Below are 210,000 nucleotides of genomic sequence, written 5' to 3'. Positions count from 1 at the left end.
CAGAGACACTGCTTATGATTTATGGGGATGAAAAAAAGAGGAGTGAGTGGATTTTAACATTATAGGGTTGTGTACACACTGCAGACACATTTATGGTCAAACACCAGCTAATTTTGCAAAACAAGAGTCTAGGTGTAGCGATATAAATAACAAAAACAGCAGAAAAATAAAGGTATAATTTGATAAGCCAATCAAAAAAATGTATTTATTTATTTGAAAGAAATGGTTTGGTCTATGACAGCTATAGGCACTTTTCTGCTCTACAGAAGACAATTATTCTATATTATTAGTGCATTGGGTCCTATTTTTGGGAGTTTTTGTAAAGTGTATGTGATTTGAGATCTCCCGTATTTTCTTATGAGCGCTCCTATACGGATGCAGCTGTTTTTGAGCCTGACCTGTAAATGTCATGTGACTAATGACTCAATGCCATGATTGGCTGACATCACTAGAACACAGACGGTCTCAAACCCTAGACACTATCCTGAGCTGTGTAGTTAAGACAGAACAAATATAAGATTATAAGAATGTGTTACTGGGATTCAATCATGATGGATTTATTCCCCACTGATAAATGTAAGGAAGCTTACAGAGATAAAGCAGGCAGTTGTTGGCTCTCATGAGGCTAAATAAAAAAATAAATATAAAATTAAAAATAAAAATAAAACAGCTTTCATTGTCACAAATGAGTCTTCATCTCATGTGAGCAGACATTTTAAACCAATGTTACATAAGCACAATAAATGTCATCATTTACTAACCCTCATGTCGTTCCAAACCTGTGATTTACTTTCTTCTGTGGAACACAAAACAAGTCACTGGAGTCCAACGTGACCCAAAACATCTTTTGGCCCCACAGAAGAAAACATGCTGGACTGGAATGTGGGAAAATAAAGACTGTATTTTCATATTTGGGTGAACTATCCCTTTAAGGCAGAATTACTAGAATCAGCAAGTAAACTAGTCAAAAGTTCACAGATCAGGGAAAGACTTCTGAGGTAAATGATGGATGTTAGTCTATAGAGACTTTGATATGAGTCCCAGATCATAACTCTGATGACCAGCTGATCTCTGCATTTACAGCCTGACATCAAACACTGCAGGATCAACAGTCTTTAAATGCAGTAAATTCATCCGGCCACAAGAGGGGGTCATCTCACTTCTAGTACTCATGTAGCAAAACATGTCACAGCTACACAACTAACTACTGGAGGGTTTTAAGATCAAAGTATAAGGATTGAACACAAAAATGATTTGCACTGAGATTAAATCTGACTTCTCTCTCAGGTAAAAAAGTTTTGGGACACCTGCCTTTGCATGCACATGAACTTTAATGCCATCCCATTCTCAATACGTAGGGTTTAATATGGAGTCGGCTCAACCCTTGCAGCTCTAACAGCTTCAGCTCTTCTGGGAAGGCTTTCCTCAAGGTTTAGGAGTGTGTTTATGGGGATTTTTGCCCATTCTTCTAGAAGCTCATTTGTGAGGTCAGGCACTGATGTTGGAGGAGAAGGCCTGGCTCTCAGTCTCCGCTCCAATTCATCCCAAAGCTGTTCTATCGGGTTGAGCTCAGGACTCTGTGCAGGTCAGTCAAGTTGATCCACACCAAACTCCTCATCCATGTCTTTATGGACCGATGCTTTGTGCACTGGAGCGCAGTCATGTTGGAACAAGAAGGGGCCGTCCCCAAGTTGGGAGCATGAAATTGTCCAAAATGTCTTGGTATGCTGAAGCATTAAGAGTTCCTTTCACTGGAACTAAGGGGCCAAGCCCAACCCCATAAAAAGAACCCCACCCCATAATCCCCCCTCCACCAAACTAAACACTTGGCATAATGCAATCCCATTCTCCACCAAACCCAGACTCGTCCATGGGATTGTCAGACTGAAGCGTGATTGGTCGCTCAGAGAACACGTCTCACTGCTCTAGAGTCCAGTGGCGGCTGCTTTACTCCACTGCATCCCACGCTTTGCATTGCTCTTGGTAAAGTAAGGCTTGGATGAGCTGCTCGGCCAAGGAAACCCATTCCATGAAGCTCTCTACGCTGTTCTTGAGCTCATCTGAAGGCCACAGACATTTGGAGGTCTGGAGCTGTTGACTCTACAGAAAGTTGGTGACTTCTGCGCACTGTGACCCTCAGCATGCGCTGACCTCGCTCAGTGATTTTTTTGTGGCCTAACACTCAGGGGCGCAGATAGGAATTTTTAACTGGGGGGGACCAAGCTGTCAGCAAATTATTTAAACTCAATTTGTTATTTGCCGTAATTTGGGCTTTAACTAGTGCTCAAGTAGTTACTTTGCGTAATTTGGGCTAATGATTGGGCTGTTATTTGACTAGTATGCCAATCACCCTAACATAAGAATAACTAAAAATTAGAAATTTAAGTGTTAATTTTAAATTTCATCATTTTTTAAGTTTGTTGCAATTTACAGATTAGAAATATCTTTCAAATGATGTAGGACATAGAATTTTTTTTCATCCTAGCCCATAATTTAAGAAACTATCCTCCGTTGCTCCGTACAATAATAATAATAAAAAAAACATGATTTCCTGCTATAAGAGGATGTCAAAAGTTTAGGCCTTTATTTGTTGTTTGCATAAACCTTGCACCACACAAATTTACTTATTATAATTATTTTTATAGTGGCTTACACAACAATAAACTCAATATACAGTACAATGGGTTAAATGATAAGATAAAACATTATTTTCTGACGACGATAAATTTGATTTATCCCAATCTTTTTGTGTTCTTTTTGTGTTCATTCATTATTTGCCTCTGTCCACTGACCTAAATGCATAGTTATGGTCTCCACATTTTGCTGTTTTTGCTAAGTGCAAAAGCCTTCTTGCAATAATTGTCAGACTAGCTATTCCCCTTAAAAAATCTAACCTGCCACATCTGGGAAAGTCAACAGGCACAGGATACTTACATTGTGTGGTTTTTGAAAAAAACGAGGTGATTGTTTTTTGTCTCTTCATTGTCTTTATGTGGCATTTATACATGTATACAGCAGGGCTCGACATTAAGCCTGTTCAGGTGCTTGTCCTTTGGACAAGTAAATCTGTCATTCACTTGTCCGAGTAAAAAATTTGCTTGTCCGGAATATTCATTTTAAATATAATTTATTCTGAAGCAATATTCTCACCAGTGTTCAATCAGCTTTGACATATTTAAATCTGCATATTTGTGAAGTTTTACCTTTAATAAAGGGCATTTTTTTCCCTCTAATCTTATTAAATATAGGCTGTGCTTCAGCTTTCCTTTTATTTTCTTAAATTTGATCAATAAATTAAATTAGAATAAGACCCTATAGGGCTGTTTGTTACTGATCAAATTAAATAATTTACACTGAAAAATTACAACTGTATTAAATAAATGTTTTGAAATAGTTTTAAATATTTTTTGTAAACAAATAAGAACGTTGGAAAGAATGTTTAAACATGAAACTTAACCGCCAGTAGGTGGCGGTAGGTGACCGTCTTAGTAAATGAGTCATTGAGTCGATTCGTTGAAACGGCTGATTCACTTAAGAATGAGTTAGTATTCATTTCGTAAGTTCAGTTCGTAAGTCGTTTACGAACAGGTCACTGAATCTTTGATTCAACCGATTCATTCAAAAAGCTATCATTCATTAACACGCTGTTGCTGCTAGATGCGTTTTTGTTCTGCTGTGATCTTTGGAACTTTTTCACTGCTGAAATAGAGCAAAAACAGTCGATATTGCATCTAAAATGTAAGTGACTAATGTTAATGAATTGTTTATGGATCTGTCATATGAAATTTCAGTCATGATGATGTTATTCAGGAAAACAGCACTCTTGGTGGTGTGACTGTATAGCCTAAATATAAAAAAATAAAAACTCCACATTTGAAAATTTTCACCGCAGTATGTTAACGCAGTTTCTCTCTCTCTGCAGTTTTTCTGAAAGCACACACAGAGAGAGAGAGAGAGAGAGAGAGAGAGAGAGAGAGAGAGAGAGAGAGAGAGAGAGAGAGAGCGTAAACGTCGGTAGCATCGTGCGTTTATTGACAACAGAACAGCGTGTTGTGAGAACGTGGGTACAAAGTAGTGACCGCAGGGCTCTCAAGTTTTGAACTGAGTTCAGAGTGAGATTTCGGCCGCGGCGGCAGCAACGGGGTTTGGCTGGGTACGGGGGTCTGATATGAAAAATTACACATTCGTACAAATAAATAAAAAAAATGCATTTAATTAGTGTGTGTGTGTGTGTGTGTGTGTGTGTGTGTGTGTGTGTGTGCGTGTGCGTGTGTGTGTGTGTGTGAGAGAGCGAGAGAGAGAGAGAGAGAGAGAGAGAGAGGGGGGGGGGGGGGGGGATGGTTAGTGTTGTGTATTGGTGTTGGTAGCAGGTTTTTGAGGCCTTCAGCCCAGAGGTTGGTGGCACCTTAACATGAGCACGGTCGCGCTGACGTCAGCTGTGGTTTACAACAGAGATTATTTTACTCTCAAATAATCTTAGACAAACTGCCTATAATTATTGTTTGCTATATCACTTTTTCCTCTCTTTATGACAGCGGCAGGTCCGGCTCTAGCTCTTTGGTTGCCCTAGGCAAGATGGAGTTTTGCATTTTCCATTCCACATTGAGTTTTGCTACATTCATTGCGGGATATATAATCAAAATGCAATCGCAAGTATCTTAAATGGAAGTTTAAATGCAATTTAGAAAAATAACATTTAAATAATCATTTTGCTACAATTTTTGCTTGAACATGTTAAACACATCTAATTATTTCTGTAATACCTTTTAATTTTAATTTTGCAACTTATATAAAGTATTACAATATACAATTTATGTTTAAATTATATGGTAAAACTAGTGTAGGAAATAGCAAATGTAAATTATATTATTCAATTTGAATTATCATTTTGTTCCAAATGTTGCACACATGGTATGGAAAATGTAAATTTAAATACTGAAATGCATTGCCATTTTACATATTGCATTGCAAATTTTATATCGCTACACTTCAACTTCCAAAAATAGGGGTGAGCACGAATATATTCGATTTGTAATTAATATTCGAAAAATAAAAATAAAATTGAAATTTTACAATAGGCTATTGCTTGGCTGGCCGTAAATGCAGTGAATCCATTATAAATCCCTCTAAATCTCGCAGTTATAACTAAATCCACTGGGTGGTGCTGTGGAGCGTGTTAATAACTCGACAGTATTTGATGAATGTCGTCTGCCTCGTGATGTTTGGAATTACTAGATGAAAATGATCTTACAAAATGGAGTTACTTTTAATAAATTAATTAATGAAAGTGAGTTAAAAAAACAAATCCCATCCAAACACCAGTCGATGAGGACAGCTGTCCATCACCGCATTCACGAGTGCAGGTGAGCACAGATGTTCACTGAGTGAGAGCGCAATAAGGTACGATAGCAAAATGCAATTCATGCAAATCGTGATTGAGCTTCCTTTAAGTTTTGTTGAGGGATTAAGAACAGAAAACACAAAGTGCTGTCAGAAGCTTAACTTAACACCGTTATCTTTGTGTCTCTGCGTCTGTCATCGGGGCTTCTAGTTGCCAACTAACGGTTCTTGGGTGGAGGGAATATCTGTATCTTACCCAGATACGGCAAATCTATTTTATGATTGGCTGTTCGGTCTCTATTTTTATTAGATTAACTGGTGCGTGGCAGGGCCGTCAGGGAACTCGCTTGATTCCTCTAATAGCGCGCAACTTTAGTGTGTGTTACAGTGGCGATTTCTCTGCGTGAGAAATACATGGTGTGGCGTGTGAGCGTGTGAACGGGTTGAAATGCGTGTGTCTCACGCCCAATGCGTGAGACTTGAGAGCCCTGTGACCGGTAGATTATTATTGTGTGTCACCCTGCGTCTGCCTCGTTCGTAGCGATAGTGAGGGCGGGGGACGGATCGGGTCACTATGAATCTGGGGGGGTCATGTCCCCCCCGTCCCTAGTGCCATCTGCGCGCCTGCTAACACTTTAGGTTTGAGTTGTTGTTCCCAATTGCTTTCACTTCGCTATAGTGAGTGAAACAGTTGAGAGTGAAATATTTAGTAGTGAGGAAATTTCACGAATGGACTTGTTGCACAGGTGGCAACCAAGCCTGCAGTCTCCCTCTCAGAAACTGAAGCTTTCGCGCCTCAATCAATGGCCGTGCAGGCCATCTGAAAGCTTCAACTCTGGCCAGCGGAAACGGATGAAGTCGCCGCGTTTTTTTACGGCCTATGGCGGAAACCTATCACGGTACCACGCTTGAGTTCACTGAGCTCCTGAGAGCGACCCATTCTTTCACTAATGTGTGTAGAAGCGTCTGCAGGCCTAGAGCTTGATTTATACACCTGTGGCCATAAAGAGATTGAACACCTGAACTCAGAGATTTGGAGGGGCGGCCCAATACTTATATTATAGTGTATAGACAATATAGTGCATGTCAGTGCCATTGTTTTGCCTCAAGATACATGCTGACGCTAGTTTTTTTTTTTTTTTTTCTAAGGCACATTTATAAAAGTTACTTAAATGTCTTAATTGAACTAAGATCTAATCCGGGCTCAATCTAAACCCTGTCTGTGAAACCAGGCCTCAGATTATTGTGCTGATGTGGTTGGAATGATTGTACTGTACAACATGCCAATAGTTTATCTGATTAAACATCTTAACAATAAACTTTCAGTAGGCATAAAACCGTTTTGAATGTTGTAAAAATGACGTGATCTAGGAGCTTTATACATTGTGTGCTACAATGTAGGTCTGTCCCTCATAGCCTCATTTTCATCTACATAAAACAACACTACAACATCAACCCGACTACTGGCTATGGCGGGAATGTAAGAGGGAACTGAATAAAACAAAAGAGGACGGGTCAGCGATGATCTGAGGAAAACAGGACAGACTCATCGAACACTAGCTAAATTAAACAGAAGTTTGCTTGTGTTAAAACAGGCGGGAGTGTTTGTTCACTGATGGCTTTTGCATGACTGGGTTGTACTTGGGATGAAGGGAAATAAACAGATCTGGTTTATTACAGTTTCTTCTCATAATGAGACAACATATATTGAGTGTGTCATGACATTTTGTGCTTGTCACTACTGAAGTGTGTTTTGTAACAATCTTTGTTGGAGGATTGTATTGTTAATGTCATTTTGTTGGATAATGATCCGAATCTTACTCAGGACAGTGACGCAAGGGGACTAAAATAGATTATGGGATACGTGAGGGTTGTCTGGGCTGGTTTCCAGTGTTTTATAATGGATAAGATATTGGTGATGTTGAAATCCTGCTGGTAGAAATCTTTAGCTGGACCTGAGAGAGAACTGATGAGCAGTGAATCGTCCATTTTTACAAACCTGTTGGACGGTGCTAGAAAACAAGGGCGTTTAGGCATTCAAGGCATTGTGATAATGTTAAAGTCCTTGGCTGGCTTTTGTTGATTGATTCTGTCATAATTTACTCACCCTCATGTCATTCAAAATCTTTTTCTGTGCAACACAAAGTCCTTTAATGAATGACAGCCTCAGTCAGCCTTTGCAAAATGATGCAAAGAACATAAATGGTGACTTTTATGTTCTATACAGAAAAAAGTTGAATACAACTGGAACAAAGTCCTTCCATTACCACAGGGTCCAACATCCAGGGTTAAGATTAAGGTTGGGATTAGGTTAACAGGAAAAAAAGGGATGAACAATGGTAACATACACTACAGTTTGAAATGACATGAGGGTGAGGAACTGTTTTTGGTAAATTATCTCTTTAAACACACATTGCTGGGATTGTACATGTAATAGTAGATTGTTTAAATCTTACCTTCTTCATATCTGTTCTCAAATAACTTACCTGAATCTATTCCTGTTGAACTTTTACAAAGCTTTCCATAAATGCTCAAGACTTGTCATTGGAAAATTCGCAAAAGAAATGCCAGAGCGACTTAATAAATCATTAAGACTGCATCAACACGCAAAGAAATCCAGCTGTAAAAAATAGGATTCGCTCCTGAAGATGATGAACGCAGACTATGAAAGATAAAAACTGAAGTCCAGCAGAATCTTTAATCTGAGAACATTCAGTGATATTGTAGTTTCTGTTGCCTGTTTCCACGAGTCCCATCAGAGTCGCCACTCGAGTACAGACGATTACTTTTAGACGGACCGCGGCAGAGAAGTGTCATAGAGTCATTTCAGTAAATACAAACACCCATCAATGACATAATTTTTAATTTTCAGATTAAAAAGCATTACATAAAGATAATTGTAATACAATTATTACATACAGACTATAATTATTACATACACATACATTGTATACAATTGCATCTATCATTACTTTCACTGCGTCTCAGCTTCTTGTCTGTTAATTCAGCCTATTTTGGTTTTCTTCCACGCACTTCTCCTTCCTCGTACAATTCAGCCGACATATTTCTGATGGTCGTTTCCACGCACTTCTCTTTCCTCGTACGATTCAGCCGACATATTTCTGATGGTCGTTTCCACGCACTTCTCTTTCCTCGTACGATTCAGCCGACATATTTCTGATGGTCGTTTCCACGCACTTCTCTTTCCTCGTACGATTCAGCCGACATATTTCTGATGGTCGTTTCCACGCACTTCTCTTTCCTTTTACGACTGAGCCGACATATTTCTGATGGTCGTTTCCACGCACTTCTCTTTCCTCGTACGACTGAGCCGACATATTTCTGATGGTCGTTTCCACGCACTTCTCTTTCCTCGTACGACTGAGCCGTCATATTTCTGATGGTCGTTTCCACGCACTTCTCTTTCCTCGTACGACTGAGCCGACATATTTCTGATGGTCGTTTCCACGCACTTCTCTTTCCTCGTACGACTGAGCCGACATATTTCTGTTGGTCGTTTCCACGCACTTCTCCTTCCTCGTACGATTCAGCCGACATATTTCTGTTGGTCGTTTCCACGCACTTCTCTTTCCTCGTACGACTGAGCCGACATATTTCTGATGGTCGTTTCCACGCACTTCTCTTTCCTCGTACGACTGAGCCGACATATTTCTGTTGGTCGTTTCCACGCACTTCTCTTTCCTCGTACGATTCAGCCGACATATTTCTGTTGGTCGTTTCCACGCACTTCTCTTTCCTCGTACGACTGAGCCGACATATTTCTGATGGTCGTTTCCACGCACTTCTCTTTCCTCGTACGACTGAGCCGACATATTTCTGATGGTCGTTTCCACGCACTTCTCTTTCCTCATACGATTCAGCCGACATATTTCTGATGGTCGTTTCCACGCACTTCTCTTTCCTCGTACGACTGAGCCGACATATTTCTGATGGTCGTTTCCACGCACTTCTCTTTCCTCGTACGATTCAGCCGACATATTTCTGATGGTCGTTTCCACGCACTTCTCTTTCCTCGTACGACTGAGCCGACATATTTCTGATGGTCGTTTCCACGCACTTCTCTTTCCTCGTACGACTGAGCCGACATATTTCTGATGGTCGTTTCCACGCACTTCTCTTTCCTCGTACGATTCAGCCGACATATTTCTGATGGTCGTTTCCACGCACTTCTCTTTCCTCGTACGACTGAGCCGACATATTTCTGATGGTCGTTTCCACGCACTTCTCTTTCCTCGTACGACTGAGCCGACATATTTCTGATGGTCGTTTCCACGCACTTCTCTTTCCTCGTACGACTGAGCCGACATATTTCTGATGGTCGTTTCCACGCACTTCTCTTTCCTCGTACGACTGAGCCGACATATTTCTGATGGTCGTTTCCACGCACTTCTCTTTCCTCGTACGACTGAGCCGACATATTTCTGTTGGTCGTTTCCACGCACTTCTCTTTCCTCGTACGATTCAGCCGACATATTTCTGATGGTCGTTTCCACGCACTTCTCTTTCCTCGTACGACTGAGCCGACATATTTCTGATGGTCGTTTCCACGCACTTCTCTTTCCTCGTACGACTGAGCCGACATATTTCTGATGGTCGTTTCCACGCACTTCTCTTTCCTCGTACGACTGAGCCGACATATTTCTGATGGTCGTTTCCACGCACTTCTCTTTCCTCGTACGACTGAGCCGACATATTTCTGTTGGTCGTTTCCACGCACTTCTCTTTCCTCGTACGATTCAGCCGACATATTTCTGATGGTCGTTTCCACGCACTTCTCTTTCCTCGTACGACTGAGCCGACATATTTCTGATGGTCGTTTCCACGCACTTCTCTTTCCTCGTACGACTGAGCCGACATATTTCTGTTGGTCGTTTCCACGCACTTCTCTTTCCTCGTACGATTCAGCCGACATATTTCTGATGGTCGTTTCCACGCACTTCTCTTTCCTCGTACGACTGAGCCGACATATTTCTGATGGTCGTTTCCACGCACTTCTCTTTCCTCGTACGACTGAGCCGACACATTTCTGTTGGTCGTTTCCACGCACTTCTCTTTCCTCGTACGATTCAGCCGACATATTTCTGATGGTCGTTTCCACGCACTTCTCTTTCCTCGTACGACTGAGCCGTCATATTTCTGATGGTCGTTTCCACGCACTTCTCTTTCCTCGTACGATTCAGCCGACATATTTCTGATGGTCGTTTCCACGCACTTCTCTTTCCTTGTACGACTGAGCCGACATATTTCTGATGGTCGTTTCCACGCACTTCTCTTTCCTCGTACGACTGAGCCGACATATTTCTGATGGTCGTTTCCACGCACTTCTCTTTCCTCGTACGACTGAGCCGACATATTTCTGTTGGTCGTTTCCACGCACTTCTCCTTCCTCGTACGATTCAGCCGACATATTTCTGTTGGTCGTTTCCACGCACTTCTCTTTCCTCGTACGACTGAGCCGACATATTTCTGATGGTCGTTTCCACGCACTTCTCTTTCCTCGTACGACTGAGCCGACATATTTCTGTTGGTCGTTTCCACGCACTTCTCTTTCCTCGTACGATTCAGCCGACATATTTCTGTTGGTCGTTTCCACGCACTTCTCTTTCCTCGTACGACTGAGCCGACATATTTCTGATGGTCGTTTCCACGCACTTCTCTTTCCTCGTACGACTGAGCCGACATATTTCTGATGGTCGTTTCCACGCACTTCTCTTTCCTCATACGATTCAGCCGACATATTTCTGATGGTCGTTTCCACGCACTTCTCTTTCCTCGTACGACTGAGCCGACATATTTCTGATGGTCGTTTCCACGCACTTCTCTTTCCTCGTACGATTCAGCCGACATATTTCTGATGGTCGTTTCCACGCACTTCTCTTTCCTCGTACGACTGAGCCGACATATTTCTGATGGTCGTTTCCACGCACTTCTCTTTCCTCGTACGACTGAGCCGACATATTTCTGATGGTCGTTTCCACGCACTTCTCTTTCCTCGTACGATTCAGCCGACATATTTCTGATGGTCGTTTCCACGCACTTCTCTTTCCTCGTACGACTGAGCCGACATATTTCTGATGGTCGTTTCCACGCACTTCTCTTTCCTCGTACGACTGAGCCGACATATTTCTGATGGTCGTTTCCACGCACTTCTCTTTCCTCGTACGACTGAGCCGACATATTTCTGATGGTCGTTTCCACGCACTTCTCTTTCCTCGTACGACTGAGCCGACATATTTCTGATGGTCGTTTCCACGCACTTCTCTTTCCTCGTACGACTGAGCCGACATATTTCTGTTGGTCGTTTCCACGCACTTCTCTTTCCTCGTACGATTCAGCCGACATATTTCTGATGGTCGTTTCCACGCACTTCTCTTTCCTCGTACGACTGAGCCGACATATTTCTGATGGTCGTTTCCACGCACTTCTCTTTCCTCGTACGACTGAGCCGACATATTTCTGATGGTCGTTTCCACGCACTTCTCTTTCCTCGTACGAGTGAGCCGACATATTTCTGATGGTCGTTTCCACGCACTTCTCTTTCCTCGTACGACTGAGCCGACATATTTCTGTTGGTCGTTTCCACGCACTTCTCTTTCCTCGTACGATTCAGCCGACATATTTCTGATGGTCGTTTCCACGCACTTCTCTTTCCTCGTACGACTGAGCCGACATATTTCTGATGGTCGTTTCCACGCACTTCTCTTTCCTCGTACGACTGAGCCGACATATTTCTGTTGGTCGTTTCCACGCACTTCTCTTTCCTCGTACGATTCAGCCGACATATTTCTGATGGTCGTTTCCACGCACTTCTCTTTCCTCGTACGACTGAGCCGACATATTTCTGATGGTCGTTTCCACGCACTTCTCTTTCCTCGTACGACTGAGCCGACACATTTCTGTTGGTCGTTTCCACGCACTTCTCTTTCCTCGTACGATTCAGCCGACATATTTCTGATGGTCGTTTCCACGCACTTCTCTTTCCTCGTACGACTGAGCCGTCATATTTCTGATGGTCGTTTCCACGCACTTCTCTTTCCTCGTACGACTGAGCCGACATATTTCTGATGGTCGTTTCCACGCACTTCTCTTTCCTCGTACGACTGAGCCGACATATTTCTGATGGTCGTTTCCACGCACTTCTCTTTCCTCGTACGACTGAGCCGACATATTTCTGTTGGTCGTTTCCACGCACTTCTCTTTCCTCGTACGATTCAGCCGACATATTTCTGATGGTCGTTTCCACGCACTTCTCTTTCCTCGTACGACTGAGCCGACATATTTCTGATGGTCATTTCCACGCACTTCTCTTTCCTCGTACGACTGAGCCGACATATTTCTGTTGGTCGTTTCCACGCACTTCTCTTTCCTCGTACGATTCAGCCGACATATTTCTGATGGTCGTTTCCACGCACTTCTCTTTCCTCGTACGACTGAGCCGACATATTTCTGATGGTCGTTTCCACGCACTTCTCTTTCCTCGTACGACTGAGCCGACACATTTCTGATGGTCGTTTCCACGCACTTCTCTTTCCTCGTACGACTGAGCCGACATATTTCTGTTGGTCGTTTCCACGCACTTCTCTTTCCTCGTACGATTCAGCCGACATATTTCTGATGGTCGTTTCCACGCACTTCTCTTTCCTCGTACGACTGAGCCGACATATTTCTGATGGTCGTTTCCACGCACTTCTCTTTCCTCGTACGACTGAGCCGACACATTTCTGTTGGTCGTTTCCACGCACTTCTCTTTCCTCGTACGATTCAGCCGACATATTTCTGATGGTCGTTTCCACGCACTTCTCTTTCCTCGTACGACTGAGCCGTCATATTTCTGATGGTCGTTTCCACGCACTTCTCTTTCCTCGTACGACTGAGCCGACATATTTCTGTTGGTCGTTTCCACGCACTTCTCTTTCCTCGTACGACTGAGCCGACATATTTCTGATGGTCGTTTCCACGCACTTCTCTTTCCTCGTACGACTGAGCCGACACATTTCTGTTGGTCGTTTCCACGCACTTCTCTTTCCTCGTACGATTCAGCCGACATATTTCTGATGGTCGTTTCCACGCACTTCTCTTTCCTCGTACGACTGAGCCGTCATATTTCTGATGGTCGTTTCCACGCACTTCTCTTTCCTCGTACGATTCAGCCGACATATTTCTGATGGTCGTTTCCACGCACTTCTCTTTCCTTGTACGACTGAGCCGACATATTTCTGATGGTCGTTTCCACGCACTTCTCTTTCCTCGTACGACTGAGCCGACATATTTCTGATGGTCGTTTCCACGCACTTCTCTTTCCTCGTACGACTGAGCCGACATATTTCTGTTGGTCGTTTCCACGCACTTCTCCTTCCTCGTACGATTCAGCCGACATATTTCTGTTGGTCGTTTCCACGCACTTCTCTTTCCTCGTACGACTGAGCCGACATATTTCTGATGGTCGTTTCCACGCACTTCTCTTTCCTCGTACGACTGAGCCGACATATTTCTGTTGGTCGTTTCCACGCACTTCTCTTTCCTCGTACGATTCAGCCGACATATTTCTGTTGGTCGTTTCCACGCACTTCTCTTTCCTCGTACGACTGAGCCGACATATTTCTGATGGTCGTTTCCACGCACTTCTCTTTCCTCGTACGACTGAGCCGACATATTTCTGATGGTCGTTTCCACGCACTTCTCTTTCCTCATACGATTCAGCCGACATATTTCTGATGGTCGTTTCCACGCACTTCTCTTTCCTCGTACGACTGAGCCGACATATTTCTGATGGTCGTTTCCACGCACTTCTCTTTCCTCGTACGATTCAGCCGACATATTTCTGATGGTCGTTTCCACGCACTTCTCTTTCCTCGTACGACTGAGCCGACATATTTCTGATGGTCGTTTCCACGCACTTCTCTTTCCTCGTACGACTGAGCCGACATATTTCTGATGGTCGTTTCCACGCACTTCTCTTTCCTCGTACGACTGAGCCGACATATTTCTGATGGTCGTTTCCACGCACTTCTCTTTCCTCGTACGACTGAGCCGACATATTTCTGATGGTCGTTTCCACGCACTTCTCTTTCCTCGTACGACTGAGCCGACATATTTCTGTTGGTCGTTTCCACGCACTTCTCTTTCCTCGTACGATTCAGCCGACATATTTCTGATGGTCGTTTCCACGCACTTCTCTTTCCTCGTACGACTGAGCCGACATATTTCTGATGGTCGTTTCCACGCACTTCTCTTTCCTCGTACGACTGAGCCGACATATTTCTGATGGTCGTTTCCACGCACTTCTCTTTCCTCGTACGAGTGAGCCGACATATTTCTGATGGTCGTTTCCACGCACTTCTCTTTCCTCGTACGACTGAGCCGACATATTTCTGTTGGTCGTTTCCACGCACTTCTCTTTCCTCGTACGATTCAGCCGACATATTTCTGATGGTCGTTTCCACGCACTTCTCTTTCCTCGTACGACTGAGCCGACATATTTCTGATGGTCGTTTCCACGCACTTCTCTTTCCTCGTACGACTGAGCCGACATATTTCTGTTGGTCGTTTCCACGCACTTCTCTTTCCTCGTACGATTCAGCCGACATATTTCTGATGGTCGTTTCCACGCACTTCTCTTTTCTCGTACGACTGAGCCGACATATTTCTGATGGTCGTTTCCACGCACTTCTCTTTCCTCGTACGACTGAGCCGACACATTTCTGTTGGTCGTTTCCACGCACTTCTCTTTCCTCGTACGATTCAGCCGACATATTTCTGATGGTCGTTTCCACGCACTTCTCTTTCCTCGTACGACTGAGCCGTCATATTTCTGATGGTCGTTTCCACGCACTTCTCTTTCCTCGTACGACTGAGCCGACATATTTCTGATGGTCGTTTCCACGCACTTCTCTTTCCTCGTACGACTGAGCCGACATATTTCTGATGGTCGTTTCCACGCACTTCTCTTTCCTCGTACGACTGAGCCGACATATTTCTGTTGGTCGTTTCCACGCACTTCTCTTTCCTCGTACGATTCAGCCGACATATTTCTGATGGTCGTTTCCACGCACTTCTCTTTCCTCGTACGACTGAGCCGACATATTTCTGATGGTCATTTCCACGCACTTCTCTTTCCTCGTACGACTGAGCCGACATATTTCTGTTGGTCGTTTCCACGCACTTCTCTTTCCTCGTACGATTCAGCCGACATATTTCTGATGGTCGTTTCCACGCACTTCTCTTTCCTCGTACGACTGAGCCGACATATTTCTGATGGTCGTTTCCACGCACTTCTCTTTCCTCGTACGACTGAGCCGACACATTTCTGATGGTCGTTTCCACGCACTTCTCTTTCCTCGTACGACTGAGCCGACATATTTCTGTTGGTCGTTTCCACGCACTTCTCTTTCCTCGTACGATTCAGCCGACATATTTCTGATGGTCGTTTCCACGCACTTCTCTTTCCTCGTACGACTGAGCCGACATATTTCTGATGGTCGTTTCCACGCACTTCTCTTTCCTCGTACGACTGAGCCGACACATTTCTGTTGGTCGTTTCCACGCACTTCTCTTTCCTCGTACGATTCAGCCGACATATTTCTGATGGTCGTTTCCACGCACTTCTCTTTCCTCGTACGACTGAGCCGTCATATTTCTGATGGTCGTTTCCACGCACTTCTCTTTCCTCGTACGACTGAGCCGACATATTTCTGATGGTCGTTTCCACGCACTTCTCTTTCCTCGTACGACTGAGCCGACATATTTCTGTTGGTCGTTTCCACGCACTTCTCTTTCCTCGTACGATTCAGCCGACATATTTCTGATGGTCGTTTCCACGCACTTCTCTTTCCTCGTACGACTGAGCCGACATATTTCTGATGGTCATTTCCACGCACTTCTCTTTCCTCGTACGACTGAGCCGACATATTTCTGTTGGTCGTTTCCACGCACTTCTCTTTCCTCGTACGATTCAGCCGACATATTTCTGATGGTCGTTTCCACGCACTTCTCTTTCCTCGTACGACTGAGCCGACATATTTCTGATGGTCGTTTCCACGCACTTCTCTTTCCTCGTACGACTGAGCCGACACATTTCTGATGGTCGTTTCCACGCACTTCTCTTTCCTCGTACGACTGAGCCGACATATTTCTGTTGGTCGTTTCCACGCACTTCTCTTTCCTCGTACGATTCAGCCGACATATTTCTGATGGTCGTTTCCACGCACTTCTCTTTCCTCGTACGACTGAGCCGACATATTTCTGATGGTCGTTTCCACGCACTTCTCTTTCCTCGTACGACTGAGCCGACACATTTCTGTTGGTCGTTTCCACGCACTTCTCTTTCCTCGTACGATTCAGCCGACATATTTCTGATGGTCGTTTCCACGCACTTCTCTTTCCTCGTACGACTGAGCCGACATATTTCTGATGGTCGTTTCCACGCACTTCTCTTTCCTCGTACGACTGAGCCGACATATTTCTGTTGGTCGTTTCCACGCACTTCTCTTTCCTCGTACGATTCAGCCGACATATTTCTGATGGTCGTTTCCACGCACTTCTCTTTCCTCGTACGACTGAGCCGACATATTTCTGTTGGTCGTTTCCACGCACTTCTCTTTCCTCGTACGACTGAGCCGACACATTTCTGATGGTCGTTTCCACGCACTTCTCTTTCCTCGTACGACTGAGCCGACATATTTCTGATGGTCGTTTCCATGCACTTCTCTTTCCTCGTACGACTGAGCCGACATATTTCTGATGGTCGTTTCCACGCACTTCTCTTTCCTCGTACGACTGAGCCGACACATTTCTAATGATCGTTTCCACGCACTTCTCCTTCCTCGTACGATTCAGCCGACATATTTCTGATGGTCGTTTCCATGCACTTCTCTTTCCTCGTACGACTGAGCCGACACATTTCTGATGATCGTTTCCACGCACTTCTCCTTCCTCGTACGATTCAGCCGACATATTTCTGATGGTCGTTTCCACGCACTTCTCTTTCCTCGTACGACTGAGCCGACATATTTCTGATGGTCGTTTCCACGCACTTCTCTTTCCTCGTACGACTGAGCCGACATATTTCTGATGGTCGTTTCCACGCACTTCTCTTTCCTCATACGATTCAGCTGACACATTTCTGATGGTCGTTTCCACACACTTCTCTTTCCTCGTACGATTCAGCCGACACATTTCCATTCTCATTTAAAATTGTTTGATTAGGAATGGAGCTAAACTCTGCCGGACGGCTGACCTCGACGACCAGAGTTGCCCACCACTGCTCAAGGCTGATCATCCAGCGTCCAACAGTCACATGCTCTGTTCAACCTGAAATATGAATATTCACTGAATATACTGAATAGCAATACAATATGCCAATCTACTAAATACATGCTGATCAGTATTAGATGAGTCAGGGGTTGGATGAGACCCCTCTTGACATCGGCCCTTTTGGCAGACAACTGTAGATCACAGACAATAACACTGTAACTATAGTTTCATGGGATTATTTCTAGGATGGCATGAATGTTATATAACATATAAAAGAAAAACAATCTGTCTAGATGAAGGATGGGCTCTCAGAAGGCCGGGGGAGATGACAGTCTGGACATCTTTGCTGGTCATTCAAGGGCTTTGTTTGACTCACTCTACTAAAGTTATCCTGTTAAATCATAATATATTGTAAAGAATGTAAAGTCACTGTAAACAAGAAGAATAAAAGACATAAATTATATGATATTAATAGGGTTTAAGAAAAGAACCAGGAAGGTAAAGTGCAGGGCTTAAACAGAAATGAAATATGCAGCTGGTTCAAGACTCACTGCGGCTGGAATGTGTTAAAGCCTAAAGCATAATGCAGGATTACTTGTGTTTTGTATGAAGTGGTTGTGTTAAACAGGTCTGTGTCTGTGTACTGATATTGAACACTGGTTAGTGTTGTGGGGATGTTTTTGTGCTGGGATCTGAGGGGAATTCATGAGCATACCTATATTACAGGTTTATCATAGTGGGATGGACACACCTGTAATTATGAGTCCTATTGTGCTTATAAGAACTGAAGTGAGTTTTGTAATAAACTTTATTGGAGGATTGTATCTGTAATGTCAGATTTTGTTGGAAAGAGGTTTGAATCGGACTAAAGACATGAGGGCGGCCTGAGCTGGTTTGTGCTCTAGTGCTTTTCTAGTACTTTATAATGGCTGAGATATTGGTAATCCCAACATCAAATTCATGGCGTTAGAAGATTTTAGCTGGACCCGAGCTAAAGAACTGATGATCTCTTCAACGAGTTGCTCCAGAAGATTCCCAATGCCAGCTAGAAAACACACACACACACACACACACACACACACACACACACACACACACACACACACACACGTCGTGTTTCCATGTTTTATGGGGACTTTCCATAGGCGTAATGGATTTCATACTGTACAAACTGTACATCCTATCCCCTTACACTGCCCCTGCCCCTAAACCTACCCATCACAGGAAACATTCTGCATCTTTACTTTCTCAAAAAAACTCCTTCTGTGTGATTTATAAGATGTTTTCCTCATGGGGACCTAAAAATGTCCCCACAAGGACAAGGATTTCGGATATTGCCATCTTTGTGGGGACATTTTGTCCCCATAACGTAGGGATTACCAGGCCACACACACACACACACACACACACACACACACACACACACACACACACACACACACACACACACACACACACACACACACAAATCCCACAGAATATCAGAAAGCAAATATCACTGATTGGGTTAATCCTTAATGCAAGACATTGTTGTTTTTTGTCCATCGCAGAAGCTTTTGGAAAGTCAATAATGTGCTACATGACTGAAGCAGAAACACAACACGCATAATTCATACATGCCGAGAAACACATTATGTGCCAAATGTTCATTAAAGTCAATGAAATACTGTTGAAGAAATCAAACTGTTACTTCCCTGTGATATCGAGGCAGACCAAAAGTTCGTCTCCTCTGCAGCAGAAACCAACAGAACCAGTGAATCTTTCATCTTTACACACCTGTTGGAAGATACCAGAAAACAAGACCGTTTAAAGTTCTTGGCACACTTGCTGGTTTGTTCTGCCTGCAAGGAACTATGCATTAATTTGATCAAGACAAAGAAATTCTTCTTTAGCTGTTAAAATAGTGACCGACCAACTTCTTCAGCTGTTAAAATGTGGACTAACTGGATCCTTTTGCTGTAAAAATGCCGACCGACTCTTCAAGCAAATGTTCCAGATGCTCATCAATATCAGCTAGAAAACCTAGAAAAACAAACACACCAATTCCACAGATTACACCAAATGTCACTTATTAGCATTATAATGGGGTGTAGTTACAGTATCAGGTGATCTCCTTTAAGCTTAAAGCTCTTCACATTTTTTGTAATGAGAGTGGCTCAGAAGCTTCTGGAAGGTTCCCATCAATAATGTGCCACGTGACTGAAGCAAGAGCAAGACACACTTACCTTATTCATACATGCTAGGAAACACATTATGTGCCAAATGATCATTGAAGTTAAAGAAATACTGATGTTGAAATTAAACATTGTTATTTCGCCGTGATATCGAGTGATGGATCTGGGTTTGGTGAACGAGGTCTTTTGTTCCACAGAAGAAAGTTTCTCTTACATTATCGTATTTACCGTCATATCTGTTCTCCAGAAACCTACCTGAATTTATTCCATTATAAATATGAGCCCTTGTGAGGGAATGAAATATTTGCAGGGAAATGCAGTTTCTTTCTTTATGTTCATACCAATGAAATCGATCAGCATGAGGCAAACCACATCAAACTCTGTCCAAACGTGTTGAGATACAGCACCAGGACTGAATCAACCGCCATTAGAAGTGGATCCAACAGATCAATCTCAATGGCCAAAGAACTTTCAGGCAGTGGATCTTTCAATGAATTTTCAAACAATCCCAGCACAGTCCTCGTAGTCCTTGCTCTCTGACCGCACCAGAGAAGTGACATGTACAGACATCTCAGTAAATACAAACACAAAAAAAAAGTGTCACTATTTTTTATTTATTTATTATAAGTGAAGTTTTATTATTGTTATGATCGGTATGAGTTGCTCGTCCAACTCTCTCTGTACGTCCAGGCTTGCACGTCAAGGCCCTGGAGGAGAGTTTCTTCTGTTCTTGTCATATTGTTGAGCTGCTGCTTTAGTCAAGCGGTGAAATCTTCGGAATACACGAACCAAAGATTTTACACCAGACCCAATTTGACACACAGCCGAGATCATGTATGACCAAGAGAAACCCACTGAGAACACCTGAATCAAGGTCAATACACATGAATAAATCTTGTGTAGATCTACAGCCAAACCACGTACAGAAGTAAACCACTGCTCTAAAGACAAAGCTGGCAGGGTTACTGTGGTGGTTGAGTCAGGTGTAGTGCCAAGTGATGGCATATTGACCTCAGTAAATTCAGGCACTCTCATTGCTCGGGGGAGAATATCTCGACCCGCCGGTGTGAACGGAGCAGTGACGTTCTGGACTCCCATTCGTTGAATGGGGAGAATATCTCGACCCGCCGGTGTGAACGGAGCAGTGACGTTCTGGACGGGGAGAATATCTCGACCCGCCGGTGTGAACGGAGCAGTGACGTTCTGGACTCCCATTTGTTGAAGGGGGAGAATATCTCGACCCGCCGGTGGGAATGGAGGAGCGTCGTCCTGGAGTCCCATTCCTCTGGGTTGAATATCTTGATCCATCTCACCTGTGTCGTACTCACCTGTGAGAGAGCGTTCATGTGGTTGATGTCTTTTTATACACATGAACTCAGGCATACAACAGGTGTCAGATTTTTATTGGCCAGAAAAAAAACATGTGATCTCACATGTTTTGACGTCAGAAGATGGAAAATTCCAGAGGGGAATTCCAGTCCAACCTTAAAATTACTTTCGTTTAATTTGAAGAGAGAGCATTTACAGGAAGTGTGTTTCGCAACCTTTCTTCTCTCTGGTCTTTTTACTGTATATTTGGTAGAAATTGTTTTTTTTGTCTTGTTTCCTTGATATCAGCCAAATATTTTTGGGAAAACACACAAGCACTTTTTAAAAATCAAGCATTTTATTTCATTAGAATTGTACGGAAGCCCTGAATGGCCATGGATAATATTTTTTTTCTGTGTTGTTTTCTTGTGATCACAAGTTTCATTCTGAAATGCTGCACTGCACCCACCCAGCCAACACACCCATGTGGGGGCTGATATCTGGGGCCCACCTGGGCTACCCAACTGGGACCCAGCTAATTTTGTCCTCAGTTTCCATGGAGGCCCCACATGGGTTAGCCCAGATGGGTTAATAATGGGTCTCTTGATGGGCTCATACCGGGTCCATATGGGTAACCCAGGTAGCACCCATTTGGGGCCTACATGGGTCTGCCCATATGGGTTGATAATGGGACACAGATAGGCGTTATGTTGGGCTCTTATGGGCCACAACAGGTGTGAGGCTACCATATTTTCTGTTTGGGTTATTTTATAGTAAACCCCTAAATACAAACATTACATGTAATCCACTAACTACACAAAAATGTTAAAGGTATTCAATGAACAGAAACCGGTAGCTCATGCTTTAGTGTATTATGCAAGGTTTATTTGGAATAATTTAAAAATGATTTACTACATTTACAGCTTTATAATACAAAAGTATCAACAAGTACAGTCTAAGATAAATGTATTTCACAAACAAATCAAAGAAAATCAGTGTAGCTCAACACTCCCCTGTCAGTCAGCGCTCTCCCAACGGCCCTTGGAAAAAGACCAAACAAATTAATCAACCATTGTGCCACTATTTCATTCCCTTTCTCACAGTTAAAGCCTTTTGGTGCCCTACATCAAGGAGATCTAGATTAAATGCTCAGCAGGGTCAGACAAAAACAGATAGCGAAGAAACAACACACACTATAACTGCCAAATAATTTAGAATTAAGGTGAATAAGTGTGAAACCATCAGAATCCCTTTAGTCTCCAGCACCACAATTTTCCAGAACTGCAACCTACCTGGAGTCTCCAGAAGTCCAAGATATCAGGCTCTCATTGACTTCAGTTAAAGAATCCTAAAAATTTTTTTACCCCACTTAATAAGAATCGCAAGCACATATGTTGTAAAATACATGGTTATGGTTTCAAACACACGGTTCATGGTTATGGTAAATATAAATTTTGTGCTAGCTATGAGAGGGTCAAATTTTGAATTCCACGCTCAATATTATGAGCAACCACTGCGAGGTGGAAATTTATGCGTGCCGGTCAAAAACCTGGCCTCTGCATTTTGGACCATTTGCAACACTTTGCAATAGATGATTTTTTATGATGGCACAACAAGTGCCATTTAAATGAAGAAAGGAGTTGGAGCACTTTGCAGGGCAATTTCACTTCACTTCTACATTCATACCAATGAAATGCATGAGAGCATGAGCCAAAGCACATTAGCACTGACTGCCATCCAAACATCTCGTGTTTTGGCAGCAGAACTCCATGAACCGCCATTATAAGGGGGTTTCCAATGCGAAGAGGATTCAGCGGCTCAAAGAACATTCAGCAAATGGAACTGGAAAATCGCAAACCTTGTGAAAATCTTGTAAACAAGCAAAATCATTTCATCATAAAACAATTGTCATTGTTAGTTAACAAGAAACTGTTTAAAAATAAATAGTATTCTTTTGATTATCTTTTTAATGTTTGGAGGCTATATATCTGCTATGGAGCAGATTGATAGAAGACTCTAAAATAAAATAAAGACCAGGAGCAAGTAAAAATAAAGGGGATAAATTATGCGAGTGCCAGATGAACTGAATTGAACCAAGTGAGGAAACAACGGGACGTGGCAGGATCTGACATGACAGACTCAGGCACGTGGTTTTAGCGTTGGGCAGGAATTTTATGACCAAATTTGGACATCAGATCTCCTGACTTCATTCTTGCCAATGAAAATCAGACACCTGTTTGAAGCCACGCCCCATTTATATATATTTATGGTTATATTCACTCGTGAGCATAACTCATCTTGGATGGACGTTGAGAAGGACGCCACTCCGATCATCAGCTCTTTTGAAGACAACAACGATTTTGTACAACGATTTTGTACGACGATTTGTACAACGATTTGTACGACGATTTGTACAACGATTTGTACGACGATTTTGTACAACGATTTGTACGACGATTTGTACAACGATTTGTACGACGATTTTGTACAACAATTTTGTACAACAATTTGTACAACGATTTTGTACGATTTGTACGACGATTTGTACAACGATTTGTACAACGATTTTGTACGATTTGTACGACGATTTGTACAACGATTTTGTACGACGATTTGTACAACGATTTGTACAACGATTTTGTACGATTTGTACGACGATTTGTACAACGATTTGTACGACGATTTGTACGACGATTTGTACAACGATTTGTACGACGATTTGTACAACGATTTTGTACAACGATTTGTACGACGATTTGTACGACGATTTGTACAACGATTTTGTACAACGATTTGTACAACGATTTTGTACAACGATTTGTACAACGATTTGTACGACGATTTGTACGACGATTTGTACAACGATTTGTACAACGATTTGTACGACGATTTGTACGACGATTTGTACGACGATTTGTACAACGATTTGTACAACGATTTGTACAACGATTTGTACAACGATTTGTATTCTTTACGATGTCTGATGCTTCGTTTGAATTCACTGCGGTAAACATGCCAGATTCCAGCGTTATACCTGCATCGCACACCACAGTAATCCAACCGGATTCAACTTTTTTCAGGAACCGGCAATGGCTTGCCTTTGTGGGAGGTATAGTAATGCATATTATCAATGCTTGCATGTTTGTGTTGTCAATATACCGGCTTAATTCAGGTATATTCAACTTGATTAGCATCTTCTCTACTGGGTTTAACTGGAGAGAACTGGATTCAGCTTTTTCTCAAATATATTCAGCTGGAAAGCGCTTGGTTAAGATATATAGAAAATATATTTTAGCCAACCAGCCAGAAGATTTCTCTGTGTCTGTCTCTCAGTAAAAAGGCTGAAGTAGAGCTACCTCGTTCTTTGTGACGGGCCAAAAAAGCCAAACAACGTGGCAAAGCTCATGAAGATGGCTCAGTTACAGAAAGACGTAAGTTACCCAATCACCGACGACCCTGGAGACCCAGGATGGCTGCGTGCTACATTATTTAAAACGAATCAATAAATACTCTCTTTCTTTCTACTTTGTTGTGTGTGTTTTTATTGACTCAAATAATTGTGTGACACTTCTCTGGGTGCGGTCCAGTCGTATCACAGAGTGGAAACTCGTCTAACAGGTAGAACAGCCGCTTGAACAAGTGTCAATGCGCCTGAAGAAAAAAAGAGTGATGATTCACCTTCAGATTCATTCATCATCTTCAATTTAGACATAGTTTAATAGGCAGAACAGAAGCAAATGCTGACTTTAGCCATGCTTGTGTTATACTGTGATATTCTGGAGTCTAGATATGGCTTGGGCCCTTTTTTTCTCCACAAGGACAGAACCATATATGTCGGTCTTGGAAAAACTCCAGCTGATCCATCAAATTTGTATTGATAATTGCGCATCAAACAGGAAGCGGCGTCTGTCTAGTGACAATTTAAACACTGTTAGCTAGTGTTGTAGTCAAGACCACTTAATCCGAGACCAAGACCAGACCAGCACTCCTTAAAGTCAAAAAGATCCACATTACCACCTAAAGTAATATATTTTCAAATCAATAAATATAATTAGAATAAGACACTCTATAGAGCTGTTACCAATAAAATTAAATCCTTAACAACGAAAGTCATCTTTGCACTTTTTTTTAAATTACTGAATGTTTGTATAAAAGCAATATCATGTTTGCCAATATCTTGAATTTTGTGTGCATTTGTATTAATTTTGGTGACATTTTTTACACAATATCGAATTAATTTCTGAACCGGCACAATAAACAAAATCGAAATAAGTTATTAATTGGATCTGAAGCAGTACATTTCACATCAAACACATTAATGATGTTATATCAGACAATGCATCGGCGGTTTAGTGATATCCAATCTTATTTTACTCAGATATTTTATTATTTTAGTGACATTGATACATTCATTTTAACAAATGAGACCTTATAATTACAAAATATGTTCTTCCACTTTATTTACTCTTCAACTGGAAAAGCCAATCTGACAGTTCAAGCCCTGTGATGATCACATGACACCCTAAATAAGGTCCAGTTACTTAACATTAAAGCATTAACATTAACAATGAGCAATGCATTTGTTACAATATTTTAGTATTTGTTATGTAAGGGATAATGTCCACCCAGCCGGTTGTTATCGCGGAATAAACCCCTCCAGAGTGATCCCCGAGGCGAAGCGGAGCATCGCTCTGAAGGGGTTTATTCTGTGATAACAACCGGCTGGGTGGACATTATCCCGCTTATTACACGGCTATTAGTCTCAAATAAATTAGACACAAAATATTGTCTTGAGATTAAATATTTTATTAGCTCTTACCCAAAGCTTCCGCGAAGAAAAACAGTTCCAAACTGCTTTATTGCTGAAGATTTGCCATACATGTTGAAAATGAATGCTGAAAGGGTTAGTTCACCCAAAAATGAAACAAAGCCTTACTCACCCTCAAGTCATTATAGGTGTATATGACATTCTTCTTTCAAATACAATCGGAGTTATATTTAAAAAGTCCAGGCTAACATTAATCCAAGCAGTAACGTTAGTTGTAGTTGTGTTTGAACCCCATAAAAAATGCAGCTGTTCGTCAAATAACGTGCTCCACACGGCTCCGATGGGTTAATAGAGCCTTTTGATTCGAATCGATGCGTTTGTGTAAGAAAAATATCCATATTAAAAACGTTATAAAGGAAACCTGCCTTGAAGTCTTCCATTGTAACCCACGGCTGTTTAAGCCACAAGATGGCGCCAGCGTTAAGCACAGAAGTAGTACCGGTCAAGATAACTCGTAGTACCCGGTAACAATCAGCGGTTAACAATGAGCGGTTTTTATTTGGGAATAACATACGGCTGGAATGCGCGATTGACCAATCAGAATCAAGTATTTCACAGAGCCGTGTATTAATGTATAATAAAAAAATACAACTGTTCATTGTTATTTCATGTTCGCTCAGTTCTATTAAAGAATAGGCTATTATTGGATAATCTTTTAGATTTTTGAATATTGGTAAATATTAAAATTAACTTTAGCTTCAGACGTATTTATTTATTGTTAGTTCAAGTTTACTAATGAAACCTTATTGTAAAGTACACCAAAAACAATCTTTTCCTAATGAAACCAGCTCATTCTTTGCATCTGCACTACACTTCCCAGCATCCTTCCTGGTCACCACCTGCGCTTAGTCAGCAATCACCACTGTTGTAGATAGTCACTGTGGTCAGCCCAGACAAAAGCGTTACAAAACGGGTTTTAAACAAACGGTGGTGCTCTGATGACACAAGAGTTGCAACTATGGCAGCTGAGAAGGTCATTCTTTGAGATCTTTTGGAAAAAATTTCACAGCCTGATGAATACACAACGCAAAATACGCTCGATGTTACGCTCACTGCCCTTGCAGCAAAGAATAAAAGAGAACATCCCAATTGAGACAAGGGATTTGTGGAAAATGTGGTTCCTAATTATTGTGATTCAACATTTGCCTCACATTTCAGAATAAAAAAAGACAAACACTTCAGGATAATATACCTCTTACCTCCGAGACAGTGTTATGATCTGTATGACCTTATTATTATTTTTGTGAGTATTAGGCTTATCATTTATGCTGATCACTGTTGTGCTATGATATTGTAACATTTACTATTATATAATCTGAGGAGTATAAAAAAGTTTATGAAAGTGTCACTCCACAATACAATTGCAAATTATCTAAATAGGTATTTTTATGGGCCCATTGTGCGAGCTGTCTCTTTAATACCGCATGGTTAAAGTGTTAGTTCACCCAAACATTAAAAGTCTATCAATAATTACTTACCCTAATGTCGTTGGACACCCGTGAGACCTCCGTTCATCTTCAGACACAGATGAAGATATTAGGCTTGTTCGAGATCCCATGGCGCTGCGCAGACCGATCGGTGAATGACATCAAAGTTACCGCGAGAGAGAATCAAAAGCATAAGGAGTAGTTTGCTCTACAATTGTTCTCGCGGTACTTTGATGTCATATGCTGATCAGTCTGCGCAGCACCAATGGATCTCGAACAAGCCAGTGTTGAAATCTGATGGCTCAGAAAGGCCTTCATTGACACGACAACAAAAAAGTAACTATAATGCCATTTCTATAATTTCTATAAACTATCTATCTTCCTTTTTATTTTATTTTATTTTTTACTAATAATTAGAATATTATTTTCCTATTATTAAATCAAATCTGAATTTATTTTTATATGACATTTGATTTACAGCATACAAAATGTGACTGACGCGTTTCTGGGTTTGTAGGATCACAAAACTCGCTCCTCCATTTGCTTCTCCATTCACCATCCGAATGCACAAGTTTTATTTTACAAATTATTTTTTACGGTCATCCACATGAGAAACAATGACTGTCTGAAAAAGGCTGTACACTTTAAACCCTAACACTCAAAACGACTCATTGGTTTAAGTGTTCTCTTAAAACTAATTAGTTAAAAAAATTAACTTTAGCAGTCTTCAGAACTTTCTTTCGAGTTCTCTCAACTGACACATATTAATTCATCTATTTCTTCATTGTTTTGAGTTTTGTGAACTTCTTTTAATTTAGCCAAATTTAATGCCGAGTTCAGCCTGCATGATTTTCAAACTGGTCGGATCACTGCTCTTTTCACACTGCATGACAGCAGTTACGAGTTATAATCAAGCGGCTCCTCCCCCAGTATCTGTTGAAGCCAATAAGGAAGTGACTTAAACTGCAGTTCCTCGACTGGCCACTAGAGCGGCTCCAGAAGGAGCAGAATCTCATTGAGCTCATGTTAAAATGCCCAACTTTACAGCAGAAAAAACAAAAAACCTGTTACAAATTGTGGTTTTGGTCTATACAGCTAATTTTACCCTTCATGACGACCGGGAGGTGGGGTGAATTTTTTTATAACTCATTCGTTTCCATTATATAAAGCCTTAAAGGTGCACTATGCAACTTTTCGTCCACTGGAGGGCGCCTATTCTAAACGGCTCGCGAGTACGGGGACTTTTATTATGACCGGACGGGACACAGTCGCCGGGCGCCCGCACTTCCGCTTTTTTCGTCAGGTAAAAACAGCTATTTTTATCATGTCAGATACATTTAAGGGGCCAAGGGCTTCGGCCATCCGTCCTCTCTCTTCCCTGAACTGAAATGAAGTAGTGGGCTGTACTTTCCACACGATTGACATCAGGTTCAAGTACGCCAGGTTGGCTGGTGGTTATGTTGCCCGCATACCGCCTCCCATGGCCGAGACTGGTATTACGACACCTGTCGGGCCGGGGCTAGTAATGCTACTGCTAATTAAGGTTAGATATCTCTGCAGCACTATAACTTGACATTTTTTTAATGACATCATCGCCCTTATTTCTTCTCATTCTTTTGATGCATGTAGGTCATTTTTTGGATATTTTTACCTCAATTTTTACACATGGCTCCTTTAAAGTTCTGCATAATTAAGGGTGTGGCCACTTTGAGTGACAGGTGGATAGCCATTTATCTGCTGTCTGTTAGTCATCATGTGACATAAGCCCCGCCCAAATCCCGCCTATTTGCCCATTTTCTGTTATTCGGGTGTGACTCGCGATGAAACGCTGCCAAGATGGCGACGGCCAGCTCGTCTCTACTTTACACTTCAGAACGGCTCTTCAGAATCCTATGGGTGACGTCACAGACACTACGTCCATATTTTTTTTTTGTCTATAAGCCAGAGCCACTTCAAATCACTGTCAGTGAACAAGCCCTTGATAACACACACATATATCTGACCGTTTGATGCATTTTGTACACTAAATAACTAGCAGTAGAACTAACAATGAGTACAATTTGGTGGCAGGAAAATAAAACTAAACTAAATAAATAAACACACTTCTTCTGTTCTATGTCGACATCTGTGATGATCACATGCACAATGCCAGAAAATAAGCTTCACAAATGTGCACTTGCATTTACCGTAGACATTTATTAAATATCACAGACAATAAATAATCCAAAAGGAAGGAGAGAAGAGGCAGAAAATTGATGCAATCCTACAAACGAGCGTACAAAGATTAGTCACTGCACAATCGACTGATCAGTAACAAGCAGTCATAAAATCTGAAATATCATTACACAAATTCAGAGCTGCAAAGAAATCAAGATTCACAGGATAGCAAACATTTCAACTCTTCAGCACTGCCTGCTAATAAATATAATCGATCAAATGCTGATTTGTTATTTTGTGCATTAATGTGTCAATATATCACCTCTAAAATTGGTCTCTAGTCCAGGCTGTCCATAAACACTGCTGTAGTTTAATAATGACATGTTAAAAACTGAACACATCAAATAAAACTCAAAATGGCACAAAGTTGACTTTAAAAATCAAGTATGATTTAAATCATCATGCAGCAGAAAGTGTGTCGTGTGAAGAAAACTCCCAGAAGTGCTGATAGAAGTGTGTATCAATCCATGCAAACTCATCTCAGGTGTGTGAAGTGCATGGACACACCAGACTGAGACAGCAGTGCAACAGTAAGAGGACACACACACACACACACACACACACACACACACACACACACACACACACACACACACACACACACGTGTCTCTGGCCTTCAGTAGGGGATCTGGTTCTGATAGTACTGGATCATGTCATACGTTTTGCTCCTGGAACAGATGAAAACACATTTAATGTAATTGATATATTATTTATTTGTGTGTAATGTGATGAGCACACGAGTGATGGATGTATATCTGTACATTAGGGGTGTAACAGAAGTCATAGTTCGGTATGTACCTCGGTTTTGGGGTCACGGTTTGCTACGAGTTTGGTGTATTTACATGTCTGGCAACTCCAGATTCCTGATTGCTTTGGAACTATTGATTTGTTACTCAAACTGATAGATTGACCAATGCTGTGCGACGGCTGTTCAAACTGGGTTTAAACGTGTTGTGCGGAGACTACTGTCATGGTTTTTGTACGTGAGAGTTCATTAACATGTGGTGACATTGGCGAATGCGCAAAATTCAATATCACGCTTTTTCAAGAAAGCACAGAAAGATGAGCGAGAAGGAGAAAAAGAGCCGACTTCACCTGTCTAGGAGACGCGAGTAAAGCGACACCTGAGGGAGGCTTTCTGTTTACAGGACACACATACAGCATTTCATCACTGAGACGTCCACCACACAAATCACCACAATGCCAAATGATTTTATCCCATTATAACAGTGGAAACAACTCAAAATACTCTGTGATTTATGGTCAAAAGTAAGAATTAAAATCTATAAAAATTGTGTTTTTGTAAAATAAAGAAAAACAGGACGCTGCTTTCTGCCATCTCGGTTTCCTTTCTGTGAAGTTTGTGGAGCGCGTCACAAAAATGAATAAAACTCAGCATTTAGGCTCCTAGCAAACTCTCGCCTGACATCTGAACTAGTGTTCATTTTTTTGACAACAACCTTTTTTCACTGACGAAAACGAGACGAGATCAATAAATCAATACCAGTGTCGGATAACAAAAACTATGGTGAAAATCTACTGTCAGTTTCGTCAATGAATAAAAACGACAGGAAAAAGATAGGGAGGGACGATAAGGGAAGACTCTAACGGCGGGAAAACATGGAGCTGTTGAGCTTCTCCAGACTCACACGACAGCGCTTCAATCAATGAATAACACACATTTAGGCCAGGTTATTGTTTATGAACTAATACTGATTAATAATGATAATGTTTACTTTACGATGTTTATATAGTAATATGTTTGAGACAGTTGTAACAATACATATTTGATCTCCCTCTTCTGAATAGTGGAAATAGTGTATTTCCAGCTTGTTTATAATTAAAAGTTACGCATTATATAAATGTTTTTGATATTTAATTTCATTCCCAATTAATTTATACTGTAGTCAGGAGGAAAGACTGAGAACAGTTTTTGATACATATATTTTTCAAAGGGTTATAATAGTTCACTAAAACCATTAAAACATTTATTAGTTGAAATTAAATAAATAATTAACGGAAATAAAGAAAATAAATGTATTTGAAGCTTTATCTTAACATGATATACTAACTAAAATAGAAATACAACATTATAAAAACTACAAAGATGCTTTTAAAAAAACAAACAATAAAAGTAAATTGAGGTCTATGGTTTATTTTTGCTCTTGAACGGTCAAAAACACAATTACGTCAAAATGTGAGTTTTGGCATGTATTCAAGGAACAGTCTGTTATGTTATGCCTAAATGCTCAATTAATGCATTACACTTCAACTCAAATCATTCGATTTTAGTCGACTAAAACTAAAAAACTATTCAGGTGACTAAAAAATGACTGAAACTAAATCAAAATTTGCTTTTAAAACGAGCACTGATCTGAAGTCTTGTTTTGGGTTGGCGAGTAGATCGTCTCTTCTTCTGCTCTTTTTCCTCTTTTGGACTGGAGTGTGATCGCCTGTGACTGACTGTGTTCCTCGTCGGATTGTATGCACCGCATGTCCCGTTACACCCCTACTGTACATACAGTGTGTGTGTGTGTGTGTGTGTGTGTGTGTGGGCATGTTTTTATAACATGAGGACACAAATGTGTATAATGCCATGGGTATGACACAGGTATTACAGGAGAGGGTGAAATATGAGGACATTACCCATGGCCCCACTTCTCAAAAGGCTTATAAATCACACAGGAGGAGTTTTTATGAGAAAGTAAAAATGCAGAATGTTTCCTGTGATGGGTAGGTTTAGGGGTAGGGGCAGTCTGTGTGTGTGTGTGTGTGTGTGTGTTGGGTAGGTTTAGGGGCATGGGCAGTGTAGGGGGATAGAAAGTACGGTTTGTACAGTATAAAAGCCATTACGCCTATGGAATGTCCCCACATTTCACAAAAACTAACGTGTGTGTGTGTGTGTGTGTGTGTGTGTGTGTGTGTGTGTGTGTGTGTGTGTGTGTGTGTGACACTGACCTGCTGCTCAGGAAGCAGTTCTGAATGACTTTGATGATGAAAGCCGCGGCTTCCTTCTCACTCACTCCAGGGTTAAAGCGCTGCCTAAAAACACATGATTCACTTACACAAACCAAATCTTCACACAACAAACCCAAACATGCACGTTCTACTGCTGTTCTCGTTCAAGTGTGTCTGGAGATGTTCCTGCCATCTGTTATGATGCATGCTCAAATTTATAACTCATTAACTCTCCATGTTCATAACAACAAATACCGGTACACCCTAATGCACTAGGAGTGACCCCTAATAGTCGAAGATTCGATGCATAGATACGCAGGACCGGATTCGACCACTGATCTCATGGTCGAATCTTCGCGGGTGTTATGAAACGAGGATCATACCATTTTAGGCAATATGGGGGTGCTCAATATTAGTGTTATAAAGACATGTCGCTTTAAGGGCACTGAGCTTCGCACCAGACGCGTCACGCCTTTAAAATTCGAACACATACACCGAAGGCGGCATTCGACCCCTGTCCGCGGCGATTACATTTATATTTCCCTCAAATCATGAATGTACATACTGATTTCACCCTGTGCTACAAGATACACTCATTGTGCAGCTCTTCAGTCAGAAGTCGACTCAAAATTGAGCGCACGCGTTTATAATGTTCACGTCTGCCTGGTGTGAGATCCTGAGACACGGCGCTGAGCTTCAGTCCGGTGTGAGATCCTGAGACACGGCGCTGAGCTTCAGTCCGGTGTGAGATCCTGAGACACGGCGCTGAGCTTCAGTCCGGTGTGAGATCCTGAGACACGGCGCTGAGCTTCAGTCCAGTGTGAGATCCTGAGACACGGCGCTGAGCTTCAGTCCGGTGTGAGATCCTGAGACACGGCGCTGAGCTTCAGTCCAGTGTGAGATCCTGAGACACGGCGCTGAGCTTCAGTCCGGTGTGAGATACCTGAGACACGGCGCTGAGCTTCAGTCCGGTGTGAGATCCTGAGACACGGCGCTGAGCTTCAGTCCGGTGTGAGATCCTGAGACACGGCGCTGAGCTTCAGTCCAGTGTGAGATCCTGAGACACGGCGCTGAGCTTCAGTCCGGTGTGAGATACCCGAGACACGGCGCTGAGCTTCAGTCCGGTGTGAGATCCTGAGACACGGCGCTGAGCTTCAGTCCGGTGTGAGATCCTGAGACACGGCGCTGAGCTTCAGTCCGGTGTGAGATCCTGAGACACGGCGCTGAGCTTCAGTCCGGTGTGAGATCCTGAGACACGGCGCTGAGCTTCAGTCCGGTGTGAGATCCTGAGACACGACGCTGAGCTTCAGTCCGGTGTGAGATCCCTGAGACACGGCGCTGAGCTTCAGTCCGGTGTGAGATCCTGAGACACGGCGCTGAGCTTCAGTCCGGTGTGAGATCCTGAGACACGCGCTGAGCTTCAGTCCGGTGTGAGATCCTGAGACGCGGCGCTGAGCTTCAGTCCGGTGTGAGATCCTGAGACGGCCTAAGCTTCAGTCCGGTGTGAGATCCTGAGACGCGGCGCTGAGCTTCAGTCCGGTGTGAGATCCTGAGACGGCCTAAGCTTCAGTCCGGTGTGAGATCCTGAGACGCGGCGCTGAGCTTCAGTCCGGTGTGAGATCCTGAGACACGGCGCTGAGCTTCAGTCCGGTGTGAGATCCTGAGACACGGCGCTGAGCTTCAGTCCGGTGTGAGATACCTGAGACACGGCGCTGAGCTTCAGTCCGGTGTGAGATCCTGAGACGCGGCGCTGAGCTTCAGTCCGGTGTGAGATCCTGAGACGGCCTAAGCTTCAGTCCGGTGTGAGATCCTGAGACGCGGCGCTGAGCTTCAGTCCGGTGTGAGATCCTGAGACGGCCTAAGCTTCAGTCCGGTGTGAGATCCTGAGACGCGGCGCTGAGCTTCAGTCCGGTGTGAGATCCTGAGACGGCCTAAGCTTCAGTCCGGTGTGAGATCCTGAGACGCGGCGCTGAGCTTCAGTCCGGTGTGAGATCCTGAGACGGCCTAAGCTTCAGTCCGGTGTGAGATCCTGAGACGCGGCGCTGAGCTTCAGTCCGGTGTGAGATCCTGAGACGGCCTAAGCTTCAGTCCGGTGTGAGATCCTGAGACGCGGCGCTGAGCTTCAGTCCGGTGTGAGATCCTGAGACGCGGCGCTGAGCTTCAGTCCGGTGTGAGATCCCTGAGACACGGCGCTGAGCTTCAGTCCGGTGTGAGATCCCTGAGACACGGCGCTGAGCTTCAGTCCGGTGTGAGATCCCTGAGACACGGCGCTGAGCTTCAGTCCGGTGTGAGATCCTGAGACACGGCGCTGAGCTTCAGTCCGGTGTGAGATCCTGAGACGGCCTAAGCTTCAGTCCGGTGTGAGATCCTGAGACACGGCGCTGAGCTTCAGTCCGGTGTGAGATCCTGAGACGGCCTAAGCTTCAGTCCGGTGTGAGATCCTGAGACGGCGCTGAGCTTCAGTCCGGTGTGAGATCCTGAGACGGCGCTGAGCTTCAGTCCGGTGTGAGATCCTGAGACGGCGCTGAGCTTCAGTCCGGTGTGAGATCCTGAGACACGGCGCTGAGCTTCAGTCCGGTGTGAGATCCTGAGACACGGCGCTGAGCTTCAGTCCGGTGTGAGATCCTGAGACACGGCGCTGAGCTTCAGTCCGGTGTGAGATCCTGAGACACGGCGCTGAGCTTCAGCCCGGTGTGAGATCCTGAGACACGGCGCTGAGCTTCAGTCCGGTGTGAGATCCTGAGACACGGCGCTGAGCTTCAGCCCGGTGTGAGATCCTGAGACACGGCGCTGAGCTTCAGTCCGGTGTGAGATCCTGAGACGGCCTAAGCTTCAGTCCGGTGTGAGATCCTGAGACGCGGCGCTGAGCTTCAGTCCGGTGTGAGATCCTGAGACGCGGCGCTGAGCTTCAGTCCGGTGTGAGATCCCTGAGACACGGCGCTGAGCTTCAGTCCGGTTTGAGATCCCTGAGACACGGCGCTGAGCTTCAGTCCGGTGTGAGATCCCTGAGACACGGCGCTGAGCTTCAGTCCGGTGTGAGATCCCTGAGACACGGCGCTGAGCTTCAGTCCGGTGTGAGATCCCTGAGACACGGCGCTGAGCTTCAGTCCGGTGTGAGATCCTGAGACACGGCGCTGAGCTTCAGTCCGGTGTGAGATCCTGAGACACGGCGCTGAGCTTCAGTCCGGTGTGAGATCCTGAGACGGCCTAAGCTTCAGTCCGGTGTGAGATCCTGAGACACGGCGCTGAGCTTCAGTCCGGTGTGAGATCCCTGAGACACGGCGCTGAGCTTCAGTCCGGTGTGAGATCCTGAGACACAGCGCTGAGCTTCAGTCCGGTGTGAGATCCTGAGACACGGCGCTGAGCTTCAGTCCGGTGTGAGATCCTGAGACACGGCGCTGAGCTTCAGTCCGGTGTGAGATCCTGAGACACGGCGCTGAGCTTCAGTCCGGTGTGAGATCCTGAGACACGGCGCTGAGCTTCAGTCCGGTGTGAGATCCCTGAGACACGGCGCTGAGCTTCAGTCCGGTGTGAGATCCTGAGACGGCGCTGAGCTTCAGTCCGGTGTGAGATCCTGAGACGGCGCTGAGCTTCAGTCCGGTGTGAGATCCTGAGACGGCGCTGAGCTTCAGTCCGGTGTGAGATCCTGAGACACGGCGCTGAGCTTCAGTCCGGTGTGCGACCGCCTTCAGGCACAATCGGCTTAAGAACGTGCATATAAACGCACTCAGTGTTCTTTTCCTCTCTAGGCAGGTATTTTTTTAGGTTTATTCATCAAAAAGTTATTTTATATATTTGTGTGATGTTCTGTGTTTCGATCGCGGCTTTTAAATGTTAAAAAATGAGAGAACGGTATTTACGATTGTGTAGTGTAGCCTAGTTTTGATCACTTTATTAAAAGTGGTGGCGTGTGTAAAGTAAAATAAAAACAGTCTTAGCCTCCTGCTGACTAGTGTCCTCCCCTTCCCAAACGTTTATTTTTTCCGGTCTATGGTTTACACACACACAGATGATTCGACTATCGGTCGACCATAGAGAGATTCGAAAATTCTGATTCGAATGTGTAAATCCTTAGTCAGGGGACACCCCAATAATGCACATTGATGCATTTAAATAAAAGGAAAAAAAGTTTCTTCCATAGCTTAATTCAGGAGTTTTTCAACTTTATGATGCCAAGGACCCCCAAATATGATGAACCTTTATGAGGGACCCCCCTTAAAATCCATCAATTTTATGTACGAAAAAATATTTAAACGGTTAGATAAATAGTAAGGGTGACATAAAAAATACAATATATTGTTTCCCATCTTAAATTAGCTATTAATGTTGGATGTATAAACCTGAAGAAGAACAATTTTAATTCACAGTAAATGTATACAAGCAGCGTACATACTATGTTAAGAAAACTGCCTTACAACCCCAGTGAGAAAGATAAAGGGGACTATAGTGAGGAAAAACTCCCTAAAGACACAAAGCAAACTTATACAATTCTAGAATTTATATGGCTTGAAATGAGAGAAATGAAACAATTAGAATATTCGGTAGACTTCATCCATTTTTGCTTTGTCTTTTTATTCTCTGAAAAGTTCTGGGGACCCCTTAGAACCTTCTGGAGGACCCCCGGGCCCCAGTTTGAAAACCCCTGGCTTCATTTATCAAAAACGACTACATTTACACATAAAAAGATATTTGTCCCTTCTGCCCCACTGCAGTTGCTTTAAACTCACTTGAGCAGTTTGATGGTCTGACCGCGGAAGCAGGGCAATCCTGTATCCAACATCAGCGTTACCAAGGCAACCACAGCATCCATGTACGGCCTATAGGGAAAGAGAGATCATTCAGGCCCTCAGTTTCTAACAGACACATTAAAAAACATAATTCACACACACACATTTGTTCTTGTGAAATATGGGGACATTCCATAGGCGTAATGGTTTTTATACCATACAAACCATATTTTCTATTCCCTTACACTGCCCCTAAACCTACCCATCAAACACAAACACACACACACACACACACACACACACACACACACACACACACACACACACACACACACACACACACACACACACACACACACACACACAAAACCTACCCATTACAAGAAATAATCTGCAGTTTTACTTTCTCATAAAAACTCCTTCTGTCTGATTTATAAGCCTTTTGAGAAGTGGGGACATGGGTAATGTCCTCATATTTCACCCTCTCCTGTAATACCTGTGTCATACCCATGGCATTATACACATTTGTGTCCTCATATGTCACAAAAACATGCCCACACACACACACACCTCACCTGACTGCCAGGTATCCGCGCACACACATCTCCATGAACCACTTAAAAGGCGTGGCCTCCATCTTCCCACCCATGATCATCACCATCTCATCCGTCAGTTTGATGTCCGGCTCCCAGCCCAGATTCCCACCCGGAGAACTCTCAAACATGAAGCCGAAGTCTGAAGAGCACACACACACATTAGAAGCACACGTGATAAACACCGAAGAGAGACCGTTGTGATGGTCTGAGGTCGCACCGATGTGGATGAGGTGTCCGTGTCGGTCCAGCATGATGTTCCCGTTGTGTCTGTCCTTGATCTGGAGCAGGAAGAGCAGCAGACTATACGCAGCCATACTCCTGATGAAGTTATACCTCGCCTGCAGGACACACACGAGAGAGAGAGAGAGAGAGAGAGAGAGAGAGAGAGAGAGAGAGAGAGAGAGAGAGAGAGAGAGAGAGAGAGAGAGAGAGAGAGAGAGAGAGAGAGAGAGAGAGAGAGAGAGAGAGAGAGAGAGAGAGAGAGAGAGAGAGAGAGACGGAGCAAAGACAACCGCTCAGTTGTGTATCTTATGGGTCCTGCACACCGTGTGATTTTTCAAAATCCTTTGCGAATGTCCCTTGTCAGACTGTACGAACATAACCCCGATGTAAGCCGCGTCACACTGTAAGATCTCAGTTGGCATTAATGTCAGACTGCACGATAGTGAAGGCGCGCTAAAAACGGACGCGCGCAAGAAAACTCGTCTGGAGTTTTATATCATCAGTGAATGAGGCGTTCGGTGACGGTGAGCTGCATTACACGCGGGACTGAAATGGAGGCTACAGAGAAATCTCTAGCTCTCGTTCTGATCATAGTTTGTCTTGAAAAACGGAGATATTTGACTGTTGTCGTAGGAGAAGTCACACTGCAGGATTGTGTGCCAAATCTTCTGACAGAATTTTGTCTGAGGTAAAATTTGATCGCAGCGCTCATTAATCGGCTGCCGGTGAACATGTCAAACTAACGACCAAAGACGTCAGATTTTAGCCTTGAGTCAGAGGAATCTTTTAGGATTTGCTAAATTTGTCTCAGACGGCAAAATCGCACAGTGTGCACACGGCTTTAGTGTTCCTCAACCAGTGTTGGGAGTAATGGGTCCTGCACACTGCGATTTTGTCCCGCGATTTTTCAAAATCCTTTGCGAATGTTGCTTGTCAGACTGTATGAACATTATCCCTGATGTAATACGTCACACTGTAAGATCTCAGTTGGCATTAATGTCAGACTGTACGATAGTCAAGGCGTGCTAAAAACGGACACGCGCAAGAAAACTCGTCCGGAGTTTATCATCAATGAATGATGCGTTATGTGACGTGAGCTGCATTACACGCCGGACTGAAATGGAGGCTAAAAAGAAATCTCTAGCTCTCGTTTTGGTCATAGTTTGTCTTGAAAAACGGAGATATTTGACGATCGATTTGACGAACGGAGAAGTCACACTGCAGGATTGTATGGCAAATCTTCTGACACTGACATGTTCACCGGCAGCCGATTAATGAGCGCTGGGCTCAAATTTTACCTCAGATGAAATTCTGGCAAACTAACGATCAAAGACGTCAGATTTTAGCCTAGGATCAGAGGAATCGTTTAGGATTTGCACAATTTGTCTCAGACGGCCAAATCGTGGGCAAAATCGTAGTGTGCTCCCGGCTTAACGCATTCCAAAAGTAAAGCATTACAATAAAGTATTACTTTTTGCTGTAACGCAGTAGTGTAAGGCATTCCTAATCAATTTCCAGTCATATTTTACTCTGCACATGTTCAACAGAGTTCAGTAATAAGACACGATGAGGCTCTCTCACCTTCTGGAAGGCCAGAGTGGATTCGTCTCCGTACTGGTTACGGAAATAATCGTACATCCCGAAATCCGTCTGTCGCCCCAGCTGATCTCTGGACTTGCAGTCTGGGATGCACTCGATGACGCCACACTGCGGGACAAACACAGGGCTGTTACACCAAAAACATACCACCAACATATGATGTGGAGCGTCTTCAGCGTGAAAAAGCAAAAGCTCAAACGGCTGGAGCGTCACATCTGCGGAGAGACCTTTGGTGAAGGTCATTTCTCTCTCATTCACTCTCACATATTACAGATCAGATCAGGAGCAGCAGAAAAACATAAAATGATAAAATGAATTAATATGCAATACAGGCAGTGAGATGTGTGTGTTTGTCTCCTCAGGTGATGATCATGTGCCGCTTCAGTGAGATCACAGACTGTTCAGATCTTACTTTATTTGTGGTTTAAGTTTAGCCATATAAAAATTATATTTAAATAAATAAATCAAAACAAAAGCACTGCAACTGAAAACCAGCTGGCAAAACTCACTCTCAATTTTTTTTTAAATAAATGAATTATTATTATTTTTTTAAATTGGGTTAAATTAGTTTTTTTCTTCTTATTATTATTGTTTGTTTTGTTGTTGATGTACTGGTTCCTGTATTTTGTTATGTTTCTGTAATTATGTTTTGATTGGTTTTGTAGGACCCCTCAAAAAATGCTATTCATAAAAATTCAGGGGGAATTTTTTTTTAATAAATAATATATACATATTTTTTCCCCCAATTTTTGTTTAATAAAATATATATTTTTGTAATACTTTTTTTTTTTGGACTGAAATGTGTGTGCTATTGCTAAAATAAAATACATTTTTTTAATTAAAATTGAATACATTTTTATTTAAATAAATATAACATTTTAATAATAAACAATTCAAATAAAATAAAATAACATAACTCACCCCTGGTGCTGTCGCTACCACCCTATATGGAAAAACAAACAGATCGAGTCCCACCAGCTGGAAAATGTTCTTAAACAGACCGATGATCTGCAACGCCAACATGTCCTGGGAGGAGAACATTTGAGGAAAGAGAGAGAAAAAAAAAGAAAAAAGTGAAGCACTAAACCAAATTTTTTCCACAAATATATAACATCCGATAAATGTGATTTAAACACAATGCACATTTAAATACGATACACTTGTTAATGTTTTCAAAAATCTACAAGTTCAACTACAAAGTTTAAATCTGTTGATCTATATCAGATTTATAATATAGGCTTTGGCAACATTGGTTAAATATTTGGTTAAATGTACTGTAGTGTTTATTATTTGTATTTTGTTTCTTGTAATATTTATGTAAATGTAATATGATGTTTATTTTCAAATATTATGGTTTGTTTATGTAATTGTGTGTATGTATATACCCTGTCTATTCCCCTATTGTGAAATGGTTGAATCCCAGAGTATAATAGGAGTCATCTTGTCTGTTTGAGTCAGTTTTGGTGAGGGACCTCCATGAGGAAGGTCACCTTTAATGTCTCTGTTTTATGTTATTGGGTTTTCCTATTGCAAGTTGGAAGTCAATAAAGCTTCTAATTGACGGCAATCAGTGTCTCCTGCCTTTGCTCTGGTCATGTCCTGACATTATGGTCATGCCAATAAAGCAATTGGAATTAGAAAAAAAGAAGCGTGTGTTAGTGGTTTTAACGGGTAATTAAATGTGAATCGGATGCAACAATTTTTTTTTTTTTAAAAGATGCCAATGTTCAATAAACAGACCTAAATTAAAGGGTTAGTTCACCCAAAAATGAAAATTATGTCATTAATTACTCACCCTCATGTCGTTGGACACCCGTAAGACCTTCGTTCATCTTGAGGGTGAGTAATTAATGAAATAATTTAAATTTTTGCGTGAACTAACCCTTTAATCAATTATTTCACAAACTTTTATAGTCAATTCCCCAGTATGTGATTGTGCATTAGTACAGGTTTGAGCAGGGCCGGCTCTAGCTCTTTGGTTGCCCTAGGCGAGATGGAGTTTTGCGCCCCCCACCCCTATCCACCCCACCCCACTCTAATTCAGCACATGTCTGTTTTCCTAGGCCTACCCCTAACCGAGAAGCACTTATTATTAAACACGTTCGACGCTTTATTTCCACTTTTCAAACATTTTCTCACTTTTTATTAAAAATATATGCCTTTCCAATTTGATATGTGATGGGAAAAGGGAATAGAGCGAGTGTGGCAAAAGGCAGGATCGAACCTCTGATCAATCTGCATCAAATCTTGATGCCATGCGTCTTACCACTACACTACAGCCACTGTAAAGAATTAGGTGAACACAGCATATTTGTGTTTAATGTAAATAATATGGCATCTATCGTTAGGCTGCTCCAGTAAAAAAACAACAAAAAAAAAAAAACGAGAGGCCGTATTTATTTCCTTCCGACGCCCACGTAGAGAGCGTTTCTACTTTTCATAAATAACATGCATACGTTATCCATATTTATAACGAACTGGACTTTTGATATTTAAATGACATCCATTTAGGTTATTGTAGATTATTGTCAGTGAAGTTATGTTTGCAATACGTATAGTAATTATGTAGAAAACTAGCAAGTGATAGCTTAGTGACAATATTAATAATATTTATAAAATAAATATTAGTTGATTAGATTGATACTAAGTAATTTTAATTTGTTTGACAACTTATTGGCTGGGATAAGAAGACTAACCTCCATATTGGGCTTTCTTTCGATTTTCTACATTTCTTTTTTCTCTTTTTCCGTCCCTGTGCATCCGCGGGGTTTAGACGCCTCATTTTTGATGAACGTGCAAGATGAGCACTTGCCTGACCTAACGGCTGAACTAATAATCAATAATCACCATCAATTCAATCTAATAATCAGGTTGATAAGTAATAAAACGTGTGGGTGAGGGGGCGCCCTATGATGATCATGTTTAATGAACATTATGTTGTATTTAGCTTGTTCCGATTCTATGCTTAATGGGTAGTATTGGGCGGCACTAGAGCGCGCTCGCGCCCCTAACACAATTGTCGCCCTAGGCAACCGCCTAGCTCGCCTATAGCAAACGCCGGCCCTGGGTTTGAGTCATGGGTCATCCAATCAGATTTCACAGCAGAAATGTAAACTAATAAGTACATAAGACAACAAAAACAAAATCACATGAAATGTACCTGTCTGCAGTCGTCTCCTACTTTAAAGATGGCCGCCTGCCAGCAGATCTTCTGTGCGTCTTCTCCGTTCTGTGCTTCATCCAGTGAGTCCGAGCGACACAATAAACCTGCAAACACACACACACACACACACACACACACACACACACACACACACACACACACACACACACACACACACACACACACACACACACACACACACACACACGAGGAGCATATCATCCTACTTCAGTGCTTGAAAGGCACCATAATCCCACAGACTTTCACCTTGGATCAGGAATGAAATAATTATATTTGTGCCATTATGGTCTGCATACCCTCTTTCTCGAGTTCGCTCACTCCACAGCGCTTCACCTTGAATTTGGCCAGGTACGGCGCTTTGGCAGCGCTGAGAGAGAAAACACAAACACAGACAGGAGATTTTATTGTGCATCTCAACCCCATCAAACACACATCATGCTTTTAAAGAAGCTGTCCGACAGTGCCCCTATTATGTTTTTTGGGATATTATCTTCCATGTATAGTGTAATAGAGCTGTTTGTGAATGTAAAAGCTCTGATAAGTGCAGATAAATGGAGTCTCATAAAAGAAAGAGTTGATTCTGAACTGCCTGAAACGAGTCGTCAGTAACTCCAGTCTCACTTCCTGCTGAACCTGCGTAGGTTTTTTTTAACTAGGGTGGCAAAATTCAGGGAATTTTCAAGGCTGGAAACTTTCCATGGGAATTAAAAGTTAATGGGAATAAATTGGGAATTTGCAAAATTGCAGGTTAGCCTATGTAGTTGAAAAAAATCTTGCAGCATAATCTTGGTTAAAACAAGTCAATTTAATGCACTTTCTGTTGCATTTCGACCCTGTGTCTTCCTCAATCACACTGTTTACTGCAGGGCTACTGAGGCATTCCTCCATCACATGCACATCTGATCAAAAATACAGAAAAAATGTAATATTGTGAAATATTATTACAGCTTAAAATGTTTTTCTATTTTTAATTGAGTTTTCAGCATCATTACTCCAGTCTTCAGTGTCACACGACCTTTCAGAAATCATTCTGATACGATAATTTATTATCAATGTTGGAAACAGTTGCTGCTTAATATATATATTTTTTTTTTAATTCTGTGATGAATAAAAATTTAAAAAGGATTAGCATAATGAAAAGAGAAATGTTTTTAACAATATACACTACTGCTCAGAATTGTGGGGTCAGTCATTTGTTTCTTAAAAACAAACAAAACTTTTATTAAGCAAGTTAAATTGACAAAAAGTGATAGTAGATTTATATTGTTAGAAAATATTTCTATTTTGAATTAATGCAATTCTTTTTAACTTTTTATTCATCAATGAATTCTGAAAAAAAAATTATCACAGGTTCTGCACAGTTTCCAACATTGATAATCACTGAGCTCTAGATCAGCATATTATAATTATTTCTGAAGGGTCTTGTATGTGACACTGAAATACCATGCATAACAATTGCAGCAATTAAAAAAATATATATATTTTACGTATTTTAATAAATTAGAAGTAATTTTATGATTTTATTTATTTAATTTATTTATGACCAAACCAATGTTTATATTTATGTTTGTATATGATAGTTTATATAAATTTTACCCCAAATTTCCAATGAATTCCTGTCAAATCCTAGCCTAGAAATCTAGACGCACCCTAGCGGCAGCAAATCTAATCTGCCCACGAGTCTTATCTAGCCATTTTTCAATACCCTTCTGAGCTGTATTCCCCTATTCGTTTGCGTACTTCTAGTAAACACAGAAAATGGCGAACGGCGGCGGTCTTTCGAATCAGCTTTGACCGCGACTCTGGAAGACTTGGAGTTAAGCTTTTCTCTGAGAAAAGAACAAAGAACGGCACTGAAGTCATTCTTAAAAAGGGAAGATGTGTTCAGAGTTTAGCCGACCGGATACGGCGAATGTTTAATCTATCAGCGAGCTCTGCTTCACCTTCGTTGCTCTGGTTGTAACGCTATCCTATCGCGTGCAGAGGGAGTTGGGAAAGGCAACCGTTTATCCGCCCCTCGGATTGAGCCGTCAATGGTGAGTTTCCAGACCATCTTGATGTGGGTCTGGCTTGTCAGGCTAGTAAAATCCTGTCAAGTTTCCAACTTGGAAAATGTGCAACCTTATTTGTAACTAATTTGCATAATGTCAGCCTGTGGTCTTGATTGGCTGAACAGTGTCTCTTTGCTCCGCCCTCAAACACTGCAGCCGTATCTGAGACTGGAAGAGTTTGGTTCGTGTTGTGCATGTCGAGAAGCAAAAGCGATTTTAGATTGATAAACAGACATCATCATTACTGTTTTTATATAGAGCTGGAGTTCAGATATGCTAATTAGCGTTTGGTTTTTGACCAATCACAACAGACTGGGCCATCTGACCAATTATAGAAGAGCAGGCTCTCAGAAAGGCGGGGTTAAGAGACTGAATCCTGATGCTGCAGTGGATATTATGAGGAAATTAAAGAGTTTTTTGATCTTAGATGCATATAAACCTGCTATAGGAGACTCCAAAACAACACTAGGAAGCTTTAAAATAGCATGATAGTGGCACTTTCAGTGGTGATTGTACCTTTGCATTGGCGCTCCAGATTTGTAGTCAATGTCTAGGACTATGGCCTCAGGGTTACTGGGCAGATAACAGCCTGAGAGAAACATCAAATGAACGGTTTTGTAACTAAAAGTTGTTGTAATATCAGCCAAGAACAAAGAGTAATCTGATAATGAAGAGGGATTGAAACCTGGCTGGACTTTGATGTCAGACAGGGCTCGCAGACACGCTCTCTTCCGCTCGTCTCCTTTAGGAATGGGCCTGAAAAACGAGCAGAGACACAGACGAGATCTCAGCTTCTGACTAGAAATGGACATGGTGGAAAATGAGCGCCATCTAGAGACTAAAACTAATGGCGCAGAGGGGTGAAAATTAAATATTCCTCAAATCTTTCAAGAAGTCCTCGCTGCAGCCTGTAGGCAAGGCAAGTTTATTTATATAGCACATTTCATACACAATGGCAATTCAAAGTGCTTTACATAGAAAGGAATTAAAATAGGGATAAAAATGCATAAGAAAAAGAAAACGTGTAAAGAGAATTAAAAATAATAAAACGATGATAACCAAAGAAAAGAACAGGTAAACTAAAACAGTTATAAAAAGAATTAAAAAAATGATGCATAGATAAGGTGCGATCAGTCGGACGTACAGTGGCACAGTGCTCATTCAGTAAATGCTCAGCTGAACAGATGTGTTTTGAGTCTGGATTTGAATGTGGCTACTGTTGGAGCACATCTGATCTGTTCAGGAAGCTGGTTCAGCTGCGGCTGGCATAATAGCTAAAGGCAGACTCTCCTTGCTTTGAGTGAACTCTTGGTATTTCTAACTGACTTGATCCTGCTGATCTGAGTGATCTGTTGGGTTTGTATTTAATCAGCATATCTGCGATGTATTGAGGTCCCAGCTCATTGAGTGATTTATAAACAAGTAATAGTACTTTAAAGTCGATCCTAAATGTAACTGGAAGCCAGTGTAAAGACCTGAGGACTGGTGTGATATGGTCATATTTTCTGGTTCTGCTCAGCGTTCTGTATGAGCTGCAGCTGTCTAATGGTCTTTTTGGGAAGGCCGGTGAGAAGGCCATTACAATAGTCCACCCTACTGGTGATGAAAGCATGAACCAGTTTCTCTAAGTCTTGCCTGGAGACAAAACATCTAATCCTTGCAATATTTTTCAGATGATAGTATGCTGATTTAGTTATTGCTTTGACATGACTACTGAAACTCAGGTCTGACTCCAAAATCACACCAAGATTCCTGACTTGATTTTTTGTTATCAGGCCTTTAGCCTCAAGATACGCGTTCACCTTGAGAATTTCATCTTTGTTTCCAAATGTAGTGATTTCGGTTTTGTCTTTGTTTAACTGAAGATAGTTTTGGCACATCCAGTCGTTAACTTCATCAATGCATTTGCACAGGGAGTCAATGGGGCTGTAGTCATTAGGTGACAGTGCTAAGTAGAGCTGGGTATCGTCAGCATAGCTGTGGTAAGCAATATTGTTCTTTTTCATTATTTGGCTCAGTGGCAGCATATACAGGTTAAACAGGAGAGGTGCTAGAACTGACCCTTGTGGGACTCCGCATGTCATGGACGTCCACTCAGACTTATGGTCTCCTATACTCACATAATAACCTCTCCCTTCTAAGTATGATCTGAACCATCTGAGGACCATTCCAGAAAGCCCGACCCAGTTTTCCAGTCTGTCTAGAAGTATGCTGTGGTCAACAGTGTCAAATGCAGCACTGAGATCGAGTAGAACCAGAATTGATGTTTTGCCTGCATCAGTGTTTAAGCGAATATCATTTATAATCTTTATGAGCGCTGTCTCTGTACTGTGATGTACTGGACGAGCATGCGCGGTGGTTTCATTCACAATTCGATGACGTCACATACGCATGCGCAGTAGCGTTTTGGGGACATCTGAATGCACAGGAGAGTTTTGCTGGATAGATAAATACTCAAACCGCTCGCGCAAAAATAATGATTAATAACATGCTCACGCCTTTAGGACACACGTTTTGCATTTTCCCTTGAATGTGTAGGCTACTGGTTTTTTAAGTTCTTTCCAGATCGTGTTGCATTGTAGACTACTTGAGGATTAAAATTACAGAGACCATTACTTGACTTATTTTTCCTTCCCCTCAACAGCAAGTATGATCAGCATATAAAATTGTAACTGTTTTGCATGAATGTACAGCGAAACTATGTAATTTAGGCATCACATTTATGAAAAGATGATTTATTCATCAATAATTACTTAATACTATTTATCAGTACTACAACTACACAGTTTAGAACATCATCTATATACAATATTGATCATACATTAAGACTAGCGCATACGCATTATAAATTAACCCAGAGATCGGTATGAATGACGACGCCATAACGATCCACCATCCTGTACGTATTGGATCTGATCCAGCTACGTCATCGTGCTACAGGCTGCAGCGAGGGGTGTCTCAAATCTTTAGACAAATGCTCAAAAAACCCAAAACGAATGACATATAACACACACAACTCCGATAGAAACCAATAGAATTAATCTTAAAGTACTATTTAACCCTTGTGCTGCTGAAAATCCTTTACCTAATTTGGTGTTCCTGATCTAAAAATGGCCGGCCTACAGAAAATTGCTTATAAATCTCTCATTACTCTGTCATCACCAAATGTTGTATTCAATCTATTCCAATGTGATAACACTGCCTAGCGTTTTGATAAAGACAGTCAAAATGAGCAGAACACAGACTGATGCTAACAGCAGGTTTCCATTACTTTATAATGGCTGAGACGTTGGTGATCTTGTTGAAGAAGTCAAACTCGCGCTGGTAGAAATCTTTGGCTGGACCCGAGAGAGAACCCATGATCTCTTCGACCAAATGCTCCAGAAGCTCCCCGATGTCCGCTAGAAAACACACACAGAAAACACACACAGAAGAAACATCAGCAAGAGCTCCGGCCGTCGAGCGGATGTCGTGAAGAAGACTTACGGTCCTTCTGGTGTCCCTCCTCATCGGTGTAGATGTTGGTCTTCATGTTCCAGATGAACTGATGTGCCAGAAGCTGAGACTTCTGTGCCGCCCACAGGATGTATTCTCTCACGTACCCCATCTACACACACACACATTTAATTATTTTATTTGGAATAACAAATACTGATTAAAACAACACAGCATCCAAATATTCACAAAGAGCTTATCATGTTTAACCTGACAAAACAGACAATGCAAACATGGTCACGACGACATTAATCAACAGTTTATGGATAAAGGTGACATTGTCTTCTCCAAACATGCAGACTGCCTATGATCACTGACACAGAACAATATCTGGCTATGTGCTTAGAGCTCTTTTTACAGCAATCTGCAAGCCTCAGACACATAGTCTATGCACATGTCTTAAACTATCCAAAATAAGAACAATTAGTTTGGTCCTGTAGCCACACACTGCCATAGCATTTGTTAACGGTTGGTATTTTAGCATTTTCTCAGAAAAACACAAGTCCATGTAAGCATCAAAACAACAGCCCACTTCTAGAATCAGAATGTTTTTAGAAAGTTCATTAACGACTACAATGTCTGGAGTATTTGGGTGTTCCCTACCCACACACACACACACACACACACACACACACACACACACACACACACACACACACACACACACACACACACACAATATTACAAGAGCAATCAACATATCATGAAGGAAAAAAATGGGGAATGCAATATACAACACATTTATACAAAAAATAATAAAAGGATGCATGCAACTTAAATTTACGCCTTTACACATCTAACTACTCATGGAAATCATTATTTGAAAAGCACTTTAAAGTGCCCCTATTATGATTTTTGGGATATTATCTTCCATATATAGTGTAATAGAGCTGTTTATGAATGTAAAAGCTCTGATAAGTGCAGATAAATGGAGTCTCATAAAAGAAAGAGTTGATTCTGAACTGCCAGAAACGTATCGTTAGTAACTCCAGTCTCACTTCCTGCTGAACCTATCCAGGTCTGTAACTAATTTGCATAATGACCCAGTCTGTGGTCTTGATTGGCTGAAGAGCATCTCTTAGCTCCGCCCTCAATCGCTGTAGTTGTATCTGAGGATGGAAGAGTTTGGTTGGCGTTGTTCATGTGGAGAAGCTGTTTTCTCGTGAGATTGATACGGTAAAACCCACACCATCGTTACTGTTCATGTCAATGTCAATGTGTTCATGTCAATTGTTTGGTTTCCGACTAAGCACAACAGACTGGGCCATCTCGGACTAATCAGAGCAAAGCATCTCTCAGAAAGACGGGGCTTAGAAAGACTGAATCTTTGAATCAACCGTTTCAGACACTGAGAGAAAAGAGCTGATGCTGCAGTGTGAGAGAAATTGAAGTGTTTTGATCTTGGATGCATGTAAGCCTGTTATAGGAAAATACTCCAAAATAACATTAGGAGCCTTTAAAATAGCATAATAGGGGCTTTTTTAATTCCATACAAACTATACCTTGTCATAACGGAGAGCCTGAACAATTTGTGGGATGTAAAACAGAATAGCATCCTGTTGAACAAGAGCAAAATATATGTTAATAAAAGACACTCAAAATGACTATATTAAGATCTATAAAGAAATGTGAGTGTGATGATGACGATGGCGTACAGGAGGGAAGGAGCGCAGGACTTTGACGGCGTACTGTGCGGTCAGCGGATGCGGCGGATACATGCTGGAGAAATACGACAGGCCCGTGGGAGGATCGGCCGGAGCCCAACACAAGATGTGACTCAACTCAGGAGAATCCGCGTCAATCGTGTGCCACGTCACCAAGAACTGCAGTGGGAAACACAGACACACACACACACACAGTTACCAGTGCAGACGCAAGATCCCATAAATCCAAATTAAGTCCTTGTACAAGGGAGAATCTGGAGGTACAGTCCTGCAACGGGTCGGGTACCCGCATAAAAGTGGCTAAAACGGGTGGATTGTGACATTCCTAAAATTCACGGTGGAGATGCGGGCGGATAATTAACTCCTTGTGGAAGGGTAGTAAGACGGATGAAAATGTGCAATATTTATATATGTCTAAATTACCATTACACATACGCAACAACGATATGCCATTTGACCCATCACGTCACCACCACTGCGACTTCTGTTGATGCTTCTCGTAGCCCAGATGGAGCGAGCGTTGCAGGAGTAGCTATGGATGAAGTAAAGTAAAGTTGGCGAGTGGTTGACAACGAGTCTTTAAAGGCACTTTAGCCAGTTTCATTAGCCTTTTCATGACGCTGTTGTGATGTTGAGAAAGGTGCGAGATAAAAAATAAAGCATTTTAATTGGAATGATTTCAGCGCCTGTGATTTATCAGACATGAATCAAGTAACGGGCCAAATATTAATGGATCTGGGTGGGTGCGGGTTTAATTTTTATATTAATCACGGGTGACGGGTTGGATCTGGTGCTGATCTTTGTGGGTACGCAGGGCCGTGCACAGACATTTTGAGGGGCAGTGGCCCAAACCAAAAAAGGGGCACTATAAGGGGGTTGAGTATCATCTTAATATAGAGAATGAATACAATAGTTAGGCTTTAGTACTAATCACATTTATGTTGTTCTAATTATTCTTCCAAAAAGTTGATTCTGGGCTAATTTGATCTCTTTTCTATTTTTATTTTTTATTGGAGATTTAAGTAGCAAATAAGAATCATTTATTGAATATATTTTGAGACATAGGTCTTGTTTATGATTTATGTAAATCATACGCAACAGTTTTTTAATAACAGAATGTTATTTTATTCATCAAAATAAACAGAAAATAATGCAAACGTTGCTAGATATATTTTGCACAAGTACGAACTTTTTTGAAAAATTACCACATCTTTCTTAGGGTGTGCTTTAGCCCTATTGTAGGCTGCCCTAAAACAACTCATATCTATAATAGCCTTTATTAGCCTACCTTTTTTTTATTATTGTGTATACAATTAATATGGTCTAAATAAAATATCATAAATATGACATGTTATAGATACAAGTGTTAACTCACAAAAATGTATTATAATCGGATATCTATTATACAGGAGTTAAATAGCCTAGTGACAAACTGTCAGCTATTCAGTATACAGTATATGACGATTTACCCGCTGGCATGCTGGAGCTTTTAATCGATGTTTGAACTGTTGAAAGAAACAAACTAATAATTCCACGGATCAACCACTGCCTGTAATGTAGACTGTAGTTTGTGATTTACCCGTTAATGGGACGACATTCTGGAACTGTCGTCTCCACAGAGAGCGAACCCCGCTGCAGACTGTGAGCGATGCTGCGGAGGGAGCGGGAAAACACGGAATGGATTAGCGGAATTAGTGGATTTTTAGCGGAACAGAACGCTTTTGTTACGCTTTTATGGGAATCCTCTGAGGGTGAGGGAGGGAAGGGGGCAAGAGGGGCACCTTAGCCGATGAGGGCAAAGGGGCAGTGGCTCTAGCCACCGGGCCACCCCCCTGTGCACGGCCCTGTGGGTACGGGTGGGTCTCCAAAAATGGACCCGCGCAGGACTCTGTCTGGAGGAACTGTCAGTATTTTTGATGGAGCACAAGTATGAGTAGTGAACAACAAATAACACATCCATGAACTTTTATTTTCAACCCCAGGCTAAAATTTATATGAATACATAATGGAAAAGTGCTTAGTTGAGGTCAGCTAGGGCTATGCGATATATATCCGTTAACATTTTAAATAGGAAATAGGGGAGGGGGTTATCTTGAATTGTGTGGTTGTCTGTTGTATTGTATTGTTGTTAGCTGTGTATTGATAGTTGTATATTGTTTGTTGAGCCTCTTGTCTAAAGACAATTTTCTACCCGTGTGGGGATAGACAATAAAGCTTTTTGAATTTGAATTTGAATCGTCTACGATAATATTGTAAATGTTGTTTTAACGATGTGCGATCTGACATTATAGAGTATATCCCTCACTTTACACAAACACACCAAGAGAGTGCACAAATACACTAGTGCTGTAGTCTAGTAGGTTACACTAGTGCACATTTACGGCGTGATTTACTCTTAAAGGGATACTTCACCGTTTTTTCATATTAAACTATGTTATTCCCTTAACTAAGATGAGTTGATACATACCTCTGTCGTCTGAGTGCGTGCACTTAATCTCTCTGACGCGGGGTGACATTCTGATAGCATTTAGCTTAGCACACTAATCACAGTTCATTCCTATGGAACCAAACAGAGATCAAGTTAGAAGCAACCAATCAACTCCACGTTTCCCCTATTTAAATACAGTTACACGAATAGTTGGACGATCAAGTATGGTGACACAAAATAAAACGTGGCGCTTTTTTAACCGAGTTAAAAAGGAGAACTATAATGTATGGCGGAATAGCACTTCTGAGAGTACTTCAACTCGGCGCAGTAAAAAGTCCCGGCCGAAACATCCTCCCTCACATCTCCCCCTCACTCTCTTATTTCCGTAAATAGAACCAACGTGATCTGCACGCCTGCATCAGTAGTAGTTTGAGCAGAGTTGACGAAGTACCAGTTTGTAGGAAGATAGTTTGAACAATCATGGTTATAATGTGCGTCGTAAAGGGTTGTGAGAACAAGGCGAAGGTATTTAGTGCCGTCATGTTTCACCGATTTCGGCGGAAAGCTTGGTTAGCTGCTTTGAACATGATGCAACAACATCGCTGGAGATTCTGAAGAAATGGCGTGTTTGCTCCGAGCATGTCACACAGGCGGACTATACCTCCACAGGATTACGCCTAAAGGATTCTGCCACACCGACAACAATCAAAGCAAGAACACAACAAAGTGGATCATCACCTAACACTGTAAGTGTCCGTTTGCATGGTATTTGGTTGTCCTGAAGTGCAGGTGGCAGTAACCTTAGCTTATCAAACTGTTGTTTAACCTAGTAAACACAAGTAACTTTGCTGCGAAATCAGTGCGCTTGTGAGACAGGCAATACAGAGTTTTTGACTGTTTGATGTACTTGAGAAGTGAGCTCAGAAATAAAAATGAAGTATAAGCCTAAGCCCGTAGTGTAACGTTATAACTTAGTGTCACCAAATCAACAGGCACTGTGTCAGCTTTCCAAGTGATCTTAAGTAAAAGACAAAAGCCAATATTAGTATACTTTAACATAGCAACGTTTAATATTACAGATGGAACATTCACGAGAACATCATAAAAACAAACAAACAGATTTTATGAGATGAACCTCTCAATATAGAAACCTGCAACCGCAGTGAGAAAATAAACATAAAAACTCCCCTTACACTATAAGCTTTAATGTCAATATGGTAATATGTGAAATGCTCGGAGCAAACTCGCCATTTCTTCAGAATCTCCAGCGATGTTGTTGCATTAATGTTCAAATCAGCTAACCAAGCTTTCCGCCGAAATCGGTGAAACATGACGGCACTAAATACCTTCGCCTTGTTCTCACAACCCTTTACGACGCACATTATAACCATGATTGTTCAAACTATCTTCCTACAAACTGGTACTTCGTCAACTCTGCTCAAACTACTACTGATGCAGGCGTGCGGATCACGTTGGTTCTATTTACGGAAATGAGAGAGGGAGGGGGAGATGTGAGGGAGGATGTTTCGGCCGGGACTTTTTACTGCGCCGAGTTGAAGTACTCTCAGAAGTGCTATTCCGCCATACATTATAGTTCTCCTTTTTAACTCGGTTAAAAAAGCGCCACGTATTATTTTGTGTCACCATACTTGATCGTCCAACTATTCGTGTAACTGTATTTAAATAGGGGAAACGTGGAGTTGATTGGTTGCTTCTAACTTGATCTCTGTTTGGTTCCATAGGAATGAACTGTGATTAGTGTGCTAAGCTAAATGCTATCAGAATGTCACCCCGCGTCAGAGAGATTAAGTGCACGCACTCAGACGACAGAGGTATGTATCAACTCATCTTAGTTAAGGGAATAACATAGTTTAATATGAAAAAACGGTGAAGTATCCCTTTAAAATGCATGTATAATACCCTAAATATTCAAGATAAGGGGCAAAATACCTCTGTAAGCCTTTTGTATTTATATCATTTAGTATAGTTAATCAATATCACATGAAGAGTGCTGCTTTCCCCTACAAATATCAGCAGACTACAAATGTGATTTTATAGAACAGTTCAATAAACAAAAAGTTAATATTCAGTGATTTGCATTTTTGACTCAATATTGCCTGTTTTTGCTCTGTTTTGCCAGTGAAAATAGTTTCAAACAAAGCGATAGGACTGTTTGCATCTGTGAGCATCAGATGGCGTGTTTAATTTCTGAATTAACAAATCGATTGAATAAAAAAAGAAAAAAAAAGAAATAGAAACAGCAACAGCAGGACGTCCGTCTCTGTGGTATGGACTGTATTTAGTGGCCTGTCAACATTTGTGTGTGTTTACTCGCAGTTTATGAGGACATGATTCGGTTTATGGACTATTGTACGCGACTAAACCTTAGCAGTAGCAAGCAAAACGGTTTTGCACGTCAGACTAGTGTAACGTTATACAGAGAACAACAATGGAGTCCGTTAGCGCATTTGAATGACGAAGCACGCGATCGTGTCGTTTACTGATGTTTACTCTGAAGCAGTTTTACTCACCGGCTGCTTCCAAAGCAGGACCGAACCTTTATCGCTGGGACCGTTCCGTCAAAAACACACTTTTTGGAGTGTGGAGATCCACTTTGTGACGCGACTGAAGCGATGTTGTGAAGCTTCCCGTCATTTCTGCGTTCAAATCGGTTCAAATGCAGCGCTGCCTTCCCAGAATGCTGTGCTGAAGCATTGAAGTCGCTTGATGTCAAAGTGGAGGAATGAAGTGGAGCGCGGCGCGGACTAGAACCAAGATTAAAGTGTTCACGAACGACTCTGCAGCTGAGAGAGTGTTTATGGGCGTGCGTTTCCTCTCTCGCTCTAGTCACGCGCGCGCACCCTACCGGGAGAAGAGCCCGTACGGCCCATACAAGGACCTTCCGCTCTATTAACGTCAAGCCGACCCATACTCGAAAAAAACTCTCCGAAACTTGTGAGAAACCGGAAGGAGTATTTTTGACACAGAAATACTCCATCAAACGTCCAACATTAGTTTTTGAAACTTTGTCTATGTTTAGGATGGGAATCCAAGTCTTCAACAGTGTAAAAAGCTCAGTATGCATGAAACAGCATTTCACCGCCCCTTTAACAGTAACTTGCTGTCACCTACTGGCAGTTTTAATGTCACATTTAAAGTATCTTTTCATTGTTTAAATAATTTCAAACATCAACACATTTCTGCGTGTGTAACAGCAGTTTAAACTCATTAATATGTGTAAATTATCTAAATCCACTTCAGATGCAGATTCTGTTTCCTCTGCAGTGCAAAGATGAATTTTGATGATACTGATTTCATTTGATTGTTAATAGCCTTATTGTGTCTGATTATTATAACTGAATTTATTGATAAAAATAAATGTAAGAATTTGACAAAAAAGATGATGCATACATTTAATTAGCTTTTTAAAAAATGACTTTATAAAAGATAAACATGCCCTTAAAAGATAAAAAACAATTTAAACTCATTGGAAAAGCGCAGCAAAATATCGTCTAATTCAGAGTTTTCCAACCACAATCCAGGAGGCACACCAACACTGCACATTTTGCATGGTCTCCTTTATCTGCCACACCCATTTCAGGTCTTTGATGCTGCGTCCCAATTCGCCTACTTATACTACGTCCTAAAAGTATGTACTCTTTTTGTGAAGAAAAGGTATATACTTTTGAGTGTGTAGCAGAAAAGTATGCAAGCTTCAGGACATACTACTTCGTCATCTTTAACGGACTCTGTCGCTTAGTTACGTGCATCCCGTCACCGTTTATCTGCCCTGTCAATCATCGTCAGATTCATCACAGTTCAAATCCTCCACATTCAGTTTAATCTCCTGCCGTATCGGAGAGAAATGTAGCCGCTCGTTGATCTGCCATTTGTGGGTCTTTAATGCAGAGACTCTCCTCATGTGTTTGCAGTTTAAATATAATGATGCATTTAAAAGTTAATGGCCAAAGGTGTCATTAAAAAAGTTCACAATGCTGCTGCAGGTGAAATATAATGTGGACAACACTGAATAAATATATTTTTGTCAGGTTAAATATTGATAGTTGATCACTCAAACCCCTTTATCTCAACTTTTCTACTTAACCGTCTGACTTGCACATCCGTCATGTTTGTAGTTTTTTAACGCTTTTTATCCACGTTTGTAGTTCTAATCGAATCCTCCTCCAACTCACAATGGGTTGTGGGTAATATCAGCCGTTAGAGTGCCCATCGATCCGCACTTCGAATTCGGACCGGAAATAGTAAACCATCCGGGAATCTTTGGAATACTCTTTTCAACATACTACGATTTGGGACATACTAATTCTATTTTCAAATACTATTTAGGATAGATAGTATGCGATTTGGGACGCAGGGTGAGTCTTCACTTATTAGATCATTTGAATCAGGTGTTTGTCCCTAACACATGCAAAATGTGCTGTGTTGGTGTGCCTCCAGGATCATGGTTGGAAAACACCGGTCTAATTATCGTTATCGAGAAAATCCCAGAAAATATAGAGATATCATTTTGTCAATATCGCACCCCAACCTGCACCCCAACCTTAAGTAGTTGTTAGTAAGTAGTCTTAATATACATTTAAGAAATATCCAGAGGACAAATCCTCCAGGAAACACAGGCTGTGGAAATAAGACACTACACAATACAACATATTGAAGAAAATGTAGTTCTGTACCTCACATCAAATTAAATAAAATGTTGTCTACCCGTCTATTACTCTATCATTAGGTTACGCTGGGTTCTGGATGTTCACCTTCACAGCCTCAGGAACGTCACTGACCGCTCCCGGATCCAACCGGACCAAGCGGGTCACTTCGGAGAAAATGGCTTCGGTGTTCTTGAACCTGGAAAATATCAGTTTCATTACCATTAGATATTATTAGAGCACTTCAGTCATTCCTGTAATTCTGCCAAAATCATGGGTTTGATTTTCAGGGAATGCATGATCGGATAAAAATAAACTTTAAAGTTCCCGTTCTTCGCGTGTTTTTGAAGCTTTGATTATGTTTACAGTGTGCAATATAACATGAGTTCATGTTTCGCGTGTTGGGGCAACAGCCTTAGTCCTAATGGGTTGTTATCATAGCTATCAAAATCCAGTGTTCGGCACTTTGCGTACGTGAGTTTTTGTTGTAGATGTCTGTCTTTAAAAAAAAAAAATTATAATAATAATTGTTGTGTATTGTGCTAATTAATTGAGATTTCTTACAGCTCTTACAGGTTTTTGGCCTTGTCTGTTCCTTTGCTTCTATTACTCTCCCCTTTTTTGTAAGTCGCTTTGGATAAAAGCGTCTGCTAAATGATTAAATGTAAATGCGTGTAAAAAAGTATTTTTCACACAATTTACATATCTGCCGGTAGACTACACCGCTGTTTCCTCTGTCCTAAAAACGGCCTGATGAGTTCCTTGTTCTATGAAGTCCCTCCTTCACAAACACGTAACGAGTTCTGATTGGGCCAGCGCTTCCCGTGTTGTGATTGGACAGCAGCTTAGTGCCCTTTGCCCGGAAAGGTCCCGCCTCTTACCATAACGGGGAGATGCAAGCGCTGAATGCGCGCTCTTCTCCACGTGGGAGAGCAACGAGACCACGCCCCCTATTTTGTGTATTCTTGTGGGCGGAGTCAACAAACGGATCTAGTGACGTCATCACAGCAGGAAGTGCAGCGGTGTAGTCCAAACCGGCCGTTCGCTGTCGGCTTTGAAAGGGAACTTCTGTTAAATAAAATATCTCGCTTGGCATTGAACTTTGAGCTTTATAATTTTACAGGTATTATTTATGCTCTAGCAGCAACATTTCACACTAACTAAAGATTGAAAGATGGGATCACGAAGAACGGGACCTTTAAAGGCAAGTTTTCTTAAATTCTTAAAATATCCCTGTAGACGTCACCCATGCAGTCGCTCACCTGGCTGGCAGCTGCAGGGCGAGATACGGCGCGATGCTCCATGCCAGATTAACATTGTCCTTCCACTGCTTTTCAGTCAGGCTGATGTATTTTGACCTCCAGTTGGCGATGCTGGTTTCCACAGACTGTTCGGCTGATATCTGGAGCTCCTGACTGCCCAGAGGATTGTACCAGGTGGTCAGACGCTCCACCTCACTGGCCTATCAACCGAAACAATAAAGTGCTCATTTGGTTTGATCATATATTAATTAAAAACATACTACTAGAAGTCATGACTGACGGCCGCTGAGGAGGCACTATGACAGATTAAACTCACTCACACACCGTTTTAATAAGCTGATACACTGATCAGGCATTATGATCACTTCCCTTGTTAATATTGTGTTGGTCCCCCTTTTGCTATCCTGACCCATCGAGGCATGGACTCCACTGGACCCCTGAAGGTGTGCTGTGGTATCTGGCACCAAGATGTAAGCAGCAGATCCTTTAAGTCCTGTAAGTTGTGAGGTGGGGCCTCCATGGATCAGACTTGTTTGGTAAGCACATCCCACAGATGCTCGATTGGATTGAGATCTGGGGAATTTGGAGGCCAAGTCAACGCCTCAAACTCGTTGTGCTCCTCAAACCATTCCTGAAGCGTTTGTGCTTTGTGTCAGGAGCATTATCCTGCTGGAAGAGCCACAGCCACCAGAATACCGTTTCCATGAAAGGCTGAACATGGTCTCAGCAATGCTTAGGTAGGTGGAGCGTGTCAAAGTAACATCCACATGGATGGAGGACCCAAGGTTTCCCAGCAGAACATTGCCCTTGCGCCTTCTTCCCATAGTGCATCCTGGGACCACTGCAGACCAGGAACAGCCCACAAGAGCTGCAGTTTTGGAGATGCTCTGACCCAGTCATCTAGCCATCACAATTTGGCCCTTGTCAAACTCGCTCAAATCCTTACGCTTGCCCATTTTCCCTGCTTCTAACACATCAACTTTGAGGATAAAATGTTCACTTGCTGCCTGATATATCCCACCCACTAACAGGAGCCGTGATGAAGAGATCATCAGTGTTAATCACGTCACCTGTCAGTGGTCATAATGTTATGTCTGATCGGTGTATATTTCTGTAATCTCACCAGCAGGGCCAGCAGCAGCGTTCTGCGCCTCATGAAGTATTTGTGCAGCTGTGTTCCTCTGTTCGTCTTCTTTGACAGACCTAGAAGAGAAAATTATTTAATATCCAAGTAGGTCACATGATGAATAAGATCTTGTTAGGACTGTGTTCAAAAGAAAACTAAAGTACATTAGCAGTAAAAGTTTTGGACTGAATTTGTCCAAACATTGTGTGTGTGTGTGTGTGTGTGTGTGTGTGTGTGTGTGTGTGTGTGTGTGTGTGTGTGTGTGTGTGTGTGTGTGTGTGTGTGTGTGTGTGTGTGTGTGAGTGTGAGTGTGAGTGTGAGTGTGAGTGTGAGTGTGAGTGTGTGTACCTGATTTCTTGGAGAGCGTGGAGACGCCGCTGGAGAGCGGGTATGTGTTGATCCAGCCCTGATTGGCCTGTTGTCTGGATCCCACAGCCGCGTCCAGACTGCTCCTGGAGTCTGTGACCGCCATTACAGACAGACTGTTCACGGACACGTCCTGAGGATCTGAGGAAAGACACAGCTCATGGGTACTGAACAAATATCATGTCCATTAATATGTATATGAATGCATAAAATAAAAGTCTATATTTTAGGTCCTATAACTTGTCACGGTTTCTTTTTATAATTTAAATCACAGTTCCGTCTTGTGACAAATGAGCCAAATAAATATACCAAGAAGTCTCTCAATTCGCCCTTCACAGGCAGTTTGATTGACAGGAGATCTGACCAATCATAATTTGCCATCCACCGTAACTGCCATTTTGTCCGACAAAGCAGTCAGGAAAGTTACTAGATTAACGTCGGTGGACTTGAACTTGGAAAAACTGTGCTTACATCTTTCCGCGGTTGAAACAACATTTCTTCTAATGTTCATTCATGTTTATTTGATGCTATGAATTAACTAGAAGGAAGAGCTGATCGGTTCAGGAGCAGCTTTAACTGAGGCGCTACAGCACGTCACCACACATTAAAGAGCCGCAAAACAGTATTTATTGTTTAAATTTCTTTATTAAAAATGACAAAATTTGAAAGTTTCATATCAAAGGTGAGCGATATGGCTTGTCGAACATAACAACAGTAACTAAAGGCAGCGGGTCTTTGCAAACGGGCAATAAATATGAGCTCCTAAAAACTGCATGTATAATAATTAATAAAGTTTGAATTCTATGTAGGGTGTGTTCACACTTGCAGTTTGGTTTGCTTGGTTTATTCACATTGGCATTATAACACAGATCGTAAAGATACTGAACCTAAAGGCATAGGTATACGTTCACAACCTGTCAGCTTTTGACGTAGATCTGGGACGCCTCTCCAAATCACTGTTCAGGTGTTCAATCTCTTCATGGCCACAGGTGTATAAATCAAGCTCTCGGCCTGCAGACGCTTCTACACACATTAGTGAAAGAATGGGTCGCTCTCAGGAGCTCAGTGAACTCAAGCGTGGTGCCTTGATAGGTTGACACCACTTACATATTCCACACTCAACTGTTACTGGGATTATAACAAAGTGGAAGCAATTGGGAAAACAGCAACTCAGCCACGAAGTGATAGGTCATGTAAAAATTACAGAGCAGGGTCAGCGCATGCTGAGGGTCACAGTACGCAGAAGTCACCAACTTTCTACAGTCAATAGCTCCAGACCTTCAAACTTCTGTGGCCTTCAGATGAGCTCAAGAACAGTGTAGAGAGCTTCATGGAATGGGTTTCCATGGCCGAGCAGCTCATCCAATCCTTACATCACCAAGAGCAATGCAAAGCATGGGATGCAGTGGAGTAAAGCAGCCGCCACTGGACTCTAGAGCAGTGAGACGTGTTCTCTGAGTGACCAATCACACTTCAGTCTGACAATCCCATGGATGAGTTTGGGTTTGGTGGTTGCCAGGAGAACGGGACTTGCCTGACTGCATTGTGCCAAGTGTAAAGTTTGGTGGAGGGGGGATTATGGGGCATGGATGTTTTTCAGGGGTTGGACTTGGCCCCTTAGTTCCAGTGAATGGAACTCTTAATGCTTCAGCATACCAAGAAATTTAGACAATTTCATGCTCCCAACTTTGTGGGAACAGTTTGGGGACGGCCCCTTCCTGTCCCAACATGACTGCGCTCCAGTGCACAAAGCGTCGGCCCATAAAGACATGGATGAGGAGTTTGGTGTGGAGGAACTTGACTGGCCTGCACAGAGTCCTGAGCTCAACCCGATAGAACAGCTTTGGGATGAATTAGAGCGGAGACTGAGAGCCAGGCCTTCTCGTCCAACATCAGTGCCTGACCTCACAAATGAGCTTCTAGAAGAATGGGCAAAAATCCCCATAAACACACTCCTAAACCTTGAGGAAAGCCTTCCCAGAAGAGCTGAAGCTGTTAGAGATGCAAAGGGTGGGCCGACTCCATATTAAACCCTACGGATTAACAATGGGATTTCATTAAAGCTCATGTGCATGTAAAGGTAGACGTCCCAAAACTTTTGGCAATATAGTGTATGTTTGAGCATTCTGTCCTTTTTAGGGTTGCATCTAGAGACGACATGTCTAATTTTTGGATCGTTTACATGTGTTGCGTTTGGAAGCGGAGTGAGATCCATCTTTTTTCCGCTTGTTTGGTGGCAGCATTCACACTTATTCAAAAATGAAGCATAATAACGGAGCAATCGCACCAGGGTTTGTTTTAAGCAAACCAAACGTGCTAAGAGTGAACATAAGTGAATGTAAGGATGCAGGAATGAAGCTGCTTGACATGTCATAAAAACAGGAGGATTTGAGCTGAAGATCGTTCATATGAACTTCAGTGGTTACCTGGCGGGACGAGCTGAATGGCTGTGAGATATTTCTTATCTGACAGCAGACACGCGTAGAACTTGATCATGATGCTGATGTCCTCGCGCAGCCGTTTCTCCGGCTGAGTGGGGAATCGTGGGGCCACACTAAAACACACACAAAACTCATTCAGTATGCTGAGAGAGACACAACACACTTCCCCTGCTGGTGTGGATGTTCACACCTGAAGTAATCGAAGGCTGTGGAGTAGATCTTCTCTCTCAGGACATTACGGATGGTGGCATTGGTCACAACATCAGCGTGCAGAAGAGTGAGACCAAGAGTCAGGAGCCTAAATACACAATTACAACACCAGTGGGTTATATGGTAAATGGACTGCATTATAATAATAGAGCGCTTTATAATAATAATAGCGCTATATAAATGCAGACCCAATATAACAGACCCATGGCCACCAAAGAGCTTTACATATTGCCTCACATTCACCCATTCATTCACTCATTCATACACAGACGGCGTCAGCAATGCAAAGCGCATATAACACTGTATATAACACAATACAACGTGTTAATATGTGCACATACAGATATACAAGCTAGAGTCCTGCAACGGGTCGGGTACTCGCATAAAAGTGACTATAACGGGTGGATCCCTAAAATTCACAGGTGCGGGTGCGGGCGGATAATTAACTCCTTGCGGGCGGGTAGTAGCGCGGATTAAAAATGTGCAATATTTGTATGTCTAAACTACCATTACACATACGCAACAACAATACGCTATTTGACCCATCACGTCACCACCACTGCGACTTCTGTTGATGCTTCTCGTAGCCCAGATGGAGCGAGCGTTGCAGAAGTAGCTATGGATGAAGTAAAGTAAAGTTGGCGAGTGGAGTATATAAAATTGTTGACAACGAGTCTTTAAAGGCAAAATCGGATGTGGCGAGTAATACGAGATCAGGAAAATAACATCATTCATGACACTTTTGTGATGTTGCGAGATAAAAAATAAAGCATTTTAACTGGAATGATTGGATTGGATCGGGTAACGGGCCAAATATTAACGGGTCTGGGCGGGTACGGATTTAATTTTGATATGGATCACGGGTGACGGCTCGGATCTGGTGCTGATCTTTGTGGGTACGGCCGGGGGCGGGTCTTCAAAAAGGGACCCGTGCAGGACTCTGATACAAGCTAGTTACAAACAATAGAGATTAATTAATGCGTTTGACCTGAATCGGGGTCCTATAGCGGCCACATGGCGGTTCAGGCAGCTCTTGGGTCCGCCCACGCTGATGGACAGCGCCCTCTGCAGGAGGACGGTGAAGATCTCCACCTGATCCGCACTGCAGTACTTGGCGATTTCAAATCTCTGCACTAGAAACTAAACACACACAGAACTACAAACATCACTCATATGATGAATGTAATGACACATTATCACCTTTTTGGGTTTGATGGCTGTGTTCAAAAGGAAATAGTCTATTGTGCTACACTGCTGTCATGTCCTCATTATATTCTATGTTTAACCCCTTAACTGTCACCCCCCTTTTTGAGAATAGTCATGAAAATGCACTATCCAAACGTAAAGGGCTGTAATTCATGAATGCTTTGGAAAATAGACTTAAGTTTGGTCTTGATTTAAAGATGACAATCAGCAGATTATTGCTGAAGTAAAGAAAAACATTTCAAAATATTAAATTATAAAAAAGTTATGGAAGTTTAAATTTATTGAAAATGAAAAATACAGTACTAAATATTATTTATTTTATATAAAATAAATATTTTACAAAAAATGTTTTACTCTAAAATTACTATAAAATCAAAGCAATATGTCTAACCAAATTGTGTTCCAAATTTGAAGTTGATATCACAAAAATTGAAGTTCCCATGAAATTTTGTTTAGGCGCTATACCAAAAATAGCCACCGGGTGTCAATCAATTTCCATTGATTGGTTATTAGATGTATTGTCCTGTAAATTTCTGTCCAAATATCACTTCCATCATAAAACAGTCACCAAATATGGAACAGTGAGACTCAGACCTTTCAAATTATATGTTTTGTCAAGATAAGAAAAGATTTTCATTACAAAGTAGTTAAAGGTTACAACTGCTGTTATGATGTAGATTTTTTTTTTGAGGGGCACTCACGTCATAAATGACTATTTTACTGTTATCATGTAATTTTTTTCATAAAACAATGGACCCATATCTCTTCAAGAGTGTTAGACCTTTCCAACAATATATAGTTTGTCATGATTACATTAGGATTTAAGTGAAATATAATGAAGTAAACGTAGGGTTAATTCCTTGTCTGTCATCATTTAATCCATTTCTGTGTTTTTACATTTGAATGTTTGATTAAATAAGGAGAAAGATGTGGAAAAGAACATGGCAGATATTACTTTCTGTACATTGGAAATTCATAATATTATTGATTATAATATCCTAACGCCTTATAGTCACATTGAGCAGTTTAGAGCTTGATAGTTTAGATTTGATAATGTTATAAACAATCAAGCAGTTGAGAATGATGTGTGTATTTAAGCAGGTAAATTTGGATATACCTACAATAGTTGTCAATTTAAGTTAGTAATTGATTTTGTGGTGATCTTGAGGATGAAATCTTTGATTCATAATATTGTGTTGTTGTTATAAACTTTACTATAAGCTGATGTGTATCACTGCCATAATTAAAAATGCGCATATGGAGGTTTAAGATGTTGGTCATATATTATGAGTTCAACCGAGAAGTTAATTAAAAGTTGTGCCATAACTTATACATAATAAACATATCTTTAGTCCCCTAGTGCAGGGGATCTCAAACTTGGGTCCGAATCTAGAGAAAAACTGTAAAAAAATAATAAATAAAAAACAATAAGAATAAAATATATAAGAATAAATAAGTAAATTCAAGCAAAAACAAAAATAAAAACGCGATTAAAATAGATATTAATATATTAAATACAGTAGATGAAATTACATTTAAAAAACAAAATGGGATATAAAAGAATTAGATTATTTTAGATTTAGATTAATTAATTAAATAAATAATAATTTAACATATATATTTATATAACACTATTATAGTTTGCAGAGAAAGAAACTAACACAAACTAAAAGAAACTTTTTCAGTGTATAAAATGGGTGTTTATAAACAGAATAACATAGATATCAATACTTTTTTATATAGTTAGTAAATCTATTCAATGTATTAAACAAGATTAAAATAAATAAAAATGCTTGAGAGCTTTATATTAATCTAATTAATCACAAATTAATCACACATTTAATTTGGCCGAAGAATTACCCCAAAAAGACAATTTAAAGTCATTATTGTGTTAAATGAGAAAAGCATAAAATAGACATTACAAATAAATATCTCAAAAAAAAAAAATTATAGTTGTTTTTCTTATTCAGCAATTTATTACACAAACTTGTAGGCTTAAATGACCATTTTCATTTTTGGGTGAACCATACCTTTAAAAAATTATGCAACTTTGAATATTATAAATACAGTTTTTGATTTGTAATATTCATTTCTCAGTGTATTTGATGTTTATAAAAAGATAGATTTTAGATTGTCTCTCATATGAGAACGATCATATCTGGGAGTCTGTAGCATCTAAAAGAGTGAAAACAACGGACTTAGTGTTTTTCACATTGTCACAATATATTTGAACTGTATAGCCAGAAGAGAAACCCTAAAACTAACCATAACACTTGCTCAAATGTAATCAGCATCAAATGGAGTTTTTCATTCCTTCGATTCGTCATGCACACTACGCAAATAAAACTGACTTCCATCCATACTATACACAGCATTAATAGTGTGTAAGTTGTTTTAGGGGTCAGTTTTAGGGTTTCAGGGGCCAGTTCTCCTCTGGCTATACAGTTCACAACAATGGGAAAAGCACTAAATATATAAAACTGACTGGGACGGTATACATACTCTACACAGGATGAATAGCAGGCGACACAGACCTCGATCCAGAGCGAATGCGGTGTGACGTTGGGTGGACGAGGCAGCGGCTGACTCTCTTCTGAAGCAGCCAAAGGATCGGCCTCTGACTCCGTCTCCGAGAACAAGCCCATCTTCAGCTTGACCGTCATCTGCCAGGCGTCCGCCATCTCACGCATGAACTACACACACACACACGTTAGGTTTTTGTGAATTGTGTACAAACTGTACATTCAATCCCCCTACACTGCCCCTGCAACTAAACCTACCGATTGCACGCACGCGCACCCGCACGCACGCACACGCGCACACACACACTCTGCATTTTACATTAGTATAATTTAGTATGTTTATGAATCCATTTACATTGTGGGGACCGCTGGATGCTGATCTTAGGTTTATAATACATTGTGGGGACATTTGGTCCCCACAATCAGTGATGCCAGTAACGCGTTCTCTAATCTGACTACTTTCCAGTAACGAGTAATATAACGCGTTACTATTTCCAAACCAGTAATCAGATTAAGTTAACTGTCACTGTGAGTTACTATTTTAGTCATTTTCCTTAGTAAAAAAATATATTTTTGCTTTCTTGCGTCTCGGGAAGAGTATTTTTTTCAGGAAATATTTGTAATTTCAACTTAAAATGTCTTATGAGATATATTGTTGACGTTACTGTTAAAAATGCACTTCCAATAAAGTGATTGTTGGCAAAAACGGTCGTCATTTCTGTGTTGAGGCGGTAGGGGTGTTGTCGGAAACTGCTGAATGTAACTAATAAAGTAACTTGTAATCTTAGTTACTTTTAAAATCATGCAATCTGTAAAGTAACAGTTACTTTTAAAATCAAGTAATCTGTAAAGTAACAGTTACTTATAAAAAGAGTAATCAGTAATCAGATTACTTTTTCAAAGTAAGTGTGTCAACACATGCCCACAATCTAATATAAACAAGTACACACACACACACACACACACACACACACACACACACACACACACACACGCACGTGCACACACACGTGATGCTGATCCAGTGGCAGCTACCTGGACCTCAGCTCCACTGCGAGCCGCGAGCAGCCATTCCCAGCAGGCGATGGCCGTCTCCATGCCCTGCTCCGTGAACATCTTCAGAGGAGACGAGCAGAGGTGATGCAGCAGCTGGAGATCGCAGTCTGAGACAGAGACGAGTGTGTGTGTGTCACTCAAACACGATCTGCATTTGCCGTGTTGGGGGTGTGACAGTCTGTGCCTACCTTTAGTGCTGATGAAGAGAGCAGTCATCTTAAACATGTTCTGCATGAAGGCGTCTGAGTCTTTGGCGTCCAGAGCTTTGCTCATCTGAGAGATCATGAGTTTGCTGAGGTTCGACTCGTTGTGTGTCGCCTCGGCAAACTGCAGCATCCCAGCCACCTAAACACACACACACACACACACACACACACACACACACACACACACACACACACACACACACAGTCAAGCTGCGCTTTTGCATTACGGACACATAAACACGATCAGGTAATATTTCACCACAAAAACCAGGAAAAGACAGTATATCATTTAAAATATTTTTTGCAGTATGATATTTATATGATAATAAAGTTTTTCCTCAAAAATGTTTTGGATGTTTCACATGGACTTTGTAATTCTCATTATTCTCAGAGGGGATTATCGTTAGATTCTCATCCGATCCTAACACAATATTTTTTTTATAAATAAACAATAAATACAAATATATTTTGAATTTTGATTTAGTCATAAAATAGGCTATTTCTTTAATTGAATTTTCTGTGAATTTTTTTTTTCGCAATGCAAAAAAACCCATTTTTTAAATTAAAATGTAAAAAATGTTATTAAAAAAATGTAAATGAAGATTGTTTCCTCTTTTGGTTCTAAAAATAGACTTTCTTTATGTAAAATAATAAGAATATGTTAATTCTTAGTTCCTTATTTAAATTTTCAGTGAATCAAATGGTCACAAAACAAATAAATAAACAAACAAACAAATAAAATAAATGTGTTAATAAAATTAAAAATAAATAAATTAATGAATAAAAAAAATTAATGAATTTAAAAATACATAAATAATTTTTTTTAATAAATATTTTCTTTTGGTCCTAAAAATAGACTTTCTTTATCGAAAACAACATGAATGTTATTTCTTATATAATTTTCTGTGAAACAAATAATTGTCACAATGGAAATAATTAAAAAATAATTTATCAATTGAAATATAAAAATGAAATACAAATAAATAACTAAAAAAATGTAATTAAAGTTTTCCTTTTGGTCCTAAAAATAGACTTTCTTTATGGAAAATAATACAATAATGTAATTTCTTATGTCTTTACTTTAATTTTCAGTGAGAACTGAGCCGTAATACAGTAAGTTCCAGACAGGTTTGATGAGATGAGCTCATAAACTGAATGCCTGTACCTCTCCGGTGTAGCGGTTACGCAGGTTGAGCGACGCCATGAAGTTTGAGTAATCCTTCTTCACACAGGAGGGCCGCTCTGTTAGCTGAGTTACCTGGGGATGATGGAGACTGATTTAACCTCTTCACAGTTAAAAACACCCCCAGCAAACATTACTAATGCAGTCCTGAGTAGCACTGGAAGTAAAGGCCATTCATCTATAAAGTGAGCGCTCGAATGCTATGATAAGAGCATATATGGGTATATAAATGGAACATGAGTTACAGACGGAGCCGAAAGCATTGAGTACCAACCTGAGGAAAAGCTGCCTGGGGCGAGGGGGCAGGCCACACCCACCAAACCCAGGACCAGCCAATCACAGCACACACACACAGATGAGTTAGCAGCCCGGCGGGTTATCAGAGGTGTAATGATGTAACGGCACAAACAAAGAGAATGACAAAACGCCCCAATGATACGCATGCCATGCAAAAAAACAACACGTTTAATACAGCAGGACCAACTTAACAGACACATAAACACTGCGCTACTGAGGGAATTATCAATATTAACAGGTGAAATGTTAGATATCACATTTAAATAAGATCCGGTCAGAAACTTCTGGTTAGCTTCATGTAGAAAAGCATCATTTGTGTAACACTCTTCACAACACACACCGTTTCTAAGAATCTTCCTTACAGCAACTTGTGTTTCTAATGCATTATAGTCCACATGCCTAGTGCATTATGGGATACAGTACATCATACAGTGTAATACTAAACACTATTAGGGTGACCACCCGTCCTGCGTAACGCGTGCGCGCACAGCGTTTGAAGCCAAATTTATGCGTCCCGCAAACTGAGACCATGTCACGCATGCTTGCTCAAAAAGTTGGTCGCTCTATATCCTCGTGCCTCAGGCAGCCAAACCAACATTACTTGACAGTTCAGCGTGCTACTGTTGCCACACACACAGTTGAACTGCTGTTGTCAACTTTTTCGTTGTTGTCATGACAGCGTACGCACGTGCATACCAGACACACTTGGAACTTTTTAGATTCATTTTCCTATTCGAAAAATGGAGTCTGAGGCACCGCAATCATCAACTAAAAAGAGAAGGAGTGGGTACAAGAAAGACTGGGAAAATGAATATTTGTGACTGAAAGGTGTTGACCGAGAGAGCTTTTTTTGACCTTTGCAAAACGTCTCTCTCAATCGGACATAGTAAAATACGATGTCAAACGACACAGACTCAAACTGCAAAACATGCTTTTCTTAGTATTTTCGTATTACGCTTGTTTCTAGCCAAAATATAAATAAAAAATAACAAACAAAAGTAATTGTCTTGTTTTGGGAACAAATACCTCTATTTAAAGGGATCCCCTGGTGTTGAGACTTGTATGGCTTAATATAACATAAATGATGTCTCTTACTGAATTATGTGGTAGAAAACCCATGAAAGATCTACGTTATTTTAAAAATCGATTTTATATTTGGACCATGGGGGGCGCCATTTTGTTTGCGTTCTAGGTTGATGACGTAGAATGGTTGAACTCCTCAATCAGCTGGCGTTACCCATAGCTATTTTTACCACAAAACAAAACCAATGAATTTCTTTGTAATTATACTTTAAACACACTCAAACATACATGTGCACACAAACTCACCTACACAAGTCACAAACAGATCGGCGGGCGCGCACACACACCTGACAGACTGCGCTGTCTCAATCGAGATGTTGGGCTGCTCAGTCTCCACGACAGGGGCTGAATCTGAAATCGACCCCTATACCCTTAAATAGGGCATTATTTGAAGGGACGGCCATTTGTAGTGTTGTCCGACACCATAGTGGACATGTTCGAGTGCAGTCATTCAGTCTCACGTTGCACCGCAATAACGAGTGTACAGCCGATTTACACACAACAGCTGTCCGACTTCACGCACCCAAACATACATGTGCACACAAACTCTCTCTCTCACACAGACTCACACACACCCCAACAGATCGGCGCGAACACACACACACACACACACGCACTGCGTGCGCGCATACATAACCCTCAATCTATTCCCTGTGTTGATATCATAGATAGACTGTTGATATGCAGTAGATTAACTGTAATGCCTAATGTATCCAGCAGAGGGTAATATCTAGGTAGGACGATGGGATAGGGGAACGTGAGGAAGAGAGGCAGGATGTTTTGGTGATGATGCATGGGATTGAGACAGAGCAGTCTGTCAGGTGTGTGTGCGCGCCCGCTGATCTGTTTGTGACTTGTGTAGGTGAGTTTGTTTGCACATGTATGTTTGAGTGTGTTTAAAGTATAATTACAAAGCAATTCATTGGTTTTGTTTAACTCTGAAACAATTTTCGAGTTGCGTTGTGGTAAAAATAGCTACGGGTAACGCCAGCTGATTGAGGAGTTCAACCATTCCACGTCATCAACCTAGAACGCAAACAAAATGGCGCCGCCCATGGTCCAAATATAAAATCGATTTTTTAAATAACGTAGATCTTTCATGGGTTTTCTACTACATAATTCAGTAAGAGACATCATTTATGTTATATTAAGCCATACAAGTCTCAACACCAGGGGATCCCTTTAAAGAGTTTTTGCTTAAAATAAGATAAATAATCTGCCAATGGGGTAAGAAAAATAATCTTAATTCAAGCAGAAAACAAGATTATTTTTCTCACCATTGGCAGATTATTTTGCTTAATTTTGAGTGATTTCCCCCCCCAAAACAAGACAATATTTTATACATGTCTAGTAAATGTTTCTTAATATAAGAATTGTTAGATATTTAGACTTAAAACAAGACAAAAATACTAAGTAAGAAATAATATATTTTTTATTTATTTATTTTTAAATTTGCAGTGCAGACTTTATAACTAACATGGAAGTTCACCATCCTTCCCCTCCTTCTCATTCCATGAACCTCTAGAGTTCACTTTACTTTTAGTTTAACTTTAACTTAACTATTTATTTATTTTTCTGTTCCTGTGGTGTTGAGCAACTACAAATTGTGCTAATCCTATAATTTGATATTATAATTTATTTAAAGTGAATAAATTGTAATGAAAAATAAGTAAAGTAAAATAGCTAAAGTAAATTGTAAGTGGAAGTGCATCTGTCAATTCATTGAATGTTCAAAATATTATGTCAAAAATACACATTGGTTGGCCTATTCATGAGCATACATCAGCAATTAGCCTACACATGTTTAGGGGAATAGGGCATTATTAATATACCATGTAAGGTGCTATGTGCTAGAAATGGGTAAACCACTATCTGCCCGTCTGCCCGTGGGGTGGCAGTGTCCCACATTGTCCCTCAGAAACATACCCTTTGTCCCCCCTTGAGCTTATTAGCAGGTGGTCACCCTAAACACTATAGTAAATATAGCAAGTCATTTGGTTCAATGTATGGATAAAATTCACATAATTGGTGTATGCATTAACTACTAAAAGAGATGATGATGTTTAATATATTAATGTCATCTTTAAAGATGCTGGGAAACAATGTGCATTATGAGCTATAATTAAAACTTGGCAATCACAAAAACTTTAAAATCAATATACATGTTCTGTCAATGGTCAAAGATGTGAATCTAGTGTGTAGTTTGAGTAAGTGGCACAAATCAGTCGGTTCATTTCTACTCTAACTCGATTGATGGTTTGATCCTAAAGACTCGCTACTGTCTTACCTTAATCTGCCCAAAAACCTCAGTTACCATCTCAGTTACCATCTACCATAAGAGCACAGCATGGGTTACCATGGGTGTGTGTTTGGGACTCTGTGTGTGTGTGTGTGTGTGTGTGTTTTCTCACCCCCAGCGTCGTGCTTTGGCGGTTGTATCCGGCGAAGCTGAGGATGCTTTCGGTGGCCATGGCCAGACCCGTGTGCTGAGACAAACCCGACAGCCAGTTCTGATGCTTGTTCAGATACTCCTGAGGACACAGATTACAGCACAAAACAAATTTAAAAAACAAATTTAAAAACAAAAGGAAGGAAAGTCAACTAACGTGAGAGTGTTTTAGTGAAAAAGTGTTAATTTGAATAAACAATTAACAAACTTTAAAAAGTCGCTCTTTACTGTGTCCTGACAGATCCCTGAATCAGCATTTCCCTTGGAAAGAGCTTGTGTAAAACAGCTTAAGAACAATCATGCCAAATTTACCTCAGAAAAAACATTCAATACTCAAACTCATTAGTCAGCTAGAAAAATATCTAAAGAAAGGGGCACTTTACTAAATATATGCAATATATTATAATCTTATATTTGTACTTAAACTGTTGTTGTTCATGAGAAAGAATGGAAGGAGCTAAAAAATTAAATTCAATACCACTCATATAATTGCATGTGAAATTTTTAAATGTGTTTATTCTTCTGTGGCACTTGAAAACACCTTTTCCCTTATAGGAGCCAATGGCTCTTTAACTGATATTTTTGTCTGGACTCTGGAGCCCTGATAAATGTCTCTTGATCATCAGACCCTCATCTGAGAATGATTAGTGAAGGATCATGTGACACTGAAGACTGGAGTAATGATGATAAATTCAGCTTTGATCACAGGAATAAATCACACTGTACTATATATTCACACAGAGAACAGATGATTTACACTGGAGGCAGGGTGCGAACTACGCGGGAGCTAGGGGGAGCTCGGCTCCCCTAAATAAGACATGGGCTCCTCTGAAAACGTGATTTGAGAAATTTTGGGGGGTCTCAAAAATATTGACACTGTGTTATTTTGAGGTGCAATTTCATTTTTATGTAATGTAATCATTGTGGATTATTATTTGTAAAATTGCTAAAAATATATAATTAATTCATGCATGATGGCAGTTTAAATCTAATTCACTTCAATAAAGATAACTATACATGCTGTTCTTGTCATGACCATCAAGGTGTGGTGGCGCTGCGGTGCTAATTCCACTCATGTTTAGTACATGTCAACGCAAAGATTCGCAGAAAAAACAAAAACGAATATCCACTTCTTGATCTTGGATTTCTGGAAGAACAGAAAAAGAGGCTGACCTCAAGCCTCTGTGGTCGCTTCTGTGTTAAGGCATGTTATTCCCAATTATGTGTTGTGGCTGGGTTGATATAGGTCTGCGCGACTATCGATTGAATTATGGTATTCTTCTGTAGCCTGACGAGTAACTTCAACCGTTGTTCATGTGAACTCAAAGACAGCCGGATGCTTTGTTTATAGATTTGTGGACTTTTTGACCTATCAATTCTTGTTTTTTTCTTCCTTCATTAAAATCAAAGATGTTCTTCAATGATTGTAAATTGTATATTAAGAGTCTCCGCAATCCATTAAGCAATAGATTGACGCGTTCGTCTGTGTGTGAAGGAATATACACGTCCTCTTTTGTGTATAGGGATGCACGCCCCCCCCCCCCCCCACCCCCACCCCGAAAAGTGGGCTCCCCCAAAGGCCACAGTATAGTTCGAACACTGCACTGGAGGAATATTTATTTCACTGCTTTGCTGGATTTATGATTGCAGCCCTGATGAGCAGAAGAGACTCTTTCAAACACATCATGATAAACACCTTTGTATTTCTCTGACTGGTTTCCAGCTGAGGATGATTCACATGAACACTGCATTAATTCACATCAAGCTGTTTGCCAAAGTACCACAGATGGTAAACTATTTTTTGGTGCAAGTGTGCATCTGTCCAAGATTTTAAAGCTAATATTACCCACAAATCCTTCTGCTACGGAAGGGGGGAGCTTTGTTTTAATAAATAAAAGAATGATGAGATTCTGCCACAGCGGTTTATAAACATATCAATTTAAAGTAACAGTGAACTTTGATTATCAGCACTTTATTGTACAGTCCAAATACACTAAAAAAAAACAATGTTACGCCTTTTTCAAAGATTTATGATTTTTAATTGTACAGTAAAATTCCATCCAATTGAATTGAATAATCCTTACATATTCTTCATATTATGAATTATGAATTTAAAATGATTAAAACCCTAAACCTACAGTTAAAAACATTTTTTAAAAACAAGGAAATGGACCATATGTGATTCGTATTCATAAATTAAAAATAAATAAATAAAATGCTTACATTTATGAATACAAATCACATTAACTAAATGGCCCATTCTGTTGTTTCTGTTAAGATTTATGCATTTTTTTTATTATTAAGCTCTAGGGGTGTAACGGCACACGTATTCGTACCGAATTGTTACACTACAGGATTTCTGGTACGGTGCACGTGTGTATGGGTTAACGCTTGCATGCAAGACAAGTGAAGTGTCTTATTATTATTATTATAAAATATATTGGTCACACTTTAGATTAGGGTCAAATTCTCACTATTAACTAACTGTGACTTTTGCCTCAATAAACTCCTAATTACTACTTATTAATAGTTGGTAAGGTAGTTATGTTCAGGTATTGCAGGATTATAGACTGGGTAAACCCAGCCTGATCTGTCGCGATTTGATTTCGCCCGGCAACTCAGTCTGGAAACCTGTACATTAATTTCTACTGCTTCTGTTACACTTTTGCGGGAACCAATCACAGACTGACTTTTCCACCTGGCACGCTATTGGCGGGTTTAACACGATGACGGATAGAGAATCGATGAGCCGTGGCCCGTTGATCACGCCTCTTGTCTAGTAGAAAATACAGAGCAGACTCCAAAGAACAATGTTCAATCTTAAAGGACAACTCCAGTGAGAAATGACCCTAGGGGTGACTAACATATGGTTACCGAGTAGATCGTTCTCTGGGATGCGTTTTCATGAAAATCGAATGTAAAGAGTTTCATCTCTAAAAACAGATTAGCTTATAACGCAAGAAGAAAAAGTAAAATTAAATTGTTAGTTAATACTAGGGGTGTGCACGAATAGTCGAATATTCGATCTGTAATTAACATTCGAAAACTAAAAATACTATTCGAATTTTATTTTGTTAATTGGCTGGCAGTAAATGCAGTTGTAGCAGATATCAAGTGGTACACTCAGGACAGAAGGACAGCCAAACATGGATGAGATGAAGGATGTACATTTATTTCCTTTAAAAAAAAAGTAGGTTGGAGCAAAATTAGAAAACACACACACTGGAAGGCCTACTGTCTCACTCCGCACTTCCCCGTCTGCATTCACAGTCAGACTGAGCACGAACGCTTAAAGGGGAAGCGATAACGCATCCTTAGGTGCGCCACTAATTAAGGCCCCACCTACAACAATTGGTAAGAACTCCCGACTGGAACCATTGAAAATTAAACATAAATAACAATGAAAGGATAACATTAAGTTTTGATGAAGTTAACACATTTACAAAAATATTTCTTTCAACACAAATAAGGTAAGGTAAAATAAAATAATAAAAGTAGGATGACATAAAATAAAAAGTCACAAGCAACTGGCTACACAGCGAATCCATGAGAAATCCCTCTAAATCTCGCAGTTATAACTCAATCCACTGGGTGGCGTTGTGGAGCAGGTTAATAAGTTAAGTGCATTTGATCACAATGTCGTCGTCTGCCTCGCAATGTTTGGAATTACTTCGATGAAAATTGAAAATGCTGTTACAAAATGGAGTTACTTTTGATGAAATCAATTACTGAAACTGAGTTATAATGATATCACCACCACAAACGAGAATCACATGAAATCCAAACACCAGTGGAATGAGCGATCACTGCTCAGGAGTGCAGGTAAGCTCATCTGTAGCTACCCCGAGTGAGAGTGAGATAACTTATGATAGCAAAATGATCTCGAGACAAATGCTTCCTTTAAAGTTCTTTGAGGGTTTATGAACAGAAAACACAAAGTTCTTCACTCAAACTTCACTTAACCGTTATCTTTGTCTCCGCAACGCCTGTCAGTGGCGCATTTTCTCACCCGAGAATAATATCATAATCCAATAATATTATAGTTTCTCTCTACATGAAAATGTGAAACAATACAAAGTAAACACATCAGCCATATCAAACACACACACACACACACACACACACAGGTCGGTAGGCTATAGCCATTGACGTGTGTGTGTGTGTGTGTGTGTGTGTGTGTGTGTACGTCACGCTAACTGACGCGCTCTGTGCTCGTGCTCCTTGAGCTTATAATGCTTTTGTTCTTTAGGCATTTTTTTACACACTGTTTAATGTTTTAAAAACCTTAAGATATAACGTAAGCGTGTTGTGTACATTGCCTAATCATAAGCTTGTTCAGAAATGGTGATGACATGTTTAGAGAAAAAAAGAAAGAAACATCTCTCTCATTTTCTCAAAATACCTCATTTAAATAAACGAATATTCGAATATTCGATTTTTATGAGCCCAAATATTCGAATACAATATTTTGGGAAAATGCCCATCCCTAGTTAATACCACTAACAAGGCTCAAAATAGCCTCACACTAACAGTAGACTAATTACATGGAAATGCATGAATTATATCTGTTTATCAAAATATATGGTTGACTAACTGCAAGGGAAGAAGGTTTCCCATATGAGACTCACAGTCACAGTTCATCTCTTAGCACAGCGTTCATAGCTCGACTGGTCGAGACTGTTTTCCAAGATGGCGTCTGTCTGTATAAGCGTAATGTACTGTGTTTATAAAGTATCTTCTTATTAAACTGTTTGTACTCTTACAAAGTTCTCAATGCTTTGGTTTGCATGTAGAGACCCTCAGTATGCTGCCGTGTTAGTGTGAGGCTATATTGAGCCTTGTTAGTGGTATTAACTAGCGATTTAATTTGACTTATTCTATGCCCCATAGACAAGCGTTATAAGCTAATCTGTTTTTAGAGATGAAACTCTTTACATTCGATTTTCAAGAAAACGCATCCCAGAGAACGATCTACTCGGTAACCATGGGTTAATTACCCCTAGGGCCATTTCTCACCGGAGTTGTCCTTTAAGATTGAACATTGGTCTGGTGATAGCAGACAAGTAGGATTATGGATGTAGAATATGATCATGCATTAATATGTGCTTTATAAGTGCTAATAAAGAGCTAATATCCTAGTACTATGCATGATAATAAGCAACTAGTTAATAGTGAGAATTGGGCCTATACTAAAGTGTTACCATATAAGATTTTTTTTTTTGATGGGACAGGAATAAGACTGGAATTCAACTGTCCATGAGTGCATGATCATGCAACACATAGGAGTCAGTGATGCGCGGGTTGATCCAAAAATCGTCGGTTCATGTGAAATAAAGATTTCTTTATTACTTTATAAAAAGAATTTATATAGTACTAGACACAATTAACTATGAAATACACTGGCCAGGAGGATCCTCTGCATTCCAGCATTAGTGTAGCCATAGAGGCGAGAAGAAACCATCTCAATGGTTCAATCAACGGTTGATTCAATATTATTATACACAGCGCAAGGAAAGCTAAAAATAAGTAGCTAATCTTCTGTTTTAGGCCACCATTTATAGCCCTTTAAACCCCTTTCCTGACGCGGGACAAAATGCCCGATTGGCGGTTTCCCAACACGTTTTTTTTTGCGGTCAGAGTTGCGGGCGGGTTAGTTGAAAACGTCGGTCGGGTGCGGGTTGTTAATACACTGACCAGCGCATTACTGATAGGAGTATATTAAACACATCTCTGACTCAAAGCACACAGTTTTAGTGCTTATTATGCGACTTGAGCTCACCTGGAGATGAGACTTGGTAACGGAGGCGGCCCATTTCATGGCCTCCTTTAAGATCTCTCCACAGCGGGCGGCAAAGTCCTTCACGATGCTCTGGACAACACACACAAACACATTTCAACACACTGGCCTCAGATTGCGAGCACATTCGTGGCTCAGGGGCTCAGGCTCACCTCTCGCGCCTCGTGTGTGTCTGGGACCGTTATTCTGTACGGCGTGTCAGGAATGTCGTAGTACGGCTGGTCTTTGTGGATGTCCTGTTTAACATTAAACAGAGGTTCAGTGAATGACACGTTATATTGGTGTGTGTGTGTGTGTGTGTGTGTGTGTGTGTGTGTGTGTGTGTGTGTGTGTGTGTGTGTGTGTGTGTGTTGTACTGACGGCACTCAGTGACAGAGACAGAGTCTGCAGGATGTCCAACATGGTCTTCAAAACTCTCCCGCTCCACAACAGGTGAGGAAACCTACAGGACACAGATGTGACAGCTTGTGTTTGAGATTTTTGTTATTAATATTATTATTAGTAGTAGTAGTAAATTAATACAATTATATCAATACATTGTTTTCTATAGCAATATTACTACTGTAATAAAATCTAAACATTTATTTATTATAATTGTTAAATTAATACAATGAAATCAATATCTTACTATAGCAATAATACTGTTGTAATAAAAAAATACTAAAAAATGTATTATAGTTAGTATTATTATTACATTAATACAATACAATCGAACATTTTACTTTAGCAATAATACTACTGTAATAAAATACAAATAATATTAATGATAATCAACATTAATTAATTATTACATAAAAATAATGGACCAACAGTGATTAGAGCTTTTGGTTTGTTTGTTTTTTGAGAGAGATAAACAAACAGGAATTATTATTATTATTATTATTATTATTATTATGAAATAATAATATTATTTTATGATATTATATTTTATATTATACATTTCATTTGATAATTTCAATATTTTAATATTTCATAAGTATACTTTTAATTATTATTAATATTTAATAAAATCACTAAATAAATATTTAGCTATATCAATAATACTATTGAAATAAAAATGACAAAACAAAAATTATGTATTTTAATAATAATAATAACTATTTTACAGAACATCAGGAAATGTACAGTACTAATATTTGTGCCTGTCTTAATTTCTTTACTTTCAAACGTTAAACTATAGAGCTTATATTCTGGGTTAAAACTGCAGGGACCTTAAAGCTCTTATGTTGATAACAGATTTATAAATGATTCTCGTGACAAGTTTGAGAAATTTTCGGCGCATTTTGTCGTTTCAAAAGAAGTTAAAAGCAACCACAACTCAGTGCTTGCAGATATTTTGTGAAACTTTATACTCTAACATAAAAAACACAAAAACTACAAGAATAAGCCTAATTTTGGTTGAAGTTGTTTAGTTTACAGTGGTTTAAGTGATGCTTTAACAGCTATGGAGCTCAACAGACAGACAGAAAGTGATCGTACGTTTCTGCGAGTCCTGAGAGGTATTTATCTGCCACTCTGCGGATCCTCTTGTGGGTGTGGTTAAAGTTGACCAATAGGAACTGAGCGTGACGCTCCAGCTCCTCCTCGTGCTCTTTAGTCTTGGGCTGAAACAGAACACAGCCATTATCTCCAATGAGCGATCAATACGGCATTCAGAGATCCTCAAACACTCGACTCACTTTCTCAGCCATCATCTGCAGGAAAACCTCAAACACTTTATCACCGACACAAATCACACACTGCATCATGCCTGTGCGGAGAGAAAGAGATCGAGACGTGATAAAGATGCACGGCTGAATATTCACGATATATTTGTGATGATTTTACTAGTTACATTAAATTAACCCTAAAGATCATGTGATTAAACCTAATGTGTTTCAAGATTATTTGAGAGTTTCAATAACTCTTGATTTGATAATATAATAAATATATATATATATCTGAATCTTCTAAATCAACCATAAGAAATCCTGCTTCTGACCGGATTTGTCTTTCTGGATGGCTTTGTCCTCGAAGTATCTGAACATCACCTGGAAGCGGTCGGCATCGTTCGAGTACAACATCCTGTGGAAGAGAGAGAGAGAGAGAGAGAGAGAGAGAGAGAGAGAGAGAGAGAGAGAGAGAGAGAGAGAGAATGGAAGTATGGAAGTCAATGGCTCCAGTTAACTGTTTGGTTACTGACATTCTTCAAAATATCTTCCTTTGTGTTCAGCTGAAGAAAGAAATTCATCCAGGTTTGAAACAACTTGAGGGTGAGTAAAGGATGACAAAATTTTAATTTTAAAGTGAACTATCCCTTTAAAGGATTTTGGTTTTGACGTGATCAACCCGGATTTGAATCCGCCTTTTGCCAAGCTAGCTTTTCCCACCACAAATCACACCAGAAAGGCATTTAATCTCAATAAAAAATTAAGAAAATGCTCTCAATCTGGAAATAAATTGCCTAACGAAATGTTTAATAATGATAAAATAATGTATTGGGTAGGGTTAGGGAGGGCTTTTATTGTCCCATTAAGGCGGCATCCATTTAATAATTTAAATAAATATAATAATTTACACTGTGCTATTATTTGCACTGAGGTGCAAATAGTATGTCTCTGTCAAAATAAAGTATAAATAGGATCTAATATTTATACAATGCAAAGAAATGCTACTTTTACACGGTGTAAATAGAATATATCACTATTTTCAGAGCTGATTGTTTACAGTTTAATGGAAGTTACTCCCATTGCTCGCGCAAAAAGGGTGAAGGAATGATGGATAATGAGAGGAGCTATTCAACATAAAGTCAGAAAGACTGGAAACAGGAAGTGAAGCGTCTCTAACCTCATGTACTCCAGTCGGTAGACAGACAGCTGGTAAGTGCACATGGCGAAGTCGAGTTTATTGATGAGGGCGGCGGCTTCCGGTGACGGATCCAACAAATTAATGATGGTGCTGCGCAGCTCGCTCAACTCCGCCTTCAAAACAGGACATTATTATACAAACAAGGGCTTTTCAGATTGGGAAACTCTTATATACTGTATACCAGGGCCGTAACCACCATAGACATCGAGGGGGACAAGTTCCCCCAAAAAATTAGAAATGGCCAAATTGTACCCCCTAATATTTGACATTTTTTCACCGTTCTGCTGCATTTCATTACGCAGAACTCTGTATGTTAGGATGACAAAAAGTGTAAAGGTCCCGTTCTTCGCGATTCCATCTTTCAAACTTTAGTTAGTGTGTAGTGTTGCTGTTGGAGCATAAATAATACCTGTAAAATTATAAAGCTCAAAGTTCAATGCCAAGTGAAATATTTTATTTAACAGAAGTTCCCTTTCAAAGCCTACAGCGAATCTCCCCGTTATGGTAAGAGGCGGGACCTTTCCGGGCAAAGTGCGCTAAGCTGCTGTCCAATCACAACACGGGAAGCGCTGGCCCAATCAGAACTCGTTACGTGTTTCTGAAGGAGGGACTTCATAGAACAAGGAACTCATCAGGCCGTTTTTAGGACAGAGGAAACAGCACTGTACAGATAAGTAAATTGTGTGAAAAATACTGTGTTTATTTACACGCGAAACATGAACTCATGTTATATTGCACACTGTAAACATAATCAAAGCTTCGAAAACACGCGAAGAACGGGACCTTTAAAAATTACATTTTTAGTCTGGTTTGCCTCAGGTCTAAAGGCGCACGTCAATGTCAAAATGATAGAGATGGCCAATCAAATAAAAGTAGGCAGGGTTTGCGGTCTCTTTTGCCTCGTGCACACAGCCTTAACACAGACGAGCGCTTCAATCTATCACTTAATACGTTTGTGGAGAGAGACTATTCTTCTCGGCGAAATCACAAAACAAAACGCACACAAACGTGTCCATGCTCTTAATATACAATCAATGACAAACATCTTTGATTTTAAAGCAGCACTGGGTAACTTTTGCTCTCGGGGTCCCCCTACAGTTGGGAAAAAATAATGTCCTCAACTACTGTCGTAAACTCTGTCATCCTACAACAGAGGATGCCATCGCGCGTGAATTTGTTGACATGGCTACCCTGATAGCCCTGAACTAGTAATGAGCGAGTCGTCTCATAACCCGCGGACCCCGTATGTCTATTTAATGGTCGCGGGTGCGGGGCGGGTTGTAAAAATATATACAGTGGTGCGGTGCGGGCCAAATAACTTCATAAAAGCATCCCCGCGGGTCGGTGCAGTACTAACAGTTCCCCTGAACACTGCAAGAGGAGTTCACATGCAGGTGTTCTTCTGGCGGCGCGTGGGAAATGTCTTCATCCCAGGTACAGTCAGTGGCAGATGTTTCAGCATGTCATATGAATATCATTTCATGAGTTTTATTTTTTTCAAACGCCAAATAATCACGATGCCCACGTTTACAAGCCAGCGTCATTATAGTAGTCTAGTGGTTAGCGTTTTACAGAATCTATATGATACTTCAGTTCAATGTTTGAGTGGTCGGTAATCACCGTAACAAGCAGGACAGCATCGGTCGGGCACGCCTCCTTCAGCTCACGCCGACGAGCAAACGCTGGTCACATGTTGATCCTCGTCCTGCCTTTAATCACAGCTCTTTTTCGTTTCCTCTTATTGCTTTCCTCCAACAAAACCTTTTCTTTCTGATTTGTCTGTGCTGCTTCGGACATGACTATATTATCCGACGAACAAAGTTGGGCTCGCACGTCCGAATGTAAGGAAGTGTGTGTGTTGGTGGAAGTGACGTATATGCCGTAAAGCAGTCGAATTTTGTAGTTCTTTTTGTTCTCGGGTTACTACCCGAAACCCGAAGTTTAAAAGTACGATTAAAAACGATACAGACACCATCAGGCTATGGCAGATGTGTCATTCAACCTATTGTAAGTCGATGTATCGTCACAAGAGTCTTGAAAATATATTATGAAGATTGAAAAGTTACCTAGTGCTGATTTATTAAAAAAAATAAAAAAATAAAAAAATAAAAATAAAAATTATATATATATATATGCGGATTAGCACCTGGAACCTTTGCCATGGTTTACAAAAATTCTACCACCAGACCACTGGGGATTTCAAATATCAACAGCAGATCTATGCATTTATTCACTAATTTGCATCAAATATATTATTAGTTCCGAAAATCTTCGTATTAATGCAAATATTGTTTGCAAATAGTCCCAAAAGGATTATTTCCCAACTAGAATTAGACCTAGTATTTCATTAACTGTTTTTTTTTCTTTATGTTAACTGCTCTGTTTCTATTTTTTCTTTATGTTGTTTCTTTATTTCTTTATAAAAATTGATTCCCCCCCCCCCAATGTTCAAAGCTACACTGTGTGATATTTTCCCCCATCTAGCGGTGTAAAGGTATATGACCATCCAGTGAATAATAGTTTCTGTTCCTCTCAATTCAGATTTCGTTTGAACTCCTATGGTGACCGATTTACTCCAAGATCATCATGGCAATCCCCCTCTTCACATTCGACACGGTGCCATCGAGTGTTAAAACGCGAAAGGCGAAGCTTGAATTTACGGGTATGTCCCTCTTTGGCTACTGTACTTTCAAGATGGAGGAGCAACATGGCGACCGGCATCCGAACCCCTCACCCGTATGTATTTTCAATGGCATATTATAAACTTACGAGAATACTTTATTACTTGAGAGAAGTAAATATACATTAATGAGCACATATATTTTTGAAAGAACTAAGTGTTTTTAGCTAAGAATAAACTAAAAAAGTTACACAGTGTAGCTTTCAAGACATGGTTACGGCCTTGCTGTATACTACTCCTGCAATACAGTGTCAAACAGTAGTGTGCTGCATAAACTCAACACTTGACTCAGTTAACACAGCTGTAAAATAACACAGAGTGTGTGGATACCGGAGTAACCGTGTCGTTCTTCAGTGCCGAGTTGTACTGCAGTTCTGAACGCAGCGGCTCTCCACTGGGGAACGTGAGCAGTGGGGATTTAGTGGCGATTTCACACACTCCCTCGTACCATTCCTCAGGCCACAGACCTGAAACACAGGCAAACACACACTTCTGTACACTCAAAAAAATGCTGGGTTAAAAACAACCCAAGTTGGGTTAAAAATGGACAAACCCAGAAATTAGGTAGTTTGAACCCAGTGAATGGACCCATTCATACAACACAATTTCTGGGTTTGTCCATTTTAACCCAACTGGGGTTGTTTTTAACCCAGCATTTTTTAGAGTGTTGAAACACTGCGAGAGAGAACTCGATCCTGCTGGAGAAGACGCTCAGATTGTGTATAAATGCTCTCAGTGATGGTGAATTTTTTTTCTTTTTCTTACCAGAACCTTCCACAGCAAAACCCATGACCACAGAATAGAGCCAGAAATCTCTGAAGAGCTTCTGCAGGCGGGGTTTGGCCTCCTTAATGGGGGGCAACCGGCGGGTCAACTGCATGAAATTAAACAAAGAAACAGCCAATTAAATACTTTAACCGGTGATCTTTATATTTATCTCGTTATTTTCAAATCACATGTTTTAGTAATAATAAATTAGGTATTCATTTGAAAGCTTAAAGGTCCACTGAAATCAAAATTTAAGTTTTTTAGACTGTGTTAGCCTTAAAGTTATGAATAAGCTGGTATGTTCCAAAACTATGACAACATTTGCATTTAGGAGATATAAGCATTCAAAATTTACAGTCTCCCACTTCCGTTAAAACGAATCTCAGATTTTGGTGACATCATCGCAGACTTCACTTTCTCGTCAAATCTTCTGTCCAATCAAAATGCTCTCTAGAATCTAAAGCCCGCCCCCTACGCTGCTGAAGCGGCAGCTGAAATCGGTCAGTTAACACACATTTACTAATTTCTACACGGTGAAAGGCCCATAGCACACTATATATGTGATAGGAAACGATTCAGAGTTAATATGCTTTCATTTGAGGTCTGTTTTCACGTTAGTTTCACGCACCGCAGCCGCGCACACACCTCAACGGCTCTGGTCTAAAGTTAGACTGCAGACACGAGAGCGCAGCGCGGATCATATGAGCGAGTCCGCGCAGACGACACACATATCGACCCATTTGAATTCTGCACAGAATGCTGCATTTCAAAGCGATATGGAGGAGATTATGATGGTAAACACTGTTAGAGGAAACTGGCTTCACCAAACAGAAAGGTCCGCTCTAGTCAAACTGTATATTAACGAAACGCTACTGACTGTTTCAAAAAAGGGGAGGAGCTGCTTACAGCTGAAGCCGTTTCAGAGGAAATTACATCAAAACACTGAATAATGCGGCACGTTTCAGTGGGCCTTTAAGATTTTTTAAAAGTCATCCTGTGAAACCAGTTTTGAAATTGGACGTTGTGTTACCATGGCAAAGGTACTCTACATTCTTTAAACAAGCTCCTCCCCTAGTGGGCGGAGTCATGTTTCATATTATAAAATATATTTTAACCACTTTATAAATCAAAACCTATTCTAATCTTGACAACACACATATCGTCGGAAAGGTCTGAGTCTCAAGGTTCCGTAGATATTAATTCGAGAAACAAAACAAAAAACAAAAAAGATTCAATGAAATGATTTTTGGTATAGCGCCTAAACAAAAACTTTGTGAACTTCAAAGTTGGAACAAAACTTAGTTAGACATATGGCTTAATTTTATAGTAATTTTAGAATAAAAATTATTTAGTAATATATATATATATATATATATATATATATATATATATATATATATATATAAAATAAAACAAAACAAAACATTTGATTTACAGTAAAATTAAACTTCCATAAATGTATTTAAAATAAATAAAATATTATTAATCTAAATTTAATTTATTTAGAATAATAAAATAATACAGTAATAATAAAAAAAGTATAATTGTAATAAATAAAGTAACAATTATACAAAAAATACAATAAATTACATTGTTAGTGATCTATACAGTATCTTATCACATCAGGTTTTTTTTTTATAATGAACAAACATTATTTAACATTATCGGTTTGTCAAAAAATATATATAAAGGGAGTCCACATCATTAAAGACATTTACTTTTCCTATATTTATACATGTCAGTTTTCCCAAAGCAAGATTACATGACAATTCTTTGATTTAGGAGATTAGACCATGTTAAATTCAAATCAATAAACTAAAATGTGCAACTAAATTTACAGGGTAAATATACAATGAGCACAATTTCACTTCCAGGTAGAAACTCCTTTCAGTCGGGTGACAAATCACACAAAGAACCTTTTCTCTTCTTACAATGTTTCCTCAGTACATTTAATACAGCTGTCAGGGACATCAGGACTAAACCTATAGTTTAACTAGGATAACATAAGTCCTATAAGAGGCTATTAATAGTTTATTTGTAGTCATTTTGAGTGCATTTGAAGGGTTAAATAAGTCAGATGTGAAGAATGCTTGAACTCTCCACTGTTTGATCAGTGAAGAGCCACTTCAAAGTCCAGCTGGGGATCGAATCCACAAACGGACGTCCACATACACACAAACAGAGAGGAAAAGAGCAGGTAAGCAGCTCAAACCAGCATTAAAGACTTAAAGATTTCATAAGATGACTGACACTTGGTGTTATATTTCGGCGATCAAGCTATAAAATCACAATTGGATGTCCCTAAACTGTCTATGGGGGTTACAGCCCTGGATTTGCCAACATGCGTATGAGCATTGAGTGTTAGATTTCAGAAAAATGTGTGTGTAATATCTGCTAGTGAAGCTGTCGATTGTTCAATATTCCCTGTGCTTGTTTTCATAGGATGTGGCTCTTTCAAGTTATAGTTGTCGCCTCTGTCTTGAGCAGCCCTGCTCTGGCTGGGGTCAAAGATCTTAGTTCACACTTTGTTGGAGCTGAGAAGGAAAAGTTGGTGGATGCCCGTGGACTTTCTCCAGATGGAGGGAACACAGACATGGAGTCAATCCCGTTGGATTTCCATCGGGAGAACACAGTCACGAACGACCTTCCTCTGGAGGGGTTGGACGACGAAGACTACATCGACTTCGATAAAGTTTTGGAGGAGGATGACTACAGCGAAGGCGATCATATAGATGAGATTTCGACCCCCGCTCCTGATCTTGACCTCTTTTCTGAGCCTGGAGATCCCAAAATACGCAGAGCACGTCTGTTGCGGCTCTTCCACGGGCAAACGCGCCTGCAGCGCATCAATGTCGTCAACGGCCGCTTCGGGTTTCGGCTTTATCGGAAACTGCGCAATCGACTCAACCAGACGGACAACATTCTGCTTGCTCCTGTCGGGATCTCCATCGCAATGGGAATGATGTCTCTGGGAGCCGGCCCAACCACTCACGAACAACTCTTCCAAACTCTGGGATTTGACGAATTCGTCAACGCCAGCACACATTACGATAACTCGACCGTGCACAAGCTGTTCCGCAAACTCACACACAGGCTCTTCAGACGAAACTTCGGCTACACCTTACGCTCGGTCAACGACCTGTATGTGAAACGCAACGTCCGCGTAGAGGAGGCTTTCCGTGCCGACGCAAAGACGTACTACTTTGCCGAGCCGCAGTCTGTTGATTTTGCCGACCCGGCGTTTCTAGTGAAGGCCAACCAGCGCATTCAGAAAATCACCAAAGGTCTGATAAAGGAACCGCTGAAGAGCGTCGACCCAAACATGGCAGTGATGCTCCTGAACTACCTCTACTTCAAAGGTGAATCAATTCTAGGTGGTTGATCATCAAGTCAAGACCTAAACTCTTTTGAAAAAGAGACTTATGGTTTACCCCAGTGGTTCCCAAACCTGTCCTGGGGACCCCCACCAGTGCACATTTTGTATGTCTCCCTCATTAGACACAACCAGTGTTGGGTAAGTTACTCTAAAAAAAAAAAAAATGAATAGTTACTAATGACATCTTCAATAGTGTAATTAGATGTACAAATTACTCTCTCCAAAAAGTATTTAATTACTAATTACTTTTAATTACTTTCTAAATCAACCCTCGAGTTAAGCAATTCAAGGTTAGACATGAAACGGTTCTTAATTCATTCAAATACATAATATAAAACTACATAAATTACTCTTTTTAACTGACCAAAGTATTACAAATGTGAGAAGGATACATAAAAACATGCATTTTAAAGTTAGACTTTAAATGTTGATGTTAAGTCCACTATTGAATTATGTATATTATGTATTATTTAGTATTTAGTTCAATTACATCAGAAGTAACTGTAATTAAATTACAGAAAAAATAAGAGTAATCCCTTACTTTACTTTTTCAAGGGAAAAGTAATTAAATTAAACTAATTACACCCAACACTGGACACACCTAATTCAAGTCTTGCAGTCTCTACTAATGAGCTGATAAGTTGAATCAGGTGTGTTAGATGAAGGAGCCATGCCAAACGTACACTGGTGGGGAGTCCCCAGGACAGCTTTGGAAACCACTGGTTTACCCCATTCATTTAAATAGTCAGCAAACCAATCCTCTAAATAATCATGTAAAAATTTAGTGTACTACCATTGAATGCAACAGGCTTGATGTTAGCCTGACTGAATTGACCAACATCTTGACTACATTAACCAGCAAGACTTCCCTGTTTCTACTAAGGCTGGTCAAATAAGCATGGTCTTTCTTGTGAATACGGTTAACCAGCCTCAAAAGGGTCTTTCCCACTGGAGTAACCTTCATAGTTTCTAGAAATAATGGTGAAAGTTTCAACTTTTGGGCATGTTTGCACCACAGGAACTGGGAATAAATTTAGCTCTTCGGGGAACTAAATTAGCTCCTACTTCAGAGTAGGGTCTAACCCAGCACAATAGGATTTACCAGTGAGGTAAGTGTAAGTTGATTGGTCGAAGCCTTAGTTAAGCACTTAATTTACAAGCTGGACGATGGACATAAAAAGGGCATATATAGAAAGCTATGATTTGTGGCACTGCAAGTTGTCACAGGAGATTGTGTCTCTTAGCCCTCTTTGCTCTTTCCATCGCATAACTTATCCATCTATATTCAATTTCCATAATGACCAATGCAATCTACCCATTAGCGTCTGGTTTAAGACATGCTTTTTTGGGTGATATTGACGCAAACACCAGTAAATTGACAAGCGCAAACCTTAGTAAATCACTTTGCATGATACTCTTCTCCCATAAATTTTGCATCAGAAAGGGAAAACTTTCAGCACTAATTTCTCACTGCATGTCTTTAGTAAATCCTGACAGTAGTTTTTTAACGGCAAAAGAGGGTTTGCACTGGAGCAAGCTGTTAATAGATCTGTCCCTTTGAATCATTTGCACCACATTTTTGCCAAGCTGTTCAACAATGCTGTCAGAATAGATTAAAATAAACTTAAATCATCTTATGGTCAAGTAAATAACATTACGGCAGATGTAGGATGTAATTGTCCTTGAGCAAGACACCTAACCCCAGCTGCTCCTGACGAGCTGGATGGTGCCTTGCATGGCAGACATCGCCATCAGTGTATGAATGGGGGAATGTGAGGCAAAAATGTAAAGCGCTTTGAATGGCCTTAGGGTCTGTTAAAAGCGCTATATAAATGCAGTCCATTTACCATTTATTACTATAAGGTTACAGTGGTGAGTGATTGGAGATGCTGTGTCTGGGTTGGACTGAGGTTTAGTTTTATCGGGCCTATCTCTGGTTGGAATTTTCTTTTCTTTTTTATAATTTATGCACGTCATATTTGGTTAAGAAATAATTCAGGAACAGACTTTAGGACCTGAGAAGATCCTACTGGCGGTATGAATGCAACCAGGAAAATGGCCCTAGGGGGAACAGCCCTGGTGGCTAATTTCTATAACTACGCTCCTATAACTACACGGTGTGAAAGTCCCTATTGGCTACAGGAAGTTTTGCTGGTGAACCTCACCTATGTTAACTAGACTTGCACCAAACAACCATAACATGTAAACCTGAAGATCAGAGAAGCCAACCCAGCTCATGGAGGGATACCTTCCTGCAGACTTTAGCTCCACAACACCTGCCTGGACGTTTCTAGTGATCCTAAAGATTTGATTAGCTGGTTTAGGTGTGTTAAATTAGAACGTGAGCTAAACTCTGCTTGAAAGTGCCCCCCCAGGAGCAAGATTGGACCCCCTACTTGATTAGCAGTCGAAATGATACATGCATACATGTAGCTTACAAATAAATGTTCACTGTCGCAACAAACACAGGTACGTGGGAGCAGAAGTTCCCGAAGGAACTGACACACTACCGGCAATTCCGTGTCAATGAGAAGAAACAGGTGCGCGTTCCCATGATGCAGAACAAAGGAAGTTACCTGGCGGCGGCCGACCACGAGCTCAACTGCGATATACTGCAGCTGCCCTACGCCGGAAACATCAGCATGCTCATCGCCGTTCCTCAGAAACTTTCGGGAATGAGATCCCTGGAGCAGGAGATCTCCCCAACCCTGATCAACAAGTGGCTTAACAACATGACCAACAGGTAAAGTCTGGACAAGTCTGCAAGGTCATTGAGTCAATCACCTAAAGTGCTGAACAAAGTACGATGCAAACTATTGTTAGTCTAGGGATAACACTCAGATTCTAGGGTTAAGTTTAGGTTTAGTTCTTAGCCAAGGTTACTTCAGCGATTACCATATGGTATATATCAGTAGAAACCCTGGAGTATATTTGAACTGACTTCTTCAGTGGCTAAATCACATTATATTGAACAGACACGTTCAGTCTTTAATTGTAGTGTCTGTTCTCTAACTGAACTGATTTTGTGAAAATGTATGCGGTGGGAAAGTGATCCAGTAATCCAGTAGCGATGGCTTTGGAAATGGCCTCGTAAGGCAGCAAAGCATTCTGGGAATTGTTGTCTTTCTTCCCCATGAGACAAAAATACATTTTCTGGCTTTTCTCAAAATAATTTCACATTTCTCCTATATTAATGACACAGATTAAATACATTCATCTTCCCATTGCTGAAGTATCCCTTTAACCAATTATTTCCCTTTGATTTCAATAATATTCAGTAATATTATAGCTGAAAGCAGCAATTATCAGGGTTCAAAACTGGCAAACCTTTAAGCACATTCATAAAAAGGTATTGTGTTTTTATTTAGCAAGCATGTAATCACTTAGATCATTTATGGAAAAGACCATTTACAGCCAATACAGGTCATTTACTAAGGAAGAATAGTAGTTTCAATGCATTTTAACAGTTAATTGATGTTGAGTAACCTACAGTAGGTCAGTGAGCTTCATTACGATTAGCCTCCGTTAACCTTAGGTGCGTCTCAATCAGCTCCCTAGTTCAGCAGTCAGGGCACAGATCAGGGAGTCGGCCATTTTAAGGCCTGTCTCAAAGGCAGTGCACTGAAGTGTTCGCTCCCTAAAAAGTCCAAGAATGCACCGCAAACCCCAGGGAGCATCGATGCTCACATTGGCTGCGTCTGAACTTAAGCAGCTGACCCGTTGCCTCGCTACCTTATCAGACAATGGCTTGTAAGGCAGCGTTTTGTGCACGAAGGCACCTCACGAAACTCATTTCAGACAGACTAAGGCAGTGTAACAGTTTAATGATCTACAGTAAAATAGAGAGAGCTTTGGTGAGAACGAAACAAATGTTTAATTACTGCATTAGTAATTTCTCACTAGAAATGAAATCAGAACATCAGCCGTGTTTTTCAAGATACACGAACGTCGTCGTAGACAATTGTGGCACCTTGGACTAAGACACCACATGCCAGTTTTCAATCGGCAGTCAATCGGATTGAGTAGCTATACGTAGCTATATCCATTTTCGTGTTTTTTATTTTATTTTATAATGCCACCAAGTGGGCAGTCGCTGTGTCCTTTTTCACATGACCACAGACCTTTTTTTCACATTTGGTGAAATCATCTCATTCAGTTCAAGTCGTTTTAGTAAAAGTGGCCACACCCATTTCAAACATTTTGTCATCCCGTTGCAGACGTCAATCGAAATTTCAACTTTTTTGATAATTATTGACCATCGGAATCCAGAGAATCTTTCTGCACTGGTCTGGGTATGGTCAGGCGAAAAAACTTAGGACTATTTGGCTTAAGTTTAGAAAAAATCCTCAAAACCTGAAAATTTGTCCCGGGTGATGATCGAACACTATTACATACTTTTGAGCACAGTAGCGCCCCCGTCAGGCCGATTGGGACGAGCATTGGTGACGTTGTAGACGATGTGAGTACTAACTTCCCTCAAAGTTTCAAGTTTCTACGACTTACGGTTTGGTCTGCCCGGTCACTTAGGGATGAATGTGGACCCTTGGACAGTCTAAAAACTACAATAGCGTTTCGGTGTACGAGCTTGAATCGCGAATGATTGAATCTGCCTGCACTGACACTATAGAAGGAGAACAAGAGTTAAACTGAATTGAGCTGGCTGATGAAACCAGTTTGCAGAACTGCTTTATAACCCATTCAATTTTGCAACATCGACACATTACAACTAAACGGAGCTGAGCTGAATAACAACACTATTGTCTTCTGTAGAGCTGACATTATTGTCACGTTTATCATTGTAAAGCTGATTTATAACAATCTGTACTGTAAAAAGCGCTGTTTAAATAACAGAGACATGACTTGGTGGTATGGTATGTTCAGTTCAGTTCAGACAGAGAGTTTGATCTATGATGGGTTGATAAAAATGTCAATCCAGGAAGACGTCGTAAATGCAGATTTATTTTCAGAATACAACTGAAGAATGATTTTAACTTCTCTTTTTGTGCACTTGTCCCTGGCAGGACTCGTGAGGTGGTTTTCCCTCGGTTTAAGCTGGAGCAGAACTATGACTTGATTGACCACCTGAAGGAAATGGGCCTGACGGATCCATTCACGGAAAAGGGCGACTTTTCCCCGATGACCTCCGAGAAGGTCATCATCAACTGGGTAATATGTGCCAAACAAATACAACCCATATCGGGAACACTTTAGAATAATGGTCATTAGTTAACATTAGTTAACACTGCAAAAAATGCTTTTCTTACTGAGTATTTTTGTCTTGTTTCTAGTCCAAACATCTAAAAATTCTTAAAACAAGAAGTATTTACTAGACAAGCAAAATTAATTGTCTTGATTTGGGATAGAATGACTCAAAATGAAGAGAGTTTTTGCTTAAAATAAGATAAATAATCTGCCAATGGGGTAAGAAAAATAATCTTAAATCAAACAGAAAACAAGGTTATTTTTCTCACCCCATTGGCAGATTATTTAGCTTATTTTAAGCAAAAAGTCTCTTCATTTTGAGTATTTTTTCCCCAAAATAAGAATCATTTTTACTTGTCTAGTAAATGTTTCTTAATGTAAAAATTTATTTTAGATATTTAGACGAGAAACAAGACAAAAATACTAAGTAGGAAAAGCATTTTTTGCAGTGAATGTATTAACTAACATGAACTAACCATGTGTTACTGTATTTTTTCATCTTCGTTAACATTAGTTAATAAAAATCCTGCTGTTCATAGTTTGTTCATGTTCATGTTAACTAATGACCATTATTCTAAAGTCTTTTCCAAATATCTTACTGCCCGTAAACATCTGCAGCCTCACTTTGAATTAAATATGCATCATAAGATGTGACAAACAGGCCTTTGTACTGTCGCCTACGCCTGATCTCTTATAAAAACACACTCTTTGACCTTTCATTGCACCATCACTTCCTGTAAGCTCTCCTCTCTCTCAGTTTAAGCATCAGGGCACCATTACAGTGAATGAGGAGGGCACAGAGGCGGCAGCGATGACACACATCGGATTCATGCCGTTATCCACACAGACACGCTTTGTCGTGGACCGGCCCTTCCTCTTCCTCATCTACGAGCATCGCACAGGCTGCGTTGTGTTCATGGGACGTGTGGTAGACCCTTCACAGAGCTAATCAGCACACACACACACACACACACACACACACACACACACGTTTATTTTGTGAAATGTGGGGACATTCTATATGAATAATGATTTTTATACTGTACAAATCCGTATTTTTCTATTCCCCTACACTGCCCCTGTCCCTAAACCTACCATTACACACACACACACACACACGCACACACACACACACACACAACCCCTAAAGCTACCCATCACAGGAAACATTCTGCATTTTTACTTTCTCATAAAAACTCCTCCTGTGTGATTTATAAGCATTTTGAAAAGTGGGGCCATGGGTAATGTCCTCATATTTCACCCTCTCCTGTAATACCTGTGTCATACCCATGGCATTATACACATTTGTGTCCTCATATTTCACAAAAACAAACTCACACTCACACTCAAAATGATATAATGGTATAAAATAGTAGCCAGATATAAAGCAGATGATGGTTGTGTTTTGTTTTATCAAGTAAAATGAGTTTTGTAAAGTAATAAGTTCATGAACAGATAAATGTCTGTGTATTTTTGAGGCATAACATGTTGTTGAAAATAAAATGAATCATAGGACTGGTTTACTGCAGTAATCTGTTCAAAGGGTGCATAAAAACAACGCTCGAGTACATCAACAACACTGCAGGACATTTTGCAAGACGAGTAAATATTTGTCAGCAAAGGTAAAGTCCAACCATGAGCAATCAAGACTTAATTACGGCTTTTGGACAGACACGGGATTAATGAAAAAAGACCAGAAATGGCATTTTAACACAGGATCTGATGACAAACAAAGAGCAAGATTTATCTCATTTTATGTAAACAAAATATTTGATTAGTTATGTTCATGCGTTGGCCAAATGTACTCTTTGATCGCCAAGTGCACGCTCGTCCTCGGAGAGCTCAGGAATCATTAAAGGCCAGAGAAGACGAAAACATTTTTCCTTTCCATTAACGTTTACATATTAAATCAGATGAGAAACAGGCCCAGAAAATTTTGCTACCTTTATTTGTATTTGAATGTTATCCACAACTCTGATCAAGAAGTTACTTCACAAAATATTTCACAACAGTTTATTTACAATTTAATAGATATATAATAAAATTATAATATTTAAATGCTGTTTACTTTGTCATTTAAATGTTACAATAATATCATAATATTAAAATATTACTATAAATTATTTTATTAAATGGTATAAATTGTGTTGGTTTTATTAAATAACTTTACATTATATTACTGAAAGTCATATATTAAATCCTTAAATAAAATAAATATAAAAAGTATGAAATGGGCCTCGGCTGTGCGTGAGTGTGTGTGTATGAGTGAGTTTGTGTGTGTGTTGTCTATGTGTGTGTGTTGTGTATGTCACTGAGTAAGAATTAGTGTGTGTGTGTGTGTGTGTGTGTGTGTGTGTGTGTGTGTGTGTGTGTGTGTGTGCGTGTATGTCAGTGAGTGAGAGTTTGTGTGTGTGTGTGTGTGTGTGTGTGTGTGTGTGTGAGAGCCTGTTTATGTGGTTTATGAGGACACAAATTTGTATAACTACATGGGTATGACACTGGTATTACACTATAAATGTGGTTTATGAGGACATATCAAATGTCCTCATAATTCAAATGGCCTTAAAAACATACTAAATTATGTTTTTTTTAAACAGGAAAAATGCGAACTGTTTCCTGTGATGGGTAGGTTTAGGGGCAGTGTGTGTGTGATGGGTAGGTTTAGGGGCAGTGTGTGTGTGATGGGTAGGTTTAGGGGCAGTGTGTGTGTGATGGGTAGGTTTAGGGGCAGTGTAAGGGGATAGAAAATACGGTTTGTACAGTATAAAAACCATTACGCCTATGGAGAGTCCCTGTAAACCACATAGACCAACATGTGTGTGTGTGTGTGAGTGTGTGTGTGTGTGTGTGTGTGTGTGTGTGAGTGTGTGTGTGTGTGTGTGTGTGTGTGTGTGTGTGTGTGTGTGTGTGTGTGTGTGTGTGAGAGAGAGAGTATTAGTGAGAGTGTGTCAGTGAGAGTTTGTGTGTGTGAGCGTGTGTGTGTGTGTGTGTGTGTGAGAGAGAGAGTATTAGTGAGAGTGTGTCAGTGAGAGTGTGTGTGAGTGTGTGTGTGTGTGTGTGTGTGTGTGTGTCTCTTACCACAGCGATCACAGGGATGAGGACACCCAGATTACCAGCACTGCTGGACGCCTAGAGATGAAAAAACAACTAAATTACATCAACATTATAGACAGAGGGAAACATTCTAGAATCCTCCATTTTACTCTTTCCCCACCACTGTTGGAATATTCCGGCAATTCATCCCAGAGTAAAAACACAGGCAAAAAAAGCAGCAGAAACAACCATTAAAAACATTGCTTATGCATAAGTAAAATAATGCGATCATCAATATTAAACAGCATCTAAATCAAAACGGCCTAATGTTAGTGAATTAGCTGAGCCAGGACGAGCGACAGGACTGAAGCTTTAGGGTGACGATCGACTCCATCTGTGTTTGAGCGTCGCTCTGAATCCCATCCAGATGTTGTCTTTGATAAATACATGATTTTCTCAGCTTTGCTTATGAAACTTATACCCACATTTAAGTGTTGATAAAAAAGAAAGCATGCAGCTTGAATAAAATGTTTTAGTTTTCTGTTTAAAAGCAGAGCCTCTGTTCTTTCTGTTGATATTTATTGCATGTTCAGATATTCACATAACAAAATATTCTGGGGGACATGACATTTTTGTTTAAAAGGGTGGTTGTATGCGATTTGACTTGTTTAACTTTAGTTAGTGTGTAATGTCGCTGCTTGAGCATAAACAGTCTCTGCAAAGTTACAGCGCTGAAAGTTCACTGCAAACGGAGATATTGTCTTTTAAAGTTACGGCAGTTTATTGACTACAAAAATGGCCGGTTTGGACTACAACGAGCTTCTTCCTGGGTTGGTGACATCATAAACCCTCGCTAGTCTCTGCAGATGTGACTTCTGCCCGTAATGGGAAGGGGCGTGGCCTTAACCTGTGCTTGGCACTTCAGCCAATAAAAATACAGGAAACTACATTTGGCCATCTGACCAATCTAAGGCCATTGCGTTTTTTTTGGATGTTTAGGGAAGCAGACGAACCGTTCAAAGGACAGAGGAGACAGCGGTGTGGAATAAAGGGAGAATAGAAGAAAAATATGGCAATACGGAAAAAATAAGTATTAAGACATGTTATACTGCGCCCCATAAACGCAACCAAACCTAGAAAAAAACATGGAACCACCCCTGTAAAATGATAAAAAGTGCTGTCAGTGACTGGCAACCAGTGTTGGTCAAGTTATTTTAAAAAAGTAATTAGATATAGTTACTTCTCACGAATAGGAACTCAATTAGTAACCGTTACATCATTATTAAAGTAACTAATTACCAGGAAAAGTAACTACTGCGTTACACTTTTTTTAAATGTTCAAATATGTCAAATAACTTGGATGCCCCCAATATTAAATGTTAAAGGAATGAAATGGACATTCAATTATTATTATTATAAAACATTGTACACTAATCTACACTACTTTAATGTTGCTGTGGGACAATGTGAGACACCTATCAGATTCAATACATTATTATTAATATAAGTACTATAGTAACGAGGAAAAAGACGTGCATACTTCCAGTTTGCGAAAGCTACCTTTGAAGTCATTGGACATGCCATGGCTTTGACTCCTCCTGGTCGTTGGTGTGTGCGACAGCGTGTGTGTGTGTGTGTGTGTGTGTCTACCTAAGTCAATCATGAAACATCATCAGTTGTGGTTGTCTCCCACCCACCTATCATAATCAGTTATGAGTACAACACCCACAACCCAACACACTCTCTCTCGCTCTCTCTCTCACTCTCTCACTCTCTCACTCTCTCACTCTCTCTCTCACACACACACACACACACACACACACACACACACACACACACAGAGCTGCAGGTCGGCTGACAGGGAGCGCACCTGTTCGGATGAAAGCCGCTCCAGTGAGCTCAATTATAGTAACGCCACATTTTATTCTCAGTAATGGTAACGGCGTTGTAACGGGGGAAACAGTAATTAGTTTGATTACTCTTTACTAAAAAAATTAACGCTGTTAGTAACGCCGTTTATCTATAACGCCGTTATTCCCATCACTGCTGGCAACCTTTTAAAAAAGCGCTGGCGGGAAAAGAGTTAAACAGAGAGGCTGCAGGTCAAACACAGACACTAAAATGGGGACACTAAAATTATGATCTAAGTTATTCAACTAAAGACCTAATTAATTAATTTTATTGATATATTATTTAATTCTATAAACTATAATACTGATCTGCCAACATTGTCGCTCTATGATAAATTAAAATAAGCTGATAACATCACTGTTTACTCCAGAACGACTGTACAGCCAAATCTAATTTTGTTGCAATATTGTCCTGTTTGACACTGTGAAGCTGCTTTAAAACAATCGTCATTGTAAAAGCGCTTTATAAATAAAGTTGATTGATTGATTGACAGACTGACTTTGAGGGCCGGGCCCTTGTCACTGGCGCGCTCGCTGGCCCTCTTGCCCTCCAGGCCGAGCTGGACGAACAGCTCCAGCAGATTGACCAGCAGCTCGTCCACCAGCTGCTCCCCCTGCAGGTTAGCCGCGATATTAGCCAGAGCGTTTATCACCGCCAGAGAGCAATGCCTGCACAAACACACTCCATATTACACACTTACAGTAACAGTACAAAAATACACAGACAATGAGCAGAAGGTGATTGATATTTACATACATTCACATTTAGATACAGAAATTTAAAAATATACAATTGCAAAAATAAAACTAATGGCCTATTTTTATATTTATATGAAATAATTTAATTCAAATGTATTCTAAAGGGAGAGGACGGAAGATGATCATGAAAAATAAATGTTTTTGGTTCAAGAAACCTTAATGAAATATTCCAATAGTATGAATCATGACTTCTTAAAAACTTCCTCAGATGGCATCAAGCATTTCTAAGCTGGTAAACTGAATGGCAAAAAAAAAGTAAAAGGTAAAGCTTGCATCCACACACACACACATACACACGTAGGGTTTCCATGTTTTATGAGGACTCTCCATAGGCGTAATGGTTTTTATACTGTACAAACCGTATTTTCTATCCCCCTAAACTGCCCCTGCCCCTGCCCCTAAACCGACCCATCACACACACACACTACCCATCACACACACACACACACACACACACACACACACACACACACACACACACACACACACACACACACACACACACACACACACACACACTGCCCCTGCCACATTTTGTCCCCATAACGTAGGGATTACACCCCCCCCCCCCCCCCCACACACACACACACACACGTAGCGTTTCCATGATTTATGGGGACTCTACATAGGCGTAATGGATTTTATACTGTACAAACCGTATTTTCTATCCCCCTAAGCTGCCCCTGCCCCTAAACCTACCCATCACACACACACACTACCCATCACACACACACACACACACACACACACATGCACAAACTACCCCTGCCCCTAAACCTACCCATCACACACACACACACACACACACACACACACACGCACAAACTGCCCCTGCCACATTTTGTCCCCATAACGTAGGGATTACACCCCCCCCCCCCCCCCACACACACACACACACACGTAGCGTTTCCATGTTTTATGGGGACTCTACATAGGCGTAATGGATTTTATACTGTACAAACCGTATTTTCTATCCCCCTAAGCTGCCCCTGCCCCTAAACCTACCCATCACACACACACACTACCCATCACACACACACACACACACACACACACACACACACACATGCACAAACTACCCCTGCCCCTAAACCTACCCATCACACACACACACACACACACACTGCCCCTAAACCTACCCATCACAGGAAACATTCTGCATTTTTACTTTCTCAAAAAAACTCAAATGTCCCCACAAGGACAAGGATTTCGGATATTGCCATTTTTGTGGGGACATTTTGTCCCCATAACGTAGGGATTACACGCCCACACAAACGCACGCACGCACGCACGCACACACTCTCTTCCTCTCTCTCTCTTTCTCCCTCACACTCTTTCTCTCACACACTCTATTTTTCTCACACACACACTCTTTCTCTCTCCGTACCTGTATCCGTGGTCCTTGTAGTCTCTGGTAGCAGAATACACCACATTACTGGCTTTTACACTGATCTGCTGGAACAGGTTCCACACCTCCTGATAGATGTATTGCTGTAGTGAAAACAAATCACACAGTTAGAAAAACACACATTATACCTGCTCCATCATTTTGATCACAAAATAAAAAATCAACTGTGGCGAGTAACACGGGCATGTTATGATTCATAAATGATGTCCTCCAACATTACAGTATTTTGGAGTGAGCCATATTTGATTACAACAAAATAAAATTGATAAGAGAAGCCACAGAGAATTTGGCTTTCATTTCTGTTTAATTTCATCTTCATGGTATCTGAAAACAACAACTGACGTTAAACATTTAATGACTCCGGATAAGGAATCTAATAATACATAGATTTACATTGTGTTCTGGTCATTTAGATCTTATGCTATTGCCATGCGCTTTATAGCTAATGAGGGCCCTATCATACACCCGGCACAATGTGACGCCAGTCGCTCACTACGCAAGTGTTTTCTGCTAGTTTCAGTCCCACGCAGTTCTTATGTTCACGTCCAGCTCCACGTTGTTGAATTATAAAAAGCACTGGCGCATCTGTTCACCCATGGGCGATGCACTTTTACGATGGATAGATGCAGTTTTATGAAGGATGGATGGATGGATGCACTTTTATGATGGATAAAAGCACTTTTATGAAGGATGAATGGATGGATGCACTTTTATGATGGATAAAAGCACTTTTATGAAGGATGAATGGATGGATGGATGGATGGATGGATGGATGGATGGATGGATGGATGGATGGATGGATGGATGCTCTTTTATGATGGATGGATAGATGCACTTATGATGGATGGATAGATGGATGGACGGACGGACGGATGCACTTTTATAATGGATGAATGGATGGATGCACTTATGATGGATAGATGGATGGATGGATGGATGCACTTTTATGATGGATGAATGGATGGATGCTCTTTTATAATATATAGATGCACTTATGATGGATGGATGGATGGATGGATGGATGCACTTTTATAATGGATGGATGGATGCACTTTTATGATGGATGAATGCTCTTTTATGATGGATAGATGCACTTATGATGAATGGATGGATGGATGGATGGATGGATGGATGGATGGATGCACTTTTATGATGGATGGATGGATGGATGGATGGATGGATGGATGGATGGATGCACTTTTATGATGGATAGATGCACTTATGATGGATGGATGGATGGATGGAATGGATGGATGGATGCACTTTTATAATGGATGGATGGATGCACTTTTATAATGGATGCACTTTTATAATGGATGCACTTTTATAATGGATGCACTTTTATAATGGATGCACTTTTATGGACTTTAAACAGAAGTCATTCACTGCCATTATAAAGCTTGGAAGAGTCAGAACATTTTTAATATAACTGATTGTATTTGTCTAAAAGAAGAATGTCACACACCAAGGATGACTCGAGGGTGAGTTAATCATGGGATCATTTTCGTTTGTGGGTGAACTATGCCTTTAAGACGTTATCTACGCTCGCGGAGAGCAGTTAATCAGGCGCGCTATCATGTGGTCGGATCATTTTTCTTCTCTTAACTGCTATCATTGCTGTATTGTCAACTGTATGTAAAATTTAACGTTTGCCAACATTTTATTCAAAACCGCAATTTATTGATTTAAAAATAATAAAATTGCAGCAAAACTGTCATTTAAATTAATCTGAAAAAAATCTGTACTATCGTCCAGCCCTACCCTGAACAAGATGTAACAGTTTGTGCCATGAATACCCGTTCAAGATTTAAATTTGCATCTTTATTCGTTGTTTGGTTCATTGGTACGTTTCTTTCCAGTGCAGTGAATTACTGTAATTATGCTTGAAAATGGACACCTCCTAATTCTGTACAAGACCAGTGGAGGTTGAATCCGCTGGAAATAAATGCTGCATTGCTGTTACAGCTTCAAATATCAACCGCTGTAATTATGCAGGCCGTGTGTGTATGTGTGTGTGTATGTGTGCTCAATCTCAGCTACTATAGGAAGCATGTTTATCTGGAAGAGGCGATGTTTCCTGTACCCTTAGAACTGCATAATCCATGACAATGTGCTGTTGTGTTTTAATCTGTTAGATCATTCAAAACATTTGATTTCTAATGAAAATGACTCGTAATGTGGAATCAAATCAAGTATATAAAATGTGTGTGTGTGTGTAAGACTCTTACGTTTCCCGTAATGACCATGCAGCCCAGCTGGTCTATAATCAGCACGTCTAACTGCGAGGGCGGCTGGCAGAACTTCTGCTGCAAGATCTGCAGGATGGGCTCCATCACTTTGGGACTGTCCCTCATGGCCACGGCGATGTGACCCAGCGCTCGGATGGTGTGGTCTGGGATCAGATGGGCTTCCCTGAGGAAAAACACACACACGCTAGTCAACAAAATCATTCAGAGAGACAGACAATGTGTCTGCGTGTGTGTGTGCTTGTTTTTGTGAAATATCAGGACACAAATGTGTATAATGACATGAGTTTCATTTAATAATAAACATAATAATATATTTTTATTATTATTAGATTATAACGCACTTTTCATTCCAAAGAATCTCAAAGTGCAACACAGGGAAAAAATAACAAACAAATGAATATAAAGTAAAATATAGAATAATACAAATAATCAACCAACAGAGTAAAACTGAACAGAAACAGAGTAAAACTGAACAGAAACAGAGCTGATGGTGAACAGAAACAGAGCTGATGGTGAATAGAAAACAGAGCTGATGGTGAACAGAAAACAGCTGATGGTGAACAGAAACAGAGCTGATGGTGAACAGAAACAGAGCTGATGGTGAACAGAAACAGAGCTGATGGTGAACAGAAACAGAGCTGATGGTGAACAGAAACAGAGCTGATGGTGAATAGAAAACAGAGCTGATGGTGAACAGAAAACAGCTGATGGTGAACAGAAACAGAGCTGATGGTGAACAGAAACAGAGCTGATGGTGAACAGAAACAGAGCTGATGGTGAACAGAAAACAGAGCTGATGGTGAACAGAAACAGAGCTGATGGTGAACAGAAACAGAGCTGATGGTGAACAGAAACAGAGCTGATGGTGAACAGAAACAGAGCTGATGGTGAACAGAAAACAGAGCTGATGGTGAACAGAAAACAGCTGATGGTGAACAGAAACAGAGCTGATGGTGAACAGAAACAAAGCTGATGGTGAACAGGAAACAGAGCTGATGGTGAACAGAAACAGAGCTGATGGTGAACAGAAAACAGAGCTGATGGTGAACAGAAAACAGAGCTGATGGTGAACAGAAACAGAGCTGATGGTGAACAGAAACAGAGCTGATGGTGAACAGAAAACAGAGCTGATGGTGAACAGGAAACAGAGCTGATGGTGAACAGAAACAGAGCTGATGGTGAACAGAAAACAGAGCTGATGGTGAACAGAAACAGAGCTGATGGTGAACAGAAAACAGAGCTGATGGTGAACAGAAACAGAGCTGATGGTGAACAGAAACAGAGCTGATGGTGAACAGAAACAGAGCTGATAGTGAACAGAAAACAGAGCTGATGGTGAACAGAAAACAGAGCTGATGGTGAACAGAAAACAGAGCTGATGGTGAACAGAAAACAGAGCTGATGGTGAACAGAAACAGAGCTGATGGTGGACAGAAAACAGAGCTGATGGTGAACAGAAAACAGAGCTGATGGTGGACAGAAAACAGAGCTGATGGTGAACAGAAAACAGAGCTGATGGTGAACAGAAAAAGAGCTGATGGTGGACAGAAAACAGAGCTGATGGTGAACAGAAAACAGAGCTGACGGTGAACAGAAAACAGAGCTGACGGTGAACAGAAAACAGAGCTGATGGTGAACAGAAAACAGAGCTGATGGTGAACAGAAACAGAGCTGATGGTGAACAGAAACAGAGCTGATGGTGAACAGAAAAAGTCTCTGTAAGCTCCAGTACACTGTGGTCCACTCCATGTATTACATTTCTCCCAGCGCTAGAGGCTCTGTTGCCACATATTCCCAATTCGGCAGTGTCCTGATGTTGTCGTCGAGGCATGACAGCTGAAGACCAGATGATGGGGATCGCCACAGCACCACGCAGGAGGCAGACAAAATTTTCCCGGCACTTCTGTGGACACACCGGGGTCGGTGCGGAAGTCCAAGTTTTGCTCTACGCAATGCAAGATGGAATAGCGACGCAGTGCGGAATATCCCAACATCACGCCAGACGCTGATGACGCTAGCCCGGTGCAAACTTCAGCCACCATGCAGCTCAAGCCCGAGGGAGACCACCAGTGAGCAGCCGACACCCAGAAGAGAGAGCAGGCGCAGCGAGCTACATGAAATGCCCTTCAAACCAGAACCAACCGCAACAATTCAAACATAAACATCAGAGAAGCGGTGGAAAACGGCGAACAACGTCCTCTCAGTGGCTTCCAGCAATCAGCAACAGTCCCAATTGTAGCTCTGACTGTTTGACTATCCACAAACATAAAATGAAATAAAATCTAATCTAAATAGTACAGTTAACATGATTTGTGGGTGGAGAAGCGGCGAACAGACAACGCCAGCGTCCTCTCCCTCACGTTGCCTTGCATTTGTACATAGAGTCTGGCCACTCTCCATTGACAAACGTTTATTTCCGCGAAGGCGGGCACTCTGTTGAGGTTTAAAATTATTGGATCTGCCCTGAGCCACTCTGGACTTGCCATAACCAATCGCTAACGTTTGGTCGCGACGTATGTCATGCGCCTGTTTCACACAAATCCGTCAAAATAAATGTGCACTTGTGCAGGCCACCTCAGTGATAAAACAATAGGATAAAATGTAAAACTCATGCATTTGGATTGTGATTTATTCCCGCCACGGTGGACGGGAGAGTTTTGTGATCGGGAATGCGCCGCTCACGTGGTCCAAATGATTATATGCTGTAAATAAAATGTCATATGCTTGGTATGATAATAAATGCTGCTATAAATAACAGACCAATTCAAATGTTTAAGTGCTTTTATTTTAATTTGTTTGAGCGGTGATGAAATAATTTGCTCTTGTAAATACTTGCCAGCATTTTAAATAAATACAAGTCTAGAAATGCATCCAAATAACAGCAAAGCAACTACAGAAGGTGCTCTGCAGTGGTCAAAAATGATTATAAACAGTGAATTTTGAAGTGATATATTCTTGAAAACTGTGGATTCAAGACAGACTTGAAGATGTGGATTCGGACAGCTATGACATTAACACGACTTGCGTTTGTCAAAAGCAGTCGGTAACCTGGCTGGGGATTTTCACGCAGGTGGTGGGAGATGGACGGCAATAAAATAACTGACCAGTCCCTTTAACTTAAATGATGGCAATACTTTCCGACCCCACACGCGAAACAATTACTGTCTGAATAGCTTCAGCAACTCCTTCACCACTAATGGGTCCTGAACACTGCGATTTTTCAAAATCCTTTGCGAATGTCCCTTGTCAGACTGTACGAACATGATCCCCGATGTAAGCCATGTCACACTGTAAGATCTCAGTTGGCATTAATGTCAGACTGCACGATAGTGAAGGCGCGAAAAAAACGGACACGCACAAGAAAACTCGTCTGGAGTTTTATATCATCAGTGAATGAGGCGTTCGGTGACGGTGAGCTGCATTACACTGGCATGAAGTTGGTTTGACGTTAGACGTTTGATATTCGCAAATTTAGGGACCGTCTCTAAAGTTGCATACGACATTGGTATGCACGTTTCAAACGTCAATAACATTTGAATGGAATTATTTACAGTCATAAATCCAACTGTACAGTGTTCATCCAGGTGTCGGCTATCACGCACATCTTTTATATTTTTGATTTATATTAAAATACACTGTCAAATCATACTTAAATATTGCTGTTTTTCACTTATACATAAATATGTCAATTTAGAGCTCAATAACATTTGAATGGAATCATTTACAGTCATAAATCCAACTGTACAGTGTTCATCCAGGTGTCGGCTATCATGCACATCTTTTATATTTTTGATTTATATTAAAATACACTGTCAAATCATACTTAAATATTGCTGTTTTTCACTACTGTATATTGGCTTATACATAAATATGTCATAATTTAGAGCTCAATAACATTTGAATGGAATTATTTACAGTCATAAATCCAACTGTACAGTGATCATCCAGGTGTCGGCTATCATGCACATCTTTTATATTTTTGATTTGTATTAACATATTGTTATATTATATTGTTATATTAGCAGGTGGTTCCATGTGGCATGCCTTTCCATGTCTAAGAGACAGTTTAAGAAGGCTCAGAAGGTTGAATGGAAATGTTCTTTATGTAAATAAGTTATTTCATTCCAACTGCCAATCTGTCTTTATTCAAATATTGTACACAGTTCCTCCCATGTTTTGCAATCAAAAACATAATTTGTCAGTTATATTGGTGGCCAGCTGACAGAAAATAAAATTAAGAAAATGCTAATTTGATATAATAAAATGTTTGTGTAATCTGTTCGATTTCATTATTAAGAAATGTATAATTTTTTTGCTCCTTTTTGGTAGATTATGACATATTTATGTATGAGCCAATATACAGTAGTGAAAAACAGCCATATTTAAGTATGACTTGACAGTGTATTTTAATACAAATCAAAAATATAAAAGATGTGCGTGATAGCCGACACCTGGATGAACACTGTACAGTTGGATTTATGACTGTAAATAATTCCATTCAAATGTTATTGACGTTTGAAACGTGCATACCAATGTCGTATGCAACTTTAGAGACGGTCCCTAAATTTGCGAATATCAAACGTCTAACGTCAAACCAACTTCATGCCAGTCTGCATTACACGCGGGACTGAAATGCTGGCTACAGAGAAATCTCTAGCTCTCGCTTTGGTCAGAGATATTTGACTGTCGTCGTAGGAGAAGTCACACTGCAGGATTGTGTGCCAAATCTTCTGACAGAATTTTGTCTGAGGTAAAATTTGATCGCAGCGCTCATTAATCGGCTGCCGGTGAACATGTCAAACTAACGACCAAAGACGTCAGATTTTAGCCTAGGATCAGAGAAATCTTTAAGAATTTGCTAAATTTGTCTCAGATGGCCAAATCATGGCCAAAATCGCACAGTGTGCTCCCGGCTTAACGGAGCGAGCTGGAAAAATCAAACTTTTTCCCGAATTCCCCCTGTTGGGGAGGAGGGCCTCAACATCATGGCCACCAACAAACCCCAGCAAAGATTGTTCTTGCTCCGGCGTTTTCCTTCTGGACATTCGGCAGTGGTGCCATAACAGAATGAATGGTTTCGTTCGCATCTTTTTCCGCCACATTACTGAACTACAACTCAAACTAGCGCATGACATCAACGTCATCGTTCTCAGCCACTCCCTCTGTTCGCTGATTGGACCGGTAAGGGCAGAGCCAGGCTAGGTATGACACAGGTATTACAGGAGAGGGTGAAATATGAGGACATTACCCATGTCCCCACTTTTCAAAAGGCTTATAAATCATACAGGAGGAGTTTTTATGAGAAAGTAAAAAATGCAGAATGTTTCCTGTGATGGGTAGGTTTAGGGGCAGTGTGTGTGTGTGTGTGTGTGTGTGTGTGTGTGTGTGTGTGTGTGTAATGGGTAGGTTTAGGGGCAGTGTAGGGAGATAGAAAATATGGTTTGTACAGTATAAAAACCATTACGCCTATTGAATGTCCCCACATTTCACAAAAACAAACGTGGGTGTGTGTGTTTCCTTTTCCTCACTTGTCATTTTCCTGGGAGATGTAGAGCCGGTTTGACAGGCTGGCCAAGAACGCCTCCACTATCACAGGATCCATAGTGAGACCAGCTTTCAGACATCTGCAGATGACAGTGAGTGATTTAAAGTGGACGTATTCTGCTTTTTTCCTATGTTCATCTTTCTTTAGTGTGTGGTGCAGTCTGAGCTCTTCTCTATATCAGTGTCAGTGTTCCTCCATTGTAGTCTTGAGTTTCTTCTGGGGACCAACACGTCACAATATTCCTCATTATAATAATTAATGTGCAGAATAAAAGGGCGGGCCTGGTTGAACTAGTTAGTCGTGTGGTGAAACTGGTGGCTATGGTAAGGGGCGGGGCATTCCCAAACACCAATTACAGCACACCAGTCACTCCAGTCCACCAATCAGAGGAGAAGGGTATTCCTGCACAACCGGAGGCTGCAGTTTCAGGACCCTAGTTCTAAGACCCCAGTTCTAGGACCCTAGTTTTTTGTGACAGCACCACCTACCAAATTGAATCACCAAAATACGAATTTAAGATGGACGATGGACACCGATCAGACTGTGAGTACTGATATTCAATCAAGTTTTATTTTATAACTTTTAAATGAAACAAAATGTACTAAAGTGAGCTGCTATGAATTAAGAATTAATTCACATGAATTAAGAATTTGTGTGCTAGTTTTATTAATTAGGCTACTAGGATGTTCTTGATCGTGGTGTGGCTGAGATTTATTAAATCCTTTTTGATTTTTAATGACTATAATGCATCTAGCCAGCTGCCAGCACATTAATTCAACTTAAAAAGATGACAAAAGCATGTTGGTGTAAGGGTGTGTACCTGTAGCTACTGTATTAGAGGGCAAACTTGCTGAATACTCATTGTTTTACCATAGTTCCCATAATATTCTTACATAACTGCGCTGACTGCCTGGTTGCACTACAATATTAGCCTGTCTAAATGATGCATAATGTTTGACAAGTTCAGCCATTTATACTTTGGCTACGTTCTTATAGCCTGTACTGATATATTTTTGCTGTGAAGGATTAAAAAGTTGAAAATTAATCCTTTAATTTTTTTAAAATAATTTTTCTGTATGAATCTTGCACAAATGTTTTTTTGTTATCCTTGGAGCTAGACTGAAAAGACTGGGCATGATATTGCAGTGATTAATAAATGCATATTTAGCTACTCCAAACAAATACAATTATATTCCATTCTGCATATCATGTAAATTTCATAATGTAACAGAGATGGCAATGGCTTTTGACATGTTACTTTGTTACCTTTTTTTTTTTGCTTTTAGGGATTGCCACGCCATCACTGTAGAAATGACTGCGGGATAAAGTCTCAGTGTTTTTTTGTTGTTGTTTTTTGTTTTGCCAAGTATATGCTAATATAGTATCTGTCAATGTCACACATCTTTCAGATGGGCATGGCTTTCATTAGAAAGTGGTGGTGTCTTCTTCTGATGGAGCGCTTCAAAATAGGAGGGTTATAACAATATATATTTGTATATTCATCTCTGTAACACTTGCTGGTTTTTATAACTTGTGCAGTTTTTTATTAATTTTTTTATCTACAGTTCATTTTGTGCCTTGGCTCATTTATCAAAATTACCATGTTCACCAGATTAGTATAAGGACTGTCAGTCATCATCCAGCTTAGTAAGATGTATAGGAAATGTTTACAATAGTTGCCTCACACTGTATGCAGCTTCAACTGTATAGCACCATGGTCTCAATTGGTGGGTGTTGCTCTTATATACTTACAAATTTGGAGTTTGGAATTAGACATGAGTAACATTAATATTCTGTTTGGCTTTCTCTCTCAACAAATCCAACAGTGCAAAAGTGTTAACCTAGATCATATATATATACAGCCATTCTGTCTGTGCAGCAACTGATGAAAAAAGGGGTCTTTTTGGTGCTGTTGTTATTGCAAAAATGACATAAATATATATTCTTCAATCATTCTTGAGTCTTGCCTTGCCTCTCTACAACCTTTAAAATATCTGACTGTAATTTAGTGACTGCATATACTGATTCCATCTTTATTTTACCTGATAATGAACTAATTAGTTAAAATTAAGGAGGTTAATCAATATACAGTATAATTCAAGAAATTAAGATTTTTAAGGTACTCAACTTTTTTTTAAAGATTGATATACATTTTTCATTTATATTATGCGTAAAATTATTTGTTTAAATTTAAAATTGTGCATCAAAGCAGGTATTACACACTTTGTAATTAACCTCTGATGCATTTTGAATTTTAAAAAAATCACATAAAATATACTCCTGCGATTAAATATCTTGATACTATGTAGGCTACTAACTAAACCACCTGGGTCGTAGAACTGAGGTCCTGAAACTGCAGCACACTGCTATATCATCCAGTTCTGTAGGTGGCGCTGTCACAAAAAAACGAGGGTCCTAGAATTGCGGTCCTGAAACTGCAGCCTCCGGTTGTGCAGGAATATACTACTGGATCAGAGCACCGTTTGCTTTTCAGAAGGAGGGCCTTCATAGTGACAGGAACTAAACAGAGGTTACACATTTATTCTGAACAATAGAGGGAATGCACGAGACGTCACTTTCCCGCCGGGGCTGAGTGGCAAAAGAGCTGCTGCATGACTGGAGTTAATAGAGGATAACGCGAGTCAGAGTCCTGCAACGGGTCGGGTACCCGCGGGTATCCGCGGGTACCCGCATAAAAGTGGCTAAAACGGGTGGATTATGACATTTATAAAATTCACGGGCGGGGATGCGGGCGGATAATTAACTCTGTGCGGGCGGGTAGTAGCGCGGATGGGCGGATGAAAAATATGTGCAATATTTCTGTGGCAAAGTGAACGCGAGAGCGAGAGAGAGAGAGACCAGGGCGTGATTGTGAATGAGAACCTGGATTTGACGTTGAGTTGTGTTTATTTTATTATGCGTGTGCGCATGGGAGATGTCCATGAAGGGCTACTCACGTTACTTTCGTTTTGTTTGGTTAAAGTCTTTTAAATGTTCGCCGGTTCCCGCCTCCTTCTTCCCCCATCCAACATATTGTAGGCTATTACACTTTCTATGTCCAAATTACCATTACACAAACACACAACAATGATATACCATTTGACCCATCACGTCACCGCCACTACGACATTGAAACTTTAGTTGATGCCTCTCGTAGCGCAGAAGGAGCAAGCGTTGCAGGAGTAGCAATGGATGAAGTAAAAGTAAAGTTGGTGAGTGGAGTAGCTATATGAAATTGTTGACAATGAGTCTTTAAGGCACTTTTGCCTGTTTCATTAGCCCATTCATGACGCTGTTGATGTTGAGAGAGGTGTAGGATAAAAAAATAAAGCATTTTAATTTGAATGTTTTAGCGTGTGTGATTTATCGCGGGCACGGGTCGGGTAACGGGCCAAATATTAACGGGTCTGGGCGGGTACGGATTTAATTTTGAAATTTTCACGGGTCATGGGTCGGATCTGGTGCTAAACCTTGCGGGTACGGGCGGGGGCGGGTCTCCAAAAATGGACCCGTGCAGGACTCTGACGCGAGTATAGAGCAAACGATTATCAGTTTAAACTAAAGGTTGGGCTCCATAGTGCTCCTTACAACTTACCAAAGATTCAATGATCCATGGATAATGACATGCAGCCAGGAATCGCGTTTTCCTTACATTTTTATGAGCCTGATTTCAACTGATTTATAACTCGTTCATCACATTTTTCGAGTGAATCCCGCTTGTAACGTTATATGCGGATGGGTCAGTGACTGTATTGAAGCGTGTATGTGGTAATAATATACTTTATAATCACTAAAAGCTGTCACTCATTCAATAAACACAATCTCACAGTTATAAATCAGTGAAGCTGGTATACAATTAATCTTATTTTACCAATGTCTGCACTTCCAGAGACGCGCGCGTTAACTGAACTCAACACTCGAGCGGTGAGAGGTTCCAAATTCAACACCTGTGATTGGCCAAGTGCGTTGCAGAAGTCTACAAACATGTCTGTGATTGGCTACATTACTCACCGAAGTGAAAACACGTTGGAAATGTAATCATTTGACGAGTGCAAATACAGATACACACTGGAACTTTTACTAGCTCCCTTTCGCTAATAATATGCTATTATTATGAATTCTTACAGAGGATTACAGATCACAGACAAGCAGTTATGGGCAGCGTTTCCCTCTAAAAGCAGAAGCAGCAACAGGTGGCAATGGTTTGAATGAGAAAATTGCACACCATTATCAAGTCTGGAACAGCGATCTCCATGGGGTCCGTTTTTAGCGAGGGATAAACGAGTCATGAAAAACTAAAGTGAAGCCTCTAAAAGTGAGCCAGACCTGCAGATGTTGTCGATGGAGATGTCTCTGAGCTGCTCGTACATGGACGGCTGGTCTTTCCTGTTGGACATCAGGTTGATGGTGGGATGAGAATGCTCATTGGTCACGTTGATTTTGATCCCGCCTCCTCCTGAAGGACACATGTTCAGAGGTCATAGGAGTAAACACTACAGACAGATAAACAAATAGCTAGACAAGAAGAATAAATATAGAAATATAGAATAAATATACAAGGAACTAGATGATCTAAACATAAAACAATAGATATTTATACGTCAAATAGATAAATAAAATATAAGAAAACAGAAAAATAATAATATTAATATAAGAAATAAATAACAAAATAAAAATACAGAGATAAATGGATAAGTTTATAAATTAACCAAAATATTAAATAAATGAAAGAAAAAAGATAAATAAATTAATGAATATATGAATATAATATAAACAGACAAAAATAGATAGAAAATAGAAAAATAAAGATCAAATAAATAGACAAGAAAAATATAAAATGAATAAAAACATTTAAACAAATAGACATAAGAATTAGATATCTCTATCCTATCTATTTCTGTCTATTTCTGTCTATTTCTTAAAATGTTTATTTTATATTTATTTTGTCTGTTGTTTATTTTATATTCATCTACTTATTTATTTATTAAAATTTGCTCTAGTAAATACATTTTTATCTATAGGTAAATAAAAAAGATAAATACAAAAATATACGAACAAATGAACAACAGTGTATAGACAAATTAAATACAAAAAGACAGAAATTAAATAAATAAATTAGCTTAATAAATAGATACAAATAGATAAAAATATAAAATAAACAGATAAACAAATAGATAGGAGTATAGATAAACTAAATACAAAGATAGAAATTAAATAAATTAGCTACATAAATAGATCAAATAAAACAAACAACATATAAACAAATATATAAATAATAAAATAAAAAATATAATAAATAAATAGATAGATATATAATAAAAAATAATTATAAATAGATATAATAAATAAACAAATAGATAAATAAACATATAATAAATAAACAAACATATAAATAAAAAATAAATATAAATAAATATAAATAAATAAATAAATAAATGGATATATAATCATTTATAAATAGATATAATATATAAACAAATAAATAAATATAAATAGATATATATATAATAAATAAACAAACGGACAAATAATAAAAATGTATATAAATAAATATATATATAATAAATAAACAAATTGATAAATAAAAAAGATATAAATAAACAAATAGATAAATATTAAAAACGAAATATAAATAAATAGATATAATAAATAAACAAATAGACGGAAAGTATCTGTAGAGAGCAGGACCGGTGGAGTGTGTTCAGAGGAGACGGAGGAGTGTGTTCAGAGGAGACGGAGGAGTGTGTTCAGAGGAGACGGACTGACCTGAACTGGGCTGACTGTGGTACTTATAGAGTTTAATGAGCACCGCCGACGGGACCACCAGGAAGTCCTTCAGAGACACGGTGGCGGAATGAGCGATGACGGGGAAGCGCTCGCAGAGACGGCCTAAACCCTGACACACACACACACACACACACACACACACACACGTCATTGAGCTCATGAGCGCTCTCTCTCACACACACACACACACACACACACACACACACGTCATTGAGCTTGTGAACGCTCACACACACTCGTGTCATTGAGCTCGTGGGCGCTCACACACACACCCGTCATTGTGCTCATGAGCGCTCATACACACACACACACACACACACTCATGTCATTGAGCTCATGAGCGCTCACACACACAGCCTGGGCACCAGCTCTCCTCACCACGTAAGCAGCAGATGAGCGCTCACACACACACACACACACACACACTCGTCTCACCTGTAAGCAGCAGATGAGCAGCGGCATGTGAGCGATGATCACCTTGCTGGACGTCTTGGACTGAAGCTTCTCGGACAGTTTGGTGCACAGATTCTCAGCTCCTGGAAGAGGAATTACAGCAGATTCAGAAAACGCCTGCACAACGCCTGCACAACGTCTGCACAACGCCTGCACAACGCCTGCACAACGTCTGCACAACGCCTGCACAACGTCTGCACAACGTCTGCACAACGTCTGCACAACGTCTGCACAACGTCTGCACAACGTCTGCAGCGCTTCAACACAGAAACAAACTCCAACCCAGATGTGACATTTGATATTTAGACATTCTGACTGAGGGGACATGATGGATTGATGGTGAAAGTGACTGGATGACTGACGATTGGTCAATGTTATTTTAGTATTATTTATATAGCATTTATTAATATTTTGAAAATATAATTTATATTTTCAGTGTTTATTTTAACTTTAGTTTAAGTTTTAGTAATTTTTATATGTTTTTTCATTTGTTTGTTTTTAAATATTTATACATTTTATATTTTTTTGTATAGTTTGAGATTGTCATTTTAGTACTTCAGCTTATTTTATTTCAGTCAGTTGCCAAAACTGTAAAAAAAAAAAAAAAAAATTGGTGTATTTTTATTCAGAAATTACTAGTAATTTTCACAAATAATTTACACACTGAATTAAACATGAAATTCTCAAGTAGAAAACAGAAAAATATATTATATATATATATATATATATATATATATATATATATATATATATATATATATATATATATATAAATTAGATAAATAAAATGCATAAGAAAATAGATAAATAGAAAATAAACAACAGATTTATAGGGAGATTAGATAAACAAATAAACATATAATAGAAAAATAGAAAATAAATAAACAAATAGGCATGAGAAAATAAGATTAAATAAATATAAAATAGATAAACTAATACAAATAGATATATAGATACATTTTAGTTTGGGCTTTTGTCGTTTTTATTGGTTTGTTTTTAAAAAAATTATATTTTTCTAATTAGCCAAAAATGTATTTCTCAGTTTTAGTTTAGCAAATTTAGTATATAACTTAATAACTTATTTTATTTCAGTTTTTATTTCATGGTGTTGAAACAATTTTCATTTCGAAATTGCTAGTAATTATAATTTATCAAGTAAAACTTTTTATTTTTTTAAATCACTTCACACTGAAGGTAACTACTCATTTTCTAAAGTTTTTCCATTTAATACTTATTCCATTTACAAAATATGTATTTTTCATAACAAAAATGTGAGATTTCATAAATTCTGAAATGATGTGTATGATATAGTTTGAAACACTAATAAATTGCTAGTAAATTTCACAAATAATTACAAAAAAACAATAATTTAAAATAATTGAAGTAGGAAGACTGAAATATTGTCTTATACTCCAATAATCTTTTACATGTACAATCTTTTTTTCTTTGTAATATTTCACAGAAAAACCAGAAATGTGGATGATGAAAATAGAGTCAGTTTTGATTTCATATTTAAAGGGGTACTTCAGCGCTGGGAAGATGAATCTGTATTTAAACCGGGTCATCAATGCAGTAGAAATGTGAAGTTATTTTTGAATTTGGTGCTTTCTAGACTGAGAAAAGACAGAAAATGTATTTTGTCTCATGGGGATGAAAGACTACAATTCCCAGAATGCTTTGCTGCCCTGTGAGGCCATTCCCAAAGCCACCGCTACTGGATTACTGTGACTGAATAAGAGAACAGACACTACAATTAAATACTGAACTCATCTGTTCAATATAACGATCGAGTCACCGCGCGAGTCTCACAGCACTAACGCTGCAGGAGTCAGATTACATTTAATGTCATAAATGAGCTCTCGTGATGAGAGCTGAGGTAATCGCGACTACACTCGCGGCATACATTCACAACGTGTGTTCAGTCTGACGCGTTTCAGTTCATGCCTTTGGAAGCTTAACTTTCATAGAAATTAATTTGAGAAGTTAAAAGACTTACATTGACCAGCAGAGCTCCGTTTAAATGAGTGCCTGCAGCTGAGCTGAGCTGTGAGTGTGATCTCCATCCTACATGGGCGGATTGAAAACATGTGAAAATAGCTCCCTCTGCTGGCCGTAGTCTTTAGCCTCTGGCCAAAAATTTCAAAGATGACGCAAATATCGCCAATTTGCATCATGGGAGGAATTTTTTTCAGAAATAAAAAGCAGAAATCTCCTATATCAGGGGATACGGGGGGGGGAGGGAGCACAATCATTTGAATATACTCCAGGGTTTCTACTGATACAAAGCCATATGCTAATCGCTGAAGTAACCCTTTAAGTCTATATAGAAATTAATACTCTTATATAACAATGGCTTGTGACAACATGCCCCGGTGTCGATCTGCTGTGTTGTGTGTGACAACATGCCCCGGTGTCGATCTGCTGTGTTGTGTGTGACAACATGCCCCGATGTCGATCTGCTGTGTTGTGTGTGACAACATGCCCCGGTGTCGATCTGCTGTGTTGTGTGTGACAACATGCCCCGGTGTCGATCTGCTGTGTTGTGTGTGACAACATGTTGTTGATCTGCTTGTCAACATTGAACATTGATCTGATCATGTTGTTGATCTGCAGTGTGACAGATCAACTGTGTGACAACATGCCCCGGTGTCAATCTGCAGTGTTGTGTATGTGATTGGACGTGCCAGACCTTGCTCGTCTTTGACAGCCCACACCATGAGGTCCACACAGGCTGCGTTGGCATGACAACGGAGCTTGAGAGGACTGGGTTCCCCTGGCAACCGCTCCTCATGGAGAACCCTCTGGAGCTCTGATTGGCTGCTGCTGAACTGCTCCAGCACGAAGTCATGAACCTCTTTCACAAAGCTCGTCTGCACATCTGCAGATTAACATGAAATCTTCACATACGGCAAAGGTCAAACACAAATAGGGACACTACAGATGTGATTAATAAAGCATTTAGCTTAGAGGATGGCTCAGATTAGACAGAGATGAGAGTTCAGCAACCTTTCATGTAATAGAGCGTGTCCCGCAGCATCTTGAACATGCTGACATACAGCGGGTCGCTGAAGGCTTTGTAAAAGAGCTCGACGGCTGGATTCGCCTTCATACATGGAGAAGAAAAATAAAGGAGGGGAGACTTAGGAAGGATGAACACGCTTGAGTATCTGGTTTGTGAGACAAAACACTTTAAACACAGTATTGATGTTGTGTGCAGCAGGTCGAGAGTAAATCCTGAAGCTTTACCTCCGTAACCTCGGCCACGACGGCATCCAGCGTCTTCAGGAAGGAATCGCAGACAAAGAGCTTCACCTGCAGAAACAACGGCGAAAGAATGACATCCATCCATATTGTCGAGTCACCTTCATTTCAATAGAGCTTTATACGATACAGGCTGATTCAAAGCAGCATCACGGCAATAAACAAGAAAGAAATTATTACAACTATGCAAATTATAAAATTGTCATTTTGACTAATTTGTCATTGAATCAATTATTGATTCATCCAGTAATGAAAATTATGAGTGAGTCATTGAATCATTCATTCAAGAAATTTGTTAAAAAATGCCGATTCATCAAGTGATGAAACAAGTGAAGTCTTTATGAGCGAGTCATTGAATCATTCACTCAAGAGATTTGTTCTAAAACACTGATTCATCCAGTAATGAAACAAGTGAAGTCTTTATGAGCGAGTCATTGAATCATTCATTCAAGAGATTTGTTCTAAAACACTGATTCATCCAGTAATGAAACAAGTGAAGTCTTTATGAGCGAGTCATTGAATCATTCACTCAAGAGATTTGTTCTAAAACACTGATTCATCCAGTAATGAAACAAGTGAAGTCTTTATGAGCGAGCCATTGAATCATTCACTCAAGAGATTTGTTCTAAAACACTGATTCATCCAGTAATGAAACAAGTGAAGTCTTTATGAGCGAGTCATTGAATCATTCACTCAAGAGATTTGTTCTAAAACACTGATTCATCCAGTAATGAAACAAGTGAAGTCTTTATGAGCGAGTCATTGAATCATTCACTCAAGAGATTTGTTCTAAAACACTGATTCATCCAGTAATGAAACAAGTGAAGTCTTTATGAGCGAGTCATTGAATCATTCACTCAAGAGATTTGTTCTAAAACACTGATTCATCCAGTAATGAAACAAGTGAAGTCTTTATGAGCGAGTCATTGAATCATTCACTCAAGAGATTTGTTCTAAAACACTGATTCATCCAGTAATGAAACAAGTGAAGTCTTTATGAGCGAGTCATTGAATCATTCGCTCAAGAGATTTGTTCTAAAACACTGATTCATCCAGTAATGAAACAAGTGAAGTCTTTATGAGCGAGTCATTGAATCATTCGCTCAAGAGATTTGTTCTAAAACACTGATTCATCCAGTAATGAAACAAGTGAAGTCTTTATGAGCGAGTCATTGAATCATTCGCTCAAGAGATTTGTTCTAAAACACTGATTCATCCAGTAATGAAACAAGTGAAGTCTTTATGAGCGAGTCATTGAATCATTCACTCAAGAGATTTGTTCTAAAACACTGATTCATCCAGTAATGAAACAAGTGAAGTCTTTATGAGCGAGTCATTGAATCATTCGCTCAAGAGATTTGTTCTAAAACACTGATTCATCCAGTAATGAAACAAGTGAAGTCTTTATGAGCGAGTCATTGAATCATTCGCTCAAGAGATTTGTTCTAAAACACTGATTCATCCAGTAATGAAACAAGTGAAGTCTTTATGAGCGAGTCATTGAATCATTCACTCAAGAGATTTGTTCTAAAACACTGATTCATCCAGTAATGAAACAAGTGAAGTCTTTATGAGCGAGTCATTGAATCATTCACTCAAGAGATTTTTTCTAAAACACTGATTCATCCAGTAATGAAACAAGTGAAGTCTTTATGAGCGAGTCATTGAATCATTCAAGTGAATCACCAGTGATGTCATGAGGCAAGTATTTATTAATACACCCTTGTATTATCTGCCAAGCAACATGAAAATCACATTACGTTTGTGTGTGTGTGTGTGTGTGTGTGTGTGTGTGTGAGAGAGAGTACCATCTGTAAGAGGCGTCTCAGCAGCTCTATAGGGACGTTTATTTCTTGTCCGCTGGCACCAATGAAGAGAGGAGAGATGGAGAAGCTGGAACTGACGGTGCTGAAGTAATAATCCGGATTCACAGCACCGCTTTCGGCCAGATAAGAACCTGACAAAACAACCAACGACATCAAACAAGCAGATCTACATACAAGTGGGACTCAATGATGTAGCTGGGAGAAAAAAGTTATATTATAAGAAAATTGTGTTCTTTGACCTTGGATGTCTGTAAAACTATAAGGAGACATTGTGGAGACTTTAAAATAGAACAACAATGGCACTTTAATACACGCTATTATCAATAGTGATGACTGACCACTAAATGCCAATATCAGTCAATCAGCATCACTCAGCAGTGACTCATAAAACCTTAAAGGGTTAGTTCACCCAAAAATGAAATGTCTGTCATTAACTCCTCCCCCTAATGTCGTTCCACAGCCGTAAGACCTCCGTTCATCTTCACACACAGTTTAAGATATTTTATATTTAGTCCGAGAGCATATGCAACTATACTGTCCATGTCCAGAAAGGGAATAAAAACATCATCACAGTAGTCCATATGAGACATCAGTGGGTTAATAAGTCTCTTGAAGCATCCAAAATACATTTGGGTCCAAAAATAACAAAAACTACGACTTTATTCAGCATTGTCTTCTCTTCTGGGTTTGTGTTCAATCCTGAAAAATAAAAATTTAAACAGTTATGAATCAGTGGATTGATTCATGTTTCGGATCGTGTGTCAAACTGCTGAAATCACCTGACATTGGCGATCCGAATCATGAATCAATACACTTGCATACGCTCTCGGACTAAATATAAAATATCTTAAACTGTGTGTGAAGATGAACGGAGGTCTTACGGGTGTGGAACGACATTAGGGTGAGAAGTTAATGACAGACATGTCATTTTTGGGTGAACTAACCCTTGAAGCAAACAGAATTAAAACAAACACGCGGAGAACTAAAGGTGCTTATTCAGAAACAAGAACATGAAATCTGCTGAAGAATGTTCAGACGTTAAACCTCAGGGATTAAAGTTGTGACACAGCAAACCTTACATTACCTTCAAAATACTGCGGCCCTGGAGCCGTTGGGGAGCAGGGAGATGGCCCGCCTCGGTCCGGACTCACCTGTGAACACAACAGCACCTCTGACGTCAGACACACACACACACACACACACACACACACACACACACACACACACACACACACACACACACACACACACACACACACACACACACACACACACACACACACACACACACACACACACACACACACACACACACACACACACCACTTCTGCATCTTCTTTCATTCTTCTGAATATGCAAAGAATACTTGGATGAACTCTTTCCCAAAATATGCAGCACACAACCAGAGCACAGTGTGTGGGATACTATATCCCACAATGCAGTGTGCTCAACTTGACCGTTTTCCAGTTTGATAAATGAACATAAGCACTTTCAACTGTGATTTTAACAGTTTTAGATCAGACTGCCGAGGGATAAAACACTGAAAAATTATTTTAATATTTTTCTAGTAATATATATTTCTTTAAAAAAATTCTGAAATTATTTTTGTATATTTTCTCAATTAATAATTTTCATTTACAAAAGTTTATTTTCTACAGTTATTTTTTGCTTTTTTTAAATAATAATTTATAAATATATACTCTAAAAAATATGTATTTTTTTAATTAATCATTTCATTTACTAAAAATAAATTCTAAAATGTTTTGCAAATTTGTCAATCATTTATTTATTAAAATGTATTTTCTAAAATAATATTTGCATATTTTTTCAATTAATAATTTTTCATTACTACAACTTTTCAAAAATTATTTTCTCAGTAATTATTTATTTAAAAAAAATCTAAAATAATGTTTGCATATTTTCTCAATAATCATTTATTTAAAAAAAGTAGTAATATTTACATATTTTCTCAATTAATAATTTTTGCATATTTGTCAATCAATTATTTTATTTACAATTATTTATTTTGTAAAACTGCTTGCATTTTTTTTAAATAATTGTTATTTACTAAAAATGTTTTCTATAATCATTTATATTTAAATTGTTTTAAATGTTTGTTGTCTGTTTTGTATTTTCTCAATAACAATTTATTTACAAAAAAAAACATTTTTCTTGTCATTTATTTACTTTTTTTTCAATTTAAAAATGTATTTACTTAAAAAACAAAAAACACTTTTTCTGAGATGATAAACTGCTCAAATTAAACAACATAATTAGGTCACGTGACACTATATAGCATACGTTTTGTTTGAAACATTTATCATAGCATAATGTATCCTTTTACACTTCCCATTTCTTCCGCAATAGCCAATATGCTGCTGTAACATATGCAAGTATTCCACTGCGCACACACATCCAGAGACAGAGAGAGGCTGACCTGAGCCTCAGGGTTGGCAACTCCACTCCGGCGCCTCAGTGTGTCTCCCTGGCAGGCCGTGAGCAGCGAGCTGGGCAGAATAGAGCGGAAGTCATTGAAGGACCTCCTCCGAATGCCCTCGGTTTCCACAGACACGCGGTGAGCCGGCTGCGGCGCTCCTCGCGGGAAGAGCTGCGAGAGGAGAGGCTCGTCGCCATTACCGTAGCGTCCGAAAGCTCGAGTCACGCCCAGAAGACACGGGACGGCATACCTGCACAGGTACACTGCAGAAACAGGACACCAGTCAGACAGGGGCCAATCCAAATGTGTGTAATGGCGAGTTCACACTCCCCGATTTGCTTGTAACACTTTAAAATATGGTTTGATTAGTTTAGACCAGGGGTGTCAAACTCAGTTCCTGAGGGCCACAGCCCTGCAGAGTTTAGCTTTAACCCTAATTAAAAACACCTGACCCAGATAATCAAGTCCTTCAGCCTTTTTTGAAAACTAGAGGTATGTGTGTTGGAACAGAGTTGGAGCTAAACTCTGCAGGGCTGTGGCCCTCCAGGAACTGAGTTTGACACCCCTGTATTAGACTAATACCTAACCATGATCAATACATGTGTAACTGTATTTATTCATCTTTGTTCATTTTAGTTAATAAAAAATACAGGTGTTCATTGTGTGTATGTTACTTCACAGTGAACATTAACTATCTAAACAAATAGAGATCAAGAAAGGGCTCGCGTTGTTAGAAGGTGAATGTGTCTCTCTCGCGCATATGTACCCTGACAAGCGCAGCAGTCAGAAACTGGGCTTTTGCAAAATTGCCGACAAATGCCTGAAATCATAGGCAAATAGGTGCTCTTGCACAAGAGTGACAATCACGCAGTGTGAATGTACTGGGTCCTGCACGGTGCGATTTTTCAAAATCCTTTGCGAATGTCCCTTGTCAGACTGTACAAACATGATCCCCGATGTAAGCCGTGTCACACTGTAAGATCTCAGTTGGCATTAATGTCAGACTGCACGATAGTGAAGGCGCGCTAAAAACGGACACGCGCAAGAAAACTCGTCTGGAGTTTTATATCGTCAGTGAATGACGCGTTCGGTGACGGTGAGCTGCATTACACGCGGGACTGAAATGCTGGCTACAGAGAAATCTCTAGCTCTCGTTCTGGTCATAGTTTGTCTTGAAAAACTGAGATATTTGACTGTCGTCGTAGGAGAAGTCACACTGCAGGATTGTGTGCCAAATCTTCTAACAGAATTTTGTCTGAGGTAAAATTTGATCGCAGCGCTCATTAATCGGCTGCCGGTGAACATGTCAAACTAACGACCAAAGACGTCAGATTTTAGCCTAGGATCTGAGAAATCTTTTAGGATTTGCTAAATTTGTCTCAGATGGCAAAATCGCACAGTGTGCTTTAGACAGGCGCGAATCCAAATGTGTGTAATGCCAAGTTCACACTGCCCGATTTTAGCCCTGATTTTGACTCACCGACAGGTTTTGCGAAATCGCTGACAAATGCCCGAGATCATCGGCAAATCGGTGCTTGTGCACGCGGGACGCGATCAAAGAGAGTCGCCGCGCCCGTGAGACATTTGGCATGCTAAATATCTGTCGGCGATTCAAACTCCTGCTGTGTGAACTGCGTTCTGACTGAAATTACATCGGTGAGGACCTACAGCCAATGAGAGAGTGAGATACAGGGCAGCGGGAGGTTCAGGGAGGAGTTATAGAGCAGAATATCAGTATTTTAATAGATATATTTACAGTTCTATCAAACAGAAACAAAGCACAAACATTTGCATGTCCAGCCGCAGCAGCAGCATAACATTACTTTTTTTTTTTATTTACCTCAAACTCTCTATGCAGAACACAATCCTTGCTCCCTTTGTCTCTCCAAAAATTTCCTTATTCCTTATTTCTTTTTCTCAACAAATGCACACAGACAATTTGGAGCGTAAACTTTCTGCAGTTTTCTCATTTTTAATAACAATTCCAGTCTCGTGCGAGAACTCCGGTCTGACGCACGTGTGATCTCGCGGTGATTACCTGTCATATCGCACATGTAGTTGCCGCGTAGTTTGCTCACCAGAGAAATCTGCGATTTTTTCCTCTTGTATAGTCTTGCAGTGTGAAGAGCAGTGACCCGACGAGTTTGGAAAATCGTGCAGTGTGAACTCGGCCGTGCGCATCTCGGCTGCGTGGTGTGTCCGTTTTTATTTCAGCTCCCATGTTAACAGGTTGGAGTTTGCACACTGCCTGTGTGGCACGCATGCATGCTAGAAATAGAAGAAGCGTCTATTTTTTTTAGCGTGTTGGAAGCGTTTCCAGGCAAAATAAAATAGGAAAAGATGCTAAAAAAAAAAAAAAGAAGTCATTTTGACACAAATACATATTAACAAATTACATTTTCATGTTCGAAAGTCTCTAGGTTAACATAAATGCAGATATAGGCCTAATTGTAATTTAAAAATAAAACTATTATCGATTTGGAAATATTGCAACTGAAATATTCTGTAACGTGGTCAATAGGCTACTGCCGACGTCGTCTTTGCTGTATTAGTAGGCTATATATTTATATTTAACATGAAGTATAGGCCTTCCCTGTACATCAATAGCAGCAGCAGCGCCGCGTCAGACTCGCTTCTAGTGTGTAAAGACAGAGAAAACACCACGTGGCTGACACACAACAGAAACGCCACGCTCACGCCACGCTTGTAATGTGTCTCCGGCCTTAGTGCTCAGGGAATCGTCACCTTTATCCTGGTTCTCGGGCGTCTGGCAGATCTCCAGCAGAGACTGCATTACTTCCATGACCGCTTCCAGAATCTGGACGGAAAGACATTCAATGAGTGCCAAGGTGAAAATAACAAGGGAATGTGAAGATGAAGATCAGACCTGAGAGCGAGACTCTGGGTCTCTCTGAGCGACATCAGACAGGAGCGTCACCAGACAGAAGCTGAAGTTCTCCGCCATCGGCAGCGTCTCTGTTTGACATCGACACACACGCTTGACTTTTAAGTGTCTATTCATGAACACACTTAAGATAAAATGTTTCATTATTATGAGTCTAGAAGAATTACAAGGCTCTGATGGCAAAAAGAACTTACTATACAAGAGTACAGAATACACAAGGTATGATTTTTAATGTTTCTGAAAGAAGTCTTTGCATTCATTTGATCAAAAATACAGTACAAATTCTGAAATATTATTGCAATGTAAATCATCTGTTCTCTATGTGAATATATAGTAAAGTGCGATTTATTCCTGTGATCAAAGCTGAATTTATCATCATTACTCCAGTCTTCAGTGTCACATGATCCTTCAATAATCACTCTCATAGGAGGATTTGATGATCAACACACATTTATGATTATTATCAATGTTGAAAACAGAATTTTTGTGGGAAACCATCATGGACTTAATTTTCCAGGATTATTTGATTAAATTTTTTTAGTATTTATTTAAAAATAGGATCTTTTGTAACATTATAAACGTCTGTCACTTGTGATCCTTTGAATGCATCCTTGCTGAATAAAAGGATAAACGTCTTTTAAACATTAGCGTGTGCATGCTTACACATACAGTAATGAGAGATGAATAAAGCAACTAGTACCTTTACACTTCCTCCCAGCATTCTCCTCCACCCATTGCACTCTGGGTAACCCCTTGAGCAGACTCAACAGGTAACTTACGACAGTGTCTTTGTGCTGGGAAAGACAAACATCACACACAAACCATGTGTTGGAAAGATGGAAACTTATTCTGAATATGCTGCAAATCAAATACTATTCATATGCTTCAAAAAGAACACCAAATCGCTCTGCATACAGTGTGTTTATGTGAAGTACATTGGTTGCAAAAGAGCACAAACTAAAAAGAGTGTGTGTTTAAGTGGCGGCTCTAATCCAGCTGTGATCACATGATCTGGTTTAGCAGTGAGATTCTCAATAATAATGTGTTCGATTTATATAGCACTTTTCAAGACACTCAAAGCGCTTTACATAGAAGGGGAAATCTCCTCAAACACCACCAATGACTCATAAACTAGCTTCAACAACACACACACTTATCTGTTTGAGGACGTTCCCAAAGGGAGGCAGGGCTCCAGATTGCGACCGAATGGAGGCATTTTGCGACCTTTTTTCCTGCTGGTGCGACAAAATGTTGCTAGACGTTGCACCACTGATAAGAGCTGCCATTTCTGTTACATACGAGAAACATGAGAACCGCAGTTCTCGTTTGACACACACTTTTATCAGCTCATAAATGGGCCGATCTCGATCACATGACACCTTTACTACACAACGCTGGCGATCCAGCGAGAAACTGTTTGAATTCACCACAGAATTTATAACATTGCAGCGAGATCTAGTGAGAAGCATTCAGTGCAGTATTCTCTGTTATAAACCACAGATATCAGATCAAACGGAGCTGACATGCAAATCAGGAGAAACATTGAGCCATGAAAAAAGTTCAGGGGTTTCTGTCACAAATCACAAACATTCACCATGATTTGTAGAACTAAAAGTTTCAAGGTGTAGGCCACTTTGTGGCAAGCACTTATTTTAAAAAGAAATGAAAGTGCCACTATAACCAGTAGATAGCGGCAGAGGAGCACTTAGTCATTTCCACTCTTTAAAACGGTGGTTGATTATGGTTTCTCTGTTTTAACTTTAGTTAGAGTGAAGTGTTGCTGTTTGAGCATAAACGACATCTGCAAAGTTATGATGCTCAAATATATTTTCTTCTAAAGAAATCGCTTTTTAAAGGGATCCCCTGGTGTTGAGACTTGTATGGCTTAATATAACATAAATGATGTCTCTTACTGAATTATGTGGTAGAAAACCCATGAAAGATCTACGTTATTTTAAAAATCAATTTTATATTTGGACCATGGGCGGCGCCATTTTGTTTGCGTTCTAGGTTGATGACGTAGAGTGGTTGAACTCCTCAATCAGCTGGCGTTACCCGTAGCTATTTTTACCACAACGCAACTCGAAAATTGTTTCAGAGTTAAACAAAACCAATGAATTGCTTTGTAATTATACTTAAAACACACTCAAACATACATGTGCACACAAACTCACCTACACAAGTCACAAACAGATCGGCGGGCGCGTGAGGATAGGCTTGATCAGCGTGAGATGCATGCCGGTTAGAAATGTGTTTTAGGGGGGTTTGTGCTCTGATGTCATGCTGACGTATGTCCAAAAACTCTGGCCAGCGAAAGGTGGATGTGTCGGATTCTGCAGTCGAGCACAGTTGCTCTCCACCGACTGCGCTGTGCAAAAGCACGATAGGAAACGACTTGCTGACGACATTTGTTTAAACAACCATGATGTATGGTTCTTTTTTTAAAGGAACTGTGTGTAAGAAATGTATTTCAATGAATCATAAAATGGCCCTGATTTGTCACTAGACATTAAAGGTCCTGTTCTTCGCGATTCCATCTGTGGTGTGACAGGCAGCGGGGCGAGGGACCGCGAGAGCGGGCCGGTGATTAATGTTGACTAGTGCCAGCTGCATGTCACACCGGTCTCGACTCGCGGCCATGTGACGGGAGCATAAAAGGAGGAGCAAGAGCTGCGGAAGACGAGAGAGGACCAGGCCTAGAGTTTATGTTTAGTTTTGTTTTACGTGTGTTTGTGTTAGTGGGCAGTCGTCCGTGAGGGGCTGCCCGCGGTTTTACTTTCGTTTTGTTTATTTATTTTGAAATAAATGTTGTTGAACGTTCGCCGGTTCCCGCCTCCTTCCTTCCCATCTACGAACCGTATTACACCATCTTTCAAACTTTAGTTAGTGTGTAATGTTGCTGTTAGAGCATATATAATACCTGTAAAATTATAACGCTCAAAGTTCAATGCCAAGCGAGATATTTTATTTAACAGAAGTTCCCTTTCAAAGCTTACAGCGAGCGGCCGGTTTGGTCTACACCGCTGCACTTCCTGCTGTGATGACGTCACTAGAACCGTTTGTTGACTAAAGCTCCGCCCACAAGAACACGCAAAATAGGGGGCGTGGTCTCGTTGCTCTCCCACGTGGAGAAGAGCGCGCATTCAGCGCTTGCATCTCCCCGTTATGGTAAGAGGCGGGACCTTTCCGGGCAAAGTGCGCTAAGCTGCTGTCCAATCACAACACGGGAAGCGCTGGCCCAATCAGAACTCGTTACGTGTTTCTGAAGGAGGGACTTCATAGAACAAGGAAATCATCAGGCCGCTTATAGGACAGAGGAAACAGCGCTGTACAGATAAGTCAACTGTGTGAAAAATTCTGTGTTTATTTACACGCGAAACATGAACTCATGTTATATTGCACACTGTAAACATAATCAAAGCTTCGAAAACACGCGAAGAACGGGACCTTTAAGAAATCATGTTAATTTCAAATACTTATATCACTGAAAACAGTAGTCCGGCCAGGATATTGTCATTTAAAAGTTGTTGTTGCAGCCCTCAGCTGATGTTGACATGTTGCGTTTTGGCCTGAAGCTCCACCCTCCACCTATCGACCAATCATGAAGTCAGTAGTGTTTCGGCATCCGGGTTGCCAGATCTGCTCTAGTTACCACAGCTGCAGATCTACAAACGTTCTGCTGATCCTGCAGCCTCGAGTCAGGGGGGAGAGGGAGAGGGGATAGTAATTGCAGTACAAGTTTTGGCCACAATCTTACATACACTTCCCTTAAATGTTTGTTTTTAAAACTCTGATATCATGTTTTTATGTGTATAAATTATGTGTGAATATTCTCAAACTCTCGGACAGTGCGATCTCTCTGTGGGTTATGTGATTGCATGTTGTCATATTAATAAAAATAAATAAAAACATTAAAGTAAAAAATGCTTGATAAACAGGTTTTTCGAATGGACATAACAAAAACTTTGGGTGTCTTTTTCATAATATTACTTTTCACATTAAAGCAACAGAATCTAAATTACATCCAGTTTATCAGCAATACAGCGCACGAGTGTGAATCCCGCGATATCCACAACTGATCTCGTATAGGTGTCTGATCCACTACGAGAAGAGAGAACTGTTCGGCTTGCCTGCACTTTTTTCACTCCTCTTCTCACTGCAGCTGCCTACTCTCGCCTTTATTAAGCCTATAATCATGACAGAATATGCTAATCATTGACTTGAAGATTGTTAACTCATAAGTTCTTCAACTATTCCTTCAGAAACGTCCTGTCTCATTCTACATGTCATCTCTTCTTCTTGAGTCTCTCCATCATTGTCTGACTCCAGTTTGATCATAAAAGGCTGAACAGTTACATTGCCTGTCCGCATGAGGTCATCAGAGCTGCTAACATGAGCTCTTGAAGCTCCGCCCCATGAGCAGCAGCTCATTTGCATTTAAAGGGACACACAAACACTGACGTTTTTGCTCACCCTCAAAAAGTGACAATTTTAACATGCTATAAAAATAATCTGTGGGGTATTTTGAGCTAAATAATGCATTTTGAAATAAGGCTGTAACTTAACTAAATGTGTTAAAAGTGAAGCACTGTGAACACTTTCCGGATGCACTGTAGTATTACATGTGGAAAACAAGCTCGGTCACCTGTAAATCTGACTCGACGAGGAACACAGCCAGAGCGATCACAGCATCCCTGCGCCGGACGTCCAGACTGAAGACGCCGCGGCTGTCACACGGACACATGCATAACAACTTCTGTACCTGATGGAGAAAGATAGTCTTATCAGCTGACAAAATAAAAAGATCAACTTCCTTTTAAGAAAGGCATAAGATTGAGCACACAGATCTATCAGCGTCTGCAGAACAAGAACAACCTGTTGAATCATGCATGTGTGGGCTAATCTACGGCAAAAGACAGCAGATGTTTGTCTGCAGCCTGCGTGGAAATGCATTTCACAAACGCTGTGTGAAGGAAGTCTACAGCTGCTGCAATAAAGGGGTGGTGTCATGCGATTTGACTTGTTTAACTTTAGTTAGTGTGTAGTATCGCTGCTTGAGCATAAACAGTCTCTGCAAAGTTACAGCGCTGAAAGTTCACTGCAAACGGAGATATTGTCTTTTAAAGTTACGGCAGTTTATTGACTACAAAAATGGCCGGTTTGGACTACAACGAGCTTCTTCCTGGGTTGGTGACATCATAAACCCTCGCTAGTCTCCGCAGATGTGACTTCTGCCCGTAATGGGAAGGGGCGTGGCCTTAACCTGTGCTTGGCACTTCAGCCAATAAAAATACAGGAAACTACATTTGGCCATCTGACCAATCTAAGACCATTGTGTTTCTCGGAGGGATGGGCAGGAAGCAGACGAGCCGTTCAAAGGACAGACAGCGGTGTGGAGTAAAGGGAGAATAGAAGAAAAATACATAATTCAAAAATAAGTATTAAGACGTGTTATACTGCGCCCCACAAACACAACCAACCCTAGAAAAAAAACATGGGACCACCCCTTTAAACACTATGAAAGCATCAGACAAACACTCGCATCTACGCAGCTGGCACCAGTGGGACCAGTGTAAAAGCCTCTATGTGATGATCTGAAAATGTTCATTAAAGTTTCATATTGCATAAAATGTAAATGCATTCAATGCAAAACTGTCCGTAGTTTTAGGACAGGTGTAATGCATTTATTCAGCTCAAGCTCAACCAATACAAATCATTTTATATTTAACACATTTCCTCTTTTGGGGCATATGCAATTCTTTAAAGTATAGGAAGTCATCATTTTATATGAATGTTGTATTATTTTAATTTTTTGTAATTTAGTACTTTTTCATGACACTGTTTAGACTAGAGCATAAGAAACAAATTTATGTTATGTTTCAGATTTTCAAATAGTTGTATCTCGGCCAAAAATATTGTCCTAACAAATCATACATCAATGGAAAGCTTATTTATTCAGCTTTCATATGAGGTATTAGTTAAAAAATGTGACCCTTATGACTGGTTTTGTGGTCTAGGGTCACTGGAAAGCCCTGAATGTGCTCTTTACACGCTGCAAAAAAAAAGAAAAAAAAAGCTTTTCTTACTTAGTATTTTTGTCTTGTTTCAAGTCCAAACATCTACAAATTCTTAAAACAAGAAGTATTTACTAGACAAGCAAAAAGTAATTGTCTTGTTTTAGGAAAAAATAACTCAAAATTTCGAGAGTTTTTCTTAAAATTAGCAAAATAATCTGACAATGGGGTGAGAAAAATTATCTTAAATCAACATTATTTTACTTTCCCCACTGGCAGATTATTTATCTTAATTTGAGTTATGTTTCCCAAAACAAGACAATACAATACACGTTACTTGTCTAGTAAATGTATCTTAATGTAAAAAGAAATCATTGTTGTTGTTGTTTTTGCAGTGCAGGACATCCAGACTGAAAAGGACAGTTGCAACCGGGAGGCCATATTTCAGATTATCAAGACAAAAATCAAAAGGATAAACTCAATTAAAAACGCTAAATGATGCACGCATTTGAGGAGGAAGATGAAAGCCCCAGAGAACAGCAGCATCTGCTCAGCTGGCACCACTCCGCGCCTGGCACCAGCATAAAGCCTCTAGACATGTGATGCGATGTGCATTTGCTTTTCATATATCAAACATGCATTATAAAATGTAAATGCATTCAATGCAGAGCAGGTGTAATGCTTTATGCAGCTCAAACGATAGACAATATCATGCTGTGGCTTTTTAATATTTAACATGTTTCAGGCTTTTGGGCATATGCAATTGTTTATTATAGTATGGAGTAGAGTATTACTATAATACAGTCATCATCGAATCATGCAATGCCATATAATAATTCAAAACAGGTTAAACTCAATTAAAACGCATGCACATTGCTGCGCAACAAACTTGCCACGCGCTGCAGTCGGTGACACCTGTCGCGAGCATCACGATAATGCAGCATAATATAATAATAATAATAATAACAAAGCAATCACAGGCTGATCACAGTGCAGTCGGTCAGTCAATGGACGGTCTGTCGGTCAGTGTGTTGTTTTGTACCTTCTCGACGGGCGCGGGTCGGTGAGCTGCCAGTGAGCGCGCGAGCGACAGGACCGTGTTGAAATAAAACTCGCGCGGCGCCATGACTCACGAGACGCCACGGGAAAGTTCGGAACACAAACGCGTTAACGAATCCGTTCCTCCGGCTGGAAAAGAAGGAAAACTCCACCGCAATACGGGAAGTGTGAAGGCACAAATAACAGCCGGTGAAGAGAGAACGCGCGAGCGAGGCGTGTCTGCATTAAAGCATCATCAGTGTGTGGTTTGTCTCATTGGCTCATGAACAACTGGTGGATATTTACACACAACTAATGGAGTTTTTTTTTATTTATTAATACATGAAGGTGTTTTATATTTAAATAAAAAGCTAAAGCATTGAAGAAATAGCTGTGACGACTTTATCTACTGAGAAGAGGAGCATGAAACTTCCAACACTATAACAAATATGGCTAAAATAGCCTATATATTTACATTTTAATGTTTCTGTATAATATTTAGCCTATTAATAAATAATGTTTATGTATGATGTAATGATTAAAATGTACACTTTCTTCTTCTTCTTCTTCTTCTTCTTCTTCTTCTTCTTCTTCTTCTTCTTCTTCTTATTATTATTATTATTATTATTATTAATCGACAATGTTAAAAATTCATCATACTAATTATGAATTTTATATAATAATAATTATTATTAATACTAATACATGTGTTATTATTATTATTCAACTATATTAATAATTCATAATTATTACTAACAATATTTATAATTTAAAAAAATATTATTAATGTAGTGGAAAATATTATATATTTTATTCTTATTATTTGTATTTATAATTTTTTATTGTAAAATAATAATACATTTATTATTATTATTATTATTATTATTATTATTATTATTATTATTATTATTATTAGCAGTAAAATTTATATTAAACAATTCATATTTATTATTATTGTTATTATTATTCACTAACAATCGTATATTTATAATATTTATAATTATTAACAATAGTGAGTAGTAGTAGAATATATTATTTATTTTAATTATTATTATTATTAATCGACCATATTAATAATTATTAATCATTCTTATTAGTAGAATAATATATTACTATTAACAATTAATATTTAAAATAATATAAATTAATTATTGTTGTTATTCATTAACAATATTTAGAATTAATAATATTAACTATTAGTAGAAGTAGTAGAACATATTATTTATTTTAATTATTATTATTTATATAATAATACTACTACATTCGTTTTTTTTTCATTATATCAAAATAACTATTATTAGTACAAGTAAAATTATTATTTTTATTAATAATTGTTTTATTATTGATGCCATTATTCTTATTCACTAATGTATTTATAATATAATATATATTTATATAATATAATATTATAGTTATAATTAATAATAATAATAAGTAGGCTAGTTATTTAGTAGTTATAGAACATATTTGAATGTATAATTTTTTTTTATTGTATAACACCGGTAATAATTTTAGACTTGGAATAAGTTGCTGTGCCATTTATTATAACTACATTCAAAAGAGTATTTTAGCTATCTCTGTCTTTAAATCCCAGCTATTGCTTTTTTTTTTTTTTGCTGTCATAAATAATAACGAAAAGTGAAAATGGGGGAAATCGGAGGAGGAGCCTATCTGACGTCACGGTGACGCCACCGGAAGTGGCTTCGCCGTTAGCGTCAGCTCAGCTGATAGCAGGAGAACAAATCTCCGTCCAGCGATCAAAGGTACAAATGTATACATTTATCGATATTGTGTTCAATATATCGTATTTTAATCAAACGGGCAGAGACGTAACGTTATTAAAAAGTTGTGGGGTTTATTTAAAGGTTGTTTAAAGCCACACAGTTTAGATAGATTACTAACAGTCGAGTTCATACAGCATATTCCGTTTAAGTCTAGTTTAATAATACATATATATTAATGACATATTTGCTCATTAACACGCTTAGTCTATATCTTTATATGTTTACCGAGGATATTATGTCAGTTATAGTAGTTTGTTCAGGACCGATCCATATACTAACCATGTTTTTACCATGGTTGTAACTTAATAGTGTGAATGCCATCTGAAAACAACACTTTGCCATGATACAGTGACTTAAACTAAAGTAGTTCATTTAACTGTGTGTGTCTGTGTATATATATATGTATACAATATGTCTAAATATATAGTTGTTCGCCCCCCCCCCCACCCGTGTCTTTTAAATTTTATACTATGAAATAGCCAGTTAAATAAAGGCTTTTTAATAATTTGAAGAAGAGTGCCTTGGATTTGCATCTTTATTCAATATTAAGTTCAATCCTCGATCCCAAAGAGCACCTTCAAACATTTAATTGAACTCCCTGAGCACCCTGGACTTTTTTGCCTTTTCAATATATATGTGTGTGTGTGTGTGTGTTTGTAGTGATTCACCAGTTCACTTGTCTCATCTCACTCAAGCAGAGGATGTCTGCCTACCCCAAATCCCACAATCCTTTCGCCGATGATGATGAGGAAGAGGACTCGGCGCGCTCAGCTCCGAGAAGAGGCTTCAACTTCGACGATGACCCAGAGGAGGATTCTCTGAGTCCGGCTGAGAGACGCCAGAGACAGCTGCAGCAGGAGGTGATGCGTACAGCGCAGTCGGCCGTGGACAGCAGCCACCGCTCACTCGGACTCCTCTACGAATCGGAGAAAGTCGGAGCCGAGACAGCCGAGGTGAGAGGAACTTCTTAAAGAGTCCATAACACACACAGTTTCTGCCAGTCTCATGTTGAGTATCTATAGAGTAGTACTGCATCCTACACACACACACACACAGTTTCTCCCAGTCTCGTGTTAATCTTGAATATCTATAGAGTAGTGTTGATCCTTCATATCTCACAAGAGTCTTTAGTTTATCATATTTATAAAAGACAGATACACTGAACCGATTCTTTCTGAAAACAGCTGAGCTCGTGGAGGCGTGCAGTGGGCGAAGCTGAAGACACACACACACACACACACACTATACGTTGGTGTTGTTCACATTATATGCACTTATGTGCCGATTACCAAAAAAACCACACATTTGCTGCAGTTTCACTCACCGCCTGAGGTTTCCACTCATGACCGGGAACAAACAAACACACACACACACACACACACTTCAAGAACTCCGGGAACACAAACAGCATCCACTGTTCCCTTAACGCTGATTATTTGGGAAGCTGAACAAGGTGATCTTTCCCTCACACCAGAAACACACTTTAGCAACATTGTTGATCTTCTATTGTGACGTTGATGGACGCGCTCTTGCTCTGGTTGGTGTGTGTGTGTGTGTGTGTGTGTGTGTGTGTGTGTGTGTGTGTGTGTGTGTGTGTGTTTGCGTGCGTGCACACTTGCTCTTACACTGGTTGGTATGTGTGTGTGTACTCATCCAGGAGAAGTGCCCATATAAAGAATACCACCCTTTATGCCGTCATACAGGGCCATACTCGGAAAAAAACTTTCCGAAACATGTTTGAATCCTGAAGGAGTGTATCTGGCACAGAAATACTCGTGTTTTGAAATGTTGTCCATGTTTATCATGAGAATCAACTCTTTAACAGTGTGAATAATGCAGAATAGCATTAGACCCCCCCCAAACATATTTTGTCCCTTATAAACTGCGATTTCCTCTCCCTCATGTCGTTCCAAACCCGTAAGACCTTCGTTCATCTTCAGACACAAATGAAGATATTTCTGATGAAATCCGAGAGCTCTCTGACCCTCCATAGACAGCTGTTTAATGAACACTTTCAAGAAAGGAAGTAAGTAAAGAAAGGAAGTTAAAATAGTCCATGTGACTCCAGTGGTTTAACCTAAATGTTATTTGGAACGACATGAGGGTTAATAATTAATGACAGAATTTTCATTTTTTAGGTGACTTAACCCTTTATTGTCTTCCACAGGAACTGATCCGTCAGGGTGAAGCGTTGAAAAGGACCGAGAGGATGATCGATAACATGGACCAGGACATGAAGACGAGCCAGAGGCATATAAACACCATTAAGAGTGTGTGGGGAGGCATGGTCAACTATTTCAAAGGCAAACCCGAACCTCCCAGACCTGACCGAAAGGACCAGCCGGTGTCCTACGAGGCCAACAGCCGGTACAGTTAAACACCGACACAATACGAGTAGCTTTGAGGAGTTTACATCCGCTGGAAAGGGATAGAAATGTTCCTGTAGCTTCTAAATAGATCTGCTTTGTTGTGCCTTTTCCATCTGTTTCAACTCGTGCATTTATTAAAAATCTAGAAGCTAGATTTGCCAACAAAACTAATTTGACATGTTCAAGCAAAAGCCTTTCAATGTAGCGTGAAATGAAAATAAGGCAGTGATGAATAGACACAGTTAAACTGACAAAACAGAAAAAACGGAGATGTAATCTAAGACTGTATGTCAACCTTCACAGCTTTTCAAACTTTTAGATGCCACGGACCCCATCCTTAAAATGTGTTTTATACATACCCAATTAATACACACACACACAGAAAAAAATAATATATATATATATATATATATATATATATATATATATATATATATATATATATAAAAACATTATTTTCTATTAAGTTACTTATTATATATATTTTTCTATACACTATAATAATTTACCGTTAAAAGTGTAATTTATTTAAATCTAATTTATATTAATTATTAATAAATAAATAAAAATATATATAATATACACACATATATATATATATAATGTGTGTTTGTGTGTGTGTGTATATATATATATATATATGTGCACAAAAGTTTGAGAAATATATATATGTATGAGAAAAAAATTAGATCAAAATAAATATATGTAATATTTTTACAGTTTTACTCTAGGCTTTTCCACATATATTTATTTTGATCTCATTTTTTTGATTATGTTAACTTAACATTCAATCACATTTATTTATTTAAACTACTTTATTTACTTAATTAAAAAAAAAAAAATATATATATATATATATATATATATATATATATATATATATATATATATATATATATATATATATATATATATATATATACAGGGCTTGACATTAACACCCGCCAGCCCGCCAAATGCGGGTAGATTTCAGCTGTGGCGGGTAAGCAGTCACTCCCACTAGCCACTTTGGCGGGTTGAATATAATTTTAGCTCACAGCCAAATGAAATGTGAAGACTGTCGTATCACAAAATTAAAATTGTATTACAACTTGCAGAAGTGGGCTGAATCGCGATGAATGACACAACAAGTGTGCAGAAGCTCTGGCACCCGCAATCAGTTCTCCTTGTCAGTGTTGGGCAGTAGCAGCGCTGCATTTCTGAAGATCAAGCTCAAATTGGAAACACAACTGCCAAGTCACGGATATAGGCCTACTTCACTTTATACGTTCCTGTCTACCTCGCGCAGACACGCACAGATGCGCGCGAGCCTTTCAAAGTACTCCTTTGGCAATGAGCGCGAAAAGACGGGTTCCGCGCGTGGACTGGCGCGCGCACTATCTAGTTGACGTTTGTTTCCGAGCGCTCAGTTCGCTGTTGCATACACGTCATCCGCACGGTGACAAAAGAGAAATCATCTAAAAGTTTTAAAAGAATCTGTTGTGTCGCTTGAATAAACACCTCTTATTAAAAGCATTGGGGTCCAGCCTGGCCACCTCTTGATATGAATGAATAAAACCTTTCCATGGAGAACACAGGGGAGTAGCTTCAGTGTAGTGAAGCTTAATTTAACGTAGAGTAGGCTCTCTCACTCTGCATGTGAAAGTTTGAAAGGGTTTTGAATCTTCAAAATCAAGTAAAATTACTCAAAATCAAGTAATTTAAGCATGTCAAAGTCAACTTTAATCATATAAAATGTAATTTCCAAACCGCAAAATTGTGGCCAGTGAAAATGCTGAGTGGCTAGTAACTTTGGAAAACCACTAGCCACAGTGGCTGGTGAGCAAAAAAGTTAATGTCAAGCCCTGTATATATATATATATATATATATGCACATTCACATTTTTACTCTAGGCTTTTCCACATATATTTATTTTAATCTCGTGTATTTATTTTAATTTTAGCATTCTTTTTTATCATGTTAATTTAACATTCAATCATTTATTTATTTGTTATATATTTTGTATATTTTTCTCTAGACTTTTAAGCAAATGTATAAAAAAATAAATATTTACATTTATAATAAATTAGGCCAATTTATTTATTTATTTTACAAGTTTTATCATATGTTAAGTTAACCTTTAATAACTTATGTATTTATTTGAATCGTATTCATTTTTTTTTTTTTTCATTTTTCATGGTTTGATCCGTCACTCCATTGCGGTCCCTGGACCCGTTTGAAAACCCCTGCTTTAAATAAAGGTCCTAGTCAGGAAAGATGCCATATCTGGAAATGTAAAGGGTCTAAATATTATTTAACAATACACTGCTTTTGTCTGATGATATTAGCTTACAGAACGCACTTGTGGAGAGCAAACAGCAGGAAGACAAATATCAAGCCAGCCATCCCAACCTGAGGAAACTGGACACAACTGGTAAACACGAACACACATGCACTTAAGTTACTAACGTCTGCGTTTACCATGGTACTGTGAGAGCCAGTGTTAACCAATAGTTTTGCAAAATGATTTTGAATCACTCGAATTGAATGCAGCGAAAACTCAAGCCAGACATGCATAAAAACACCTTTTACAAACTAAATGACCATACTTTATTGAAAGTCTAATCTATTAAATGCAATTAACACTTCGTATGATACCATTGCATTTGAAGGGTATATATAATAATGTGTTATTTTCTTAAATTTTAGGGCTTGTTTTGTTGGAGTTTGGTTATTCAGGCCAAAAAGAGGCCATTAACTACAACTTTCTTTTAGCATACGAATGTGTTATTAAAAATTTCTATAAATTTATAAAACTGATCCCAGATCAGGTGAAAAGCATATAGACACTGGTTGATGGGTTCACAGAGATCCTTACACCCTTGTGGCGGACCATTGCACTTTCAAAACGCTAAAATCATCAATAATTCGCTCACGCTGCAAACAAACATGTTCTTCCTCAGGGATTCGGTCTTGTTTCCCAGAATAAATATCTTAACATTTTTTAATAAAGATACATTTACTGGGGAAGCAAGATATTAAGTCTTGTTTAAGTGAAAAATTGATCAAAATGAAGAGTTTGTGATTAAAACTAGAATGGGGTCAAAAAACTATTCGGCCGGGGATTTTTACGCAGGTGGTTGGAGAAAAACACTGACATTTTGGATTTGGACGGCAATAAAATCACAGACTAGTTAATGATGAAAATGACCCCAGAAGAAAACAATTACCGTCCGAATAGGCCTTAAGATACAGTCATGCTTTTTTACAGTCATACAGTTTCATACCCCTTTGCAGAATATGCAAAATTGTAACAAAATAAGAGGGATCTGGGATCATAAAAACTGCATGTTACTTGTATTTAGTACTGTCCTGAAAAAGCTAGTTCACATTATAGATGTTTATATACTCCACAAGACAAAATTACTGAATTTATACAAATTGCCTCATTCAAAAATATGCATACCCTTGAATCTGAACCGTCTGTCGTTCCCTGATGATCCACGACTGTTTTCATGCCAACTCATTTAGGTAATTGCAACTTTTTAGTTCAGCTATATCTCACAATTCTGACTTGTTTTCTGAGAATTGTGAGATTAACTTGCAATTGTCAGTGGTAATGTAAAATTATGAGGGTGAAAAAAAGACTGATGTGTTTTCTTAGAAATGCGACTTTATTAAAAGAGTAAAAAAGGTAATTGTGACTCACAATTCTCTCTTTATAACACGCAGTTGTGTTTAAATCTCGCAATTCTGAGATAAAAAGTCTAAATTGTGAGAAGTCGCGATTATCTTTTTTATATTTAGTGGTGGAAACAAGCTTCCATAAAGCACAATGCATTAAGAGCAGGGGGAAACTTCTGAACAGGTGTACTGTTTTCTTACTTTGTTAGATCATATTTGTTCATTTTATTACTGCCTTTCAGAAGCTAATAACTTCCCAGAAGACAAAATGAGTACAATTTACCCTTTCATCCGATTGAAAAATATATTTTTTGCTTCTAGAAACATTGTGGGAAAACTGATGTTGTTTAAAATAACCCAAGTCCTATGTTTGGTGATCCCTTTGAGTTACATACATTACTAGTATTGTAAAGTATTTAGATTAAGTTACAAATCTAACGAAATACATCACAGATGACTTTTTAAAGCATGTATTTTGTAATCTGTAATGAAATGCATATTAAAAGTGACCTTCCCAACCCAGGGGCCTATTGCACAAAACTAGGATAAGGGATTAAGCCGGGATATCTTGGTGATCCTGGCTCAATTTATCCGCTAATATACAGTTATCTTTCGTTATCATTCTTAGTGTGGTTTTGCCTTCAGTGTGCATTTACACGACAGCGGTGTACTAAATTTTGCAATCACTTATCCTAGTTTTGTGCAATTGGCCTATGGTCAGATAAAGCAGTTCATCAGAGTCACGTGTGTTTGTTTGATCAGGATTCGGAGCTTCTGCTTCCCTGGACAACGGGCCGTCCGATCAGAACGGATATCCTAAGAACAAACAGCTGCGGAACGCACATCAACAGCTGGACAAAAACCTCGGTGAGAAACGCAAGAGTTTATCTCGTACCGTTCTCGGCTCAACACAGACAGGATCTGATGCGTGATTGGTCTACAGTTTATTAGAGGATAACCCCTTGTTTTTGAGGGGGTCCTCAAAATAACAACCAATTACACACACACACATACAAAATCTCTTCGACACAATCAACCACGCCAACCAGTCCCCCCTCTGTTCACAACATATAAACAGTATAAAATAATGTCAAAATCAAAATATTACAGGAGAGCACCGTATTTGAGAACACCGTATTTGATGAAGTCACCAGAACAAACAGATATATATATAACCTAAGTATACATACATATACAAGATACGTCTTCCAATTTCTTTTGATACATTTGTGTCTCAGGCCACAAGTTGACCTATATGGGACTAAATATTGCTTCAAGTAAAGAGTTTAATTAAAAGGTGTTGTGTCCTCAGATGAGATGTCGTCGGGTCTGGGCCGTCTGAAGAATCTGGGTCTGGGTCTCCAGGCGGAGATCGATGATCAGGACGTCTCTCTGGACTCTTTGCTCAACAAGGTCGACACGATGGACGGAAAGATCAGCTCCACCAATCGGCAGCTCAAAAACCTCAAATAGACTCGGAGTGTGATGTCATTTCCTGGAGGGAGGTGTGGCCAAAGATGCTGTCTGCAGTGATCCAGATTGAAAACACCTGCTTAAAAACATTTTTGATCTTCTCTTCTAGGGAAGTGTGTGTGTCTGTGTCTATGCATATGTGTGTTCACTGCAAAAACAGCTTTTCTTACTTTGTATTTTTGTCTTGTTTCTAGTTCAAATATCTAAAAATGATTAAAACAAGAAGTATTTACTAGACAAGCAAAAGTAATTGTCTTGATTTGGGGAAAAATAATTCAAGAATTTTTGCTTAAAATAAGCTAAATAATCTGCCAATGGGGTAAGTAAAATAATCATAATTCAAACAGTTTTTTTACCACATTGGCAGATTATTTAGCTCATTTTAAGCAAAAACTCTCTTAATTTTGAGGTATTTTTTTCCAAAACAAGACAATTTTTCTTTGCCTGGTAAATGTTTCTTAATGTAAGAATTGTTAGATATTTTGACCAGAAACAAGACAAAAATACTAAGTAAGAAAAGCATTTTTTGCAGTGTTTAAGTTTAACCTTCCGCCTTTATTTAGTCACTAATACATGTCTGATTATACACACGCCGCGAATGCCTCTGAGTGCGATTGTTCAAGATCGATGTGAATAAACTTGAAAATGTCACCTGTAAATAAAGCTTGTCAGAGATGTGCACTCCAGACCATTTCAATCATTTTAACCACATCCCTTGCACTCCTAAACTGAACACTTACCTTAGATATCACTGTATATTCCCATTGTTTTGCGCCCTAATGACAAATCTGCTTTAGTCAGACACTTTTATAATGATAGACCCTCATTTAATGCAATATTAAGGTGTTCAGATAGTTACAGAAAGATATTGGTCTGCCTTAATGAAGTGCACATTCGTTTCACCTCTAGAGATTAGTCTTTATGTTAATCACTATTGCGAATGCAACCCACAAAATCGTCTCATTGTCTTGTCCAGCTCTATATTAGGGTTTATCTTTGTATGATATGCCAGACAGAACCTGTGGACGTTTTACCATTGTTTCTGGAATTCATTGTTCAAATGTTGTACTCCTAATAAAGCAAACAATTTCTGTCTGCTGAATGTAACATGGAATAAGTGAACATAAATAAAATGTTTTCATTTGCTGGTCACTTAATTTGTCACTTGAGTAGATTTAAACTGAGCTGCTCTGTGTATTCTGACAGCTTTCTATCAGAACCAGCATTAACTTCTGGATCAGTTTGAGCTCCAGTAGCTCGTCTGTTTGATCGGACCACACGGGCCAGCCTTCGCTCCCCACGTGCATCAATGAGCCTTGGCCGCCCATGACCCTGTGGCCGGTTCTCCACTGTTCCTTCCTTGGAGCACTTTTGATAGATACTGACCACTGCAGACCGGGAACAGCCCACAAGAGCTGCAGTTTTGGAGATGCTCTGACCCAGTCGTCTAGCCGTCACAATCTGGCCCTTGTCAAACTCGCTCAAATCCTTACGCTTGCCCATTTTTCCTGCTTCTAACACATCAACTCTGAGGACAACATGTTCACTTGCTGCCTAAACTTCACCTGTCAGTGGTCATAATGTTATGCCTTAAGTGGTACTTGCAAGATCAGTCCACCAGATGGTGATATATCACACATCTTGAGAAGCCGTTAAAGGGACAGTTCACCCAAAAATGTACATTTGGTAATTTACTCACCCTCAAGTTGTTCCAAACCTGTATGAGTTTCTTTCTTCTGTTAAATACAAAAGACAATATTTAATGATTTTTGAGTAACTAGACAGTTAACGGTGTAGTGACAAATTGGGTTAGGGCTGCTTTTAATACTTTACAAATCCTACAGAGTAATGTTATGATAAATGCTGTTTCAACTACGTTATAATGACTGTTTATGTATGTATTAGTTTGTTTATGTACTAGCATAGCATACAGAAGCGATTAGCCTGATAGCTTAGTTTATACATATATTTGCACTTACCCTACATTATTCATCATCTTTAATGTAATTATGTGTTTAATTGAGTGTTAAATGTCCAAATACTTCAGTTATATATAAAAAATGTATTTGTACTCTCAATAGTCTGGTATTATAATTATTTATTAATAAACAGTTAATCAAGTGTAAGAAATTAAGATCAATCGGTTTCATTATGTTTTCGTACACATTATATAGGGATCTATGCATATTTTAAATTAATATAATTTGTTTATACTTAGGAGGATAATCATTAACTGACCGTTTTGGGAGATCCGATTTCGAGAGGATTTTTAGGGGGGGGGGGGGGGGGGATTCCGAAGGGGGGCCTGATTTGGAGAGGATTTAGAGAGAGGACCTGATTTCGAGGGGGAACCTGATTCAGAGGATTTTGAGAGAAGACATGGACCCTGTCTCAATCATCTCACTAGTCCACTAGTCAGGGCACTGATCAGGACATAAGTCAATGGGCTGACTCCCTGATCAGTGCCCTGACAACTGAACTAGGGATCTGATTGAGACGCACCCATGATTTCCAGAAGAGACCCGATTTGGGGAGGATTTGGAGAGGGGACCCGATTTCCAGGGGGGACCCGATTCAGAGAGGATTTCCAGAAGAAACTCGATTTCGAGGGGGGACCCAATTTCGAGAGGATTTCGAGAGAGGACCCGATTTGTCATGACAACGGCACGCCATATTTTTTTCCTAGGTGCATGTCAACTGTCTGGTTACAGATTTTGTTGTTGTTGTTCAACAGAAGAAAGAAATTATACTAATTACAGGTTTTAAACTATACTATACTATATATATATATATATATATATATATATATATATATATATATATATATATATATATATATATATATATATATATATATATATTGCGTGAACTCTTCCTTTAACGTATGTTTTATTATGATCACCAGAACCAAAATATGTAAGAGTAGAAACGAAACTATCTGGTAAAAGAGCTCGGAAAAACGTTTTTCTCATAGATCAAGGAGTGAAGTTTCTCCGGAGCCGCACACAATCATTATCATTCTTTCCCGCGTGCACACCTGCGCGCGCGTCTCAAAGCCTTCATTAACGGCTCGCGTGAGCAGCTGTTTTGCGCGGGAGACTGACTGACTGGCGGCTGTTTTTCACTGAGGTGAGTTTCGCGCGGTGACATTCTGTGGTTTATTATGTAATCAGTTTACTCATTAAGTCACAAAATGACTTGTAAACGTAGGGTTGTGGGCTGTGGGAAGAATGTTTGCAGTCTGTTCCTGAAAGGAAAATACACACGCGAGGGAAAAGTTTATCTGTCACTGGCACTGCAGCGGTTACGCCCTTAGTGTTCCTGGCTTTACCTAACTTACTTTACAAATGTTGAAATACCACTGCGGACAAATCACAGTTCTGCTCAGTTTCTTCGGATTTTCAGTTTATTTGTCACCTGTCTAATAAAACACATAATATATTATCTATGAATATTATATTACTATTATATAATATTTGAACGCAAAATCGAGGGAAATGAGGGTATGATGTCATTGATAGGCAAACCATGAACACGATGTCCTGATTAAAATTACTTATTTCTCTGGATTTAAACATTCTTGGAAACATTTGGGATAATGTAAGTAAACAAGTCAACTAAATATACTACGTTCTAGTGGTTGTTGGATATTTAATCCAAAAATATTACTGTAGGGCCTACAAGTAGGCTACATACAAATTATATTAATTAAAAATATGTATGGCTTACTATATGGTGCATAAATCAAATTGAACTTTTCTTTCACTTGATAAACTGTTAGTTATGTAATAAATAATAATAATTAAAATAGCCTATTAAAAGGCACAATATGTAATATTTTTGGATGAAATATCCAACAACCACTAGAACATTGTTGTATATTTAGTTGACTTGTGTACTTACTACTTACATCATCATACTCACATTACCCTCGATTTCGTGTTAATATATTATAATATTATATAAGAGTAATATAATATTAATAGATAATATATTAAGTTTTATTAGACAGGTAATATTCATCGACAGAAAATTAAATCGAAAACTAAAACGGCGTCTGCGGCAGAATAAAAGCTCCGTAAATTCAAATCATCATCCAGCGACACCTTTGTTTTGAATAAACGACCTCTAGCGGAAGTACATAAATGAACATCTTTATTTTTACAACTGTAATATTTGGACTTTTAACACTTAATTTAAACACATAATTACATTAAAGATGATTGTGAATACATGTAGAAGTGCAAATGCACACATAAGATATCAGGCTAATCTGGTATTAATACAGACATAATGTAGTTCAAACTGCATTTATCATAACAGGGTTTTTGTAAGAATTGTAAACATGTGCTAAGATGAGTGCCTATTAAAAGTAATTTGAGCCAATGAGACCCGATTCGCCACCACACCGGAATGCCTTTCTTTTCAACACCTAATCCCAGAATTCACAGCTGTCAGCATCCATAAAGCAGTGCTCAAAAGATGACACGTTTCCCCTCTCGGTTACCCATCAAACTCATTTCAATTACAGAATAAATAAACCCTAACAATCATAAAATAAGACCCTACCACACCCCTAGAACTTACTATATTGATCAACTAGGTGAAACAAAATTCATACACTATAAACAAAGACGTTTCAGATTAAAGGCGCAGTAAGCAATTTCGGAGAAACGCTGTTTATATATTTGAAATCACCAAAACAAACACGCCCCCCAACCCAAAATGATCACACTAGTGATGTCCGGTTCACGAACGAATCGTTCTTTTTAACCGGATCTTTATAGTGAACCGGTCGAACTAGTTCACCAATTCGAACTGAATCGTTCTAAACGGTTCGCGTCTCAAATCAGGGCTGATCCCACAAGTTACTATAGTTATTAACTTTCTGACATGAGTGACAGTCTCTCAAACTAGAAATAAAACGAATATCTTGAAGTAGATGCTGTAACTCCAATCGTTAGCTGAAGTGAGGCATGTTTAGCTGAGAGATCTGATGAACTCACGAGCCGCTGATCCTGAGGATGCGCGTATAACCGAACGAGAGGCTCTCGGATCCTCGGTTCAGCAGTACAGAATCGAAAACCATTTCTGTCGGACACGTTCGATACTGAGAACCGATGAGCTGCGCATGCGTGTTATTTGTTCAGAGGAACGAAATACAGGTTAAGTGTATACAACTAATCACGTTTGGAAACATCATATCAAAACTGTCTCATCACTGTATTATTTAAAAGTCTGGAAACAATGGATTGTAAAACGGTCAAATTAAACATTTATTTGTTTATCAATAATGCATGATATTTTCAGGAACAGCTTTTATCGTATTTAATTTCTAAATCAATACACATTTTAACATGTACTCAAAACAGTAGGTTTGATATAGACTATTCAGCTTGCAGCAGTTCGCAGCTCAGCACCCTGTGCTCAGCACACACACACACACACACACACACACACACACACACACACTGATACAGCGGTTCTCTGTTCTCGAGTCAGATCGACCGGGTTGCAACAGTTCTCGGATCAGCAGTACAGAATCGAGAACCGTTTCTATCGGACACGTTCGATCTTTCGGACATGTTCGATTCTGAGAACCGGTGAGCTGAGATACTGAGCATGCGTGATAGCGTCGCAACCGAACTGTTTCTCTCGGACTGGGACAGCTGATAATACATGAGCCCGGGTGAACTGATGATTTGTGTAAGTATTATGTCAGTTTATTTAATCCGTGTGAAACATCAGTGTGTGCATGACAGTGACAGTCTCTCAAACTAGAAATAAAACTAATATCTTGAAGCAGATGTTGTAACAATCGATTCAGTTCGATTTGGTGAACTGTATTGAGTGCTGTTGCAAAACATAAATAAAAAAATGTATCCAAGATGATGATGATGTCAATAATAATTATTATTATACTTAATTTTGATTACAAATACTTTATAGGGATGTGTTTGAATGTATTTTCATCCGCCGGGATGATAGAAATGACGTCATTACGTAACGACGTAAAAGAACCGGTGATCCGTTTTTTTTAACCGGATCATTGAAACGAACTGTCCGAAAGAACCGGTTCGCGGAAAAGAACCGAACTTCGCATCACTAGATCACACGCCTATCTGGATAGCTCTGCCTCCAAATTCACAAACACTCTATGCAGCACAGGCCCCACCCCCCTCACGAGAGGACACGCCCCTTATTGCTTAAATACATTCGGGTGGTATTTTTAAATACATCATTTAAACATTACTCGGAATAAAAAAGGTGTTTATTTACATTAAAAGCAGTGCAGTCCAATAAATTCTTTTTAACAGTCATTGGAGTGAGAAGGAAGGGCATGATGATTCACAAATCAATAATCAATATGTGAATCTCGAATGATCTGAAGGGCACCTAGTAAAACAACTCGATTTGAAATTATTCTAGGATTTATTTTATATAACTCATCCACATACACACTAAAGAAACACCGTATCTTCTTTTAAACCTCACAGTGAAAGCTCTTCGCTGAGATCATCTCTGAGCTCATCTGTTGTCTTTTTAATGATGTCACTTTTTTTATTATTTATGGGCTTTTGCCATTTTTATTGTATATTGACAGTAGGGAACAGACAGGAAGTTGGGGGTGACGGATCTTTTCATGACATACACCAGGAGGTATTTTGTTAAATTGTTGTCTGGTCTAAGATTTTTTAAAGGTCCTCTGAAATCAAAATTTAAGTTTTTAAGCTTTTAGTATGACTGTGTTAGCCTTAAAGTTATGAATAAGCTGGTATGTTCCATAACTATGACAAAATTTGCATTCAGGAGATATAAGCATTCAAAATGTACAGTCTCCCACTTCCGTTAAAACGAATCTCAGATTTTGGTGACATCATTGCAGACTTCACCTTCTCGTCAAATCTTCTGTCCAATCAAAATGCTCTCTAGAATCTAAAGCCCGCCCCCTACGCGGCTTAAATGGCGGCTGAAATCGGTCAGTTGTTAACACACATTTACTAATTTCTACACAGTGAAAGGCCTATAGCACACTATATATGTGATAGGAAACCATTCAGTGTAAATATGCTTTCATTTGAGGCGAATTAAGTCTGTTTTCACGTTAGTTTCACACACCGCAGCCGCGCACACACCTCAACGGCTCTGGTCTAAAGTTAGACTACAGACACGAGAGCGCAGCGCGGATCAGATGAGCGAGTCCGCGCAGACGACACACATATCGACCCATTTGAATTCTGCACTGAATGCTGCATTTCAAAGCGATATGGAGATTATGATGGTAAACAGTGTTAGAGGAAACTGGCTTCACCAAACAGAAAGGTCTGCTCTTGCGCTCTAGTCAAACTGTATATTAACGAAACGCTATTGGCTGTTTCAAAAAAGGGGAGGAGCTGCTAACAGCTGAAGCCGTTTCAGAGGAAATCACGTCAACACATTGAATAATGCGGCGCGTTTCAAAGCAGTGGGCCTTTAAGACTAAAATATTTTCTCAGAGAGAGTTTAGTGCTTCAGATCTTACCAGTGAGAGAAAGTGACATCTTTTCCTGTATCTTACATTAGTTGTAAGATAAAACTTATTTGTAAAAAATGTAATGTTGCAGGATTAGGAAAATTACTATTTATGGCTTTTACAAATAAACCATTTTATTTTACTCTTCTTTTGGTAATATTTTAATTATTTTGATTACTCAAATAATACATGATGGGAAAATATACACTGACTAATCTGGACAAGATTTCCAGCTGTATAAGACAATTCATATTATATTGTTATGGCCTGTAACATCTTTTGATCCATGACAATGAGTACCAATTTATTAAAATAATTAAAAATATAACCATTTGAAAAAAGCAGAAAAATTACTATAATGACTAGGGCACCACATTTACCTGCAATTATAGATATACACACCAATCAGGCATAACATTATGACCGGTGAAGTGAATAATACTTTTGATCTCTTCATCACGGCTCCTGTTAGTGGGTGGGATATATTAGGCAGCAAGTGAACATTTTGTCCTCAGAGTTGATGTGTTAGAAGCAGGACAAATGGGCAAGTGTAAGGATTTGAGCGAGGTTGACAAGGGCCAGATTGTGACTGCTAGACAACTGGGTCAGAGCATCTCCAAAACTGCAGCTCTTGTGGGCTGTTCCCGGTCTGCAGTGGTCAGTATCTATCAAAAGTGCTCCAAGGAAGGACCAGTGGAGAACCGGCCACAGGGTCATGGGCGGCCAAGGCTCATTGATGCACGTGGGGAGCGAAGGCTGGCCCGTGTGGTCCGATCAAACAGACGAGCTACTGGAGCTCAAACTGCTCCAGAAGTTAATGCTGGTTCTGATAGAAAGCTGTCAGAATACACAGAGCATCTCAGTTTGTTGCGTATGGGGCGGCATAGCCGCTGACCAGTCAGGGTGACCTCTGACCCCTGACCCCGCCGAAAGCACCAACAGTGGCACGTGAAAATCAGAACTGGACTACAGAGCAATGGAAGAAGGTGGCCTGCTGTAACGATACACAAAACTGACTTTTGAAGTCACTGTATGGATGATTGGATCATAGTTTCTATCATGTTACATGTTTGGCAGCAGTTTATCTTACCCTAATTAATGGATTGTGTAGCTTTTCATTTCTTAAAACACTATGTAGGACGAAAACAAGGACATATCCCAGGATGACAATGTCAAGATTCTTCATCTTAAACTGTGAAAGAATGGTTGTGAGAGAGCATTTAGGATTATTTTCACCTCTGAGTCCACACCTTAAATTCATTGAAAGTCTTTGGGATGTGCTGGAGGAGAGAGCGTTGGACTCTTGCATCAGCAATACAAATTCTGGACCAAAAATGCAACTCTTGATGGAAATAACATTACAAAATAAATTCCCAACCATTCTTTCACAATCTGAGCTGATGAATCTTGACAGTCATCCCGGAATATGGCCATGATGTGTCTTCCTACATGGTTGTTTAAGAAATGTAAAGCTACACGCTCCATCAATTAGAGATAGAAAAACTGTTGCCAAACATATAACATGCTAGACACATAATAATCACTGCAATAACAATCCATCCATAAACTCTTGAGCATTTGCTTATTTAAATACAAACTGTGTCTTTTTTGGCTGGGCAGTGTATACACATGCACACATACAAATTATATATTACAAAAATATATATTTTGTAAAGACATCCATACATACAGTAGGCATTTTCTCATATTTAATAAACTAGCAAATATAAGTAAATTAATAAATGGGTATATTTTTTGTTAAATCAAAATCAATTACAGTACAAAGTAGCATGTGGTTATGTATACATATAATATTATTTGTAATATAATGTATATATAAACAATAATTTTGTAAAGACATTCATATATATATACTGTACATTGTTCTTATATAAAACTAATGTTTGTTTGTTGTTCATACAAAAATAGCAGCAGAAGCTTAAAATGTTTATTAAGTATAAAGTAAGTAGTTAAGTATGTTTTGTTAAGTATAACAAATTTAGTCATGTTCCCAAATATTTGGCTTGTGTATGTAAAGCAATGCAGAACGTACTGTGTCATTCCATCCCACAAACCGAACGTCAAGCGTGTTAGGGAGAAAACACATGATTACCTGAATCTTAAGTATGCAGTACTTAGCATTCTGCTGAGGAAACATGCAAAAAATGCCATAAACTATATGTAGTGTGCATAGTATGTGTATATAGCCCTTTGATCTGTAATGAGGACATGCACGCTAAATACCTACAGCTCGGGATGCCAACGGCTGGGTTAGTAAACGGAGGAGGATCACACCGATATGTCAATTATGACTGGCAAACAACAACTAAAAAGCAAGCAATGAAAGAAAATTAACTGAGACGTATGACTGTTTAATGCGTGATGGAAAAAGAGTAACATTGCAAATGACAAAACCATACAAGAGCATTAATAAAACTCAAGCTTGAAGGCGAAAAATACAATGAAATTGCAATCTAGAAAGCGTGTGTGTGAGAGAGAGTTCCTATATATATATGAAAGTCAGAGATTCTGTAATAATAAATAAATTGGAAATTTATTTTAATAAAATACATTGGATTTTATGGAAAGAATTTCTACGGAGACAAGCAGCAAAGAGAATTGAATTTGGGAAAATTGTACGTCATTAGATGTGGTTCACGACCACATTTTAGGCCGGGTTGGCTTTTAAACCACTTGCAAACACAGAAACCCTAAGAAGGATCAAGTGCGGTTTCAAATGCAGCAAACAAACTTAACACTAGCGACTTTGGTCCAACAGTGCCCTTCATAGTATTATGCACAGATCGGGACACTTTCCAGAACTCATGAGCCCCTTTCACACTGCACGTCGGACCCGCAATATTCCCGGAGCATTGCTGGGTCGCCTTCTGTGTGAAAGCAACCACGTCCCGGGATTGATTACTGAACTGAACCCGGGTCGGGGACCTAGTAACATTGCGGGATTCGACCCGGGACGAGCGCTGTGTGAACAAAAGCCGAAACTAATGCCGCAACGTGTACGTAGTTATGGTGTGACTCCTAGAGCTTGTTTTTTCAATAACACAACCCTGCAGTGCCAGAAGAGCTCGTCTGTGTTTTAAACGCAGAGAGTGTTCGTCTACAAAAGAAACTCAAATTAAACAAGCAGAAATGAGCGCAAACCGGACACAAGTCGAGACCACAGAACTCCTTACTATCCGCGCTGAAGCTGAGATCGCTCGCCATTATACATCACATCAGGATGTCACATGTCAACTCGATCCGGGACCGTTTCGGGTTGTGTGTGAAAGCGCACATATTAGGGTATTTCGCTGGCAGTGTGAATGGACCAAATCTAGCGGGCCGGGAACAAATGCCGGGTCGCATTATCCGTGTATTTGCCGGAATCCCAGTGTGAAAAGGGCTATGGAAATGAGCAAAGAGGAGATCTCAAGAAACCGAAATGCTATCAAATAAAAACATTCATATACATTAGCTCGTTTTAAGCGCCACGTGCATTAACGAACAAGTTTTGCATTCAAAACACACAAACTGACAAGTGGAAGATACATTCAAAAGTATATACAGTACATCAGAATCAGGACAGACGAGAGTAGAAAAACAGTACAGAGCCAAAACTACAATATAAGGCATTGGAAACGGGTGCAGGTGTATTTTGGAGGTAGATAGAAAAGCTTGAGAAAAACAGGGTTGTGTGTTGGTTTGGTGGAGGCGCAGATGCACAGTTAGATGACAGAAGACATTGCTTAACTTATGATTTGGCTTCAAAAGTAGGAGGCTCCCGTGGAATAACTTGTCCCTTAAAATGAGCTTGATTTAGACAAAAATCATGGAGTAAGACGGACACCGGCAGTCCTCAGTGAATGACTCCCGAATCCACGACCCGGAGCATCCCGGTACTGACGCAGCGGTCCAGAAGGTTCTAGTGGAGAGACATTAATGTTAAAGACATCAGTTTTTGTGAGCTTGTCTGATTAGGGTTGGGTACTGAACTCGGTAGGGCACCGACCGAATTACGCCGGTACTACAGAGTACCGATTCACATTAAAGGGTTAGTTCACCAAAAAATGTAAATTCTGTCATTAATTCCTCACCCTTATGCCGTTCGACACCCGTTAGAACTCAGATCATCTACACAGATGAAGATATTAGTGTTGAAACTATTCATTGACATTCATTTATGACGTTGCAGCCCACAAGAGCTGCAACGTCATATGACATTGGTGTCAACCTTCATTGACACCAATGTCATTTCCTCTCTCAAGACCCATAAAGACACTAAAGACGTTAAAATACTACTGTTATTGTGTCACAAAATGTAGTTTTAAGAGTTTTCAGGCAAGAATGTAGTTGTTTAAAGCTCAAATATGTGGTTTATTTATTAAGAGAGGGCCTATTTGAAAATTTGATCTGGCGTTTTCTGAGTTGTGAGATCCAGGCGATCAGCGGCGCTCAGCGTTCATTAACCCCTTAACTCGGCTAGTCCTTCTGATGACTGCCGCTGCCTGGCAGAAGCCCCTCCAATGACGCAAATGACTGTCACATTAGGGCTGTGTATTGCCAAGAATCTGGCGATACAATACGTATCACGATACAGGGGTTACGATACGATATATTGCAATATATTGCGATATTGTAAGAGAGGCAATATATTGCGATATTGTAAGAGAGGCAATATATTGCAATATTTCTTTTTTGTGTGTTTTTGTTTTTTATAATTTAAAAGAATAAAGAACACAACCATAAGCCTAAAACACGAGACAAAGTATTTTATTTAATTAATACAGTATCATTTATATCACTAATCATATGCAATGTGCAATCTAAATTAAGGGAAATGTAAAGTGACTGCAGGATTCTTTATGTGTATGTGGCAAGGGGGGCGTGGTTCAGCGAGGTCTGCAGCGGGAGAGAGGGCCGCGGGACGAGCGGTAAGTGAGTGGGTTGGACGCAGATCAATAACACCTGTCTCTTGTTCCAGTAATGAGCGCGGAGACGGGATAAAACACCAGCGGAACCGGAGACCAGGAGGAGAGAGAGTCGGACTGTTGGTGCGAGAACACAGAGACTGAGTTTACCCGGAAGCCGGAAGTGCCGCGAACCGGAAGTTATTGTTGCTTATGAGTTTGACTGAGAACACACGAAGAAGTGTGTTATTGACATTGAGAAAGAGAAAATAAAGATACGCATCAACAGTCCAGCCGACCCCTGTGTCCTCTTCCTTCCTTACTATATCGAACTTGCTACAGTGTATATGTTTTAAAGGTTCACAGTATAGCAGTAGCTATTTAACAACAGAAAGTGCAGTCCATTTCATGACTGAATGACTGTTTGTTTTATATTTAACACAGTAGCCCCGATCACACAGAACGCGTTTTTGCAGCGAGAAGCCTTTTTTGAATGGATTTCGGTTGGCAGAGAGCGTTATGCGCGCTGCTTATGCGCGCTGGGCGCCTCGCGTTTTTGAAGGAGCGCTCCGAGCGCATGAAGTTGAAAAAAAGTCAACTCTGAGCGGAAAAGCGTGCAACATCATCGCGCTTATGTTCTGTTGTCCAAACGAATGAATGAAGCGGCGGGCCTTCCGTTGTGTTGACCGTTACATTGATCTGACTGACAGTACAGGTGATTCGGGGGTTGCCTAGAAACATTAAAGTGCACTGCTCATTTTTGAATGAAAAAACGCTGACCAAAAAAGGGAGTGCAGTGCGCCTCGCGTTTTCGAACCTGAAAAACGCGTTCTGTGTGATCGGACCCTAAAGCTGTTTTCTATAAAGCAGTCTATTGTATAAAGTGCTGTTTCAAATAACGTTACTGAGCTGCAGAGCTGGTGCATCCATATCCACATCGCTATTATCTTTCGTTCTCCTGCCACTGCTGTCAGTTTTGGAGTGTGTTTATTTTGTTTCTGAGAGGAAAACGTGCAGTACATTCTATCGAAACACTTCTCAGCAGCGCGGGTGACGTCAGGATGTTAAGCGAGCTCTGTTTCAATGTGTTTCCCGAGTATTAGATTATAACTTGGCCTATTTTGCAAACAAAATGATTCTTGTCGATTTCCTTAGTGGCTTCTTTATAGCTGAAGCCAACATGAGTCCACACTTCAGCTCTGTATACTGCAAGAGCGGAATAATTCTATCGTCTTGAGAGCTGGGTTTGCTAATGTAAACACTAGTGATGCGCGCACTTTCACCTTGCGCTTCTCTGGCTCCGCGTCAGTTCTGCGTTCTGAGATAGCACTGCCATCTAGCGGTTGGGTGTTATACAGTCTGTGGTTTAAACCGAACACAAAGCCACGAAACTTGGATGTAAATAAATAAATATATAAATATCGATACAGCGTTTTTGAGAATCGATACAATATCGCCAAACATAATATCGCGATATTCACGTGTATCGATATTTTCTTACACCCCTATGTCACATGCCAATGAAGCGAATGGATTCAAACTGTTCACGCGTCCAACTTCGCGCGAAAAGCACGATTTATTTGTGTCCGGTGTGAACGTAGCATAAGTGCATGGCACAGGCGGAAGTACAGCTGAAAGTGGCCGTCATCCAGACGCAGCTCCTGGAGTGCCTCGAACGTGTATCTGTTTAGCTTCAAACGCTCACTATATACGCACGAGTTGATTCAAAATGGTCAAGTGTCCAACTAGAACCGAATTTGATGCTCTGTTTGCGTGTAAATGCAGCATTACAGTTTCTTTACAGTTATTGAGGTTAGGGGTGTCCATGGTTAACCGATTAACCGTTAAAAATTGCGTAACCGAGTAAAACATTTTGCTCGGTTAAGTGGCGTCAATGACGTGCTTTGAATTTAGTTGTAATATATTTTTGCACCACTAGAGACCACCAGAGCGCTCCCAGACATTTGTAATATCCACAAGAAGAAGTCATGACCAGCTTTCTAACATGAAGCGGGCAAAGAAAAGTAGAGCGTGGGAGCACTTTAAAATTGAGAGTGACGGGGCAAAATGCAAGTATTGCAATGCAGTGCTTACCACATTTTTCAGGCTATAAGTCGCTCCGGTGTATAGGTCGCATCAGTCAAAAAATGCGTCATGAAGAGGAAAATAACCTAAGTCGCACTGGACTATAAGTCGCATTAGGGCAGAAGCAGAGCGGGAGCCGCGCGCACTGTGCGTAACGGATCAGAAGAAAGAAAGTTTGAAGTGAGAAACTTGTGAGGGACTAGAGCGGACGAGGAACGAGTCCACAGATGCTTGAACTCTCTGCCGGGAGAGGCTCAGCCGCGCGAGTCAAACGCTGTGTGAATCATTCTCGGCAGCATATTTTACTACATGCCCTAATCATGCAGGCGCCCTCGCGGCCACTTGCATTGCTCGTGAACTGGAGCGCATCTCATCCTAATTTAACGAAACTCAGCGTAGGCCTCACAGACATAAAATATATCTTAAGAAAGCTTGAAATGTCTTTTAACAATTTAAAAAATAGGCTACTCTCTGATTATGTAATCCATGATGTGCATTTCTCTCTATAGGCGCGTTCACTACGGAGATGGCGGTCATCAAATTAATAAACTAAAAATAACCCTGACGCACACTATGGTTAACCGAGTATTAACCGCTAAGGGCCTCGGTTAACGGTTAATGGAAAACTTGAAAACGTGCAGCCCTAATTGAGGTAAACATCCCTAAAGTACCAAAAAAAGGTTCCGTTGGGTACCAGCACCGAATTTCAGGTACTGGTTAAAATGGGTACCCAACCCTACTGCAAATGCACATGTATGCGACACATACCTGATGTTCTGCAGCCCGTCTCCAAGGCAACGGTTATCGGGCGACATGGCGTCGCTCTGACACTCAACACATAAGACTCGCTCGCGGACCAAACCAGCACTCCAGGGTCTCACCTTACACGCGGCGCTCACCTGCTTCACACGCATCTGCACACAATAACTGGAGAGAGAGAGAGAGAGAGAGAGAGATTCAGACCAAAAATAACATCAATTGCAAACATAGGGCCAGATTTACTAAACAGGGCAAATTAGCATAAGAGCCCAGTCCCATAAAAGCGCCGATGGGAGAGGAAAATCCTGTACGTATAATCTACTGACCACACTCAAATTAAAGATCCATCTATGACCCATCTACTCAGTAGCGTCTGGTTTAAGACGTGCTTTTTTTGGCGGTAAATAATGGTGGAAACACCAGTTGATGAGCGCAAACCTTAGTAAATCAGCTTGCGTGATTAATTTAAATCTCCTCCCATAAATGTTGCGTCTGAAAGGGAAACTCCTACAAATGCATATGCAATAAGCCACAAAAATAACCCTGTCCACACCTTTTCAGCACTAATTTATCACTCTACAGTAAATCCTGGCTGCAGTTTTTTAATGCCATTTTCCCCATGAATTTTTATTTGCCTCGTCATTGAGTTCACGCATGCGCGCGAGGTGAAAGGACATTAAAACAACGAACAGGGCAGCTTTGAAAACTCCAGAAACGAAACAGCGTTTGTTTATCTACTAGAGTAGAGTAGATAAACAAACTCAAGCCGAAGCTTTCGTCACTATACCGCCGCCGGTATAGTTTTCCTCACTCTTCCTCTTCTCTCATCCAGTCGCACTAAGAACCGCCACGGACAGAGAATACTAGAGTAAGTTAAAGGTCCTTCTCAAAAAAATTAGCATATTGTGATAAAAGTTCATTATTTTCCATAATGTAATGATAAAAATTTTACTTTCATATATTTTAGATTCATTGCACACCAACTGAAATATTTCAGGTCTTTTATTGTTTTAATACTGATGATTTTGGCATACAGCTCATGAAAACCCAAAATTCCTATCTAAAAAAATTAGCATATCATGAAAAGGTTCTCTAAATGAGCTATTAACCTAAACATCTGAATCAACTAATTAACTCTAAACATCTGCAAAAGATTCCTGAGGCTTTTAAAAACTCCCAGCCTGGTTCATTACTCAAAACCGCAATCATGGGTAAGACTGCCGACCCGACTGCTGTCCAGAAGGCCATCATTGACACCCTCAAGCGAGAGGGGAAGACACAGAAAGACATTTCTGAACGAATAGGCTGTTCCCAGAGTGCTGTGTCAAGGCACCTCAGTGGGAAGTCTGTGGGAAGGAGAAAGTGTGGCAAAAAACGCTGCACAACGAGAAGAGGTGAGCGGACCCTGAGGAAGATTGTGGAGAAGGACCGATTCCAGACCTTGGGGGACCTGCGGAAGCCGTGGACTGAGTCTGGAGTAGAAACATCCAGAGCCACCGTGCACAGGCGTGTGCAGGAAATGGGCTACAGGGGCCGCATTCCCCAGGTCAAGACACTTTTGGGCTACAGAGAAGCAGCACTGGACTGTTGCTCATTGGTCCAAAGTACTTTTTTGGATGAAAGCAAGTTTTGCATGTCATTTGGAAATCAAGGTGCCAGAGTCTGGAGAAAGACTGGGGAGAAGGAAATGCCTAAATGCCTGAAGTCCAGAGTCAAGTCCCCACAGTCAGTGATGGTCTGGGGTGCCATGTCAGCTGCTGGTGTTGGTCCACTGTGTTTTATCAAGGGCAGGGTCAGTGCAGCTCGCTATCAGGAGATTTTGGAGCACTTCATGCTTCCATCTGCTGAAAAGCTTTTTGGAGATATAGATTTGGTTTTTCAGCACGACCTGGCACCTGCTCACAGTGCCAAAACCACTGGTAAATGGTTTACTGACCATGGTATTACTGTGCTTAGTTGGCCTGCCAACTCTCCTGACCTGAACCCCAAAGAGAATCTGTGGGATATTGTGAAGAGAAAGTTGAGAGACGCGAGACCCAACACTCTGGATGAGCTTAAAGCCGCTATCGAAGCATCCTGGGCCTCCAGAACACCTCAGCAGTGCCACAGGCTGATCGCCTCCATGCCACGCCGCAGTGAAGCAGTCATTTCTGCAAAAGGATTCCCAGCCAAGTACTGAGTGCATAATTGAAGATAAATATTTGAAGGTTGACTTTTTTGTATTAAAAACACTTTTCTTTTATTGGTCGGATGAAATTTGCTACTTTTTTGAGATAGGAATTTGGGGTTTTCATGAGCTGTATGCCGAAATCATCAGTATTAAAACAAAAAATACCTGAAATATTTCAGTTGGTGTGCAATGATTCTAAAATATATAAAAGTTACATTTTTTTCATTACATTATGGAAAATAATAAACTTTTATCACAATGTGCTATTTTTTTGAGAAGGACCTGTAGAACACTTTTATATTGGACTACTTTTATGTTATATATGTTTGTCCTTTTTGGATCTTGACAGCTTCGTTCTACCCTCTCTCTGGAAATAACAGGGTCATCCAAAATTGTGGTATTAATACAAATCATGGAAATGTGTATAGTGGATATACATTTCTAGATAAGCTTGGCTATAAAATACTACAGACACACACACACTTTACAAAATACCAATATATCTAATAATCATTCAAAACTGGAGAAGCCGTGGAAATCCACTGGTCAGAAGATCCGTTCACAAACTGTTAAAGATTGTAATTTTATTTCTGCTAGGACTCTTTTTGGAATTGTCTATATAAACAATAATAATTCCTTTGTGTGTGCATGTGTGTTGTAGTCAGCGCAGGCTGTGTAAGGGTAAAGGTCGGCCTTCCTACATTGGATTTAATTAGTTTGATGTTTTGCCTGTGTGGCGTTCTTTCCTCCTCCATGGACTGCAAGTCTTCTTTCTCTCGCTCTCTCTCACGCACACACACACGCGCGCACGCACGCACGCACACACGCACACACACCCATCATGCTGAAACTGTACACCTGTGATTAATGAAAGGGTGTGCTCTGGGATTTCCTGTGTGTGCTGCTTAGAAAGAACCTCAGATAGTCGTTTAATCTCAGTTCATTTGAACCTGCACCTGCTATTTAATTCCTGGTATCCTATTTAACTCCTCATTATCTGCACACTGATCACACACCGTGTTTATTCTCTTAAATGTCACACACACACACACGTTGTGTTTCCATGTTTTATGGGGACTTTCCATAGGCGTCATGGTTTTTATACTGTCTAAACTGTATATTTTATCCCCCTAAACTGCCCCTGCCCATCACAGGAAACATTCTGCATTTTTACATTTTCAAAAAAACACTTAGAATGATTTATAAGATGTTTTCCTCAAGGGGACCAAAAAATGTCCCTACAAGGACAAGGATCCCACAGATGCTCGATTGGATTGAGATCTGGGGAATTTGGAGGCCAAGTCAACATGTTATGGGGAAAAAATGTCCCCATTTCAGATATTGCCATCTTTGTGGGGACATTTTTTCCCCATTACATAGGGTTTACCAGGCCACACACACACACACACACACACACCTCAGACAGGTGTTACTAAGGGTGTAACAAGGGATATAAAGTGACTTAAGAATGGGCTCATAAAATCATTTAAATTAAAACGTAAATGTACTCAGACATTAAACCTTTTTTTGGCTTTTTTAGTGTGAATATGTTAGACTTAAAGGAGGGTCTAATGCTATTTCATTCTCACTTATTTACACAAATTCTGTACAAATTACAAAATTTGAAGATCATATGGGTTTGGAACAGAACAAGAGTGATTCAATAATGACAGGATTTTCATTTTGGGGTGAACTATCCCTTCCCACAGATTCCCTTCCATATTATGATGCACATCTGAGTGCACTGAATTACTGAATAAAAAAGTAGGAGGGTCTTATTCGATGCATCAGTTGCTGATTGGCTGTTGAGATGTGGGCGTGGCACTCAGATGAACGTGACCATCTTTTCACTGGAATATATATATATATATATATATATATATATATATATATATATATATATATATATATATATATATATATATATATATATATATATATAATTTTTTTTTAAATAACATGTACTGTAATGAAAAGGCTGAAGCTTAGGCAACTTTAGGGATTGCACATTGACACATATATCTAATTATTACACCAATCAGGCATAATATTAAGACCACCTTCCTTATTGTGTTGGTCCCCCTTTTGCTGACCCGTCGAGGCATGGACTCCTCTAGACCCCTGAAGGTGTGCTGTGGTATCTGTCACCAAGATGTTAACAGCATATCCTTTAAGTTGTGAGGTGGGGCCTCCATGGATTGGACTTGTTTGTTCAGCACATCCCACAGATGCTCGATTGGATTGAGATCTGGGGAATTTGGAGGCCAAGTCAACACCTCACACTCGTTGTTGTGCTCCTCAAACCATTCCTGAAGCGTTTGTGCTTTGTGTCAGGAGCATTATCCTGCTGGAAGTGCCACAGCCACCAGAATACCGTTTCCATGAAAGGCTGAACATGGTCTCAGCAGTGCTTAGGTAGGTGGAGCGTGTCAAAGTAACATCCACTTGGATGGAGGACCCAAGGTTTCCCAGCAGAACATTGCCCAAAGCATCACACTGCCTCCGCCGGCTCGCCTTCTTCCCATAGTGCATCCTGGGGCCATGTGTTCCCCAGGTAAGACACACACACACACACGCAGCCATCCGCGTATGAGTGCTTGCCCAACACAACTTTGAGAACAAAATGTCCACTTGCTGCCTAATATATCCCACCCACTAACAGGTGCTGTGATGAAGAGATCATCAGTGTTATTAACTTCACCTCTCAGTAGTCGTAATGCTATGCCTGATCAGTGTATATCCAGCATATACTCGGATAGTCAAAACACAGATATCCACCACATATCAGGTCTGTTTGACTGAAAATATGCCTAACACTCATTTCAATAATCCAAACTAACAGCTACATATTCACCTTGTTCTAGATCTGAGGGTCATTGTAATTCTAGACGACACTGTTAATGTTTAAACTGCGCAACCTTCTGTTATAGGAACGTGTGTGAATGATCTATTCTTGATTTCAAAACAGTTCCAGCGCTCTCACCTCTTCTTCTCCTCCTTCATAAGCATGTGCGGCCGTCTCCAGGGGTCCTTAAAGTTCCGCTTGAATGAGTCAGGCAGTATTTTGGCCACCTCTAGAGAGGAGGAAGAGATCAAGATAATGAAAGGGAACAAATTAAACTCCTCCAGAGACAGAGCACAATAACACACACAGACAGTGGCATGCTTAACAATGTTCCTCATTCTTGTATTATACATGCAGTTTTTATGAGACTGACTCAAAGATTGAAAGATATTTATGGGATATTTGTATGCATTTGTCAAAAGTGCAACACTATTGACATAAACTGCAAAGACACTAAAAGGTGAATAAAATGGTGTAAAACGATCTAAAATACTGATGTTTGGGGAAAAAATATTTGCCAACTTTTGTCTGTGTTCAAAAGTCTTACTATGAGATCTCAGCTGAAAAAACAATAATGCAGCACATCTGCGCACAGACACAGCAGTAGTAAAATACTTCTCTTCATGAAATGAATTAATGCTGATGTTATGCAATCCCGATGCGGGAATTCTCATGCACTGACATTGACTCCAATTTTATAAACAACCTCACATTTTTCACTCCCTCGTTATCTCACCCTGGATCACACACTGGTTTCAAAACCTAATATTTTAAAGGGATTATTATATATATATTATATGCATGCACCCACTCCAAAGTTAGGTTGTATAACTCTGCTTTTTACTTAGATATATTCAAATATATAAATTCACAATCATTCACTACAGAAGTGTGTGGGAGCGAGTTGTGTGCAACCGTGTCTGTGTCAGCATGTACTTGCAAGCGTGTGTCTGTGTGCGAGCGTGCGTCTGTGTGCGAGCGTGCGTCCGTGTTTGCATCTGTGTGCGAGCGTGCTTCTATGTGTGCGAGTGTGCGTCTATGTGTGCGAGCGTGCTTCTATGTGTGCGAGCGTGCTTCTATGTGTGCGAGCGTGCTTCTATGTGTGCGAGCGTGCTTCTATGTGTGCGAGCGTGCTTCTATGTGTGCGAGCGTGCTTCTATGTGTGCGAGCGTGCGTCTGTGTGCGAGCGTGCGTCTGTGTGCGAGCGTGCTTCTATGTGTGCGAGCGTGCTTCTATGTGTGCGAGCGTGCGTCTGTGTGCGAGCGTGCTTCTATGTGTGCGAGCGTGCTTCTATGTGTGCGAGCGTGCGTCCGTGTTTGCATCTGTGTGCAAGCGTGCGTCATTGTGTGCGAGCATGCGTCTGTGTTTGCATCTGTGTGCGAGCGTGCGTCTATGTGTGCGAGCATGCATCTATGTGTGCGAGCGTGCGTCTGTTTGCATCTGTGTGCGAGCGTGCGTCTATGTGTGCGAGCGTGCGTCTGTTTGCATCTGTGTGCGAGCGTGCGTCTATGTGTGCGAGCGTGCATCTATGTGTGCGAGCGTGCGTCTGTGCATCTGTGTGCGCGCGTGCATCTATGTGTGCGAGTGTGCGTCTGTGTTTGCATCTGTGTGCGAGCGTGCGTCTATGTGTGCGAGCGTGCATCTATGTGTGCGAGCGTGCGTCTGTGTTTGCATCTGTGTGCGAGCGTGCGTCTACGTGTGCGAGCGTGCAAGCGTGCGTCTATGTGTGCGAGCGTGCGTCTACGTGTGCGAGCGCGCATCTACGTGTGCAAGCGTGCATCTATGTGTGCGAGTGTGCATCTATGTGTGTGAGCGTGCGTCTATGTGTGCGAGTGTGCATCTATGTGTGTGAGCGTGCGTCTGTGTTTGCATCTGTGTGCGAGCGTGCGTCTACGTGTGCGAGTGTGCATCTGTGTTTGCATCTGTGTGCGAGCGTGCGTCTATGTGTGCGAGCGTGCATCTATGTGTGCGAGCGTGCGTCTGTGTTTGCATCTGTGTGCGAGCGTGCGTCTATGTGTGCGAGTGTGCATCTATGTGTGTGAGCGTGCGTCTGTGTTTGCATCTGTGTGCGAGCGTGCGTCTACGTGTGCGAGCGTGCAAGCGTGCGTCTATGTGTGCGAGCGTGCGTCTACGTGTGCGAGCGCGCATCTACGTGTGCGAGCGCGCATCTACGTGTGCAAGCGTGCATCTACGTGTGCGAGCGCGCGTCTATGTGTGCAAGCGTGCGTCTACGTGTGCGAGCGTGCGTCTATGTGTGCAAGCGTGCATCTATGTTCGCATCTATGTGTGCGAGCGTGCATCTATGTTCGCATCTGTGTGCAAGCGTGCGTCTATGTTCGCCTCTACGTGTGCGAGCGTGCGTCTATGTTCGCATCTATGTGTGCGAGCGTGCATCTATGTTCGCATCTATGTGTGCGAGCGTGCGTCTGTTTGCATCTGTGTGCGAGCGTGCGTCTATGTGTGCGAGCGTGCATCTATGTGTGCGAGCGTGCGTCTGTGCATCTGTGTGCGAGCGTGCATCTATGTGTGCGAGTGTGCGTCTGTGTTTGCATCTGTGTGCGAGCGTGCGTCTATGTGTGCGAGCGTGCATCTATGTGTGTGAGCGTGCGTCTGTGTTTGCATCTGTGTGCGAGCGTGCGTCTATGTGTGCGAGTGTGCATCTATGTGTGTGAGCGTGCATCTGTGTTTGCATCTGTGTGCGAGCGTGCGTCTACGTGTGCGAGCGTGCAAGCGTGCGTCTATGTGTGCGAGCGTGCGTCTACGTGTGCGAGCGCGCATCTACGTGTGCAAGCGTGCATCTACGTGTGCGAGCGCGCGTCTATGTGTGCAAGCGTGCGTCTACGTGTGCAAGCGTGCGTCTATGTGTGCAAGCGTGCATCTATGTTCGCATCTATGTGTGCGAGCGTGCATCTATGTTCGCATCTGTGTGCAAGCGTGCGTCTATGTTCGCCTCTACGTGTGCGAGCGTGCGTCTATGTTCGCATCTATGTGTGCGAGCGTGCATCTATGTTCGCATCTATGTGTGCGAGCGTGCGTCTATGTTCGCATCTATGTGTGCAAGCGTGCGTCTATGTTCGCATCTATGTGTGCGAGCGCGCGTCTATGTGTGCGAGCGTGCGTCTATGTGTGCAAGTGTGCTTCTTTGTTTGCATCTATGTGTGCGGGCGTGGTCTATGTTCGCATCTGTGTGTGCGAGCGTCTGTGTTCGCATCTATGTGTGCGAGCGTGCGTCTACGTGTGCGAGCGTGCGTCTATGTGTGCGAGCGTGCGTCTGTGTTCGCATCTGCGGGCAAGCGTGCGTCTGTGTTCGCATCTGCGGGCAAGCGTGCGTCTGTGTTCGCAAGTGTGCATCTATGTGTTCGCGAGTGCGTCTATGTGCGTCTATGTGTGCGAGTGTGCATCTATGTGTGCGACTATGTGTGCGTCTAAGTGTGCGAGTGTGCATCCATGTGTACTATAGCACTATTCGCACAGGATTAGTATTATCTAGAGACCTCTGTGATTTAGAAATTACTCCCACATCTGAGTTTTGCGTGGCGCATTCACACAGGATAAGCAAAGCCTGATTTTATTCGAATTTACTGACTTCTCCCGGATATGATGTCAAGACTTCGTTATAGATATAGTTGTAAATCATAAACAGGCATCGATATCGTTTTGATTTTTTTATAGTAATAAATAAACATAATTTCGTTCAGTTAGCGAACAGACGCCATGAACGGAGCAAAGACCAGCGGCAGGAGTCAGAGTTCATTTATCGCGAGTGAGAAGCTGACACACGGCGGATGATTCAGTTTCAATGCTAAATGTAAAAGCGGCCATTTAAACGAGCTTGTCATTGTAATGTTCTATTCTGTTTTTCATTAAGCATTGATGTTAATATTAAACACACCATTCAGTCAGTTTAGTCCCAAATTGATACTCATTCTAAAGTGAAAGTAATCCGTGCGGCTGCACAGGAATTTATAACGGTGTGCATTATGAATGCAGACTCCATTCTTCGTGAAAGATAAAGATAGAAATGCTCACAGGAAAAAAAAAACCTTGCAAAAATGATATACGATCCACCTAATCCGCGCCAAATCACAGAGATGTCGATTCGCACGGGACTACGATTATCACAGGACCTCGGTGTTCGGCGAAATATGGTAGGTTTTACTTTACAAATTACAGACATGGCCGATTCGCACGGGATTAAGATCACAGACATTCTCTGCAATTATTAGAAATCACCAGAGGTCCAGATAATACTAGTCCCGTGCGAATAGGGCTTATGTGTGCTTGCGAGCATGTTTGTCTATGTGTGCATGCTTGTGTGTGCATGTGCATCTGTGCCAGCATGTGCTTGCGAGTGTGTCTGTGTGCATTCAAGTGTGTGCTTGCGAGCAAGTGTTTATGTGTGTGCATGCTTGAGAGTGTGTGCTTGTGAGCACTCGCGAGTGGTGTTTGTGCGCATGCGAGTATGTATGTGTCTGTGCTTGTAAGTGTGTGTGAGAGTTATTGTAACTTAAGTGCACTACTTGACGCTTTTAGTAGTCTATTTACTAGTTTTTATTATCTCTAAATGCTCCTGTCGTCTGCTGTGTTCAGACTGAAATTGTGTTTGATATTTGCTACATTCAGGAAGGGAACTTTGTTGGAGCAGATCAAATAAAAAGGGAGTTTATTTATCTGACTGTTGGTATTCATTGACAAATACTTAGCCTTGTGCAGTAATAGTGAAAATTGAAAATGCAACGATTCGTGATGCATCGTGATATTGAACTGAACTGTTGACATGATAATCGTAGCAAGTCTGTATATTACCTTTAGCTGCACTGCAGGCCTCGGTGTGTCCGAGACAACCTCTGCGCTGTTTGAGATCGGGACAGGGCGTGCCTCCGTTCCGTGGGGGCGTGGCTACCTGCCGGCTTCGCTCTGTAGTCCCCGCCCCACAGACGGACGAACAGGGAGACCAGGGACCCCATTGCCTGACTTCACAGTCTAAAGCTGCAGAGAGGAAAGGAGAGAGAGGAGCTAAAGCTTTCTGTTAATCGACCATTCACATGCATTTAGTTATCAGACTGTCGCCATTGGCTTGGCTTGCTCAGTTGGGGACACTAAAATTATGATCTAAGTCAATGGTTCTCAAACCTGTCCTGGAGTACCAACAGCCCTGCACATTTTAACACCCCGAACATAGACGCACGCTTGCACACAGATGCGAACATTGACGCACGCTTGCACACAGATGCGAACATAGACGCACGCTCGCACACATAGATCCGAACATAGACGCACGCTTGCACACAGATACAAACATTGACGCACGCTTGCACACAGAAGCGAACATAGACGCACGCTTGCACACATAGACGCACGCTCGCACACGTAGACGCACGCTCGCACACATAGATGCGAACATAGACGCACGCTTGCACACAGATGCGAACATAGATGCACGCTTGCACACATAGACGCACGCTCGCACACGTAGACGCACGCTCGCACACGTCGACGCACGCTCGCACACATAGATGCGAACACAGACGCACGCTCGCACACGTAGACGCAGGCTCGCACACATAGATGCGAACATAGATGCACGCTCGCGCACACAGATGCGAACATAGACGCACGCTTGCACACATAGATGCGAACATAGACGCACGCTCGCACACATAGATGCGAACATAGATGCACGCTTGCACACATAGACGCACGCTCGCACACGTAGACGCACGCTCGCACACATAGATGCGCGCTCGCACACAGATGCGAACATAGACGCACGCTTGCACACAGATGCGAACATAGATGCACGCTTGCACACATAGATGCGAACATAGACGCACGCTCGCACACATAGATGCGAACATAGATGCACGCTCGCACACATAGATGCGAACATAGATGCACGCTCGCACACATAGATGCGAACATAGATGCACGCTTGCACACATGGATGCGAACATAGACGCACGCTCGCACACATGGATGCGAACATAGATGCACGCTCGCACACATAGATGCGAACATAGATGCACGCTTGCACACATAGACGCACGCTCGCACACGTAGACGCACGCTCGCACACATAGATGCGCGCTCGCACACAGATGCGAACATAGATGCACGCTCGCACACATAGATGCGAACATAGATGCACGCTTGCACACATAGATGCGAACATAGACGCACGCTCGCACACATAGATGCGAACATAGATGCACGCTCGCACACATAGATGCGAACATAGATGCACGCTCGCACACATAGATGCGAACATAGATGCACGCTTGCACACATGGATGCGAACATAGACGCACGCTCGCACACATAGACACACGCTTGCACACGTAGACGCGCGCTCGCACACGTAGACGCGCGCTCGCACACGTAGACGCGCGCTCGCACACGTAGACGCGCGCTCGCACACGTAGACGCGCGCTTGCACACGTAGACGCACGCTCGCACACGTAGACGCACGCTCGCACACGTAGACGCACGCTCGCATACGTAGACGCACGCTCGCACACGTAGACGCACGCTCGCACACGTAGAGGCACGCTCGCACACATAGACGCACGCTCGCACACAGATGCAAACACAGATGCACGCTCGCACACATAGACGCACGCTCGCACCCGTAGACAAGTACAGCAGTTGTTTCGTATGCTTTCTGTTTTGACAGCCTTGTTAAATATTAATGTCAGTTTGTACATACTGTTAAAAAACTCAGTGTCTTTTCTCGACATTGCCGCAAAATTTCAAAGAGTAAATAAACGAGTAGCATAAATGACGCAAGTCGAAGCGTCTTGGATTTGCTCATGCGCAGTACGGGGATGTAAGTGTTTTCAGACGTTTCAGTGTAGATGAAAATTTTTTGGAAAACGATTGAAAATGATAGTGTGGATGCGGAGCGTTTTTAGACGAAAACTGTTTTTAAATTTATCCGGATTAGTGTAGACGTAGCCAAACACACCCATTTTGATGTCTTGCAGTCTTTACTAATGAGCTCATGAGTTGAATCAGGTGTGTTAGATGAGGGAGACATACTAAATGTGCAGGGCAGGTGGTACTCCCGGACAGGTTTGAGAACCACTGATCTAAGTTATTTAACTAAATATACAAATAAAATTAATTAATTAGGTCTTATTTAATTCTATAAAACTATAATACTGATCTGCCAACATTGTCGCTCTATGATAAATTAAAATAAGCTGATAACATCACTGTTTTCTCCAGAACGACTGTACAGCCAAATCTAATTTTGTGGCAGTATTGTCCTGTTTGACACTGTGAAGCTGCTTTGACACAAAGTCAAAGTCAAAGTACTTTTATTGTCCCACAAGGGGAAATTGGATTTGCAGCAAATTCTCCACATTAAGACATAAACATACAACAACACTCATCAACAAAGATCAACCAGCAGAGAAGGAATTCACAATAACGCCCAACGTACATTATGTGCAAATAAATAAATAAAAAACAATCGGCATTGTAAAAGCGCAATATAAGTAAAGTTGATTGATTGATTGATCAGGAGTAGACGAGTGCATAAAAGGGAATAATATTAAACTACACTCTTAAAAACAAACGTCTACATTGAGTTAGAGGAACTTAATTTGTAGCATGAACACAAATTGATGGACAAAATGTATAAAAATCATAAACATTTGTTGATCTGACATTGTGTGAAAATATGGAGAGTGTTAAAACAAATGTGCCTCTTAAATATATAAATAGCCTACAGGTATCTAACGCTTGGCATCGATGCATTGATCTATATCAATGTATTTTTACACCCCTAATTCACACGCGCAATCTTCTTAATGCAAATAATATGAATAATATGCACTCTTTTATTAGAAAAAAAAGATCCCACCTTTAAAAGTTGAGCATATTTACAGTACAAACCCCAGAAAAAAATTAATGAACATTCATTAATCATACACACAGAAAAATAGGGTGTCAAAATTGTACCTTTAGGAGTACAACAGCTTTTCGTTGGGGCAGTACCCTTAAAAGGACATCTTTGTACCTTTTTTTACTCCTGAAAGGTGCATATTAGTACCTTTGAGTACAAATGTGTACCTTAAGGTACTACTATGAACCTTTTTGTGGTAAAAATGGTACAAATATATCCTTTTAAGGGTACTGCCCCAACGAAAAGCTGTTGTACTCCTAAAGGTACAATTTTGACACCCTATTTTTCTGTGTAACTGAGGTAAAAGGTTCAATTAATCGAGATTTTGATTTTCATATCGTCCCGCCCCATAATAGTTACAGCAACGTAATTTTTTTAAAGCAAATTACACAATGTAAATGTGTCACCAAAACAGATATTTTTTTAATTAATATATTTCTTCTTGCACCAATGCGTTTAATGAAGTTGTGGTAACAGGTTTGAGTGTAGGTGAAATATGAGCAGCTGTGTGCAGTGCCATCACACACAAGCTCATACTACACACAAACAGAGACGAAAGCAAGCAACGCTGAGTCTAGAGCTCAATAACACAGCTGCTCTCTCATGTGGGGTTCAGAGGAACACAAGATCCCCCACAGTTTCACAAGTTTGAAAATGTTAGTGAACTTATTAGACAGTGATTTCCGTGGCCCATCCTAAAGTGTCTGCATTGCTTGTGGTCCGGTATCGAGGAGAAGGATAAATTAGGCAGCAAGTCAAAGTTGATGTATTAAAAGCAGGAAAAATGGGCAAGTGTAAGGATTTGAGCGAGTTTGACAAGGGCTGAATTGTGACGGCTAGACGACTGGGTCAGAGCATCTCCAAAACTGCAGCTCTTGTGGGCTGTTCCCGGTCTGCAGTGGTCAGTATCTATCAAAAGTGCTCCAAGGAAGGACCAGTGGAGAACCGGCCACAGGGTCATGGGCGGCCAAGGCTCATTGATGCACGTGGGGAGCGAAGGCTGGCCTGTGTGGTCCGATCAAACAGACGAGCTACTGTAGCTCAAACTGCTCCAGAAGTTAATGCTGGTTCTGACAGAAAGGAGTCAGAATACACAGAGCAGCTCAGTTTGTAGCGTATGGGGCAGCATAGCCGCTGACCAGTCAGGGTGACCTCTGACCCCTGACCCCGCCGAAAGCACCAACAGTGGACACGTGAGCATCAGAACTGGACCACGGAGCAATGGAAGAAGGTGGCCTGGTCTGAGGAATCACGTATTCTTTTACATCACGTGGATGGCCGGGTGTGTGTGTGTGTGTGGCTTACCTGAGGAACACATGGCCCCAGGATGCACTATGGGAAGAAGGCGAGCCGGCGGAGGCAGTGTGATGCTTTGGGCAATGTTCTGCTGGGAAACCTTGGGTCAAAAATACGTCGACGCAAAATATGCGTGTCGATTCGTCAGACTCAAAATAAAGATGGCGGCGCCGGAGAGTAGTAGCAACCATAGATGTACATAATAAAGTATATTATGTAATTAAGTATATTGATTATTATGTATATCTATGGTAGCAACACGAGTGGCTCCTCAGACTTTCAGAAGTGCAAGGCTTGCGGGTTGGCCACAGTCTATGGGGTTGGCGCGCGGTGCGCACGGAGCATCACAGGCATGCGCGCACGCGTTTTGTTGTCACGGCTACATAAACAAATTTCTGCACACAGGAAGACAGATGTTTGGTAATATTTGATGTATTTTAATCACAAAAACAAACGTTTGCATCAAGTGAAAGCATCGGACACATTGGCTACGTTACCTACATAATAAGCTGTTTTAAATTTAAAATGTTCAATGTCTAATCGCGCTGATGTGACCGAGGGTATCCATCCTCTAAGTGAGCAGTTTCATCCCAGGACTATTCCGGTTTTAAACGGAATATTGGCGCCCGTAATGCACTCTACATGTAACTGTTTTCACTGTCATATGCCGCGGATGCGCGTGGCGTTTCTGTTGCGGGTCAGCCACGGGGCTGCGTGGCGTTTTCTCTGCCTTTGCACACTAGAAGCGTGTCTGACGCGGCGCTGCTGCTGCTATTGATGCGGAGGGAAGCCCTATTCCTAATGTTAAACATAAATAGCCTACTGATACAGCAAAGAAAACGTCGGCAGTAGCCACATATCTATGGTATTGACGGCAAATACTAGGCTACAGAATATTTCGTTCTGTATTGACAGTTGCAATATTTCAAAATCGATAATTGACATTTTTTATTATTACAATTAGGCCTATATCTGCATTTATGTAAACCTACAGACTTTCAAACATGAAAATGTAATTTATTAATATGTATTTGTGTCAACATGATATATAAACATCTTTTCCTATTCTATTTTGCCTGGAGACGCTCCCAACACGCGTGAAAAATAGGCGCTCTTCTATTTATAGCATGCACGCGTTTTCCGCGCGTCACAGGCAGTGTGCAAACTCCAACCTGTTAACATGTGAGCCGAAACAAAAACGGACACGCCACGCAGCCGAGACGCTCACGCTTGCAGTGTGTCCCCGGATTTGATTAACCAACTTGTTGATATTTAATCGATGGGCATAGCCTGTAGGCTGAGTTGCATACATAGAAAAATCGTATAATGTTTCTTTGTTGTAGGTTTACTTATTTATTTGTGTGTGTGTGTGTGTGTGTGTGTGTGTGTGTGTGTGTGTGTGTGTGTGTGTGTGTGTGTGTGTGTGTGTGTGTGAAGCCTACTTTATGTTTTCAAGGTTTTATTGAATGCATTGCTCTTGTATAGTCTTACTTTGGAATTTTAAGAGCAATAAACATATATTGCAATGTTAAGGAATTAGTTTTTTCATTCAGATAATTAAATCAACATGTATAAATTGCTATTAGGCAATTAATGGGGAGATAATCGGTAATCGAATCGAATCGTAACTGAATCGGGCAGGAAAAATTAATCGTTAGATTAATCGATGCATCGAAAAAATAATCGCTAGATTAATCGTTTAAAAAATAATCGTTTATCCCAGCCCTAATGTGGATGTTACTTTGACACGCTCCACCTACCTAAGCATTGCTGAGACCATGTTCAGCCTTTCATGGAAACGGTATTCTGGTGGCTGTGGCTCTTCCAGCAGGATAATGCTCCTGACACAAAGCACAAACGCTTCAGGAATGGTTTGAGGCGTTGACTTGGCCTCCAAATTCCCCAGATCTCAATCCAATCGAGCATCTGTGGGATGTGCTTACCAAACAAGTCTGATCCATGGAGGCCCCACCTCACAACTTACAGGACTTAAAGGATTTGCTGCTAACATATTGGTGCCAGATATCACAGCACATCTTCAGGGGTCTAGAGGAGTCCATGCCTCGACGGGTCAGGTCTGTTTTGGCAGCAAAAAGGGGGACCAACACAATATTAGGTCATAATGTTATGCCTAATCTGTGTATTTCAACAAAACTAAAGGTCTTACAGGTTTGGAACGACATAAGAGTGAGGAATTAATGACAGAAATTTCTTCTTTGTGTGAACTAACACTTTAAACTTAATAAATGTCTTGGTTGTCTTAGAATCTCCCTAAGAAAATATCACAAATTAAGTGCATTGGTTTAATATATAATATTAACGCATAATACATTAATTAATTAATGCAATAATAATGCACAGAATTTAAGATTTCAATGAGATTTCAATGAGTTTTAGAGCAAGTCTTTAGGATTAGTTCTGTATAACATGCTCAGGTTATCCACCATAACATGCCGAACACACGAACACAGCTGGCGTGCACACATGCAATCACATGCACGCATCACTCACACGCATGTACAGTGCACGCACACACACACACACACACTTCTCACAAACGTAGAGCACATGTAGAATGCAGCTGTAAACCACAGAAGTACTGATCTGTACAAAATAATGCACTAATATTATACAAAACAACACTGATTCACCGATGAATGATCTGGACTGATTTGAACTATAAATGCTTCAAAACCCTTTAAATCTGGTTTGTATTGCTGTTTAAAAGCCGGTTCTGTGTTTTGTACTACTAGTACAAGTGTATAAATGGATTAAAAGGAAAAACAGTTTCATAACAGAAATCCACAGCACATTTAAAGTTGCACGACTCTCCCAGCCCTCCAGACTCAAGTAAACCACATAAAATCTGAATAGCAATTTAAAAGGGAAAGTCCACCCAAATATGCACATTCTTTCTTTTACAGCATATAAAATAAGAAATTTGGAAGAATGTAACCAATTTATTTTTGTCCATATAATGAAAGTCAATGAAAACCGAAACTGTTTGGTTACAAATATTCTTCCAAATTTCTTCTTTTATGTTATTTAAAGGACAGAAAATACAGGTTTTGAACAACATACGGGTAAATAAATGATGACAATTTTCATGTAACTGTTTAATTATGTTTGATTATTTTGATCTGATATTTAGTGCTTATGGTCATTATGTTGCATTGTCATTAATATAATAAAGTGGCCATAATTATGATGATTCACCATATATATATATATATATATATATATATATATATATATATATATATATATATATATATATATATATATATATATATGGGACATTTCACCTTTTTTTTTTTTTTTACAGAGGGAAGGTAATCTACCTGTAAGCGTTACAGGTTTGACAAAGCAGAAGTTATTCTAATATGTGAAAATACTATTTCATTCATGTTGTTCTGACCTCATGGTTGGCCCGTTCTCATTCTTCTGTTCTTCCGCACCAGAGTGACACATCTCATCACAATGAACGCAAACACACTCACAAACACACACCTCCATACAAAGGCCCTGTCAAATTCCCCACATTCCCCTGCATTAGTTCTGCAGATATGCCTCGTACCGTTCCCAGTGGCCACTGGTGGTCCAAAGGGCTGACAGATTTTAATCTCGCTCACACTATCTTTGGGTCACCACAGGTCACGAGTGTTCTGATCAGGTAATGCGCTTACCTATAATTCTTTCATTTGAATATGTAAATCAGAATGTGTTCAGACTAGGGATGTCAATTTACACAAATTCCCATGATTGATCGTTGTTTAAATTAATGAGCAATTGACCCTTCGCTAAGCCACGCCCAAATACCACCACAGGCCAATCGTGGCTTAGCAACCGTAACTAGGCACAGAAGGTCTGTCAAGCTTTCGAGCGAGGGAAACCGATGCAAATCTGTGCGTATGGATTGTGCAAATCTGATGCCTATCCTAAAAGTTTGGACAGATGGTGTATTTTTTTTCCTTCCCCAAAACGTAAAACTGAAGGTAAGAAATACCAGCCTTGAATCAAGCAGTGTGTGTGTGAGACCCCATTCACAACGTTAAATGTCGTCAGGATTAACAAAAACACCTACGTTTGCTTCAACAAACTGAAAATACATGAGGTTTTTGACTGATGCAAGTTATTACATATGATGCAGTATAGACTATAAAAAGAACTGTCTTAGCTTTATTTATTAGTTTTGTATTGTAGTTTTGTTTAGACAAAATGTGTGCAAATTAAGACCTTCATCATGAGGATTGTTGCAGTGGCTGTGTTTATAATATTAATAAAACCCATCATGTTTGAGAGAGTGGCTTTCTGTTATAAGGTTTCAGTAAATGTGTGGTCTTTGATGAATGGCTCAGGTCAGAATCTCAGGCTAGTGCCAGGTCCAAGGAGTAGATTATAGACACACGACATGTGAGCGTAGCCCGGCGCGCTAAATATAACGTTAAGCCGGAGAATCATTGCAAAGTTTTCAGGCTAATGTCTTGTGTTTATTCCATAAGATTAATTGATAAGTTGTTTGATTTATAATTATTCGATTATTTTCTCATTTTACTTACCCTGTTGTGCATGAACATACACATGAGGCAGCTGCTGATTGCGCTGAGACCATAGGCTTTAGCTTCAATTTTATTGAAATTATTCTGTAATCGGTTGCATAATATGTCGCGGATATATCCCGCAAATACATACTGCAGTCCCTTTTTTCTTACTCGCTCAGATATTTCTCCTGTTCGCCAGAAATGACTAATTATCTCCGCGGAAATGTCTGACACCGGCGCATACATACTGTAATAGACGTGCCAGGCGCAAAAGCTTGACAGGCGTAGCAACAGTAACTACAGGGGGCGGGGCTTAGCGAAGGGTCAATTAATCGATTAAAGGGGTGGTTCACCAAATTTTTTGAAGGCTTGATTGTGTTTAGGCGATCCAGTCTAACATGCAAATGTAAATGCTTAATTTTGCACATACTTCAGCTTTATTCTACACTAGTGTTGTCAAAGGTATCAACCACAATACCAAATTGGTACTGCCATTTTTAAAATGTGACGCTTTGAGTGCTGTTGAGCAGAATCGTAAACACCTCTGACTGGTCATTGTGCTCATATGCTCATCAAACATATCTGTGATTGGCTACTACAATCAGCGCTTCAAAAACATGTTGTAAATCAATAACGCTTTTCACAGGAACGCTTACACAGATAGACATGGAGCGTTTAAATGCAGGTTTCTATCAGCTGGTCAACGCTTTCAAAACACTTTCAAACTAGCCTGGATGCCAGCCGAATTTAGCCCCGCCCACAACATTTGAGGTCGTGCAATTCAGTCTGGACTTGATCCGTTGTGGAGTAATTATGCCCGAACAGAAACTGTTTGGACCAATCAAATTGTCAGGGCGGCTTTATACGATGATTGACAGATAACGCAACGTATTTAGCCAATGGGGCTGTGATAACGAATGACGGAACTAACGACTCAAACCCGAAGACAGGATTGGTGTAACGTTACTAATCTTTCCAGGGAGCAGATGTGATTAAATGTGAATTCACAAAAGAAAGAATGACTTGGATTCGGAGGTGAGGTTAACTACTAGACTGCATAGCCTGAATAACTTATTTTTCATTAGCTTATCATTTATTTATTTATTCCAAATGTGATCAGCGTTTGCATAAGAAGCTACTAGATGTGTTGGGGAATTTAACATGTGACATTTTAATTATATTCTGCTGAAATAAACAAAATTATTTGAAAAGCAATTTGTTCATTTTGCTGAACGAGATTCAAATGATCCGAACTTCCCACTAATATGCGCCGCTCAACATACATCATCTACTCCATTGCTCTGATTGGTTGTAGGTCTGTCCAATTGAGGTCTTTACTGGTTGGGTTGAAACCCGCCCCAATAATCACAGCCCAATGGAGCATCAGACTCATATTCTGACTAGAATTGAGTATGACCCAAGTGGCAAACTCCCGCGGTCTCTCATGATGCCAATATGGAAGTAATTTAACTGCAATTCCTCAACTGGCCAAAAGGGACAGGCTCCAGAAGGAGCAGAATCTTATTGAGCCCCATATTAAAATGCCCAACTTTACAGCAGAAAAAAAACAATCATTATGATATAAAACTGTAATTTTTTTGTGAAGAATCAACAGCAAGTGGGACACAATCATGAAGTGGAATGAAATGTATTGGATATTTCAAACTTTTTTAACAAATCAAAAACTGAAAAATTGGGAGTGGAAAATTATTCGGCCCCTTTACTTTCAGTGCAGCAAACTCTCTCCAGAAGTTCAGTGAGGATCTCTAAATGATCCAATGTTGACCTAAATGACTAATGATGATCAATAGAATCCACCTGTGTGTAATCAAGTCTATTAATGCACCTGCTCTGTGATAGTCTCAGAGGTCCGTTTAAAGCGCAGAGAGCATCATGAAGAACAAGGAACACACCAGGCAGGTCCGAGATACTGTTGTGGAGAAGTTTAAAGCCGGATTTGGATACAAAAAGATTTCCCAAGCTTTAAACATCCCAAGGAGCTCTGTGCAAGCGATAATATTGAAATAGAAGGAGTATCAGACCACTGCAAATCTACCAAGACCTGGCCGTCCCTCTTAACTTTCAGCTCATACGAGGAGAAGACTGATCAGAGATGCAGCCAAGAGGCCCATGATCCCTCTGAAGGACCTGAAGAGATCTACAGCTGAGGTGAGAGACTCTGTCCATAGGACAACAATCAGTCGTATACTGCACAAATCTGGCCTTTCTGGAAGATTGGCAAGAAGAAAGACATTTCGTTTAAAGTTTGCCACAAGCCACCTGGGAGACACCAAACATGTGGAAGAAGGTGCTCTGGTCAGATGAAACCAATATTGAACTTTTTGGCAACAATGCAAAACGTTATGTTTGGCGTAAAAGCAACACAGCTCATCACCCTGAACACACCATCCCCACTGTCAAACATGGTGGTGGCAGCATCATGGTGTGGGGGCCTGCTTTTCTTCAGCAGGGACAGGGAAGATGGTTACAATTGATGGGAAGAGTGATGGAGCCAAATACAGGATCATTCTGGAAGAAAACCTGATGGAGTCTGCAAAAGACCTGAGACTGGGACGGAGATTTGTCTTCCAACAAGACAATGATCCAAAACATTAAGCAAAATCTACAATGGAATGGTTCAGAAATAAACATATCCAGGTGTTCGAATGGCCAAGGCAAAGTCCAGACCTGAATCCAATCGAGAATCTGTGGAAAGAACTGAAATCTGCTGTTCACAAACGTCCTCCAACCAACCTCACTGAGCTCCAGCTGTTCTGCAGGAGGAATGGGCAATAGTGTCAGTCTCTCGATGTGCAATACTGATAGAGACAAACCCCAAGAGACTTACAGCTGTAATCGCAGCAAAAGGTGGCGCTACAAAATATTAACTTAAGGGGGCCGAATAATTTTGCACGCCCAATTTTTCAGTTTTTAAAATATCCAATAAATTTTGTTTCACTTCATGATTGTGTCCCACTTGTTGTTGATTCTTCACAAAAAATTACAGTTTTATATCATTATGTTTGAAGCCTGAAATGTGGCAAAAGGTTGCAAAGTTCAAGGGGGCCGAATACTTTCGCAAGGCACTGTATATATTGAATTTGGCATTTTAATATCACTGTCTTACTGCATTAATACTGACTACAAGTCTGGTAAAAAAAAAATGACTGGCGGGCAATGGAGGAGAGCCTTGTTTTGCCCTCCAGAAGGGTGTTCCTATAAGTGTGTGACGACACGTGAAAACTATGGATTGCACAATTTAATTTGTTGCATACAGACTGTGACACACACCTGCGGATGCATTCGCAGATGGAGCATCTCGGCTGAGTCTTGATTAACCATAGACTCGTCAGGAGATGATGTGGGAGGACAGAGAGGAGCCAGAGGAGGAACATGTGTTTTTCCTCAAGATGCACGCCCATGAAATGAAAAGTGAAAAGGAGCAGATATACAGCACTCAGTCAGTAACACACAACATGTGTACCAGTGTGTGTTCCTGTTCATTGTTCACGCACACTCTTATTCTCTCACAGCTCTCGGGTGGTTACGAGGGCAGATATTCCTCAGCATTCTTCCAGTTTCAGGAATCTGTCACAGAGACAAAAAACCCCTGTCCTGAGACACATCAAACAGACTCACGTCAACACGCTAACCTCACAGCAAAGACACAGTCGTATAAGCGACATCTTTCCCCATCCAGCAGAGTAAAATCAGTGTTCAAAACAGATCTCATATGCAAATTGAGCAGACTGAGCATCCCTTGAGGAGAGGAATGTTTGCCCAAAGGCTAAAGACTACAGCCAGCAGAGGGAGCCATTTCCGCATGTTTTCAACTCGTGCATGGGGAATGGAGATCACACTCACAGCACTGCTCAGCTACAGGCATTAATTTAAACGGATGCTAAGCAATGTAAGTGTTTTAACTTCTCAAATTAATTTCTATTAAAGTTAAGCTTCCAAAGGCATGAACTGAAAACGCGTTGTGAATGTATGCCGCGAATGTGGTTGCAATTACCTCAGCTCTCATCACGAGAGCTCATCAGCTCATTTATGACGTTAAATGTAATCTGACTCCTAATCTGAGTCTGCTGTGAGACTCACGCGGCGACTCAATCGTTATATTGAACACACACAATCAGTATTTAATTGTACTTTCTGAACTCAGTCACTGTAATCCAGTAGCGGTGGCTTTGGGAATGGCCTCACAGGGCAGCTAAGCATTCTGGGAATTGTAGTCTTTCATCCACAAAAATACATTTTCTGTCTTTTCTCAGTCTAGAAAGCACCAAATTCAAAAATAATTTCACATTTGTACTGACCCAGTTTAAATACAGATTCATCTTCCCAGCGCTGAAGTACCCCTTTAAGGGATAACCTCAGGCATATCCGTATTAATGGGTGAATTAATGCGGATATAATTTCACCTGTGGTGAAAATCAAGTTTTTAATATGCTTTAAGACAAACCGTGCACATTCATGTCAACACCATTGCTGAGTATTCTCTCTTTAAAACTGCATTGAACCAAAGATAGTCTCAAAAACACGGTTTTAAATCGCCAGTGTTTCTGGTGTCACAAACTACCTTGTAACCAATCACGTCAACGTGTGGGCGTGGCTTTATCATATCATTAACTATTCTCTGAAGCAGGAGAGTCTAGAGAAGCCGGTTATCCCAGGAGATTTTTCGGTTTGTATGAAAATTTGGGTAGATTTAGCAATATAGCGGATGATTTATGTATATTACGATGATCTGATGAACTATATGCCTTTAACCACTGACGTTCTGAGTAGTTCAAAGCGTTTCTAAGGATGCTGACTAACGCTGAAGGCAGACTGAGATGGTGAATGGGAACATGTTTTGTGTAACATTAGCAACACATTATCAGCTGTTTAAAAACATAATCATGCAAAAGGATAATCATATTAATAGTAAAGAGCTCCATTGTGCAGCGTATACCTCAGTGAGTTGGCCGACTGTATTCCTGAGTCTGTGTGAGTGAGTGGAGGCGGGGGCTATTTTGCATATTCATGAATCCGCGTATACTAAATGAAGCAAGGGTGTAGTTACATCTCTCCCATTCCTTCAGATTCCCAGATCCATGCTGGTGCTTCTTCTCTTTAGTTTACCCCACTCATTTTCCATAGGGTTCAGGTAAGGGACTGGGATGGCCATTGCAGATGCTAGGTTTTATGCTCAGTGACCCATTTTTGTTTTGATTTTGTTTCTTTGTTTTTGGATCACTTTCATTTTTGAAGATCCAAACATGGCCCATTATAAGATTTGTAGCACAGGCTGTCAGGTTTTGATTTTTTATCTGTTGGTATTTGATCGAATCCATGATGCCATGTATCTGATCAAGATGTCCAGGACCCTCCAGGAGAAAATTAGGCCATCAGCATTAAAGATAGAGCAGAGTGTTTTATTCATGTGGTACCTTTTTTATTTGGTTTTTTAGCAGCAAACCAGAATCAACCAGAGATCAATCAATCAAAAAATCACAGCCAATCAGAAAGCTTGTGGGCAGGCTCTCTCCACAAGCGCACTGACTGCATTTGTAACAAAATGAATAAGTACAATATAAAATTCCTAAATCTTACACCATTTTAGCATGATTAAAAATACAAACAGCCATGGGCGTCGGAACCATTGCGTGTGTGGGACGAAACCAACCCGCTTTTTACAACCCATGATATTGAACCCACTCAGTTTTATCGTCTTTAATTCAGCATGTCTGTTTACCGACCCCTAACCGAGAAACACTTAGTATTAAACACGTTTGACCCTTAATTTCCAATATTTTCTTCTTTTTTATTGAAAATAAATGCCTTTCCGATCTGATATGTGATGGGAAAAGGGAGTAGAGTGAGTTTGGCAAAAGGCGGATTTGAACCTTTGATCGATTTGCGTCAAAACTAGATGACGCGTCTTACCCCTACAGCCAGGGTAAATAACTCAGTGTCAGTGTCTGTCCCAATCAATCGATAGTAAACAGCGGTATATATGTATTTAATGTAAATGGAATCTAACATTACTCCGGGAAAAAAAGAAAATCTGAGAGAATCTGACCCACCCACTTCTTATTTGCTTCCGACGCCCATGCATACTGCATTACATAGAATACACTTGTTTGTTCACCTTGAGTTGATGGTTTGAACATAGTTGTTTTATTTAATTTATTTTCAAGATCTGAGGTGAATTATCCATTGTTGCTTTCAGTAAGGCTATGTCTATAAAAGGTCACAAAAATGATATTCAATGATAACTCACTTTAAAATCTTTTTACATTAAATAAAGCACAAAATCTGCACTTCTCATACTTTGTATGTTTTTTTCAGCCACAACGCCGTGTTTATAAAATAGAATCGTCGTGAATCGCCGTTGCAGCTGGTTGGTACAAAAAATCTCTGATTAGCATGGAAAAGATAATTTTTCACCCATGGTTAGGACACAGTGAATTATAGGGCTGTTTCAGTATTGTTGTATTGTTGCAGGGCTTGACATTAAGCATGTTCATGTGCTTGGCTGGACAAGTAAATCGTTCATTCACTTGTCCGAGTAAAAAATTAGCTTGTCCTGAAAAAAGTTCTATATTTTTTTAATTTCGCGCGTGTGTGTGTTGTAGGCTTACTATAATTTATTCTGAAGCAATATTCTCACCAGTGTTCAATCAGCTTTGACATATTTAAATATGCATATTTTTGAATTTTTATTTTATCATTTCAAATTTGTGATATTTTTACCTTTTATAAAGGGCATTTCCCCCTAATCTTATTAAATATAGGCTATGCTTCAGGTTTAATTTTATATTGTTACATTTGATCAATACATTTAATTAAATTAAGACACTATAAGGGCTGTTAACAATAAAATTAAATAATTTACACTGAGAAATTACAACTGGATTAAATAATGTTTTGAGATGTAGTTTTGAATAGACATATGAAATGTTGGAAAGTATGTTTAAACATGAAACTAAACCCCCAGTAGGTGGCAGCAGGTGGCCGTCTTAATGAGTGAGTCATTGAGCCGTTCATTCAAACGATTCATTCAAACACTGAATCGTTCAGTAACACACTTGTTGCTGTGAGACGCGTTACGGTTCTGCTGTGTGAATGATTTTCGCTGCTGAAATCGAACAAAAGCACTCAATAATGCATCTAAAATGTAAGTGACTTTAAGTGAATGTAAGTGAATGTTAATTAATTGTTTATGAAACTGTCATATGAAATCAGTGTCATTTTCAGTCGTGATGGTATTCGGGAAACAGCTTAAACGCTCTAGTGTAGTAATTTCTCCTCAAAGCTGCACGAGCGTCAACCGCATGACCTTGTTATCGTCAGTTCATTATATATTATCATCGATTATCGATTGCTACTTACAATAAATTAACGCACAATCATTCGTGCATTTTAGTGATTTGCTAGTTATTTTTTGTTTTCAGGCTCTTGTCCGTCGGGCAAGTAAAATTCTCTTTCACTTTTCCCTTCAAAAAAAAATCAGCGTTAATGTTGAGCCCTGTGTTGGTAAGTCTGTTGTAATGTTCTTTTAGTGGATTTTCGTCTACATTTTGTTTAAATATAATGTGATTATTTGAGAATGTCAATGTTGTATTACCAAAAAGACTCATACTATACACAAGGTTTTTGTGAAACGCTGCCACTGTTTTTGGAAAACCCCAGAGGTGGGTTTGGCATACACAGAAACACAAGACGTGTAGGGTGGTGAGTTTTTAATGCTGTGCGGCTAAATTTCTTCCAAAGACCCTGGACAACTTGTTAGGATACAGTCACGGTATCAAACTCCATCAAGTACCAGCAGATATTAAATTCACACCTGACTGACCCTGACAGGGGGCTTAAACTGGGCAGTGGTTGGATCTTCCAGCATGGCAATGATCCAAAGCACATCTCAAAATAAACAACAGAACAGTTCACTGACCACAGAATGAAGGTTTGGCCATGGACACAGCAGTCCTCGACCCAAACCCCTTCAAAAACCTGTGGGATGAGCTGAAGAAAAGAGTCCACACACAAGCATAGAGCTCTGAATCTGACAGACGCACTATAAGAGAAGATGCAAAGCTGTTATCTTGGCAAAGGGAGGTTGCAGAAATTATAATTTAAATATGTTTAAAGGGGTCATGAACTGCATTGTTTAATATTTCCTGGGGTGCACTTAATATAATAATATTAGAATGATTTTTACATCAAAAATTTAGAAATAAAAGGTATTTTTCCAACCCTGGTTTTAGCCTTTGATTTGAAGGAGCGTGAGACTTCAGTGTAAACGCCCACTGCTGCGATTGGCAGCTGTGAGACTTCAGTGTAAACGCCCACTGCTGCGATTGGCTGCTGTGAGACTTCAGTGTAAACGCCCACTGCTGCGATTGGCTGCTGTGAGACTTCAGTGTAAACGCCCACTGCTGCGATTGGCTGCTGTGAGACTTCAGTGTTAACGCCCACTGCTGCGATTGGCTGCTGTGAGACTTCAGTGTAAACGCCCACTGCTGCGATTGGCTGCTGTGAGACTTCAGTGTAAACGCCCACTGCTGCGATTGGCTGCTGTGAGACTTCAGTGTAAACGCCCACTGCTGCGATTGGCTGCTGTGAGACTTCAGTGTAAACGCCCACTGCTGCGATTGGCTGCAGTGAGACTTCAGTGTAAACGCCCACTGCTGCGATTGGCTGCTGTGAGACTTCAGTGTAAACGCCCACTGCTGCGATTGGCTGCTGTTAGACTTCAGTGCAAACGCCCACTGCTGCGATTGGCTGCTGTGAGACTTCAGTGTAAACGCCCACTGCTGCGATTGGCTGCTGTGAGACTTCAGTGCAAACGCCCACTGCTGCGATTGGCTGCTGTGAGACTTCAGTGTAAACGCCCACTGCTGCAATTGGCTGCTGTTAGACTTCAGTGTAAACGCCCACTGCTGCGATTGGCTGCAGTGAGACTTCAGTGGAAACGCCCACTGCTGCGATTGGCTGCTGTGAGACTTCAGTGTTAACGCCCACTGCTGCGATTGGCTGCTGTTAGACTTCAGTGTAAACGCCCACTGCTGCGATTGGCTGCAGTGAGACTTCAGTGTAAACGCCCACTGCTGCGATTGGCTGCTGTGAGACTTCAGTGTTAACGCCCACTGCTGCGATTGGCTGCTGTTAGACTTCAGTGTAAACGCCCACTGCAGCTATTGGCTGCTGTGAGACTTCAGTGTAAACGCCCACTGCTGCGATTGGCTGCTGTGAGACTTCAGTGTAAACGCCCACTGCTGCGATTGGCTGCTGTGAGACTTCAGTGTAAACGCCCACTGCTGCGATTGGCTGCTGTGAGACTTCAGTGTAAACGCCCACTGCTGCGATTGGCTGCTGTGAGACTTCAGTGTTAACGCCCACTGCTGCGATTGGCTGCTGTGAGACTTCAGTGTAAACGCCCACTGCTGCGATTGGCTGCTGTGAGACTTCAGTGTAAACGCCCACTGCTGCGATTGGCTGCTGTGAGACTTCAGTGTAAACGCCCACTGCTGCGATTGGCTGCTGTAAGACTTCAGTGTAAACGCCCACTGCTGCGATTGGCTGCTGTGAGACTTCAGTGTAAACGCCCACTGCTGCGATTGGCTGCAGTGAGACTTCAATGTAAACGCCCACTGCTGCGATTGGCTGCTGTGAGACTTCAGTGTTAACGCCCACTGCTGCGATTGGCTGCTGTTAGACTTCAGTGTAAACGCCCACTGCAGCTATTGGCTGCTGTGAGACTTCAGTGTAAACGCCCACTGCTGCGATTGGCTAACGTCTTCAGATATGAAATAGCTAGTATTACATGTGGAACCCTCTCAAAAACTCTAAGCATGATTTTACTATTACAGCTCTCAAGGTTAACTAATTGTGAAGCGTTGATTATAGCATTATATTCAGATGGGGACGTGAAAGGTTGTAGTGATGAGCATTGTAGCCGATTACAGACATGTTGAGCTCATGTCACTGCGACCTATTTTCCCAAAGAATCCACGGTGAAATGTAGCGAATCCAAATAAATAATGCTCAACTGAGACATTCACATTGTTGAGAATAAATAAGCAGATTCCTAATATTAAGATCCTTTAGAAGGTAATGTTATTTTTAGTCCATTCGTCTCTCCTCATAGGGCTGTGCAATTAATTGAATTTCGATTTCGATTTTGGCTCCAACGATCACCAAAATAGTATAATTGAGAAAAAACTATTATTTTGCCATGTTCTGTTTTGCAAGAACACTCTTATTTTGTCTTGCAGTCTAAATGAAACGAGCACATCCGCCCCTCCCGAAGCCACAAACTCTCTCAGGTCATGACTCGTGTGCATATCATCCGCTGGAATTTAAAAACTCGGCGCGAGTAAAGATGGCAGAAGGAGGGCAGTTACAGCAGCTACTTGCAATATTTGCTACATGGTAGTGGCTGCAACGCAAGGGAACACCCCAAATTTGTTTAACCACTTAAAAATTAAACACAGAGTGACCTTTGACAATCTAATAAAGAAACAAAAACAGCAATCCACAACGCCCTCAACATTCTCCGTAACCCAGGCATCCATAACAGACACACTCTACAACTCCCCATCCGCTGAAATCGGAAAGACAGACTGATTCCATTCCGAAGTTTCTTCTGCTCATCAAGTCTGCATTTATTTGATCAAAAATACAGAAAAAAATGTCATATTGTGATATATTATTACAATTTATTATACTTTTTCAAATTATCATTTATTTCTGTGATACAACGCTGAATTTTCAGGATAGTTGCTCTAGTCTTCAGTGTCACGTCACTAGGGCTGCACGATTAATCGAAATCGAACCGCAATCGTGATTTGGCTCGTGTGCGATTATGAAAGCTCAAAGGCTGCGATTTTAATTAAATAAATGCCCAGTGTGTTACGAAGAGCGGCTCTGTGATAAACGCTGCTCCGTCTGAAAGACTGCGAGTTTGAGTCCCTTATAACGTGCGTTTGAAAAGGCAACACGAGTCAAACATCTTCACAAACTAGTGAAGCGTTCATAAACCTGTTCAACAAAAGGCAACGTTTAATAACATGTTTTACCTCACTTCATATCGTCAGTCGAGTGTGTGTGTGTGAGCTGATGTGGCTTCTCATCAGAGTGAGGCAGACGACGCGTTATTTTATAGTATTCTATCTCAATCAGCACTGCATTATAATACACTTTATTATTAAAATACTAGGGCTGGGACTCGATTAAAAAAAAATAATCTAATTAATTAGAGGCTTTGTAATTAATTAATCGAAATTAATCGCATTTTAATTGCATATAAATATTTGACCTGAGAACAATGAGAAGTAATTTTTCACATGTATTTTTAGTATACCATTGAATAATGACTGAACACATAAGCTTAATCAACAAAATATTGGTTATTTATTTCAGTCCAGCAGACCAGAGCAATGTTTGCCATTAAGTGTAGCAAAAGCATATTTGTGATATTTGAGGCTCGATGTACTGCGGTGATACGCAAATTCCTTGTTGTATAGCTTGCACACAACCATGCTCTTGATGACGCTTCCATCCTTTCGTTTGTTAAAACTAAATTTCCCATCCACGGGGCCAAGCAAAGCAGTCTCATCAGCTTCTTCGTTCATGTTCACAATCCCTGCGTCTCAATCAGCTCCCTAGTTCAGTAGTCAGGGCACTGATCAGGACATAAGTCAATGGGCTGACTCCCTGATCAGTGCCCTGACTACTGAACTAGGGATCTGATTGAGACGCACCCATGGTTTGTTGTTGTCGTGACTCCGGAGCGCTAGTTGGTGTTCCAGTATAATCGGTCCGTCGAAACTCATTCATTGAAAAACGTTCCGCGGTGCAAAAATAAGTGTTTTTTTTTTTTTTTGCGTAATTAATTAACGCGTTAAAGTCACGTAATTAATTAATCTTAATTAACGCGTTAAAGTCCCAGCCCTAGAAAATACCCTTGACGGCTTGAAGAACTCAAATACTCCATATTTTGCTGCAGTCGTGTTTATTGTCGTCATGTTTAATCAAAGCGTCTCTATCTTCTGTTTACAGCGTTAGCTTCACATCAGGGATTTCCTGAAAACTAACGTCAATTACTTCTCTGAGGCAAATGTGGCGTTTTCCGCTCGAGGGCGCCCTCTGGCTTTCAGGATGAATTAAAAACTTTTGGGTTATAATAAGATATTATTATCAATAATAAGAAAAATAATGCTTAATGCATTTTAAAACTTAATAAACTTTAAAAATTTGAAATTTGTTGGACAATCCATGTTTTTCTTCAATGTACAGGAGTTTTTTCCCCCACAGTGGATGCACAAGAGGTTCATATTTCATATTAAAGACAGACTTTAAGAATAACTCCTTAGGCTTAGACCTTTCTGATGTTTTTTAGTCATAGGCTGTCTGCATATTAATAGGTGTAACCCAGCAGTTTTTGGTTTTTTTTTGTAAAATAAGTTTTCTGTAAAATATTACAAAAATAATAATAATAAGTAGTATTAGTATTATATTGTTATATTTATTCTGACATACTCTATTTTATTTGTAACTATGAAAATGTTATTGTAATGGTAATATTTCTTATTTTTAAAAATATTTTTAGCAGTAATAATAATCATAATTATTATTATTAGTCACATTAATATAAAAACACAAAATGTTATATACACACACTTTTCATTTGTAAAAAATTATAATAACAATAATCGCATTTTAAATCGCAATCGCAATTTTACCCAGAATAATCGCAATTATATATTTTCCCCAAATCGTGCAGCCCTACATGTCACAATATTAGTTAAATGATTTGTTGTTAATTCTGGGGGCTGATGGTGAGACAGCCTTTAATATTCTGATCGAGTTACTAGCTGGAATTTGTTGAATATATTTGGTAGGGCTGGGCGATATGGCCAAAAAAAAATCCCTGATTTTTTGCCAAGAAATTTGATTGTCGATTTTAATCGTTTTTTTCCCCCTCCTACTACTTAAAATCAATCTGCAGATGAGAAAGAAATTGTTCAAAACAAGTTTTAACTTTATTTTATTTAGGTAAAATATTTATAAACTATTCTTTTGCCTAACTTTTATTAACAACACTAATGTGCAAAAAAAGTATAGGGAAAATTTAAATGTTATGCTCTTATAAAATATAGATTACCATTGTTCTTCAATAGTCTAACACTGAACTTATCGACAGCTTCAGTGATTATTAAATGAGCTCTTTACTTAGTCATAATTTGAAGAAAAGTTTAGTTTTTCCTGAGAATTTTTGACTACGTACTTTTCTCCATATACTAGGGCGTGGAAATGTCTAATAAATCAATACGTGCTCTTCTGCTGGTTATAGTGGTGGGCATTTCATATCTTTTTAAAATAAAAATGCTTGTTTGCCACAAAATGGATTACACATAAAAAATTTAAATAAATTAAAAAACATTCGACTATTTCTTTCACAAGACCCCTTTAAACTTTTAGTTTTACAAACCATCACATTAAAAATAACATTAAAATTGGACATTTAGAGCTTTGAAGTGCTGGAAATAAGTGTGAAGCTCTTGAGAACCTTTGGAAAGTGCTTGAATTTCAATCTCAAAAGGTTGTACGACTCCTGAGGTAAATAATGACAAGAACAACATTAAATCCATGTGGTTTTACTACAGTAAATCATGTTAAATGTTGGTGATTTCTGACTGAAACCCCGGACCTTCGCTCAGCTCTGTTTGATCTGATATCTGTGGTTTATAACAGAATTCTGCGCTGAACGCTTCCACTAGATCTCGCTGTAGCGATGTTATTAATTCTGTGGTGAACTTAAACGCTCTCTCACTGGATCTCCAGCGCCAGTGTATGAGTTCGTTGTTAGCGCAGCTCAAATGAGTAGTGCGGTTCCGTTCAGACTTCAAACACACTTTGCAGCGGGGTATTGTTAATTGTTCTGTGAAAAACTGAACCAATTACGAATGACACTGTATGTTGATAGTCGCTATCCTTGTTGTTTGTGCATCTCTGTGGCAAACGCGAACGGGTAGGGCTGAGCCATTACGGGAGCCCAGAGTGGAGCGTCGGTGGATATTTTTTTTTTGGGGGGGGGGGGCATACTGAGCTTTTTACACTGTTAAAGACTTGGATTCCCATCCTAAACATAGACAAAGTTTCAAAAACTAATGTTGGACGTTTGATGGAGTATTTCTGTGTCAAAAATACTCCTTCCGGTTTCTCACAAGTTTCGGAGAGTTTTTTTCGAGTATGGGTCGGCTTGACGTTAATAGAGCGGAAGGTCCTTGTATGGGCCGTACGGGCTCTTCTCCCGGTAGGGTGCGCGCGTGACTAGAGCTAGAGAGGAAACGCACGCCCATAAACACTCAGTAAACATCAGTAAACGACACGATCGCGTGCTTCGTCATTCAAATGCGCTAACGGACTCCATTGCTGTTCTCTGTATAACGTTACACTAGTCTGTCGTGCAAAACCGTTTTCCTTGCTACTGCTAAGGTTTAGTCGCATACAATAGTCCATAAACCGAATCAGGTCCTCATAAACTGCGAGTAAACACACAAAAATGTTGACAGGCCACTAAATACAGTCCATACCACAGAGACGGACGTCCTGCTGCTGCTGTTTCTCCTGTTCAATTTATTTCAGCCTCCGGATGATTCTGGATCATTATCTGTATTAGCTGAGATCGATAGCGATGGGTTTCTCCACGCTTGAGGACGTCACCGCTTTGTTCGCACTCGTCATTCTTTAGCTCCACCCACACGATACGCCTCCAGCCGCTCGGTTTTTTCCGGAAAGACTCGGTACAGCCTATATTTCTTTTATAAATATAATAAAACTAAAGACTTTTTGGAGATATGAAGGATGCAATACTACTCTATAGGTACTCAAGATTGACATGAGATTGACTGAAACTGAGTGTTTCACCCCCCCTTTAAAGAGAAAACCAATTTTCATTCACAAAAATCGACGTAAACTACAAACTCGAATTAATCAATAAAATCGATTTATCACCCAGCCCTAATATTTTGCCAAAATGTTGCCTACTTGTTTTCAAGAGATTGTGAAGTGCACTTTATTGTTGATCTTATTTATTTGTGGTTATCACTTTTACTTGAATACTTTTATACTTTGATTTGAATAGGTTATATTATTTATTTGAATAGTTCAAAAAGTACAACAAATGTTACAATTTGAATTTAAGAATTATTAAAAAGGTGTCTTTTTAATAAATGCAACACATTTCCAAAGTCATGTTAAATAATCGTGTTACATAATCGTGATTTCAATATTGACCAAAATAATCGTTGTTACGATTTTTTCCATAATCGAGCAGCGCTATCTCCTCGTCATCTCACTAACACTCCAGTGGGCGGGGCCAAAGTTGCGATGATGAAGTGGGCGTAGATCTTCTTCTGCAAAGGTGATCTTTCACCATCTATTACAGGCTCATTCCACAACGAGCCATTCTCTGTGTTTGGTTACAATACTCAAATAAAGGTTCATATTATTTATACCAAATGCATGATAAGTCAGACATCAATGCTTCACATTATGAAACACTTGTGTAAACGACACAGCTCAACATTTGTGTTGTCAGACAATATAATGTGAGCTGGTCCTGTCTAAAACAAACCCTCCAGAACACAGTCATTGTGTTGTAGTATTACAGCTCATTTGCACTTCAGAGCATAACCGTGTAAATGACCCACAGCCTTGAACAACATAATCTGAAGTCAGATAACAGGCAAGACTGGGAACACTTACTGGGAACATCAAGAGCAGCTTATTAGATGAAACCTACTCCAGGCCTGAGAGAGAGAACAGGGCAGAAATGGGTTTCTTTCAACATCCTCCAAAACTGTATGTTTGTTTGTTCACTCATGAGGCTGACGTGACGTCCTTTACACTTTATAACAGACCATAATATATTTAAGTGAATACATGTAGGTAAATATTGCATCTTTCCTATTATTTTTGTATTATCATATTGGTGCATTTGTTCCCTATATTTCCATTCACCTATTTTATTTTTATGCGCATTTTGGGATAATCGCATCAAAAACTGCTGAATGGAAACGCCAAGATGTGCATAATTTCTAAAAATGCGCATAATAAACGTATGCACTCGTTTGAGTTGGATAAATTATCTATCCGATACAGAAACATGCGCATAAACTGCGATGGAAATGCAGCTACTGAATAAACTCCTCGATGCGCATAAAAAAACCATGTGACTTTGCGCGATGTAACAGCATAACTGTACTAACCAGCGAAAAAATCTTGTTGCAAAGCGTCTGAAATGTTATTTTGGTCATTCAGAAGTCTGTGGTCAAACATTCTCGGTATTCTCAGTCTTACACGACTGCGTTCCCAAACAGCAGCATCGCCTCCAAAAGCAAGACAACACGTTTATTGCATTTCATCTTTATTTCATCCCCAGGTTATGGAACAAACTTCCTCTCATTGGGTGCGTTTACATGCACGTTCTTACGCCGATTATGTCTAATAAGCCAACAATGAATATGGTCATGTAAACGCGGTTACCCGTTTTCTTTTATCGCAGTAAGGTCATAAACGGCGTAAGCATAAACCGGTCGGAACAGGTAGTTTTTTGGCTCTTACCCCGATTTCTCGCTGCATGTAAACGGATTAACTTTCTGCTTTCTGTCGGCTTATTGAAGTGCGCATGTGCGATAGGCGACAAAAATGGAATAAGGACATATACCACAAACGCAGACTCGTTTAAGACCCAGAACATTGTAAAGATGTGTTCTCATCTCATGCGGCAGAAGTAGAAGAGGTTCAGTCAAAACGCATCTGGAACTAATGAGGGATAATATGAGCCGTAAATCTCCCGCTGACACGCTTTATCAACATCACAACTGACAAAACATTGGGAATACTCAGAGTCAGATGCAGACTTTTTTTTTTTTGATGGCACTACAAGGAAATAACCCGGTTTATTAATAAGGTCATGTAAACACGGTTCACTTGCATTGTCAGTTTACTGGTTTGCATGTAAACGGCGAAAACTGATTATTTCTAGGGGTGTAAGAAAATATTGATACACGCGAATATCGCGATATTATGTTTGGCAATACTGTATCGATTCTCAAAAACGCTGTATCGATATTTATATATTTATTTATTTACATCCAAGATTAGTGGTTTTGTGTTCGGTTTAAACCATAGACTGTATAACACCCAACCACTAGATGGCAGTGTTATCTCAGAACGTATAACGGACGCGGAGCCGGAGAAGCGCAAGGTAAAAGTGCGCGCATCACTAGTGTTTACATTAGCAGACCCAGCTCTGAAGACGATAGCATTATTCCGCTCCTGCAGTACACAGAGCTGAAGTGTGGACTCATTTTGGCTTCAGCTAAAAAGAAGCCACTAAGGAAATCGACAAGAATAATTTTGTTTGCAAAATAAGTTATAATCTAATACTCGGGAAACACATTGAAACAGAGAGCTCGCTTAACATCCTGACATCACCCGCACTGATGAGAAGCGTTTCGATAGAATGTACTGCAAGTTTTCCTCTCAGTAACAAAATAAACACACACCAAAACTGACAGCGGTGGCAGGAGAATGAAAGATAATAGCGATGTGGATATGATGACCAGCTCTGCAGTTCAGTTCTTGAAATAGCACTTTATACAATAGACTGCTTTATAGAAAACAGCTTAACTGTATTAAATATATAACAAACAGTCATTCAGTCATGAAATGGACTGCACTTTCTGTTGTTAAATAGCCACTGCTATACTGTGAACCTTTAAAACATATACACATAAAGAATCCTGCAGTCACTTTACATTTTACTTTACTCAGATTGCACAAAATAGTGATTAGTGATATAAATTATACTGTATTAATTAAATAAAATACTTTGTCTCGTGTTTTAGGCATATAGTTGTGTTCTTTATTCTTTTAAATTATTTAAAAAAAAGAAATATCGCAATATATTACAATTAGTGTTGTCAAAAATATCGATATTTCGATATATATCGATACTGGAATATCTGAAACGATACGATTCTCAGTTTTTACAGTATCGATATCAGCTGCGCTCTCTCTGACCGTCAGCGAGTTGACACACACCGGCATATTCTCACTCAGCCCGGTTAACCTCTCAGCACGGCGAACGCGCGTTCTGCTGGACTTTTTCCTCATGACAGTGTGTTAGTGTTAGTGTGTGATCGGTCTGAATTTCGCGCGGGATTGCACATAAATTAATTCTACTAATCCCCGCAGATTTCGTGCTCACATCTGAAGCGCACACACACATAGCCTACCGTAATAAAGCCGCCTCTGACATGATACAAGTGCAAACATTTGCTTCCTTTTCCAGCTTATTATTGGTCAAATACACTCAAAGAATTATCAGTGCACATCTGGAAGAGTATTAACGTAAACATAGTCGCAAACAGTTCAGGAAGAGCGAGTAACAGGAGCAGTGTTTAGGATCCATGCGTCCGTTAGTCTTAAAGGGACCGCAGTCATTTGCTATTCAAACTACAAAAAGACACGATCAACTGCTCTTGACTGATCAACTTGTGTAACTTTAATAGTTTCATCTGTACGCTATTGAATTTTTTACAAAGAACATTATCCAATGTTGTTTTAAATGTAATTACTATGCATTTTTTTAATTCAGTTCCTTATCTGAATGTTAGACCTACCTGAAAAAATAAAGCAGTCTGTTTAATTTGTATCTTCTATTCTATTGCATTTATTTGTGCTATTGTTTGTAATCTGTTTATTTGTTCTTATTTTATTACTGTTTACTCGTCTTTTTAAATTCAATATACCATTCGAAATCAAGCTTTCTTGTGCTGTGTGTAAGCTATTGCAACACAATTACCCCAATGTAAAAAATACATTGAGATAGCAAAAATTTTTGAGATAATTTTAATAATAATTGATCAATTGATCAATAATTGTTCAAATCAAAATGATGCCCAACCCTAAGGAACATGCTGGCCACATTAATTTTTAGTAAAAAATAACAATGAATAATAACAAGTTCTGTTGTCATATTAAGCATCTTATCTTATCTTATTTATTTATTTACTTACTGTGGTATCGATTTAGTATCGATATATCGATATTTTAGTCTGATATCGTATCGAAGTCATAATTTTGGTATCGTGACAACACTAATTACAATATATCGTATCGTAACCCATGTATCGTGATACGTATTGTATCGCCAGATTCTTGGCAATACACAACCCTAATTATTTCAATAAGCTGATTTTTTTGAGTTATCAGTTTACTGTGTGCATGTAAACACAGATGCTCCTACATTAGCTAGTTTCAAGAAGCTGTCAAAATTTCCCATATATAGATTTTCATTAACAGTTTTCTATTGTGTTGCACTGTAATATTTTTTTTTGTACTTCATTATTTTTGTATTTTCTTTATATTAATTGTTATTGTTTGTAGTGCTTTGGGAATTAGAAAAGCGCATTATAAATAAAATGTATAATTATTATCTGCACGCTCTGAGATGCAAATAATATATTATATACGTAAATGATTACCGGTATATATGGTGGCTTCTCTTGTTTCTTAGTGATTTTAGTGGCAGTTTATCAGGAAGTGACGATTATGTTCTCTTCGACTCACTGGATGGAAATAGTGCTTTATTCGCAAATGTTTTATGTGATATTGCAATTTTGCGCATAAGTTAAATTCGCAACTTTGGATGGAAACAGTGTTATATTGGTGGTCCTTTAACAAAATCAGTGTGAAAAACATTCCTGGCCTTTACTGTTTTAATTCTCACACTGAAGATTTTGAATCACCTTGGCATCAATGGCTGAACTGAACCATTTAAGCTATTTATAAGAAAACACATAAATCAAGAAATAAAGCAATCTGAAAAATACTAAGATAAATACTAAGTGTTTACACTGCAAAAATGCTTTTCTTTCTTAGTATTTTTGTCTTGTTTCTAGTCAAAATATCTAAAAATGCTTACATTATGAAACAAGTAAAAATAATTGTCTTGGTTTGGGAAAAAATAACTCAAAATTAAGAGTTTTTGCTTAAAATAAGATAAATAATCTGCCAATGGTGTAAGAAAAATAATCTTGTTTTCTGTCTGAATTAAGATTATTTTTCTTACCCCATTAGAAGATTATTTAGCTTATTTTAAGCAAAAACTCTCTTCATTTTGAGTAATTTTTCCCCAAAACAACACAATTACTTATGCTTGTCTAGTAAATTCTTCTTGTTTTAAGAATTTTTAGATGTTTGGACTAGAAACAAGACAAAAATACTAAGTAAGAGAAGCGTTTATTGCAGTATAGCAATATTGCGCATCCCCATACACACCCAAACACACATATAAATCTGCTTAAGGGTTCAGAGAGCTGTTTTTCTGTTAGAAAATATTTTGCATATTTGGTTTCCTCAGCTATATATATATAAAGTCTGCTGCTGAAACACACACACATATGGCAGTAATCATGAGTTAAGGGAGTGTGTGTGTCGGAATGAATCATATCAAGCTGTTCAAAACCACCCGAATCCCTCCAGTCCAACATTACTCATTATAAAAACACCCGTCGATGCCGATGACCGATCACAAAGACAACACCACACCTGCCAGCAACATCCGGCTTGGACCGCCAATCTGAAGAACAGTCAGCTTTATTTGAGCTTCTTTTCAAAACAAACTTCTTTTTGTGAAATATTTTGCTTGTAAAGAGTTTGTGCCTCTTTCCTTTCAATAAAATGACACTGGCTTTGTTGTGTTATTATCTGATGCCATAACATTCAGACATAAGTGTGCATGAAGTGTTTTTGGGTCCGTCGGACGCCATGCTCTGCTCTCAGATGATTTAAAGGGTTAGTTCACCCAAAAATTAAATTTATGTCATTAACTCCTCTCCCTAATGTTGTTCCACAGCCGTAAGACCTTCGTTCATCTTCACACACAGTTTAAGATATTTTATATTTAGTCTGAGAGCGTATGCAAGTGTATGCACACTATACTGTCCATGTCCAGAAAGGGAATAAAAACATCATCACAGTAGTCCATATGAGACATCAGTGGGTTAATTAGAGTCTCTTGAAGCGTCCAAAATACATTTGGGTCCAAAAATAACAAAAACTTCGTTGAAAAAAAATAAAGATTCATGTAAAGATTCAAACGGTTATGAATCAGCGTATTGATTCATGATTCGGATCGCCAATGTCAGGTGATTTCAGCAGTTTGACACACGATCCGAATCATGAATCAATTCGCTGATTCATAACCGTTTGAATCTTTATTTGAGGATTGAAAACAAACACAGAAGAGAAGATAATGCTGAATAAAGTCGTAGTTTTTGTTATTTTTGGACTAAAATGTATTATGGACGCTTCAAGAGACTCTAATTAACCCACTGATGTCTCATATGGACTACTGTGATGATGTTTTTATTCCCTTTCTGGACATGGACAGTATAGTGTTCATACACTTGCATACGCTCTCAGACTAAATATAAAATATCTTAAACTGTGTGTGAAGATGAACGGAGGTCTTACGGCTGTGGAACGACATTAGGGTGAGTCATTAATGACATAAATTTCATGTCTGGGTGAACTTACCCTTTTAGTGACTCAGTTTTACAGCGTAAACACAGACGATTGAGCAACTGAGCCCAGCAAACCTGGAAGACCTCCCTCGAGTTGAAACAGAGAGATAAAAGCCGCTCTTTCCATTGCTTCGCCTTATTTAGAGCCGAATGCTGGGGTGTTTTACAGCTCCTGCCATGGGCTGATGGGACGTGCTGTTTATATACACACACAAGGTGCATTTGAAGCCGTTTGTGAGTTTTGTTGCCGCGGCTGAAGCAGATGAGAGACAGACGGATAATGATGGCCCACCGGTTCACCAACACACATACTTCACTCATCACGTCACACCACTTACTCAGAGAAACCAGCTGTTTCTCTACCAATACTCCATCAAACAGTCTTTTCTCTCTCAAAGCCAAATTTAAGAGCATGTTTAAAAAAAAAATATGACGCTATTTACATTTTTTTGTTGAATATTCAAATAGCAACTCAGTCTAGTATGTAGAAATTATACTTCAGTCATCATTTATTCACCCTTATGTCATTTAAAACATGTTTTAGTCCTGTAAAATGCACAATGAGATGTTTATAGCAAAATATCTAAGCGGTTTATAAAATATTTGATCATGTGATACAATTTTCATTTGATGCTTTGTGTGAGAACTGACCCACTGGAAATCATAACCCATGGGAGAATGTTCTGGAAGGGCAAACACGTAGAAAAACATTTTCTGTAAATAATTATTTAAAAACCGCTTTATATTTCACAATGTCAGAAATGTTTTCACTTTGAATGAAGTAACTTTTCTGAGCACACTGGCTGATATTTTTCTCGTTTTGAGCAAAAACTCACTTCATTTTTGATGCATTAAGTAAATGTATCTTGATTTTTTTTTCTACAGCTGGGTTTTCTAAAACTTTCGAAAAGCTAATAATTAATTAAATCATAAAAATGTAAAACAAATATTTGTAAATAAAAACCTAACACACAAAAAGAAATAAATGGCACGTCACGTGACGATCAACAGACACGCGAATGTCGTTAAATTATTAAAATGTTAATTTTAAAATCTCAGGGGGTATTTTAAGTACATATTTGATGTTAAAATGGGCTCTTAGTTTGTAAAAAAGAAAAAAAATGTTTTAAAGTTATAATTCACGCACGGCAGTTACAGCGGCGTGACGTCACCCGAAGCCGCAACAGGTTAACGGCTCAGGTTTAACGGGCCGTTTAACGGACTCACCTGAGATGTGGCACACGGTTTGGTAATCGTCGCAGCAGTCGCCGCTCCTCCTGCAGTAAGTGTCGCAGTAACACACGGTCCTCCTCGCGCTCCTCTCCACGCACTCGTTATTCCGTCCCGGACAGCATCTCGGTGTCGGTCTGTCCGCGCATCCCGCCTCACACACTCCGGACACGCACATTACAAGCACAAACACCGCGCAAACACGACCTCCCGTAGTAGTCATCATCACGACGCCTCATAAAACGCACTCCGGGTTCGCTCGAATACAAAACAGGCCGCTTTAAAGAACTTTCTGGCGGAGCTGCGCACTTTCAGAGGCAGCGGATGAGTGTGGCGAGTCCAGTCAGCATCGCTGAAGTTCATCTGTACTGTAGGTGCGTCTCACACACAGCGCCGCCTGCAGGACGCGCACGCAATGACACCCTGTCCTTTGGATAGACGTGAAAATACACTACACTCTAAAAAATGCTGAGCAATAGGGTTGTTTTAACCCAACAGTTGAGTTGTTTTAAACCCACAATTGGGTTGTTTTAACCCAGGTTAAATGTTGCTTAATACAACCCAATTGCTGGGTTAATGCCGCCCTTATGTGCTATCGGAAATTGGATAATTCCCATTTATGAAGTCGCGATTACCAGTTCATCCCATTCGAATTTTTAAATGGGAGGGCGTTCATGTGCAATTTTTACCTCGGAAACTCGTATTTACCATAATTCCGAGAGCACGTGAATGCAGCATAAGACAACCCAGTTGCTGGGTTAGTCCATTTTCAACCCAACTTGGGTTGTTTTTGGTCCAGCATTTTTTAGAGTGTATCCACACTTTTTTTCAGAGTGTATCAATTTTTATTTATTTATTGCAATATATAAATAACAAGACAGGGAACAACCATCAATGTAAGACACTTCCATTGGGACACAAACAGAGTTTAAATTTGCAAAGAAACCAGAAAAAAATATTAATAAACAAATAAAATAAAAATAAAAAAGAGTCACAAGGAGCAAGAGTCGAGACTTAAAAGTTGTCGAAATAAATATTTAATATATATATATATATATATATATATATATATATATATATATATATATATATATTGACAACGAGAAACATAATGTTCCAGATTTTCGATTATGTTTCTTAAAGCATTTGAAACTATTTTAGCAAACTCACATAGAAAATTATTAAATGAGTGCTTACTCATAACTCGTAATTTTTTTCCATTTACAAGTGTGTATGGGATATATACCCATCGATAAAACAAAATTACTATCCACACTTGAATGGCTAAAATTCAAGAATGCTCTGGAATATAAACCTAAATTTGGTCTTGTTTTAAAGAAGACACTCAAAGCACTTCAAAAAATGAACGTATCAAAAATTTGGGTAAGTTTAAATTTACAGTAAAAGTACTGTACTAAATATTTTTTTATTTTATTTTGAAAATATATTTTACACAATACTGTTTACTCTAAAATCAAAGCCATGTGTCTAACCAAGTTGTGTTCCAACTTTGAAGTTATCACAAAAAATGAAAGTTCCCGTGAGATTTTATTTTGGCGCTGTACAGAAAATAAACACTGGTGTCATCCACATTTCATTGAATTTAGTTTTAATGCCTTCTCCGGTAACAAATTAATACATTTCTGTCACTTTCTATCACAAAACAGTCACCAAATAGGGAACGTTGAGACTATATGGAACCGACGATGTGTGTTTTGTCAAGATTAGAAAGTGTTTTGATTTATAAAGCCGTTAAAATACATTATGGCATATGAAATCTGAGTCCGCCCACTGGGGGGAAGAGGCCGCTGGAAGAATTTAGAGTACCGTTTCCATGGTAACGCAGCGTCCAAATTCATAGTGGTTTTCACAGGATGAATTTTGAATTCGTAAGCTTTCGACTGATACCTAATTTACACTATATTGCCAAAAGTTTTGGGACACATGCAAATGAGCTTTAATGCCATCCCATTCTTAATCCATAGGGTTTAATATGGAGTCGGTCCACCATTCGCAGCTCTAACAGCTTCAGCTCTTCTGGGAAGGCTTTCCTCAAGGTTTAGGAGTGTGTTTATGGGGATTTTTGCCCATTCTTCTAGAAGCTCATTTGTGAGGTCAGGCACTGATGTTGGACGAGAAGGCCTGGCTCTCAGTCTCCGCTCTAATTCATCCCAAAGCTGTTCTATCGGGTTGAGCTCAGGACTCTGTGCAGGCCAGTCAAGTTCCTCCACACCAAACTCCTCATCCATGTCTTTATGGACCGACGCTTTGTGCACTGGAGCGCAGTCATGTTGGGGCAGGAAGGGGCCGTCCACAAACTATTCCCACAAAGGTGGGAGCATGAAATTGTCCAAAATGTCTTGTTATGCTGAAGCATTAAGAGTTCCTTTCACTGGAACTAAGGGGCCAAGCCCAACCCCTGAAAAACAACCCCACCCCATAATCCCCCCTCCACCAAACTTTACACTTGGCACAATGCAGTCAGGCAAGTCCCGTTCTCCAAACCCAGACTCGTCCATGGGATTGTCAGACTGAAGTGTGATTGGTCACTCAGAGAACACGTCTCACTGCTCTAGAGTCCAGTGGCGGCGGCTTTACTCCACTTCATCCCACGCTTTGCATTGCTCTTGGTGATGTAAGGCTTGGATGAGCTGCTCGACCATGGAAACCCATTCCATGAAGCTCTCTACACTGTTCTTGAGCTCATCTGAAGGCTCCAGAAGTTTGAAGGTCTGGAGCTATTGACTGTATAAAGTTATAGAGACCTCATTGCACTGTTACCCTCAGCATGCGCTGACCCCACTCTGTGATTTTACATGACCTATCACTTTGTGGCTGAGTTGCTGTTGTTCCCAATCACTTCCAGTTTGTTATAATCCCACTAACAGCTGAGCATGGAATATTTAGTAGTGAGGAAATGTCAGGAATGGACTTATTGCAGAGGTGTCAGCCTATCACGGCACCACGCTTGAGTTCACTGAGCTCCTGAGAGCGACCCATTCTTTCACTAATGTGTGTAGAAGCGTCTGCAGGCCTACTGCTTGATTTTACACACCTGTGGCCATGAAGAGATTGAACACCTGAACTCAGTGATTTGGAGGGGCGTCCCAATACTTTTGGGCAATATAGTGTATGATGATTATTAAAATGTGTGATATGAACAAAAAAAGGTGTTTAAAAAAAAACGGTGACAATTAAGGGGTTAAACCCATATGGGGACCTAGAATACATTTGCAAAAAAAAAAAAAAAAAAAAAAAGTCAAACGTTGTATTAGAAACATAAATTCACTTCTGGCTGTTTTTTTCACCCATACATCCTAAATATCTACCTTTGCATGGCATTTTTCCCCAAGCCCTGATTGATTTGCGACTGCGTGTTTTGGACGTCTCTCTCATCTAACACTCGTCACTAAAGTCTCCATGAGCTGAGCTGAGCTGAGTGTCAGATGTTTCAAACACTTCTAAACTGATCTGAGATCAGCACTCGGAGCTGTGATTACACAACATCTGTTTGTTTCCTCATGGCTGATGGACGTGATAATTATATGATTGTGGTGGGATTATGAAAGACCCCCCACAGAGAGCGAGAACGAGCTGATACCAGTAGATAATTCATGCAACGGAGTCAGACTGTCTGACAAAGATGGAAAAACATCACAAAAATCTGATAGAAAACACTTCATAGAAAACAGATGGAACAGTGCATGTGTTGCGAAAGCATTTGCTGCTTATCTGCACATATGAGTTCAACATTTATGAAGTAACAAATAATATTAGAACAACAGAGGAAGATAAAAAAGTACAAAAAAATCCCTTTAGAACTCAATTGAGCAAAAGTGATTTTCTTACACACTATAAATATGTAAAGATACATTTACCCGAGATGCAAAATTACATCAAATATTAATGTTCTTGTGAGAATTCAAAAAATATCAGCCAATGGTGTCAGAAAAAATAAACTTGTTTTTTATTTCAATTAAGATGATTTGTCTGTCCCCATTGGCTGATGTTTTTCTCGTTTTAAGCATAAACTCACTTCATTTTTATACATTTTTCAGAAAACAAGACTCATTTTGCATCTGAAATGTATCTTGATATACAGTACCGATCAAAAATGTGGGAATGTTATTTTTTTTTAAATGTTTTTGAACGTCTCTTTGTTTATTTGATCAAAAATACAGTAAAATAGTGAAATATTATTATAATTTAAAATAACTTATCTATGTGAATATATAGTAAAGTGTAATTTATATTCTGTGATCAAAGCTGAATTTATCATCATTACTCCAGTCTTCAGTGTCACATGATCCTTCACTAATCACTCTCAGATGAGGATCTGATGATCAATTATTATTGGTGCTCAATTATTAATAATGGTTCTGATTTTTATCAATGTTGAAAAACATTTTTTCATCCTTAATATTTTTGTGGAAACTGATACAAATGTATTTTCCAGGATTCTGTGATGAACAGAATTGCGTTTATATTTATTATATATAATAAATATAAAATAGGATGCATTAAAATGATCAAAAATGACAGTTAAGACATTTTTATAATGTTAGAAAAGATTCTGGTTTTTAAAAAAAGCTCAATTCTGTTCATCAAAGAATTTCACTGTATTTTTGATTAAATAAACACAGCCTTAGTGAGCAGAGGAGCCCATTAAAACATGTTAGGTACTGTAAGAATCTGTAGATAACCTGGAAAACAAGACGGAAACACAGATTGCAGTGTAGAAGCTCAGAGGTCAGAGGTCACTCACTGTCTGTCTCTCTCTCAGGCATGAATGCGATTACTCGCGCACCAGAGCTCGTGTGTGTGTGTGTGTTCGCTCATTTTCAGGACGGCACCGTAAAACATCTGCTGGTGGGAGTTTTCCTGTGACGACTGCGTTCAACAACAGACGGACACGAGGACAACCGGTGAGTCTCTCACACACACACACACACACACACACACACACACGACGTGTTATCTGTCCTTCATATTTTACTGAGATCTTGAAACTGAACAAGACTAGATTTGATTAAAAAAAGTGGGAGAAAGAAAGGGATTCCTTTCCAAACAAAGAGCTATTGTAGCAGGACATAAAGAGACGAGGAATCTCTCAACAATGTGTGTGTGTGTGTGTGTGTGTGTGTGTGTGTGTGTGTGTGTGTGTGTGTGTGTGTGTGTGTGTGTGTGTGTGTGACAGAGACACTGGGAAGAAAGAGCTCAAACAATCTTTCATTCTGCCACAGAGAATCTGCCCCATACTCAACTATTGTTATTTGCGTCTCATTTCGAAGGCCGCGTCCTCCAGAGGTCACATCTGTCAGACACACACACACACACACACACATTATGGATGGATGGGGGAGATCTGATTCATAAGCTTTTAATTGATTTGGCTGAATATATCAGGTGCAGTCCGGCCTACATGATCATCGCTCTCACTGATGCTGGAAACACAGGGAAACCTGTCAGATGGTGTTATTATTAGTATCTTATATAATTAATATAATGTGGTTTTTATAATAACTATAATTAACTATAATTACAAATATAAACATTATATAGTGCATATATTTAGCAAAGTGCTCCTTGAGCGTGAGAACAGTGACAGATTGTCTTAAAATAACACTCTCACACACATTCACTTACACCCTCTCACATACGTTCACACTCATACACACTCACACATACTCTCACATACATACACACACTCATACACACTCACACATACTCTCACATACATACACACACTCTCACATACATACACACACTCATACACACTCACACATACTCTCACATACATACACACACTCATACACACTCACACATACTCTCACATACATACACACGCTCATACACACTCACACATACTCACTCTCACATACGTTCACACTCATACACACTCACACATACTCTCACATACATACACACGCTCATACACACTCACACATACTCTCACATACATACACACGCTCATACACACTCACACATACTCTCACATACATACACACGCTCATACACACTCACATATACTCTCACATACATACACACACTCTCACATACATACACACACTCACACATACTCTCACATACATACACACGCTCATACACACTCACACATACTCTCACATACATACACACGCTCATACACACTCACATATACTCTCACATACATACACACACTCTCACATACATACACATGCTCATACACACTCACACATACTCTCACATACATACACACGCTCATACACACTCACACTCATTCACATACGTTCACATGCTCATACACACTCACACATACTCTCACATACATACACACACTCTCACATACATACACATGCTCATACACACTCACACATACTCTCACATACATACACACGCTCATACACACTCACACATACTCTCACATACATACACACGCTCATACACACTCACACATACTCTCACATACATACACACGCTCATACACACTCACACATACTCTCACATACATACACACACTCATACACACTCACACATACTCTCACATACATACACACGCTCATACACACTCACACATACTCTCACATACATACACACGCTCATACACACTCACACATACTCTCACATACATACACACGCTCATACACACTCACACATACTCTCACATACATACACACGCTCATACACACTCACATATACTCTCACATACATACACACGCTTATAAACACTCACACATACTCTCACATACATACACACGCTCATACACACTCACACATACTCTCACATACATACACACGCTCATACACACTCACACATACATACTCTCACATACATACACACGCTCATACACACTCACACATACTCTCACATACATACACACGCTCATACACACTCACACATACTCTCACATACATACACACGCTCATACACACTCACACATACTCTCACATACATACACACGCTCATACACACTCACACATACTCTCACATACATACACACGCTCATACACACTCACACATACTCTCACATACATACACACGCTCATACACACTCACTCACTCACATACGTTCACACGCTCATACACACTCACACATACTCTCACATACATACACACGCTCATAAACACTCACACATACTCTCACTCTCACATACACACACGCTCATACACACTCACATATACTCTCACATACATACACACGCTCATACACACTCACACATACTCTCACTCTCACATACATACACACGCTCATACACACTCACATATACTCTCACATACATACACACGCTCATACACACTCACATATACTCTCACATACATACACACGCTCATACACTCACACATACTCTCACTCACTCACAAACATACACACGCTCATACACACTCACACACTCTCACTCACTCACATACATACACACTCATATATACACTCACTCTCACATATGTTCACACACTGATACACACACACATACATATACTCACACATATGCTTACACACTCACGTCTCACACACACACATACATACATACACACATACATACACACACATACTTTCACACTCACTCCCTCCCTCTCACACATTACACTCATTAACTCACACACACACACACACACACACACATACGCAGCGCACACACATTTATTCACATACGCTCACACATACATACACACACATGCTCATACACACACTAACTCACACACATATACTCTAACACATACACACACACACATTCCCTCCCTCTCACACACACACATACATACACACAAATACATACACACACTCTCACATACATACACACACTCTCACATACATACACACACTCTCACATACATACACACGCTCATACACACTCACATATACTCTCACATACATACACACACTCTCACATACATACACACGCTCATACACACTCACATATACTCTCACATACATACACACACTCTCACATACATACACACACTCACACATACTCTCACTCACTCACATACGTTCACATGCTCATACACACTCACACATACTCTCACTCACTCACATACATTCACACGCTCATACACACTCACACATACTCTCACTCACTCACATACGTTGACACGCTCATACACACTCACACATACTCTCACATACATACACACGCTCATACACACTCACTCACTCACTCACATACGTTCACACGCTCATACACACTCACACATACTCTCACATACATACACACGCTCATACACACTCACACATACTCTCACATACATACACACGCTCATACACACTCACACATACTCTCACATACATACACACGCTCATACACACTCACACATACTCTCACATACATACACACGCTCATACACACTCACACATACTCTCACATACATACACACGCTCATACACACTCACACATACTCTCACATACATACACACGCTCATACACACTCACACATACTCTCACATACATACACACGCTCATACACACTCACACATACTCTCACATACATACACACGCTCATACACACTCACATATACTCTCACATACATACACACACTCTCACATACATACACACACTCACACATACTCTCACTCACTCACATACGTTCACATGCTCATACACACTCACACATACTCTCACTCACTCACATACATTCACACGCTCATACACACTCACACATACTCTCACTCACTCACATACGTTGACACGCTCATACACACTCACACATACTCTCACATACATACACACGCTCATACACACTCACTCACTCACTCACATACGTTCACACGCTCATACACACTCACACATACTCTCACATACATACACACGCTTATAAACACTCACACATACTCTCACATACATACACACGCTCATACACACTCACACATACTCTCACATACATACACACGCTCATACACACTCACACATACTCTCACATACATACACACGCTCATACACACTCACACATACTCTCACATACATACACACGCTCATACACACTCACACATACTCTCACATACATACACACGCTCATACACACTCACACATACTCTCACATACATACACACGCTCATACACACTCACACATACTCTCACATACATACACACGCTCATACACACTCACACATACTCTCACATACATACACACGCTCATACACACTCACACATACTCTCACATACTCTCACATACATACACACGCTCATACACACTCACTCACTCACATACGTTCACACGCTCATACACTCACACATACTCTCACATACATACACACGCTCATAAACACTCACACATACTCTCACTCTCACATACACACACGCTCATACACACTCACATATACTCTCACATACATACACACGCTCATACACACTCACACATACTCTCACTCTCACATACATACACACGCTCATACACACTCACATATACTCTCACATACATACACACGCTCATACACACTCACATATACTCTCACATACATACACACGCTCATACACTCACACATACTCTCACTCACTCACAAACATACACACGCTCATACACACTCACACTCACACACATACATACACACTCATATATACACTCACTCTCACATATGTTCACACACTGATACACACACACATACATATACTCACACATATGCTTACACACTCACGTCTCACACACACACATACATACATACACACATACATACACACACATACTTTCACACTCACTCCCTCCCTCTCACACATTACACTCATTAACTCACACACACACACACACACACACACACATACGCAGCGCACACACATTTATTCACATACGCTCACACATACATACACACACATGCTCATACACACACTAACTCACACACATATACTCTAACACATACACACACACACATTCCCTCCCTCTCACACACACACATACATACACACAAATACATACACACACATACTTTCACACTCACTCCCTCCCTCTCACACATTACACTCATTAACTCACACACACACACACACACATACGCAGCGCACACACATTTATTCACATACGCTCACACATACATACACACACATGCTCATACACACACTAACTCACACACATATACTCTAACACATACACACACACACACACACACACTTACTCACACATACATGCATGCACTCTCACTCACTTTTTTATCACACACCAACATACACACACATACACTCTCTCTCACACATACGCTCACCATCACTCACACACACACACACACACACACACACACACACACACACACACACACACACACTCACACACTCATACAATAATGTCACAGCTGATTTAACTGTGAAAATAAAATAATTTTATTAGCACATTAGCATTTATAAGAAGCCTTGGCTCCAGATCTACTAAGAAAAAAGGCAAGAACATACATGGCACAAACAATCCCACAGAATATTGCTAAAGGGCCCAGTAACACACACACACACTAACACACACAGATCAACACTGAAGCGTGTTGCGACAACACTTGATCCGAGATCCAGCCAGGCGGGAGTATGCCCTCTAGCGGTCAGCGGCAGCACTGCACACTCAATTATCATCAATAATTACAATATGTGGCACTATTACACCTCATACAAGACAGAACGGACAGATACCAACACACACACACACACACACACACACACACACACAGATGGAGACTCATGCTGCAAAAACTGAAGGGTTTACACAAAACATCACACATATTTAGATCCGCTCAGTGGACCTGATCTGTAATCAGTCACATTTATAGCGTGTGTGTGTGTGTGTGTGTGTGTGTGTGTGTGTGTGATGACAGCAGCTACTGTACATTCACTGAATCCATATTCATCCAGTTATATCTAATACATCTGATATTGCACATGGACAGATACAGCAGGTCTGAGATCAGCGCACGGATGCTTCAGAAAAATAAAGAGTTTAATGGTTAAAGGCACATGTGCAACAAAACATGGAAATAAATATAAAATACACCCAAATCAATAAAAAAAATGGTTTTACAAATGTAAAAAATATTTAAAAACATTAAGTAGAAATTTCATAAAGCATAAAAAATATTTTTGTTAAAAAAATCATACAGTATTATGGAATGATCTGCAGATAAATTTCTCTCTTAAATTTAAATATATCTATAAATATTCATATCCCCCCAATATGTAAATATTCCCACGTACTCTTCAAGAGTTTCTCTGGTTAACACATTCACACCAGCGCTAAACACTTCTACTGTTACACTTTTCTCCACATCATTTCCCTGGCTCAAATATCACTGCTGTTTCTCATGTCTGTAAACGTAAGTGTGTGTGAGTGTGTATGTCTGTACGTGTATGTGTGAAAGTGTGTGTGAGTGTGAATGAGAGTATGTATGTCTGTGAGTGTGTCTGTGTGTGCGAGTGTGTATATGTGTGTGTAAGTGTGTGAGAGAGTGTGTGTCTGTATCTGAGTGAGTGGGTGTGTGTGTGCATGTGTGAGAGAGAGAGAGAGAGTGTGTGTGTCAGGGTGTCCGCGGGGTTTTAAAAAGTGTTAAAAAGTGATAAATTCAAATTGTCAAATTTAAGGCCATTAAAAGTGTTAAATGTGGCCTCAGAGGTATTATTTTTTTCCAAATTAGGTATTATTTTTTCAGACTATCAGGTATCCTATTCTGATTGAAATTCTGTCTGCGTTCGCGTTAGTACGTTTAAATATGGGCTTAAGCATATCTGGGCACAATCAAACCCTGCGTCCCAATTCGCATACTATCCATCCTAAATAGTATTCGAAAATAGAATTAGTATGTCCCAAATCGTAGTATGTTGAAAAGAGTATTCCAAAGATTCCCGGATGGTTTACTATTTCCGGTCCGAATTCACAGTATGGATCGATGGGCACTCTAACGGCTGATATTGCCCACAACCCATTGCGAGTTGGACGAGGATTCCGCGAGGATTCGATTAGAACTACAAACGCGGATAAAAAGCGTTAAAAAAACTACAAACATGACGGATGTGCGAGTTCGACGGTTAAGTAGAGAAGTTAAGATAAAGGGGTTTGAGTGACCAAC

The 210,000-nt window shown here is 40.1% G+C and overlaps 4 protein-coding genes across 8 annotated transcripts; 2 read left to right on the top strand and 2 right to left on the bottom strand.

Moving 5' to 3' along the window:
• Positions 1–29,523: 29,523 nt before the first annotated feature.
• On the bottom strand, positions 29,524–132,108 carry pi4kab (phosphatidylinositol 4-kinase, catalytic, alpha b). Of its 3 annotated transcripts, XM_067414552.1 has the most exons (57): positions 131,864–132,108; positions 129,453–129,569; positions 125,508–125,601; positions 124,790–124,878; positions 124,648–124,720; positions 121,903–122,165; positions 120,549–120,615; positions 119,447–119,595; positions 117,624–117,689; positions 117,384–117,480; positions 117,067–117,255; positions 114,360–114,460; positions 113,904–114,033; positions 112,464–112,593; positions 108,121–108,216; positions 102,572–102,755; positions 100,323–100,426; positions 98,677–98,845; positions 96,312–96,362; positions 84,653–84,761; positions 84,218–84,354; positions 81,187–81,320; positions 80,342–80,424; positions 80,040–80,110; positions 79,840–79,964; positions 78,721–78,802; positions 78,513–78,596; positions 78,343–78,432; positions 72,526–72,645; positions 69,009–69,023; positions 68,717–68,809; positions 67,534–67,690; positions 67,325–67,452; positions 66,302–66,460; positions 63,550–63,701; positions 62,542–62,649; positions 62,337–62,464; positions 59,893–60,051; positions 59,542–59,621; positions 58,419–58,618; positions 57,265–57,355; positions 50,056–50,223; positions 49,903–49,956; positions 48,392–48,512; positions 48,177–48,306; positions 45,591–45,661; positions 45,422–45,494; positions 43,151–43,221; positions 42,831–42,937; positions 40,592–40,696; positions 39,653–39,778; positions 38,067–38,187; positions 37,829–37,988; positions 37,254–37,343; positions 32,527–32,610; positions 30,172–30,236; positions 29,524–30,125 (listed from the first exon to the last, which is right to left on the bottom strand). In XM_067414552.1, exons 1-56 carry the CDS (start codon positions 131,945–131,947, stop codon positions 30,185–30,187), a joined length of 6,291 nt encoding a protein of 2,096 aa, XP_067270653.1. In that variant the 5' UTR covers positions 131,948–132,108; the 3' UTR covers positions 29,524–30,125; positions 30,172–30,184. The 3 variants fall into 3 exon arrangements, with proteins under 3 accessions (XP_067270653.1, XP_067270652.1, XP_067270654.1); XM_067414551.1 differs by having other exon boundaries at positions 29,524–30,236; XM_067414553.1 differs by lacking the exon at positions 69,009–69,023 and having other exon boundaries at positions 29,524–30,236; positions 131,864–132,107.
• On the top strand, positions 86,706–94,753 carry serpind1 (serpin peptidase inhibitor, clade D (heparin cofactor), member 1). Its single transcript, XM_067414548.1, has 5 exons — positions 86,706–86,852; positions 87,098–88,014; positions 90,501–90,774; positions 93,053–93,197; positions 93,991–94,753. Exons 2-5 carry the CDS (start codon positions 87,099–87,101, stop codon positions 94,180–94,182), a joined length of 1,527 nt encoding a protein of 508 aa, XP_067270649.1. The 5' UTR covers positions 86,706–86,852; position 87,098; the 3' UTR covers positions 94,183–94,753.
• A 1,389-nt stretch (positions 132,109–133,497) lies between the features above and the next one.
• Positions 133,498–142,301, top strand: snap29 (synaptosome associated protein 29). 3 transcript variants are annotated; one of them, XM_067414545.1, is made up of 6 exons: positions 133,498–133,622; positions 134,339–134,596; positions 135,811–136,010; positions 138,341–138,426; positions 140,439–140,543; positions 140,989–142,301. In XM_067414545.1, exons 2-6 carry the CDS (start codon positions 134,345–134,347, stop codon positions 141,147–141,149), a joined length of 804 nt encoding a protein of 267 aa, XP_067270646.1. In that variant the 5' UTR covers positions 133,498–133,622; positions 134,339–134,344; the 3' UTR covers positions 141,150–142,301. The 3 variants fall into 3 exon arrangements, with proteins under 3 accessions (XP_067270646.1, XP_067270647.1, XP_067270648.1); XM_067414546.1 differs by having other exon boundaries at positions 133,515–133,622; positions 134,342–134,596; XM_067414547.1 differs by having other exon boundaries at positions 133,563–133,622; positions 134,304–134,596.
• An 8,712-nt stretch (positions 142,302–151,013) lies between these two features.
• On the bottom strand, positions 151,014–198,343 carry si:dkey-178e17.3 (somatomedin-B and thrombospondin type-1 domain-containing protein). The gene is made up of 5 exons (XM_067414544.1): positions 197,992–198,343; positions 166,235–166,417; positions 161,567–161,657; positions 156,423–156,581; positions 151,014–152,584 (listed from the first exon to the last, which is right to left on the bottom strand). The coding sequence occupies exons 1-5, from the start codon at positions 198,218–198,220 to the stop codon at positions 152,479–152,481; spliced, it is 768 nt and encodes a 255-aa protein (XP_067270645.1). The 5' UTR covers positions 198,221–198,343; the 3' UTR covers positions 151,014–152,478.
• Between the last annotated feature and the right edge of the window lie 11,657 nt (positions 198,344–210,000).

The sequence above is a fragment of the Pseudorasbora parva genome, chromosome 13 (assembly GCF_024679245.1).
Source record: "Pseudorasbora parva isolate DD20220531a chromosome 13, ASM2467924v1, whole genome shotgun sequence".
Taxonomy (NCBI): domain Eukaryota; kingdom Metazoa; phylum Chordata; class Actinopteri; order Cypriniformes; family Gobionidae; genus Pseudorasbora; species Pseudorasbora parva.
The sequence above is the reverse complement of the archived record's forward strand: the minus strand, read 5'-3'. Positions and strand labels throughout refer to the sequence as shown.

Excerpts from the sequence above, each read along its gene's own strand:
- serpind1 (XM_067414548.1), top strand. The coding sequence starts at position 87,099 with ATGTGGCTCTTTCAAGTTATAGTTGTCGCCTCTGTCTTGAGCAGCCCT. Across the intron at positions 90,775-93,052 it reads CTTAACAACATGACCAACAG|GACTCGTGAGGTGGTTTTCC; the intron begins GTAAAGTCTGGA and ends TGTCCCTGGCAG. Across the intron at positions 93,198-93,990 it reads AGAAGGTCATCATCAACTGG|TTTAAGCATCAGGGCACCAT; the intron begins GTAATATGTGCC and ends CCTCTCTCTCAG.
- si:dkey-178e17.3 (XM_067414544.1), bottom strand. The coding sequence starts at position 198,220 with ATGATGACTACTACGGGAGGTCGTGTTTGCGCGGTGTTTGTGCTTGTA. Across the intron at positions 166,418-197,991 it reads AACCGTGTGCCACATCTCAG|CTTTAGACTGTGAAGTCAGG; the intron begins GTGAGTCCGTTA and ends TCCTCTCTGCAG. Across the intron at positions 156,582-161,566 it reads ATGAAGGAGGAGAAGAAGAG|TTATTGTGTGCAGATGCGTG; the intron begins GTGAGAGCGCTG and ends CTCTCTCTCCAG.
- pi4kab (XM_067414551.1), bottom strand. The coding sequence starts at position 131,947 with ATGGCGCCGCGCGAGTTTTATTTCAACACGGTCCTGTCGCTCGCGCGC. Across the intron at positions 58,619-59,541 it reads CGCTGCTGCTGGCCCTGCTG|GCCAGTGAGGTGGAGCGTCT; the intron begins GTGAGATTACAG and ends TTCGGTTGATAG. Across the intron at positions 49,957-50,055 it reads TCCTGCGCTCCTTCCCTCCT|GATGCTATTCTGTTTTACAT; the intron begins GTACGCCATCGT and ends CTTGTTCAACAG.
- snap29 (XM_067414545.1), top strand. The coding sequence starts at position 134,345 with ATGTCTGCCTACCCCAAATCCCACAATCCTTTCGCCGATGATGATGAG. Across the intron at positions 134,597-135,810 it reads TCGGAGCCGAGACAGCCGAG|GAACTGATCCGTCAGGGTGA; the intron begins GTGAGAGGAACT and ends TGTCTTCCACAG. Across the intron at positions 138,427-140,438 it reads GAGGAAACTGGACACAACTG|GATTCGGAGCTTCTGCTTCC; the intron begins GTAAACACGAAC and ends TTGTTTGATCAG.